General features: G+C 43.2%; 4 protein-coding genes and 1 long non-coding RNA gene across 13 annotated transcripts in view; 3 read left to right on the top strand and 2 right to left on the bottom strand.

Moving 5' to 3' along the window:
• sytl3 (synaptotagmin-like 3) overlaps positions 1-80,798 on the bottom strand; it is a 117,570-nt gene extending 36,772 nt beyond the window's left edge. The window contains exons 1-6 of one of the 7 annotated variants that reach the window (XM_073051669.1): positions 80,718-80,798; positions 29,750-30,131; positions 14,329-14,544; positions 13,011-13,078; positions 9,356-9,407; positions 4,907-4,955 (exon numbers count right to left, since the gene is read on the bottom strand). In XM_073051669.1, the coding sequence (XP_072907770.1) occupies positions 4,907-4,955; positions 9,356-9,407; positions 13,011-13,078; positions 14,329-14,544; positions 29,750-29,859 (495 nt within the window). In that variant the 5' untranslated portion in view covers positions 29,860-30,131; positions 80,718-80,798. Of the gene's footprint in view, positions 1-4,906; positions 4,956-9,355; positions 9,408-13,010; positions 13,079-14,328; positions 14,545-29,749; positions 30,132-42,216; positions 42,411-42,449; positions 42,576-50,613; positions 50,710-56,850; positions 56,940-59,746; positions 59,767-80,717 lie in introns of those variants that run through there. The other 6 variants (XM_073051672.1, XM_073051671.1, XM_073051668.1 and 3 more) reach the window with 6 other exon arrangements.
• LOC140730785 (uncharacterized) lies at positions 36,319-50,744 on the top strand. The gene is made up of 3 exons (XR_012099676.1): positions 36,319-36,434; positions 43,223-43,447; positions 50,588-50,744. It is a non-coding gene; the product is annotated as an uncharacterized lncRNA (long non-coding RNA).
• LOC140730784 (dynein light chain Tctex-type 1-like) lies at positions 57,492-108,133 on the top strand. Its single transcript, XM_073051676.1, has 8 exons — positions 57,492-57,575; positions 59,306-59,347; positions 59,439-59,562; positions 61,087-61,164; positions 66,831-67,262; positions 68,912-69,126; positions 81,590-81,814; positions 107,816-108,133. Exons 1-5 carry the CDS (start codon positions 57,549-57,551, stop codon positions 66,899-66,901), a joined length of 342 nt encoding a protein of 113 aa, XP_072907777.1. The 5' UTR covers positions 57,492-57,548; the 3' UTR covers positions 66,902-67,262; positions 68,912-69,126; positions 81,590-81,814; positions 107,816-108,133.
• Positions 108,134-128,488: 20,355 nt separating this feature from the next.
• On the bottom strand, positions 128,489-245,585 carry tmem181 (transmembrane protein 181). 3 transcript variants are annotated; one of them, XM_073051663.1, is made up of 17 exons: positions 245,247-245,585; positions 227,136-227,239; positions 222,353-222,414; positions 220,685-220,769; positions 214,809-214,930; positions 207,698-207,820; positions 201,497-201,577; positions 183,149-183,248; positions 180,179-180,309; positions 179,905-179,996; positions 168,429-168,486; positions 157,395-157,497; positions 149,579-149,630; positions 148,885-148,967; positions 148,451-148,540; positions 138,276-138,342; positions 128,489-132,476 (listed from the first exon to the last, which is right to left on the bottom strand). In XM_073051663.1, exons 1-17 carry the CDS (start codon positions 245,375-245,377, stop codon positions 132,398-132,400), a joined length of 1,563 nt encoding a protein of 520 aa, XP_072907764.1. In that variant the 5' UTR covers positions 245,378-245,585; the 3' UTR covers positions 128,489-132,397. The 3 variants fall into 3 exon arrangements, with proteins under 3 accessions (XP_072907764.1, XP_072907765.1, XP_072907766.1); XM_073051664.1 differs by lacking the exon at positions 245,247-245,585 and adding an exon at positions 236,869-236,920; XM_073051665.1 differs by lacking the exon at positions 245,247-245,585 and adding an exon at positions 230,058-230,099.
• Positions 245,586-254,815: 9,230 nt separating this feature from the next.
• On the top strand, positions 254,816-287,282 carry tcp1 (t-complex 1). Its single transcript, XM_073051660.1, has 12 exons — positions 254,816-254,968; positions 256,954-257,039; positions 259,452-259,580; positions 261,965-262,062; positions 274,260-274,370; positions 275,157-275,338; positions 276,225-276,351; positions 277,121-277,296; positions 278,337-278,460; positions 283,437-283,629; positions 283,825-283,988; positions 286,609-287,282. The coding sequence occupies exons 1-12, from the start codon at positions 254,896-254,898 to the stop codon at positions 286,823-286,825; spliced, it is 1,680 nt and encodes a 559-aa protein (XP_072907761.1). The 5' UTR covers positions 254,816-254,895; the 3' UTR covers positions 286,826-287,282.
• Positions 287,283-288,358: the final 1,076 nt, after the last annotated feature.

The following is a 288,358-nucleotide window of genomic DNA, read 5'->3' as shown; positions in this document are numbered from 1 at the left end:
AAAGGAGGATATTTCAGTATTTCTGAAATGGGAGATGATAAATACAGCAGAGACAGGGGAATGGCACCCGTCTAGGAGTTGGGATGTAGTCTAGCTGGCAGTGAGAGTCAATGGTTCGTAGTGGATACTGGTGGGAAGTCTGTCTCCTGAGATGGAGACAGAGAGATCCAGAAAAGGGAGAGAAGTCCAAGTAACTTTAAGCAGGATGGAAGTTAGTAGTGAGGGTGGTGAAAGTAGTAAGTTCTGTATAACTACAGCGGAGAAAGAGATGGGGAGGGCAATAGCTTTGGAATAAGGATTTAGCTAAGAATAAAACAGGCAAAGCTAGAACCCTTGCGAATATGGATGGCTACGCGTTTAATTTGTGGGAAGTGGGAGGAATTGAAGAATGATGGGCAACTGGGGGAGTAGTTAGCAACAGAAGGTCCTGGTGCACAAGTCCAAGGATCCCAGAATGCATCAGATGGTTAAGCGGGCACATGGGATGCTGGCCTTCATCAGTCAGGCTACTGAACACATGCTCCAACTTTATAAAATGCTGGTCAGGCTGCAGTTGAAGAACTGAGTGCAGTTCTGGTCACCACTCTACAGGAAGAATCCGTTGGGTCTTATGGAGGTACAGAGATTCACCAGGACGTTCTCTGGCATGGAGCTTTTCTATTCCAGGAAGAGACTGGATAGATTGGGCCTGATCTATCCGGAGCAGTGGAGGTTTAAAGGGGATAGGATTGAGGGGACATTTATGTTGGGAAGGTATGGATAGCGTAGACTGCAGGGAACTTTCCCTGATATCAGAAGAAGATAAAACCATACGTTTAGAGCAAGGGGGAAGATGTTTACAGGGGATTTGAGGAGGATTTTTTTCTCATCTAGAGAGACGTGAAGAAGAGCTATTGACAAAATTTAAGAAGTTTCCAGAGAAACACTTGAATCACCCAGGCATAGAAGGCTACTGGCCAAGTGCTAGGAGATGGAATGGTGTCCACTGGTCAGTGTGATAAGCCATATGGTCTGTCTCCATTCTGTATGACTCTATGACATTCTCTCGTCTTATTTCAAGCTTGCAGGACCTGAGGTACTGTGGTGAACTACATATACCTGTCTGAACACGCCCCCTGATGACTGCTCCTGTGGCTCCTCCCACAGACCCCTGTATAAAGGTGATGGAGGTCTGAGCCCGGCCTCTCAGTCTCCAGGATGTAATATGGTGGTCAATCACTGCTTGTTCCTTCTTCCAGTCAATAAAAGCCGATACCTCGCCTTTACGTCTCAGAGTGAGTTATTGATGGTGCATCAGGTACTTCACGACTGAACTGTGACAATGTGTCTCTCCCAGTATTTCTGATACTGTCGGTCATAAAGGCACTCAAACAGGGATAAAATCAACAACTCATAAACACGAGAGATTCTGCAGAAGCTTGAAATCCAAAGCAACACGCACAAAATATTGGAATAACTCAGTAAGTCAGGGAGCATCTATGGAAATTAATGAACAGTTGGCGTTTGGGTCTCGGCCTGAAATGTCGACTGTTTATTCATTTCCATACTGTGAATGCTGCCTGACCTGCTGAGTTCCTCCAGAATTGTGTCTGTATTGCTCTAAAATGAAAACTCATTTGGCACCTATTTGCTTTTAATATAGAGTTTGTCCCCCCATGAGTGGAAGTGTGACACTTGCCCTCAGCCCACACAGAAGAAGCAGGGACAGAGGAGACAGCCTCCTGTGCCACTCAGTTGGATCGTTGTCCATGCACCTCATCTTTCAAGGAGGTTCCAGTCAGTACTGGGGAAGTTAGAGTCCCACACTAACGGTGTTCTTCTGCACCTTTCCATAATTTCTCTGCATATCTGGGGTGGCATGGTAGCATAGTGACCTGGGTTCAATTCCCAGCACTGTCTGTAAGGAGTCTGCACATTCTGCCCGCGACTGTGTGGGTTTAATTTATATTTAACCAATGCTTCTCTTGTGAATGCTGCTAATGTGATGCTACGTGCCTGTGATGCTGCTGCAGGCACGTACAATGGATTCCAGTTCATTGGCCCATCGGGTTTAATTGGGACAACTCTTAAAAGGAAAAATCTAAACTGAGAAAATAGCTGGGATTCCCTTTGTTTACTTGGGACAGGAGAGCGTGGCCAACAGTTTCGAACTGGCTCTGGTGTGAATCTGAGACGTTACACCGTGCTTAGAGAGATCAGTTATTAACTAGCGTCCGTTGTGTGTGTTTGTGTTCACAAAGCAGTGGTTCTCGTCTCTGATCGCTGGCGAGAAATAAGCAGCAAGACAATCCAGAGGGGCTTTGCTCATTGCAGTTTCAAGCGTCCAGGCTTGGAGATACCTGAATGGCTGGGAGTGATTACGAAACGGTTTCACTACTTCAACAAGTCAGGAATTACGACGGTATCGACGATCACCTTTGATGTTACAGTGAAAGTGAAGGTTGTCTAAAGCATCGGTATGAAGGCAGTCCATTATCGGTACGAGGTGTCTCGTTCATTTACAGTCAACCAAAAGAACACGCAGATGAATTCACCGCTCAACAGTTTTAAAGTACTGTAGAGGTTTTGGCAGTATTCTAATTAGTTCTGTATTTCATTTAAAGAGATGATTTATTACTCAGTTAAACAGTAGTTTGTCCTTTTTATACTTTTTAACTACTTCTATGAAGCTTTGGCTAATTGGAGCAGCCGTTTAATTGAGGCAAAATGTGCTGTGTCCCAATTAACCGCAATTAGCTGCAGAAAAAAAGCATGAAGGAGGTGTGGGATGGGATGAAGATCATCACCGGATGCGGTGCAAAGCGGGGGGCGAACATAAGTGGAGATGTGGAGAAAGCGAACCAGCTGAACAACTTCTTCAACAGGTTCGACAGCTCAATCTCATCCTCACCGCAGAAATCCACACCAGGCTTACTTCCCTCACAGGAAAATAGCCACTCACAGGAGACCTTGCCCACGCCCAGGATTACGGCTGCACAGGTGGAAGGTCAACTGAGGAAGATCTGTACCAGCAAGGCGGCTGGACCGGATGGAGTTTCCCCACGATTACTGAGGGCCTGTGCGACTGAGCTGGGAGAACCACTACAGCGCATCTTCAACATGAGCCTGGAGCAGAGAAGAGTACCCAGACAGTGGAAAACATCCTGTATTGTCCCGGTACCGAAGAAACCACAACCAAAGGAGTTGAATGACTTCAGACCTGTTGCCTTGACGACACACGTGATGAAGACCATGGAGCGGCTGATAATACAGAATCTGAGGCCACAAACCAGGCACGCCCGGGATCCTCTTCAGTTTGCGTATAAGGAGAAGGTGGGAGTGGAGGATGCTATCACGTATTTGCTGCACAAATCACTCTCTCACCTAGATGGGGTCAGTTGTGCTGTGAGGATTACATTCCTTGACTTCTCTAGTGCCTTTAACACCATTCAGCCCAAGATCTTAAGGCACAAACTAACGGAGATGGGAGTAGACTCTCACATGGTGGATTGGATAGTGGACTACTTGACAGATAGACCTCAGTATGTGCGGTTGGGAGACTGTAGGTCTGACACGGTGGTCAGCAGCACAGGAGCGCCGCAGGGAACCGTACTCTCTCCGGTCCTGTTCACCCTGTACACATCAGACTTCCAATATAACTCGGAGTCCTGCCATGTGCAGAAGTTCGCTGATGACACGGCCATAGTGGGGTGTGTCAGGAATGGACAGGAGGAGGAGTATAGGAAACTGATACAGGACTTTGTGATATGGTGCAACTCAAACTACCTGCGTCTCATTATCACCAAGACCAAGGAGATGCTGGTGGACTTTAGGAGATCTAGGCCTCATATGGAGCCAGTGATCATTAATGGAGAATGTGTGGAGCAGGTTAAGACCTACAAGTATCTGGGAGTACAGTTAGACGAGAAGCTAGACTGGACTGCCAACACAGATGCCTTGTGCAGGAAGGCACAGAGTCGACTGTACTTCCTAAGAAGGTTGGCGTCATTCAATGTCTGTAGTGAGATGCTGAAGATGTTCTATAGGTCAGTTGTGGAGAGCGCCCTCTTCTTTGTGGTGGCATGTTGGGGAGGAAGCATTAAGAAGAGGGACGCCTCACGTCTTAATAAGCTGGTAAGGAAGGCGGGCTCTGTCGTGGGCAAAGTACTGGAGAGTTTAACATCGGTAGCTGAGCGAAGGGCGCTGAGTAGGCTACGGTCAATTATGGATAACTCTGAACATCCTCTACATAGCACCATCCAGAGACAGAGAAGCAGTTTCAGCGACAGATTACTATCGATGCAGTGTCCTCAGACAGGATGAAGAGGTCAATACTCCCCAATGCCATTAGGCTTTACAATTCTACCGCCAGGACTTAAGAACTTTTTAAAAGCTATTATTAATGCTTTTTGAGATAGTGATTTAGATGCATATCATATTTTTTTACTGAGTTAAGTATTGTATGTAATTAGTTTTGCTACAACAAGTGTATGGGACATTGGAAAAAAGTTGAATTTCCCCATGGGGATGAATAAAGTATCTATCTATCTATTCACTGTATTTCACACATGTGCTTGTGTATCTAACAGAAAACTTGACTTTGATGGCCACCCCTGACGGACTGCTTTATAATTTATGTCTCAGCTCTTTCAATTCATCTGACAGAACTTCATAACTTCTTGGTATCAATAACTGAGGTGGGAAAAGGCAACACATCCCAATCACCACTGACTCTTCAGCTTGAAGGTGCACTTTGAGGACCAGCAATCAAGGGCTCCCTGATAGGTTGTGTCTTACAATGGCACATCTGGGTCAGCTCAACCAGGAAATGAGCAGGTAGGAAGCAGAGTGCGAGCGGAGGAGGAAAATTTCCACACGTGAGTTTTAAGCAGGTCATATCACATTTGTCAATGCAGTTTTACATTACCAGTAGGTATCCTGTAGGTGGGGGAGTTGGGGGTACAATGCCGATACTGCTGGAAAAGAGAAACAATGATTTAGTTGGAGCTTGTCAAAAGTCGTCACACGTCCGTGTGATTCATTGCAGCAGTGAGAAGGTTTGCAACCACTCCATCACTCACCAACATATAATCTCCAGCAGGTTCACAAATATTGGAAGACTGTAACACAAACCAGGTTTCACCAAAGCAGGTTTATGTGAACAAAGAGGACTCAAGCTCCTGTCATCAACGTGGCTTTACCAACATTCAGACTGCTTTATTTCTAGTTATGTCTGAATCATTTTGTTCCAACTCCTGGCTCTTAAATCAGTTGTTACTTTGACAACTTTGGCCCATTCCTTGTCACAGACATTGTCTCTGTTCTTCCCACCCCCACTGGTCTTCTGACCTTTCCTGAACCTGAAACACCAGCTGTTTCTCTACCCGCAGCACCGCCTGGCCTGTTCAACGTCTTTGCACATGGAAAGAAAATCGTTTTGTTGTTTAAAGTTCAATGACTCCCAGTCACCAATAAATTGTTCTCCAGTTCAAGACCACAGCTGGGTGCTTCTTACAAGACAGAGACGGTGCATTGCTGATACCTACTCAGAAAAGGAGCTTCTTAAATGGCGAGAGACTGGAAAATGGTGCTGTTCAGAGTGTCCTGGGCATCCTTACACACAAATCACTAACATGAACACACAGGGATAGACACCAATGGTGAGAAAGCCAACAAATACAGTAGCCCTGTCAGAGCATTAGGGTACATAGGTAAGGACGCCTTACCACAGTCATGTAGGGTCTTGGAAAGAGCCCTATACAACTGCAGTAAGACATCACTACCTTTGTCCTCTATTCCTCTTGTGTCCGAAGAACTAACTAACTTTGAAGGGGCCAGGAAGGGGGGGAGGGGGGGAGAGAGAGAGAGAGAGGAGGGGGGAGAGGGGGAGAGGGGGAGGGGGGAAGCGAGGAATTACCAGGTTGATTACTGGATAGGTCGCTCCTTCAAGGGGAGATCCAGAATTCTGGACCTGTATACTAGAGTCTGGAAGACTGAAACAAGCAAAATTCACACGGGTCTTGAAAGGGTAAAAGGGGGCATGTTTTGCCCGGCTGGGGACTGGAACCTGGGGCAACAGTCTCAGATGAATGGGGTCAGCAATTGGGACTGAGTTGAGGAGAAAGTCCCTCACTCCAAGGATGGTGAATCTTTAGTGTTGTCCAACGACAGAGGCAGAGGAGACCCAGCCACTGAGTCGGTTCAGGGACAGAAAATATTGTACAAAGGGAATCTGGGGTCACTACAGGAGGTGCAAGATCACTCAAGGTCTTACTGAATGGCAGACTGGGCATGGGCATTTCAATCATTCTCAAGGTATATCAGGAGCTAAGGAATGAGCTGGTCCCCTCACGGACCATGGGGGTAATCTACGTGTGCATCTAGGGGAAGTCCTATCTGCACTTGTCAAGGAGAAAGATGTGGAAGGTAATAAGTTCAGGACAGGTCTGTCGATAATCAGCAGCTGACAGAGTCATAGAACACTAATCGCAGAAACAGGCCCTTCAGCCCATCTAGTCTGCGCCAGACTGTTATTCTGCAGAGCCTCACCAACTCACAGCTGGAATATCAGCATTCTATACCCCTACCATAAATGCACTTATCCAAACTTCTCTTAAATATTGGAATCAAAGCCTCATCCCACTTCAGCTTACAGAACATTCCACACTCACACCACCCTCCGAGTGAAGAATTTCCCCCTCTGATTCCTCTTAAACAATTCACCGTCCGCCCTTAACCTATGATCTCTACTTCTAGTCCCATCCAAACTCAGTGGGGAAAAAAAAGCCTGCTTGAATATACCCTAATCTATACCCTTCAAAAGGATTTCTCACGCTCCAGGGAGTAAAGTCCTAACCTATTTAACCCTTCCCTATAACTTGGGTCCTGAAGTCTCGACAACATCCTTGTAAGTTTTTTCTGTATTTTCAACCTTATTGATGCCTTTCCTGTAGATAGGTGACCAGAACCGAACACAACACTCTAAATTAGGCTTCCCTCACCAAAGTCTTATACAATTTGAATGTAACATCCCACCTCCTGACCCAGTACTTTGATTTATGAAGGCCAATGTGCCAAAAGTTTTCTTTATGACCCTTTCTACCTGTAACACCACTGTCATAGAATTATGGACCTGTATTCTCACTGTCTGCGATCTCTCCACAAATTTGCTCACCTAAATCTTACTGACTATTGGATAGTCTATACTATAATCCTATGAACGTGGTCATCTCTTTTTCATTCTTCAGTTCCACCCATACAGTCTCAGTTGACAAGCCCTCTAGTCTATCTTGTCTGAGCACTGTCATGGCATTTTCCCTGACTAGTAATGCCAACCCTCCCCCTTTAATCTCTTCAACTCTATCGCGTCTAAAAACAACAGAATCCGGATCATTGAGCAGCCAGTCCTGTCCGTCCTGCAGACAAGTCTCACTAATGGCTACAATATCATAATTCCACATGATGATGCACGTTCTAACCTTATCTGCCTTCCTACAATTTTCCTAGCATTGAAATAGACACAACTCAACATTAGTCACATCGTGCTCAATCTTTCAATTCCTGACTTTGTACGTAGTGTTAACAACATCTTTTCCCACAGTCACTCCACTACCTGCCCTGGCACTCTGGCTCCCATCTCCCAGCAACTCTTAAATCTGCAACCACCCCCACCCCCCCACCCCCGGCACCGACCGTCCACCGTGTAGCACTATCAAGCCTTCCCACAAGGATATTCGTCCCCCTCCAGTTCAGGTGTAAACCATGCCACCTATACAGGTCCCACCTTCCCTTGAATAGAGCCCATACGATACAAAATTCTGAAATCCCTCCCTCCTTCCCCATCTCCTTAGCCATGTGTCAAACTGTGACAGATTCCTCTTTCTAGCCTCAAAAGCACGTGACATGTGTGGCAATCCTGAGATCACAACCCTGGAAGTCCAATCCTTTAACTTACTGAACTCCCTGCCTGCCTATACCATTGGCACCAACCTCTGGCTGCTCACCCTCCCCGTTAAGAATGCTACAGACTCGATCCTGGCCGTGGCACCTGGGAGACAACATACCATCTGGTTATCTTGTTCTCGTCCACAGAACCTCATGCCTGTTCCCCTAACCAATGAATCCCTATCACAACAGCTCTCTTCTTCTCTCCCCTTCCCTTCTCATCAGGCTCTGTCTAAACGCTGGTAGACCCTGACCCTCAGAATCCCCTCCAGACTCTTTAGAGGGACATTTAATTGGGCAAGGTATGGAAACGAGAGAAAACAGGATGAGTGTGGACAGACAAAAAAGATCAGCACGGACATTCACATGGAGCAGTGGTGCAGGAGCAGACCCTCTGGCCCATAATGCTTGGCTGAACTATCTACACTAATCAGACCCAACCTCTCTGTCTGGACGCAGCCCGCACCCTCTGTTCTCTGCATATTCATGGGCCTGTCCATGTGGTGGGCCAATGAGCTTGTTCCTGGGCACTGTACAAGTCTCGGACTCTCCACGAGAGGCTGAATGGCCTCCTCCTGTTTCCAGGGGTATGTGCAAAGGTCAAAGGTGCACCAGAGATTGGTTTTATGCTGAGATGACAAGCCTCCTGCTCTGGGAGGAACTCCAGACCTGAGGGGGTTAATCTCCTCCCTACCAACGGCATGAGGATCAATGGTGAGGGCCCGAAGGAGCCCACAAGGAGGGGCCCTCTCAGACAGCGGCTCACAGAGCAGCTGACGATCCCCAGCCAGACACAGATGCACACAGGCCTGACACTCACCACGCAGCAGATTCAGGTCCAGGGCCTCACCAACCACAAAGGCAAGGCAGTATTGAATAGACCTTGAGGGAGGGGGAACATTCTATCGGCTCCTAAAAGCTGAGGCGCAGCAGAAGACACAAGACCTCAAAGCTCAAATACTGGGTGGGAAAAGCGGGAGACGAATAACTGGTTCAGTCTGAGGGAACGTGGTGAGTAAAGGGCATCAGGGATCGCCTAGGATACACACGGAACATCTGGTGTACCCTGGGTGTGTAGGCAGTGTACAACATCGGGTGGAGTCTGTGTGTGTGTAGAGTGCGGAATACCTGGCACACCACATAGATAGATACCGATCAAACTCTCCAAAAACACAGCTTCGCAATGCCATAGCTCTCCCTTTATAAGCTCTATGATGTGAAACTAGTTGTGGCCGGCATTACAAAAGATAATACCTGCCCAGCTTTCCTTCACAGGATTACCAGAATTGCAATGCTGGATTGAGCAATCAAATATTTTGGTTCTGGCCTTGACCTGTTCCCTGAGCGGGCACTTTGGCTGCAGGCTCTGATCTCCTCTCCCCACTGTTCCCGTTACTGCAGCCTTTGCAGACAAATAGACAGGGAGTCTTACCTCAGTATCTGTAAGGTCTGCAACAGTTTTTCGCTCATCGTTTTGTGCTCATCTGGAGAAGAAAACAGGCAGGTAACACTTAACAAGGTGGACTTTGTTCAGGATTGTACACTGGTGAATGGAAACTCATGACGGAGTTACATTGACTTTACAAGCTGGTGGAGATGCAGCTCAACATCTCCCCTGCAACAATGTGATATTGGCCTGATGGTTCTTAAAGAACTGATAGAAGCGGGCAAGTCAAGCACTTTGGAACCAATTTTGGTCCAGGCAAGCTGGTCATGTGGTATGGGTCAAGCTTAATTCGTGATCACATTATACAAGAATCCCACGGGGTGGATGGGGGGTGGGGGGGGGTGTAGGCTGGTCAGGCTTCTGTACCACCTTCCTGATGAGAACAAGGCGTGACATGGGTGAAAGGGGTCCTTAATGATGGATCCTTTGTTTTTGAGGCATTGCTCCTTGAAGATGCCCTGGATACTATGGAGGCCGGTGCCCATGATGGAGCTGACTGAGTTTATAACTCTCTGCAGCTTGTAGCTTCTGCAGTAACCCCCCCCCCCCACCCCGATAACTGACGGTGATGCAGCCAGGTAAAATGCCCTGCACGATACGTTTTTAGAAATCTGCGAGTGTCTCTGGTGACATAACAAATCTCCTCAAACTCCTAATGAAATGTAGCTGCTGTTGTGCCTTCTTGGTAGTTGTATTGACATGTAGGGCCCAGGAACTCAAAATTCCATTTCTGATCCCTCTATGAAGATTACACTTGGAAGTGTAATTCTTGCGTTCTCTGGGAACGCACACCAGAACACGGTCACAGCGGTGGATATAAGGAAGGTGTAACACATTCCCTCTCCTGTCAACAGTCCAACTACGAAACCACACTTTTAGTCTCTCCCTCTCCCAGTGTAGAGTGCCCTCCTGCCTCAAAACATCCACCGTTGTCCCTGTATCTGAAAAGACCAAGGTAACATGCCTGAACGAATGGCGTCCTGTCGCACTCACCTCAATAATAAGCAAATGCTTTGAGAGGCTGGTCAGGGACTACGTCTGCAGCTTGCTACCACCCACACTGGACCCCCTACAATTCACCTTCCAACACAACCGATCGACAGACGATGCAATAGCCACAGCTCTACACACATCCTTACACATCTGGAGAAGAGGGATGCTTATGTGAGAATGTTGTTCAGCATTCAACACCATAATTCCCTCTAGACTTGACAAGAAGCTCAGAGACCTCGGCCTTCACCCTGCCTTGTGTTGCTGGATCCTGGACTTCCTGTCAGATCACCGGCAGGTGGTAAGAGTGGGCTCCCTCACTGCTGCCCCTCTGACTCTCAACACAGGAGCCCCCAGGGCTGTGTACTAAGGCCCCTCCTTTACTCCCTGTATACCCATGACAGCATCACCAGTCACAGCTCTAGTCTGCTAATTAAATTCGCTGACAACTCTACACTGATTGACCTAATCTCAAATAATAATGAGGCGGCCTACAGAGAAGTCATCAGCCTGACACAGTGGTGTCAAGAAAACAACCTCTCCCTCAATGTCGCAAAAACAAAGGAGCTGGTTGTGGACTAGAGGAAGAATGGAGACAGGCTAACCCCTACAGACATCAGTGGATCTGGGGTTGAGAGGGTGGACAGCTTTAAGCTCCTCAGCATAAACATCACCGAGGACCTCACATGGTCTGTACATACCAGCTGTGTGGTAAAAAAGGCACAACAACGCCTCTTTCACCTCAGACGGCTGATGAAGTCTGGTATGGACCCCCAAATCCTAAGAACTTTCTGTAGGGGCACAATTGAGAGCATCCTGACTGGCTGCATCACTGCCTGGTATGGGAACTGTACCTCCCTCAATCGCAGGACTCTGCAGAGAGTGGTGCGGACAGCCCAGCGCAGCTGCAGATGTGAACTTCCCACGATTCAGGACATTTACAAAGACAGGTGAGTAAAAAGAGCCTGAAGGATCATTGGGGACCTGAGTCACCCCAACCAGAAACTGTTCCAGCTGCTCCCATCCGAGAATCGGTACGGCAGCATAAAAGCCAGGACCAACAGGCTCCGGGACAGCTTCTTCCACCAGGCCTTCAGACTGATTAAGTCATGCTGATATAATTATATTTCTATGCTATATTGACTATCCTGTTGGACATAATATTTATTATAAATTACTACAAATTGCGCATTGCACATTTAGATGGAGACATAACGTAAAGATTTTTACTCCTCATGTATATGAAGGACGTAAGTAATAAGTCGGTTCAATTCAATTCGCTAACTAAACCTGGTGATATCTAGGTTAGCTTCATTAGCAAGAAGGGAAGTTGCCAGACTTATGCAGAAGGGAGTTGTTTGATCCTGGAGGACGTGCGTGTAAAGTGAGGGGAAAGGTCAAAGGGGATGTGCCTGCCAGGTGTTTTTTTTTAACAGAGTGGGTGCCTGGACTGGGCTCCGGGGGTGGGGGGTAGGATGCAGGTACAATAACGCTGGTTCAGAGCCTCTTAGGTAGGCATATGACTATGCAGAGAATGGAGGGAAATGGACATTGTGTAGACAGAAGGGATTAGTTTAGTTAGTATTTAATTACTAGTTAAATTAGTTCATCACAACATAACATGGCAAGACCCTTAACGGCATTGATGAGCAGAGAGGTCTTGGGGACAAAGTTCGTAGTTCATTGAAAGTGGCTACGTGGGTCGATAGGGTAGTTAACAAGACTTATGGAGAGCTCGCTTTTATTAGTCCAGGCGTTGAGTTCAAGCCAAGAGGTTATGCTGCAACTTTACAGAACTGTGTTAGGCCGCATCTGGAGTATTGCATACAGTTTGGGTCGTCCCACTAGGGGAAAGATGTTGAGGCTTCGGAGAGGGTGCAGGAGAGGTTTACCAGGATGCCGCCTGGTTTAGAGGGCGTGTGCTATCACGAGAGGCTGGACAAACTTGAGCTTTTCTGGGACGTCGGAGGCTGAGGGGAGATGGGATAGAGGTTAAGATTATGAGGCATAGAGTGGGCAGAGTGTGTCTGTTTCCCAGGGCTGAAATATCTAACACCAGAGGGCGTGCACTGAAAGTGAGAGGGGATGGTAAAAGTTCAAAGGGAATTTTTTTTTATTCAGAGTGGTGGATGTCTGGAATGCGCTGCCTGGTATGGTGGTAGAGGCAAATACAATTTGTACATTAGAGGCGTTTAGAGACGTTTAAATAGGCTCTCAAAAGTGAGGAAGGCATAGGGATATAGACATTGTGAAGGTAGGGGGGATTATTTTTGGGGGATTCTAGTTGGCTCGTCACAGATTTGTGGGCCAAAGGACTTGTTTCTTTGCTGTACTGCTCTATGTTTTAACACGGTGGGACAAAGGGTCTGTACTGCTGTAGGTTCAATGTTATTCTGAGCAGCTCCGGCAGTACGGGGAGCAGCCCAGTGATCAAAGTGGGATGGACAACAATCAGAACTGGCCGGTGACACAATCCCCTGGCAACCAACATTTTAGAGCCCTGCCTGATCGACGTCCCTGGTGGTGACCAGGTAGAACCTCTCAGGGCATCAGCACTGACTGTGAACACGCTGAGCACGTTGCACGTTGACCCGTCCTTTCCCACGCAGTTCTGAGAGTTGTGAGTAGTTAACATCAGCAGATCAAGCACCTTGTTCCTGGTGAAATTTCTTTGCTTTTTCCTCGATAAACCACTCTCCAGATTTCACCTTCACCAGCCTGAAACACAGAGACAGCAGGAGTCATTTCAGGGATGGATCTCAAGAGCATGAGATGACAGTTTGTGTTAGCTGCTGTACACAATCGTCCAGTCGGTGTAGCAGAATTATCTTCAGGGAACACAGATGGATGGAACTGTTCTCAGGGGAAAATACAGTGAGGCCAATCACACAGGAACATTCCACGGGGAAGGAAAATTAATGAGTTCATAAACCTCTAGATATTGTATCTACTAGAGTTCGAAAGGGATGGTGGAAATGCTGGTTCCCATTTTCCTAAATCCAGATATTGTATTTACTAGAGTTGGAAAGAGATGGTGGGAACACTATCTTCCTAAATCCTATTTGGATTCTGGAATGGTTCCTGTGGATTGGAAGGGAGTAAATGTTACACTGCTTTTTAAGGAGGAGAGGGAGAGAATGGATAACGAGTGATCCTTTAGTCTGACGCTGGAACCTAACAAGACATCGGAAACTTACATGATTGAGCAGAGTCATCATGGGTTATGGAAGAGAAATCACACTTGACCAATCCTCTGGTGTTCTTCAAACCTGTGTCTAATAGGAGGATGCGGTAAAGTTGAATTTTCATCAGGCTTTGATAAGGTTGCTGAAGAAAGTTGGAGGGCATGAAATTAAAGGCACTGTGTTAGCCTGGTATTGAGAGTTGGTTAACGTATAGAAAACAGTGATTCTAAATAAACAAGCTAGGTTGGCAGGTGAGGTGTCACAGGGTTGCTTGGACCTCAGTTTATAATCTGCATGAACAATAGATCACCAACGTGCGTGCATGGGGTGAAGTGGGAACACGAATCGTGATAAGGTAACAAAGAGGGAGGGGATGGGCAAGTCATGAGGGTTGGGGTGGGGGGGGGAGAAGGGGTGAGAGAACCAGCTGAATCAGGAAAGACAAGTAGGTATGGGCAAAGCATGTGAATCAGCACCCACTCGACAAGCAGAGTGCTTTGGTGGAAGATGTGAAGTTATCCCCTTTGGTAAAATTAGAAATACTGAGTAATTCATACATGACGAAAGATTGGGAAATTCTTATGTTTGTGTACAAGTCAATGAAATCAAATGAGATTTGGCCTTCACAACAAGAATATTTGACTGAAAGAGTAAAGATATTAAACTTCAATTACACAAGATGGGACAAGAGCTGATGATGTAGCATTTGATCAGCTACTCCTTACAAGGAAGGCAACCTAGAAATTCTGAATGAGTAGAAATATCAGTTTAACAATGACTTACCCTCGAGTGTGACACACGATGCATCTGCAAGCTCTTTTGGTATTATAGACACAGCAATCACTGCACACTCTGTGGCTGCAGACACTGCACTCAACGCCCTTGTTAAACAGGAGTCCCAGGGCACCCTGGCATCGGGCACAGGAACGGCTGCTGTACTCCCGCCTGCAACTTTTTGCTCCTTTCTGACGGATTTCCTGATATTCCGATTTCAGCTTTCTGTGCATACGGGAGGAATCAGTGACACAGATCACAGACGCGGAGACTGAACAGAGTTTCACAATGCAGTGACACACGCAAAATGCTGGAGGAACTCAGCAGATCAGGCAACGTCAATGGAGAGGAATAAGCAGTCAACCGAGAACCCTTAAAGAGGACTGGAAATGAAGGAGGAAGAAGCCAGAATGAAATGGGGAGGGGGTGGCAGTAGAAACTGGCAGGTGATAGGTGAGTTCTGGTGAGAGAAAGCTAAGTGGCTGAGAGATGGGGCAATGAAATGATGCAAAAAGAAAGGAGGTGATAGATGGAAGAGTTAAAGAACTGAAGAAGAATGAATCTGACAGGGGAGGACAGTACACCATGAAATAAAGGGAAGGAGGTGGGGAACCAGAGGGAGGGGATGGACAGGTCATGAGGGTGGGAGAGAAGGGGTGAGAGGACCCACCCAATCAAGAAAGACAAAGGATGCAGAGAACAGAGGGGCGAGCTTACCGGAAGTTAGAGAAATTGATGTTTATGCCGTGAGGATGGAGACTACCCAAATGGAAGGAAAGCTGTTGCTCCTCCAACCTGCAGTAGAGGAGGCCGTGGGCAGGCATGTCAATATGGGAATGGGAAGTGGAAGTGCTTACTGGGGACCACTTCGTCAAGTAGCTTTGCTCCACCCTGGCTGTAGTGGTGGGTGGAGCAAATGGTCCCCAATCTGCATCAGCTTTCATTGATGTACAGGAGGCCACAAAATACAGTAGATGACCACAACGAACTTGGAGGTGAAGCGTCGCCTCACCTGGAAGGACCATTTGGGGCCCTGACTGACGATGAAGGAGGAAGTGTAGGGGCAAGTGTAGTAGTTGCCAGACTTGCAGGGGCAAGTGCCAGGAGGAAGGTCAGTGGGGAGGAACAAGTGGACAAAGAAGAACAAGGACTCACACCGAAAATGTGTGGAGGGTCGGGGGGAAAGGCGTGCCTTGGGCGAGGATTCCACTGGTGATGGCAGAATTTGCGGAGAAGGGTGTGTTGGATGTAGTGGCTCGTGGGGAGGTTGGTGAGAATAGGGAGAACCCAATGCCTGTTATTTTGGGATTGGGTGTATGGGGTAAGTGCACACGTGTGGGAAATGGGAAACACAGGAAAGAGCAGCATTGATAATGGTGAAGGAAAACCCCATTTTCTGAAAATAGAAAACATTTCAGGTGTCCCAGAATGGAAAGCCTCTCCCTGAGAACATCCGAGGCAGAGGAACTGAGAGAAGTGAACAGCACTCTCACAAGTGACAGGTGGGAAGAGGCATAGTGAAGATAACTGTGAGAGTTACTGTGCTTGTCCATTCCGCCTGTGACTGTGTGGGTTTCCTCCGGGTGCTCTGGTTGCCTCCTGCATTTCAAAGGCATACAGGTTAGTAGGCTAATTGGCCACATTGGTGTAGTTAGGCAGCACGGGCTCATTGGGTCAGAAGGGCCTATTACTGCATTGTATCGCCAAACAAAAAAAAATTAAAACGAAGAGCTTGAACTGGGGGTTAAACTGGGAAAAGGCTGATTACAGCTGCATTCAACAGGAACTGAGGAGAGTAGATTGGGTGCAGATGTTACTGAGTAAGTCCACATCGGACATGTGGGAGCATTTTAAAGGGTAGTCGATTAGAGTTCATAACTGACATTGATGGAAGATTGGTGTGGGAGAAGTGTATTTGAATCTGTGGGACATTTGCACCAGTATAGGGGAAGGACAAAAAAATGAAAAAATGACAAAGGACGAGTACCTGAGTTTTTCGGGAAATGTTGAACAGGTAAGGAATTTATTCCCTAAAGTTTAGGAGAATGAGAGGAGATTTGAGAGAGAAATAGAAAATTAAGTGGAGTATAGATACAGATAATGCAAGTAGTCTTTTTCCACTGCAATTGGGTGAGACTAGAATTAGAGGTCATGGGTTAAGGGTGAAAGGTGAAATGTTTAAGGGAAACATGAGGGGGAGCTTCTTCACTCAGAGGTTGGTAAGAGTGTGGAACAAGCTGCCAGCGTAAGTCGTGGATGCCAGTTCAATTTCAACAGGTAAGGGAAATTTGGATAGATACATGGATGGGAGAGGTATGGAGGACTATGGTTCCAGGTCTTTGGGACTGGACAGAATAATCGTTTGGCATGAAATAGATGGGCTGAAGGGCCTACTTCTGTGCTGTACTGTTCTATGACTCTAATACAGAACAGAAGGTTTTATTTGAATGCACACAGTACATGTAATAAGGTAGGTGATCTCGTAGCGCAGTTAGAAATTGGCAGGTCAGACATTGTGCGCATTCCTGAGTCGTGGCTGAAAGAAGCTCTTTGTTGGGAGCTTAACATCCAAGGGTGCAGATGGTATCAAAAGGGCAGGCAGGTAGGCGGGGGGGGGGGGGGGGAGTGGCTCTGTTGGTAAAAACTGAAATCAAATCCTTAAAAAGAGTCAAGTCAAGTCACTTTTATTGTCATTTCGACCATAACTGCTATGTACAGTACATAGTAAAAATGAGACAACATTTTTCAGGACCATGGTGTTACATGACACAGTACAAAAACTAGACTGAACTATGTAAAAAACAACAGAGAGAAAAAAACAACTACACTAGACTACAGACCTACTCAGGACTGCATAAAGTGCACAAAACAGTGCAGGCATTACAATAAATAATAACCAGGACAATAGGGCAGTAAGGTGTCTGTCCAGGCACTGGGTATTGAGGAATCTGATAGCTTGGGGGGAAGAAACTGTTAAAAGAGGTGACATAAGATCAGAATTTGTATGATTTTCTTGGAGGTAGAGTTAAGAAAGTGTAAGGATAAAAAGACCCTGATAGGAGTGATATACAGGCCTCTAAACAGTCACCAGGATGTGAGGTACAAATTACAATGGGAGATAGAAAAGGCACGTAAAAAGGCCAATGATATGGTAGTCATGGGGAATTTCAATATGTAGTGAATTGGAGAAAATTAGGTTGGTGCTGGATCCCAAGAGATGGAATTTATAGAATGCCAACATAATGTTTGTTTTCTCTAAGATCAGCCTATAATTGAGCACACTAAGGAAAAGACAATTCTGGATTGGGTAATGAACCGGATTTGATTCGGGAGCTTAAGGTAAAGGACCCCTTAGAAGACAGTGACCACAATATGATAGAATTCATCCTGCAGTTAAAGAGGGAGAAGCTAAAATCAGATGTATCAGTGGATAAAAGGAATTACAGAGACATGAGAGACGAGCTGGCCAAAGTTGATTGGAAGGGGACACTAGCAGGTACGATGGCAGAACAGCAACGGCTGGAATGTCTGGGAGCAATTTGGAAGGCGCAGGATGGATACATCCCAAAGATGAAGAAGCATTCTAAAGGAAAGATGAGGCAACTGCGGCCGACAAGAGAAGTCAAGGACAGCATAAAAGCAAAAGAGAAAGCATACAATATAGCAACCATTGTTGGGAACCTAGAGGATTGGGAAGCTTTTAAAAACCAACAGAAGACAACTTAAAAACAATAAAGAGAGAACATTTCACATATGAAGGTAAGCAAGAATACCGATGTTTTTCCAGATATATAAAGAGCAAAAGACAAGCAAGAGTGAACATCAGACCATTGCAAAATGTTCTGGAGAAGTAGTAATGGGGACCAAGGAAATGGAAAACTGAAGAAGCGTTTTGCTTCAGTTACACTGTAGAAGACACCAGCAGTACACCAGAAATTCAAGAGCATCAGGGAGCAGAAGTGAGTGTAGCTGCTATTACTTAGGAAGAGGTGGTTGGCAAGCTGAAACATCTGAAGATACAGTAGATAACTCACCTGGACTGGATAGACTACACCACAGGGTTCTGAAAGAGGTGGCTGAAGAGATTGTGGAGGCATTAGTAATGATCTTTCAAGAATCAATAGATTCTGGAATGGTTTTGGAGGACTTGAAAATTGCAATTATCACTCCACTCTTTAAGAAGGTAGGGGTGCAGAAGAAAGAAAATTATAGGCCAATTAGCCTGATTTCAGTGGTTGGAAAGATGTTGGAGTCTATTATTCAGGATGAGGTTTCGGGGTACTTGGAGTCACAGAATAAAATAGGACAAAGTCAGCATGGTTTCCTTGAGGGGAAATGTTGCCTGCAAAATCTGTTGGAAGTCTTTGAGGAAATAACAGGCAGGATAGACAAAGAAGAGTCAGTGGATGCTGCTTAATTAGATTTTCAGAAGGCCTTTGATAAGGTCCCGCACATGAGGCTGTTTAACTAGTTAAGATACCATGATATTACAGGAAAGATACTAACATTGATAAAAGATTGGCTGACTGGCAGGAGGCAAACAGTGCGAATGAAGGAAGCTTTTCCTGGCTGGCTGCCGGTGACTGGCGGTGTTCTGCAGCAGTTGATGTCAGGTCCACTGCATTTCATGTTATTTATGAATTATCTGGATGATGGAATTGATGGCTCTGCACCCTCTACAAAGCCTCAACGACCTTCCTATAGTGTGGTGATCAGAACTGCACACAATACTCCAAACGTGATCTAACTAAAGTTTTATACTGCAGCAGCGTGATTTCCTGACTTCTCCACACAATGTTCTATAAGCCTCTGCACTTCCCTATCTACTTGTGTTACCACTTTTGGAGAGCCACAGGCTTGGATCCAAATACCCCTTGTGCCTCTACAGGCCTTACCTTTTACAGAATACTTTCCTCTTTCCTTTGCCCTCCCAAAACGGAACACCCTACAGTTGTCTGGATTAAACTCTACCTGTATTTCTACACCCAAATGGGGAAAGAAGTTGCAAACATATTACAGTTTAGTCGTGTACTTTGGAGGAACATAGACAGTACAGCAGAATATAAGCCTTTCAGCCAATATGTTGTGCTGACACTTCAACTTACCCCAAGGTCAGTCTTGCTCTCCCTAGTCCATTCCTCATCTCCTTCCTGGCTACCTTGTAACTCTCTAGAACCCTGTCTGATCCTACCTTTCACAACCTTAAGTAAGCCTTTTTCTTCCTCTTGACTAGATGTCCTACATTTCTTGTCAACCAGAGTTCTTCACCCTCCATCCTCTCCCTGCTGCATTGGAACAAACTCGGTGCTCACTAAACAACCTCCAAATTTCCATTGTGTGTTTCCCCAAGTGGAAGGAATAAAGGCATAGACTATATTCTAAATAGGGAGCTAATTTGCAAATGGACTTTGGAGTTCTTGTGCAGGATACACTAAAGGTTAACTTGCAGGTTGAGGTGATAGCAAGGAAGACAAACTTAATGTTACCATTCATTTCAAGAGGACTAGAATATAACAACAAGGATGAAATGCTGAAGCTTTATAAAGCATTGGTCTGACCACATTTGGAGAGTTGTGAGCACTTTTGAGCCCCGTATCTAAGAAAGGATGTGCTGGCATTGGAAAGGGACAAGAAGAGGTTCATGAGAATAATAGGGTAAAAGTATGAGGAGCTTTTGATGGTACTGAACTTGTACTCACTGGAGTTTAGATGAATAAGGGGTAACTCATTGAAAACTATTGACTATTGAAAGGCCTAGATAGAGTGGACATGCAGAGGATGCTTCCCACATTGGGAGTGGCTGGTACCTGAGATAATTGGCTCAGAATACCAGAATAGAGATGAGGAGGAATTTCTTCAGGTGGAATGTATTGCCACAGACAGCTTTGGAGGCCAAGTCATTGAGTCTATTTAAAGCAGAGGTTGATACATTTTTGATTAGAAAGGGTGTCAACGTTTATGGGGAGAAGGCAGGAGGAGAGGATCAAAAGGGTTATAAATCAGCCATGATGGAATTATGGAGCAGACTTACTGGGCCAATTGTGTCTTATAGACTTAACAAGTTCCTGTGAGGATAAAGAATAAGGATGGCAAATTTCAGGAACCTTGGATGAAAAGAGATAACATAAGTTTAGTCAAAAAAGAAAATAAACAATAATTAGGAAACCGAAATAATTACAAAACCCTTAAAGGAAGCAGGAAATAAGAAACAAAATAAAATTAGGAGTAAAGGGGGCCCTGAAATGCCCTTGGTGAGTAGAGTTAACAAGAATCACATTTTATACATTCATTAGCTGGGAAAGATTAGTCCATTCAGGGAAAAGAAATGAAGACAAAGGATGTGGGTGAGTTACCAAAGAGTACTTTGCATCGGTATTCACCAAGGAAAAGGGCATGAAGGATACCGAGATCAGGGAGAACTATGTTGTCATTCTGCACTACATTTATATTAAGAATGAGGAGATATTGTGTGTCTTGAAGAATGTTAATGTGGATAAGATCCCAGGTCCTCATAGGATCCATCCCAGGATACTGAGGCAAAGGAGGAGATTGTGGAGCCTTGTCAGGGAACTTTGGATCCTCCTTAGCCACGGCAAGGAGTCAGAAGACTGAAGAATAGCCTATGTTTTTCCTTGGTTTAAGTAGTACAATGGGGACAATACAGAAAATTACAGGTGATGTACCTTATATTGGAGATAGGAAAATTATTGAAGAAGGTTCAGAAAAAAGGACTTACTCATCTCTGTGAAAGCATGGACTTATTAGGAATAGTCACATGGCTTTGTGCAGGGGAGGTCCGGTCACACAAATGTGATTATACATTTTTGACCAAGTGACAAAGAATGGGTAATGAGGGTACCATAGTGTACGTTATACATGGACTTTGGTAAAACATTTAACAAGGTCCCTCATGGTAGGTTGGTCCAGAAGATTAAGTTACAAAAGATCCAAGTTGGCACGGTCACAGAGCACAGTGGTAAAGGGGCATTGTTGTAACTGGAGGTCCGTGACCAGTGCTGTTCTGTAAGGATCAGGAGTAGGATCTCTGTTGTTTGCGATAAATCATAATGATTTTAAGAGATTTAGGCGGTCTGATGAGTAAGTTTGCAGATGACACAGAAACTTGTAGAGTTGTGGATAGTGAAGAAAGTTTTCAAAAGACACAGCAGGATATAAATTAGTTGGGAATCTGGGTGTAGAAATACAGGTAGAGTTTAATCCAGACAACTGCAGGGTGTTCCATTTTGGGAGGGCAAAGGAAAGAGGAAAGTATTCTGTAAAAGGTAAGGCCTGTAGAGGCACAAGGGGGTATTTGGGTCCAAGCCTGTGGCTCTCCAAAAGTGGTAACACAAGTAGATAGGGAAGTGCAGAGGCTTATTGAACATTGTGTGGAGAAGTCAGGAAATCACGTTGCAGCAGTATAAAACTTTAGTTAGATCACATTTGGAGTATTGTGTGCAGTTCTGATCAACACACTATAGGAAGGATGTTGAGGCTTTGTAAGGGGTGCAGAAGAGGTCTATACCATGACGCTGCCTGGATTAGAGAGCATGTACTATCAACAGAGACAGGACAAAATCTTACATACACTTTTTTTTTGTCTTAATTAAGTTCACCACCTCTCTCATAATGCAAGGTTCCATTCTTGTTCTTTCTCACTGGAGTATATCTGTTCTGCACTCTTACAGTTGAAATTTAAACACTTTTCAAATGTCAGGTGTGGACAAAATCAACTGCTCACTATTAACTCTCCCTAGCTCTGAGCTAATACTCTCTCAATTTGCCCTGTTCCAATTTAATACTCTCCAGCAAGAACCATAATTATTTTAAAACAATATCCTACAGCTATATTAAAATTAACAAGTTGTGATCTACACAATCCCCCATCTGGCCAGGCTCACTTCCCAATTCCAGGTCCAGTCTGGTCTCTCCTGTTACTCGACTATTTACACATTGATTTAAGAAACCGTCTGGATGAAGGCAACAAATTCAGTCCCATCTCATCCTCTTGCACTGAGGAGGAACCAGCTTGTAGTAGGGAAGTATTTTAAATCAGCCATGACAACAACCCTGTTATTTTACACTTTTCCCATATGGACTCAGTGGATGGGCCTTCATTGTGCCTGAGTCAGTGGTAGAGGCAGATACACTAGTGAAATTTAAGAGACTACTAGACAGGTATATAGAAGAATTTAAGGTGGGGGGGTGTTATATGGGAGGCAGAGTTTAAGGGTCAGCACAACATTGTGGGCCGAAGGGCCTGTACTGTATTCTACGTTCTATGTCTCCTCTGAGAGCAGCTGTAACACTGTTCTTGACTAATAGTGCAAATCACACTCGCACCCCTTTTACATCACTCTCCATCTTTTCTAAAATATCAAAACCCGGAACATTTCGTATCCAGTCCTGTCCCTGTCTCTGTTATGGCCATGACATCACAGCTCCATGAAGTGATCTATGCTCTAAGTTCATCAGTTTTACCCTCAATACTCCTAGCATTCAAATTAACAGACATGAACCTGCCTGTCCTATCATGTAAATTACCTTGCTCCAGCTCATCCATCCGTACAAACTTACTGATCATGGATCTACCTTCCTTTCAGACCCTGCGCTTCTGACCTGTTGCTCCAGTTCCCAGCCTCCTGCCAAACGAGTTCCAACGTTCCTGAGCAGCACCAGCCAACCTCCCAACCAGGATATCAGTTCCCCTCCATTTAAGGTGCAACCTGTCCCTCTTGTGCTGAACAAAATCCTTTGGTTTAGAAATGTAGGTGCACACATTGCCTTGATTTAGTGTAAGCAGCAGAAATTGTTATGGAGTACCACATACCCGAACCCAAGAAATACCGGGCTCTGGTACTCCCCTCTCTCGCTGTGCGGGTGAATAGCAATGGAGATTCTGTGGCAGGTCTGGACCCCACTGTTACCCCCTCCTCCTCATGCAGCCCCTGCAAACCTTTAAATTTACACCTCTCACCTTAAATTCATACCCTCTATTATTTGATATTTCCACCCTGGAAAAAAGATCCTGACTGCCTATTCTGTCTATAAAGCTCATAATTTTATAAACTTCTACCTTTGCCTCTGATGCACTGGAGAAATTAATCCTTGAGGGGCCATGAAAAGTCGAATTAAAGACATCCCAAAGCTATTCTCTGCATACTGTACATCAAGAGCAAGAAAAACACTAGGGAGAGGGTAGCTCCCTCAGAGGATGAAAGAGGGAGCATGCGCTTGGAGGCAGGGGACATGGGCATCCTCCAGGGAGGAGAATGTGAAGGATAGTGAGGTCAGAGTGGAGGTTTTTAATATGCCAGGGCATTTCTGAGATAAAGAAAAGTGGCAGTTAGATCGCTTGAAAATATTAAGTTGGATAATAAGCACAAGACATTCTGCAGACACAGCAGAATTTTTAGGGTTTCCTTCCCTCACCATTAGTGCTGTCCTCACCCGCGTCTCCTCCATTTCCTGCTCATCTTCCCTCACACCGTCCTCCTGCCACTATAACAAGGATAGAGTTCTCCATGTCCTTACTGACCATTGCATGAGCCTCTGTATCATGAGCATCTATATGATACTATATGATACTAAGGTAGGAGGTGTTGTGGATAATGAGGTGGGTTTTCAAAGCTTGCAGGGAGATTTATGCCGGTTAGAAGAATGGGCTGAACGTTGGCAGATGGAGTTTAATGCTGAGAAGTGTGAGGTTCTACATTTTGGCAGGAATAATCCAAATAGAACATACAGGGTAAATGGTAGGGCATTGAGGAATGCAGTGGAACAGAGAGATCTAGGAATAACAGTGCATAGTTCCCTGAAGGTGGAGTCTCATGTAGATAGGGTGGTGAAGAAGGCTTTTGGAACGCTGGCCTTTATAAATCAGAGCATTGAGTACAGAAGTTGGGATGTAATGTTAAAATTGTACAAGGCATTGGTAAGGCCAAATTTGGAATATTGTGTACAGTTCTGGTCACCGAATTATAGGAAAGATATCAATAAATTAGAGAGAGTGCAGAGACGATTTACTAGGATGTTACCTGGGTTTCAGCACTTAAGTTACAGAGAAAGGTTGAACAAGTTAGGTCTCTATTCATTGGAGCGTAGAAGGTTGAGGGGGGATTTGATCGAGGTATTTAAAATGTTGAGAGGGATAGATAGAGTTGACGTGAATAGGCTGTTTCCATTGAGAGTAGGGGAGATTCAAACGAGAGGACATGATTTGAGAGTTAGGGGGCAAAAGTTTAAGGGAAACACGAGGGGGTATTTCTTTACTCAGAGAGTGATAGCTGTGTGGAATGAGCTTCCTGTAGAAGTAGTAGAGGCCAGTTCAGTTGTGTCATTTAAGGTAAAATTGGATAGGTATATGGATAGGAAAGGAGTGGAGGGTTATGGGCTGAGTGCGGGTAGGTGGGACTAGGTGAGATTAAGAGTTCGGCACGGACTAGGAGGGCCGGAATGGCCTGTTTCCGTGCTGTGATTGTTATATGGTTTATATGGTTTATCCAACACATCATTCTCTGTGAATTCTGGTGTCTACAATGGGATCCTACCACTAACTACATATTTTCCTTCAGGCTCCCAACTCTTCATTTTCCATAGGGATCACTCTCTATGTGACTCACGTGACTCCCTTGTCTACTTGTCCCTCCCCATTGATCTCTCTCCTGGCACTTACTCCTGCAAGTGGGGAAAGTGATATACTCGCCCCTATACCTCCCCCCTCACCATCATTCAGGAGCAACACTTCGCCTGTGAGTCTGTCGGAGTCATCTTCTGTAGCTGGTGCTCCTGGTGCAGACTCCTCTACATCGCTCAGACCTGATGTAGATTGGGGGACCGTTTCGTCGAGCACCTTCACTCCACTCGCCAAAAAAAGATGAGATTTCCCGGTGGCCACGCATTTCAACTCAATTTTCCACTTCCATTCTGAGGTGTCGCCCGTTGGCCTCCTCTAATGCCATAACGAGGCCACACTCAGGGTGCAGGAACAACACTTCATATTCCGTCTGGGTAGCCTCCAACCTGATGGCATGAACATTGATTCCTCTATATTCTGGTAATTTCTCTGCCCTCCCACCTTTTCTCTTTTTCCATTCCGGTTCCCCGCCCGGCCCAAAACATCAATTGCTTATTACCCTCTGTAGGTGCAGCCTAACTTGCTGAGTTCCTCTGCACTTTATATGTTGATGAAGGTGGATAGGTCCCCAGGGCCTGATGGAATATACTCCAAGTCATTGAGAAAGGCATAAGGTAAAATTGCTGGGGCCTTGATCAAGGTACTTGTGTCCTCTCTAGTCTTAGGCAAAGTTCTGGTGGGCTGGTAAGTAACTTCCTGTTATTCAAGGAAGGAAATAGTGATAATTCTGGAAACCATGGACTAGTGAGTCTCACTTTAGTGGTAGGAAGGCAGCTGGAGAATATTCTTAGGGATAGGATCTATGAGCATTTGGAAAAGCGTGGTCTAATTAGGGACAGTCAGCATGGCATTGTGCAGGGCAGGCCATATCTTACTAACTTGAGTTTTTCAAGGAGATGATGAGGGTGATTGATGAAGGTAGACCTAAGGATGTTTTCTATGTGGATTTTGGTAAGGTACTCAGCAAGCTCCCTTATAGAAGCCTCATTCAGATGATTAAGGTGCAGAGGATTCTCAGTGTCTTGGCCTGTTGGATTCAGAACTGGCTTGCCCATAGGATAGTGGTTAATGGGACTTATTCTGCTTGGAGGTCCATGACTACTCCACAGGAATCTGTACTAGGACCTCTGCTGTTTGTGAATGACTTGGATGAAAAGATGGATTGGTGGGTTAGTAAGATCAGTGACAATCCAAAAGTTGAGGGCATTGTGCATAGTGAGGAACAGAGGCTCATGACATCTTTTATACCATGGACCAATACCATTAAGTATGGGGTCCATGGGCCTCAGGTTCAGAACCGCTGGTGCAGAAGATTATCAAAGAATACAGCAGGTTATAGATCAGTTGCAGAGGTGAGCAAAGCAATGGCAGGTGGTATTTCATCCAGCTAAGTGGGAGACATTGCGCTTTGCCAGATCAAACGTAAAGGGACAGTACATGGTTAATGGAAAAAATTAATGTACTGAGGGGATTTTGGAGTCCAAGTCACAGCTCCCTGAAAGTGGCTACACAAGTTTATAGGATGGTAAAGAGGTATATGGTATGCTTATACTTGTTATCAAGACAATGAGTTCAAGGGTCAGGAAGTTATGCTTTATGTAACTCTGGTTAGGCAGAGTATTGCATTCAGTTCTGGTCTCCCAATAATGGGAAGGACGTGGAGGCTTTTTCGAGGGTGCAGAAGATGTTTACAGGGTTAGAGACCATGAGAGGATGGACAAACTTGGGTTGTTTTCTTTGGAGTCGCAGAGGCTGAGAGGAGACCTGATAGAGGTTTATAAGATTATGTGAGGCATAGCTACAGTAGTACCTTTTACCCTGGAGACAAAACATCCAATATACTAGAGAGCATGCATTTATGGAGAGGGCGTGAGTTCAAAGGGGATGTGCAGGGCAAGCTTTTTTTTACACAGAGATTTAGTGGGTGCCTGAAATGAGCTGTTGGGGGCAGTAGTGAAGCAAATAGAACAGAGGATCTTAAATAGGCACACGAACGTGTAGAGAATGGAGGGATACAGACTTGAGACCCATAAGACCATAAGTCAAAAGAGCAGAATGAGGCCATCTGGCCCATCGAGTCTGCTCCACCATTCAATCATGGCTGATCCTGTTTTTTTAAACTCCTCCTCAACCCCGGTTCCCGGCCTTCTCCCCGTACCTTTGATGCCATGTCCAATCAAGAACCTGTCAATCTCTGTCTTAAATACACCCAATGACCTGGCCTCCACAGCTGCAGGTGGCAACAAATACCACAAATTCATCACCCTTTGGCTAAAGAAATTTCTCCACATCTCTGTTTTGAAAGGGTGCCCTTCTATCCGGAGGCTGTGCCCTCTTGTCCTAGACTCTCCCACCATGGGAAACATCCTTTCCGTATCTACCATGTCTAGGCCTTTCAACATTCAAAAGGGTTTCAATGATATTTCCCCTCATCCTTCTGAATTCCAGCAAGTACAGACCCAGAGCCATCGTATGACAACCCTTTCATTCCTGGAATCATCCTTGTGAAACTCCTCTGAATCCTCTCGAATGCCAGCACATCTTTCGTTAGACGAGGGGCCCAAAACTGTTCACAATACTCAAGGTGAGGCCTTATAAAGCCTCAGCATCACATCTTTGCTCTTGTATTCTAGACCTCTTGAAATGAATGCTAACGTGGCATTTGTCTTCCTCACCACCGACTCAACCTGCAAGTTAACCTTCAAGGTGTTCTGCACAAGAACCCCCAAATCCCTCTTCATGTCAGATTCCTGAATTTTCTCCGCATTTAGAAAATAGTCTGCACATTTATTTCTACCACCAAAGTGCATGACCATGCATTTTCCAACATTGTATTTCATTTGCCACTTTCTTGCCCATTCTCCTAATCTGTCTAAGTCCTTCCTGTTTCCTCAACGCTACCTGCCCCTCCACCAAATCTTCATATCATCTCCAAACCTGGCATCAAAGCCATCAATTCCATCATGTCAAAGTCCAGTGATTTTTGAAAGATAATTTCTATTACTACCACAATCTCTAACGCTACCTCTTTCATTACCCTAGGATGCAGTTCCTCTGGTCCAGGTAACTGATGTACCTTTAGGTCTTTCAGCTTTTTGAGCACCTTCTCCCTTGTAATAGTAACTGCATCCACTTCTCTTCCTTCACACACTACAGCATCGGGCATACTGCTAGGGTCTTCCACAGTGAAGACCGACACAAAATACTCATTTAGTTCATCAGCCATCTCCTTGTCTCCCATTCTACAAGGCTATGAGGCTGTGGTGGCCAGTGCTATCATGTTTGCTGTTGTGTGCTGGGGCAGCAGGCTGAGGGTAGCAGACACCAACAGAATCAACAAACTTATTCGTAAGGCCAGTGGTGTTGTGGGGGTGGAACTGGACTCTCTGATGATGGTGTCTGAAAAGAGGATGCTGTCCAAGTTGCATGCCATCTTGGACAATGACTCCCATCCACTCCATAATGTACTGGCTAGGCACAGGAGTACATTCAGCCAGAGACTCATTCCACCGAGATGTAGCACTGAGCATCATAGGAAGTCATTCCTACCTGTGGCCATCAAACTTTACAACTCCTCCCTCGGAGTGTCAGACACCCTGAGCCAATAGGCTGGTCCTGGTCTTATTTCCACTTGGTATGATTAACATATTAGTTAATTATTTATGGTTTTATATTGCTATATTTCTTCACTATTCTTGGTTGGTGCGGCTGTAACGAAACCCGATTTCCCTCGGGATCAATAAAGTATGTCTGTCTGTCTGTTATTATTTCTCCTGCCTCATTTTCTAGTGGTCCTATATCCACTCTCATTTCTCTTCTTTCTTTAACATACTTGAAAAAACTTTTACAATCCACTTTGATATTATTTGCTATTATTATTCCCTATTAAATTTCAAGTTGAAAACAATCATACTGTGGTTACTGGCTCCTAAGTGTTCTTTTACTTTAAGCTCCCAATCACCTTCAGTTCATTATATAACACCCAATCCAGTAAAGCTGATCCCCTAGTAGGCTCAACAACAAACTGCTCTAAAAAGCCATCTCTTAGGCATTCAGCAAACTCACTCTCTTGAGATCCATTACCAACCTGATTTTCCCAATTGATCTGCATGTTAAAATCTCCCATCACTGCTGTAACATTGCCCTTTAGACACACCTTTTCTATTTCCTGTTGTAACCTGTGGGTCACCTCCCAGCTGCTGCTGGGAGGCCTGTATATAATTGCCATCAATGTCCTTTTACCCTTGTAGTTTCTGAACTTAACCCACAAGGATTCAACATCTTCCAATCCTATGTCACATCTTTCTACTGATTTGATGCCATTCTTTACCAGCAGAGCCACATCACCCCCTCTGCCTACCTTCTTATCCCTCCAATAACCTTGGACATTCGGACTGATTATTTTATTTCGGCATTTAATTACTAGTTTAATTAGTCTAGCACAACATGGTGGGCTGAAGAGCCTGTTCTTGACCTGTACTGCTCTATGTTCTGTTTCTGCATGGTGGTTGATGAGATAACGGATCAAACCAAACAATATAAAGGATCAGGGTCAAGACTACTGAGGACTCATGAGGGTGAGCATGCACTGTGTTTTCCACTTCTTCCACCACACCGACCCTTTCAGAACACCGACTTCACAAAGACATTGCCCCACTCATTTGCCCAACACAGTTCTGGCACACTCTGCCAGGAATCATTTGACCACATTTGTGTCTCAGGTCACATCAGTGTTTGAATTGAGCCATTGGTGCTCAATCCATCAATCCAATCCATCACTGAAACTTTCCCTACCTTATCCGTTCTTCTTCCACTTTTCGCAGCCTTTCATCCCGATGAAGGACCTCCAGAACTTTGTCCCTTTCTTGATCTTTGAGAGACTTGATGTCATCTTCCACATTCATTCTGCTCTCGGACCAGTGCAGCTGACAGTCAAACTCCCAAACTCAGCAGGACTCCAGATGTAGCCACTGAGAAAGGTTATGTCGATCAGGCAGCAAGCCTCTGTGTTGACTTCCTTCTGCTGTGGGGCATCACCAAACGGTGAGAATGATGTTGAGCTCAGCTTCAGAGTTCCTCGATCATAAGCTGAAGCATCTTAACACCTTTTGACTGCCAGTTTATAAACTTACTGCTTCCTCTTTCTTTCAGCTCAAAACCTTCAATGTTGCCTCCCCTGAAAGACAGTTAGAGAAAAATTACTGAAAATTATTTATTTATTGAGATACACCGTGAAGCTGGCCTTTCTGGGCTTTCGAGTCACGCCACCCAGCAATCCCTTGATTTGATCCTGGCCTAATCACGGGACAATTTACAATGACCAATGATCATACCAGTCTGTAAGTCTTCGGACTGTGGGAGGAAACCAGAGTATCCGGAGGAAACCCACGCGGTCACAGGGAGAACATACAAACTCCTTACAGGTGGCAGCGGGAATTGAACCTGGTTTGCCTGTACTGTAAAGCACTACAAAAGCACTGAACAAAGCTTCCCATTTAAATCCAAAACGATATCTCAACCTGAATGAGTGCTGGTGTAAAACTCTGCTACATGTAATCATGCAACAACTCTAACATGGCAGAAAATCACCCATAAACTGTTCCATAATATGACTACATCCACAGCACCTACAGTGCCAAACCCGAAACCTCTGTGACCAAGGAGACAGCGCCACCTGCAGGCTCCACAGACTTCCTGATTTGCTGAAGCATCATTGGTTCTCACTGTTGCTGGATGCAAGCCCTAGAGCTTCACCAGAGGAACTGCGATAATTCAAGGTGGCACCCTACCACATTCTCGAGGGCAATTAGAGATGGGCAATAAACTCTGGCTTTTCTCTTTGGAGCGTAGAAGAATGAGAGGGGTCTTGATAGAGGTCTACAAGATTATGAGAGGCATAGATAGGGTGAATAGTCAGTACCTGTTTCCCAGGGCACCAATAGCAAACACCAGAGGGCATATGTACAAAATTAAGAGAGGGACGTTTAGGGGAGACATCAGGGGTAAGTTTTTTTACACAGAGGGTTGTGAGTGCCTGGAATGACTTGCCAGGGATGGTGGTGGAGGCTAAAACATTAGGGGTATTTAAGAGCCTCTTGGACAGACACATGGATGAAAGAAAAATGGAGGGTTATGGGGTAGTGTGGGTTTAGTACTTTTTTTTTAGGGATTATATGGGTCAGCATAACATGGAGGGCTGAAGGGCCTGTATTGTGCTGTAGTGTTCTATGGCTTTACCAGCAGCATCCAGACCACAACACCAGAAGTGAATAAAAAGGAATTCATCTTCATAGCAACCTAATGTCAATTCACCCAGAGTCCCCTCTGTCCACGTTGCCCAACAACATAAACCCACAGTGCACTGCATGGACTTTGTTACAAGACAACTGGTGAAAGAACCATGGTTGAAGATTGTCATTCCTTCTTTAATTTCATTGCAACAACAGAACTAAATCTGTAGTCATTCCTCTGCCTTGCACAATGTTTCCACAGATAGCGTTATCTTAAATCTGTCAGATTACATTAAGATGTGCTGCAAACGACTGCTTGAAGTCACAAAACACCAACTGTCATTGCACTGCAGGCACAGGTCTCTGATCTCCACTCTGACTGCATTGCTCATTCTACCAGGCATGAGGAAAATCAAATAAACACATCTCTTAGCACCCAGTGGTAGAATGGGAGTCGCCTTTGGAGAGAGGGAAATCTCCCAGCTACAATGCTAGTGCCAAGATCTTAATCATGACAGATTATGCTTTGGCAGTCTTTGGTACAGACGTGGTGGAGCTAGGAACCATCAAGAGCAGAAAATATTGGCGGGTGTTGCTTTAGACTTCTGAATATGAGTCATGATGTAGAGTGGGCTATAAATGATGTTATTACAGGGACTTAAATCTACATATAGAAATTTTACATGACTAATGACCTGGATGGGTTCCTGAAATATAAGAGTAGGATCTCTTGCTCAATGAATTGAGGATTCCCAACCTTTTTGTGCTATGCAGTCTTACTGTTAACCAGGAGATCCATTGACCCCAGTTTGGGAACCCCTGTACAAAACAGATTTTGATCCAGATTAGATTTGGAATGAGAAAGGACTACACAATAATATTGTTGCAAAATAGACCCTTGGTTAGAGCAACTGTAGATGATATAATTTTACATCAAGTTGGATTAAGTTTACATTAATTTGTGAGGTAACATAGTGTTAGGCTACCAGTTGATATTGATCAGTTGGTAAGATGTATTCAAGTGTGTTAAGGTCCAAAGATCCCTGAAGGAGATAACACAGGGCAATAAGTTGGTGAAAAAAGGTACGTGTAATGCTTGTCTTCAGTAACTGGGCTACAGAATAAAAGAACAAAGAATTTGTGCTACGACTTAAAAAAATACTTAACAAACTGGTCCAATAGTTAAAGTTCTAAATTGGGGCAAGGCTAGTTTTGATGCTATTAGATAGGAACTTGCAAAAGCTGGAGACACAGAAAACTGCAGATGCTGGATTAGGGAGCAACAAACAATCTGTTTGAGGTACTCAACAAGAAGCATCTGTGGCAGGGAAGGAATTGCCAATGTTTCAGGTAAACCCTTCATCTGGACAAGAAATGTTGAGGCAAAATGGCCGGAATAAAAAAGGAGAAGGGAGTGGTGAGATAGGAGTCCTATGGTGATTGGTGGTTTGAGGAGGGGTGTTAGATGACAGGTAGTACCAAGTATGGGAGGGGGCAGGGGTGGAGTTGGGAGTTGGCAAGTAGACTGCATTCAGCGGTCTCAATGTGACCTTCTCTGGTGGGACCAAGCAAGGCTCAGAGATCACTTCGCAAAACACCTTTGCTCAGTCCACAATGGCCGTCAGATGCTCCTATTTATAGGCCATTTCAACTGCCCTCCCCATTCCTACTGTGACCTACCTATCCTTGGCCATCTCAATGGCCAGAATGTGGCCCACACTAACTGAAGGCACAACACCTTACACTCTGTCTAGGTGGTCTACAACCCAATGGCATGGATACTAAATTTCCCAACTTAAGGCAACCTCCCCCCTCCACCCTATTTCCAGTTGGTTGTTTCTCCCCTTTCTTCCCCTCACCCATCTCTCCTCTTCTAATCTTTCTCTCCTTTCTCTTAGTTCCACCCCTCTTGTCCCTCCCACCCATCTTCATGTCATTTCCCCCTCCTGGTTCCATCCACCCACTGCACACACACAACTCACATAAAGGCCCCTCCCTTCCCACCTGTCTACTCCTTGTTCCGACTGTTGTTCACCTCTCCACAAATGGTTTCCAGTTTCAGAGTCCAGCCCTGTGACACTTCCTGCTCATCTCCCTTCAGCAGCGGTCTCCACCTTCACACTCACCTTCCCACACCCTTCTCCGTCATGGAATGTAATAAGCTGCAGAGGATGCGGTTGAGGCAAGTACATTTAAAGGTACATGGGTAGGAAAAGTTTAGAGCAGCGGTTCCCAACCTGGGGCCCACAGATCCCTCAGTTAATGGCAAGGATCCAGGGCGTTAAAAAAAAAAGTTGGAACCCTGGTTTAGAGGGATATAGGTCAAATGTGGGCAAACAGGACCAGCTTTGATTGGCGTAGAGCAGTGGGCAGAAGGGCCTGATTCTGTGCTCACTCTATAAATACATTCACCACTGAGTGAAGCTCTAAAGCATGAGGCAAGAACTGCTGAAAAAGTCTTTTCACAAGTGCAAATCACCAGAAACCACAAGAAAACACATCAAAACCCCCCACAATCCAACAGTCTCACTGATTTAGCTGTGGGATGTTTGACAAAATCAATAGACCACAGATCATTGGTAGGAAGTTTCTACCAAGTTATGTTTGCATATTCAAGATTGATTTAAATCAAACACGTATTTGTGGCAACAAGCTGTCTGCAGGAATGTATCACAAACTACTTGGATTTAATCATTACTCAGTCACTATGACTTTGTGTTATTCTTGTAATTGAGTTAATGGGACATAATTCCTTCCAGGATGGAGGTAGGTAGTGGGAAGCACTGTAGAAAAGGACACAACATTTAAGGCATCACCGCAACTGTTACTAAGAAAAAGCCACTGTGCGACTATGTCAATAAACTAAAATTGAAAATCAGATGACTGCTGGATCTGAAGGTCTTTCCAAACAATGGACAGTGATGAGGAATAAGTCAATAGACAATAGGTGCAGAAGTAGACCATTTGGCCCTTCGAGCCTGCACCGCCATTCTGAGATCATGCCTGATCAATTTCTATCAAAAACTGGTTCCTGCCTTGTCCCCATATCCCTTGATTCCCCTATCCATAAGATACCTATCTAGCTCCTTCTTGAAAGCATCCAGAGAATTGGCCTCCACTACCTTCCGAGGCAGTGCATTCCAGACCCCCACAACTCTCTGGGAAAATAAGTTTTTCCTTAACTCTGTCATAAATGACCTACCCCTTATTCTCAAACCATGCCCTCTGGTACTGGACTTTCCCAGCATCTGGAACATATTTCCTGCCTCTATCTTGTCCAATCCCTTAATAACCTTATATGTTTCTATCAGATCCCCTCTCAATCTCCTTAATTCCAGCGTGTACAAGCCCAGTCTCTCTAACCTCTTTGCGTAAGACAGTCCGGACATCCCAGGAATTAACCTCGTGAATCTACGCTGCACTTCCTCTACAGCCAGGATGTCCTTCCTTAACCCTGGAGACCAAAACTGTACACAATACTCCAGGTGTGGTCTCACCAGGGCTCTGTACAAATGCAAGAGGATTTCCTTGCTCTTGTACTCAATTCCCTTTGTAATAAAGGCCAACATTCCATTAGCCTTCTTCACTACCTGCTGCACTTGCTCATTCACCTTCAGTGATTGATGAACAAGGACTCCGAGATCTCTTTGTATTTCTCCCTTACCCAACTCTACACCATTCAGATAATAATCTGCCTTCCTGTTCTTACTCCCAAAGTGGATAACCTCACACTTATTCACATTAAATGCCATCTGCCAAGTATCTGCCCACTCACCCAGCCTATCCAAGTCACCCTGAATTCTCGTAACATCCTCATCACATGTCACACTGCCACCCAGCTTAGTATCATCAGCAAATTTGCTGATGTTATTTTCTATGCCTTCATCCAAATTGTTAACGTAAATGGTAAACAGCTGTGGTCCCAATACCGAGCCCTGTGGCACCCCACTAGTCACCACCTGCCATTCCGAGAAACACCCATTCACTGCTACCCTTTGCTTTCTATCTGCCAACCAGTTTTCTATCCATGTCAATGCCTTCCCCCCGATGCCCTGAGCTTTGATTTTACCCACCAATCTCCTATGTGGGACCTTATCAAATGCCTTCTGAAAATCGAGGTACACTACATCCACTGGATCTCCCCCGTCTAACTTCCTGGTTACATCCTCGAAAAACTCCAAAGTGACAAAGAAGAAGGCAAAAAACCTCTGTTACTATTCTTAGATGGCCCACCAGGGCAGAATCTGCTTTCAGATGCTTCCACAAGAGCAGCAGTAGGTGTCTGGTGGTGTGGGTTGTGAGGTGCTGCTCTCCATCTGGCGAGAGTGGTGGAAAGGCTGGATGATATCGTTTGCAGTGAATGGAGTCAAGGAGATCTAGTGTCACAGTTGAGGTAGTGTTCCTTCCAGCAGCTGTTCTCCATTCTTAGCACCTTGTGTGTTTGGACAGCTTTGAACCATGGCCAGTAACAAATGCCTTGTCCCTACCAACCACTGTCTGTTCTTTAGGTCAGGGTTGTTCTGCTTAATCTTAGACTTTAGTACTGTTTCATTCCATGGCAGTGTGGTTGAGCTCTGGTCTAAGAACACCTTGTATTTCTGCTGTAATAGTTCATAGACCTTCTCCGTAAACCAATCCAGATTCTTTTTGGTAGAGAAGACAAAAATCTTTTCATAGGTGCTAATAACGGTGGGCCAGGGCAGCACAATAACCCTGGGCTCTCTGTAACTACTATTCTTTTTGTGATGACTTCTGGGTGAAGTGATTCACTTTGGAAGGTTGAATTTTAAGGCAGAATACAAAGTTAATGGCGGGATTGTTAGCAGTGTGAAGGAACTGAGGGATCTTAGTGTCCGGGTCCATAGGATCCCTCAGCATGGCAGTGCAAATTCATAGAGTGGTTAAGAAGATGTCTTATGTTGACAGGTCCTGGCAGTATACACTCCGTCTATTACCAGTGTAACATGCTGTAGGGTTTCACTGCTGTGTAACATGCTGTAAGGTTTCACTGATACTGTAATGGTTTCTCTGTAGCAGCAATGTTTGGGTTATGACTAGAGATAACGGGGTTTGGAATGCTGTTGTTCTTGGAAGAGAGCTGGAAGAGAGATTTTCACGGCCAGGGAGAGATGAGGAGAGAAGACACGAATGGAGAGAGTTGGTAGACCACCAGACGGGGTGGACTTGGAGCGAGGGTCCGAAGGGCAGCGACAATCGGAGGAGGCCGATGGTGGACAATCAACTTATCGGTGAGCATCAACTTTGCGCAACAGACTGTTTAATAAGATTGGGCCCTTTTTTTTGTTTCTTTACTAACCGTATAGTCAAAGTTAGAATTATAAAGCTTAATTGTTTAATCGCATATTGTGTATTGTTTGATATTTCGGGGTACTGATTTGAAACGGGAATTCTGAAGAGTGAGAATTCTGAGTTAGTATCCGCCCTTACTTCTCTGGCGAATAAATGGAAAGTCAGATTCAAAGTCCCAGCTAAGGCAGGCTCTGCCTATTCTCTGGAATAACGCCCACCGCTGAAAGGGAGGAGGAGTATGAGGCTTGGGTGGAGCAGACCTCTCAGTTGTTAGGTGAGTGGCAGTGCTCTGATGATGAAAAGCGACAGAGATTGGTTGAAAGTTTGAATGGGCAAGCCACTGACGTGAGAGCTGTCAGGTTGACAGCTGTCAATTATCTGCAAGCACTGGACAATGCTTTTGGTCTGACTGGAAGCCCAATGGAGCTCATGGTGGGGTTTCAGAACACGCTTCAGGAGAAGGGGGAGAAGCTTTCTGCTTTTATTTTTCAGCTAGAGAGGCAGCTAAATTTCTTGCAGCGCAGAGGGATCATTCAGGTGTCTGAGGTGGATCAGTTAGCCAGGGGCTCCCAGTCCCATGACCTGATTGCGTGGGGTCTCTGACAATCTCGTAAGACCCCTCCATCTTTTGTTGAGCTGATCAGAGAGGTACAGGAAGAGGAGAATACGGCGGAGGCATGGGAGAGTCATTGGGAAAACCGAGAGAGACCCAGTGAGGGAACGGGTTTATGTCTCTGGGGGAGCAGTGAAAAAAGCATTACCTGGGTGGTGAGGATCTTTGATGATGGGTGCTGTTTTTCTATGACAATGTTTCATGTAGATGTGGTCAATGGTTGGGAGGGTGTTACCCATGGTGCACTGGGCCGAATCCATGATCTTTTGTAGGATTTTCAGCTCAAGGCATTGGTGTTCCCATACCAGGGGTGTAATTCAGCCAGTCAGCACAGTTTCCAACACGCATCAATAGAAATTTACCATGGTTTTTGATGATATGCCAAACCTTCGTAGACTCGAGGAAGTAGAGATGCTGTTGTGCTTTCTTTGCAATAATATTTATTTGATGGGTCCAGGACAGGTCCTCTGAGATAGTGACACCCAGGAATTTAAAGTTACTGACCTCCACCTCTGATGAGTACTGGCTCATGGACAGTTTCCCTCCCCTGACGTCTGCAATTAGTTCCTTGGTCTTGTTGACATCGAGTAAGAGGTTGTTGTTATTACACCACTCAGCCAAATTTTCAATCTCCCTTCTATATGCTGATTCATTACCACCTTTGATAATAGCCCACAGCAGTGGTGTCATCAGCAAACTCGTATATGGTGTTGGAGCTGTACTTAGCCACAGTCATAGGTGTAAAGCGAGTAGAGCAGGGATTACGCCCACAGCAATGTGGTGCTCCTGTGCTGTTGGAGATTGCAGAGGAATTATTTTTAATAATCTACTATTACTACTGTTAAGGCCAGATCAGGAATAGTCTATGTGGTTTTGTGCATGGGTGGTCATGTCTGACAAATCTTTTGGAGTTTTTGCAGAGGTAACTAAGAGGGTAGATGAAGGTAGAGCGTGGATTTTGTTTCTATGAACTTTAGTAAGGCCTTTTGACAAGGTCCCTCTTGGCAAGCTGCCCTGGAAGGTTAGATAACAGAGCTAACCATAAGACATTGGACCAGATGGCTTCATCTGCTCCTTCGAGTCTGCTTTACCATTCAATCATGGCTGAGCCTTTCTTTTTCTCCTCCTCAACCTCAGTTCACGGGCTTCTCCCCATAACCTTTGACAACCATGTCAAAACAAGAACCTGTCAATCTCTGCCTTAAATACACCCAATGACCTGACCTCCACAGCTGCAGGTGGCAACAAGTTCCACAAATTCACCACCCTTTGGCTAAAGAAATTTCTCTGCATCTCTGTTTTGAAAGGGCACTCCCTCTATCCTGAGGCTGTGGTCTCTTGTCCCAGACTCTCCCACCGTGGGGAAACATCCTTTCCACATCTACTGTGTCTAGGCCTTTCAACATTCGAAAGGTTTCAATGAGATCCTCCCTTGTCCTTCTGAATTCCAGTGACTACAGACCCAGAGCCATCAAACCTTCCTTGTATGATAACCCTTTCATTCCTGGAATCATCCTTGTGAACTTCCTCTGAATCCTCTCCCAATTCCAGCATATCTTTTCTCAGATGAGTGGCTCAGAACTGTTCACTACACTCAAGGTGAGGCCTCACCAGTGCCTTATAAAGCCTCAGCATCACATCCTTGCTCTTGTATTCTAGATCTCTTGAAATGAATGCTAACGTGGCATATCAGATCAGATTCAGTTTTTATCATTTAAAAACCACAAATGCAATGCAGTTAAAAAATGAGACAACGTTCCTCCAGAATAATATCACAAAAGCACATGACAAATTTGCCTTCCCCACCACCAACTCGACCTGCAAGTTAACCTTTAGAGTGTTCTGCACAGGACTCCCAAGTCCCTTTAAATCTCAGATTTTTGGATTTTCTCCCCACTTAGAAAATAGTCTGCACATTTATTTCTACTACCAAAGTGCATGACCACACATTTTTCAACATTGTATTTCATTTGCCACTTTCTTGCCCATTCTCCTCATCTGTCCAAGTCCTTCTGCACCCTACCTGTTTCCTCAACACTATCTGCCATATCTCAACACCACTCTTCATATCATCTGCAAACTTAGCAACTAAGCCCTCTATTCCATCATTTAAATAATTTATATACAGCATAAAAAGAAGTGATCCCAACACCAGCCCCTGCTGAACATCACTAGTCACTGGCAGCCAACCAGAAAAGGATCCTTTTATTTGCACTCACTACCTCCTACCAGCCAATGCTCTAGCCATGTTAGTAACTTTCCTGCAATACCATGGGCTCTTAACATGGTAAGCAGCATCATGTGAGGCACCTTGTCAAGGGCCTTCTGAAAGTCCAAACATACAACATCCATTGCATCCCCTTTATCTATCTTACTTGTACTCTCCTCAAAGAATTCCAGCAGGTTCAGCAGGAAGGACTTCCCCTGAAGGAAACCATGCTGACTTTGTACTATCATGTCCTGTGTCTCCAAGTTCTCCATCAACTCATCCTTAACAATGAACTCTAACATCTTCCCAACCACCAAGGTCAGGGTAACTGGTCTATAATTCCGTTTCTGCTGCCTTCCTCCTTTCTTAAAGGGTGGAGTGACATCTGCAATTTTCCAGTCCTATGGCACCATGCCAGAGTCCAACAATTTTTGAAAGATCATTTCTAGTGCCAGCACAATCTCTAACGCCATCTCCTTCAGAACCCTCGTGTGCTGTTCCTCTGGTCTGGGTGACTTATGTATCTTTTAGTCTTTTATCTTTTTGAGCACCTTCTGTCTTGTAACAGTAACTGCACCCACTTCTCTTCCTTCACACACAACAACATCAGACATACTACTACTCTTCCACAGTGAAGACTGATGCAAAATACTCATTTAGTTCATCAGCCGTCTCCTTGTCCCCCGTTATTATTTCTCCTGCCTCATTTTCTAGCGGTCCTATGTCCACTCTCATTTCTCTTTTATTTTTAACTTCCACAATATCCACTATGCCAACAACCTTCATGTCATCTATAAACTTGCTAACCCATCCAATTCCTCATCCAAGTCATTTATAAAATTCACAAAGAACATGGGTCCCAGTACAGAACACCAACAGGTCCCAGCAGTATACACTCCGTCAATCACCAGCCTGTGCCTTCTGTGGACAAGCAAATTCTGAATCCTTGCAGCCAGGTTTCCCTGGATCTCATGCCTCCTGATTTGCTGAATGCACATATCATAGGCAACCTTTTTGAACGTCTTGCTAAAATCCATGAACTGCTCTACCTTCATCAATTTGTTTTGTCATTTCCTTGAAAAGGTTATTCAGGTTTGTGAGGCTTGACCTGCCCCTGACAAAGCTATGCTGACTGTCCCAAATCACACTAACCTTCCCCATGAGCTCACAGGTGTGGTTTTAATGCAGGCCTCTGCAGCTTGCCGTTGAGCGTTGGGCTTCCAGGTTTCTCAGACACCTGTACTTATTAATTGCCGTCTTAACAAGAATCATTAAGCCCTTTACTTTCTGATTAATCTCAGTAAATTGTGACTGGCACGGGTTTCCCACATTTTATGATTATTTAAAGGGGACTCTCATTTGGTGCCGTAGTGTAGCCATTGTGTTGGAGAGAATGAATTGTCTTACAGGGTCGCTCAGTCATTCCCCCACTGCTCTGTTAGTATTCCCATGTCTAACCACTTGTTCCCATCTCTTCATGGGGAATCTGTCACTCTCCGCTCCTGAGGTCGAGTCGTTGTCAGTGCAGTGGTGTGACAGAGAGAGCCTGCTGTAGGGGCTGGTACTGCAAGCACACACTGTGACACTATAATCATTTGCCCACAACAGATGGAAGACTCACTAGTCCATAATTTCCACAGTTACCACGATTACCTTTCTTGCTCAAAGAAATAACATTTGGCACCTTCTGCTCATCATTTCTACTGCTGTAGCCAGTGAGGATGCAAAGATAATCACCAAAGATTTCGCATTCCATAATAATCTGTGGGACAATGAATGGGCTCCAGAGTGGTGCAGCTAACAGAGCTCTTGTCCCAGTGATGCAAGTCTCTCATCTCACAGATCAAGATTTTGGGACCAGTTACAAATGGCTCTATACACTTGTCAAAGTGGACCATCCAGCTTATCTATGACCCACCTGATTTCATAAACCTCTATAAGATACTTGTACCAGTGAAACATTAAGTCCCAGATTCAGTCCTCAGTGCTCTGTATGATAAAGGCCAGTGTACCCAACACCTTCCTCTTCACCTTGTCTATCTCTGATGCCTCTTTCAGGTAACAACCTACTTGTACCGGGAAGTCTCCCTTTTCCACAATTCTCTTCAAAGCCTCATCATTCACTGTGTAACTCCCATCCTGGTTTAACTTCCCAAAGTACATCGTTTTGCCAAGGGCCTGTTATATTCCAGCTGCCATTCCTTGGCCAACTTTTCCAGTTGGTCTAATGCATCATTCGGAGTTCCTGCTTCACCCATGCTCAAAGCAAGCAAGGCATACACATTCCTCACCCATTGTCACCATCGTACCAGATACAACTGACCCTCATACCATTGTCACCAATGGTGCAAGCTACATCCCCCCTCACACCACTATCACCAATACCGCAAGATACACCCATCCTGCACACCATGTCACAAGCATGAAAGGTCCATCGTCTCTTATACCACTATCATCAAAAGTGCAAGGTACACTCATCTCTCTCACCATGTCACAATCATGCAAGGTACATCGTCCCTCACATCACTGTCACTAGTAGTGCAAGATACACATTTCTATCACACTATATCACAATAGTGAAATGTCCATCCTCTCACACCACTATCACCAATAGTGCAAAGCAACCCATTTCTCACACCATGTCACAATTGTGCAAAGGACATCGACCCTCACACCACTGTCACCAATAGGGTAAGATACACCAGTCTCTCACACCACAGTCACCATTAGTGCAAGGTACACACAACTCTCACCCCATGTTACAATTGTGCATGGACCTCACATCTCTCACATCACTGTCACCAATTGTGCATGGCACACCTGACCCTCACACCACTATTACCAATATGGCAAGTTAGTTTTGCTTCTTCTTTCATAAAATGAAGTTTCTTCCACCTACCTTGAAGTGACTTGGATAGCACATTGCAGCTAGTAATGACTTCACCATAGAGATCAGTAATCTTTCCAACAGACAGAAACTTTCCAGCGATGAGTGCTGGAGGTTTATTTAGCTGAACATGCCTGCTTCAGGGCCTCACTATAGTCTAGTTGCAGCAGCTAATTTTCCTCCAAAAAAGTACAACACATCATTTTCTGAAACTCCACAACAGAGACACAAGATGCAGAACTTACCGTTCACTATGAACAGATCAGAGACTTCACCTTATTCATTTCCGTTTGCAAGTACGCTCTGTTAATAGTTGAAACCACAAACCACAGCACTAATATCATGATAAAGAGTACTGATGTCATCAAAAGCTGCAAATTGCTTTAAAATAAACCATCCACAGCACTGTTGCAATATGCAGAGGGGGCTTCATACAGGAACAGCCCTCTTTTCTTGCTCTTGGATGTCCAGTTCAAGTCAGTTGTGAAACAATTTGCCAAACGCTGCCTATCCTTCAGTGCTCTGGCCATCAGCATTCTCACAGAGTGCACTGCCTGTGATGGCAAATAGGTCAGGCTGCCTGTACATACTGGAGGGATGCAGGCAGACACACTGATGAAGTCAATCCTCGCACAATGTTGATCAGAGCTTGGCCTGACTACCCACGCCACATCCAACTAACACAGCGTTAATGGAGTCCAGGAAACCACCCCGCTGCCTGTACAAAGGACCGTTACTTACTTCTGTTTTGTTTAATGAGATGTTACCAGAATCAATGATCTCACTTTAAGGACTCTTCATCTTATTTCGTGTTCCTGTTATCTGTTACTATTTAATTATATTTGCATTTGCACTGTTTGTTATCTTCTGCACTCCGGTTGATCTTGTTCCAGTTACTGTTCTATAGATTTGCTGAGTATGCCCACAGGAAGATGAATCTTAAGATTGTGTGTGGTGACATACTGTGTATGTACTTGACAATAAAATTTAAAATTTACTTTCAACTTTGTGCTGACAGGGTGTCTTCAAAGAAGATGCAGTGCACCTTATTCAGGCCAGAAGCAAGGACTTGAGCTCCAACAGAAAGACGGGAAGAGAGGAGCAAAAGATAAGTGACTTTTCCGAAAAATTCTGAAGGGGTCGGGAAAGACAGCCTCGCTCCTGGAAGACAAGAGGACGATTAGAGATCAGATGTCAATCTGAAGGATGAAGGTGTCCAGAATTGCCATTCCTGAACATGGTGGTGAGTGATTTCAGGCTTCAACTCTCCTGCCTGATGGAAGATGACACGGCCCAGGTGGTGGGATCTTTGATGAAGGTTGATACCTTCTTGTGGTAGCACCGCCTATGGCACATATTTGCAAAGTCAGAAATAGAAAGACAGGCCAGATGTATCTGTGACTCAAGAGCTGCTGCAGGAAACAGACATTCAAAATGTTGAATCACTGGGGTCCCTTCTGAGCCAGAGGCGATCTGTACAAGAGGGAGAGATTGCACTTGAGTCGGAGGGAGACCCATGTACTTGCAGGGCTGGGGGTTGGGACTCTGAGCGGGAGCAAATCTTGGGATATATCAGTAGACAGCAGGAGCAAGGTAATCAGGGTGGCCAGTGGCAGAGTAACAACTCAGTAAAAATGAATTTATTTCAATGCAAAAGGCTTAACCAGGTCGGGGTCACAAACGCAGAATGCAGTTTAGCACTGAGGTCTTGTTGTTATTGGCAAACCTGAAGCATGGCTGAGAAAGTGGTAGGACTGGCAGCTCAATATTCCAAAATACAGATGGTACAGGCCTGACAGAAGTACAGGTAAGCAAAGAGGGGCTGCTGCCTCTTTGATAACGTAGGACACAACAGCAGTTCCCAAAGATGACATTCTTCCAGGATCATCGAAGGAGGCCCAATGGGTAGAACAAGTAGGGGGAGACCACTCTATAGCTGTGGTTCCCAAACATTTTTGGGTGTCTACTGCCACCCCTCCTTACCTGGCTCTCAGACCACATCCCTGGTGCACACACTCCCTTTCTGACCATTACATAAAAACTATAAATAAGTTTGGAGAAGGGAGTCGGAGGATCAGAACGGGAGTGCAGCGGGAGCCATCTTGATTTTTTCTTATGCTCATTGGAGTTAAGAGAGGAAGGACTGCGCAGGCGTGTGACGGCGGGCAGTGAAGTGGGGAAGATTTAAAAAGGACACAGCCTTATACAGCGGGCAGTGGAGTGAGGGGGAGCAGAGTGAAGGCTTAAGTGCTTGGGCTCAATGGGCTTAGGTGGAAACAGGCGAGGCAAGGTAGGTTTAGGTTTCAGTTTTTCCTGTTATTTGAGGAAAGGGGAAGTATGAGTGTGAGGGCAGCTTGTTGTTCTCGGTGTTGGATGTGGGAGGTCCTGGAGTTTCCTAGACCGTGTTAGGGAACTGGAGCTGCAGCTCGATGACCTTCGTCTGGTCAGGGAGAGTGAGGAGTTGATAGAGAGGAGTTACAGGCAGGTGGTCACACCGGGGCCACGGGAGGCAGACAGGTGGGTCACGGTTAGGAGGGGGAAGGGGAAGAGTCAGGTACTAGAGAGTACCCCAGTGGCTGTACCCCTTGCCAATAAGTACTCCTGTTTGAGTACTGTTGGGGGGGACAGCCTACCTGGGGGAAGCAACAGTGGCCGTGCCTCCAGCACAGAGTCCAGCCCTGTGGCTCAGAAGGGTAGGGAAAGGAAGAGGAAGGCAGTAGTAATAGGGGACTCGATAGTTAGGGGGTCAGATAGACGATTCTGTGGACGCGATCAGGAGACCCAGATGGTAGTTTGCCTCCCTGGTGCCAGGGTTCGGGATGTTTCTGATCGCGTCCAAGATATCCTGAAGTGGGAGGGTGAGAAGCCAGAGGTCGTGATACATATAGGTACCAATGACATAGGTAGGAAAAGGGAAGAGGTCCTGAAAGGAGAATATAGAGAGTTAGGAAGGCAGTTGAGAAGAAGGACCACAAAGGTAGTAATCTCAGGATTACTGCCTGTGCCACGCAACAGTGAGAGTAGGAATGGAATGAAGTGGAGGATAAATGCGTGGCTGAGGGATTGAAGCAGGGGGCAGGGATTCAAGTTTCTGGATCATTGGGACCTCTTTTGGGGCAGGTGTGACCTGTACAAAAAGGATGGGTTACACTTGAATCCTAGGGGGGCCAATATCCTGGAGGGGAGATTTGCTAAGGGTACTGGGTAGACTTTAAGCTAGAATGGTTGGGGGGTGGGAATCAATTTGAAGAGACTAGGGGAGAGGAGGTTAGTTCACAAACAGAGAAAGCTAGTAGACAGTATGTGAGGGAGGATAGGCAGGTGATAGAGAAGGGGAGCACTCAGACCAAAGATGTAGGGGAGAAGGAAGAAAAAGATAATAAAGTTGATCACATCGTTAGGGATAAACAGAGAGGAAGAGGTGGAGAGTTTCTTAAATGCATTTATTTTAATGCTAGGAGCATTGTCAGAAAGGTGGATGAGCTTAGAGCATGGATTGATACCTGGAAATATGATGTTGTAGCTATTAGTGAAACATGGTTGCAGGAGGGGTGTGATTGGCAACTAAATTTCCCGGATTTCATTGCTTCAGGTGTGATAGAAACGGAAGGACAAGAGGAGGAGGTGTTGCATTGCTTGTCTGAGTGGTGCTTTGGCAGGATAGATTAGAGGGTTCATCTAGGGAGACTATTTGGGTGGAATTGAGGAATGTGAAAGGTGTAGTAACACTTATACGGGTGTATTATAGACCACCTAATGGGGAGCGAGAATTGGAGGAGCAAATTTGTAAGGAGATAGCAGATATTTGTAGTAAGCACAAGGTTGTGATTGTGGGAGATTTTAATTTTCCACACATAGACTGGGAAGCCCATTCTGTAAAAGGGCTGGATGGTTTGGAGTTAGTAAAATGTATGCAGGATAGTTTTTTGCAGCAATACATTGAGGTACCAACTAGAGAAGGAGCAGTGTTGGATCTCCTGTTAGGGAATGAGATAGGTCAGGTGATGGAGGTATGTGTTGGGGAGCACTTTGGGTCCAGTGATCACAATGCCATTAGTTTCAATATAATTATGGAGAAGGATAGAACTGGACCCAGGGTTGAGATTTTTGATTGGAGAAAGGCTAACTTTGAGGAGATGCAAAAGGATTTAGAAGGAGAGGACTGTGACAATTAGTTTTATGGGAAGGATGTAATAGAGAAATGGAGGTCATTTAAAGGTGAAATTATGAGGGTACAGAATCTTTATGTTCCTGTTAGGTTGAAAGGAAAGGTTAAAAGTTTGAGAGCGCCATGGTTTTCAAGGGATATTGGAAACTTGGTTCGGAAAAAGAGAGATATCTACAACAAATATAGGCAGCATGGAGTAAATGAGGTGCTCGAGGAATATGAAGAATGTAAAAAGAATCTTAAGAAAGAAATTAGAAAAGCTAAAAGTAGTTACGAGGTTGCTTTGGCAAGTAAGGTGAAAATAAATCCGAAGGGTTTCTACAGTTATACTAATAGCAAAAGGATAGTGAGGGATAAAATTGGCCCCTTAGAGAATCAGAGTGGACAGCTATGTGTGGAGCCGAAAGAGATGGGGGAGATTTTGAACAATTCCTTTTCTTCGGTATTCACTAAGGAGAAGGATATTGAATTGTGTAAGGTAAGGGAAACAAGTAGGGAAGTTATGGAAACTATGACGATTAAAGAGGAGGAAGTACTGGCGCTTTTAAGGAATATAAAAGTGGATAAATCTCTGGATCCTGACAGGATATTCCCTAGGACCTTGAGGGAAGTTAGTGTAGAATAACAGGGGCTCTGACAGAAATATTTCAAATGTCATTAGAAACGGGGATGGTGCCGGAGGATTGGTGTATTGCTCATGTGGTTCCATTGTTTAAAAAGGGTTCTAAGAGTAAACCTAGCAATTATAGGCCTGTCAGTGGTGGGTAAATTAATGGAAAGTACTCTTAGAGATGGTATATATAATTATCTGGATAGACAGGGTCTGATTAGGAATAGTCAGCATGGATTTGTGTGTGGAAGGTCATGTTTGACAAATCTTATTGAATTTTTTGAAGAGGTTACGAGGAAAGTTGACGAGGGTAAAGCAGTGGATGTTGTCTATATGGACTTCAGTAAGGCCTTTGACAAGGTTCCGCATGGAAGGTTAGTTAGGAAGGTTCAATCGTTAGGTATTAATATTGAAGTAGTAAAATGGATTCAACAGTGGCTAGATGGGAGATGCCAGAGAGTAGTGGTGGATAACTATTTGTCAGGTTGGAGGCTGGTGACTAGTGGTGTGCCTCAGGGATCTGTACTGAGTCCAATGTTGTTTGTCATATACATTAATGATCTGGATGATGGGGTGGTAAATTGGATTAGTAAGTATGTAGATGATACTAAGGTAGGAGGCGTTGTGGATAATGAAGTAGGTTTTCAAAGCTTGCAGAGAGATTTAGGCCAGTTAGAAGAGTGGGCTGAACGATGGCAGCTGGAGTTTAATGCTGATAAGTGTGAGGTGCGACATTTTGGTAGGAATAATCCAAATAGGACATACATGGTAAATGGTAGGGCATTGAAGAATGCAGTAGAACAGAGTGATCTAGGAATAATGGTGCATAGTTCCCTGAAGGTGGAATCTCATGTGGATAGGGTGGTGAAGAAAGCTTTTGGTATGCTGGCCTTTATAAATCAGAGCATTGAGTACAGAAGTTGGGATGTAATGTTAAAATTGTACAAGGCATTGGTAAGGCCGAATTTGGAGTATTGTGTACAGTTCTGGTCACCGAATTATAGGAAAGATGTCAACAAAATAGAGAAAGTACAGAGAAGATTTACTAGAATGTTACCTGGGTTTCAGCACCTAAGTTACAGGGAAAGGTTGAACAAGTTAGGTCTTTATTTTTTGGAGCGTAGAAGGTTGAGGAGGGACTTGATAGAGGTATTTAAAATAATGAGGGGGATAGATCGATTTGACGTGGATAGGCTTTTTCCACTGAGAGTAGGGGAGATTCAAACAAGAGGACACAAGTTGAAAGTTAGGGGGCAAAAGTTTAAGGGTAACACAAGGGGGAATTTCTTTACTCAGAGAGTGGTAGCTGTGTGGAACGAGCTTCCAGTAGAAGTGGTAGAGGCAGGTTCGGTATTGTCATTTAAAGGAAAGTTGGATAGGTATATGGATAGGAAAGGAATGGAGGATTATGGGCTGAGTGTGGGCCAGTGGGACTAGGTGAGTGTAGGTGTCGGCACGGACTAGAAGGGCTGAGATGCCCTGTTTTCGTGATGTAACTGTTATATGGTTATTATACTTATAATTAATATAATACAGAATAAATAATAAGGAAAATAGGATCTACAAATTCAAAGTAGTGACAATGACTGCAAAATTATTCAAATCTATATAAAATTACAAATCAAATTAGTTAATTGCAGTGAAAACAATTTTCATTAGCAATTTTAGAGCATCACTCAAGAGGACCAGAGCTCCATGTTCAAAAGGAGGGATGTGGTTGCTCTAGAGAATCCCAAAGATCTCTACAGAAATATTACATAGCAAGAGACAAAACTGGTCCTCTTAAAGATCAGAGTGGTAATCTATGCGTGGAGTTGAAAGGGTTGGGGTGATCTTAAATGGATTTATTGCATCTGTAGTTGCACGGGAGATAGTCTGTAGAAGTGAGGAAAAACCACAGGGACGGTATACAGATTACAGAGAAGTAGATGTTTGCTGTTGTGAGGCAAATTTGGGTGGATAAATCCACAGGGCTTGGCAAGAGATTCCCTGGGACAAGGTGGGAAACCAGCGCAGAAATTTCATGGGCTCCAGTGGAGATCTTTAAAATGACCTTAGCCACCGGTGATGTGCCGGATTTGGGAGGACAGTTGATGTTGTTCCATTGTTAATTAAAGGCTATAAGAATAAGTCAGCAAGTTTTAGTTTGGTGAGCCAGTGAGCCTGACAAGTAAACTTGAACTATGAACCATCGGTAGTTTTTAAAGTTATTGGTAGGTATTCTAATGGTCCGGATATGTAAATATTTGGATAGACAGGGACTGATTAGGGATAGTCAATGTGGCTTTGTGAGTGGTAGGTCGATGTGGCATGGTGCATGGTAGGTCATGTCAAACCAGTGTTACGGAGTTTTTAAAGCTGAAGTTCAAATTTAATTGCCATTCAACCATTCGTGAATACCCATAAATACACCCAAATGAAACAGCGTTCCTCTGGGACTGAGGTGCAAAACACAGTACCAGAACTCACACACAGTACAAGGAACATACATGAGATCAGTGAAATGCAGTCACACAAAAAAAATACTCCAAGGCCCTGAGTCCATGAATGTTGCAGCACTCTGCAGGCAAATACAACACAGCTTGCCCTCTGCCAAGCGAACACTGGGCAGTTGCACCAACTCCAGCCAGCAAGTGTCAATGAAAGTTCAGAGATATGACTCAATCTGACATTTCCGAACCACATAACTGAACGGTACTCTACAGCCAGCTGAAGGTCCATTGTATACAAATACTGAAGCAACAATTCATTTCCGCAATCATAATTCTTGTTACCTTGCATCATGAAAGTTAATGTGATACAGTAAAGCCAATTATAATAAAGCATAGAAGTATAATTATTTACATTTTCTCTCTTTTAATCATGTAAATTAATTGACTGCCTTTGAGGAAATGTCTTGATTGAACATTGAGCTTCCAGAGGAGACACAAGAACTCATCTCTACTTCTAATACAGAGTCCTGACCTGAAATGTTGACAGTTCCTTTCCCTCCGTAGATGCTGCCTGACCCACTGAGTTCCTCCACCAGCAGATTGTTTGTTGCATAAGTTTCCAAAGGTTCTGCTGAATCTTTCCCAAAACATAATTTCTTAACCCAATTATTTCACAATATACCTAACTTCAATGTTGACAGACAATAAAAAACTTTCAACAGACAGTTTTTAGTATGCAGAGGCAAGATCAGACATAATTCCACCCAGCTTGCTATCCAGGTTAACAGACTGAGAACAGTCCAAACTCTCCCCAGTGGCCCTTCACTTGCAATTAGAGTCAAGTAGGCCTGTACCTCTCATGGGACTTTTCATAATGAAGTTACTGTCACCTGTTACCTCCAGACAAACAAATTACTTAAATCAAGGACATCTTTAAAATGAGAAGGTAAACCATTGATGGCGGAATACAGAAATAAGTAAAATTAGAAGAGTTAACACGCATTGCTCTGTGCTCTCAACAACTGCCATTAAAGCTTAACATCTTCAAATGAAGCTGCTCTCCTCAGAGAATGTCCCCGACACACACTGACAAACGATCTGCTGCTTTAAACTGCTACTGCCAGCAAGTGTGTATGAAAGACTAATATCAATCTTCATTCTATTTGTTTCCAGAAGTATGAAATTTAAGGACTACTCACAAGCAGACTGCCCTCCACATTTCTAGAGCCACGTGTTCTTGTGTAGAACGGCAGCACACACTACATACCCGGAGGATACCATTGCTTCTCCTTCACTCTCTGCATTCTGGGTAATAATCCCCAGACATATCGTAACTCTGCAGTTTATTCTGGTCATGGGTAACTAAAAAAAGTCTTCTTTCCCAGTAAACAGACAGCATAACTGCTCGACATATTAATTAATTTCATCAAGGGTGATGCATGTTCTTGCAGAAGGACCTTAAAATGTTCCATTCCCTTTAGCAGGTCTCTTCCGGCCACTTTTCCCAATAGATGCTGCATGGGTCAAGTTTTTTTCTCAGAATATATGACATCTGCAGCAATGTGGTTAATATTTCATTGTTACTACCTTTTTTAAACTACCATCACCATGGGAACCTTCACACAGAGATTCACAGAGAGGACAGTACAAATGGATGCCATGTTTAGATAGTGGGGGGAATTGGGAAAGATGGATTTCATGGAGTGAATCCCAGAATCCTTTTACTGAATGCACTGAAAGGCTGGAAGCCAGGATAGACAGAGGCTGTGAAAATGTAAAAAACACACACATGGTAGAAGTAAAACATGGAACAAGAACAGCACAGTACAGTCCTGTACAGACTCTTCAGCCACAATGTTGTGCCAACCTTTTAACCTACTCTAAGATCAATCTACTTCTGAAATCGGATACAAAATCAGAAAATGCTGGAAGCACTCAGGAGGTCAGGTAGCTTCTGGAGGAAGAGATGTTGAATTTACTTCCATTACACTTGGACTCCTGCCCTCAGAGAAATAACTGTCTTAAATGAGTGTCCTTTCATTTATCAATTCGACACTCTCCCACAATTATACATGCCGCATGAAGCCTGTCAAGAAATCTCAGGACCTGAAGGAATTACAGAGGCATGAGAGAGGAGCTGGACAAAGTTGACTGGAAGGGAACACTAGCAGGGATGACGGCAGAGCAACAATGGCTGGGGTTTTTGGAAGCAATTCAGAAGGCACAGGATCGGTATGCCCCAAAAAAGTATTTTAAAAGCAGGACAACACAACCAGAGTTGATAAGGGAATTAAAAGTCAACATAAAAGCAAAAGAGAGGGTATAAAAATTGAGTAAAAGTGGTAAGTTAGAGGATTGGGAAATTTTTTGAAAAACCAAAAGAAGGCAACTAAAAAAGCCATAAGGAATGAAATGATGAAATATGAAGGTAAGCTAGCCAATAATAATAAAAAGGATACCAATGGGGGACAAGGAAAGTAGATAAACTGTAAAAGTACTTTGCATCAGACTTTACTGTGACAGACTCCAGTGGTGTGGCAGATGTTCGAGAGTGTCAGGGGCAGAAGTGAGTGCACTTGCTATTACGAAGGAGAAGATCCTTTAGAAGCTGAAAGTTCTGAAGGTACTTATGTCACCTGGATCAGATGGACTTACACCCAGGATTCTGAAAGAGGTATCTGAAGAGATTGCTGAGGCATTAGAATTGATCTTTCAAGAATCACTAGATTCTAGCATAGATCTACTGGACTAGAAAATTGCAAATAGCCATTGAGTGTATTTAAGGCCGAGGTTGATAGATTCTTGATAAGTGAAGGGGTGAACAGTTTTGCTGAGAAAGCAGAGGGATGAGGTTGAGAGAGAAGTGTATCAGTATGTTCAAATGGCAGAGCAGACTTGAGGGGCCAAATGGCCTAATTCTGCTTAATTGTCAAATGGTCTTATTGGATCTTTTAAGTTACCACCCTCTCTTACACTTCATTGGTTACAAGCCCAGCTTGTCCAACTGCCTTTCATCAGATATTTCTGTCAATTCAGACATTCTGTGTTGCAGAGTACAGCTAATCACTAGAAAGTGCAAGATTGGGAAGGATAAATCAACCAAGACTTCTATTCTCGATCGAAGAACACTCTCAAATGTTTTCTTCCACTTCGTAAGTTAGTTAGCCGCTGTAAATTGCAACTGGGGTACAGGTGAGTGTAGAATCTGAGGGGATTCGATGAAATTGTGGGGAAATAGGTTAGGGTGAAAATGAGTAAGAAAAGGCATTGCTCTGTATGCCAGCAGAGATCTCAGTAGATTGAAATGGCCTCCTTCTGTGTCATAAGGAACTATGGAAACTAAATAACTTGTGGAAGATGGGCAAAAAACAGAGAAGTGGGGCTTTTTGTAACACACCAGTGAAGGCAGGATTGAAAGATCAATTATTGTGAATACAAACACATGTGCACAACTTATCAAGCTTATTCCTTCTATCCACAAAATGCCAAAGTGCATGTGATCCAGAATGACTTGGTGATTCGGATTAGGAATTGGCTTGTCCATAGAAGACAGACAGTAACACCTGGTGTGACTTATTTTGGCTGAAGATCCACAATGAGTGGTATTCCACAGGGACCTGTACTGGGATCTCTGCCATTTGTGATATCACAGACTTCGGTGAAAGCATGCACTGCTGAGTTGGTAAGCTCACAGATTGTTGGCTTTGTTAATGGCATAAAAGTTTGCCAAAAAAATACAGCAGGAGATAGATGAGTTGCAATTGGGGCAGACGAATGGCAGATGAAGTTTAATCCAACCAAGTGTGAAATGTTGCATATTGGCAGATTGAATGTAAAGGGATAGAACAAATGGCAGGACGCTAAACAGTATTGACGAACAGATGCTGTTGAAGATGCTGTTTGGATTAAAGACCATGTGCTATAAGGGAACTGGTACAGCAAGGAAACTAGTTCCATCTGCCCACATTTGGCCTCAAAACCTCTCCTATTCCATATCTAGATGGCTTTACAATGTTGCGAATGAGCCCCGCTCAACAATTCTTTCTGGCTGCTCCTTCCAAATACATACCACCCATTGTGTGAGGCAGCTGTCCATGATGCCCCTTTTAAATCTGTCACCTCAGATGTTAAACCAATGCTCTCTTGTTTTTAGCACCCCCTCCTTCTGAAAATATCCATGTGCACTCACCCTCTCTATGCCCTTCATGATCTTATCCCTATCAGGTCACTCCTCAATCTCCTACATTCCAAGGAATAAAATCTTGCACTCAACGTCAGTAAAACCAAAGAACTGATTGTGAACTTCAGAAAGGGTAAGACGAGGGAAAACTCACCAGTCCCCAGGAGTTCCTGGCTGTCAATATCTCTGAGAATCTAATGTGGAGCTAACATATTGATAGAGCTACAAAGAAGGCCCAACAGCAGCTACATTTCATTAGGAGTTTGAGGAGATTTAGTATATCACAAAAGACTCTCACAAATATCTACAGATGTTCCATGGAGAGCATTCTAACTGGCTACATCACTCTCTGGTGGGGGTGGGGGGTGGAAACTACTGCATAGGATTGAAATAAGCTGCAGAGAGTTGTAAACTTAGTCAACCTCATCATGGGTGCCAGCCTCTGTAGTTTCCAGGACATCGTCAAGGAGCAATGCCTCAAAGGACTGGCATCCATCGTTAAGGACACCCATCATACAGGTCAGGCCTTGTTCTCATTGCTACCATCAGGAAGGAGGTACAGAACCTGAAGGCACATACTCAGTGAATCAGGAACAGCTTCTTCCCCCCGCCATCCGATTTCAGAATGGAAATTGAATCCATAATTCTTCAATACATTTTTTATTTCTCATTTTGCAGTACCTATTTAATTGAAATATTTTATATACAGTATGTGTGTGTGTATGTATATATATATATATAAACTGTAATTCAGTTTTTTGTATTCTCTTTTGCATTGTACTGCTGCTGCAAAGACAACAAAATGCACGACCTATGCCAGTGGTATTAAACCTGATTCAGATCTTAGTCTACGCAATACCTCCTGGTAACCCAGGTCCCCAAGACCAGGCAACATCCTGGCAAATCTTTTCTGTAGTCTTTCTAGTTTAATAACATTTTTCTTATGACAAGGTGATTAAAACTGTGTACAATACTCAAAAAGAAGTTAGTCAAACTAGGATTGTTTGTGTCTGGAGCTGTGGTGGCTGAGGGGGGGCCTGATAGAAGTTTACAAATATTTGAGAGCCAGAGGAATAATGGACAGCCGTTTCTTTTTCAATGGCTCAGTGGTTCCATTTACAACCTGAAATTCTTGCTCTTCACAGACATCCATGAAATGGAAGGAAAAAATCCCAAAGAATTAATGACAGAAAAATGTTAGAACCCAAGGTCAAACAACTCCAAGGTTTGAAATGTCTCATTTATAAAGGGGATGTATATGAGGGGGTAATTTCAAAGGAGATATGTTGGGTAAGGTTTTTTTCCATAGAATGTCGTGGGTATCTGGAATGCACTGAAGGAGTGGTTCTGGAGGCAGATAGAGATGTTTGACACTCTTGGACAAGTGCATGAATACACAGAGAGTGGAGGCATATGTACCCACGTGCAGGCAGAAAGGATTAGGTGTCATTAGCTCAATTAGTTTGGCACAACAACATTGGCTAAAGAGCCTGTTGCTCTTCCATGTTCTAAGCAAGCAAGTTAACGAGAGTGTAAACCAGCAACAGCAGAACCGTACACTCCCACAACATCATGCTTTGCCATCAGAGACATCAGCAAACAGCCCTACCTCCTCTGATGTAACACCCTCAACACCCACCCCATGGTCCCATGACAACTGCCCTGCCCTCCTCCTCCTGACTTTGAATGGCAGTTGGCAGACCAACTAAAAGGTGCATCACTGCCACCTACTGGACTGGAGTGTGGTGGAGAGAGTTGGGAAAGAAAACCCCTAAATGAACACAGACATACTTTTTTGATCCCGAGAGAAATTGGGTTTCTTTACAGCCGCACCAACCAAGAATAGTGAAGAAATATAGCAATATAAAACTATAAATAATTAAATTATAATAAGTTAACTTATTATTAAACTAATTTACCCCAGAGAGCCCTATAGATTGTAAAGAATGAGAGACAATAGAAACATAGAAACATAGAAAATAGGGGCAGGAATAGGCCATTCGGCCCTTCGAGCCTGCACCGCCATTCAGTATGATCATGGCTGATCATCCAACTCAGAACCCTGTACCTGCTTTCTCTCCATACCCCCTGATCCTTTTAGCCACAAGGGCCATATCTAACTTCATCTTAAATATAGCCAATGAACCGGCCTCAACTGTTTCCTGTGGCAGAGAATTCCACAGATTCACCACTCTCTGTGTGAAGAAGTTTTTCCTCATCTCGGTCCTAAAAGGCTTCCCCTTTATCCTTAAACTGTGACCCCTCATTCTGGACTTCCCCAACATCGGAAACAATCTTCCTGCATCTAGCCTGTCCAATCCCTTTAGAATTTTATACATTTCAATAAGATCCCCCCTCAATCTTCTAAATTCCAGTGAGTATAAGCCTAGTCGATCCAGTCTTTCTTCATATGAAACTCCTGCCATCCCAGGAATCAATTTGGTGAACCTTCTCTGTACTCCCTCTATGGCAAGAATGTCTTTCCTCAGATTAGGGGACCAAAACTGCAAAAATGTGAATTAAAGTCACTTCCATAACTTGGTAATGTTTTAAATGAAAACTGTCAACCCCCAAACTCGTAGTGCAGCCTGCATGCTTTCTTTCAACCTTAGATGGCTCACACAGTAAAAGAATGTGTCCAGCTGTTTCATAGTGCTGACAAAATCTACACACTGCAGAGTTATGTTATGCAACTCTGCGGATAACTCTCAGAGTTATGCAACACCGATATTCCCAGTTAACTTTTGATCCATCAGTAAAAATGGTTAACAAGCCATAATAATGTCCTTAACCATACATGCAGGGCCTTCCTAGTGTTGCCTACATCTCTAAGTGAGAGTTGAACATGTTGAGTGAGAAACAGGAGCAGCAACGCAAGGCCAATACTAATTCCATGCACAACAGAACTGATTGAGATCCCGTTGACAATACTGTTCCATGAAGGCTTTGACCACCAAGTGTTCAGTTAATATCCATTTCACAAGGAAACTTTGATATCTCTGAAAGAGCAACAGTATGGATTAATATTCAAAATGGCCCAATTTTCCTGAAGCTGCTCATCTGTTCTGCACCTGACCACAAGTTAATTGTGGATATCAGCAAATCGTGAAACCAGCTTCCTGTCCATGAGCTCTGTCTATACTTCTTACCGCTTAGTAAAACAGCTAGAATAATCAAAAGACCCCAAACACCACAGACATTCTCTCTTCTCCCCCTTCCCGACAAGCAGAGGATATAAACGCTTGAAAGCACTTACCACCAGGCTCAGGGACGGCTTCTACCGTCCCTGGGTCAACAGGATGTGGAAACTATAGAAAGGGTGCAGAGGAGATTTAGAAGGATGATGCCTGGATTGGGGAGCATGCCTTATGAGAATAGGTAGAGTGAACTTGGCCTTTTCTCTTCAGAGCGACGGAGGATGAGAGGTGACCTGATAGAGGTGTATAAGATGATGAGAGGCATTGATCATGTGGATAGTCAGAGGCTTTTCCCCAGGGCCGAAATGGTTAACACGAGAGGGCACAGGTTTAAGGTGTTTGGAAGTAGGTACAGAGGAGATGTCAGGTAAGTTTTTTCGCAGAGAGTGGTGAGTGTGTGGAATGGGTTGCCGGCAACGGTGGTGGAGGCAGATACGATAGGGTCTTTTCAGAGACTCCTAGATGGGTACATGGAGCTCAGAAGAACAGAGGGCTATGGGTAATCCTAGGTAGGGACATGTTCGGCACGGCATCGTAAGCCGAAAGGCCTGCATTGTGCTGTAGGTTTTCTATGTTTCCATGTTACTACTGATGAACTCAGGCATAATACAATCCTCGGAATTCAGCCCTGCCCATCATCCCGCGACGTGCCCCGCCCCCGATGACGTGAAGGAGCCAGCCCCGCCCCCTGTGACGCAGCATCGGCCGGCCCGCGGGGAGGAGGCTCGCTCGAGCGGAGGAGGAGGCGGTTGGGAAAATGGACCCCTATGAAAGTGGGGAGGAGGTGGGGAATGGTGCGGGATGAGGGGGGGGGGGGTGAACAGCGAGTCGTTATAGAGGGCAGAATGCAGTGAGGGATGGGGTTGCTGACAGACTGAACTGTGCCGGCATGGGTGTCTTGTAAAGTGGAACCTGAGGGAAATCACTCCACCCTGTACACCCCGGAGCGGTTTGCAATCTGGAGGCTGAAGTGCCCACTCAGAGCCAAACAGTCCTCCCAGGTGAGGCATTACCTCACCTGCCAATGTGCTGGGGTCATCTATTGTGTCTGGTGCTCCGGGTGCGGCTCCTCACAGTTGGGGAGATGCGGCGTAAATTGGGGGGTCTGCTTCGTCGAGCCCCTCCGCTCCATCCGCCAAAAGCGGAACTTCCTGATGGCCAAATATTTTAATTCCATAAGACAATAAGCTAGAGGAGCAGAAGTAAGCCATTTGGCTCATCGAGTCTGCTCAGCCATTCGATCATGGGCTGATCCAATTCTTCCAGGCATCCCCGCTCCCCTGCCTTCACCCCATACCCTTTAATGCCCTGATTAATCAAAAACCTATATATCTTTGCCTTAACTACACCCAATGACTTGGTAACAATTTCCACAGATTTACCACCCTCTGACGAAAGTAGTTCTCTGTTCTAAATGGACGTCCTTCAATCCTGAAGTCGTGCCTTCTGGTCCTAGGCTCCCCAACCATGGGAAATAGCTTTGCCATATCTAATCTGTTCAGGCCTTTTAACAGTCGGAATGTTTCTATGAGATCCCCCCCCCCCCCCATTCTCTTGAACTCCAGGGAATACAGCCCAAGAGCTGCCTGCCGTTCCTCATACGGTAACCCTTTCATTCCTGTAATCATTCTTGTGAATTTTCTCTGAACCCTCTCCAATGTCAATATCCTTTCTAAAATAAGGAGCTGAAAAGTGCACACAATACTCCAAGTGTAGTCTCACGAGTGCCTTATAGAGCCTCAACATCACATCCTTGTGCTTATATTCTATATCTCTGGAAATGAATGCCAACATTGAATTCACCTTCTTCACCACTGACTCAACATGGAGGTTAAACTTTAGGATATCCTACACAAGGACTCCCAAGTCCCTTTGCATCTTTGCATTTTGAATTCTCTCCCCATCTAACTAATAGTCTGCCAGTTTATTTCTTCATCCAAAGTGCATGACCATACACTTTACAACATTGTATTTCATTTCCCCTTCTCATTCATGTCAGTCTATGGATTTCAACCATGAGCATCGATTTATCCTTACGGTAAAAAAAATTCCCTCCTTTGTACCTCTTCTCACCTACTTATCACCTCCCCCTCCTTCCCTTTCTCCTACCGTTCATTCTTCTCTCCTATCAGATTTCTTCCTCCCCTGACTTTTACCTTTCAGGCCCACTTGGATTCACCTCTCATCCTCCAGTTATTCCTCTTTTCCCACCCCCCCCCCCCCCCCCGGTTATTCTGGCATTTCTTCTTTTCCAGTCCTGAAAAAGAGTCTTGGCTTGAAACGTCCACTTTCCATATTCATTTCCTTAGACGCTGCCTGATCTGCTTGGTTCGTCTGCATTCTTCATAAGTACAGGTTGTGGACCATTTTGAGTTTCCACATAATGTTTAAATGATTAAAAGTTTGCAGTCTGCTTCCAGGCATCCTCACAAATTTTAAAGTGTGGATGCATGTGAGTGCAAATCCACATGGAAAAGTTTTCAAAGATACCCATAAATGCTTTTCCTTTTTCAGACTGCATTTATTGTTGATGAAGTAACAGGTATCATTACAGAGGTAAGGCATTAAAGGTGATTCGGGTGCATTGAAATTGACTGGAGGTAATCAGCTGTTGAAATTACTAAACACTATACACTACTTCTTCTAGTCAATAGAGACTGTAATTGGTGAAAATGGGTATCAGGCAAGCAGAGTAAACCACTGGACAAACAGTGTGATGGAACTCAGTCTACGTCAACTCACCAGACTGGGCAAACCCTTCAAGTACATTTGTAAGTTTTGCAAAAGATTGTCGAGCAAGAGAAAACATGAATTATGTGACACACTGTAGCCCTGTAGAATGTCATCCTGTGCAGACTGCATTTGGCTGATAACCCCTTAAACCTTCCCATCCACCTCTTACCTAAATTGTATCCACTCTACAAATTCTTCCAACAGCTCATTTCACGGACTCACCACCTTCTCGGGAAAAACTTGTCCTTTCTCCTTCAATCCAAGGAAAATGATCACAGCCTCTCCATATTATTCAAGCTTTCCAGTCCAGCAACATTGTGGCTAAAGGGATCAGGGGGTATGGAGAGAAAGCAGGTACAGGGTTCTGAGTTGGACGTTCAGCCATGATAATACTGAATGACGGTGCAGGCTCGAAGGGCCGAATGGCCTACTCCTGCACCTATTTTCTATGTTACTATACTGTTGTAACAGGATGTCCCAGTTCTTGTTCTCAGTGCCTGTCCAATGAGGAGAAGCATGCTGTTGTATAAGACCATAAGACATAGGAGCAGAATTAGGCCATTTGGCCCATCGAGTCTGCTCCACCATTCAGTTATGGTTGATCCTTTTCTGTCCTCCTCAACCCCACTTTCCGATTTTCTCCTCGTAACCTTTGATACAGTGTCCAATCAAGAACCAATCTCTGCCTTAAGTACACCCAACAACCTGGCCTCCACAGCTGCATGTAGTAACAAATTCCACAAGTTCACCATCCAACTCTGTCTGAGCCTTCTGCACAAGGATTCCCAAATCCCTTTGCATCTCAGATTTTTGGATTTTCTCACCATTTAGAAAATAGCCTGCTCATTTATTTCTACTACCAAAGTGCATGACCACGCACTTTCTAACATTGTACTTCATTTGCCACTTTCTTGCCCATTCTCCTGATCTGTTTGTTCTTCTGCAGCCTACCTGTTTCCTCAACACTACCTGCCCCTCCACCAATCTTCGTATCATCTGCAAACTTGGCAACAAAGCCATCTATTCCATCCTCTAAATCACTGATGTACAGCTAAAAAGAAGCAGTCCCAATACCGGCCCTTGTGGACAGCACTAGTCACTGGCAGCCAACCAGAAAATGGTCCTTTTATTCCCACTAACTACCTCCTACCAATGAGCCAATGCTCCAACTCTGTTAATAACAGTCCTGTAACACCATAATTTCTTAATTTGGTAAGCAGCCTCATGTGTGCCACCTTGTCAAAGACCCTCTGAAAGTCCAAATATACAACATACACTGCATCCCTTTATCCCACTTGTAATCTCCTCAAAGAATTCCAACAGGTTCAACAGGCAAGATTTTCCCACTGACTTTGTCCTGTCTCATCCTATGTCTTCATCAATTTCTGGGGAATTACTGTGTTCTACAACACTCCCCAAGACCTTGCCTTTACTAAGTTGTTAAAATGCCAAAAATAACTGTTACCGTGAAGCATTGTGCTAACCACTATAATACCCTGTCAAACTTGTGTAAAAGTACCTGACCATTGGGATACTGACCAGTGAACTGTATTTGACTGCAGTGACCACTGTGATAATGCAGAAGAATGGAGCTGGTCTGAGCGCAGCTCATTCTTGCTACTGGGACGCTAATACTGACGGTAAGTTTGTTGTTGTAACAATCGCATTTCAGTTCAGCTGCCTGAATGACTCTGACTTGTCGGGAAAGGATTCTTTGTGTGTAACTTTGAATCATCTCAGCATTAATCTGTGTATGAAGGACAGGATTGTGAACCTCCTCATACTTTGTTCTTTTCTAAAAAGCAAAGTAAATTCAGCCCAGGGAACTGGGTATGAAGTTCTGTAAGTGATGCAGTCAAGCCTTTGTCGTCTGCAAATACAAAAGTGGAGGCATGGTAGCGTGGTGATTAGTGTAACACTATTACAATGCCAGCCACCCGGGTTCAAATCCCCAACTGCCTGTAAGGAGTTTGAATGTTCTCCTTGTGGGAGTTTCCTCCAGGTGCTCCCGTTTCCTTCCATGTTCCAAAGATGTAGAAAACATAGAAAACCTACAGCACAATACAGGCCTTTCAGCCCACAAAGTTGTGCCAATCATGTCCTTAGAAATTACTGAAGTTACCCATAGTCCTCTATTTTTCTAAGCTCCATGTACCTATCCGAAAGTCTCTTTTAAGACCCTTTCATATCTTGTTACAGTATGTTGACAGGTCGACTAAGGGAAATGCCATACTAGATCTAGTATTAGGTAACAAACCAGGTCAGGTCACATGTCTCTCAGTGGGTGAGCATCTGGGGGACAGAGACCATCGCTCCCTGGCCTTTAGCATTATCATGGAAAAGGATAGAATCAGAGAAGACAGGAAAATTTTTAATTGGGGAAGGGCAAATTATGAGACTGTAAGACTAGAACTTGCAGGTATGAATTGGGATGATGTTTTTGCAGGGAAATGTACTATGGACATGTGGTCGATATTTAGGGATCTCTTTCAGGATGTAGGTTTGTCCCGGTAAATAACGTTAGGGTGAAGGAACCATGGGTGACAAGTGAGGTGGAAAATCTAGTCAGGTGGAAGAAGACAGGATACATGACGTTTAGGAAGCAAGGATCAGATGGATCTATTGAGAAATATAGGTTAGCAAGAAAAGAGCTTAAGAAGGGGCTGAGGAGAGCAAGAAGGGGGCATGAGAAGGCCTTGGCAAGTAGGTTAAAGGAAAACTCCAAAGCATTCTTCAACAATGTGAAGAACAAAAGGATGACAGGAGTGAAGGTAGGACCAATGAGAGATAAAGGTGGGAAGATGTGCCTCGAGGCTGTGGAAGTGAGCGAGGTCCTCAATGAATACTTCTCTTCGGTATTCACCAATGAGAGGGAACTTGATGACAGTGAGGATAATATGAGTGAAGTTGATGTTCTGGAGCATGTTGATATTAAGGGAGAGGAGGTATTGGAGTTGTTAAAATACATTAGGACGGATAAGTCCCCGGGGCCTGACGGAATATTCCCCAGGCTGCTCCACGAAGCGAGGGAAGAGATTGCTGAGCCTCTGGCTAGGATCTTTATGCCCTTGTTGTCCATGGGAATTGTACCGGAGGATTGGATGGAGGCGAAAGTTGTCCCCTTGTTCTAAAAAGGTAGAAGGGATAGTTGGGTAATTATAGACCAGTGAGCCTTCCATGTGTGGTGGGAAAGCTGTTGGAAAAGATTCTTAGAAGTAGGATCTGTGGGCATTTAGAGAATCATGGTCTGATCAAGGACAGTCAGCATGGCTTTGTGAAGGGCAGATTGTGTCTAACAAGCCTGATGGAGTTATTTGAGGAGATAAACAGGCATATAGATAAGGCTAGTGCAGTGGATGTGATCTCCATGGATTTTAGTAAAGCATTTGACAAGGTTCCACATGGTAGGCTTATTCAGAAAGTCAGAAGGCATGGGATCCAGGGAAGTTTGGCCAGGTGGATTCAGAATTGGCTTGCCTGCAGAAGGCAGAGGGTCGTGGTGGAGGAAGTACATTCAGATTGGAGGGTTGTGAATAGTGGTGTCTAGTGGTTGTGACTTCTGGGACCTCTACTTTTTCTGATTTTTATTAACGACCTGGATGTGGGGGTAGAAGGGTGCGTTGGCAAGTTTGCAGATGACACAAAGGTTGGTGGTGTTGTGGATAGTGTAGAGGATTGTCGAAGATTGCAGAGAGATGTTGATAGGTTGCAGAAGTGTGCTGAGAAGTGGCAGATGGAGTTCAACCTGGAGAAGTGTGAGGTGGTACACTTTGGAAGGACAAACTCCAAGGCAGAGTACAAAGTAAATGGCAGGATACTTGGTAGTGTGGAGGAGCAGAGGGATCTGGGGGTATGTGTCCACAGATCCCTGAAAGTTGCCTCCCAGGTAGATAGGGTAGTTAAGAAAGCTTATGGGGTGTTAGCTTTCATAAGTCAAGGGTTAGAATTTAAGAGTTGCGAGGTAATAATGCAGCTCTATAAAACTCTGGTTAGGCCACACTTGAAGTACTGTGCCCAGTTCTGGCCGCCTCGCAATAGGAAGGATGTGGAAGCATTGGAAAGGGTACAGAGGAGATTTACCAGGATGCTGCCTGGTTTAGAGAGTATGGATTATGATCGGAGATTAAGGGAGCTAGGGCTTTACTCTTTGGAGAGGAGGAGGATGAGAGGAGACAAGATAGAGGTATACAAGATATTAAGAGGAATAAATACAGTGGACAGTCAGCACCTCTTTCCCAGGGCACCACTGCTCAATACAGGACATGGCTTTAAGGTAAGGGGTGGAAAGTTCAAGGGGGATTTTAGAGGAAGGTTTTTTACTCAGAGAGTGGTTGGTGCGTGGAATGCACTGCCTGAGTCTGTGGTGGAGGCAGATACACTAGTGAAACTTAAGAGACTATTAGACAGGGATATGGAGGAATTTAAGGTGGGGGGTTAGATGGGAGGCAGGGTTTAAGGGTCGGCACAACATTGTGGGCCGAAGGGCTTGTACTGTAATGTACTATTCTATGTACCTGTCTCCATCACCATTGCTGGCAGCCCATTCCATGCACTCCCCACTCTCTGCATAAAAAGTTTACCCCTGACATCTCCTCTGTACATACTCCCAAGCACCTTAAACCTGTGCCCTCTTGTGGTAGCTGTTTCAGCCCTGGGAAAAAGCCTTTGATTATCCACACGATCAATGCCCCTCATCATCTTATACACCTCTATCAGGTCACCTCTCATCCTTCGTCGCTCTAAGGAGAAAAGGCCGAGTTCACTCAGCCTATTCTCATAAGGCATCCTCCCCAATCCAGGCAACATCCTTGTAAATCTCCCGTGCACCCTTTCTATGGTTTCCACATCCTTCCTGTAGTGAGGCGACCAGAACTGAGCACAGTACTCAAGTGGTGTCTGACCATGGTCCTATATGTATAGTTGCAACATTAACTCTCGACTCCTAAATTCAATTCCACGATTGATGAAGGCCAATACACCGTACACCTTCTTAACCACAGAGTCAACCTGCGCAGCAGCTTTGACCATCCTGTGTACTCGGACCCCAGATCCCTCTGATCCTCCACACTACCAAGAGTCTTACCATTAATACTATATTCTGCCATCATATTTGACGTATGGATTAGTCGGTTAATTGATCATATGTGTGTAATTGGGTGGCGTGGGTCGTTGAGCCAGATGTGCCTGTTACTGTTGTGTTGTACTCGCAACCCTGTAAAAGCATCAGCAGCAATAGAACACACCTGGATGCAGAGTACACCTTGATGCTGCCTGACCTGCTGAGTTCTTCCAGCGTTGTGTACGTATTCTTTGATCCACAGCATCTGCAGTTGTATTTTTGTGTTTTGACACCTGGAGTCTGGTTTTGTGGTTGACAGAACACTATTTTATTAGTAACTACGTCATATAGTAACTTAAACCAGGTAAATCAAGAGTTAATGGTGTTTTGCATATATAGTTGTAAATATATAAACTCCCAAAACTTCTTCAAGCTTAGGTGGTAATTGATACAGTCTTACGATGGGGTGGTAAGAAAGTTCAGTTCAATCCACAAAATTGAGGTGTGAGAGAGAGGTATTTGTAATCCAAACAAACAGGCGTCATTGATCTTCCCGTTGTCCTCCGAATCCTCACACAAAGTAACACCAACAGTAGCTTATCACAAAGGGGACCATCTTCAAGGGAACCATCACCAGGCAAGGGTTGACACACTGGTAGATTCCACAAGGTTACCCCAATCACACATAACATGATAGTCATTTATCCAGTTCCACGATGTACAAATTAACACTAACAGTGATTTGCCACAGGGGTGCTTTTCTTCAGTGAACTACCACACCCAGACAAAGAGTAACACACGTGGTATTCACAAAGGTTTTCCCCTCACCAGAGAACCCACTCCTGTGGATTAACTACGTGACAATCACACTTTCGTATCGGAATGGAAACGAACTCACCTTTACGGGCTACTTGGAGACAGAGTCCAAACAGTGCTCTCTTTGTCACTGGGTTTCTTCTGTTTCAAACTTTCCTCTCCTCTCCTCTCTGCAAACTTCTTCTAGTTGCAGCAACTTGTGAGAGTCATTTATCAATACTCTGGCACGAACTCAACTCGCCTCTTTGGGTTACTGAAAGTTTAAACCAGCAACTGACTCACTGGTGTCTTCCACTGACCGAATCTATCTTGACTCTGACTGTGTGTGTCTCTGTGTCCTTATATATTCAAAACAAGCCGCAAGATACCATACACATTCAGTTGTCCATCATGTAGCTCCTCCTCTCTCTTTGCAGCAAGCTGCTTGCACTGTACCTCCTCTCTCTCTCTCTCCCCCCTCCCTCCCCTTAAAGGCACAGTCCATAATGAATAAAACTTAAATAAAATCACACTGTGCTGCATCGCTAAGTTAAAAAAATGAAATGTACCAATCGTAAAAAATGATGAGAATCTAAAATACTGATGAATAGTCAACTAGAATTTAAAAATGAAAGCCTTGCTTTAATACTCTCATTGGATTCTTTGAAGAGCTAATAGTAGCAATCAAGAATAAATACTGGATGCAATTTGTTTTGATATCCAGCAAGCCATCTGTATCATCTAATGCTATAGAATAGTGACAAATAGAATAAGTTCATACAGTCAGAAACAAATGTGTTCAAACAAATAACTATCCAACCAAAAGCAAAGTAATTCAGAATGTCAGTACAGGAACAGGCCCTTTGCCCCAACATATCTGCACAGATCATGATGCCGATCTGCAGTAAACCTTTCTAGCTGCCCCTGGTCTATACCCTTCCATTCCCTGTTTGTTAATGTCTGTCTAACTGCCTTTTAAACATTTTTATTGTATCTGCTTCCACCACCTCCCCGGCACAAAGCATTCTCTGTAAATAAAATGTCACTTGAAAATCACTTTAAACCTATGCCCTCTAGCTTTTGACATTTCCACCTGGGGGTGGTGTGTGGGGAGTCTCTGTCTGCCCTATCTATGCCTCTGATAACTTTATAAACTTCTTTCCAGCTTCTGACATTCCAGACAAAACAACCCTCATACTTCCAACAGAACTTGTCACATGCTGGTGGGCTGGGGAAGTAGAGCTGACACTGCTTGCTTTCAGAAGTAGAACATGTGGATGAACTGTGGGATTAATTGCTATCAGAATGTCCAAATGCTGATTCATGAGACTGCGATGTGGAGTACTTAAATGATATATAAATAAAAATAATATGCACTCTGTCAAGTAGTTTGCCCAAGCATGTGGCAATGTTGAAACGATTCCTAACCATGCACCTTTGAACTGTTTTCAGCGAGCTGCACTGTGAGATGGGAGAATAATACTATGTATTGTATTGTCACTGTGTTCGGGCTGGGCATCTGAAATCTCGATGACTGCCAGACACCACAATGAAGACCCTGCCTGTGAAGCAGAAATGAGTGTAATACTAATGAAAGGGTGTAACAGTTACTATTGGACACCCTCTTCACTACATCTTACCTTCAGTATTGCTTTGTTACAAAGTTACATTTTTATCTGCCATCGTTTTAATTTTATGTTGCACGTTAAGGAACAGTTAACACCAGTTTCATGTAAAGTTGTTACTTTAAAATAAATATGGAGTGTTTAATTTAATCCTTGTTTCCATCATTTAAGGTGTTCAGCAATCCTTCCCTTGAGTGCTGGGTTCCTAAGTTCTGTTTTTGTGTAAAGTAATTCCACAGCTAGTGGAATCACTGTTCAGGTGAGTGAAGTTATCCACACTGGTTCAGGAACCTGTTGGCTGAGGAGTAAATAGGCTGTTATTAAACTGGTGATGTGGAACCTAAGGGTCCTGTACCTCCCCCACCCCAAAGGCAGCAGAGAGATGAGAGCATGACCTGGATGGTGAGAGTCTTTGATGATAGTGCTGAATGGCAGCACTCCATGTCAGTGTGTTTCACAGTAGGAAGGCTTTGTCTGTGATGCAATGAGTTATGTCCATTACTTAATGTAGACTTTTCTGTTGCTGGGCTTTGCTGTTCACATACCCAGGCTGTAACGCAACCAGTTAGGATACTTCCCACTGTATATCTATAAAACTTGTCAAAGTTTTAGGTGACATGCTGAGGTTTTGCAAATTTCCAAAAAAGAAGAGATACTGTTGAGCTTTCTTTGTGATGTCATTTGAGTGTTGGTCTCAGGACAGATCCTCTGATAATGACAACACCAAGAAATTTAAAGTTACTGAACTTCTCCACCACCGATCCCCGAATGAGCACTGACTCATGGGCCTCTGGTTTCTTCCTCCTGTCGTCAATAATCAGTTCTTTGGTTTTGCTGACATTGACTGAGAGGTGTTGTTGTGGTACCATTCATCCAGATTTTCAATCTCCCTCCTGTATGTTGACTCAACATCACTTTTGATTTGACCATCAACGCTGGTGTCATTATCAAACATGTATACAACATTGTCACTGTACTTAGACACAGGATCATAGGGATAAAGCGAGTAGAGCAGGGGCTATTCACACAACCTTGTGGTGCATCTGTACAAACAATGGATAGTGATGAGGAATTAGTGACAGAGAAAAAGACCTCTGTTTCTATTCTTAGAATTTGCTTTCAGACTGTTCCACGAGAGCAGTAGAGGGCACCTGATGGAGTGGGCTGTGAGGTGCCACACTCCACCTGGCGAGAGTGGTGGAAAGGTTGGATGACATAGTTTGTAGTGGATGGAGTCAAGGAAACTTCGTGTCACAGTTCCTTCCAGCAGCTGTTCTCCATTCTTAGTTCCTTGTGTGTTTGGTCTGCAGAAGGTTTGGACAGCTTTTAACCATGGCCAGTAACAAATGCCTTGTCCCTACCAACCACTGTCTGTTCTTTAGGTCAGGGTTGTTCTGCTTAATCTTAGACTTTAGTACTGTTTCATTCCATGGCAGTGTGGTTGAGCTCTGGTCTAAGAACACCTTGTATTTCTGCTGTAATAGTTCATAGACCTTCTCCATAAACCAATCCAGATTCTTTTTGGTAGCGAAGACAAAAATCTTTTCATAGGTGTTAATAACGGTGGGCTAGGGCAGCACAATAACCCTGGGCTCTCTGTAACTACTATTCTTTTTGTGATAACTTCTGGGTGAAGTGATTCACTTTGGAAGGTTGAATTTTAAGGCAGAATACAAAGTTAATGGCAGGATTGTTAGCAGTGTGAAGGAACTGAGGGATCTTAGTGTCCGGGTCCATAGGATCCCTCAGCATGGCAGTGCAAATTCATAGAGTCGTTAAGAAGATGTCTTATGTTGACAGGTCCTGGCAGTATACACTCCATCTATTACCAGTGTAACATGCTGTAGGGTTTCACTGCTGTGTAACATGCTGTAAGGTTTCACTGATACTGTAATGGTTTCTCTGTAGCAGCAATGTTTGGGTTATGACTAGAGATAACGGGGTTTGGAATGCTGTTGTTCTTGGAAGAGAACTGGAAGAGAGATTTTCATGGCCAGGGAGAGATGAGGAGAGAAGACACGAATGGAGAGAGTTGGTAGACCACCAGATGGGGTGGACTTGGAGCGAGGGTCCGAAGGGCAGCGACAATCGGAGGAGGCCGATGGTGGACAATCAACTTATCGGTGAGCTTCAACTTTGTGCAACAGACTGTTTAATAAGATTGGGCCCTTTTTTTTGTTTCTTTACTAACCGTATAATCAAAGTAAGAATTATAAAGCTTAATTGTTTAATCGCATATTGTGTATTGTTTGATATTTCGGGGTACTGATTTGAAACGGGAATTCTGAAGAGTGAGAATTCTGAGTTAGTATCCGCCCTTACTTCTCTGGCGAATAAATGGAAAGTCAGATTCAAAGTCCCAGCTAAGGCAGGCTCTGCCTATTCTCTGGAATAACGCCCACCGCTGAAAGGGAGGAGGAGTATGAGGCTTGGGTGGAGCGGACCTCTCAATTGTTAGGTGAGTGGCAGTGCTCTGATGATGAAAAGCGACAGAGATTGGTTGAAAGTTTGAATGGGCGAGCCACTGACGTGAGAGCTGTCAGGTTGAAATCTCCCGTGGCGACAGCTGTCAGTTATCTGCAAGCACTGGACAATGCTTTTGGTCTGACTGGAAGCCCAATGGAGCTCATGGTGGGGTTTCAGAACACGCGTCAGGAGAAGGGGGAGAAGCTTTCTGCTTTTATTTTTCAGCTAGAGAGGCAGCTAAATTTCTTGCAGCATAGAGGGATCATTCAGGCGTCTGAGGTGGATCAGATAGCCAGGGGCTCCCAGTCCCATGACCTGATTGCGTGGGGTCTCTGACAATCTCGTAAGACCCCTCCATCTTTTGTTGAGCTGATCAGAGAGGTACGGGAAGAGGAGAATACGGCGGAGGCATGGGAGTACTCCGTCAGCAGGGTACGGTCCTCGGTAGTAGTCCCCTGCAGTGAAGTGACCACAGATAGCCTTCCCCAGGGAGCGGTAGAGGAGATTGTGGCAGAGTTGAGAACAGAGCTATGTCGGCTGTTCTCAGCGGGTGTGACCCCCCCCAAATGACGGAGCTGTTGGGGGGGGGGGGGGGGGGGAGCGGATCCCATAAGGGTGCATAGTTCCCTGAAGGTGCAATCTCATGTGAATAGGGTGGTGAAGTAAGCTTTTGGTATGTTGGCCTTTATAAATCAGAGCATTGAGTATAGGAGTTGGGATGTAATGTTAAAATTGTACAAGGCATTGGTAAGGCCAAATTTGGAGTATTGTGTACAGTTCTGGTCACCGAATTATGGGAAAGATGTCAACAAAATAGAAAGAGTATGGAGAAGATTTACTAGAATGTTACCTGGGTTTCAGCACCTAAGTTACAGGGAAAGGTTGAACAAGTTAGGTCTTTATTTTTTGGAGCGTAGAAGGTTGAGGGGAGACTTGATAGAGGTATTTAAAATAATGAGGGAGATACATAGAATTGACGTGCATAGGCTTTTCCATTGAGAGTAGGGAAGATTCAAACAAGAGGACATGAGTTGAGAGTTAGCGGGCAAAAGTTTAAGGGTAACTTGAGGGGGAATTTCTTTACTCAGAGAGTGGTAGCTGAGTGGAATGAGCTTCCAGTAGAAGTGGTAGAGGCAGGTTCGGTATTGTCATTTAAAGCAAAATTGGATAGGTATATGGACAGGAAAGGAATGGAGGGTTATGGGCTGAGTGCGAGTCAGTGGGACTAGGTGAGAGTAAGTGTTCGGCACGGACTAGAAGGGCCGAGATGGCCTGTTTCCATGCTGTGATTGTTATATGGTTATAAGGGGATGAACAATGTGGAGGGCTGCTGGCAGCAGGTGTCACACCTGAAGGAGAGTGAGCTCCTGGGTACCTCAGCAGGGAGAGTCATTGGGAAAATCGAGAGAGACCCAGTGAGGGAACGGGTTTATGTCTCTGGGGGAGCACGTTCCCAGCAATGTACTGAGGAACCCCCGAAAACAAAAGGTAAGAGTGAGGTGGTTCATTTTGGTAGGTCAAATATGATAGCAGAATATAGTATTAATAGTAAGACTCTTGGCATTGTGGAGGATCAAAGGGGTCCAAGTTCATAGGACACTCAAAGCTGCTACACAGGTTGACTCTGTGGTTAAGAAGGCATATGGTGCATTGGCCTTCCATCAACTGTGGGATTGAGTTTAAGAGCCGAGAGGTAATGTTGCAGCTATATAGGACCCTGGTCAGACCCCACTTGGAGTACTGTGCTCAGTTCTGGTCGCCTCACTCTTGGAAGGGCATGGAAACCTTAGAAAGGGTGCAGAGGGGACTTACAATGATGTTGCCTGGATTGGGGAGCATGCCTTACGAGAACAGATTGAGTGAACTCAGCCTTTTCTCTTTGGACCAACGGAGGATGAGAGGTGACCTGATAGAGGTGTACAAGATAATGAGAGGAATTCATCGTATGGATAGTTAGAGGATTTTCCCCAGGGCTGAAGTGGCTAGCATGAGAGGGCATAGTTTTAAGGTGCTTGGAAGTAGGTACAGAGGAGATGTCAGGGGTAAGTTTTTTAAGCAGAGAGTGATGTGTGTGTGGAATTGGCTGCCGGCGGTGGTGGTGGAGGCAGAAACAATAAGGTCTCTTAAGAGACTCCTGGATGGGTTCATGGAGCTTAGAAAAATTGAGGGCTATGGGTAAAGCATAGGTAGTTCTAAGGTAGGGACATGTTTGGCAAAGCTTTGTGGGCTGAAGAGCCTGTATTGTGCTATATGTTTTCTATGTTTCTACCACAAGGGGTAGTCGGGATTTCTTGCTTGAGTATCGGCGTGGCCCAATTTGCAGAAGTACTTGGTTGTACAGGAACGCAGGGTGGCAGTGAATTGTCAGGAACACTACGAAGAGGGAAGTCACCTTCAAGTGGGGGATGCCCCTGGCACATTTCCCAGTGACAGTAATGTCTAGTGCCCTTGTGAGACACGCCAGGGAGAAACTATAGAAAAAGGGGAGAAAGTTGACCGCTGAGTCATTCAACTTCGGAGACTCTCAGGCTCCTGCGGGTTGAAAGAGGAGGCTGGGAGAGAAGCTGTTGAAGCTGGAAGATGTCTTTTTCACTGACGAGTTTGATGTCGGTTGTTCCAAGAACATGCATCACACTATCCAGGTGACTGAGGATACCCCGTTCAGAGAAAGGTCGCGGCGCCTGGCCCCTGCAGATGTGGAAGATGTTCGGCAGCATTTGTGTAAGTTGAAGGAAGCTGGGATCATTACTGAGTCCCAAAGCCCCTCTCCGTCCCCAATAGTAGTGGCCAAAAGAAAAAATGGGAAGGTATGGATGTGTGTGGACTATAGGACTCTGAACTGGCACACCATCCCTGACCGGTATACTGTCCCGAGGATTGAAGACATGCTGGCCTGCCTGAGTGGTGCGAAGTGGTTCAGTGTGCTGGACTTGAGAAGTGGATATTACCAGATCCCCATGAGTGAGGTGGACAAAGAGAAAATGGCATTTATATGTGCTCTGGGATTCTTCCAGTTCGAAAGGATGCCCCAGGACATGGACATGTTGGGAACCCCTGCAACCTTCCAGCGGTCATGGAAAAGACAGTGGGAGATAAAAACTTGCTTGAGGTATTGGTATATCTGGATGGCCTCATAGTATTTGGATCCACCTTGGAAGACCATGAAGCGAGGCTACTGAAGGTGCTGGGCCGCCTGAAAGCTGAAGGGTTAAAACTTTCCTTGGACAAGTGCCAGTTCTGCCAAACGTCTGTTAGCTCTATTGGGCACAGAGTCTCATGGGATGGGGTAAGCTACAGACCCAGCTAAGATCAAGATGGTTACCACTTGGCCAAGATCCCAGACTGTGAGCGCTCTGCGCTCATTCCTCGGGTTCTGTGGTTACTGTTGGAAGTTTGTGAAAGACTACGCGAAAGTGAGTAACCCTGTGAATCAGCTTCTGTGCAGTTACCCTCCCTTGGGGAAGAAAAGGAGGGGGAAAAGACATGAGGGTGGGGTGTATCGTAGCCCATTGGAGCCCTTTGGACTGAGGTGGGATGCAAAATGTGAAGAGGATTTTCAGTTGCTGAAGGAGCTGCTGACCCAGGCGCCGGTGCTGGCTTTTGCAGACACCTGATTGCCGTATGTACTGCACACAGATGCCAGCCGAGAGGGTTTAGGGGGGGTGTACTGTATCAGGATCAGGGCTCTGGATTGAGGCCCGTTGCGTTTGTCAGCCGGAGTCTGTCGCCCTCCGAGAAAAACTATCCCACACACATGTTGGAATTTCTGGCGTTGAAATCGGCGGTGATGAATAAACTGAGTGACTACCTCTACGGTGCCAAGTTTGAGGTGACGACTGACAAATCCCTTACTTATATCCTGATCTCGGCGAAACTGGATGCCACAGGCCATTGGTGGTTGGCGGCGTTGTCTGCCTATGATTTCAGCCTGAAGTATCGGCCAGGAAGCTGGAACGATAATGCTGATGCTTTGTCCCGACTGGTACATGAGGGACTAGTCAAGGATGAGGAGTGGGAGTGTGTTCCTGCCCCGGGGGGTGAAGTCCCTGTGTCAGTTTGCCGTCACCGTGAAGGCAGAGGGAAAGGAGGGGCAGGAGCGAGTGGTGGATCAATTGGGGGCTTCTGATGATGCCATCCCCTGAGTTTATTGTAACCTGACTGCTCTGAAGACAAATCAGCTGCCGGATTGAGTTCTGGGGAAGTGGCTACTGCTCGGCGAGATGATCCGGGCATTGGTACTATTTGGGCAGCGGTCAAAAAGGGAGACGTGGCTCAGGTGTAGAGGACGAAATGCATTGGTGCCTCCGTTGCTACGAGAATGGCCTCAGTTGGAATTGAAGAATCAGATCTTATACCAGGTCACATCACCCCCTGACCAACCCTGGCATTGCCAGCTGGTTCTGCTCGAAAGTTATCAGAGGACGGCGATGAAATCACTTCATGATGATTCTTGACATTTGGGGGTGGAATAAGACCTATGGATTGCTCAGAGACTGAGCAATGGCTGAAGTATTTCATTTATTATGGCCTTCCCAGGCAAATACATAGTGATCAGGGATGGGATTTCGAGAGCAGACTCATCCGTGAGTTACTGGCATTCTTGGAGTCGAGAAATTGAGGACCACGCCCTATCACCCACCGGGTGATCCCCAGCTAGAGAGGTTTAACTGGACCTTGCTAGACATGCTCAGGACCCTGGAGATAAGCAAGAAGAGCAAGTGGAGTCAACATATTGGGCATCTGGTTTACAGTTACAACTGTACACAAAATGAAGCTACCGGGTACTCACCATATTATCTGATGTTTGGACGCGAGGCAAGGTTGCCCATTGACCTTTGTTTTGGGATTGACGAGGGTGACCTACCACTGAAGACTTATCTGAAGTATGTGTCTGAGATGAAAAGAGAGTTGAAAAGGGCTTATGAATTAGCTGGGGTCACGACTGCCCAGCAGAACCAAGGGAATAAGAGAAGGTATGATCAAAAGGTGAGGTTCTTCCAACTCCTGCCGGTAGACAGACTCCTCATAAGGGAATTGGGGCTACCTGGAAAGCACAAGTTGGCTAACCACTGGGCAGCTACACCCCATGTGGATGAGAGTCAGATGCCAAACCTACCAGTTTTCCAGGTGAAACCAGAGGATGGGAATGGGCCTGTCAAAATTCTCCACGGGAACCACCTGCTGCCCCAGGACAAGAGGTGCAGGTAGACCCAGAGCCCAACTTGGAGCCTTACTAGCCTACAGCTAGTAAGAGGACTCTTCGGAAAAGCGGGGCGACTACTGGGCTCCCAACAGGCAAGGTTAGGCCGTCCCCCACCCCTGAGAGGAATACTGATTAAGAGGATGAGGACCTGGATGTGTAGTATATGCTGTCTTTCGCTAATTCCCCAGTGATTGAGGAACAGACTCCCGGCCCTTCTCCCATTGAGACAGATGAACTGGGGGGAGGCTATCTGTGAGCAGCCTGGGTTACAGTGGAACTCTGCAGAGGAGGAAGTGGGTTTTGATCACAGAGGACTCCAAGCTGCAGGTGGGGACGAGTGATAGATTGGGGGAAGCCTCGCCAGGTAGACCAGAAGTATCCCCAGTAGTGTTGGAACCTGAAGAGTTGGATGATGGGGTATGGAGGCCTCAGAGAATTACGTAGCACCCAGGGGACAGAGTGTGACCCCCTACTGTGTTGGGGGCTATATTAAGCCGCTAGCCAAAACGAGATTTACACCAGCCTGTGCCTTCTGTGGACAAGCAAATTCTGAATCCTTGTAGCCAGGTTTCCCTGGACCTCATGCCTCCTGATCTGCTGAATGCACATATCACAGGCAACCTTTTTTGAACATCTTACTAAAATCCATGAACTGCTCTACCTTTATCAATTTGTTTTATCATTTCCTTAAAAAGGTTAATCAGGTCACTCATCTGAGTGCTACTGGTCCCATGTAACCCAGTACTACCTGTCGCATGGTCGGGTGGTCGGCGTCTAAACCAGCTCCCCCACCAGGCTTGCCTGGTGAGGAGGGTGGCTAGACACCCTGCGGGACGAAAAACAAGACCTGTCACAGAGCAGATGAACCCTCTCATAGGGCCAACAGCCATCCAGCAAACACGTGCCATGAAGCGCGGAAAGGGCATCCCTTGCATTAAAGCTTGCTCTGGCCATTCACTGCACAGAACTTCCTTCAAGATGTACAAAAAAGCTGGATGAACTCAGCAGGTCGGGCAGCATCTGTTGACTGCTTCTTTCAATGGATGCTGCCCGACCTGCTGAGTTCATCCAGCTTTTTTGTACGTCTTGATTTGACCACAGCATCTGCAGTGTACTTTGTGTTTAGAACTTCCCTCAGCCATCTTGGACTCCTCCATGCCGCTGGATCCGGGAGGGGATGTCGAGAGGGTGGGTCTGGACCTGTGCAACCCCCTACTCACCTAAAATCTATTCACGCACACGCTGTTCCTTTCTGAGGAGTGGGGTATCCTCAACACACCCAGTCCTGTAGTGACGGACAAGTGGCGAAGCGGTAGGCTTGACCAGCTGGGAACCGTAGTCACAAGTCTGCATGCAGGCGGCAGGGGAGAGTGGTCACACATGGATTACAGAGCAGAGATCCAGTGAGGCAGCACCCTCTGCGTCTGAGCAGCCCTGTTAGGGAGGCACTGCTCACCCTACAATTAGGGAAGGGCCTAGAAAAGGTGGTTCAAACAAAACCACTCACACCAACCTGGCCAGTAAGAATCACAAGCAGAATCTGATCGTTGCCTCATGGAACACATGATCTCTGTTGGACAATGCTAACTCTGATTGCCCTGAGAGACGCACTTCACTTGTTTCTCTTGTGCTTAAGGACTACAACATGGACATTGTGGCTCTCCAGGAGTCCCAACTCACTGGAGAGGGCGCGCTTTGTGAAGAGAAAGAAGGGTACACATTCTTCTGGTCTGGCAGGCCTGAAGAAGAATGAAGAGAATCTGGTGTGTGCTTGGCTATTGAACTGCCTCGCAGCAAAGCTACCAACCCTGCCTGTTGCTGTAAATGACCGAATCCAGACCTTGCGTACACCTCTGCAAGGAAAACACCACCTCACCATAGTCAACTTTTTGCACCCCAACTCTGATAATCCCAGTGAAGTCTAGGAGGCATTCTACAGTGAGCTGAAAACCACCATCAGTAGCGTGGCAACTTCCGATAAGCTGCTGTTGCTGGGAGACTTTAATGCTCGGGTTGACAAGGAATCCACTGTGTGGCCTGGTGTGATTGGATGCCAAGGAGTTGGCAACAGTAACGGTAACGGTCTACTGCTCCTCTGGATGTGCACAGAATTCAGACTGTGCATTATTAACACACTGTTCAGATTGCCAGACAAGCTCAAATGCACATGGATGCATCCACGATCTAAAAGCTGGCATCTCATTGACTATGTCATCACCTGACAATGAGACATCTCTGATGTTCGTATCACCAGAGTTAGCATGGAGCTGAGTGCTCAACTGATCATCAAATGGTGTGGTCAGATCTATGTCTATCGATCAAACCTCCACGCAGACTAAATGCTGCCAAACCACCCAAAAAGCTGAACACCACCAAATCTAAACACCGTGAGTGTGCTGATGCCCTGAAATCCGCTATGAAAACTGCTCTCAGCAGACTGGTTGAGAATCCACCAGGTGATATTACTGAGCACTGGAATGCCTTCAAAGAAACGGTCTACAGCGCTGCCCAGGACGCCTTGGGGAAAGTCAAGTGCAAGCATCAGGACTGGTTTGATCAGAGCATCTAATCTGTGCAAGACCTTCTAAGAGCTAAGGCAGCTGTACACCAGACTCTTCTTTGACACCCAAAACTCCAGGACTTCCAGGTTTCTCAGACACCTGTACATATTAATTGCTGTTTTAACAAGAATCATTAAGTCCTTTACTTTCTGATTAATCTCAGTTAATTGTGACTGGCACGGGTTTCCCACATTTTATGATTATTTAAAGGGGACTCTCATTTAGTGCCGTAGTGTAGCCATTGTGTTGGAGAGAATGAATTGTCTTACAGGGTCGCTCAGTCATTCCCCCACTGCTCTGTTAGTATTCCCATGTCTAACCACTTGTTCCCATCTCTTCATGGGGAATCTGTCACTCTCCGCTCCTGAGGTCGTTGTCAGTGCAGTGGTGTGACAGAGAGAGCCTGCTGTAGGGGCTGGTACTGCAAGCACACACTGTGACACTATAATCATTTGCCCACAACAGTTGGAAGACTCACTAGTCCATAATTTCCACAGTTACCACGATTACCTTTCTTGCTCAAAGGAATAACATTTGGCACCTTCTGCTCATCATTTCTACTGCTGTAGCCAGTGAGGATGCAAAGATAATCACCAAAGATTTCGCATTCCATAATAATCTGTGGGACAATGAATGAGCTCCAGAGTGGTGCAGCTAACAGAGCTCTTGTCCCAGTGATGCAAGTCTCTCATCTCACAGATCAAGATTTTGGGACCAGTTACAAATGGCTCTATACACTTGTCAAGGTGGACCCCATTTCACAGACCAATAAGCTATGGTCAGTTGCAAAATCTCCAAAGCCATTGACAGCCACTGATATCAGGAAAGTTACTGGGAAAGTGTCAGATTCCAGCATCACCAGTGTCCTTCAGGCTCTCAGCCAGAGTGACCTCAAATGCCCTCAGGAATTTATTCCCACCAATCCATTGTCCTGTCACCTCCTCACAGCAACATATGAAAAATCAATCATCACCAAGAATCTAGAGTCACAGAGTTACACAGTACAGTAACAGGCAATTTGTCCGAACTGGTCCAGGCCAGCTAAACTAGTCCCATTTACCTGCATTTGGCTCACATCCGTCCAAACCTCCCTTATCCATGTAACTGTCCAAGCACTTTCAAATGCTGTTAATGTACCTGCCTCTACTACCTCCACTGGCAGGTCATTCATATACTGACCCACTCTGGGTGGAACAAAATTGCCCCTCAGGTTCTTCCATCTCACCCTCTAGTGACCATCCAGCTTATCTATGACCCACCTGATTTAATAAACCTCTATAAGATCACGTCTCAGTCTCATTCACTGCAGGGCAAACTGTCTCAACCTCTCCTTATATCTCAAGATATTAATACTAGTAACATCCTTGTGAAACTTTTCCTCACCATTTCCAGCTTGATCTCATTCTTCCTATAGTTGGGCACTTAAAACTGAACAGAATATTCCATACATGTTCTCACCAACTAGTACCAGTGAAACATTAAGTTCCAGATTCAGTCCTCAGTGCTCTGTCTGATAAAGGCCAGTGTACCCAACACCTTCCTCTTCACCTTGTCTATCTCTGATGCCTCTTTCAGGTAACAGCCTACTTGTACTGGGAAGTCTCCCTTTTCCACAATTCTCTTCAAGGCCTCGTCATTCACTGTGTAACTCCTGTCCTGGTTGAACTTACCAAAGTACATCGTTTTGCCAAGGGCCTGTTATATTCCAGCCGCCATTCCTTGGCCAACTTTTCCAGTTGGTCTAATGCATCATTCGGAGTTCCTGCTTCACCGATGCTCAAAGTAAGCAAGGCATACCCATTGTAAACACAAAGTACACTGCAGATGCTGTGGTCAAATAAACACGTACAAACAAGCTGGATGAACTCAGCAGGTCGGGCAGCATCCGTTGAAAGGAGCAGTCAACGTTTCGGGCTGAGACCCTTCGTCAGGACTGAAGAAGGAGGGGGCAGGGGCCCCATAAAGAAGGTGGGAGGAGGGTGGAATGTGCCAGGTGAAAAACCAATCAGAGGAAAGATCAAGGGGTGGGGGAGGGAAAGCAGGGAGGGGATAGGCAGGAGAGGTGAAGAAGGAATCTAAGGGGAAAGCACTATGGGTAGTAGAAGAAGGCAGAATCATGAGAGAGGTAATAGGCAGCTAGAAGAGGAGACAGATTGAAACTGGAATGGGAGAAGGGAGAGGGAGGGAATTATCGGAAGTTGGAGAATTCGATGTTCATACCAAGGGGCTGGAGTCTACCCAGATGGTATATGAGGTGTTGCTCCTCCAACCTGAGTTTGGCCTCATCATGGCAGTAGAGGAGGCCATGTATGGACATATCCGAATGGGAATGTGAAGCAGAGTTGAAGTGAGTGGCAACCGGGAGATCCTGTCTGTTGTGGCGGACGGAGCAGAGGTGCTCGACGAAGCGGTCCCCCAATCTGCATCGGGTCTCTCCAATGTAGAGGAGGCTGCACCGGGAGCACCGGATGCAATAGATTACCCCAACAGTCTCAAGTGAAGTGTTGCCTCACCTGGAAGGACTGTTTGGGGCCCTGAATGGTGGTAAGGGAGGAGGTATAGGGACAGGTGTAGCACTTACGCTTGCAGGGATAAGTACCAGGTGGGAGATCTGTGGGGAGGGACATGTGGACCAGGCAGTCACGGAGGGAACGATCCCTGCGGAAAGCAGAGAGGGGTAGAGAGGGAAAGATGTCCTTAGTGGTGGGGCCCCGTTGAAGGTGGCGGAAGTTGTGGAGGATAATATGCTGGATCTGGAGGCTGGTGGGGTGATAGGTGAGGACAAGGGGAACACGGTCCCTGTTGTGGTGACGGGAGGATGGAGTGAGGGCCCAAGTGTGGGAAATGGAGGAGATGCAGGTGAGGGCATCATTGATGATGGCAGAAGGGAAACCATGATTCTTAAAGAAAGAGGACATTTGGGATGTCCTGGAATGGAAAGCCTCATCCTTGGAGCAGATGCGGCAGAGACAGAGGAACTGGGAATAGGGAATGGCATTTTTACATTTGGTATACCCATTCCTCACCCATTGTCACCATCATACCAGATACAACTGACCCTCATACCATTGTCACCAATGGTGCAAGCTACATCCTCACACCACTATCACCAATACCGCAAGATACACCCATCCCGCACACCATGTCACAATCGTGCAAGGACCACACACCCCTCACACAATGTCACAATAGTGAAAGGTCCATCCTCTGTCACACCACTGTCACTAAAAGTACAAGGTACAGCCATCTCTCGCACCATGTCACAGTTGCACTGTCACTAAAATTGCAAGATACACATTTCCATCACACTATATCACATTAGTGAAAGGTCCATCCTCTCACACCTATCATCAATAGTGCAAGGCAACCCATTTCTCACACCATGTCATAACCGTGCAAGGCATATCGACCCTCACACCACTATTACCAACATGGCAAGTTAGTTTTGCTTCTTCTTTCATAAAATGAAGTTTCTTCCACCTACCTTGAAGTGACTTGGATAGCACATTACAGCTAGTAATGACTTCACCATAGAGATCAGTAATCTTTCCAACAGACAGAAACTTTCCAGCGATGAGTGCTGGAGGTTTATTTAGCTAAACATGCCTGCTTCAGGGCCTCACTACAGTCTAATTGCAGCAGCTAATTTTCCTCCAAAAAAGTACAACACATCATTTTCTGAAACTCCACAACAGAGACACAAGATGCAGAACTTACCGTTCACTATGAACAGATCAGAGACTTCACCTTATTCATTTCCGTTTGCAAGTACGCTCTCAGTTAATAGTTGAAACCACAAACCACAGCACTAATATCATGATAAAGAGTACTGATGTCATCAAAAGCTGCAAATTGCTTTAAAATAAACCATCCACAGCACTGTTGCAATATGCTGTGATGGCAAATAGGTCAGGCTGCCTGTACATACTGGAGGGATGCAGGCAGACACACTGATGAAGTCAATCCTCGCACAATGTTGATCAGAGCTTGGCCTGACAACCCACGCCACATCCAACTAACACAGCGTTAATGGAGTCCAGGAAACCACCCCGCTGCCTGTACAAAGGACCGTAACTTACTTCTGTTTTGTTTAATGAGATGTTACCAGAATCAATTATCTCACATTAAGGACTCTTCATCTTATTTCGTGTTCCTGTTATCTATTACTATTTAATTATATTTGCATTTGCACTGTTTGTTATCTTCTGCACTCCGGTTGATCTTGTTCCAGTTACTGTTCTATAGATTTGCTGAGTATGCCCACAGGAAGATGAATCTTAAGATTGTGTGTGGTGACATACTGTGTATGTACTTGACAATAAAATTTAAAATTTACTTTCAACTTTGTGCTGACAGGGTGTCTTCAAAGAAGATGCAGTGCACCTTATTCAGGCCAGAAGCAAGGACTTGAGCTCCAACAGAAAGACGGGAAGAGAGGAGCAAAAGATAAGTGACTTTTCCGAAAAATTCTGAAGGGGTCGGGAAAGACAGCCTCGCTCCTGGAAGACAAGAGGACGATTAGAGATCAGATGTCAATCTGAAGGATGAAGGTGTCCAGAATTGCCATTCCTGAACATGGTGGTGAGTGATTTCAGGCTTCAACTCTCCTGCCTGATGGAAGATGACACGGCCCAGGTGGTGGGATCTTTGATGAAGGTTGATACCTTCTTGTGGTAGCACCGCCTATGGCACATATTTGCAAAGTCAGAAATAGAAAGACAGGCCAGATGTATCTGTGACTCAAGAGCTGCTGCAGGAAACAGACATTCAAAATGTTGAATCACTGGGGTCCCTTCTGAGCCAGAGGCGATCTGTACGAGAGGGAGAGATTGCACTTGAGTCGGAGGGAGACCCATGTACTTGCAGGGCTGGGGGTTGGGACTCTGAGCGGGAGCAAATCTTGGGATATATCAGTAGACAGCAGGAGCAAGGTAATCAGGGTGGCCAGTGGCAGAGTAACAACTCAGTAAAAATGAATTTATTTCAATGCAAAAGGCTTAACCAGGTCGGGGTCACAAACACAGAATGCAGCTTGGGACTGAGGTCTTGTTGTTATTGGCAAACCTGAAGCATGGCTGAGAAAGTGGTAGGACTGGCAGCTCAATATTCCAAAATACAGATGGTACAGGCCTGACAGAAGTACAGGTAAGCAAAGAGGGGCTGCTGCCTCTTTGATAACGTAGGACACAACAGCAGTTCCCAAAGATGACATTCTTCCAGGATCATCGAAGGAGGCCCAATGGGTAGAACAAGTAGGGGGAGACCACTCTATAGCTGTGGTTCCCAAACATTTTTGGGTGTCTACTGCCATCCCTCCTTACCTGGCTCCCAGACCACATCCCTGGTGCACACACTCCCTTTCTGACCATTACATAAAAACTATAAATAAGTTTGATTTATTATGCACAGCTAAGGAAAATAGCAACTGCGAATTCAAAGTAGTGACAACTAATTGCAAAAATGATTCAAATCTATTTGAAACTACAAATCAAATTAGGTAATTGCAGTAAAAACAATTTTCATTAGCAATTTTAGAGCATGTATTAGTAGTCCATCTATTCACTACTTAATTGATTTTTCACCTTTCAGTGAGACGGATGGGCTTAGTGCAATGATAGATGTTTTGCTGTCGTGAGGCAAATTCGGGTGGATAAATCCACAGGGCTTGGCAAGAGATTCCCTGGGACATGGTGGGAAACCAGCGCAGAAATTGCATGGGCCCCAGTGGAGATCTTTAAAATGACCTTAGCCACCGGTGATGTGCCGGATTTGGGAGGACAGTTGATGTTGTTCCATTGTTAATTAAAGGCTATAAGAATAAGTCAGCAAGTTTTAGTTTGGTGAGCCAGTGAGCCTGACAAGTAAACTTGAACTATGAACCATCGGTAGTTTTTAAAGTTATTGGTAGGTATTCTAATGGTCCGGATATGTAAATATTTGGATAGACAGGGACTGATTAGGGATAGTCAATGTGGCTTTGTGAGTGGTAGGTCGATGTGGCATGGTGCATGGTAGGTCATGTCAAACCAGTGTTACGGAGTTTTTAAAGCTGAAGTTCAAATTTAATTGCCATTCAACCATTCGTGAATACCCATAAATACACCCAAATGAAACAGCATTCCTCTGGGACTGAGGTGCAAAACACAGTACCAGAACTCACACACAGTACAAGGAACATACATGAGATCAGTGAAATGCAGTCACACAAAAAAAATACTCCAAGGCAGAGGCAAGATCAGACATAATTCCACCCAGCTTGCTATCCAGGTTAACAGACTGAGAACAGTCCAAACTCTCCCCAGTGGCCCTTCACTTGCAATTAGAGTCAAGTAGGCCTGTACCTCTCATGGGACTTTTCATAATGAAGTTACTGTCACCTGTTACCTCCAGACAAACAAATTACTTAAATCAAGGACATCTTTAAAATGAGAAGGTAAACCATTGATGGCAGAATACAGAAATAAGTAAAATTAGAAGAGTTAACACGCCTCAGCTGTGCTCTCAACAACTGCCATTAAAGCTTAACATCTTCAAATGAAGCTGCTCTCCTCAGAGAATGTCCCCGACACACACTGACAAACGATCTGCTGCTTTAAACTGCTACTGCCAGCAAGTGTGTATGAAAGACTGATATCAATCTTCATTCTATTTGTTTCCAGAAGTATGAAATTTAAGGACTACTCACAAGCAGACTGCCCTCCACATTTCTAGAGCCACGTGTTCTTGTGTAGAACGGCAGCACACACTACATACCCGGAGGATACCATTGCTTCTCCTTCACTCTCTGCATTCTGGGTAATAATCCCCAGACATATCGTAACTCTGCAGTTTATTCTGGTCATGGGTAACTAAAAAAAGTCTTCTTTCCCAGTAAACAGACAGTATAACTGCTTGACGTATTAATTAATTTCATCAAGGGTGATGCATGTTCTTGCAGAAGGACCTTAAAATGTTCCATTCCCTTTAGCAGGTCTCTTCCGGCCACTTTTCCCAATAGATGCTGCATGGGTCAAGTTTTTTTCTCAAAATATATGACATCTGCAGCAATGTGGTTAATATTTCATTGTTACCACCTTTTTTAAACTACCATCACCATGGGAACCTTCACACAGAGATTCACAGAGAGGACAGTACAAATGGGTGCCATGTTTAGATAGTGGGGGGAATTGGGAAAGATGGATTTCATGGAGTGAATCCCAGAATCCTTTTACTGAATGCACTGAAAGGCTGGAAGCCAGGATAGACAGAGGCTGTGAAAATGTAAAAAACACACACATGGTAGAAGTAAAACATGGAACAAGAACAGCACAGTACAGTCCTGTACAGACTCTTCAGCCACAATGTTGTGCCAACCTTTTAACCTACTCTAAGATCAATCTACTTCTGAAATCGGATACAAAATCAGAAAATGCTGGAAGCACTCAGGAGGTCAGGTAGCTTCTGGAGGAAGAGTTGTTGAATTTACTTCCATTACACTTGGACTCCTGCCCTCAGAGAAATAACTGTCTTAAATGAGTGCCCTTTCATTTATCAATTCGACACTCTCCCACAATTATACATGCCGCATGAAGCCTGTCAAGAAATCTCAGGACCTGAAGGAATTACAGAGGCATAAGAGAGGAGCTGGCCGAAGTTGACTGGAAGGGAACACTAGCAGGGATGACGGCAGAGCAACAATGGCTGGGGTTTTTGGAAGCAATTCAGAAGGCACAGGATCGGTATGCCCCAAAAAAGAAGTATTCTAAAAGCAGGACAACACAACCTGAATTGATAAGGGAATTAAAAGTCAACATAAAAGCAAAAGAAAGTATAAAATTGAGTAAAAGTGGGAAGTTAGAGGATTGGGAAATTTTTTGAAAAACCAAAAGAAGGCAACTAAAACAGCCATAAGGAATGAAATGATGAAATGTGAAGGTAAGCTAGCCAATAATAATAAAAAGGGTACCAATATGTTTTAATCAGATGTACAAAGAGTAAAACAGAAGTGAGAGTAGATATCAGATCACTGGAAAATGACACTAGAGAGGTAGTAATGGGGGACAAGGAAAGTAGATAAACTGTAAAAGTACTTTGCATCAGACTTTACTGTGACAGACTCCAGTGGTGTGGCAGATGTTCAAGAGTGTCAGGGGCAGAAGTGAGTGCACTTGCTATTACGAAGGAGAAGATCCTTTAGAAGCTGAAAGTTCTGAAGGTACTTATGTCACCTGGATCAGATGGACTTACACCCCAGGATTCTGAAAGAGGTATCTGAAGAGATTGCTGAGGCATTAGAATTGATCTTTCAATTCTAGCATAGATCTACTGGACTAGAAAATTTCAAATAGCCATTGAGTATATTTAAGGCCAAGGTTGATAGATTCTTGATAAGCCAAGGAGTGAACAGTTTTGCTGAGAAAGCAGAGGGATGAGGTTGAGAGAGAAGTGTATCAGTATGTTCAAATGGCAGAGCAGACTTGAGGGGCCAAATGGCCTAATTCTGCTTAATTGTCAAATGGTCTTATTGGATCTTTTAAGTTACCAACCATTCTTACACTTCATTGGTTACAAGCCCAGCTTGTCCAACTGCCTTTCATCAGATATTTCTGTCAATTCAGACATTCTGTGTTGCAGAGTACAGCTAATCACTAGAAAGTGCAAGATTGGGAAGGATAAATCAACCAAGACTTCTATTCTCGATCGAAGAACACTCTCAAATGTTTTCTTCCACTTCGTAAGTTAGTTAGCCGCTGTAAATTGCAACTGGAGTACAGGTGAGTGTAGAATCTGAGGGGATTTGATGAAATTGTGGGGAAATAGGTTAGGGTGAAAATGAGTAAGAAAAGGCATTGCTCTGTATGCCAGCAGAGATCTCAGTAGACTGAAATGGCCTCCTTCTGTGTCATAAGGAACTATGGAAACTAAATAACGTGGAAGATGGGCAAAAAACAGAGAAGTGGGGATTTTGTAACACACCAGTGAAGGCAGGATTGAAAGATCAATTATTGTGAATACAACCACATGTGCACAACTTATCAAGCTTATTCCTTCTATCCACAAAATGCCAAAGTGCATGTGATCCAGAATGACTTGGTGATTTGGATTAGGAATTGGCTTGTCCATAGAAGACAGACAGTAACACCTGGTGTGACTTATTTTGGCTGAAGATCCACAATGAGTGGTATTCCACAGGGACCTGTACTGGGATCTCTGCCATTTGTGATATCACAGACTTGGGTGAAAGCATGCATGGGTGAGTTGGTAAGCTCACAGATTGTTGGTTTTGTGAATGGCATAAAAGTTTGCCAAAAAAATACAGCAGGAGATGGATGAGTTGCAGATTGGGGCAGACGAATGGCAGATGAAGTTTAATCCAACTGAGTGTGAAATGTTGCACATTGGCAGATTGAATGTAAAGGGATAGAACAAATGGCAGGACGCTAAACAGTATTGACGAACAGATGCTGTTTGGATTAAAGACCATGTGCTATAAGGGAACTGGTACAGCAAGGAAACTAGTTCCATCTGCCCACATTTGGCCTCAAAACCTCTCCTATTCCATATCTAGATGGCTTTACAATGTTGCGAATGAGCCCCGCTCAACAATTCTTTCTGGCTGCTCCTTCCAAATACATACCACCCATTGTGTGAGGCAGCTGTCCATGATGCCCCTTTTAAATCTGTCACCTCAGATGTTAAACCAATGTTCTCTTGTTTTTAGCACCCCTCCTTCTGAAAATATCCATGTGCACTCACCCTCTCTATGCCCTTCATGATCTTATCCCTATCAGGTCACTCCTCAATCTCCTACATTCCAAGGAATAAAATCTTGCACTCAACGTCAGTAAGACCAAAGAACTGATTGTGAACTTCAGAAAGGGTAAGACGAGGGAAAACTCACCAGTCCCCAGGAGTTCCTGGCTGTCAATATCTCTGAGAATCTAACGTGGAGCTAACATATTGATAGAGCTACAAAGAAGGCCCGACAGCAGCTACAGAGATTTAGTATATCACCAAAGACTCTCAAATATCTACAGATGTTCCATGGAGAGCATTCTAACTGGCTACATCACTCTCTGGTGGGGGTGGGGGGGTGGAAACTACTGCATAGGATTGAAATAAGCTGCAGAGAGTTGTAAACTTAGTCAACCCCATCATGGGTGCCAGCCTCTGTAGTTTCCAGGACATCATCAAGGAGCAATGCCTCAAAGGACTGGCATCCATCGTTAAGGACACCCATCATACAGGTCAGGCCTTGTTCTCATTGCTACCATCAGGAAGGAGGCACAGAACCTGAAGGCACATACTCAGTGAATCAGGAACAGCTTCTTCCCCCCGCCATCCGATTTCAGAATGGAAATTGAATCAAAAATTCTTCAATACATTTTTTTATTTCTCATTTTGCAGTACCTATTTAATTGAAATATTTTATATACAGTATGTGTGTGTATGTATATATATATATATATATATATATATATATATAAACTGTAATTCAGTTTTTTGTATTCTCTTTTGCATTGTACTGCTGCTGCAAAGACAACAAAATGCACGACCTATGCCAGTGGTATTAAACCTGATTCAGATCTTAGTCTACGCAATACCTCCTGGTAACCCAGGTCCCCAAGACCAGGCAACGTCCTGGCAAATCTTTTCTGTAGTCTTTCTAGTTTAATAACATTTTTCTTATGAGAGCCAGAGGAATAATGGACAGCCGTTTCTTTTTCAATGGCTCAGTGGTTCTATTTACAACCTGAAATTCTTGCTCTTCACAGACATCCATGAAACAGAAGGAAAAAATCCCAAAGAATTAATGACAGAAAAATGTTAGAACCCAAGGTCAAACAACTCCAAGGTTTGAAATGTCCCATTTATAAAGGGGATGTATATGAGGGGGTAATTTCAAAGGAGATATGTTGGGTAAGGTTTTTTTCCATAGAATGTCGTGGGTATCTGGAATGCACTGAAGGAGTGGTTCTGGAGGCAGATAGAGATGTTTGACACTCTTGGACAAGTGCATGAATACACAGAGAGTGGAGGCATATGTACCCACGTGCAGGCAGAAAGGATTAGGTGTCATTAGCTCAATTAGTTTGGCACAACATCATTGGCTAAAGAGCCTGTTGCTCTTCCATGTTCTAAGCAAGCAAGTTAACGAGAGTGTAAACCGGCAACAGCAGAACCGTACACTCCCACAACATCATGCTTTGCCATCAGAGACATCAGCAAACAGCCCTACCTCCTCTGACGTAACACCCTCAACACCCACCCCATGGTCCCATGACAACTGCCCTGCCCTCCTCCTCCTGACTTTGAATGGCAGTTGGCAGTCCAACTAAAAGGTGCATCACTGCCACCTACTGGACTGGAGTGTGGTGGAGAGAGTTGGGAAAGAAAACCCCTAAATGAACACAGACATACTTTTTTGATCCCGAGAGAAATTGGGTTTCTTTACAGCCGCACCAACCAAGAATAGTGAAGAAATATAGCAATATATAACTATAAATAATTAAATTATAATAAGTTAACTTATTATTAAACTAAATTACCCCAGAGAGCCCTATAGATTGTAAAGAATGAGAGACAATAGAAACATAGAAAATAGGTGCAGGAGTAGGTCATTCGGCCCTTCGAGCCTGCACTGCCATTCAGTATGATCATGGCTGATCATCCAACTCAGAACCCTGTACCTGCTTTCTCTCCATACCCCCTGATCCCTTTAGCCACAAGGGCCATATCTAACTTCCTCTTAAATATAGCCAATGAACCGGCCTCAACTGTTTCCTGTGGCAGAGAATTCCACAGATTCACCACTCTCTGTGTGAAGAAGTTTTTCCTCATCTCGGTCCTAAAAGGCTTCCCCTTTATCTTTAAACTGTGACCCCTCGTTCTGGACTTCCCCAACATCGGAAACAATCTTCCTGCATCTAGCCTGTCCAATCCCTTTAGAATTTTATACATTTCAATAAGATCCCCCCTCAATCTTCTAAATTCCAGTGAGTATAAGCCTAGTCGATCCAGTCTTTCTTCATATGAAAGTCCTGCCATCCCAGGAATCAATTTGGTGAACCTTCTCTGTACTCCCTCTATGGCAAGAATGTCTTTCCTCAGATTAGGGGACCAAAACTGCAATAATGTGAATTAAAGTCACTTCCATAACTTGGTAATGTTTTAAATGAAAACTGTCAACCCCCAAACTCGTAGTGCAGCCTGCATGCTTTCTTTCAACCTTAGATGGCTCACACAGTAAAAGAATGTGTCCAGCTGTTTCATAGTGCTGACAAAATCTACACACTGCAGAGTTATGTTATGCAACTCTGCGGATAACTCTCAGAGTTATGCAACACCGATATTCCCAGTTAACTTTTGATCCATCAGTAAAAATGGTTAACAAGCCATAATAATGTCCTTAACCATACATGCAGGGCCTTCCTAGTGTTGCCTACATCTCTAAGTGAGAGTTGAACATGTTGAGTGAGAAACAGGAGCAGCAACGCAAGGCCAATACTAATTCCATGCACAACAGAACTGATTGAGATCCCGTTGACAATACTGTTCCATGAAGGCTTTGACCACCAAGTGTTCAGTTAATATCCATTTCACAAGGAAACTTTGATATCTCTGAAAGAGCAACAGTATGGATTAATATTCAAAATGGCCCAATTTTCCTGAAGCTGCTCATCTGTTCTGCACCTGACCACAAGTTAATTGTGGATATCAGCAAATCGTGAAACCAGCTTCCTGTCCATGAGCTCTGTCTATACTTCTTACCGCTTAGTAAAACAGCTAGAATAATCAAAAGACCCCAAACACCACAGACATTCTCTCTTCTCCCCCTTCCCGACAAGCAGAGGATATAAACGCTTGAAAGCACTTACCACCAGGCTCAGGGACGGCTTCTACCGTCCCTGGGTCAACAGGATGTGGAAACTATAGAAAGGGTGCAGAGGAGATTTAGAAGGATGATGCCTGGATTGGGGAGCATGCCTTATGAGAATAGGTAGAGTGAACTTGGCCTTTTCTCTTCAGAGCGACGGAGGATGAGAGGTGACCTGATAGAGGTGTATAAGATGATGAGAGGCATTGATCATGTGGATAGTCAGAGGCTTTTCCCCAGGGCCGAAATGGTTAACACGAGAGGGCACAGGTTTAAGGTGTTTGGAAGTAGGTACAGAGGAGATGTCAGGTAAGTTTTTTCGCAGAGAGTGGTGAGTGTGTGGAATGGGTTGCCGGCAACGGTGGTGGAGGCAGATACGATAGGGTCTTTTCAGAGACTCCTGGATGGGTACATGGAGCTCAGAAGAACAGAGGGCTATGGGTAATCCTAGGTAGGGACATGTTCGGCACGGCATCGTAAGCCGAAAGGCCTGCATTGTGCTGTAGGTTTTCTATGTTTCCATGTTACTACTGATGAACTCAGGCATAATACAATCCTCAGAATTCAGCCCTGCCCATCATCCCGCGACGTGCCCCGCCCCGATGACGTGAAGGAGCCAGCCCTGCCCCCTGTGACGCAGCATCGGCCGGCCCGCAGGGAGGAGGCTCGCTCGAGCGGAGGAGGAGGCGGTTGGGAAAATGGACCACTATGAAAGTGGGGAGGAGGTGGGGAATGGTGCGGGATGAGGGGGGGGGGGTGAACAGCGAGTCGTTATAGAGGGCAGAATGCAGTGAGGGATGGGGTTGCTGACAGACTGAACTGTGCCGGCATGGGTGTCTTGTAAAGTGGAACCTGAGGGAAATCACTCCACCCTGTACACCCCGGAGCGGTTTGCAATCTGGAGGCTGAAGTGCCCACTCAGAGCCAAACAGTCCTCCCAGGTGAGGCATTACCTCACCTGCCAATGTGCTGGGGTCATCTATTGTGTCTGGTGCTCCGGGTGCGGCTCCTCACAGTTGGGGAGATGCGTCATTAATTGGGGGGTCTGCTTTGTCGAGCCCCTCCGCTCCATCCGCCAAAAGCGGAACTTCCTGATGGCCAAATATTTTAATTCCATAAGACAATAAGCTAGAGGAGCAAAAGTAAGCCATTTGGCCCATCGAGTCTGCTCAGCCATTCGATCATGGGCTGATCCAATTCTTCCAGGCATCCCCGCTCCCCTGCCTTCACCCCATACCCTTTAATGCCCTGATTAATCAAAAACCTATATATCTTGCCTTAAATACACCCAATGACTTGGTAACAATTTCCACAGATTTACCACCCTCTGACGAAAGTAGTTCTCTGTTCTAAATGGACGTCCTTCAATCCTGAAGTCGTGCCTTCTGGTCCTAGACTCCCCAACCATGGGAAATAACTTTGCCATATCTAACCTGTTCAGGCCTTTTAACCGTCGGAATGTTTCTATGAGATCCCCCCCCCCCCCCCCATTCTCTTGAACTCCAGGGAATACAGCCCAAGAGCTGCCAGTCGTTCCTCGTACGGTAATATTTTTATTCCTGTAATCATTCTCGTGAATCTTCTCTGAACCCTCTCCAATGTCAGAATATCCTTTCTAAAATAAGGAGCTGAAAAGTGCACACAATACTCCCAATTGTAGTCTCACGAGTGCCTTATAGAGCCTCAACATCACATCCTTGTGCTTATATTCTATAACTCTAGAAATGAATGCCAACATTGAATTCACCTTCTTCACCACCAACTCAACCTGGAGGTTAACCTTTAGGGTATCCTGCACAAGAACTCCCAAGTCCCTTTGCATCTCTGCATTTTGAATTCTCTCCCCATCTAAATAATAATCTGCCCGTTTATTTCTGCCACCAAAGTGCATGACCATACACTTTCCAAAATTTATTTCATACACTTTACAGCATTGTATTTCAATTCCCTTTCCCATTCATGTCAGTCTATGGACTTCAACCTGATGCCACGAACATTGATTTATCCTTCCAGTAAATAAGTTCCCTCTCTCGTACCTCTTCTCACCTACCTATCACCTCCCCTCCTTCCCTTTCTCCTACCATCCACTCTTCTCTCCTATCAGATTTCTTCCTCCCCTGACTTTTACCTTTCAGACCCACTTGGATTCACCTCTCATCCTCCAGTTATTCCTCTTCCCCCCCCCCCCCCCCCCACCATTATTCTGGCATTTCTTCTTTTCCAGTCCTGAAAAAGAGTCTTGGCTTGAAACGTCCACTTTCCATATTCATTTCCTTAGACGCTGCCTGATCTGCTTGGTTCGTCTGCATTCTTCATAAGTACAGGTTGTGGACCATTTTGAGTTTCCACATAATGTTTAAATGATTAAAGGTTTGCAGTCTGCTTCCAGGCATCCTCACAAATTTTAAAGTGTGGATGCATGTGAGTGCAAATCCACATGGAAAAGTTTTCAAAGATACCCATAAATGCTTTTCCTTTTGCAGACTGCATTTATTGTTGATGAAGTAGCAGGTATCATTACAGAGGTAAGGCATTAAAGGTGATTCGGGTGCATTGAAATTGACTGGAGGTAATCAGCTGTTGAAATTACTAAACACTATACACTACTTCTTCTAGTCAATAGAGACTGTAATTGGTGAAAATGGGTATCAGGCAAGCAGAGTAAACCACTGGACAAACAGTGTGATGGAACTCAGTCTACGTCAACTCACCAGACTGGGCAAACCCTTCAAGTACATTTGTAAGTTTTGCAAAAGATTGTCGAGCAAGAGAAAACATGAATTATGTGACACACTGTAGCCCTGTAGAATGTCATCCTGTGCAGACTGCATTTGGCCGATAACCCCTTAAACCTTCCCATCCACCTCTTACCTAAATTGTATCCACTCTACAAATTCTTCCAACAGCTCATTTCATGGACTCACCATCTTCTCGGGAAAAATTTGTCCTTTCTCCTTCGATCCAAGGAAAATTATCACAGCCTCTCCATATTATTCAAGTTTTCCAGTCCCAGTAACATCCTTGTGAATCTTTTCTGCACCCTTTCTAACTCAATCACGTGCTTCCTATAGTATGATGGCCAGAACTGTACATAGTATTCCATTGTGTAGTCTACCGGTGCCCTATACTGTTGTAACAGGGTGTCCCAGTTCTTGTTCTCAGTGCCTGTCCAATGAGGAGAAGCATGCTGTTGTATAAGACCATAAGACATAGGAGCAGAATTAGGCCATTTGGCCCATCAAGTCTGCTTCACCTGGAGTCTGGTTTTGCTACAAACAAAACACTATTTATTAGTATCTACATAATATAGTAATAAAAACCAGATAAATCAAACAGTTTAGCAGGGTTTATGCATATATAAGTGTGTAAATATAAAACCCCAAACTTCTTCAAGCTTAGGTGGTAAATGATACGGTCTTATGATGGTATAGGAACGAAGTCAGTTCAGTTCGTGGTATTGAGTGAAATGAGGAGAGAAGGAGAGGTGATTTGTTTTCCAAGAAAGCTGATGCCATTGATTCTCCTACGTTGTCCTCCGAAGTCCTGTTAATGTCACCAACTGTGACCACGCGGTAAAGCTATCAATCTAGGCAAAGGTTAAACACACTGATAGTCTTCCACCAGTCACCCTTTTTCCACACTGCGAGCAAAACCCACCCTTCTGTGGGCACTCAAAGCTCATCCAGTGTCTATTTCTTCCGTGTCTGTCTGAAAAGCCAGCTGACTTTGTATATATCCCAAACATCCTGAACACCAGCTGTCCATCATATAGCTCCGCCCTTCCATTACCATGGCGACTCACAAGCTGCTCGGTGCTACCTCTGGATCAGTTTACACACCCTCTCTCTCTCTTTTTAAAGGCACAGTACATAATGAATAAACCTTAGGATCTCGTCACAGGTGCCATACACAAATTACTAACCAACCACATTCCTCTCCAAATCATCATTATCTAGCATGGATGCCTGTGGTACACAACTAGTTATTTGCCTCCAATCTGAAAAGCAAGTCTCTTCTACCACTTTCTGACTCCTTCAAAGCCAATTTTGTTTCCAATTGGCTGGCTGACCTGGATCACATGTGATCTCACCTTTTGGACATGTCTACAATGCAAATCTCTGGTAAAAGCGTTGTTGAAGTCCATGTAGACAATTTTTCCTCACCTCTTCGAATAACTCCATAAATTCATGAGACATGATCTCCCAGGCACAAATCATAAGTACAAGAGATTCGGCAGATGCTGGAAAGCTTCAGCAACACACTGAAAAGGTGCTGGAGAAACTCAGCAAGTCAGGGGCATCTGTGAAGGGCAGTAAATAATCAGCATTTTAGGCCGAGACCCTTCATCGGGACTGGAAAATGAAGGCAGGTCAGAAGAAAATGGTGGGGAATTGGAAGAAGTACAAGCTAGCAGGTGATAAGTGAAACCGGATGAGGGGGAAGGTGAGAGAGTGGGTGGGAGGGGTGGAGATGATAAGTGGAAGAGGTAAAGGACTAAAGAAGGAACCTAATAGAAGAGGACAATGGGTCATGGAAGAAAGGGAAAGAGGGCACCAGAGAGAGATGCTGGGCAGGCAAGTGAGGAGAAGAGAAGAAGTGAGAGGATAACCTAAATGGGGAATAGAATAAAAGAGGAGGGAGCATGGAGAAATTACTGGAAGTTACAGAAATTGATGTTCTTGTCATCAGATTGGAAGCTACCCAGATAGAATATAAGGTGTTTCTCCTACAACCTGAATTTGGACTCATCATGGTGATAGAGAAAGCCGTGGACAGATATGTCAGAATGGGAATGGGAAGTTGAATTGAAATGGAAGAGTGATCCTGCCTTTTGTGGCAGACAGAGTGAAGGTGTTCCACACAGTATTCCTCCAGTCTGTGTTGGGTCTCACCGATGTAGCAGGGGCTCCACCAGAAGCACCAGATACAAATACATGGGTGAAGTGTCTCCTCACCTGGAAGGACTGTTTGGGCCCTTTAATGGTGGTGAGGAAGGTGGTGTTCAAGCACTGGTCATGATCACACAATTAACTACCAGGAGGGAGATCTGTGAGCCCCAGCAATTTCTTTCCTTGGTTCACCCAATGTACTTGGTCAGACTATGGAGATTTATCTACCTTTATGTAATTCATGTCTGCCAACACCTCCTCATTTTCTATGATATCACCTAATCCAGAGCCTGCCTACCTCCTGTTTATTCGAAGAGTCATCCCAGAAGAAATATTGCCTCAACTCTTATTAATACAGAACACCCTATCTTTCAACAGTGACCTCCATTTCTAGATTTTCCCACATGAGGAACCATCCTCTGATTTCTCCATCAAAAACCTTAAGTAAGGAATGTAATACTACTGACCATCTGCCTCTATACCAGAGGCCTTAATGTTCAGACACGGGGAATAACTGTCAAACAGAGTTTACTTAAAAGTACATACTGTTTATTAGCAAGCTTGCATTCTCAGTTGGCAACCCAGAGTTTCTGCTCACCGAGCTTGGGAAAATCTGCTGCCAAGTGAGCCCAGAATACTGTTTGGAGCTGCTGATATACATTGTTAGCAAATACAGATAGGGGTAGACATAAAAGTTTCTCATGGAACAAACACTTCTTTGTTCATACATTATCGCCACAGCATGACTTGTCAAGCTGCCAATGAGTCAGTTAGGTTTTAGCCCTTTTAATTCTGCATGTAATTCCTCATTCTCTCCTTTTTGTCATTCCATGACAACTAGAATTATCAATGTTGGGGGTTGTACATCTTAATTTTCATGTTCGTGTAAAAAGGGTGACAGTAACCCTTGGGATAAGCTGAAGGGCTTTCAGCGTCATCGTAGTATCCGTCCTCCCATTTTCACCTTGATCTTTCTGAGGTCCCCTTTCCTCTAGAGGGGCTCTTTGCAGAAATATCCCTGTGGGTGTAGAGCAAAAGCACCAGCTGACAAGGGGCTATAAACACTGGAAACATGCAATGAGTACTCCTGTGATGATGATAGTATAATGTAGCAGTATGCCACTTCATCCTGCGAAAATAACACTGAAAGGCCACAGTCCTGCTTTTGAGCTAAAGCCATGTAGGTAGGCCCTGATTTTCTGGATTTTATTTACTCCTTTTGAATGTGAACGGAGAAATAGGTATTGTTCTCTGATTCATCTGGGATGTAGGTGCAGCACTCTTGCCCTGTAACCGCACATGCACCTCCTTTTTCAGCCAGAACAAAATCGAAGGCCATTTGGTTCTATAAAACCATCTGTCGTAGAGCCATCATTTCAATGGTGATGGTCCTCACCTGATCCTGGATGCCATCCATGGCCTTAGTGGTACTATCAGCCATCTCCTCCAAAACTGCGGCCAGGTTGATGATTTCCCTTGAATTGCAGGCTGCCCCATAGAAGGGGAAAGCTATCATCTAGAAGCACTCCAGTTGTGAGATTCCTTGCTTTTGCCATAGGAGGGAAGGGTGCTGGTCCTGGGATTTCAGCATTCGCATGTGGGGTATAAGGTAAGCCAGGAAGCAGCTTCCCATCCAATTTCTGCCCTCTTGTTGGGTGTCCCATCGGCTAGCTGTCTCTCCTGGGAGCCATGAGTAGGCCCTTTCCCCGCAAACCCACTGAGTTCCATTCAGGTGGTTCGGCCGTTGTAGAAATGGCACAAGTGCTATTGCCCAGAAAGTAAGTCCCCTTACCTTTGGAATTATAGTAGCAGATAGTATTCACTGGTTGGTCAGATCTGACAATGGTGGAGGGCCATGATGTCTTTTTTTGGGAGATAAGTGTACCAACCATCTGTCTTCCCATGGTGAGGAATCGCTGCACACACCCAGCAGGCAGATGAGTTAGTTTTCCCAGCATAACTATAGCAAAGCGACAGGAAGGTGTTTGGCTTGGTTACTACAATACAAGTGCTTAAGATAACCATTAATAGCTTAGTCATGAATGCCATATTTGATGTGTCCTAGATATGTCCATTTCGGAAGTCCTTGTAGTTTGGGTGCCATTGGAGTGGTCAGTAACACTTGGTTGAGTCCTTTCCAGTGAGGCTCCAGCTTCTTTCTGAGATGGTTCTTTACGAGAACATAGTTGCCTTGGTGAACTCTATGTTCATTTTCCAGTTCCTCTCCTTCCCAACAGGCCTCCTTCACCTGCGAATGCAAGACCTGGAGAGATTTGGTTAGTGCCAGGATATACCTTATAATTTCATTCGACATTTGATTCAGGACCATCTCAGATAATTTTGGGGTCGGCAAGGCAACCTTCTTAATGGTCTGCCATATACTAATTTGGTTGCCGACAGACGTTTGGTCTGATAATGAGTTCTCATCTGGAACAAGACTATCGGTAGCATTTTGAGCCAATTTTGACTGGTCCTAATTTAGCCAATTTGTTTCTCAGTGTCCCATTAGCCCTCTCAACTGGTGGCCTGCGGTCTGTGGGGGCAATGGACTGTCTGTTTAATCCCCAGAGCTGGCATAGTTGGTTATTAATCTCGCACACAAAATGAGGGCCATTGTCAGATACAACTTGCTCCAGTACCCTGAATCTGGGAATGATTTCTTTCAACAAAATACACACCATGGTATCGGCTTTGTTATCTGTGGTGCAATATGCTTCAATGCTACTAATAACATCAAGAATTACAAGACAATACTTGTAACAGTGCACATGCGGTAATTGGATGAAATTGAGTTGTAGTTGGCAGAATGGGTATCATGGCAACTGGGTATATCCCTTTGGGTATGGAGTGCCTTTTCCTGGATTATGTTCTTGGCATATCAGACCTCGTCTTACTTTTTCTGATTTACATCAACGACTTGCCAAATATAGTCAAGCCCAAGGTCAGACTCTTTGCAGATAACTGCATAATCTACCATGAGATAAAAAATGACCAAGATGCTCAGCTGCTGCAAAACGATATCGATTCATTATGTCAATGGGAGTCTCAATGGCAAATGTCCTTTAACTCATCTAAATGTTATGCTATGCATGTCAGTCACAAAGTTCAACCAATCAACACGACATACAAAATGAAAGGAAAGATTCTTGAACCAGTCACCCACCGCCCATATCTTGGTGTTGAAATTAGCAAGGATCTTAACTGGGCATTGCCACATCAATCAGATTACAGCCAAAGCAAACAAAATGCTGGGTATCCTGCGAAGAAACCTCCACTCGTAGAAAATCCGTCAAGGTCATGGCATACAAGACACTCGTCCGTCCAAAGCTTGAGTATTGCGCAGCCATATGGGATCCCCATCAAGCTAACAATAAGGAGTCCATCGAAAAAATCCAACGCCGTGCTCGCTGGCTTTGTGCTAAACGACTACAGCAGAAAATCCAGTGTCACCAACATGCTCTCTAACCTTCAATGGGAACTATTTGAAAACCGACGGTTAATCTCCATTTTCAAAGAAGTTCACAGCATCATCAAACATCCGAATTCGTCACAGGGTCAGTTCAACTCGACAGCAAACTGGACCTTACATACAGTACTGGAAAACCCTTCATTCAACTAGATATGCTACCAGTACTTCCTTTTACCCAAGATCAACAAGAGAGTGGAATCTTCTGCCGCCAGACCTGCGCAGTATTTCTGACATTATTATTTTTAAAGATAGACTCAATCAAATCAATTTAGGGGATCTAGTCAAAAAAGCGCACTTTACAATTTAACTCTCAGACCGTTCACACCGACTGCGCGTTATAACTGCCGTCCCGCAGTGCTTGAGTACCAAGCAGAAGAAGAAAATAAACATTCTCTGCTACTTTCTCCAGGTCCGGGCTCCACCATGATTCTAAACATTGCCTTACCATTCCCTCCTTGCCAAGGTGAGTATCGGTGTGTACAAAATCTACAATATAGCCCAGTCTAGTTTCAGGTACACAGACCTGACGGGCAGGAGTAAGCCACAGGTCCTCGGTCAGTGAGTAAAAACATTCAGCCGATTCCCGGGTGGCTTTCTCTTTTTCAAAAGCGTCCCTCTGTAAAAGACGGACATCCTCAATTCCAGGCATATCCTTTGATTCGGAAACGGGGGGTTCAGCTTTCCCCCGGGCGATTTGTCATTTGGGGAACAATCTGCTCCGGTAAGGGCAGCTCTGTTGTTATCACGGTCAATCTCAGTACTGTAGTACCTTTAGTGTGTGCAGAGCATTTAATTATGGCCAATTGTGAAGGAAGACAGATGGCGGAGAAAAGATTGTCGATGTAAAATGTTGTTAGTGATGGGCATACCAGAGGAGGTGACATAACCCCTAGCTTTCCAAAGTTGGCCGACATGAGCGACCTCAAAGGCATATCGAGAGCCTGTAAAAGTATTGGCCGATCTCCCAGTGGCTAGGATGCATGCTGTAGTGAGTGCAAAGAGTTCAGCTCGCTACGCCGAGTGAGGAGAAAGAAAGGAAGCGGACTCCACGGGAGAATGTGTGGAGCAGGTTAAGACCTACAAGTATCTGGGAGTACAGTTAGACGAGAAGCTAGACTGGACTGCCAACACAGATGCCTTGTGCAGGAAGGCACAGAGTCGACTGTACTTCCTTAGAAGGTTGGCGTCATTCAATGTCTGCAGTGAGATGCTGAAGATGTTCTATAGGTCAGTTGTTGAGAGCGCCCTCTTCTTTGTGGTGGCGTGTTGGGGAGGAAGCATTAAGAAGAAGGACGCCTCACGTCTTAATAAGCTGATAAAGGAAGGCGGGCTCTGTCGTGGGCAAAGTACTGGAGAGTTTAACATCGGTAGCTGAGCGAAGGGCGCTGAGTAGGCTACGGTCAATTATGGAAAACCCTGAACATCCTCTACATAGCACCATCCAGAGACAGAGAAGTAGTTTCAGCGACAGGTTACTGTCGATGCAATGCTCCTCAGACAGGATGAAGAGGTCAATACTCCCCAATGCCATTAGGCTTTACAATTCAACTGCCAGGACTTAAGAACTTTTTTTTAAAAGCTATTATTAATGCTTTTTGAGTTAGTGATTTAGATGCATATCATATTATTACTGAGTTAAGTATTGTATGTAATGAGTTTTTGCTACAACAAGTGTATGGGACATTGGAAAAAATGTTGAATTTCCCCATGGGGATGAATAAAGTATCTATCTATCTATCTATCTATCTATCTATCTATCTATCTATCTATCTATCTATCTATCTATCTAGTCTGCACGGCCCTGGCCTTGGTTGTCTATGAAGGAGCTTCCATCACCATAGTCCTGGTTAGTCATGTCAGATCGGACTTCTGTCAAGTGGTGGTTTACTGTTGCGCAATCATGAGACGGTGAATCCAGACGCCCAGGTGGCCATTAAATGAAGAAGGGGGTTCTGTAGGAGAGATATCTAGTGTGGCGGAAGTTGACAATGCCCAGGAATTTACGCATCTGATTCGGCGTAGTGAATTAACAATGGGCGTTAATTAGCACAGGTCGAGGGCTGAATCTGGTACCTTCTGGTCTATTAAGATCTGTACTACATTAGTGCCACACTTCATCGCAAAACCTTTTAAAAACAAATAAATCTTTTTTTCTGACACTGATTAAAAAACTATATGTCCTTATATTGTTCAGAATTGGACAACATCAAAAATTAACGTTTCTTCATACGGCAAGAAAACAAATATTAAAATATGGAAGGTTGCTCTAGCCACCCACTGAAACTTTAAACGAACTTCTGTGCCTCTGTGGTTTGCTTTCAAAGACTGAACTGGACACTTCTTTCTGACAAGGCCACAGATTGTTAATACAACTACAGTGAAAAATAATGAACGTCTTTATCTGATTTACAACCTTCCTAGAAATACTTTGTCTTTGTAAACTACTAACTAATGTTAAATGGTTTTGGGAAGCATGAGTGGATTCTGACCCGTTCATATTGACTTTAACCCTGTCGGCCACCTTGCCGGGCGGGGCTTGGAGGAGGAGAGCACAGTACTGTGGGGACTGGTTGCCTACTGCGTAAAGCGGATCTCACGATCGTGCACAATAAACGGCACTAAAGCGTTCTAGGAAATCATCAGGGGTCTCACCTTTCCTGGGTTTACACTCTAAGACCTTAGTTGCATCTATGGAGGGGGCCAGAATGTGAGACAGGGGTCCAATATATTTTCAACCATCCGCAGTTTGGTTTGCCAGGTCGCGATTAGCTGGTTGTAATTGCCATGTCCGAGCTGAGTGGTGAATCGTGTCTGATCAGTAGGAGTAAGGGCGGCCATAGCCAGAGGGAACAAATCTCGGGAGTTGGCGGAATAAATATTCAGGACAGTTCTTAAATAATTACAGAACCCTTGGGGTTCGACCTTTTTGTCAGGGGCGGCATTCAGTATACCACAGAGTTCGGAAGGGGTCCAGGGCTTACGGATTTGCAGTGTAGGTGCTTGTCCCACCACCCCGGCTTGTGGGTTAGGAACGGTCCTCATGGCTAATAGATACTGAGTCTGTATCGGTCGCGGTAAAACCAATGGCCCTTGTTCAGGGTCCAGTCCGGCAGAGGTCCAATCTGACTGCGCTTGAGGGCTTCCCAACCGTTCCGGAGGAACTGCATCGGTCGGTGGCGATGCAATGACTGTCGAGTTGGCGACTGAGGCACCAGGACGAGAACCATACGGGGGTGGGGAAGCTGACCGTGGTAAAACAGGCGCCAGTGCAGATGTGGGTGGTATGGCGGGATTATTAGGTCGCCTTACCCATTCCCAACCATCATCAGTCCGTATGTCTGGATGGAGGCGGGGTACCCCAGAATTAATTTTATTTTCCGTTTCCCTTTTCCCTTTATTCGTTCTTTCATGGTCAGTATGTTTTGTCTCTGATACAATTTCTTTCCCTACCCCTTTGTCTGGTTCTGTTCCTTATCCCATTTTTCACAAATCGCTCTCAAACCTTGCCAACTCCTAGGATTGCCTCTTTTATCACGTACGTCTATCTCTCTTCGCTTAGCGTTATTGGCCTAACACTTTACGTTGTCTTTCAATTCTGCCTGGTGTCGCCATAGGCTAATAACGTGACCATACTCTTTCCATGCCTTCCCTGTTAAATCAAATGTACCTCCTGCAGGCAAATTGTCTTTTTCCAAATGTTTAGACAATTGGAATGACATTTGTCTCAGTTTCATTTCATTGTCTGATATTTGTCTATTTTTTTTGTAACGTACTCTATCCCCCCCCCCACCCCTTTGTCTAAGTGTGCACCCATCGTATTCCAAGGGACTTGACCACGCGTCCTGACTTACGAGAAGACTCGAACTTTTCAGTTATTCCTGGGGACTCGAACTATTCCTGGGTCTTGATTTTCTATTCTGGGTCCCGTCAGTAGATTTTCCCCGCCAAAATGAGGGAACAAGCAGAGTCGTCAGAGCGCAGACAGGAACCAAGGTTAAAGGTCACCTTGTGGGCCGGTTCGTCTGATTCACCCCACTTAGTCAATTTTGGCGAGGGGTCTACCACATATTGCTCGCTGCGCTAAAATGTCGATCTGCCTCTCTACCAGAGGCCTTTCGGTTCAGACACAGGGAATAACTGTCAAACACAGTTTACTTAAAAGTACATACTGTTTATTAGCAAGCTTTCATTCTCAGTTGACAACAACAGAGTCTCTGCTCACCGAGCTTGGGAAAATCAGCAGCCAAGTGAGCCCAGAATACTGTTTGGAGCTGCCGATATACATTGTTATCACATACAGATAGGGGTAGACAGAGAAGCCTCTCATGGAACAAACACTTTTTTGTTCATACATTATTCTCACAGCACAACTTGTCAAGCTGCCAATAAGTCAGTTAGGTTCTAGCCCTTTTAATTCTGCATGTAATTCCTGACTACATTCGAAACTCTAGACGTGGTCTAGCTAACGTCAACTGCGACAGAGGGGAGTAAAGGACACAAATAAGCTTAAAGTTTATTGTGGTGTACATTATCAGTTTTGTTGAGAAACCAATCTTTGGAGCAAAATGTAAAGTACAACTACTGGCAAGAAAAAAAGAGTTAAGTAGTGTGTAGTAAATAAGCTGTTACCCACTTGAGAGCAGATACATTTCTGGGACAGGAGAAAGTGAAATCGGACTTTGTGTCAGGGTCCGATCCGGAACCGCGTTCCGGGTTTTGATCCGGTCCGGGGGCTCCGGATTCCGGGTCCTGCAGTTGTCCCTCCCGTCACCCGTGATCTAGTTAGGACCCTCCTGGCTCAAGGAGACACACCTGTAACTCATTGAGCTACAGGTGTTTATAAGGGGCCTTGGGACTGGGACCAGACGGGTGGTCGTTTTGTTCTGTTTCCCCGCCGGTTCCGAACGCTTCTCTGCATTCTGTTATCCTGCCCGGGCTCAGATCCACTCCTCATCATGCTTCTCTGCCCGTACCAGTACTGTCAGGTTGGTCCGCTCCCCCACCTTTCTTCCCATGCGCTGGTCCCGCTTCTCCGCTCGGCTTTGTTTTTCGCGCGGTCGCGCTGTCTGCCGGCCGTTTCCGAATTTCCCGTTGTCAGGGCTGTTGTGTTGGTTGACCTGGACCTATGTCCGTTCCTACCCCTTGCCCCTATCGGGCATGTCTTGCCGACCTGCCTTGGCCCGGCGGGGGTTCTGCCCCCTCCTTCTCTTCCGCCCGAACTCTGGGATAGTGCCCGCACCCGCCTAGGGGTCCGCATCGTGCCCAGGCCTCCAGTGTTTCCGCCTGGGAGGCATCCCTACCCGGGATACATGCGGATACCCAGGGAGGGCTCTCCGCTAGCCTATCGCCACGGGGACCTGTCTACCTGCCTGCCTGAACCTCGAGGACCTGCCTGCACCTGGACTTAGGGAGCCGCTCCGCTCCGCCTGCCTGAACTCTATCTGCCTGAACCCCAGCTACCCTTAAGTGCCATGGCATCCCCTTCCTGTCCTCCCCCCTAGTACTTCAGTGCCTGCGTCCTGCGTTTGGGTCCATCCGGCCCCTCCTGACGCTTTGTTGCATGGAGCTGACTGCTCCTATAACCCATTTGAAGGTTATACATCATGGTGGCTGGGGGCTCCTGAAGAATAGTTATCTTAAACAACTGTATTTTTCTTTTGGGGGGGGGGAGGAAAAGGCATTTTCTTTTTGACTATTCCAGGAGTTAGTGTTACTAGGAGTTTGGGAGGCAGAGGTTCAGTAATAACTCCATTGCCAGGGTGGGCATGTATTTTTGTTCATGTGAAAGATCAATACGAGCCAGCAGTCGCCATTAATAGAATACTCCAGTGGCAGAACATCTGTATTAGCTCTCACTCTTGTTGAAGATTGTCAAATCCTACACGGATTATTCACAGGAAATTACTGCATGAATGTTTACAATGTAAATATGCACATTTGAAGTCTAGACTGACAAATTCCTATTATACCCCTAGATGTGTTAATTCATTAGCTGGAATATCCACTATCCGGTTTTTAACACTCTTCGTACACAGCGTGTTTTGCCCACACAAAATGTTCACATTGTGCCAATAGATATGGGAAGATATGAGATCAGGTGCTGTTTTCTCCCGGTAGGGATTAGTTTTTAGTTCCAATTGCTCCTGTCACGTTTTGTCACCCTGTAACCTTATCCTTCAATCTCTCTGAATTATGGAGGACAGCATGTGTATAAATGTCTCTCTCCAGCAGACTTCACCATGATCATCATGACTCCAGTATTTCTACTATTTTTTAATGTTTCTTAATTGTACATATGATTTTTCTTCTTCTATCGCTGAGCAGCAGTGAACCGTCTGATTGGTCTTTGGGAACTAGTTGACTTGATCAGCATTTCTGATCTGGCTATTGTTCACAATTGCACTTAATAAAAGAAGATATAGCCCAGTATAGGCTCTTCCAGCCCTTCAAGCTGCACTGCCTAACAATCCCCATGTAACTCTCACCTAACCTCAGCACATACCAACTGGTACGTCTTTGGACTGAAGGAGGAAACCAGAGCACCCAGAGGAAACCCGCACGGTCATGGGGAGAAAGTAGAAAATCCTTACAAACGGCAGTGGTAAGTGAACCCAGGTCACTGTTACTGTGAAGCATTGTGCTAACCACTATAATACCCTGTCAAACTTGTGTAAAAGTACCTGACCATTGGGATACTGACCAGTGAACTGTATTTGACTGCAGTGACCACTGTGATAATGCAGAAGAATGGAGCTGGTCTGAGCGCAGCTCATTCTTGCTACTGGGACGCTAATACTGACGGTAAGTTTGTTGTAACAATCGCATTTCAGTTCAGCTGTCTGAATGACTCTGACTTGTCGGGAAAGGATTCTTTGTGTGTAACTTTGAATAATCTCAGCATTAATCTGTGTATGAAGGACAGGATTGTGAACCTCCTCATACTTTGTTCTTTTCTAAAAAGCAAAGTAAATTCAGCCCAGGGAACTGGGTATGAAGTTCTGTAAGTGATGCAGTCAAGCCTTTGTCGTCTGCAAATACAAAAGTGGAGGCATGGTAGCGTGGTGATTAGTGTAACACTATTACAATGCCAGCCACCCGGGTTCAAATCCCCAACTGCCTGTAAGGAGTTTGAACGTTCTCCCTGTGGGAGTTTCCGCCAGGTGCTCCTGTTTCCTTCCATGTTCCAAAGACGTAGAAAACATAGAACATAGAACATAGAAAACCTACAGCACAATACAGGCCTTTCAGCCCACAAAGCTGTGCTGACCATGTCCTTAGAAATTACTGAGGTTATCCATAGTCCTCTATTTGTCTAAGCTCCACGTACCTATCCGAAAGTCTCTTAAAAGACCCAATCGTATCTGCCTCCACCACTGTTGCCAGCAGCTCATTCCATGCACTCCCCACTCTGAGTAAAAAAACTTACCTCTGACATCTCCTCTGTACCTACTTCCAAGCACCTTAAACCTGTGCCCTCTTGTGGCAGCCATTTCAGCCCTGGGAAACAGCCTCTGACTATCCACATGATCAATGCCTCTCATCATCTTATACACCTCTATCAGGTCACCTCTCATCCTCCGTCTCTCCAAGGAGAAAAGGCCGAGTTCACTCAACCTATTCTCATAAAGCATGCACTCCAATCCAGGTAACATCCTTGTAAATCTCCTCTGCACTCTTTCTATGGCTTCCACATCCTTCCTGTAGTGAGGTGACCAGAACTGAGCAGAGTACTCCAAGTGGGGTCTGACCAGGGTCCTATATAGCTGCAACATTACCTCTCGGCTCCTAAATTCAATTCCATGATTGATGAAGGCCAATACACCGTTTACCTTCTTAACCGCAGAGTCAACCTGCACAGCTGCTTTGAGCATCCTGTGGACTCGGACCCCAGATCCCTCTGATTCTCCACACTACCAAGAGTCTTACCATTAATACTATATTCAGAAGTGGCTGCGTGACCTTGGCTTTACTAGAAGAGAGATCAAGTCAACCAGCAGGGCTGTAGCTGAGGCAGCAGAGGCAGGATCATCATGGGTGTGGACTAAGTACGTCCAGGGGACAGATAGTCGGACAGTGTATCCATCTTTTGTAAACCCTTCAGTAGCTGCGTAGACACCTGAAGAGTAGACTATCTGTTGGATGGAAGTGACCAACAACTCTGATAGAGGCCGATGCCAAGTTGTTAAGCTCATCAGTGGGAGGTGGTGCTTTAGCACTGCTGGCCCACCATCTCGAGGGAGTCTTGATCATAAGCAGGCTGAAACTCCTGAGGACAGGTGGCAGATCAACTGATGATCCCACTGATGATAGCACAGGACAGTTAACATCTTAGTCCACGTGTATTTTCAATTCTAACCTGCCACCATATTTGACGTATGGGTTAGTCGGTTAATTGATCATATGTGTGTAATTGGGTGGCGTGGGTCGTTGAGCCAGATGTGCCTGTTTACTGTGCTGAATCTCAAGTTGCAAAAAAAAAGTACCAATTGTCAAAAATTTATAAGCATCTAAAATACAGCTGAATAGTCAACTAGAATTTAAAAGTGAAAGCCTTGCTTTAATACTCTCATTGGATTCTTTGAAGAGCTAATAGTAGCAATCAAGAATAAATACTGGATGCAATTTGTATTGATAGCCAACAAGCCATCTGTATCATCTAATGCTATAGAATAGTGACAAATAGAATAAGTTCATACAGTCAGAAACAAATGTGTTCAAACAAATAACTATCCAACCAAAAGCAAAGCAATTCAGAACGTCAGTACAGGAACAGGCCCTTTGCCCCAACATATCTGCACAGATCATGATGCCGATCAGCAGTAAACCTTTCTAGCTGCCCCTGGTCTATACCCTTCCATTCCCTGTTTGTTAATGTCTGTCTAACTGCCTTTTAAACATTTTTATTGTATCTGCTTCCACCACCTCCCCTGGCACAAAGCATTCTCTGTAAATAAAATGTCACTTGAAAATCACTTTAAACCTATGCCCTCTAGCTTTTGACATTTCCACCTGGGGGTGGTGTGTGGGGAGTCACTGTCTGCCCTATCTATGCCTCTGATAACTTTATAAACTTCTTTCCAGCTTCTGACATTCCAGACAAAACAACCCTCATACTTCCAACAGAACTTGTCACATGCTGGTGGGCTGGGGAAGTAGAGCTGACACTACTTGCTTTCAGAAGTAGAACATGTGGATGAACTGTGGGATTAATTGCTATCAGAATGTCCAAATGCTGATTCATGAGACTGCGACGTGGAATACTTAAACAATATATAAATAAAAATAATATGCACTCTGTCAAGTAGTTTGCCCAAGCATGTGGTAATGTTGAAACGATTCCTAACCATGCACCTTTGAACTGTTTTCAGCGAGCTGCACTGTGAGATGGGAGAATAATACTATGTATTGTATTGTCACTGTGTTCGGGCTGGGCATCTGAAATCTCGATGACTGCCAGACACCACAATGAAGACCCTGCCTGTGAAGCAGAAATGAGTGTAATACTAATGAAAGGGTGTAACAGTTACTATTGGACACCCTCCGTTCACTACATCTTACCTTCAAGTATTGCTTTGTTACGAAGTTACATTTTTATCTGTCATCGTTTTAATTTTATGTTGCACATTAAGGAACAGTTAACACCAGTTTCATGTAAAGTTGTTACTTTAAAATAAATATGGAGAGTTTAATTTAATCCTTGTTTCTATCATATAAGGTGTTCAGCAATCCTTCCCTTGACTGCTTGGAGGTCTGGGTTCCTAAGTTCTTTTTTTGTCATTACTTCACAAGAAACTTCTGTTTTGTGTAGCTGAGGAAAGGAGAAAGGATACGTGGAGTTCTAGGTCAGTACATATGAGGAGATTGGCAATGTCTGGTTAAATAGGATATACCAGTGCTGGGGATCAACAATGCCATTTCCACTATAGGGACATCCATGTTTCTCATCATGGACTTCTGCACAAATGATTCTAGTCACCAGAAGGGCCAACGAAGCAAACTTGGAGTCTTTTCTTGGTCCTGTATCCCCTTTGGCTTCAGTTACCCAACAGGAAAGTTAAAAATTCGAACTAAATTTATTATGTATGTGTCACCATATACTGCCCTGAGATCGATTTTCTTGTGACTATTCATAATAGAACAAATATATATGATACAAACGATGATAAAATACACACAAAGACTGACAACCGATGGGTAAAAAAATAAATAATGCTAAGAACATTGGATGTAGAGACCTTGAAAGTAATTCCATTGGTTGTGGAATCATTTCAGTGTTCAGGTGAGTGAAGTTATCCACACCGGTTCAGGAGCTTGGTGGTTGTGGAGTAAATAGGCTGTTATTAACCTGGTGATGTGGAACCTAAGGGTCCTGTACCTCCTTCCCATGGTAGCAGTAAGATGAGAGCATGACCTGGATGGTGGGAGCCTTTGATGGTGCTGGATGGCACCAGTAGGGAAGGCTTTGTCTGTGATGCAATGAGCTATGTCCATTACTTAACGTAGACTTTTCCATTGCTAGACATTGCTGTTCACATACCAGGGTGTAATGCAACCTGTTAGGATACTTCCCACTGTGCATCCATAGAAGTTTGTCAAATTTTTAAGTGACATACTGAAGTTTTGCAAATTTCTGTAAAAGAAGATTTACTATTGAGCTTTCTTTGTGATGTTGCTGAAGTATGGGTCTCAGGACAGATCCTCTGATAATGACAACACCAAGAAATTTAAAGTTACTGAACGTCTCCACCTCCAATCCCCAAATGAGCACTGACTCATGGACTTCTGGTTTCTTTCTCCTGTTGTCAATAATCAGTTCTTGGTTTTGCTGGCGTTGACTGAGAGGTGTTGTTGTGGCACCATTCATCCAGATTTTCAATGACACTTGATTTGACCAACAACAGTGCTGTGATTAGCAAACTTCAATCCAACATTCATAGGAATAAAGTGAGTAGAGCAGTGGGCTAAGCACACAACCTTGAGGCACATCTGTACTGATGGTGATTGTGGAGGAGACGTTGCCAAACCACATTGACTGGGTTCTGCAAGTGAGGAAATCAAGGATCCACAAGGAAGTATTGAGGAGCTTAGTGATGGGTTTCAAGGGGATACTGAGCTGTAGTCAATGAAGAGCATCCTGATGCAATCTTCATTGTCCAGGTGTTCTGGAACTGAGTGAAAGGCCGATAAAATAGCATCTGCTATTGATGTGTTGTGACGTAGACGATTGGAGTGGATGGAACAATTTGGGAAGGCGCAGGATAAATTCATCACAAAGAAGACGTAGTATTCTAAAGGGAGGATGAGGCAACCATGGCTGACAAGGGAAGCCAAGGACCGCATTAAAGCAAGAGAGAGGGCATAAAGTATAGCAAAAATTAGTCGAAACTGCCCAATGCATCACTAGCACCACCCTACTTGCTTTCACAGACATATATACAGAAAAGGGCCAGTAACATCATGAAGGGTCCTATACACCCTACTCATGAACTGTTGTCCCACTCTGATCAGAGATGAGGATATGTAGCTTTCACGCCAGGACCACCAGACTCAAAAGCTATTACTTTCCCAAAGCAGAAAGACTAATCAACACCCCTACCCACTAACTCCACCATGATTTCCCCATCAGTCACCTTATGTACAGCCAGGCATCACTTTATGGACATACAATTGAACTATGTACATAAGCTATCTTATGTATTTATATTTATGGTGTTTATTATTATTACTATTGTTTTTGTTAGCTTTTGTGTTTTATCCTCTGTGGCATCGGATCTGGAGTAACGATTATTTCTTTCTCCTTACACTTGTGTACAGGAAATGACATTAAACAATCTTCGATCTTGAAGTCATTGATATACTGTACAACACGTACAACAGAGATCACAGTAGTAACCTTGAGGAACTCCGCTAGCCACAGTCCTCCAGCTAGAATACAGCTTTCTATTCCTACTCTGTCTTCTACAGGATAGCCAGATAAAGATTTTAAAAGGTCACCCCTCATTATCCTACATTCCAAGGAATAAAGAAATCAACAACTTAACAGCTCAGACCCTTCCCCCTTCCCCCCCCCCCCCCCCCCCAGTTCTGGCTACATCTTCTCTGCACTTTTTCCATTTTAACAACATCTTTCCTACAACAGGACAACCAAACTGTTCATAGAACTCCAAGTGACTTATACAACTGCAACACAATATCCCAAATCCTTTTCAATGCTCTAACTGATGAAGACCAGCATTCTGAATGCCTTTTTCACCACCCTTATCTCCCTGTGACACTGCTTTCAATGAACTGTGCACATGTGCTCCTAGGTTTCTCTGTTCCATTTAACTCTCTGGTGCACCACCATTCATAGTATAAGTCCTAACCTGGTTTGATTTTCCTCATACTTATCTGAACTGAAATCTATTTTCCACTCCTCTGCCCACCTCCCTAACTGAAAGATCCCTGTGATCTTTCTATCAACAATACATCCTTCACTATTAACAATACCTCCTAATTTTGTGTTGTTTGTAAACTCACTGATCAGCCGTTTAGCATTCCCATTAAAATCATTTTTATAAATAAGGAATAACAAGGAACCCACACTCATCTCTGTGGCACACTACCAGTCACAGTCTCCGTTCCATGAAACAACCTTCTACTGGATCATTGGGACCTCTTTTGGGGCAGGTGTGACCTGTACAAAAAGGATGGGTTGCACTTGAATCCCAGGGTGACCAATATCCTGGTGGGGAGGTTTGTTAAGGCTATTGGAGAAAGTTTAAGCTAGAATTGCTGTGGGATGGGAACCAAACTGATGTGACAGAGGAAAGGGAGGTTGTCTCACAAATAGAGAAAGCTTGGAGACAGTGCGAAAGGGAAGATAGGCTGATGATAGAGAAGGGCGCTCAAACTGGTGTTTGAGATGTGTCGATTTTAATGTGAGGAGCATTATGAACAAAGTTGATGAGCTTAGAGCACTTGGAGCTATGATGTTGAGGCAATTACAAAGACTTGGATGGTGTAGGGGCAGGAATGGCTACTTCAAGTGCTAGGCTTTAGATGTTTCAGAAAGGACAGGGAGGGAGGCAAAAAGAGGTGGGGGCATGGCACTGTTGATCAGAGATAGTGTCACGGCTGCAGAAAAGGAGGAAGTCTTGGATTGTCTACGGAGTCTCTGTGGGTGGAAGTTAGGAATAGGAAGGGGTGTGATAAGATCTGAAGGATTATTCTAAGTGGACTCTTCCTTTAAAAGGAGAGAGGGGGAGCAGACAGCATGTGTGCTATTTCGGGGAGAGAGAGCAACAGAAAGTCTGAGTTGCCTTGGAAACTGAAAGGCAACTATATGATGGACAGCTAGTGTTCAGCACTTGTGGAATATATACAAGGTCAGTTGGTTTTGTAATCAGACACGCCAGACACCAAGGAAAACATTGGTTGAGCTTTATGTGCCCATGACAAAGATGGAATTTTGCTTACAGTGTGGACAAAAGGGTGACCAGTGGAAAGCTATCGGTGTGTTTAACCCTTCCCTGGGTTGATAGTGGTACCACATGAAAACAGCATCCTCTTTTTGTGGTCACAAGTTGGTGACTTTAATTTTCGGGAGCAGGAGGACAAAGTGGAAGATTCGGCGGTATCAGCACTAGGAAGACAAAACTACTCTCTCGCTCTCTCTCCCGCTCTCTCTCTTTCCCCAATTCAAATTCCAGAACTGAATTGATTACTTACCGTACCACTGTAAGACTGTATCATCTAATAACCTGAGCTGGGAGAAGCTTGGGAACTTTATCTAAAAAAGGAACTTTTTTTGCCTTATCTTGTTGTATATTACTTTATCACGTAGTTACTAATAAAATAGTGTTTATAACGGAATACTCAGACTCCAGGTGTGTCCATTTCTGCTGGTTCTTTTTAACCCGTTACCGGGTCCGTAACAAAATTGGGGGCTCATCCGGGATATGAACAAATTGGTGGGAGTTATTCTAAAAATTGTTGGGGGCTGGATTGAATAGCTGATTTTATTGGGGAAATTCCCTTTCGATGTGTGTGAGTGGATTATCAGCAGAAATGTAGTTTGAAGTTAATAAAAAGTTGGCCCTTGTGGCTAAAGGGATCAGGGGGTATGGAGAGAAAGCAGGTACAGGGTTTTGAATTGGATGATCAGCCATGATCATACTGAATGGTGGTGCAGGCTCGAAGGGCCTAAGGGCCTACTCCCGCACCTATTTTCTATGTTCTCTATGTTTCTATAAGTTTGTGGAAGAACCAACCCCTGAGACGCTGGATGATGCTAAGAGGGATGTGCTGTTGGGAATTGCTTGTAAGTTAAAAGTTAAGGTGACCACTCGAATGAAGAAGACTCAGATACAGCTGTTAATAGCACAGCATTATGTAGCTGAGGGGAAATTCGAAGTGGAGGTGTTGGAAATGTTTGCTGAAGGTAAAGTGTTTACCAAGGCTGAGGTACAGCTTCAGGCAGCAAAACTGAAGTATGAACATGAGTTCCAGTTAAAACAGCTCGAGGCTGATGATTCAGAAAAGCAGAGGATACATGAGGCTAGGGAGGCAGACAAGCAGAGGGACAAAGCAGAAAGACGGAGACAGTTCGAGCTGAATAGGATAGAGAGGATACAGCAAGGAGGTCCAGCACCAGATTGTGATGATGCGTTAGTGGTGCCATTTAATATCAGCCAAGAAATTAAGTTAGTACCACCATTTGATAAAGCTGAGGATGACCGGTATTTCCTACACTTTGAAAGGTGGCCCAGACTCAGAAATGGCCGAGGGATGAGTGGGCTGTCATGGTACAAAGTGTGTTGAAGGGGAAGGCTCAGCAGGCATATTCTGCCCTGACCCTTGAACAGTCCAAGAATTATGATGCAGTGAACGATGCAGTGCTTAAGGTTCATGAGTTGGTTCCAGAGGTATATAGACAAAAGTTCAGAGAATTGAGGAAGTCTGGGAGCCAAATTTATGTGGAGGTTGCCCATGAAAAACGGGTGTACTTTGATGGTTGGTGTATCTCAAAAGGGGGGATGAAGACATTAACAATTTAAGAGAGTTGATGCTGATTGAAGAATTTAAAAACTGTCCCTGACAACATCAAGACATACTTAAATGAAAAAGAGGCTGAGATCCTGTCAGAGTCTGCTAAGTTAGCAGACAAGTATGCTTTAACCCACAAGGTAAAGTTTTTCCCGAGTAGCAACTACCAAAGGAGTAGCAGGGATAACAAAGATACCCCCCAGGTTAAACCAGAGAGTAAGTTGGGAACTAGAGACAAGAGTCAGGAGGAAGGAAAGCTGTCAAAAGGGAAGTTTTCCAGTTTCACTTGTCACCATTGTAAGAAGCCTGATCATGTGGCGGTGAATTGTTTTGCTATGAAAAGGGGAAAAGGAGACAATCCCAACTGGTTGTGTTTAGTCAGTTGAGACACCGTGGAGAAAGAATGGGTCTGACCGAGTGCAAGAGGGATTTGAGCAGCTTATCTCAGAGGGGTTTATGTCTGTAGAAGAGAGGTCAACCCCGGTTCCAGTGAGAGTCTGGAGAGATACTGGGGCTTTTCAGTCACTAATATTGGATAGTGATTTGGACTTCGGTGATGAGACGAAAACCGATGAAGTCAATATTATTAAGGGAATTGGAAAGGGGGCTGAGTCTGTGCCTTTGCATAAGGTAATTTTGAAATGCAAATTGGTATCAGGGCCTGTTAAGATTGGGTTACGATCTGAGTTGCCAACAGACAATGTTAATGTCTTGCTGGGTAATGACCTTGCAGGTGGGGATGTTTGTTCAACAGTGCAGCTAATGAGCAAGCCTGTTGCTGACAGCCCACACATGGATACTGATGTGTACCCTGCATGTGCCGTGACCCGAAGCTTGTCTAAAAAGGCTGCTGACACATATAACAAAGACAGGGGTTCAACTTACGAGAATTTGTCAGAGACTTTTCTACCTTCCATGTTACATCAGGATTTGGGTAGTAAGGGGGATGAGAAAGGTTTGTCCTTGTCCAGGGATGAATTTATAGCAGAACAAAGTTGATATTCTGAAATTGCTGTGTTAAAGAAGACACCTCTCACAGAAGAGGAGGTTCAGAGAGAGTCAGTGGGATATTATCTTAAGAATGGGGTGTTAATGAGGAAGTGGAGATCACCTACTGTTCCTGCAAGTGAGGAGTGGGCCATTGAACATCAAGTTGTGGTCCTGAAAGTTCACAGGGCTGAGATTTTAAACATGGCTGAAAGTATACCTTTAGAAGGACACTTTGGAGTGAGAAAGACAGTGAACAGGATTATGAAGGAATTCCACTGACCTAATTTAAGAAAGGATGTTGTGAATTTTTGCAAGACTTGCCATACCTGTCAGGTTGTGGGAAAACCTAACCAGGTGATTCAAGTAGCATCACTTAAACTAATACCTGCTTTTGGTGAACCTTTTTCCAGGGTCATAGTGGAATGTGTTGGCCCATTGCCAAAGACTGCAGCTGGCTATGAATATCTGTTAACAATCATGTGTGCTGTGTCTAGGTTCCCTGAAGCAATACCTCTCAGAAACATCAGGGCCAAGACTGTGGTAAAAGCACTTATTAAATTTTTCACACTGGGAGGTCTACCTAAAGAGATCCAATCTGACCAGTGTAGTTACTTTACTTCGAGAACATTCCAAGGGATAGTTAAAGAGTTGGGAGCTAAGCACATTGTGTCATCTGCATATCACCCAGAGTCCCAGGGGGCTTTGGAGCGGTTTTACTCCACTCTTAAGACGATGATTAAAACATACAGTGTGGAAAATGGAAGAAACTGGGATGAAGGGGTTCCTCTACTCCTATTTGCTGTTAGAGATTCGATTCAAGAATCTCTGGGGTTCAGCTCATTTGAACTTGTTTCTGGTCACAAAGCTAGGGAACCTTTGACCCTACTCAGAGAGCAGTGGTCAGATCAGAGAGTGTGTATGAGCATGCTTAGTTATGTTTTGGAATTCAGAGACAGACTGAACAAGGATTGTGACCTTGCAAAGCAGAATTTACAGCACTCTCAGATAAACGTGAAGCAGTGGTACGACAGAAAAGCAAGGCAGCAGGGACATCGCATTGGAGGTAAAGTCTTGGTGCTGTTCCACCTCCTTACCAACCCCCTTCAAGTGAGATTTAGTGGACCATATGAAATAATTAAGAAAATTGATTCTTTGAATTATGTTATTAGAACTCCTGACCGAAGGAGGTCATGCACATAAATGTGATCAAGCGTTATCATGACCCCGAACCTGCACCTTTGAGTACTGTTGTGACAACGGAGGAAATTGTGGTGCCTGGTACTGGGATACCAGATAATTTTAACGAGCTCAGTGTAGTCTCCACAAGACTCGGAAATGCTGAAGTTTTGAAAAATATTGACTGAAAGATCCGTCATTTGGAGCCAGGGCAGCAAAAACAACTGAAGAGCTTAATTAACAAATATAAAGATTTATTCCCTGACATTCCAAGGCTGTGCACAGTTACGGTGCATGATGTAATTGTAGATGAAGTTGATTCCATTAAGCAGCACCCTTACAGAATGAACCAAGACAAAAATAAAATGGTTGAACAAGAAATTGCTAACAGCTGGTATTATTAGGCCATCTACCTCAGACTGGGTGTCACCTTGCGTGATTGTCCCTAAGCCGGACGGGAGCATTTGATTCTGTACTGACTACAGAAAAGTTAATGCAATAACCAAGACAGATGCTTATTCTATCCCAAGAGTGGATGACTGTATTGATAGAGTGGGGAAGGCTAAATACCTTACAAAGATTGACCTGCTGAAAGGTTACTGGTGTGTTCCTTTGACAGACGGGGCTAAGGAAATATCTACATTCATGACACCATCTGGACTGCATGAGTACAATGTTTTACCCTTCGGGATGAAAAATGCTCCAGGGACGTTCCAAAGGATGATGAATTCAGTGATTCGAGGTTTAGAAAATACAAGGGCTTATATTGATGATTTGGTTGTATGGAATGACACCCGGGAAGAGCATATCTCAGCAGTAGAGAAGCTGTTTGAAAGGCTGTCCAAGGTAAATCTCATTGTAAACCTCGGTAAAAGTGAATTTGGCCACGCCACTGTCACGTATCTTGGCTATGTAGTAAGCACTGGCTCCTGTGCAGGCCAAGGTTCAGGCTATTGCTGAGTTTTCCATTCCGACAGGCAAGAAAGCGTTCAGGTTTTTAGGAATGGTTGGGTATTACCATAAATTGTGTAAGAATTTCACAGACATCGCTCTCCCCCTAACGAAACTCCTAGGGAAGAGTGAAAGATTTGTGTGAACTGACCTTTGCCAAGAGGCATTTGAACACCTGAAAACCATCCTGTGTTATCACCCTGTGCTCAAAGCCCCTGATTTCACGAAACCATTTTCAATCGCGCTAGACGCTCGTGATGAAGCTGCTGGGGCAGTATTGTTGCAAAAGGGTGATGATGAAATGGAACATCCAGGAGCTTATTTCTGAAAGAAATTTAATGTGCATCAGAAGAATTACTCTACTGGTGAAAAAGAGCTGCTAGCACTCATTTTAGCATTGCAACACTTCGATCTCTACATATGTCCTGCTCAGAAACCACTTGTGGTTTACACAGACCATAATCCATTAGTGTTTCTGAGAAAAATGAAGGATAAGAATAGAAGGTTACTTAACTGGAGTCTGATTTTGCAAGAGTATGACATGGAAATAAAACATGTGAAAGGTACTGACATTATTATAGCAGACTGTTTGTCCAGATGTTAAGTTTGAGTTTGTACAGGTAGTCCCCGAGTTACGTGCGTCTGACTTACGGACAACTTGTACTTACGAACCGAGGAAGGGGAACGCCGTCCGCCATTTTAAGTCGGATCGCGATGCCGTCCGCCATTTTACGTCGTTGCCGTTGACACTGTGTTGAATGTTTAACTTTGTATTTGGCTTAAATTTTTCTTATTCACCCTGACCCCGCCCCTCTGTTCTGGTCGGCTGGTGGCACAGTCAGATCAGCACTGGGCTAGAGAACGGAGGTTCCCGAGTTCGATTTAGTGACAGACTGCTCCCGTGCCGGGTTGATGTCGATCCAGTGACTCCCGTACCATCCGTGCCATGTTGATGTCAAGCTCGCAACTCGACCTCGTAAAAAAAACACTGCCACCTCCAGTTTAAATTCCCATGCGGAATATTGTGGAGGATCAAATACCCAAACCCAGCACAGCCCCCACTTGTCCCATTTAACCTGTCTCAGTGCGGTGGTCCTTAGGACCCAGCGGACCTCAGGAGTCGACGCAGCTCGGGACCCACCACCCGCAGTGTTTCTGTTCCATTGATGGGAGGCAATCACAATTGAAAATAAAGTGGAAATAATAAAGTGTTTGGAAAGAAAGAGGTGAAATGCCATCGATCATTGGAAAAGCGTTAGGCTACAGTCGGTCAACAATCGGAACAATTTTAAAGGATAACGGATAAAGTGAGAATAATGGAGCATGTGAAAGGCCCTGCCTCGATGAAAGCTACAATTATTACTAAGCAATGCAGTGGTTTAATTATTGGAATACATATGTTTCTTAAGTGTTTTATATGCATAGAAAGGTAAAATATATACTATATACTAAGACAAACGTTTGACTAACTGACACTAAATAATACAAGATGTACTTGTTCCAACTTACGTACAAATCCGACTTAAAGACGGACTCAGGAACGGAACTCGTACGTAACCCGGGGACTGCTTGTATTGCTTCCCTATGTTAGCTGATAATTACACATGTATTGTTTTAAGCTACATAATCGATAGTTAAGACAAAAATTTTGCTGCTTCATCCAAATTTTTCTTAAAAGGAGGGAGGTGTGATGAGACCTGAAGGATTATTCTAAGTGGACTCTTCCTTTAAAAAGAGAGAGAGGGAGTGGACAGTGTGTGTGCTATTTCAGGGAGAGAGAGCAACAGAAAGTCTGTTGCTTTGAAACTGAAAGGCGGAACTATATGATGGACATCTAGTGTTCAGCACTTGTGGAATATATACTAGAGCAGTTGGCTTTGTAATCAGACACGCCAGACACCAAGGAAGACACTGGTTGAGCTTTGTGTGCCCGCAACAAAGGTGGGGTTTTTGCTCACAGTGAGGACAAAGGGATGACTGGTGGAAAGCTATCGGTGTGTTTAACCCTTCCCTGGGTTGATAGCGGTACCACGTGAAACTGGTATCCTCCTTTTGTGGTCACAAGTTGGTGACTTTAAGTTTCGGGAGCAGGAGGACAATGTGGAAGATTCGGCGGCATCGGCTCTAGGAAAACAAAATCTCTCTCTCTCTCTCTCTCACTCTCTCTCACTCTCTCTCACTCTCTCTCACTCTCTCTCACTCTCTCTCACTCTCCCCAATTCAAATTCCAAAACTGACCTGATTACTTACCATACCACCGTAAGACTGTATCATCTAATGACTTGAGCTGGGAGAAGCTTGGCAACTTTATTTACTCATTTATATATGCATAAACTCTGTTTTATATTACTTTATCATATAGTTACCAATAAAATAGTGTTTATAACGGAAGACTCAGACTCCAGGTGTGTCCATTTCTGCTGATTCTTTTTAACCCATTACGGGGTACGTAACGGGTGAATAACTCTACTGGGTGTTTCTTTTTAGACCACCCAGTAGTAACAGGGACATCAAGGAGCAGATAGGGAGACAAATCCTGGAAAGGTGTAATAATAACAGGGTTGGTGTGGTGGGAGAGTTTAATTTCCCAAGTATTGATTGGCATCTCCCTAGAGTGAGGGATTTAGATAGGGTAGAGTTTGTTAGGTGTGTTCAGGAAGGATTCTTGACGCAATATGGAGATAAGCCTAGAAGAGGAGAGGCTGTATTTGATCTGGTATTGGGAAATGAACCTGGTCAGGTGTCAGGTCTGTCAGTGGGAGAGCATTTTGGAGATAATAATCACAATGCTATATCCTTTACCATAGCATTGGAGAGGGTTAGGAACAGACAAGTTAAGAAAGTGTTTAATTGGAGTAAGGGGAAATATGAGGCTATCAGGCAGGAACTTGGAAGCATAAATTGGAATCAGATGTTCACAGGGAAACATACAGAAGAAATGTGGCAAATGTTCAGGGGATATTTGCGTGGGGTTCTGCATAGGTATGTTCCAATGAGATAGGGAAAGGATGGTAGGGTACAGGAACTGTGATATACAAAGGCTGTTGTAAATCCAGTCAAGAAGATGAGAAAACCTTATGAAAGGTTAAAAAAAAAACTAGGTAATGATAGAGATCTAGAAGATTATAAGGCTAACAGGAAGGAGCTTAAGAATGAAATTAGGAGAGCCAGAAGGGGCCATGAGAAGGATTCAGTGGGCAGAATTAAGGAAAACCCCAAGGCATTCTACAAGTATGTGAAGAGCAAGAGGATAAGACACGAGAGAATAGGACCAATCAAGTGTGACAGTGGAAAAGTGTGTATGGAACCAGAGGAGATAGCAAAGGAACTTAATGAATATTTTGCTTCAGTATTTGCTACAGAAAAGGATCTTGACAATTATAGGGATGACTTACAGTGGACTGAAAAGCTTGAGCATGTAGATATTAAGGAAGAGGATGTGCTGGAGCTTTGGAAAGCATCAAGTTGGATAAGTCACTGGGACTGGACAGAATGTACTCAAGGATACTGTGGGAGCAAGGGAGGAGATTGCTGAGCCTCTGGCAATGATTTTTGCATCATCAATGAGGACGGGAGAAGTTCCAGATGATTGGAGGGTTGCGGGTGTCGTTCCCTTATTCAAGAAAGGAAGGAGAGATAGCCCAGGAAATTAGAGTCCAGTGTGTCTTACTTCAGTGGTTGGTAAGTTGATGGAAAAGATCCTGAGAGGCAGGATTTATGAACATTTAAAGAGGCACAATATGATTAGGAATAGTCAGCATGGCTTTTTCAAAGGCAGATCATACCTTACGAGCCTGATTGAATTTTTTGAGGATGTGAATAAACACATTGATGAAGGTAGAGCCGTAGATGTAGTGTATATGGATTTCAGCAAGGCATTCGATAAAGTACCCCATGCAAGGCTTATTGAGAAAGTAAGGAGGCATGGGATCCAAGGGGACATTGCTTTGTGGATCCAGAGCACAGAAGGCAATGAGTGGTTGTAGACGGGTCATATTCTGCATGGAGGTCGGTGACCAGTGGTGTGCCTCAGAGATCTGTTCTGGGACCTCTTCTCTTTGTGCTTTTTATAAATGACCTGGATGAGGAAGTGGAGGGATGGGGTTCAACCCAGATAAGTGTGAGGTGGCTCATTTTGGTAGGTCAAATATGATGGCAGAATATAGCATTAACGGTAATACTCTTGGCAGTGTGGAGGATCAGAGTGATCTTGAGATCAAAGTCCATAGGACTGTCAAAGCTGCTATGCAGATTGACTCAGTGGTTAAGAAGGCATACAGTGCATTGGCCTTCATCAACTGTGGGATTGAGCTTAAGAGTCGAGAGGTAGTGTTGCAGCTATATAGGACCCTGGTCAGACCCAACTTGGAGTACTGTGCTCAGTTCTGGTCGCCTCACTACAGGAAGGATGTGGAAAGCATAGAAAGGGTGCAGAGGAGATTTACAAGGATGTTGCCTGAATTGGGGAGTATGCCTTATGAGAATAGGTTGACTGAACACGACCTTTTCTCCTTGGAGTGTTGGAGGATGAGAGGTGACCTGATAGAGGTGTACAAGATAATGAGAGGCATTCATTGTGTGGATAGCCAGAGGCTTTTTCGAAGGGCTGAAATGGTTAACATGAGAGGGCATAGTTTTAAGGTGCTTGGAAGTATGTACAGAGGAGATGTCAGGGGTAAGTTTTTTTACTCAGAGTGTGGCGAGTGCGTGGAATAGGCTGCCGTCTGCAGTGGTGGAAGTGGAAATGATAGGGTCTTTTAAGAGACTCCTGGATGGGTACTTGGAGCTTAGAAAAATAGAGGGCTATGGGTAAACCTAGGTAGTTCTAAGGTAGGGACATGTTCAGCATAGCGTTGTGGGCCGAAGACCCTGTATTGTGCTGTAGGTTTTCTATGTTTCTATGTTTACCATCCTCTGCTTCTAACCTCTGAACCAATTTTGAATCCATTTAACTCATTCACCCTGGATTCCAGGGGACCTAACCTCCAGATCAGTCTACAGAGCATTTCCTTATTAAAGGCCTTGTTGAAGTCTAAATAGACAAACATCCACAAACCCACCCTCACCTACTTCTGCTTAACTCATCAAAACTTTTAAATATTAATCAAGCACAACTTTCCACGCACTAACACCTCCAAAGTTCAAAGTAAATTTATTATTAAAGTAGGTATATGTCACCTTGCAAGCATTCACAGTAAATACAAAGAAACAATAGAATTAGTGAAAAACTCCACACAACAAAGATGGACAAACAACCAGAGTGTGAAAATCAACAAGTTGGTTAAATACACAAAAAAAGCAGAGCAGCATGGTAACAATTCTGGCACCAAAATTAAGGAGCTTGTACATTCTCCCCCCATGACTGCATGGGTTTCCTCTGGGTTCCCACAGTCCAAAGATATACCAGTTGGTCGGCATTTGGCCACTTTAAATTGTCCTGTGATTAGAATGATATTTTGCTCTGTATCGCTAAATAAATAATACTAATAATTAATTAATAACAAATATTGAGAACATGAGCTGTCGTCCTTGACAGTGAAATCATAGGTTGTGGAATCAGTTCAGTGTTGAAGTGAGTGAAGTTATCCACATTGGTTCGGGAGTCTGATGGTTGAGGGGTAGTAATCGTTTCTGAACCTGCTGGTGTGGGACCCGATGCTCTTGTATCTCCTTCCTGATGGCAGAATCCAGGAGAGCATGGCCCAGGTGGTGAATGCTGCTTTCCTGCAAGAGTGCTTCTTGTAGGTGTGTTCAATGGTGGGGAGAGATTTACTTGTGACGGTCTGTATTGAGGACGGGGTCACCGTGCATTTATGGAACTTTGTCAGTTTTAGATGATATACTGAATCTTTGCAAAGTTCTAAAAAAAAAGTAGACGTGTTACCTTGCCTTCTTTGTAAAGGCACTTGCAAACTGGATCCTGGACAGAAACTATGAAATGGCAACACCAAGGAACCATCTCCACTTCTGATTCCCTGATAAGGACTGGCTCATGGACCTCCAGCTTCCTCCTCCTGTAGTCAATAATCATCTCTTTGGTGTTGCTGTTGTACCAGTCAGATTGTCAATCACCCTCCTATACAATGATTCATCACTACCTTTGATTCAGTCAACAGTGGTCTCATCAGCAAACTTAAATACGGCAATGGGTCTGTACTTAGCCTCACAGTCATAAGTGTAAAGTGAGTTGAGCAGGGGGCTACGCACACAACCTTGTGGTGCACCTGTTCCGATGATGATTGTGGAGGAGATGTTTCCAATCCGAACTGATGAGAGTCTGCAAGTGAGGAAATCGAGGATCCATTTGCATGAGGATGTATTGAGGACAGGGCCTTAGAGTTTATTGATTAGTTTTGAGGGGATGGTAGTGTTGAATTCAGAGCTGTAAGCAATGAAGAGCATGTTGATGTATAAATCTTTATTGTATAGATGTTCCAGGGTTGAGTGAAGAGCTAATGAAATGGCATCTGCTGTTGACTTGTTATGATGATAGACAAATTGGAGTGGATCAGGCAGGAGTTGATATGTTTCATCATTAACCTCTCAGAGCACCTGATCACAGTGGATCTAAGTACGATAGAAATTGAGGGAGTTTACCGCCGTCTTCTAGGGCACTGGTATGATTGAAGTCATTGGGTACCTTAGACTATCAAAGCAACAAGTTAGATATCAGAAAACACTCCAGCTAGCACAGGTCTCAGCCTGGTACACCATCTAGACCAGATGCTTTCCGTGGGTTCATCCTCCTGAAGGATGCTCACGTTGGCCTCAGAGACAAATCACAGGGCTGTTGGAGCTTGTGAAGGTGCCTCCATGTTTTGTCAGCCAAAGTGAGCATAAAAGGCATTGAGCTCATCTGGGAGTGAAACCTTGTTGTGACATATGCCGTTTTGTTTTACTTTGTAGGAAGTGATAGAATTCAGACCTGCCACAGCTATCCAGCATCCTTCTGTAATTCCAGTTAGGTCAGGAATTTGCACTTTGCATGTGAGATGGTTTTCTGGAGGTCGTACCAGGATCTCTTATATCTGAATGGAATGCCACTAATCTGGCTCTCAGCAGACTGCAGATCTCTTGGTTGGGGAAGACCAAATGATTCTGTGGGGACACACTTGTCGATGAGTCCGTGACAACCATAGCATCTTCAATAGACAATAGGTGCAGAAGTAGATCATTCGGCCCTTCGAGCCTGCACCACCATTCTGATATCATGGCTGATCATCTACTATCAATACCCGGTTCCTGCCTTGTCCCCATATCCCTTGATTCCCCTATCCATAAGATACCTATCTAGCTCCTTCTTGAAAGCATCCAGAGAATTGGCCTCCACTGCCTTCCGAGGCAGTGCATTCCAGACCCCCACAACTCTCTGGGAAAATAAGTTTTTCCTTAACTCTGTCCTAAATGACCTACCCCTTATTCTCAAACCATGCCCTCTGGTACTGGACTCTCCCAGCATCTGGAACATATTTCCTGCCTCTATCTTGTCCAATCCCTTAATAATCTTATATGTTTCAATCAGATCCCCTCTCAATCTCCTTAATTCCAGCGTGTACAAGCCCAGTCTCTCTAACCTCTCTGCGTAAGACAGTCCAGACATCCCAGGAATTAACCTCGTGAATCTACGCTGCACTTCCTCTACAGCCAGGATGTCCTTCCTTAACCCTGGAGACCAAAACTGTACACAATACTCCAGGTGTGGTCTCACCAGGGCTCTGTACAAATGCAAAAGGATTTCCTTGCTCTTGTACTCAATTCCCTTTGTAATAAAGGCCAACATTCCATTAGCCTTCTTCACTGCCTGCTGCACTTGCTCATTCACCTTCAGTGACTGATGAACAAGGACTCCCAGATCTCTTTGTATTTCTCCCTTACCTAACTCTACGCCGTTCAGATAATAATCTGCCTTCCTGTTCTTACTCCCAAAGTGGATAACCTCACACTTATTCACATTAAATGTCATCTGCCAAGTATCTGCCCACTCACCCAGCCTATCCAAGTCACCCTGAATTCTCCTAACATCCTCATCACATGTCACACTGCCACCCAGCTTAGTATCATCAACAAACTTGCTGATGTTATTCTCAATGCCTTCACCTAAATCATTGATGTAAATCGTAAACAGCTGTGGTCCCAATACCAAGCCCTGTGGCACCCCACTAGTCACCACCTGCCATTCCAAAAAACACCCATTCACCATTACCCTTTGCTTTCTATCTGCCAACCAGTTTTCTATCCATGTCAATATCTTCCCCCCGATGCCATGAGCTCTGATTTTACCCACCAATCTCCTATGTGGGACCTTATCAAATGCCTTCTGAAAATCGAGGTACACTACATCCACTGGATCTCCCTTGTCTAACTTCCTGGTTACATCCTCAAAAAACTCCAATAGATTAGTCAAGCATGATTTGCCCTTGGTAAATCCATGCTGGCTCAGCCCAATCCTATCACTGCTATCTACATATGCCACTATTTCATCTTTAATAATGGACTCTGGCAACTTCCCCACTACTGATGTTAGGCTGACAGGATGATAGTTCTCTGTTTTCTCCCTCCCTCCTTTCTTAAAAAGTGGGATAACACTAGCCATTCTCCAATCCTCAGGAACTGATCCTGAATCTAAGGTACAAGATCATTCTGATCTTCTGATAGGTCTTGAACACAGCCCAATCCATTGACTCGAAGCAATCATGTAACCACTCCTCTGCCTCGCATCACCACCTCACTGTTGTTCTTACCTCTGGAGCCTTGCTCCTTAGCCTCTGCCTGTATATAGGTAGGAGGAGGATAGCCAGTTTATCAGATTTCCTGAAATGCAGTCTAGGGATGGAACCGTAGTATAACAGTGGTCTAGTGTGTAGGGCCCTGGTGCTGCAGGAAATATATTGATGATAATTGGACAGAGATTTCTTCTAGCAAGCCAGGACTTCTTTAATTTGAAAGGCATCAGGATAGGTTGTTTCTTGTTTGCTAATTACGGCACTCAATACATCGAGTGCTTGCTTAACATCTTCCTTTGGCAGTATGTAAACTGTGGTCAGGATCACAGAGAAGAACTCTCTTGGTAAGTACAACCATTGGCACTTAATCATTACATGTTCCAAGTCAGGTGAACAAGAGTGCATGCGACAAGATCACTACATCCATGAAGAGTTTATCATGAAACACAGACCCACCTCATGCCTTTTCTGAATCGGTCCATCCCGTGACTGAGAAACCCTCTGCAGCACCGTATCCAACATGTCCAGATTGAATCATGCCTCCATGGAACAGAGAATGCACCAATCCCTCATTTCCCTCTGATACAACAATCTTGTCCTTGGGTTCTCTATCTTGTTCTCCAGTGACTGTACATTTAATAACAAGATGCTGGGTAGAGGAAGTTTTCAACCCTAATGCCTTAATCTGGCTTGAAGTCCTCTTCTCCTCCCTCTCATCCAGTATTGGCAATGTACCTTTGTTTGCTCAAAGGTGCTATACTTGCATTCCTGAGAGTCAAGCCTGCAGAGTCCTTCAGAAGATTATTAAATCACTAATTTGGTAGAAGGTTCAAAAGTACATTTCTTAAAAGGAAATTGCAGGCTGCAGATTGTAGCAAGTGTTCAGATGATGTACAGTGGCATGCAAAAGTCTGGAAACCCCTGATCAAAATTTCTGTTACTGTGAATAGTTAAGTGAGTAGAACATGAACTGATCTCCAAAAGTCATAAAGTTAAAGATGAAACATTCTTTTCAACATTTTAAGCAAGATTAGTGCATTATTTTTGTTTTGTACAATTTTGTAGAAAAAGGAAAGGAGCACTATGCAAACGTTTGGGCACCCTAAGAGATTTGAGCTCTCAGATAACTTTTACCAAGGTCTAGACCTTAATTAGCTTGTTAGGGCTATGGCTTTTTCACAGTCATCATTAGGAAAGGCCAGGTGATGTAAATTTCAAAGTTTTATAAATACCCTGATTCCTCAAACCTTGTCCCACAATCAGCAGCCATGGGCTCCTCTAAGCAGCTGCCTAGCACTCTGAAAATTAAAATAAATGATGCCCACAAAGCAGGAGAAGGCTATAAGAAGATAGCAAAGTGTTGTCAGGTAGCCCTGTCCTCAGTTCGTAATGTAATTAAGAAATGGCAGTTAAGAGGAACAGTTGAGGTCTGGAAGACCAAGAAAATTTTCCGAGAGAACTGCTCGTAGGATTCCTAGAAAGGCAAATCAAAACCCCTGTTTGACTGCAAAAGACCTTCAGGAAGATTTAGTGGACTCTGGAGTGGTGGTGCACTGTTCTACTGTGCAGTGACACCTGCACAAATATGACCTTCATGGAGGAGTCATCAGAAGAAAACCTTTCCTGCATCCTCACCACAAAATTCAGCATCAGGTTTGCAAAGGAACATCTAAACAAGCCTGATACATTTTGGAAACAAGTCCTGTGGACTGATGAAGTTAAAATGGAACTTTTTGGCCGCAATGAGCAAAGGTATGTTTGCAGAAAAAAAGGGTGCAGAATTTCATGAAAAGAACACCTCTCCAACTGTTAAACACAGGGGTGGATCGATCATGCTTTGGGCTTGTGTTGCAGCCAGTGGCACGGGGAACATTTCACTGGTAGGGGGAAGAATTAATTCAATTAAATACCAGCAAATTCTGGAAGCAAACATCACACTGTCTGTAAAAAAAAGTTGAAGATGAAAAGAGGATGGCTTCTACAACAGGACAATGATCCTAAACACACCTCAAAATCCACAATGGACTACCTCGAGGCACAAGCTGATGGTTTTGCCATGACCCTCACAGTCCCCCGACCTAAACATCAACGAAAATCTGTGGATAGATCTCAAAAGAGCAGTGCATGGCAAGAATCTCACAGAACTAGAAGCCTTTTGCAAGGAAGAATGGGTGAAAATCCCCCAAACAAGAATTGAAAGACTCTTAGCTGGCTACAGAAAGCATTTACAAGCTGTGATACTTGCCAAAGGGGGTGTTACTAAGTACTGCCAAAACTTTTGCTTCGGGCCCTTTTCCTTTTTTGTTATTTTGAAACTGTAAAAGATGGAAATAAAAAAGTAATCTTGCTTAAAATATTAAAGAAATGTGTCATCTTTAACTTTATGCCCTTTAGAAATCAGGTCATCTTTTACTCGCTTAGTTATTCACAGTAACAGAAATTTTGACCAAAGTGCCCAAACTTTTGCATGCCACTGTACATTTAAAAATTTCTAGAAATCAGACTCCCTGTCCACATGCTAGTAGATCCTGTGGTTTAAAATCTCCTCCAGTAACTTTCCCATTACTGTTGTCAGGCTGACTGGGCTGTAGTTCCCTGGCTTGTCCTTGCTACTGTTCATAAATAAGACAGTAAAATTAGTCACTTTGCAGTCTTCGCTAATGGCTAATGATAATGGACCACAATTTCTTCTCTAGTCTCCCACAAAGTCCTAGGATACAATCAGTCAGAATTGGGGAGTTCTCCACCTTAATATGCTGTGTAAGGCTGCAAATATCTCCTTGCTGATACAAATGTCTTCCAAAAATCTCCATTTGTTTCCCTCATCTCTTGAGGAACCATGATTTTCTCCTCAGAAAACACTGTGAAAAAAATATTCATTAAAAATCTCATCCATCTCAACACATAGGCAGCCTACTGATCTCTCAGAAGGCCTACTCTCTCCACAGCCTCCCCTCTTTTCTTAAGAGACACCTAAAACTGCTTCCTAATTTATGGTTCACACTGCTGATGCTCAGCACAGTAGAATGCAGCAGAACATGTCTGGTTTGATCATTGCAAGAACTCAGTCATCATCAGTTAATACTGGAAAAACAAAAGTACAAAAATCATTTATAATTTCATTTAATTCATAACAATTTTTCATAACTGACCATTAAATCAACAAAATCATGCTTAGTTTTAAAATGAGTTATTTTAATCTAGTTAGGGTATCTCCACAGATTTGTACATTGACATCAAAATACTTACAGATCCAGCTGATGTATATTGGTATTATGATACATTATAAATATCAACTTCAGTAATTTTTCAACCATGCAACAATGAGATTAAACAGTAAAGCAGAATTAATTTGTTGAAAACAGCACTAAAATCTATGGAGCGCTTTTAAAAAATTCTAGTTGGGCATTATCAAATGTTTTGTGGACTGTGAAAAATGTTCTATTTTTAACTTTAAAATGATCACATAAAAAAACTTATGGCTGTCACTACAAGTGACTCAGGGGCAAGATGAATACCCAGGACTGTCATTGTGAATGGAGGTCTCAGCACGTTTAACAGGCTCCCAGGATATTGTTATTGTTACTCTGTCTCAATCAGAGTTGACCCTCTCTACGTAGACCTGTACTTTGTCAATGATTATGTTGATTATCATTGTACCATTTCAACAAACTACAATTCACCAAATGGCAGCACCCTCACCTCAGTTAACCATCACCTTATAGCCATTACAGTATAATTGGAGGAGTTCTGCATCATTTAGAAATGTTACTAATTTTAGAAAGAGCTGGCATCACTTTCCCATCATCTCCCTAAATTCTATCCTGTAGGATACTCATAGAGATTTCTTTGGACTCTACAATCGACTCTGCCCCATTACCCTCTTTGGCAGTGCGTTCTCAATCACCAATGCTCAAAAAATATTCCTGATATATCTTCTGGTTCTTTCACCAATTCTCTTCATTCTGTGTCCTCAGTTCTTGAACCTTCCTCCAACGGGATGTTTCTATTTATGCACGAGTCTCACTGAGTGTTGACCTTCCATAATTTTAAACATCTTTATTAGATCCTCGGCTCTCTCCTCTGTTCCAAGGAGAACACCCTCAGCTTGTCCAACCTATCCACAGAACTAAAGCCCTTACCTCCAAAATCATTTGAGCAAACCTCTGAACCCTCTGATCTCTCTCCTGGAGTATGGTGCCAAGAAATGACTTAGAAGAGGGAATACTGTGTCTCCTCAGTGATGGGCTATCAGAGTACCATTTAACTGCGGTGAATGTTTCTGTCCTTTATTAGCTGAATGAATTGATTGATTTGTGGAGGAAAGGCTTCAAACTTGGCATTATTTTTACATATGCATTTTAAAAATAATTTAGGCTGAAGGAGCAATGGAAAATTCTGCAGCCCATTCCATAAAATCTGGCTAAGGTTGCACTTAAATGGTGACCTACACACACAATAACAACAGACCTTCCAAAGATCTTCTTCCTGGTGAGTCACAAAAATTAGACAACACAGGAGGAAGCCATTTGCCCATTGTGCTGTGTTGGCCAAGTTAAAACACCTCAGCCCAATCTCACCTTTCAGCAGTGGGTCTGTTTTCCTGCAGGCTGGTTCTGGACCCTGTAATATACCACCATCCCTCTAAACCACTATTCTTTGGAGACCATGCATATTTTTATACACCTCAGTTAAACAGCAGGTTGGTGAAGTTAGTAGAGTAGCACAGTCATTGCCGCAGTGACCTAGGTTTGACCCAGTCCTATGTGTGTGGGGTCCTGATTTCCTCCCAAATCCAACATGTGGCTCAGATGATTAATTAGCCACTGTAAATTGCATGTGGTGTGCAGGTCGGTGGGGGGGGGGGGTGCATGTGGGGAGAATAATAGTGTCAGTCTAACGGAGCTCTGGATGGTCAGTGAGGTCAAGGCCACATTTAATACTGGATGAACAAAACTCTCCTCATCCTTCTCTGTTTCAAAGAAAAGCATCTACCTACCTCCCTCGTATTTTATTCTCTGTTATGCCTAATAAATGAAGGCATCCCACGTGCCTTTTCAACTTCCTTCCATACCAATCCGCTACCTTTAAGGATCCATTGCTAGCCTCCCACCCCTCACTACCTATACCATGTATATCACTAAATGCATATCCTCACAATTTAGCCCCATCTGCCATTTCCCTGCCCACCTGAGCAGTCACCCGCATCCTGCTGTACACTAAAACTTCACCCTCTCTCGTCTTTGAACAGTTAAAATACTAAAGACAACTTTTAAAGTTTAAAAGGCTAGAGACAGCTTGCTTGGTTCAGTCAGGTAAAGACAACTTGCTTGTTTTCTCCTGGGATCAACTTAGATGAGGAACCTAAGATGTCTGATTGTTAGAACATAAACTGACGATGTACAAGATGACGACAGGTAGGGAAATCAGGATCACTTCCAGTAATTGGTGGGATATAGTTTGAGGCAGGGTATATTACTAATGCCCAATCAAGTAGGTATTACCCCAATTAAAGCATTTGATTTTATTGCTGCCTTAAAGATCAAATATCCTGATGAAAAGTAACATTGCACTTGCCATATCAAACATAAAACAAATCTTCTAGGAAAGGTGAGTCGGTATGGGAGAGTTGGTTTGCCATGCCTCAGGGAAATGGGCGTCGGTCAAACAACCTCAAATTAAATACCACAACCAGATTTTAGGTCTCTTGTGTTAGTCCCCACCCCACTTTACCCATATCATTTTTCAACAATTGAAATTTTAAATCAAAGTACAGGAAACCCACATCAGAACTGGACCTTAAGTCTTCCTGAGTGTACGTTACAATTTCCCTGGACAAACACCTTGTTATACTACCTCAATGGAATTGCAAATTCCATTCTATTCCTGCCCAACATCAATTATCCTAGATGAGACATTCTGCCCTATTCTCCATATAATTTGTAGCAGCAAGGAACAATTTAGCTGTTCATCCACTTGGAATTTTTTTTAGTGTTTCTAAAATAGATTTTTCTGCTTTGCTAATAGTTTATTTAAGGTAGAAGCAACCGAACATGAAAAACACTGATTTTCAATCAACGTTTAAATACTTCCAGGAGATAAAAGTATGGAAAAATAGTATATGATTAGGACAAAGAGAACTAGCAACAGGAGGAGAGATTATTTACAAATGGCCATTTTCCTTACTTCAGGCAGGACTTCAGATTTATTGTGGCAATAATAAATCTGAACATTGAATTAAATATGCTATCACAATGAGAGAAACTTCCAAAGAGGTGTTCATGTATAGTCAGCTAACTGTTCTAGAATAAGCACCTGTAAACAATAATGTGTAGTGGTATCGTCAGAGCCAATTAACTTTTTTTTCTTCTCTTTGACACTGGCTCTCAAATTGAAGTAGTAAATATTACTTGACAAAAGTATTTAACATTGTATCATATTTTAAAAGTAACACAAATAAAAGCATGAGCTTGAAATTCCAATCCTTTATTTTGTTTAGAAAATAGTTTTAACGTTATAAAGTAATGTTATAATGCCACTAACAGTTGGACTTGGAATTTCAATCTCTGGTCCGCAGCTTGATTAATTTCTCAGACATTTTGAATTTTAAAACAGCATCAAATGCATTCACAAGCAGCATCCAAAGTTCTGCTTTAAAAAGTTACACATTACTCCATTCAGGGTTTTGAACGTGCTGTATATGGCATCTAGTCTAAAAGTGAGCTCACAACAGAACATTCATGGCATTATAATTGTTCATTTGTAGAAACACCTTGAGAAGCTGCATGATTTAGTTTCAGATAAAACTGCACACTCCCTTTATCCACAAAGAATAGGAAATGCTCATCTTCAGCATGGTAATCTGCTCCTCCCTCTGCTCACAATCAGAAGGTACCGATAAGGGCAGGACAACCAGATGAGGTGATCAGAGAATGAGATGGTTAAATATTTACAGGTTAAGTTACCAGTGGGACAATTCAGCTAGAGGATGCTGACATGGAAAAGAGTTGAAAGAAAATTTGGCTTCACCATCCATTTTCAGAAATTAACAAGGGAAAACAATTAACCCTCTGAAGAAGTACTTCAATCGCTATCGGACTCATCCTGGTACTTTGACTTATTGGCACGGCCATTTTGTAAAGGCATCTCTTCATAATCACTCCTAATAAAGAAAATTCAAATGTCACTGAACAAAATTACAACTTATAAAAGTTCTAACTCAAACAATTAAATTAGATTTAACAGTATAGTTTTCACCATTTCAACCAAACTTTTGAAATACCAACAAGCATTATTTTAGTAATTCAGACCTCAAGCTACACCTGCAAAGAGAGATGCAGTGGCATATTTGTCATACACAGTTTGCACTCGACTGATCCCAGCCACATGCTGTTGGTAACAGTCAGGAGAGGGAAGGGCAAGAAGCAGGTAATAGAGAGTACCCAGTGGCTACCCCCCTTAACAATAAGTATTCCTGCTTGAGTACTGTTGGGGGGGGCAACCTACCTGGGGGAAGCAACAGTGGCCGTGCCTCTGGCACAGAGGGTAGGGAAAGGAAGAGGATGGCAGCAGTGATAGGGGACTCTATAGTTAGGGGGTCAGATAGGCGATACTGTAGACACAGGAAAGAAACGCGGATGGTAGTTTGCCTCCCAGTTGCCAGGGTCTGGGATGTTTCTGATCGGGTCCACGATATCTTGAAGTGGGAAGGAGAACATATTGGTACCAACGACATAGGTAGAAATAGGGAGGAGGTCCTGAAAACAGACTACAGGGAGTTAGGAAAGAAGCTGAGAAGCAGTACCTCAAAGGTAGTCATCTCGGGATTACTGCCTGTGCCACGTGACAGTGAGTACAGGAATAGAATGAGGTGCAGGATAAATGCATGGCTGAAGGAATGGAGCAGGGGGCAGGGATTCAGATTTCTGAATCATTCGGACCTCTTCTGGGGCAGGTGTGACCTGTACAAAAAGAACGGGTTGCACTTGAATCCCAGGGGGACCAATATCCTGGCGGGGAGGTTTGCAAAGGCTATTGGGGAGAGTTTAAACTAGAATTGCTGGAGGGTGGGAACCGAACTGAAGTGACGAAGGAAAAGGAGGTTGGCTCACAAATAGAGAAAGTTTGGAGACAGTGCGAAAGGGAGGATAGGCAGGTGATAGAGAAGGTACGCGCTCAGACCGATGGTTTGAGATGTGCTTATTTTAATGCGAGGAGTATTATGAACAAAGTGGATCAGCTTAGAACGTGGATCAGCACTTGGAGCTATAATATTGTGGCCATTACAGAGACTTGGATGGCTCAGGGGCAGGAATGGCTACTTCAAGTGCCAGGCTTTAGATTAGTGGTCATCAACCTTTTTAAGCCCAAGATCCCCTATCTCAGCCTTAGTGAAAAGGAAGATTGACTCCAAATCGATTAGTTACACGCAAGCGCAGTGGGACAGAAAAGACCGGAAGTAAAACCCCGCAACCCGGACGTAGAAATAATGTATAAACACCAGGGGTACCCACCCTTTTTTGCACCGGGGGCCAGTTTAATATTGACAATATTCTTGCGGACCAGCTGACGGGTGTTAAACACGACGGGAATACAGCGATACTCGAAGCAGGTTCCTTATGTCCAGTCTATTCCGCAATTTAGTTTTCGCGGTTCTCAGCTCTTAGCTTCTGTCCCGTTTGCTCATGTTTTTTCCGCTGAAAAAACTCAATGGGTTTGTCTTTAAGTGCGGGGTGCTTGGACTCCAGGTACCGAAGCAGTTTTGAGGGCTTCATTGCCTCATTAGACAGCCTCTGGGCCTGAACTCCAGCCTCCCGCCCACCGCCAGCCGCTTGACCAGGTGCAGCTGGTCGTGGGTGGGGTGAGAGGACAAGGTGAGGGCCGGAGGTCCCCGTGCCGGGGCCGCAGCGGTCACAGTCCGGACAGAGTGACCGACCGAGCGAGGAGTGCGACAGGGCGTGCACCCGTCCCCCTTGTAGGATCTATCGGCCAACAAAAGTTTGGCTGGAGGGATGGCTTTCAGTAGATTGCAGTGAGGTAGCTGCTCTGCTACTTATGAAACCCCAAGCCCGAATTAGGTCGTCTGTGAATATTTTAGCCCCGAGTTCCCCACGAACATTCGGTGTGCTAAACAGGTTTAGAGGTGGTGCCCATCTGTCTGCAATCCAGGCCAGTAGCAGCGGCACTTCCCGCCAGCGGCCCGAGGCCAACCAGTGATCCCTGGCACGAGGGTATCACGGCGTTTAGGCAACTAATGACCTCACATGAGTAATGACCGCGTGTGTATTCAAGTTCAACAGTGAGCGTGAAAGGGAATGAGGAAAGGTGCAGCTGACTCATATTGTTTCCTCAAGGCCCAGTGGTTGGGGACCACTGAAGTACACTGTAGCGCGTGGCGGGGGAGCTACACGCATGCTCACTGGGCAGAAAGAACGGAAGTAAAACCCCGCAACCCAGAAACAATCTCTCAACAGTATTTGTGTATTTATTTTTCTTTTCTTTTTGGGATCTACTGGGAAAGTCTCAAAGATTGACCAGTTGATCGCGATCAACGGGTTGGCGACAACTACTTTAGATGTTTCAGAAAGGATAGGGAGGGAGGCAAAAGATGTGGGGGTGTGGCACTGTTCATCAGAGATAGTGTCACGGCTGCAGAAAAGGGGGAAGTCATGGAGGGGTTGTCTACGGAGTCTCTGTGGGTGAAAGTTAGGAATAAGAAGGGGTCAATAACTCTACTGGGTGTTTTTTTTTATATTGACCACCCAATACGAACAGGAACATTGAGGAGCAGATAGGGAGACAGATTCTGAAAGGTGTAATAATAACAGGGTTGTTGTGGCGGGAGATTTCAATTTCCCAAATATTGACTAGCATCTCCCTAGAGTGAGGGATTTAGATGGGGTAGAGTTTGTTTGGTGTGTTCAGGAAGGTTTCTTGACACAATATGTAGATAAGCCTACAAGAGGAGAGGCTGTACTTGATCTGGTATTGGGAAGTGAACCTGGTCAGGTGTCAGGTCTCTCAGTGGGAAAGCATTTTGGAGATAGTGATCACAATAGCATTAGAGAGGGATAGGAACAGACAAGTTAGGGAAACATTTAATTGGAGTAAGGGGAAATATGAGGCTATCAGGCAGGAAATTGGAAGTATAAATTGGAATCAGATGTTATCAGGGAAACGTATGGAAGAAATATGGCAAATGTTCAAGGGATACTTGTGTGGGTTTGAGTAGGTACGTTCCAATGAGACATGGAAAGGATGGTAGGGTATAAAGGGTAGGGATGGTGGTGTACAAAGGCTGTTGTAAACCTAGTCAAGAAGAAAAGAAGAGCTTATGAAAGGTTCAAAAAACTAGGTAATGATAGGAATCTAGAAGATTATAAGGCTAGCAGGAAGGAGTTTAGGAAGGGGCCATGAGAAGGCCTTGGCCGACAGGATTAAGGAAGACCCCAAGGCATTCTACAAGTATGTGAAGAGCAAGAGGATAAGACGTGAAAGAATAGGACCTATCAAGTCTGACAGTGGGAAAGCATGTATGGATCTGGAGGAAATAGTGGAGGTACTTAATGAGTACTTTGCTTCAGTATTCACTATGGAAAAGGAACTTGGCGATTGTAGGGATGACTTGCAGTGGACTGAAAAGCTTGATTGTGTAGATATTAAGGAAAAGGATGTGCTGGAGCTTTGGAAAGCATCAAGTTGGATAAGACACTGAGTCTGGATGGGATGTACCCCAGGCTACCGTGGGAACCGAGGGAGGAGATTGCTGAGCCTCTGACAATGATTTTTGTATCATCAGAGGATGGGAAAGGTTCCAGAGGATTGGAGAGTTGCAGATGTTGTTCCCTTATTCAAGAAAGAGAGTAGGGATAGCCCAGGAAATGATAGACCAGTGAGTCTTACCTCAGTGGTTGGTAAGTTGATGGAAAAGATCCTGAGAGGCAGGACTTATGAACATTTGGAGAGGCATAATATGGTCAGGAATGGTCAGCGTGGCTTTGTCAAAGGCAGGTCATGCCTTACGAGCTTGATTGAATTTTTTGAGGATGTGACTAAACACATTGATGACGGAAGAGCAGTAGATGTAGTGCATATGGATTTCAGCAAGGCATTTGATAAGGTACCCCATGCAGGGCTTATTGAGAAAGTAAGGAGGCATGGGATCCGAGGGGATATTGCTTTGTGGATCCAGAACACAGAAGGCAATGAGTGGTTGTAGACAGGTCATATTCTGCATGGAGGTCGGTGACCAGTGGTGTGCCTCAGAGATCTGTTCTGGGACCCCTTCTCTTTGTGATTTTTATAAATGACCTGGATGAAGAAGTGGAGGGATGGGTTAGTAAATTTGCTGATGGCACAAAGGTTGGAGGTGTTGCAGATGGTGTGGAGGGCTGTCAGAGGTTACAGTGGGACATTGATAGGATGCAAAACTGGGCTGAGAAGTGGCAGATGGAGTTCAACCCAGATAAGTGTGAGGTGGTTCAAGTTTGGTAGGTCAAATATGATGGCAGAATATAGTATTAATGGTAAGACTCTTGGCAATGTGGAGGATCAGAGGGATCTTGGGATCCGGGTCCACAGGACACTCAAAACTGCCGCGCAGGTTGACTCTGTGGTTAAGGAGGCATACAGTGTATTGGCCTTCATCAATCGTAGGATTGAGTTGAAGAGCCAAGAGGTCATGTTGCAGCTATATAGGACCCTGGTCAGACCCCACTTGGAGTACTGTGCTCAGTTCTGGTTGCCTCACTACAGGAAGGATGTGGAAACCATAGAAAGGGTGCAAAGGAGATTTACGAGGATGTTGCCTGGATTGGAGAGCATGCCTTATGAGAATAGGTTGAGTGAACTCGGCCTTTTCTCCTTGGAGCGACGGAGGATGAGAGGTGACCTGATAATCATGTACAAGATAATGAGAGGCAATGATCATGTAGCTAGTCAGAGGCTTTTTCCCACGTCTGAAATGGCTAGCATGAGAGGGCACAGTTTTAAGGTGCTTGGGCGTCGGTACAGAGAAGATGTCAGGGTTAAGTTTTTTATGCAGAGAGTGGTGAGTGGGTGGAATGGGCTGCTGGTGGCGGTGGTGGAGGTGGATACGATAGGGACTCCTGGATGGCTACATGGAGCTTCGAAAAATAGAGGGCTACGGGTAAAGCCTAGGTAGTTCTAAGGTAGAAACATGTTCGGCACAGCTTTGTGGGCTGAAGGGCCTGTATTGTGTTGTAGGTTTTCAATGTTTTGATGCAGAGATTACATGCCAGACGCATTCTCCAATTGAGGACTGATAAACCAAATTTGACCACTAAGCTGGATCTTAGGAAAATCCAAGCTCAATGACAATAATCACCTTCTGATCCAAATCCATACCATGGTTTTAAACCCTTGGCATTATTTGTTAAAACTGCAGCAAAAGCCCCATATAAACTTCTGATCCCTCTTGTCAAAGGCTGACTTATTTAACACCATGAATGATACAGACCATCATCCCAACCATCCACTGTCACTCTCCCAAACACACTCCACCCTCACCCCTTGCACATAGTAAATACATACATACTCACAATTTCATCACCGGTCATGGTCGTGTGTAACCTACAGCTATGGACTCCACAGTTGTGAACATTTATACTAATCATTACCTCAGATCAAGTGACACACTTGCAGGCATTCACTTACTTACCCTACAAGCTGGGGCACTGCTCAGGGATATCATAAGAAAAGTGGCAAAATAAACGGCAAGACAAGAATGCAACTGCACAACTTTTAAGTACTTTTCCAAAGAGGCCGAATTGGAAATTATCAACTTTCTTACCATGGATTTAGGAGGAAGCTACCATAATAAAAACAATTGTTCCGAGATGAGATTTTCTTGGAACACAACAGCGAAATAAATTTGATTTAAAAACAAAGTGCATTGTTTAAATTAGTTATGACCTTAAACCACGAATAGTACTTAACTCACCCATAAATCACATCATCATCAGAATCATTTAACATGGAAAAGGCTGGGTTATCCTTTAGCTGGGATTCTAAGGAAGAAGAAGATAAATTTCTCAGCAATGCTATTAGAAAATGACTGAATGAGATACTCCAAGTTGGATAAGCAAAAGGTTTTACAAGCTATTCAATCAATCCTCCGCTAACAAGGTGAGATTCCCTTTATTCAATCTTCTAGAGCCCAAGGAATTTAAGATGAAAACACATGCATCCACTCACACTCCATAATCCATTCTGGAACCAGGGGAATGTGGTTTTATGTTATTTATTTAGAGATACAGCATGGTAACAGGTCCTTCAGCTCAACGAGCCCGCACTGCCCATTTACACTTATGTGATCAATTAACCACTAACCTGTACGCCTTAGGAATTTGGGAGGAAACCAGGACACCTGCAGGAAGCCCGCACGGTCACAGGGAGAATATATAAACTCCCTACAGAAAGTGGCACAAATTTAACCTGAGTCGCTGGTACTATAATAGTGTTACACAAATCACTACAGTATTGTGGTGCCAATTTCATAGAGTCAGAGCACAGAAATATTTCCTTCAGCCCATCTAGTCCATGCCAGACTATTAATCTGCCTACGCGCATCGACCTGCAGCTGCATCAGAGCCCTCCGTACCCCTCCCATCCACGTACCTATCCAAACTTCTCTTAAATGTTGAAATTGAATCTGCATTCATCACTTCCACTGACAGCTCATTCCACACTCTCACCACCCTCTGAGTGAAAAAGTTCCCCTCACGTTCCCCTTAAGCTTTACACCTTTCATGATCTCTAATTCTGATCTCCCCCAACATCAGTGGGAAAAACCTGATGCATTTCCCTATCTATGCCCCTCATAATTTTGTATACCTCTATCAAATCTCTCCTTTTTCTCCTACTCTCCGGGGAATAAAGTCCTAAGCTATTCAATCTTTCGCGTTAATGCAGATCCTCAAATCCTGGTAACATCCTTGTAAATTTTCTCTGCAATCTTCCAATCTTATTGATATTTTTCCTGTATGTAGGTGACCAGAACTGCCTACAGTACTCCAAATTAAGCCTCACCAATGTCTTGTAGAAATTCAATATAATATCACAATTCTGGCGCTCAATACTTTTGATTTATGAAGGCCAATGTGCCAGAAACATTCTTTATCACTCTATCTACCTGTGATGTCCTTTCATAGAATTTTGGATCTGTACTCCCAGATCCCTCTGTTCTACCACACTTCTCAGCTCCCGACCACTCACCGTGTAAGCCCTACCCTGGTTTGTCCACCCAACATGCAACTTCTCACCCTTATCTACATTAAATTCCATCTGCCATTTTTCAGTCCATTTTTTCAGGTGGTCCAGCTCCTGCTGCAATCTTTGATAGCCTTCCTTACTGTCCACTGCATCCTCAGTTGTGGTGTCATCCACAAATTTGCAGATCCAGTTTACCACATTATCACCATCATTGATACAGACGACAAACAAAGTTCGGCACGGACTAGAAGGACCGAGATGGCCTGTTTCCGTGCTGTAATTGTTATATGGTTATATGACCCAGCACTGATCCTTGTGGCACTCCACTAGTCACAGGCCTCCAGTCAGAGAGGCAACCATCTACTACCACTCTCTGGCTTCTCCTGTGAATGCAATATCTAATCCATTTTGAACGCTAAGCAACTAAACCTTCTCAACCAACCTCCCATGTGGACCTTGTCAAATGCCTTGCTAAAGTCCATGTAGACAACATCCACTGCCTTGCCATCATTGACTTTCCTGGTAGCTTCCTCGAACAACTCTATAAGGTTGGTTAGAGACTATCTACCCATGCACAAAGCCATGTTGACTATCCCTAATCAGTCCACGTCTAGCCACACACTTCTATATCCGGTCCCTTAAAATACCTTCCAATAACTTACCCATGACTGACCACCCTATAATTTCGCAGCTTATCCTTAAGAGTCTTTATTAAAAAATCGAACAACATCAGCAATTCTCCAATCCTCCAGAACTCCATCCATTGCTAAGGATGTTTTAAACATCTCTATTAGGACTGCTGCAGTTTTTGCAACAGCCTCCCACAAGGTTACAAGTCAGCAAACACCTCATCCTCTGTAACTTGTCTATGACCTCACTTCTATAGACACTGTTCCTGTCTCCCAAGTAAATACAGATGCAAAAAATCCAGTTAAGATCTCTTCCATCTCTTTTGGCTCCATGCACAGATTACCACTCTGATCTTCAAGAGGACCAATTTTATCCCTTGGTATCATTTAGCTCTTCATTTATCTGTAGAAGCCATTAGGATTCTATGGAGAGCAACTCCCCCCTACTTTAAGCTCCCTGCATTTCTTTCTTAAGTGCTCACTTGCACTTCTTATACTCCTCAAGTATCTCATTTGTTACATGCTGCTTGTATCTACTATGCACCTCCTTTTACAGGGCCTCAGTATTTCTTGAAAACCAAGACACCCTAAATTTGCTATCATTGCCTTCTATTCTGGCAGGAACACACAAACTGTACTCTCAAAATTTCACTTTTGAAGGCCTCCCACATACCAAGCAAACCTTGGCCAATAAACAACCTGTCCCAGTCCACACTTGTTAGATCATTTTAAATACCATCAAAATTGGCCTTTCTCCAATTTAGAATCTCAAGCCAATGACCAGACCTATCCTTGTCCATAATTATCTTGAAACTAATGCCATTGTGATCACAAGAATCAAAGTGTTCCCCTACATAAACTTGTCACCTCTCCTGTTTCATTTCCTATTTGCATATCCACTATTGCACTCTATCTAGTTGGGACTTCTATATATTGATTAAGGAAACTTTCCTGAACACATTAGACAAACACTATCCCATCCAGCCCTTTTACAGAATGAGAGGCCCAGTCAAAATGTGGAAACTTAAAATCATCTACTATCACAACCTTATGTTTCTCACAACTGTCTGCGAACTCTCTACAAATTTGCTCCTCTATATCCTACTGACTATTGGGTAGTCTATAATATAATCCCATTAACACAGTAATCCTTTTTGACTGATTTTAGTATTCACTCTTGTCCTCTCTTCAATTCTGCTGTGATTAGACTCTTGATTCCCCACCTTACACACACTGCAATTGTTACAGCAATATCAATCCTCAGTTATCCTTATTTTCCATATCTTTTGTCACCCTGCCTGTGCCACACAGTAAAGCAGTGCATTTCAGACTTTAACCACCTTCTAGATGAGAAGGTTCTTGCTCAGATCCTCTCTAAACCTTTTAGCACTTGCCTTGTATCCACTCATTTTAAATTCTCTTTTCGATTGGGCAAGGTTTCTTACTACACCCTATGCCTCCCATTATTTTGTACATCTCTGTCAAGTCCCCTCAGCCTCTTCTGCTCCACGGAAACCACACCCAGACTACCCAATCTCTTCTCATTACTGAAACGCTCCTCCCAGGCAGCATTCTGATGAATCTCCAGGACAATCACATCCTTCCTCCAATGTGACACCTACATTGGTCCATGTAGGTACCAATGACATTGGTAGGAAAAGTGACGATATTCTGCAAAGTGAGTTCAGGGAGTTAAGTGCTAAGTTAAAGGCCAGGACCTTCAGGATTGTGATCTCAGGATTGCTACCCATGTCATGTGCTGGTGAGTCCAGAAATTATACAGTTTAAAACCTGGCTAAGGAGTTGGTGTATGAGGAAGGGCATAAGATTTTTGAATCATCGGGCTCTTTTCCAGGGAAGGTGGGACCTGTACTGAACAGATGGTTTGCACCTGAACTGGAAGGGAATGTATATCCTAGCGGGAAGGTTTGCGAGTGCTGCACGGGGGAGGGTCTAAACTAGAGTTGCAAGGGATGGGAACCAGAGTGCCAGAATAATGTGGATAAATTGTGCAGGCAGATGCTGTTTAGTCCTCAGACATGGTCAGGAGTCAAAAGATTGAGCATGGTACAACTAATGTCCCGAGCAGCGTATATTCAATGCAGGAAAGGCAGATGAGATGAGGGCTGGGAATATGAGATACAGTACGGGCTCCCATGCTGTAAAAGGGCTAGATGAGAGAGAGTTGTCAAATCTGTTCAGAAAAGTTGTCAAAGAGTGCGCAATATTTGATCTGATAATAGAAAATGAGACAGGGCAGGTAATAGGTTTGTGCTGGAGAACAACTTGCGGTTAGTGACCACAATGTCATTAGTTTCAAAATAAATATGCTACAAGGTAAGTATGACCGCAGGTTGAGATTCTAAATTGGAGGACGGCCAATTGTGATGGTATCAGAAAGGATCTGGCAAGTGTGTACTGGGACAGGCTGCTTTCTGACAGAAGTGCACTTGGTAAGCGGAACGCCGTCAAAAGCAAAATTATGAGGGTACGCCTGTCAGAATAAAAAGTACAGATAACAGGCGTAAGGAACCTGCGCTTTCAAGAGCTATTGAGATCCTGGTTAATAAAAAAAAAAGCAGATGCACAGCAGGTATAGGCAGGTACGAACAAATGGGGTGCTTATGGAGTGTAGGTAATGCAAAAGAACACATGAGAAACAGGACGGCTAAAAGAAAGCAAGAGGTTGACCTAGCAAACAAGGTGAAGGAGAATCCTAAGGGATTCTACAGATACGTTAATAGCAAAAGGATTGCAAGGGATAAAATTGGACCTCTGGAAGATCAGAATGGTACTCCATGTGTGGAGCCAAAACAGATAGGAGAGATCTCAAATAATTTTTTTGCATCTGTATTTACTTGGGAAACGGACACAGTCTATAGAAGTGAGGCATAGTGCCAACAACTTCATGGACCCTGTAGAGATTAGAGGAGGAGTTGTTCGCTGTCTTGAGGCAAATTAGGGTGGACAAATCCTGGGGACCTGACAAGGTGTTCCCTTGGACCCTGCAGGAGGCAAGTGCAGAAATTGCCGAGGCCCTAGCAGAGATATTTAGAAACAAAGAAACACAGAAAACCTACAGGCCCTTCAGCCCAAAATGTTGTGCCGAACATGTACTTACTTTAGAAATTACCGAGGGTTACCCATAGCCCTCTATTTTTCTGACCTCCATGTACCTATCCTGGAGTCTCTTAAAAGACCCTATCGTATCCATCTCCACCACCGTTGCCAGCAGCCCATTCCACGCACTCACCACTCTCTGCATAGAACACTTATCCCTGACATCTCCTCTGTACCTACTTCCAAGCACCTTAAAACCATGCCCTCGCGTGTGAGCCATTTCATCCCTGGGAAAAAGCCTCAGACTATCCACACGATCAATGCCTCTCATCATCTTATACACCTCTATCAAGTCACCTCTCATTCTCCGTTGCTCCAAGGAGAAAAAGCAGAGTTCACACAACCTATTCTCATAGGGCATGATCCCAATCCAGGCAACATCCTTGTAAATCTCCTCTGCACCCTTTATATGGTTTCCACATCCTTCCTGTAGTAAGTTGACCAGAACTGAGCTTAGTACCTCTGAGTGGGGTTTGACCAGGGTCCTATATAGCTGCAACATTACCTCTCGGCTCCTAAACTCAATCCTATGGTTGATGAAGGTCAATATATCATATGCCTTCTTAACCACAGAGTCAACCTGCATAGCAGCTTTGAGTGTCCTATGGACACAGACCCCAAGATCCCTCTCATCCTCCATACCGCCAAGAGACTTACCACTAATACTATATTCTGCCATATTTGACCTACTAAAATGAACAACCTCATACTTATCTGGGTTGAATTCTATCTGCCACTTCTCAGTCCAATCTTGCATCCCATCGATATAACACTGTAACCTCCGACAGCCCTCCACACTAACCACAACGCCCCCAACCTTGGTGTCATCAGCAAATTTCCTAACCCATCCCTTCACTTCCTCATCCAGGTCACTTATAAAAATCACGAAGCGAAGGGTGTCCCAGAACAGATCCCTGAGACACTCCACTGGTCACTGATCTCCATGCAGAATATGACCTATCTACAACCACTCTTTGCTTTCTGTGGGCAAGCCAGTTCTCGATTCACAAAGTAATGTCCCCTTGGATCCCATGCCTCCTTACTTTCTCAGTAAGCCTTGCATGGGGTACTTTATCAAATGCCTTGCTAAAATCCATGTACACTACATCCGTTGCTCTATCTTCATCAATGTGTTTAGTCACATCCTCAAAAAATTCAATCAGGCTCATAAGGCACGACCTGCCCTTGACAAAGCCATGCTGATTATTCCTGACTGTGCCTCTCCAAATGTTCATAAATCCTGCCTCTCCGGATTTTTTCCATCAACTTACCAACCACTGAAGTAAGACTCACTGGTCTATCATTTCCTGGTCTATCCCTACTCCCTTTCTTGAATAAGGGAACAACATCTGCAGCCCTCCAATACTCCAGAACCTTTCCCGTCCCCATTGATGATGCAAAAATCATTGCCAGAGGCTCAGCAATCTCCTCCTTTGCCTCCCACAGTAGCCTCAGGTACACCTCATCCAGTCCCAGTTACTTAACCAACTTGATGCTTTCCAAAAGCTCCAGCACATCCTCTTACTTGCAGCTGTACAAGGCCTTGGTGAGACCGCATCTAGAATATCGTGTGCAGTTTTGGTCCCCTAATCTGAGGAAAGACATTCTTGCCATAGAGGGAGTACAGAGAAGGTTCACCAGATTGATTCCTGGGATGGCAGGACTTCCATATGAAGAAAGACCAGATCGACTAGGCTTATACTCACTGGAATTTAGAAGATTGAGGGGGGATCTTATTGAAACGTATAAAATTCTAAAGGGATTGGACAGGCTAGATGCAGGAAGATTGTTTCCGATGTTGGGGAAGTCCAGAACGAGGGGTCACAGTTTAAGGATAAAGGGGAAGCTTTTTAGGACCGAGATGAGGAAAAACTTCTTCACACAGAGAGTGGTGAATCTGTGGAATTCTCTGCCACAGGAAACAGCTGAGACCGGTTCATTGGCTATACTTAAGAGGAAGTTAGATATGGCCCTTGTGGCTAAAGGGATCAGGGGTAAGGAGAGAAAGCAGGTACAGGGTTCTGAGTTGGATGATCAGCCATGATCATACTGAATGGCGGTGCAGGCTCAAAGGGCCAAATGGCCTACTCCTGCACCTATTTTCTATGTTTCTATGTTTACTTAATATCTGTATGCTCAAATTTTTCAGTCTGCTCTAAGTCATCCCTACAATTGCCAAGGTCCTTTTCTGTAGTGAACATTGAAGCAAAGTATACATTAAGTACCTCTGCTATCTCCTCCGGTTCCATACACACTTTTCCACTGTCACACTTGATTGGTCTTATTCTCACACGTCTTATCCTCTTGCTCTTCACATACCTGTAAAATGCCTTGGGGTTTTCCTTAATCCTGCCCACTGAAGCCTTCTCATGGCCCCTTCTGGCTCTCCTAATTTCATTCTTAAGCTCCTTCCTGCTAGCCTTATAATCTTCTAGATCTCTGTCATTACCTAGTTTTTTTGAACCTTTCATAAGGTTTTCTCTTCTTCTTGACTAGATTTTCATCAGCCTTAGAACACCAGGTTTCCTGTACCCTACCATCCTTTCCCTGTCTCATTGGAATGTACCTATGCAGAACGCCATGCAAATATCCCCTGAACATCTGCCACATTTCAGCCGTACATTTCCCTGAGAACTTTATTTAAATAAATAATCCTTTAAATAAGGTTATTTAAATCATCCTTAGTGACAGTTGAGTTACCAGAGGATTTTCTGCTGTTCAAGATAGACTCTAAAAATAAAGCAAAATTATACGCCCATGAGCCTGACATCAGCAGTGGGAAAGTTATTGGAAGGAGGGACCAGATGTACAAGTATTTAGATAGTCATAAACTGATTAAGGATATTCAACATGGCTTCATCATGGCAAGTCATGTCTATCTCTAAAGAGTATTTTGAGGAAGTTACCAGGAAAACAGATGAAGGTAAGGCAGTAGATGTTGTTTATGTGGCATCTGAGAAGGTTCCGCATGAAAGGTTGATCAAGTTGGTTTCTCGGCTTTCAAGATGAGGTAGTAAATTGGATTAGATATTGGCTCTGTGGAAAAAGCTAGACAGTGGTAGTAGAGGGTTGCCTCCCTGCCGCAGGGATCGTTGCTGGGTCCGTGTTTGTCATCTGTAGTAAATGGGTATAATGATTGGTGTGGACAGGGTGAGACCTGATTCTGTGCTGTGTGACCATAACCTCACCCATGTTCTCTGGCTTCAGACAGATTGCCACATGTCACTAACGGGCCCTACCCTTTCCATGGTTAGCCTTTTGCCTTCAATATGTTTGCTGTTCGTATAGACAATTTGGACAAGAGTATATAACTCTTGGTTAATGAGTCTGCAGATGATACTAAAATAAGTGGTACTGTAATTAGTGAAGAAATTTATCAAAAATCACAGGGTAAGGGGTTTGCTTAGTTTGGTAAGTGGGCAAATGACATTCAATGTAGGCAAGTGTTGCATTTTTGGAATCCAAAGCAGTATAGAACTGATACGGTGAATGGTACGGCCCTGGGAAGTCTTGTGGAACAGAGACCTTGCAGTACAGTTTGCTGAAAGCAGCATCACAGGTAGACTGTACAGGCTTGGTCACCCTGTTATAGGAAGAAGTTCCAAGAAGATTTACAGAAACGTTGCCAGAACTTGAGGACTGAACTAGAGAAATGTTGGACAGGCATGTAGGAGACTTTATTCCTTAGGGGACTTAGGGGTGACATTATAGATGTGTACAAAATCACAAGCGATTTAGATAGGGTGAATACACAGTACTCATCCTATCTATGTGGTTAGTGCAACAGTATTACAGTTCAGGGCATTCTGAAATTTCCGGAAACATCTGTAAGGAGTTTGTACTTTCTCCGTGAACTATGTGGGTTTCCATCAGGTTTTCTCCAATATTCCAAGGACAAACTGGTTAGTAGGTGAATTGGTCATTGTGATTAAGCTAGTATGAAATTGGTAGGTTGCTGGGTGGTGAGGCTCATTGGACCGGAGTGGCCTGTTCCGTGTTGTAGCTCTGAGTAGATAGATAGATAGAGCCTTTTCTTCCCCCAAGAGAAAGGGAATCAGAAAATAAAGTTATGTTCAAACTGAGAGGTGAAAGATGGGTTGAGATGGTACAATGACAACATTTACAATGCCTACATACTACTACGTCGACTCAGGCCTAGGGATATGGATAGGAAAGGATTAGAAGGATACAGACTGAACATAAGCAAATGTGGCTATTTTATATTAGTATCTTGCTGGGCACGGACAGGTTGAGCCAAAGAATCTGTTTCCATGCGGTGTGACTCTGAAAACACTCACAGTACAGATTGCTGCTGCTGATGGGGCTTGGTGTAGGCTGCTAGTTTCATATAACTTGGAACAGAGAACATACTCTAAAGTCACCCAAATGTCACTGATGCACCTTCTAACATCGTTTTTGTAAAAAAACAAGCTTTCTTTGTATGTGGCCAAAGAATAACCACTCCCAAATAAAATAAAATCACTCAAATCATTACTTATGGTTCTACGCAGTTTTGGTCATCTAGCTATAGGAAGGATGTGATTAGCTGGTAAGGATGCAGAAAGGATTCACAATGCCAGGACCAGAGAGCTTGAACTACAGGGAGAGACTGAGTAGGCTGGAACTTGTTATCCAAGAGTGAAGGAGGCTGAGGGGTCACCTTGTAGAGGATCATAAAATTATAAGAGGCATAGATAAGTGGATGGTTACAGTCTTTTTCACAGGGTGGGGGGGGGGGGAGGTTGTTCTAAAACAAGGGGAACCAAAGATTTAAGGACTACAGGTTTAAGGAAAATATTTAAAAGTGGTACTGTGGGGTAGCTTTTTCCACGCAGAGTGGAGGGTATGTGGAACTAACTGCCAGAAAAATTAGCAGATACAGGGGCATTTACAATACCTAAAACACATTTAAAAAAGTACGTGGATGGGAAGCTTCAGATGGATCTGGGCCAAATTCTGGCAGATGGAATTAAGCTCATCATAGACAAGTTGGGCCAAAGGACCTGTACCAAGCTGTAAAACCCCAAGATCCTATTAGCATGCTGACTAAGTTCTATTCATGCAACTACTGAAAGGTGGCTTTGTGTTTCATTTGGAAACTTAGCATTGTGATGTTCATACAAAGGCTACCCGAACATTGTTTTAAATTACATACCATACACAGCATTCTTCGAGGGGGAATACACATATGCCAGTGTATACAGGTAGAAGTTCAGTAGGCCATAGAAAGATAGAAACTCAGCTGGTAACACTTGTAAAGGAAGACAACCAAATGCACAGAATTTCCTATGTATACATTATTCTCTGACAGTAACCCATTTGCTCAAAGTAATCTGGCACAAGATCCATAATCTTGCACTATGAAAGCTTTTCTAGACTTTTCTGAACAACTTCCCAGTCTCCACACTTCCGAACAATTTCATCTTTCATATACTTCAGACTTCTGATTATCGATACGTCCCCTTCCCATTGTACTTCTCCTGAAAATTACCTGCCAGAACTTATACTGGCTCTAATGCAAGTAGAACAAACACATTTCCTTTTGTTCAACGTTACTGGAGATAAAGATATAGTACAATGAAAGGATATAGTTCTGATAATGAGTTGAAAGCTCTGCCACAAAGTTATCTTGCAGGATGTTTGCTCCAAACCTCAGATACAATATGATAATGCTGAAAAAGAATACAAAACTATATCAAAACTTGATCTGTTGTAAAAATATCACATTTTTGTAATATTTCAGCGCATTCTCTTTCTTAACATTGATATGTTCTAGCATTTCACCCCGTTTTACAGTGTCCCCATAAATGTCAAGATCCCTCTCACTGGTGTATACAGAAGCAAAGTATTCATTAAGGAGCACCCCTTCCTCCTCTGACTTCCTCTTCTACTGATCTCACTCTAGTCTTACTCTTGTTCTTCACATACGTATAGAACATGTTGAGGTTTTTTAAAATCTCACTCACCAAAGCCTTCTCATGTCCCCTGCCAGCTCTCCTAAATCCATTTTTCAGCTCCTTCCTGGCTACCTTGTAACTTTCCAGCACCCTGTCTGATCCTTGCTTCCTAAACCTTAAATAAGCTTAAGAAGGAATCAAAGTTATATAACTTGTTCAGCTGGGCAAAGCTTAGGACAAGTTTTAAACTGCCGCCAGTCATAGATATAAACAAAAATCTTTAAATCAAGGTGATGGCTAGCACACTTGTGTGAGCAAGTCAGACATGAACATTTCAGTTGTTGCATTGTTATTTGACAGAGGTATAGATGGGAGTTGCCACTTACCTGATTATCAACACAATAAATGTTAACCCAGTCAAAAATTTCAGTCGGAGATCTGAAACAAAAATAGAAACACAACATGTACAAGCACGAGATCTGTACACCATTGGAATGGATGAAGTAGAACTGATTCAATAACTAACATAGATAAAAGAACATAAAAGAATACGGCACAGAAATAAACTCTTCAACTCACAATGTCTTTGTCAAACATAACAAAGCATTGGTTCTCTTCTGCCTGTACTTGATTCATATCCCTTCACCCTGCATATTCATGTATCTAACAGCTTCTTTAATGCCCTTATTATCTCTGTATCCCCCACTCTGCACGAACCTACCACTCTGTGTAAAAAAAACTTGCCTTGCACATCTCCTTAAATCCCCCCTCACCTAAAAAGCATGTTCTCTCGTACATGGCATTTCTATCCTGAGAAAAAGATCTGACTGTCTATCCAACCAATGCCTCTTATAATTTTGTAAATTTCTATCGTCTCCCTCAGCCTCTAACGCTCTAGAGAAAATAATACATGTTTGTTCAATCTCTCTTTACACCCTCTAATCTAGGTGGCGTCCTGGTAAACCTCTTCTGCACATCCTTCATGTAATGGGCAGTCAGACCTGCACATAATACTTCAAAGTGCAGCCTAACCAAAGTTTTATGCAGCTGCAAAATAACTTCCTGACTCTTATATTCTCAATGCCACAGTGAATGAAGGCAAGCTCTCCTCTAACTACTTGCATGGCCACTTCTGAGAGCTAAGGACTTGGACCATAAAATCCCTCTGCACTTCACTGCCGTTAAGGATTCTGCCATTAATTATATACTTACCCCTTAGACCACACACTGGCTTAGATTAAACTCCATTTGCGATTTCTCTGCCCAAATTTGTATGTTGCTATACTTCACTGTCCCCACCAATCCTTGTGTCATTTACAAGCCTACTAACCAATCCATCTATGTTTTCATCTAAGTAATTTAAATATCACACAACAGCACTGATCTCTGCACAACACCACTGGTCATGAACCTCCAGCCAGAATCACATCTTCTAAGGGCCAGCCAAATCTGAATCCAAACCACCAAATCACCGCAGATTCCATGCATCCGGATCAGCCCACCATGAAGGGCCCTAGTGAATGCCTTACTAAAATCCATGTAGATGGCATCCACTTGCTCAGCCCTCATTAATCACCTTCATCACATCCTCAAAAAACGCAAGCAAGTTAGTAAGACATGACCTGCCCCACACAAAGCCTGTCCCTCATCAGGCCATGTCTTTCATGTGAATCCTATCCCTAAAAATAGTCTCCCAAGGCTTCCCTACCAATCTCATGAGGCTCATCATTTCCTGAATTATCCATATTTACTCTTCAGCACTCTGGGACCTTGCCAGTTACTAGTGGGGATACAAAGACCTTCATCAAGTTCACAAGCAATGAGGTTAACTTTCATATATATTTTCTTTACTTAAATGGAATTGAAGTACAGTATGCTGAATGACTTCATGCCCACTCTTCACTGAACATTAGGACAACTGTAGTGTTGGAATGGCAAATATCCTGCCTAAAAGGCACCACGTCCAGTTTCCTGGTGACTACACCTTAATATCTGTGCTCTAGATATATTTCTGCAACAATGAAGTCAACAGCCTCTCCCACTGGCAGCCAGGTTCTGCGTTCTGACCAGCTTGCTCAGGACTGACACTGCAGAAACAAAAGTGAGGACTGAGGAATGTAGGAATAAGAATCTGTGAAAATGCATTTGTTGAAAATATGAAATAAATTAAGAAATCATGGGAAATTCCTAGCAGATCATACAGCATCTGTGGAAAGAAAAGCAGACAACATTTCTGTGAACTGGGAAGGAGATGAAAGGGAAATTTAAACAGTACAATAGGTGGTGCCAGAAATGCAGAATGTTAAAGGAATATCTTTGATGGAAAGAACAGACAGAAATGCTGTTGTTAAGCAGAGAACTTCAGGGCTGATAGTCCTGGAAGAGGAGTAGCGGAGAATTCAACTGTTGACATAAGTGTGAGTAGAGGAATACCTTGGATCCAGTAATCATACTTCCATTAGTTTCAAGTTAATTATGAAGAATGATAGGACTAGATTCTACATTGGAGAAAGGTCAGTTTAGATGGCATCAGAAAGGATCTGGCAGGTGTGGACTGGGATAGATTGCTTACTGGTAAAGCGATGCTTGGTTAAGTCGGAAACCTTCAAAAGTAAAATACTGAGATAGCAAGAGGTTGCATGTTCCTGTCAGAATAAAAGGCAAAGATAACAGGCTTAGGTGACTTTAATTTCGAGGGTACAGAGGCCCTGGTTAAGGAGGAGGAGGTGGTGCATATCAGGTACAGAGCTACAGGCAACAAGGAACAAATAAAGCACTTGCGGAGTATAAAAAGCACAAGAGAACTCCTAAGAGGGAAATTAGGAGGGCTAAAAGAAAACACAAGGTTGCTCTGGCAGACAAGGTGAAGAAGAATCCCAAGAGATTCTACAGATAGAATAAGAGCAAAGGACAAAATTGGTCCACTTCAAGATCAGAGTGGTCATCAGTGCATGGAGCTGAAAGAGAGCGATCTTAAATGGACTTTTTGCATCTGTATTTTCTAAGGAGATGTACACAATGTAAAGAGAACTATGGCAAAACAGTAGTGAGGTTATGGGCTGTAATATAGATTATGGAAGAGGAGGTGCTTGCTTATTTGAGGCAAATTAGGATGGGTAAGTCACCAGGACCTTACTCCTCTGAGATGTACCCTCAGACTTCATGGGAGGCAAGTGCAGAAGTAACAGGACCGCTTGGTAGAGATATTTAGAACATTCTTACCATGTGCGAGGTGCCAGAGGACTGGAGCAGAGCTAATGTTCTGTTGTTCAAGGAAGGCTCTAAGAATAAGCCACAAAATTTAGGCCGGTGAGCCTGATGTCAGTAGTGAGTAAATTACTGAAAAGCATTCTGAGGAACAGGACACTGTATATGAGCACTTGGATAGGCAGGACCTAAGAAGGGATTGTCAAGGCCTTTGACGAAGTCCTTCTTGGGAGGATAGTCTAGAAGGTTTGGTCGCTTGGTTTACAGGATGAGGAAATAAATTGGATTCAACATCATCTTAGTAGAAGCCAGAGAGTGGTAGTAGATGCTTGCCTTTCTAAGTGGAGACCTGAAATTCGTGTGGTGCTGCAGGGATCACTGTTGGGTCCATTACTGTGTGTTATCTATATCAATTGTTACGAATGAAGAGCAACTCTGATGGGCAGAAGGGTGCAAAGTCGCCCCCCCCCCCCTTTTTGAGAATCGCAAAATCGCTATTATTTCGGGTCTGATACCAAGGAAATGAGAGAGATAAACAGCTCATGTCAGTTAATGAGAGAGAGACAATGCAGGGATACACAAAAGTGGAATGTCTCCTCCTAACAAAAGCGGAACGGAACCACTGATTACTGCTATTGTCTCTTGGAGAAGGAATTGTGTATTGAGTACTGTTCTATTCATTGAAACCCCTCAGGGGGCAACCAGAGTGGTCTGGTTGATGGGTTGCATCATCCCAACCTGATTAACACCTGAGACCCCGTGAGTGGGGATAAAAGTAGGGTCTGGGGAAACATCCCTCAGATGCACCAGGCGAGACGCTACAAGACCGGTGGGGGCTTGTGTGTGTGTCCACCCTTGCCTGGGTAACGAGTCCTCCACGGAACGGTCTAGCTAAAGGATGGAGGGGTCATACGTGAATGGCCACAACAACAACGCATCGACGGATCAAGATCGTAAAAGGAGTCGGCAAGTCAATAGCTGTTACTACTTTCTCTGTTACTCTCTCTCTCCAACAATTGCAACACAGCGATCAACAACTACTGCAGCCTGCATGAACTGAACTGAACTTTATACTTCCATCGGGCAATTCATTATCCCCTAGACAACGATAGAGCTTATTTCTTATTGATTATTATTATACCCGCACTTTTAGGTTTAGTATTGATGACGTATATTATCTGTATATTTGCATTGATATTATTTTTGTGTATTTTTACTAATAAATACTGTTAAAAATAGTATCATCAGACTTCAATGGATACTCCTATCTTTGCTGGTAAGATACCCAGTTACGGGGTTTGTAACACAATGATCTGAATGATAATGTGGTAAGGTGGATCAGCAAATTTTTGGATGACACCATGACTGGTGGCACAGTGGATAACAAGGAAGACTATCAAAATTTGCAAAATTTGGTAGATGAGACTAGAACTAGGGGACACAGCCTCAAGATTCTGGGGAGTAGATTTAGGATGGTGATGAGGAGGAACTGCTTTTTCCCAGAGAGTGGTGAATCTGTGGAATTCTCTGCCTAATGAAGCAGTGAAGGCTACCTCAATAAATAAATGTAAGACAAGGTTCAATAGATTTTTGCATAGTAGGGGAATTAAAGGTAATGGGAAAAGGCTGGTGGGTGGAGATGAGTCCATGGCCAGATCAGCCATGATCTTATTGAATGCTGGAGTAGGGTCAAAGGGCCAGATGGCCTCCTCCTGCTCCTATTTCTTACGTTCTGATGTAAAGTGCTCAGGAACTACTGGAAAAATGGGCTAAAAGTTGGCAGATGGAATGTAATGCAGCCAAGTGTGATATACTGCATTTTGGGAGGACAAACCAGGATAGAACTGACACAATGAATGGTAGAGCACAGAGATTGTAGAACAGAGATAATATAGATCCATAATTGTTTGAAAGTGGTATCACAGGTATATAGTTCATAAAGAGAGCACTTGGCACACTGGCCTTCATAAAAGGGTCTGGCCAAAGTTGATTGGAAAGGAACACGAGTAGGGATGACAGCAGAACAACAATTCCTGGAGTTTTGGGATCAATTCTGAAGGTGCAGGGTAGATACATCTCCAAAGAACAAGTATTCTAAAGGAAAGTTGAGGCAGCCATGGCTGACAAGGGAAGTCAAAGCCAACATAAAAGCAAAAAAGACATATAATATAGCAACAATTAGTGGGAAGTTAAAGGATTAGGATGCCTTTAAAAATCAACAGAAGGCAACTAAATAAGTCACAGAGACAAAAGATGAAAAATGAATGTAAGCTAGCTAATAATATAAAAGAAGATACTAAAAGATTTTTCAGATATATAAAGAACATAAGAGAGGCAAAAGTGGATTTTGGATTGCTGGAAAATGATGTTGGAGAGGTACTAATGTGGGACAAAAAATGGTGGACAAAGTGAATAAGTATTTTGTGTCAGTCTTCACTGTGGCAGACACCAGCAATAAACCAGAAGTTCGGGTCTCAGGGAGCAGAAGTGAGAGCAGTTGCTATTATAATGGAGAAGGTGCTTCAGAAGCTGAAAGGTCTGAAGGTAGACAAGCCACCTGGACCAGATGGTGTACACCCCAGGGTTCTGAAAGAGGTGGCTGAAGAGATTGTGGGGGCATTAGTAATGATCTTTCAAGAATCACTATGTTCTGGAACAGTTCCAGAGGACTATACAATTGCAATGTCACTCCATGCTTTTAGAAGGGATGGAGGCAGAAAAAAGGCAATTATAGGCCAGTCAGCCTGACTTCAGTGGTTGGGAAGATGTTGAAGTCCATTATTAAAAATGGGTTTTTGGGGTACTTGGAGACATATTATGAAGTAGGCTAAGGTAAGCATGATTTCCTTAAGGGGAAATCTTGCCTGACAAATCTGTTGGAATTCTTTAAGGAAATAACAAACAGGATAGACAAAGGAGAGTAAGTGGATGCTTCGTCTTCCAGAAGGCCTTTGACAAGGTGCCACACATGAGACTGCTTAACAAGATTAACAGACCATGGTACTACATGAAAGATACTAGCATGGATAGAAATTTGCTGACTGGCAGAAGGCAAAGAGTGGGAATAAAGGGGGCCTTTTCTGGTTGGCTATCTGTGACTAGTGGTATTCTACAGGGGTCAGTATTAAGACCACTTCTTTTCATGCTATATGTCAATGAATTGGATAATGGAGTTGATGACTTTGTGGCCAAGTTTGCGAACAATACAAAGATAGGTCTACGGGCAACATTTTTTTAAGGAAGTAGGGAATCTGCATAAGGACTTAGACTGATTGGGAGAATGGGCAGAGAAGGGGCTGATGGAATATAGTGTAGGGATGTATATGTTCATGCACTTTGGTAGAAGAAATAAACAAGTAAACTATTTTCTAAACAAAGAGGTAATTCAAAAATCAGGTGCAAAGAAACTTGGGGGTCCTTGTGCAGGATTCCTTCAAGGTTAACTTACAGGTTGAGTCGGTGAAAAGGATGGCAAATATGATATTAGTATTCATTTCAAGAGGGTTTGAATATACAAACAAGGATGTAATGCTAAGGCTTTATTAGACATTGGTCATATAGCACTTGAAGTACTGTGAGCAGTTTGGGCTCATTATATAAGAAAGGATGTGCTGGCATTGGAGAAGGTCCATTGGATGTTCATGAGAATGATTCTGGGAATGAAAGGGTTAACATTTGACGGCTCCGGGCCTGTAATTGCTGGAGTTTAGAAGAGGCAGATCTCACTGAAACCTATTGAATACTAAAGGCCGAGATAGAATAGATGTGGAGAGGGTGTTTCCTATAGTGGGGGGAGTCTAGGACCAGAGGGCACAGCCTCAGAAAAAAGGACACCCATTCAGAACTGAGATGAGGAATTTCTTTAGCTATAGTGTAGTGAATCTGTGGAATTCATTGCCACAGATGGCTGTGGAGGCCAAGTCATTGGGTATATTTAAAGTGGGGGTTGATTGGTTCATGACTGGTCAGGCCATCAAAGGATATGAGGAGAAGGCAGGATAATGGGGTTAAGAGGAATAATAATTAAGCTATGATGGAACTGTGGAGCAGACTCAATGGGCTGAATGGCCTAATTCTGCTCTTTATGTCCTTATAATCCTTATAGTCTTATGAATCAAAGTTTTGAGAACAGGAGTTTGGATTTTATGTTGAACTTGTTAATGACATTGGTGAGGACTATTATTGTGTTCAGTTCTGGTCACCTATCAACAGGAAAGATATCAGTAAGATTGAAAGGGTACAGAGAAAATTTACAAGGATGTTGCCAGGTCTTGAGAACTGAATTATAGGGAAAGATTGAAGAGGTTAGCAGGCTGGTGGTACAGTGCCATCAGCACTGGACTTCGAGGCAAATGGTCCCAGGTTCGAATCCGGCTGGGACCTTGCATGCTTTCCATCCATGCTGGGTTAAGCATCAAGCCTCGGAAAACAATAACCACAAGGCGCAAAAAGGAACAACAATTGAATAAGTTAAGATCTTATTCCCTGGAACACAGGAGAATGAGGGGAGATTTGATCGAGGTATATAAAATTATGTGGAGTATTGATAAGGTAAGTGCAAGCAGGTTTTTATCCCCCCCACTGAGGTTGTGTGAGACAACAACTAGAGGCTGTGCTTTAAGGGTGAAAGATGAAATATTTAAGGGGATCCTGAAAGGGAATTTCTTTGCTCAGAGGGTTGTGTGTGTGTGGAACGAGCTGCCAGCGGAAGTGATGGATGTGGGCTTTATTGCAACATCTAAGGGAAGTTTGGAAGATACACTGATAGGAGGGGTATGGAAGGCAGATTACCATTCAGCCCAGCTAGATGGGCCAAAGGGCCTGTTTCAGAGTTGTAGTGCTCCATGCCTCTATGATTCTATGAACCCTGTCAAGCCTATTGTATGTTTGAAAGTCGGCTGCCAAATGACTCGTTTGTGCACAACTGAGCTCTATGGTACACATGCAAATGGGTCGAATCCCAGTCAGATTCATGCAACAATAAATTTCACTCACCAAAGTATGGCATATTTTTCAGTTCCGAGCAAGCCCTCAGAATCAGGAAAACCAGATAGAGTACATACAGGGAACCCACTGAGAAAAAGAAAATCTTCATTCCCTACCAGAGGGGAAAAAAAGAGGAAAAACATTAACAATGAAAGAAGGAATCCTTATGCAATGCCTGGGTTAAGACTTTTTACTGCTATGCTGTAGGTATTTAATTTCAGCAGTTCTGTAAGAGCAATCTGTTCTGCTTCCAGCTTGCTGGGTTTGAGCTATAATAACAGGCTTGTTATTCTCCTCAGGAATGTGCTTTCAGCCAATCGGGATGGTGGAATTGGGAGAAGGTTCTGGACAGCGCGGGGCTGAAGGTCTTGGTTGGTGTGAGCTGGAAGAAGACGGGGAAAAGATGGCTGAGGACGCCATCCCTGTTGCACAAGGTGCTGGATGCAGACGAATGGCTTCAAGAAGGAAAAAGCAGTACTCCCGTGGGAAACCCGTTTGTTCGAGATGGATCACGGGCAACGTTCGGAAGGTAGCGTGTGCTTTCACGCAGACTGAGGGTCTGGTGTGTGAGTGACAGACAAGTTCAAGATGAACTCCCATTTCAGTGCACATTTCACTGCTTAAGAGTAAAGGGCCCTTTTTGTATTTTTCCTTTCTTTCATTTCATAACTGTTTGCTTAATTTAAGTCTTAAATATTCTTCCTTTTAATTGCATGCAGTGTATGATCTGGTAATTCTTGCCGGGGCAGTAACTCACACAGCATTCACACAGGGGCTGGGTGGGTGAGACATCCTCATGGATTTGGTGGGACCAAAGTTGTGCACACCCAGTTTTCCAGAGACGCCCAGTGTAAGGAGGTTTCACTTACAAAAGAATACTAAAATGGCATGATACAGTAGGAAAAAAAGTAGCATTTTGTAGCACTGATTATTGACAACAGGATGTTTGCAATGCTCCTGATAACCAATGGTTCTGTCACCATATTACAGAGTTAATTTGAACTCATCATTGGAGGAACTCAGTGGGTAAGGCAGCATCAATGGATGGAAATGGGTAATCAATGATTTGGGCTGAGAGCCTTCTTCTAAATCTGCCTTCTTTCTGCACTTTTCAAAATGGTTGTACCGCTTCATTGTACAGTAATTCTGGAAATGCAGCTTAGCCAAGGTTAGACATGAAATCCAGATAGAGGAGAAAGGTAACTGAGCCACAAAGGGACTATAGCAACATTTATTACAATTTAATCAATCAGAAGCAAGTGACATGGTAAGTCAAAGGCCTGTTCCTGTGTGGTACTGTCCAACTTATTTTTCCTTTAGTGAGGTGCTCAAATATGATGTGGTGGTATAATGACATACGCCATTCATGTACTTTCACATCTGAAACATAATGAATTATGTAAACAACAAAGAATACTTAATCAAACAATATAGTGACAATATTACTCAAATATTACTGAAATAATAAATACACTACATTCCTCCCTGTTGTAAACTCCTAACTGGGAGTGTATTTTAAGTCAAATATGTAATGTATTGCTCTCTAGCCATCTTATATACATAGTATTGTAGCGGTGTGCTACACGCAGCGCTGAAATAACGACACGGAGTCGGTAAACTGCAGTTAAAGAAGATTTTATTCGAACTTCGCGGCTTCGTTTTAAAGCCTCCCTGATCCCGCCCTCCCCGGGCGCGGATGCTGTAGGGGGCACGTACTCACAATCCCGTGCAGGCTTTTCCCTTTGTTGGTGAAGCAGACCTGGCGCCCTTTTGGGACTGGCCTTTATGCCGGCACGCTGGCTATTTGTGAGCCGGTTCGAGTGCGCTAGGAAGTGGGTCGCCACATAACCTCCCCCCCCCAGAACCGGCGAAACACCCCCCAATGTCCACAGTTTGGGAGGTCGGCCTCTGCGTCGCGGTGCCGGAAACTCGACCGGTTGCGCCAAGTCCACATGGGCCGGTTTGAGTCGGTCCACCGTGAAAACCTCCTCTCTCCCCCCAACGTCCAGCACGAACGTGGACCCGTTGTTCCTGAGCACCGTGAACGGCCCCTCGTAGGGCCGTTGTGGCAGTGGCCGATGCCCGCCCCTTCGTACAAACACAAACTTACAGTTCTGCAGGTCTTTGGGTATGCAGGTCGGGTTCTGCCCATGCTGCGAAGTGGGTATGGGGGCCAGGTCACCGAGCCTCTTGCGTAGTCTGCCCAGGACTGCTGCAGGTTCTTCCTCTTGCCCCCTTGGGGCCGGTATGAACTCCCCGGGGACGACCAGGGGTGCGCCGTACACCAACTTGGCCGACGAGGCGTGCAGATCGTCTTTGGGTGCCGTGCGGATGCCGAGCAGGACCCAGGGAAGCTCGTCCACCCAGTTAGCTCCTCACAGGCGGGCCATGAGAGCTGACTTTAGGTGATGGTGGAAACGCTCCACCAGGCCGTTCGACTGTGGGTGGTAGGCAGTGGTGTGGTGCAGCTGTGTCCCCAAAAGGCTGGCCATAGCTGACCACAGGCTGGAGGTGAACTGGGCGCCTCTGTCGGAGGTAATGTGGGCCGGTACACCAAAGCGGGACACCCAGGTGGCGATCAGTGCCCGGGCGCAAGATTCGGAGGTGGTGTCGGTGAGCGGGATCGCCTCTGGCCATCTTGTGAACCAGTCCACAATAGTCAGGAGGTGCCGCGCTCCTTGCGACATTGGCAGGGGGCCCACGATATCCACATGAATGTGGTCGAAACGCCGGTGGGTGGGGTGGAACTGCTGCGGCAGAGCTTTGGTGTGCCACTGCACCTTGGCCGTCTGGCAGTGCATGCACGTTCTGGCCCATTCACGGACCTGCTTGCGGAGTCCATGCCAAACGAACCTGCTGGAGACCATCCGGACCGTTGTCCTGATGGAGGGGTGCGCTAAGTTATGAATGGAGTCGAAAACGCGTCGCCGCCAAGGTGCCGGGACGACAGGACGGGGCTGGCCAGTGGCGACGTCACAGAGTAGGGTCCTCTCACCTGGGCCTACGGGGAGGTCCTGGAGCTGCAAACCGGAGACTGAGGTTCTGTAACTCGGGATCTCCTCCTCTGCCTGTTGCGCCTCTGTCAGCGCCTCAAAGTCTACCCCTTGGGAAAGGGCGTGAATGTTAGGGCGAGAGAGCGCGTCCGCCATGACATTGTCCTTACCCGAGACGTGCCGGACATCCGTCGTGTATACAGAGATGTAGGACAGATGGCGCTGCTGGCGGGATGACCAGGGATCAGACACCTTCGTGAACGTAAAGGTAAGCGGCTTGTGGTCCGTGAACACGGTGAAGGGCCTACCTTCTAAGAAGTACCTGAAATGCCGGATTGCCAGGTATAGCGCCAACAGTTCCCAGTCGAAAGCACTGTATTTGAGCTCGGGTGGCCGCAGGTGTTTGCTGAAAAAGGCCAGGGGTTGCCAGCGACCCGCGATGAGTTGCTCCAGAACCCCACCGACTGCTGTGTTAGATGCGTCCACTGTGAGGGTGGTAGGGACGTCCGTTCTAGGGTGCACTAGCATCGCAGCGTTTGCCAAGGCTTCTTTGGTTTTAACGAAAGCGGCGGCGGACTCCTCGTCCCAGGTAATGTCCTTGCCCGGACCCGACATCAGGGCGAATGATTCGGGCAGCTGAAGGGAGGAAGCGGTGGTAGAAATTTACCATACCTACGAATTCCTGGTGGGTCGGGGGAAATGGCGGACCGCGTCTACCTTAGCGGGCAGAGGGGTTGCCCTGTCTTTAGTAATCCTGTGGCCCAGGAAGTCGATGGTGTCGAGCCCGAACTGGCATTTGGCCAGGTTGATTGTTAGACCGTACTCACTCAGTCGGGCGTAGAGTTGACGGAGGTGGGACAGATGCTCCTGACGACTGCTGCTGGCTATGAGGATGTCGTCCAAATAGATGAATGCGAAGTCCAGGTCGCGTCCCACCGTGTCCATTAACCGCTGGAACGTCTGTGCGGCATTCTTCAGGCCGAACGGCATGAGGAGGAACTCGAAAAGGCCGAACGGGGTGATGAGTGCCATTTTGGGGATGTCGTCCGGATGCATCGGGATTTGATGGTATCCCCGGACGAGGTCTATCTTGGAGAAGATCCGTGCGCTGTGCAGGTTTGCTGCAAAGTCCTGAATGTGCGGCACAGGGTAGCGGTCCGGTGTGGTAGCCTCGTTCAGCCTGCAGTAGTTGCCGCATGGTCTCCAGCCCCCTGTCGCTTTGGGCACCATGTGCAGGGGGGAGGCCCATGGGCTGTCGGACCACCGGATGATCCCCAATTCCTCCATCCTCTTGAACTCCTCCTTCGCCAGTCGGAGCTTGTCCGGGGGAAGCCACCGAGCGCGGACGTGGAGGAGTGGTCCCTGGGTCGGGATGTGGTGCTGTACGCCGTGTCGGGGCATGGCTGCCGTGAACTGCGGTGCCAGAACCGATGGGAAATCCGCCAGGACTCCGGTGAAGTCGTTGTCGGACAGCGTGATGGAGTCGAGGTGTGGGGCTGGCAACTGGGCTTCTCCCAGGGAGAACGTCTGAAAGGTCTCGGCGTGGACCAGTGTCTGCCTCGGCAGGTCGACCAGTAGGCTGTGAGCCCGCAAAAAATCCGCACCCAGAAGCGGTTGGGCTACGGCGGCCAGTGTGAAGTCCCACGCGAACCGGCTGGAGCTGAACTGTAGCTGCACAGTACGGGTGCCGTAGGTCCTCACTGTGCTGCCGTTCACGGCCCTCGGGGGGGACCCAGTGCCCTGTTGCGGGTCGTAACTCGTCGGAGGTAAGATGCTGATCTCGGCACCGGTGTTGACCAAAAAACGGCGTCCCGACCTCTTGTCCCACACATACAGGAGGCTATCCTGATGGCCAGCCACCGTAGCCATCAGCGGTGGCTGGCCCTGGCGTTTCCCGGGAACTTGCAGGGCGGACTACAGCGGCAGGCTTCTGCGCCCCACCGCTGGTGGTAGAAACACCATTGTTCATTGGGCTCCACACCCCTGCCTCTGGGGTTAGCGGGTTCTGTGGCCGGGCCTGGTCTGGTTTGCTGCTGGGAGCGTGGCTTGGTGATCTGTGCGACGGACGCCCCACTCACCTTCTTGGCGTTCCACAGCAAGTCCGCCCGGGCTGCCACCTTCCGGGGGTCGCTGAAATCCGCGTCGGACAGCAGCAGGCGTATGTCCTCAGGCAGCTGCTCCAGGAATGCCTGCTCAAACATGAGGCAGAGTGTGTGTCCGCCGGCCAGAGACAACATCTCATTCATTAAAGCTGATGGGGGCCTGTCTCTCAAGCCATCCAGGTGCAGTAAACGGGCAGCCCGCTCACGCCGTGAGAGTCCGAAAGTCCTTACGAGCAGGGCTTTGAATTCCGTGTACTTGCCGTCCCCTGGGCCGCTGTGTCCTGGTCGAGGGAGCTCACCACGTAGTAGTAACGTGTGTCCTCTGAGGTTATCTGTCGAACGTGAAATTGGGCTTCTGCTTGCTGGAACCAGAGGTGAGGTCGCAGCGTCCAGAAGCTTGGCAGTTTCAACGAAACCGCATGAACAGATGCGGCGTCGTTCATCTCCGGTCCAAATATAGTTTAGACCGTCGGGGTCACCAATTGCAGCGGTGTGCTACACGCAGCGCTGAAATAACGACACAGAGTCGGTAAACTGCAGTTAAAGAAGATTTTATTCGAACTTCGCGGCTTCGCTTTAAAGCCTCCCTGATCCCGCCCTCCCCGGGCGCGGATGCTGTAGGGAGCACGTACTCACAGTCCCCGCAGGCTTTTCCCTTTGTTGGTGAAGCAGACCTGGCGTCCTTTTGGGACTGGCCTTTGTGCTGGCGCGCTGGCTATTTGTGAGCCGGTTCGAGTGCGCTAGGAAGTGGGTCGCCACAGTATACTATATAAAACAACTACTGTATAGACATTCACAGCACAGTAAATTTTAAATTGTCCCTTCCAGGCCTAGAGATTTAATCACCATGGACGATCTCTTACTCTTGTGGGATAACATACTGTTCTTCCTGACAGAATGAGGGTTACTCTGCTTGGCAGGAGAGACTTAAGGCTGTGAAACAATCTCAGGTCTTGGGGCCTTATCTGAGGTGGTTGTAGGGGTTGACTCCAGGATTGCAATAAGTGGTTCTGACAGTTCCAGACACCTTTCTTCTCTAACAATTGACTCTTCTCTTCCCAACTGATCGATGTGTCTTCTCCAGATGACATTAGAAGCAATCTCCACTGAGTAGGACTGTGGTCCAGTTCTGCCCTTAACCTTTCCAAATACCCACTTTTAACCAACTCTGTGGTCCCTCGACAGGATTGCTTGTCCAGAAGTGAAACATCAAACCTCCTTGTTTGAGGAGCCTCAGTTTGTCTCAGCTTTTTGTCCTGCAAACTCCTTCAGAGATTGGGTGTAAGGTGATCCAAATGTGAGCATGAGACGACCTAGGAACAGCAAATAGCTGGTAAGTTGTTGGTCGTGAAGTGTGCCGAACTGTGATATGCAAGGAGGAATTTGGCAAGCTTCTGGTTCAGTGTACATGCAGTGTGTTCTGCTGACATAGCTCACAGTATGTTCTTTAGATCCTGGACAAACCTTTTCGCCAAGCCATTTGTAGCTGGGTAGTACGGTGCTGATGTCATATTTAATTCCATTCATTTTCAGGAATGACTGAAACTGTTCTGCTACAAACTCTGGTCCATTATCACTAACTAGGTGTCCTGGAACACCAGTCCTTGAGAAGAGGCTTCTCAACACATCAACAGTGTGCGAGGCTGTTGGGAACACTTCTGGCCACTTTGTAGCTATATCACTACTACCAAGAAATTTGCAATCCACATGAATCCTCTGCCAGGGCAATGCAGGCCATTCCCAGGGATTTTGGCATCTTCTGGGCATGTTGGCACCCCAAACAGTGCATGGCAAGCTGGTCAATCTGTTGATCTATCCCAGGCCAACAGTCAAAGTTTCAAGCTAATGTTTTCATTTTTCCACACCTAGATGACCAGAATGTACTTCCTCCAACACTTTAGCTCTCAGCTTGGACAGTACAACTCTCAATGCCCACATAAGGCAACCCCCATCAAGGGCAAGTTCATCTCAGTCCTGGTAAAAATGGGGGAGCTGGAATTTATAATGCATATTCCAGCCATTTTGAGACACTGTGTGTTCTTTCCTGCTTTCCGTTTGGATCATCTCTGCCAATAATAGGGAGAACTTCAATTTGCATTAGAGTGAACACGCCGAACGGAATGTCCTCTTTTGCAAATTTTTCAGCTATTTTTCTTTCCAATGGTAAACAGGACAAACCATCAGCATTTCCATGATTAATCATCTTACTGAATTCGACCTTGTAATTGTGTCCTCCAAGAAACAGAGCCCGTCTCTCTATTCATGCAGCTGGTGTTAGTGGAACACCTTCTGTGGATTGAAAATGGACACCGGTGGCTGTTGGTCAGTAGCGAGGGTAACCTCTCTCCCATACTGATACTGGGTGAAACATTTTACATCCTAAGCAAAACTCAAGGCCTCTCTGTCAAGCTATGCGTAATTTTTCTCTGCAGCGAGATAAGGGAATGTGACGCAAAGGCTATGGGACATTCACTTCCATCACGTATAAACAGTTGATATGAGTACACCTGTGCCATAAGGTGAAGTGTTGCAGACAAGCTTCACTGGACGATATGGATCATAATGTGTGAGTACGGTGTCTGGTGTCACCATTTCCTTTGTCCTCTGGAAAACCACCTCACACTGTTTTGTTCATTGCCATTTCTTCCTTATCTGTAGTAATGAGTTCAAGGGGTGGAGCACAGTAGACAGGTTTGGCAGGAACCTGTTATTATAGTTCACAAATCCTAAAAAGGACAACTGTGACGTGTCCTTTGGCTTTAAGTCTTTTTCTCAGCACACTTGTGTTATCCTTGTGCATCAATGGTGTGACCACAGTAAGCGATGCTTGGTTTAAAGAATTCACACTGGTGCATCATGCTCTGAACACATAGTCTTCTAATCTTTTTAACACTGTCTTGAGATTTTGGAGATATCCCTTGTCACCCTTACCAGTAACAATAAAGTCATCCAGGTAATACTGAGTGCCTGGGCAGCCTTGCAGCACCTGGTCCATAGATTTTTGCCAGAATGCAAGTGCAGATACTTCTCCAAAAATAAGCCTAATTATAGCAATAAAGCCCTTAGTGAGTATTTATGGTGAGAAACATTTTGAACTCATCTTCCATCTCCATCGGTAAGTGACCTTCAGCTAAGTTGACTTTGCTGAAGCGTTTCCTTCTAAAGAAGTTTGCAAAGATATCCTCAACCCTGGGCAGAGGGTACTGTGTTGATGGTGACCTTAAAATTACCACAGATCTGACAGACCTATTCTTCTTAGCCACTAGGACCACTGGCATTACCCATTGGCTCCACTTAACCTTGGAAAGTATTCATTCAGCCTCCATGCGATCTAACTCACTAGCTACTTTATCACAGATGGCATAAAAAACTGCATGGGCTTTGTAAAACTTGGGCATGGCATTTTCATTTAACACTATTTTACCCTTGATATGTTTGAGTTTTCCAACAACATCCTTGAACATTGTTGTGGCATCATCCAGTCACTTTCTTAATTTGCCTTGACTCTATTGCAAGGGATGTGGTATGAAAACGGTAGATGGATCTGCAATTCTGCAATCAAGTTTAGAATCAGAATCAGGTTTATTATCACCAGTATGCGTCATGAAATTTGTCATGATAGTTGCAGCTGTCTCAGCCAATCACAACCCCACAATGCTAGCCCTCCCATCTTTAACAGATGAAAGCCCAATCTGGCTTGATGGTTCTTGTATTTCACTGCTACAAATGTCTTTCCCACAGGAGTTATTTTTTCTCCAGCTTAAGTTCTTAGTTAGATATCTGAATACTTCAGTTCAGTATCTTTGAAATGCCATTCAAATTTATTTTGTGGTACGACTGAAACAGCTGAGCCATTGTCCAATTCCATTTTAATTAATTTTCTGTTCACTCCTGGTATAAGCCATATTGCTTGCCTCCTGTTAATTTTCATATAACAAATCTCAAGTCTACCCAGTACTGTGTCACTCTCATCATTATCAGATTTTTTTTGTCAACAAAATGCAGACTTGTGCTCTTTTGAAACTTTTTATCATTATCTCTTCCCAGTGCAATCCATTTATTTTTGTCTGCCTGACATCCTCTTTGTATGTGTCCTACTTTGTTGCATTTTCTGCAAGTTTCGCCTTTAAACTTGCATTGGCCTGGTATTATGTGAGTCCCTGCCACAACGGTAACATAACTTGTTTTGGCCAGGCAGGTTTCTGTTCAGACACTGCAATTTTGTTCATGTTCACTTTCATTCTTGACTGCAACTCAATTGCATTTCTGGCTGCTGTTTCTATTGATAGTGATTTCAACCATTCTTTTAAATGTGAGTTGTGCTTCATTTAGGAGCTATTTTTGAATGCTTTCTTGTAAGATTTCACAAATGAAATGATCTCTAAGTGCATTATTAAATCCATTACTGAACTGACAATGCTCAATTTCTTCAATTCAGCCACGTACGCTGATATGGACTCCCCTTCATTTTGATTTTGCATATGAAACCTAAAGAATTCTGCAATCAATAATGGTTTTGGGTCTACTGCATTACTTTCACAATATCAGCAAAGTTTATTCTGGTTGGTTTGGTTGGAACAGTCAAACTTCTAAGCAAACTGTGCTTTTCCACCTATTACACTCAGCAAAACTGGCACTTCCTTGTCATTGGTTATTTAATTTGCTTCAAAATACTGCTCAGTTTGTTCAGTATATATTACTCAATTTTATCAGTTGTGCAATCAAATGTGTCTATCTTTCCAATGTAGCCAGCCATTTCTACTTTTTAAAAATTTATCATTATGATCACCTGGTATTCTGTGCTTTTGAACCTGAGAATTTCATCCACTTTCTGCCTGTTGCTTTAACTTGACCACTTAAGTTCTCTTTGCAAAGAAATATTTGCTGCACCTTTTTTTTCTAAACTCATATGTCTTTCTCCTCTTTGTGAGGAAAAAAAAATTTGCCTGACTTCAATGGGTAGATAGTCATCTTCAGGAGATCTTTAGGGAGCGGTGTCTCATAAAGGCATTATTAAGAACCTCCAGCATCCAGGGCATGTCTTTTTCTCACTGTTACCATCAGGTAGGAGATACAGAAGCCTGAAGGCACACACTCAGCGATTCAGTAACAGCTTCTGCCCCTTTGCCATCTGATTCCTAAATAGACATTGAATCTTTGGACACTACCTCACTTTTGTATTAATATACAGTATTTCTGTTTTTGCACATTTTTTTGTTAATCTATTCAATATATGTAATTGATTTACTTGTTTGCTTATTATTATTTTTATTTTTTTTCTCTCTGCTAGATTATGTATTGCATTGAACAGCTGCTGCTAAGTTAACAAATTTCACGTCACATGCTGGTGATAATAAACCTGATTCTGATTCATTTTAAAACTTCCACGTCACCATTGATTTGTAACTCCAGAAATCATTGAAAGAAAAACATGGGAGCTGGGAAATAGGTCTACTTAGTTTTATTTTAGTGAGGCACTCAAATATGACGTGGTGGCATAATGAAGGATGCCACTGATGCACTTTTACATATAACCCATTATTAATTATGTAAACAACAAAAAAATGCTTTATCAAACAATATATTTACAATATTACTGAAATGTTATTACTGCAATGTAGGCTTGTCCATGATAAATATTTTAAAATATGGCTACAGGTTTCAATCCCAAGCAATATTAATACTCACAATTGCAACAAACTCCACATGCTATCATAATTTTTTTTAACTGTGTCAGGAAACAGATTGTTAAAATATGAAGACCATTTCAGTATGTGCATGTGGTGGTGCTTTTAAATTTGTAAATTCTGTTATTGCAGGGAAGTATAACAATTATCACGTTTACCACAGCTTAGCACATTCCTATGAATTATTTTGCTGGATGACACAACCCAACACAAGGTGCTTATATTAATCTATTTAACTTTCATGAATTAAGAACTTCTCACCTGGAAGTTGCTTGTGTCCACTCGATATTGGTATGTTGGGTCACGTAACTCATTAACTCTGAAAAGGATCCAAAGAAAGGTTAAAATTGAAAGGGAGAGCAGCAACTGTGGAAAATAATTAAGTCAAGTTGTAAAGATAAGGCTGCATTAATTTACTCCGAGTTACCTGACAGTGGAGGGTCCAGAGAGAACTACCAACCAGCTGAAATGCATTCTCTGGATACTTGCACCAATGCACTGCAGCATGCAAGTACCCAATACAGTGGACCCCAGCCCATCCGACTCTGGAGTCAGCAGAGATCCCATGAGTAGTTCCTGGTAGCACTGAGCTAATGCATTGGAAACCCTTTACACTTGCCCCCCTCAGTTTTACAACAGCAGGTGTGTTTGGCATGGCCCAATTCACCCAAGTGGGGTCACCAACTTTCAGTAAAAAGGCAAGCAAACACAAGTGATTTTTTAAAAATATTTTATTAAAATGAAAATTTTAGTTAAATTTATTAGTGTTAATAAATTAATTTGAATTGATTTAAAAATTGACGAATTTCATCAGTTACATTTACAGTGAAAAGGCCTCTGACAGCACAAGTTCAGTGTTGTGGGACATTAGCAGGTGGACAGGCAGAGGAGCTGCATATGAGACTAGCATGAGGTATGGTCCTTCATGTACAGTTCAAGCCATAAGTGCTGTGTACTCCTGGACTCAAATCGTTTGGACTCTGATTCCTTTCCCCTTACACTGAACCACTACTATGCAAGTATCTAACACTTTATCCGAATACATGCAGTGCAGGAAGGCTTCATGTTAACGAGAAAATTGATGTATGTTTCACAGGGAAGCTCCAAATGTTAAAACAAAATCTACATGGAAGTTCTTTGTAGGGTGATCAAGCTTCCAAAAATTCAATCTTCCAAGAGCAGAAAACAATCCACTTCTCTTAATGACACTTGCTATCAGTTGATGATTAAGAGTAGATGGGGTGGGGCAGTGATTTGCCAGACTGGATTTGTCCATTTACTGTGATGGAGCTCACCAAAACAGTTTTTCCAGAGAGATGTGTCACGCTCTGGAGTTGCCTTCAATATTCCACCCAGTATACTATCAGTACCCCTTGGCCTGTGGTCTGCTGTGCTGTATTCTGGCTGACGTTCTGCCTAAGGTTTCTCATTTGTCTTGAGGACAGCAATTACCATGGAGCCTCTGCCTCCTCCTCACAGTTGTTCATCACTCACTACTAGATATGATAGCAGTGTAAAGCTTTAATTTGATCTGTTAGTTGTGGGATCACTTGGGGCTACTATAATATGTTAATTTTGGCATTAAACACACACGTACTTCGACCTGTAACATCTGTAACTTCATTAGGGTGATACCTTTTTTTTTTAAGATAAGCCTACTGCCACTCTCAGAAGAATCTTGTTGATCTACAGTGTTCCCTGGAAGCCCAACTCTGAACTGTTTATTCTGTTCTGTGTACATTTCAACACAAGGTGGTTATGTAAAAAAATCACATCCATAATAGTGCCCATGAATCTTTAGCTATTTAATAGATTATGGGCAGGACCTCCATTTTTTTCCCTCACTTCCCTCAGCAACCAGGTAACTTATCCCCTAAAAGTGCAGTCAGCCTTCCTAGTACCTTCTCTCAGTCAAGCTTTAGTCCACTTGGATCTGCAGTTTGGGAAGCCAGATCAGGGTGTGGCACCTGCAGTAAACAGTATGGCAATGAGGAGTGCTGATTAACAGAGACACCTTAGGTCCAAGTTCACAGCTCCCTGAAAATGACAACACAGATGAAAACAATATTGAAGAAGACTGATGGAATGCTTACCTTTATAATGCAACAACACAAAGAAAATAGGAGCTGGAGTAGGCTACGAACCATCTGCAAACATGACTGATCTCAACTCCTCTTGACTGCCCATTCCTAACAACCCACAAATCCTCATCCTTTCAATTATTTATCTACTTCCATTTTAAATACATCTAATGATGTGGCCTTTACAACCTTCCAGGGCATAGAGTGACAGAGATTCACCACCTATTAGTGCAGAGAATTCTAAAGATTCACCACCCACGGACACAGAGAATTCTAAAAATTCACCACCCTTAGAGAAGTTTCTACCCACCTCATTCTGAAATGACCAGCCCTTTATTTAATATCTATGTCCCTTTGTCCATGACTTCCCTACTTTTAAAAATGTCTTAACAACTATCCTTTCTAATCCCCCTATGATCATATATGCTTGAATAAGGTCACCACTCATTCTTCTAAATTTCAAGGACTACAAACCCAACTAAATAATGTCTTGGTCTATGCAATCACTCCTTGTAAGTCAAGCACCACCCCACTAGTTTAATATTTTCGATAATATTGTGACCAAAACTGTACACAATACTCCTCACCAACATCATATATAAATGCAACATAATTTCCTAACTGCTACATTTAACACTCGTACTGATGAAAGCCAGCATGCCAAATACCTTCACCACCACCCAGTGTACCTGTGATGCCACTTTCAGTGACCTGCACGCACTGTTCGAGAATGCTTAATCAGAACTCTACTATTCTCTGTATAAGTTGGTCTAGTTGGACCCTTATAGTACAATACCTTGCATTTATCAAGATGTGTAGACTAGGATTTTACTCTCTGGAATGTATAGTACAATACCTCACAGTTATCAAGGAGATACGTAGACTAGGACTTCCTCTCTGGAATGTAGGAAGTGAGGGATGATATGAGGTACAAGCAATCATGATGGACATATGCAAGGTAAAAGCACAGTCTTCAAACAGTCAGAATCAGCACTGTGCAGAATTCTTAGGCACTTATATATTCCTTATATAAGTGCTTAAGACTTTGGCACACCACTGTAAGAATTTTATGTATTGCACTGTACTGCTACCACCAGAAAAACACATTTCATGACATATGAGAGTGATTGACTGAGAATGGGAAGGACACAGGAAGAGAGCAATCATGGTTAGGAAAAGAGGAAGTGAGCAGGAAGCACCAGAGTGACATTCTGTAATGATCAATTAACCTATTGTTTGGAATCAGATAACCTTGCTCGGTGTCTCAAGCACCTCTCACCGCCCCGGCACTCCTTCTCTGTCACCTGTCCCATTCCGCTCCTGCGGTGCCCCACTCTCGTCATTCCCAACATCTTTTGGTCCCGCCAGATTTACAAACTCGCTCTCCATGCCATGCTGACAAATACAGTACTGTGCAAAAGTCTTAAGCACATATATATACCATAGCTAGGGTGCCTAAGACTTTTGCATTGTACTGTAGATGATATCAAATCTGTTGTTTTGTGGTAGCACAGTGCAAAGACATAAAATAACCACAAAATACTAAAATAAATATTTGATTAAAAAAAGGAATAATGAGGTTGCGTTCATGGACCATTCAGACATCTGATGGTGGAGAGTGCAAGCTACTTATGAATTGAGGGTTAATTTTCAGGCTTTTGTACTCCCTCTTGATGGTAGTAACTGGAAAAGGGCATGTCCCAGATGGAGAAGCTCCTTGGTATTGGATTCTGCCTTATTGTTGACCTTGATGGTGCGGACGGATGCGTCCATGATGGAGCTGGCTGAGTCTACACTCCTCAGCAGCCTCTGGAGTCTCTATACCTTACAACTGTGAATGCTCTCCACCATGCATTGTAGAAATTTGTAAGTCTTCAATGACATGCTGAATCTTCTCAAACTCCAAATGAAGTAGAGCTGCTGGTGTGCTTTCCTCATGATGGCATCAACATATCTGACCCAAGATTGATACCCAAGTTGTTTACACTCATGAACTAGAAGCTGCTCTCCCTATCCACCACTGATGTATGTTTTCCAATCTTCTCCTTCCTGAAGTCCACAATCAATTCCTTGGTCTTGCTGAAGTTGAGTGCAAGGCTGTTGTTGCACCACCACTCAACCAGCTGATCTATGCTTCCTCATTGCCATTTAAGATTTTACCAACAATCAGAATCAGGTTTATTATTATTACACAATGGTGTAATTGGAGAATTTATAGATGATGTTTGAACTGTGCTTAGCCACTCTGTTATGAGTGTAAAGAGAGTAGAACAGTGGGCTAAGCACACATCCTTGAGGTACACCTGTGTTAATAATCAGCAAGGAGATGTTATTACCAATCTGCACTGACTATGGTCCCCGATAAGGAATTCAAGAATCTAGTTGTAGTAGAAGATTTTAAAAAAACACGCAGGTTTTTAAACTTGTTAATTGGGGCATTTAATACTGAACTGTAATTGATGTATGTTTTGCAATTGTCTATGTGCTCCAAAACAGATCTTGCATCTGCTGTAGACTTGCTGTGGTGGTAGGTGAATTGCAGGTTCAGGTCCTTGCTCGTGCAGGAATTAATTGTAGCATTAACCAATCTCTCAAGGCACTTCATGACAGTAGATGAAAGTCTGACCAGGAGATAGCCTTTGAAGCAACTCACCCCACATTTGTTTGCTGCCCTTTAGAAACAGGTGGGAACATCGACCACAGCAGTGAAAGGTTGAAGATATCTTTGAACACTTCAGCCAACTGATCTGTACAGGTTTTCAGTACCCAGCCAGGTACATCGCTAACATCTGACACCTTGCAAGGATTCGCCCTCTCGAAATATGTGCTGACATTGGCCTTTGCATCAAAGGTCACAGCGTCACTGGATGCTATACACATTTAAACAAGTGTAGTGTTATCCTCCCTTTGAAAACATGCTTAAAAAGGCATTGTGCTTGTTGGGAAGTGAAACATCACTGCCATTAATGCTGTTAGGGTGTAGGGCTAAGATCGGAGGCAAGAGATTTAAGAGGAATTTCAGGAGCAGCTTCTTCACCTGAAGGGTAGTGTGTATTTGGAATGAGCTACCAGAAATAATGTTTGAAGGGGGCACATCAGCAACACTGAAAAGACATCTGGATAGGAAAGGTTTAGAGGGCTATGGGCCAAACACAGTTGGCATAGATGAGATGGACAAAAAGGCCTGTTTCCATGCTGTATGAATCTGTAACTCTCTTGACAAGAGAACCCTCTCATCCCAGGAATTAACCTGGAGAATCTCCTTTGGAGTACCCTCAGTGCTACTGGACCCTGTTTGAGGTGAGAGCCAAAGCTGTGCAGTATTTTCCAGACCTTCACCACTCTAACCTCCAAACACTTTGCAAATGTGTCTTTGTCATCTTCATTCACCTGCTGTGTTTTATCATGGCAATCTCTTTCATAGTATCTTTTTGAAAGTTTTCTGGAAGTCCAAATACATCACAACCAGTAGTTCTCTCTTATCTATTCTGCTAGTTACATCCACAAAAAGGAACAGTAGATTTGTCAAATGTAATTTCTGTTTTACATGTGCATGTTGACTCTGTCCAATCCTGTCTGCCTTCTCCATCATTGATAATGGACTCCACCATTTTCCCCAAAACCAGTGTCAGAGTATCTGGTCTATAATTCCCTATCCTCATTCTGACATGTTGGCCTGTGGCCTCCTCTACTGCTATGATGAGGCCACTCTCAGGTAGGAGGAGCAACAACTCATATTTCATCTTCTGCCTCCAACCTGATGGCATGAACATCAATTTCTGCAACTACTAATTTTTCCCCTCTCATCCCTTTTTCTCAATTTTTCATTCTGGCCTCCCTCTTCTCCTCCTGACCTGCCTATCACCTCCCCCTGGTGCCCCTCTTCCCATGGTCTACTGTCCATGCCTAACAAATTCCTTCTTCTCCAGCCCTTTACCTTTTCCACCTATCATCTCCTAGATTCTTACTTCATCCTCTCTCCCCCACCCACCTGGCATCAACTACCACCTTCTAGATAATACCCCTTCCTCTCTCTCACCTTTTTCTTAATCCAGTTTCTTTTCACTTCCTTTCCAGTCCTGATGAAGGGTCTTGGCCCAAAACATCGACTGATTATTAATTTCCATACATGCATCCTGACCTGCTGAATCCCTCCAGCATTTTGTGTGTGTTGGTCTACAATTCCATTTCCTCTCTAGCTTTCTACTAGAGACCTCTCACTGTGATTCCTCACCCGTGTCGCCAACTAAAGCATCATGCGCGATCCGAACAGCAGCTGGCAGAGGCCCCTGCACTCCAGCGATTACTCTCTCTCTATGATGAGAGTGAGTATATTGCTGATTCTTAAGTCAGGCAATCTCTAAAGCAACTCTGCAAATGGTAACATAGAAACAGCAAGATGTTGGCTTCCCCTCTCATGTGTAGGAGTGAGACCTCTCTCTCCCACATTAGGAGGGAGAGGGGGAGGGCGGAGGGGGGAGAGGGAGAGGGATGCCAAACTGTTGGAATGAACAGTGGTTTTTAGTCTTGGGAGCTTTGCTATTGATTGCATGGTGGATGAAGGGGAGGTTGCTGTGTTCTGTTGGAATAAGTGTGGGGAAAGGGACGGTGAGCATTGATGACTTGGAAAGAGGGAGGGAAGCTTTGGGGTTCTGATGTTTTTCTGTCATTCATTCTTTGGGGTTTTTCTTCTGTTTCATGGATGTCTGTGAAGAGCAAGAATTTCTGGTTGTATACTGTATACAGTGCCTAGAAAAAGTATTCACCCCTCTTGGAATTTTTCATGTTTTATTGTTCTACAACATTGAATCACAGTGGATTTAATTTGGCAATTTTGACACTGATCAACAGAAAAAGACACTTCTGTTTCGAAGTGAAAAGAGAACTCTACAAAGTGATACAATTTAATTACAAATATAAAACACAAAATAATTGATTGCATAACTATCCATTCCTTTAATATGACAAACAAAATCATCACTGGAGCAGCCGTATGGTTTTAGAAGTCACATAATTAGTTAAATGGAGACCTGTGTGCAGTTAAGGTGTTTCAATTGATTGTAGTAAAAATATACCTGTGTCTGGAAGGTCCAACTGCTGGTGAGTCAGTATCCTGGCAAAAACTACACCAGGAAGGCAAAAGAACACCCCAAGCAAATTCGCAAGAAGGTTATTGAAAAGCACAAGTCAGGAGATGGATACAAGAAAGTTTCCAAGTCACTGAATATCCTTTGGAGTACAGTTAAGTCAGTCATTGAAAAATGGAAAGAGTATGGCGCAGCTGTAAATCTGTCTAGAGCAGGCTGTCCTCAAAAACTGAGTGACCATGCAAGAAGGGGAGTAATGAGGGCGGTCACCAAGAGACGTATGACAGCTCTGGAGGAGTTACAAGCTTCGGTGGCTGAGATGGGAGAGAGTGTGCATACAAAAACTGTTGCCTGGGTGGTTCACCAGTCACAGCTTTATGGAAGAGTCGCAAAGAGAAAGTCACTGTTGAAAAAAACTTCGATGAAATCTAGGCTAGAATTTGCCAGACGGCATGTGGGAAACCCACAAGCCAGGTGGAAGAAAGTTCTATGGTCTGATGAAACCAAAATAGAGCTTTTTGGCCATCAGACTAAACGCTATGTGAAGATAGTACAATGAATGCAGCAAAAATACAGGGGAATCCTGGAAGAAAACCTGATGCAGTCTGCAAGAGAACTGTAACTTGGGAGAAGAATTGTTTTCCAGCAAGACAATGACACCAAGCATAAAGCCAAAGCTACACAGGAATGGTTTAAAAACAACAAAGTTAACGTCTTAGAGAGGCCAAGTCTGCATACACCTCAATCCAATTGAGAATTTACAGCAGGACTTGAAAAGATCCCCATGCAATCTGACAGAGACCTATCCACCCAGACTCAAGCCTGTAATTGCTGCCAAAGGTGCATCTACTAAATACTGACTTGAAAGGCTGAGTATTTATGCAATCAATTATTTTGTGTTTAATAATTGTAATAAATTTAGACCAATTTGTCTTCATTTTGAACACAAGAAAAATCTTTCCTGTTGATCAGTGTCAAAAAAGCCAAGTCACTGTGATTTAATGTTGTAAAACATGAAAACTTCAAAGGGGGGGTGAATACTTCTTATAGGCATTTACATTCTCTGATATTAAATGGAAACATTGGACCATTGAACTGAAAAATAACCCACCTATCTCCAAAGATTAATAGTTGTGAACAGTGTAGTGGACTGAAAAGGATATAGCAGAACAAAGATTTGTTTCAGACACGGGCAGAGCAATGGCAAAGGGAATTAAATCCAAGAAAGTGTGAGGTGTTGTACTTTTTGGGGTGAAGAGTATGGCAGCATGACCAGGTGGATCTTGGGGTCCAAGATCATGGTTCACCGAAAGTGGTAACACAAGTAGATAGGATGGTTTAAGATACTGTGATTTATTAAACACTGAGCATAGCCCTATAAAAGAAGGTAGGCTTAAGCAGAGTGACCAAAGCTGGAGGGGCCAGTGTTAGAGTGGAGAAATTGAGGCTTTGGCTCAAGAGGATTCTGTACAAAGAGATGCAGCTGAATGACCACCAGCTCAAATGTGAGGAGCTGATAGATAAGATAGGTGCAGAAGACAGGTAACTGGGTGACTGTCAGGAGAGCAAAAGGGAATAGGCAGAAAGTGTAGAGTACTCCTGTGGCCATTCCCCTCAATAAAAGATATATGGCTTTGGATACTGTTGGTGGGGACAAGCTACAGTGACTGGGTGTCTGGCACTAAGTGTGACCCTGTGGCTCAAAGGGGAAGGGGAAGAAGATGAGTGCAGTAGTAATAGGGGACTCCATAGTTAGAGGAGCAAACAGGAGATTCTGTAGTTGTGAAAGAGATGCCCAGATGGTACAGTACGTTGTCTCGCAGATGCCAGGGTCAGGGACATCTGGATCAATTACACAGCATTCTAAAGGAGAGAATGAGCAGCCAGATTTGTGGTATCTACTAGTACGAATGACATGGGTAAGAAAAGGGATGAGGTCCTGAAGGGAGAATACAGGGAGCTGGGTAGGAAGCTGAAAAACAGGACCTCGAGTATCAAAAACAGGAAGGGAGTAATCACTCTGTTGGCAGCATTCTATACAGTCCCCAATAACAAGAGAGACATTGAGGGACAGATTGGGAAGCAGATTTAACATGGTTGTTGTCATGGAGGTCTTCAACCTCCCTATTGATTGGCACTTGCTCAGTGCAAAAGGTTGAGATGGGGTGGAATTTGTTAGGTGTGTCCAGAAAGCATGCCTGACCCAATATGTAGAACCGTCTCACTAGAGGAGAGGCAATTCCGGATCTGGTATTAGGCAATGAACCAGGTCAAGTGTCAGATCTCTTGGTGGATGAGCATTTCAGAGACAGTGACCACAACTCACTAACCTTTATGATAGCTTGGAGAGGGATAGAACAGATGGTATGGGAAAGTAATTAATTGGGGGAGGAGGAATTATGATGCTGCTAGGCAGGAACTTGGGAGTGTAAACTAGGAAGAGATGGACTCCAGGAAATGCACAGTGGAAATGTGGACATTGTTCGGGGAGCACTTGCAGGATGTTCTGTATAAATTTGTCCCACTGAGACAAGGGAAGGACGGGAGGGTAAAGGAACCATGGTTGACAAGAGATGTGAAACAAGTCAAGAAGGAGAAAGAAGCTTACTTAAGCAAGGACCAGACAGGCTCCAGAGAGTTACAAGGTAGCCAGGAAGGAGTTGGAGAATGAATTTAGGACAGCTAGAAAGGGACATGACAAAGCCTTGCCAAGTTAGACTAAGGAAAACATATAGGTGCTCTGCACATATGTGAAGAACAGGAGGATGACTAGAGTGAGGCTAGGACCGATCAGGGATAGAAGCGGAAACATGCCTGGATTTGGAAAAGGTAGGGAATGCTCTTAATGAATACTTTGCTTCAGAATTCATCAGTGAGAGGGACTATAATTTTTATGAAGACAGCATAAAAGAGTCGACATTAAGAAAGGGAATGTGCTGGAACTTCTGAAAAACATTAGGACTGATAAGTCCCTGGGGTCGGGCAGGATATACCCCTGGCTGCTACGAGAAGCAAGGGAAGAGATTGCTGTGCATTTGGTGATGATCTTTATGTACTGACTAGCCACAGGATTAGTACCAGATGAATGGAGGGTGACAAATGTTATTCCTTTTGTAAGAAGATGAGTAGTGATAAACCTGGGAATTAAAGATAGCAAGTCTTACTTCAGCAGGGTACAAATTAGTGGAGCTCTTTCAGCTCTTTTGTTTTGCTGACTTTGAAGGGAAGGTTGTTACCATAACAGTATGTCACTAAGCTCTCTATCTCCTTCTTGTACTATGGCCTCATCTTTATTTGAGATTCAGCTCACTACATCGGTATCATCTGCAAACTTGTAGGTGGAGTTAGAGCAGAATCTGGCCATGCAGTCATGAGTTTACAGAGAGTAGAGTAGGGGGCTGAGGATACAATCTTGTGGAGCACCAGTGTTTAGAATTATTGTGGTGGAGGTGTTGCTGCCTATCCTTATAGATTGTAGCTGTTGGTCAGAAAGTCAAGGACCCAGTTAGAAAGTGCGACATTGACTCCCAGGAAATGGAGTTTGGTGAAGTGTTTGCTTGGAAGAATAATATTGAGGACATAACTGTAGTCCATTAACAGCAGTTTGACGTCGGTGTTTTTACAGTCCAGATGCTCTCGGGATGAGTGTAGGACCAGGGAGATGGCATCTGCTGTAGACCTTTCTCGGCAGTGGGCAAATTGCTGAGGGCTGCGGTTGTCTAGACAGCTGGAGTTGATGCATGCCATGACTAGCCTCCCAAAGAGCTTCATACTGGGAGATAGCAAAGCTACTGGGTGGTAATCATTAGCACATGCTATCTTGTTTTCTTGGGCACCGGGATTATAGTGGTCTTCATAAAGCAGGAGGGATTTGCAGCCTAAAGCAGAGAGAGTTTAAAAATGTCTGCAAATACCACTGCTACCTGATCTGCACGGGTTCTAAGGACATAGCCTGATGTTTTCTGTAGGTTCACCCTCTAGAAGATCGCTCTCACGTCTGCGACAGTGAGTGTACATTCAGGTACACTGGAGACTGTCAGGTTGGGTAATGACATAACTGTTCACTTCTGTTCAAAACATGCATTAAGCTCATTTGATAATACTCCCACATAACATTCTGAAATACCTTGCATTGTTGAAGTCATAAAAGCTGTTGTGTTGTGCTATAGCTAAGTAATAATGTGGGTGGACAAAACAGCCCTACCTTAATACTATATAATGAAGCCCCAACCTACAACAACAATGCAAAGATCATCTTTTGTTTGCTCAACCTTGTATATAAATATTGACAAGATACTAACATTTTCATCAATGACTTCAAAGCCATATTAAATCTGAAGCTATAAATGTACTAAATGATGCAAGACTTCATTTATCAAAGATATAATTACTGATTGTTGCTCTTCTAGACCCACAAAATATTCCCCAAATGATACAGGCGACAGTTAAACTTCAATAATTCCCAGTTTAAAAAAAAAAAAAAATTCTGGATGCTGGGAATCGGAAACAAAAAGTTTTCAGTTAAGTGCTACATAAAAGACAAATGTTTAAAGTGATGCCCTTACTCACGTCTGCCATATTCCCAGTGTCACAGCAGCCAGCCAGAGGAGACCAACAATTAATAGTTTAGGCAAATAAAATGTTAAGAACTTCCTCTCTCCCTGAAAGAAAAACAAAAGCATGCAACGACGATTAGACATCATAAATCCATAAAATCAACAGGCTGCACTGATGAAAGGGGGATGGAGTGGTACCGAGCATGAGGTGGAGGTGGGAGGTAGGGTAACACAAAGGGCTGGTAGGGTAAAGGTTGATAAAGTCATTTTGCTAAGTTCCAGTGTACCTGCACACGGAATCCATGGTAAACACAGAGCCAAAACAGCAGCAAAGCACAGAGGAAGATCGCTTGGAAAAGATCATCCAGCATTCCTGGAAACCAACTGTTTATAAGAAATGACAGTGGGAAGAATGGGTCTGAAAATAAAACAAAATAATATCACCGTCCAATATTTTAGAAAACCTAAACACCTACAACAAAATACTCTTTCTAAAGCAAAGTCCCAGTTTGCTATTTTGAGGTTTCAAGATTGTTCAGCTTTCAATAAGTTCAAATGGTTCGCAGTATATTCCTCACTCCTTACTTTATAAAATACATACCCATAAATGAACAGATAAGTCTCTCTACTGAATTACCCAATCTCTCATTAAAAACTTTCTCAAAGACTGAGCTTAAACACTGTTGAATCAACATAAAGTTCTTCAGAAATTACCAGCTCAGGAATGAAAATGCTTCACTGAAAATCTTTCACAGGAATGGAAGCAAAACTGTGTTCCTGTTGAAGTAAAACACGAGGCTGTGGGGAGTTGGTAAATCCGGATGTCAAGGGATATTGGAACTCTGGTCAACAAAAAGGTGGTGGCTTGGCTCGGCTTAGTTGCGGGCAGCTGACAAAAGTAGAGCAGTGGTTGTGGTGTACGTAGATTTTAGTAAAGTATTTGTTAAGGTTTTCCGTGGTAAGCTCATTCAGAAGGTCAACAGTCATGGGATCCAGGGAAACCTGACTGTGTGGATTCAGAATTGGCTTGCCCATAGAAGCCAGAGGGTGTAGTAGATGGAGGGTATCTACTCTGACCATGGAGGGCAGTGACAAGTGTGTTCTGGAACCCCTGCTCTTTGTTATTTTATAGAAATGACTTGGATGAGGAAATGGAAGGGCGGGTTAGTAAGTCTGCAGTTGACATGAAGGTTAGTGGAGTTGTGGACAGGGTGGAGGATTGTTGTAGATTGCAATAGGACATCGGCAGGATGCAGAGCTGGGCTGAGAGATGGCAAATGAAGTTCAGCCTGGAGAAGTGTGAAGTGATACACACAAAACGCTGGAGGCAGCATCAATGAAAAAGAGTAAACAGTCAGTGTTTTGGGCTGAGATCCTTTATCAGGGCCCTCTTCCATAGCTGCTGCCTGGCCTGCTGAGTTCCTGCAGCATTTTGTGGGTGTTGCTTGGATTTCCAGCATCTGCTAATATTCTCGTGTCCAAGTAAACATAGAAACACAGAAAACCTATGGCACAATACAGATTCTTCGGCCCACAAAGCTGTGCCGAACATGTCCTTAGCTTAGAACTACCTAGGCTTACCCATAGCCCTCTATTTTTCTAAGCTCCATGTATCCATCCAGGAGTCTCTTAAAAAACCCTTTCGTTTCCGCCTCCACCACCGTCGACGGCAGCTCATTCCACGCACTCACCACTCTGCGTAAAAAAACTTACCCCTGACATCTCCTCTGTACCTACCTCCAAGCACCTTAAAACTGTGCCCTCTCGTGCTAGCCATTTCAGCCCTGGGAAAAAGCCTCTGACTACCCACACGATTAATGCCTCTCATTATCTTGTACACATGTTGTGTATCTTGTGTGAAGTTATTCATCTTGGATGGTTGAATATGAAGGCAGAATACATGGTCAATCGCAGGATTCCTGACAGTGTGCAGAAACAGAGGGAACTTTGATCCCTCAAAGTTGCCATGCAAGTTAATAGTGGTGTGTTGGCCCTTCATTACTCAGGGGATTATGTTCAAGAGCTATGATGTAACATTGCAGCTCAATAAAACCCTGACTAGACCACACTTGCAATATTGTGTTCAGTTCTGGTTGCCTCATTATAAGAAGGATATTGAAGCTTGGGAGAAGGTGCAGAGGAGATTTACCAGGATATTGTCTGGCTGCATGCCTTATAAAGATAGGTTGAGCGAGCTAGGGCTTTTTCTTTTGCAGCGAAGGAAGATGAGAGGGAAACTGCACAAGATGATAAAAGGCAGAGATAGAGTTGATAGCTAGTGACTTTTCCCAAGGTGGAAATGGCTAATACAAGGGGGCATAATTTTATAGTAATTGGAGTAAACGGGGAATGTCAGAGGTAAGTTCTTTACACAGAGAATGGTGGGTGCATGGGACGTCCTGCCAGGTTCAGTAGTAGAGGCAGATATATCAAGGGCATTTACAAAACTCTTAGATATGCACATGGATGATAGAAAAATGGAGGATCATGTTAGGACAGAAAGGTTAGTTTGATTTTAGAGTCGGTTAAAAGGTTGGCTCCGAGGACCTGCACTGTGCTGCAATGTTCTCTGGAATTTGTCTTCAGTATAAATGATTTGAACGCACACTTTGGCTAGAATGGACAAATATGAGCTAAAGGTTCTTTCTCCATACAGTACAGCATCAAGACTCTATTTGTTGATGCTATCACAACTTGTGCAGCAAAATATCACGCTGTCATTAACAGTCACACAAATTGTGCCCTATTTTAGCCACAGACGCTTCTCAAATTCTGGGTGAATGTGCATGAGGAAAGGCCAGAAGCACTACAGTTATAGATTAAGGTTAATAAATTATTTCAGGTTGTGGAAGGTTCATAGCTGGATTCCATCCTTCACTTTCACATAAAATAAACTGTGAACTGCAGCAATGCACAGGGAACAATTTAAAATAAATAAAGAAAAACAGTCTCTTCCTCTGTTTCCTAACTCCTCCACGAGATCGCACACACAAGTTCTTTCTTTATTTCCTTATGGGACCACGTGTAGGTCTCAGCATGAGCTCCCTGTGAGGCAGTCTGCGGGCAAGGATTCCCAATCACCTAGTGAAACATTCCTCCAGTCTGGCTTTCCGAGATCCCCCAATGGAACATGCTATACATAAAATGGAATTCCTGAGATTTTCAGAGCAGACCATAAATTGGGATTCGTAATCTCCAAATGGGATTGACTGCAGGCATGGATTCCTCAGTTTCCAATGTGCATCAATGATACATACCATTATAAAGCAGTAACAACGGCAATAAGATGGACATCCATTTCTGTTCAATCGCCCAATCTCGCATTGAAAACTTCCTCAAAGAGTGAGCGAACAGGCACTGCGGAATGAACATAAAGCTCTTCAGAGATGGCCATCTCAGGAATGAAAACACTTCAGTTGACATTACCACAAACTGTAGAGCAACACATCACATTGTCATTAAGGAAAATATGTCCAACCACCAGTTTTAAATACAACTGCTAGATGTGATGATGTGTTAAATGATTATCAAATAAGGTTAAAAATAGAAAATGCTCCAAGATGCTCCATGTAGCAACTAGAAAAATAATAGTAACACTGAGCGATCGTGTAAGAAGGATAAATGGCACAAATTCCTAGAGTATATTCAGGAGTAACCTGTTAGCCAATGTAAGCAAGTACAGCAAGAGTAGTGGCTGGAATATTCTTGGAGTTAGCTTCACAGAATGGAGCTTGGCTGTGGAAGAAGTTTCTGCAGAAGATCTACTTTACCATAGTTCAGTTCAATTTAGCATAATTATGGAAAAGAACCAATGAAAAATAGGAGTAAACTTTCTAAATTGGGCAGGCCAACTTCAGCAGAGAAGTGGTCTGAGGATGACTCAGTTTCAGAGTAATGAAGGCTTTCAATAAGGAGATTCAGATCCTCCTCCGAAAATATGGTGGGACTGCTCAATCTAAAACCCTTAGATGAGGTGAACACAGTGAACAAAGGGAAGGTCATCTCAGACAGACAAGTTAAAAGAACAGAAAGCTTGGAGGATCATCAAATGCAGAACAATGGAATTAAAAGGAAACTTTGGAAAGCAGGTGGTAAGAAAACAAGTAAAATAATAAAAGAATTAAACAAAGATAAGACTGGGATTCTATTGGGGACGAAACCAACCTGTGTGTAAGGAGGATGAGAGGAAGGTTCCTACTGAATATTTTGCAACTGCCTTCACAAACGAGGATAATGCTTGATGAGATGGAAGGAAAAGGTGTGAAGTACTGTCAGAGAGGAGACATTAGATGATAGAATCTGGAGCAACATACAACATGCTGGAAGAACTCAGCAGGTCAGGAAAATGGCCAATCAATATCGAGGGATGACACCAGACCTGGTATTAGTAAATGAGCTTGGTGACTTATTCTTATAAGTCTTTCTTATGGTGAACTAGTGACTGACCTTTCAACGGTTCCTTACATTTTAAGATAACTATGAAAAAGGCTAAGTTATAGACCTGGCGGGAGAATGTTAATTTGGGAGGCAAATTATGAGAGTATTAACCAGGAACTAGGAAGAGTTCATTGGGAACAGCTGTTTTTGGGCAAGTACACGTGACAACTGAGGCCCTCTGTTGATCAGGGTTGACAATGAATGTTATGTTCTTGCTGTCTATGTGTAAACCAGTAAGCAAGCTAGGGCAGTATAATATGCAGAACAAAATCCCTCTCTCCATCCAGTTGATGAATCCAAAGGAATGGCAGAGACCAATATAGTTTGGAACCAGCAATGTCACAGGAATTGTCAGTCAGCATTGAACACAATATAGGACTGCCTTAGGGACTTCAGCTCTGGATGTTTCCTCAGGTTTCCCCATAAATTGGTAAAGCTGCCAGGCAGCTGAGGTTGAAGTTCCTTGTCCTAGATGAACTGCCTACCATGACTGAAAAGCCCTATCTGCTCACAGCAACTGGTTTTAAGACGATAGTAAATCTCCTTTGCCCCTTCCCATCAGTAGAAATGGTTCCACAAGGCTTAGTAGCGATAGCCAGGAGCTAACTTGGTTGTCAGAGACTATTTGAAACATCTACCATTGGGAGAATCAGTAAGGTAACAGAACCTGGAGTACTGCGTGCAGTTCTGGTGCCCATATTTAAGAAAGGACATACTGGCTCTCGAGGCAGTGCAGAGAAGGTTCACTGGTTAATTCCGGGGATGGGTGGGTTGATGTATGATGAGAGGTTGAGTAGATTGGGACTCTACTCATTGGAGTTCCGAAGAATGAGAGGCGATCTTATTGAAACATATAAGATTGTGAAGGGGCTTGATCGGGTGGATGCGGGGAGAATGTTCCCAATGATGGGTGAAACTAGGACTAGGGGGCATAATCTTAAAATAAGGGGATGCCGTTCCAGGACTGAGATGCGGAGAAATTTCTTCACTCAGAGGGTAGTGGGGCTGTGGAATTTACTGCCCCAGAGAGCTGTGGAAGCTGCTACACTCAATAAATTCAAAACGGAGATAGACATTTTCCTGGATAAAAATGGCATTAGGGGATACGGTGAGCGAGCAGGTAAGTGGACATGAGGCTAGGTTTAGATCAGCCATGTGATCTCCTGGACCAGTTTTCGATAGCTTGGATGGGTCGGAGAGGAATTTTCCAGATTTTTTCTCCTCAATTGGCAACTCAGTTTTTTTCCCCCAGGTGATCACATGGGTTTGGGCGGGATGAATAATAAAATAAAATGGGCGGCATGGTGCCCTGTTGGTTGGCACTGTTGCCTTGTGGGATTTGGTGAAAACTAGAGTTAAGATTGGATCAGCCATGATCTTGTTGAATGGCGGAGCAGGCTTGAGGGGCCGATTGGCCTACTCCTGCTCCTATCTCTTATGTTCTTATGTTCTAACCTGGAATGTCAAAGGGGGTGGTGAATTTAGTCAGAAAGGTGAAACATATACAAGAAGCTAACGTCAACTGGAGTCGTGAGGATTATAAAGAAGCTAGTCAAAAATTTAACAATGGAGTTGGGAAAGCCAGGAGGGGCCATGAAAAGTCTTTGGCAAGTAGGATTAAAGAGAACCCTGAGGTATTCTCTATACACGTTGAGAGAGAGGATTACTGGAGAGTGGGTAGGACCACTCAGGAATAAAGAACACTTGCTTCGAGGCAGAGGAAATACATTAGTCCTAAATGTGCACACTGCATAGGCATTCATGTAGGGATTCACCGAGCAGAAGGACGTGGAGCATAGTGAGATCAATGTGGAGTGCACTAATAAGCTAGAGCATGTTGAGAAGAAGAAAGAGGTACTGTTTGGTCTCTTGAAGAACGTTAAGGTGGTTAAGTCCCAAGGGCCTGAGGGATATACCCCATAGGTTATAGAAGAGGCAAGAGATGAGATTGCTGGGATATTGACCAAGATATTTGTGTCCTCTCTAGCTATAAGTGAGGTCCTGGAGGAGTGATGAGTAGCTAATGGTATTTCTTAGTTCAAAAAGGGAAAAAAGGATAATCTTGGAAACTACAGACTGATGAGTCATGTCAGTAGCAAGGAAGCTAAATGAGTAGTCCATTAAGGATAGAATTTATGAGTATTTGGTAAACCATGAACTAATTAGTGACCATCAGCATGGCTTTGTGTGTGGTAAGTCATTTCTTACAAACTTGATTGAGTATTTTGAGGAGATTATGAAGGTAATTGATGAAGGTCCAACTGCGGACGTTGTCAGTGTGGATTTTAGAAAGTGATTCAACATGGTTCCTCTTGGGAAGCTCAGCCAGAAGACTAAGAAGAATAAGATCTAGAGTAAGTTGGCCAACTCAATTAAGAATTGGCTTGCCCACTGAAGGCAGAATGTAGTGATATGTGGAACTTAGAAAGATTGCAGACAATACAAAGGCTTGTGAATACTGTAGAAGATTGCCGAAGTATAGGTAGAAACATAGAAAACCTACAGCACAATACAGGTCCTTCAGCCCACAATGCTGTGCCAAACATGCACCTATTTTAGAACTTACCTAGGGTTAACTATAGCCCTCTAATTTTGTAAGCTCCATGTACCTATCCAGGAGTTTCTTAAAAGACCCTATCGTATCCACCTCCACCACTGTCGCCGGCAGCCCATTCCACGCACTCACCAGCCTCTGTGTAAAAGACTTGCCCCTAACATCCCCTCTGTACCTACTTTCAAGTACCTTAAAACTGTACCCTCTTGTGCTAGCCATTTCAGCTCTGGAAAAAAGCCTCTGACTATCCACACAATCAATGCCTCTCATCATCTTATACACCTCTATCAGGTCACCTGTCATCCTCCGTCGTTCCAAGGAGAAAAGGCCAAGTTCACTCAACCTATTCTCATAGGGCATGTTCCCTAATCCAGGCAATATCCTTGTAAATCTCCTCTGCACCCTTTCTATAGTTTCCACATCCTTCCTGTAGTGAGGTGACCAGAACTGAGCACAGTGCTCCAAATGGGGTCTGACCAGGGTCCTACAAAGCTCAACATTACCTCTCGGCTCTTAAACTCAATTCCATTGATGAAGGTCAATGCACCGTATGCTTTCTTAACCACACAGTCAACCTGCACAGTTGCTTTGACTGTCCTATGCACTCAGACCCCAAGATCCCTCTGATCCTCCACACTGCCAAGAGTCTTACCATTAACACTATACGCTGCCATCATATTTGACCTACCAAAATGAACCACCTCACACTTATCTGGGTTGAACTCCATCTGCCAACTTCTCAGCCCAGTTTTGCATCCTATCAATGTCCCGCTGTAACTTCTGATAGCCCTCCAAACTATCCACAACACCCCCAACCTTTGTGACATCAGTAAATTTACTAACCCATTCTTCCACTTCCTCATCCAGGTCATTTATAAAAATCACGAAGAGAAGGAGTCCCAGAACAGATCACTGAGGCACACCATTGGTCACCGACTTCCATGCAGAATATAATCCATCTACAATCACTCTTTGCCTTCTGTGGGCAAGCCAATTCTGGATCCACAAAGCAAGGTCCCCTTGGATCCCATGCCTCCTTATTTTTTCAATAAACCTTGCATGGGGTACCTTATCGAATGCCTTGCTGAATTGCATATACACTACATCTACTGTTCTACCTTCATCAAAGTGTTTAGTCACATCCTCAAAGACCTCAATCAGGCTCGTAAGGCACAACCTGCCTTTGAAAAAGCCATGCTGAGTATTCTTAATCATATTATGCCTCTCTAAATGTTCATAAATCCTGCCTCTCAGGATCTTCTCCATCAACTTACCAACCAACCAATATGCAATGGGCAGATAGCTGTTGTAGATATGGGCAGAGAAATGGCAGATAGACCTTAATCCTGACAAGTTTGAGGTGTTGCACCTTAGGAGATTGAATGTAAAGGTCTAGGACCTGTAACACTGTTGATGTATAGGGTGATCTTGGGGTCCAAGTTAATAGCTCTCTAAACTGCCTGTAGGATGGTAAAGACCCTGATGAAGGGTATTGGCCCTGAAACGTCAGTTCTTTATTTCTCTCCATAGAAGCTGCCTGACCTGCTCAGTTCATTTAGTACTTTCTGTGTGTTAGGTGGAGGGGCAGGTAAGGGTTGAAAAAGTAGGAAGGCTGTAGAAGGACTTAGACAGATTAGGAATTTGGGCAAAGAAGTGACAGATGGAATACAATGTAGAGCAGCTTACGGTCATGCACTTTGGTAGAAGGAATAATGGTGTAGATTATTTTCTAAATGGGGAGCAAATTAAGAAAACAAAATGTAAAGGGTCTTTGGAGTCCTCGTACAGAATTCCCTAAAGATTAACTTGCAGGTTAAGTTGGCGGTGAGGAAGGCAAATACAGTGTTAGCCTAGAATATAAAAGCAAAGATATAATGCTGAGGCTTTATACGGCATTGGTCAGACAGTACTTGCAGTATTGTGAGCAGGTTTGGGCCCTTTATCTAAGAAAAGATGTGTTAGCATTGGAGAGAGTCCGGAGGAGGTTCACAAAAATGATTCCAGGAATGAAAGAATTAATGTATGAGGAGCAATGTATGAGGAGCATTTGATAACTCTAAGTCTGTAGTCACTGGATTTTATTAGAATAAATGGGGATGTATTCGAAACCAGTAGAATATTCAGTGGCCTAGACAGAATGGATGTGAAGATGATGTTTCCTATGGTGGAGGAGTCTAGGACCAGGGGTCACAGCCTCAGAATAAAGGGACATCCATTTAGAACAGAGATGAGGAGGAATTTCTTTTGCCAGAGGGTAATGATTCTTTGGAATTCATTGCCACAGGTGGCTATGGAGGCCAAATCATTGGGTATATTTAAAGAGGAGGTTGATAAGTTCTTGATTAGTAAAAGTGTCAAAGGTTACAGGGAGAAGGCAGGAGAAGGAGGTTGAGAGGGATGATAAATCAGCCATGATAGAATGGCAGAGCAGATTCGATGGACTGAATGGCCTGATTCTACTACCATATTTTTATGCTGTTATGGACACATATGGCATATTTGCCTTTATTTGTCGAGGCACTGAGTGCAAAAGTCAAAGATTATGTTGCAGCTTTATATAACTCTGGTTAGGCTGCATCTGGACTATTGCTTTCATATCTGATTGCCAAATTATAGGAAGGATGTGCAGGCTTTAGACAGGGTGGAGAGGAGGTTTATCAAGATACTGACTTTATTGAAGCAGCTTTTGTGGTTTTTGTGTGGTTTGACAAACTTGGATCATTTTCTTTGAAGCATCAGGGGACCTGTGAATGGGACACCTGGATGGGCACTTGAACGGGACACTCAAATGGTATGTTGCCTCCCAGGTGCCAGAGTCAGGGACATCTCGGATCACGTCTACAACATTTTAGAGAGGGAGGGATAGCAGCCAGATGTCTTGGTACACATTGGTACCAATGACATAGGAAGGAAAAGAGGTCCTGAAAAGAGAATTTAGAGAGCTGGGTAGAAAGCTGAGAAGCATGTCCTCCTGGGCAGTAATTTCCAGATGGCTGCCTGGGCCACGCACCAGTGTGGGTAGAAACAGGATGATTCGGCAAATTAATGCGTGGCTGAGAAGTTGGTGCAGGGGGAAGGGCTTCAGCTTCTTGGATCATTGGGATCTGTTCTGGGGGAGGTATGACCTGTTCCAAAGTGACAGGTTGCATCTGATCCTGGGGGGGAGCCAATATTCTCACAGGCAGGTTTGTTAGAGCTGTTGGGGAGGGTTTAAACTAATTTGGCAAGGGGGTGGAAATCAGGGTGAAGGGGCTCAGGATGGGGTGGATGGTAAAAAGGCAAAGATAGTGTGCAGTCAGACAGTCAGGAAGGGCAGGCTGATGATGGGACATAATTGCAGCCAGCAGGGTGAGTATCAGTGTATTAGGGATGCAGAATCAAGAAAGGTAGTAAATGCAGCACTCAAAAAGTGTGACATCTCAATGCACGGGGTATAAGAAATAAGCTGGATGATCTTGTTGCACTTTTACAGATTGTTGGGTATGATGCGGCCATCACTGAATCGTGGCTGAAGGATGGTTGTAGCTGGGAGCTGAATATCCAAGGTTACACGTTGCATGGGAGGGATAGGAAGGTTGGCAGAGGGGGTGGCGTGGCTCTGCTGGTAAAGAATGGCATCAAATCAGTAAAAAGATATGACATAGGATCAGAAGATGTTGAATCCCTGTGGGCTGAGTTAAGAAACTGCAAAGGTAGAAGTTCCCTGATGACAGTTAAATACAGGTTCCCCAACAGTAGCTGCGATGTGGACCACAGATTGCAATAAGTAATAGAAAAGGTATGTCAAAAGGGCAATGCTATGATAATCATGGGAAATTTCAACATGCAGGTCAATTGGAAAATCAGGTTAGAAATGCATCCCAAGGGATTGAGTTTGTTGAATGCCTATGAGATGGCTTTTCAGGGTAGTTTGACGTTAAGCCTACTAGAGGATCAGCTATACTGGATTGGGTGTTATGGAATGAACCAGAGGTGATTAGGAAGCTTAAGGTAAAAGAGCCTTTAGGAAGCAGTGATCACAATATGATTGAGTTCAACTTGAAATTTGACAAGGAGAAAGCAAATTCTAACGTAGCAGTGTTTCAGTGAAGTAAAGGAAATTACAGTGGTGTGATAGGAGTTGGTCAAAGTAAGTTGGGAGGAGATGCTGGCAGGGATGACAGCAGAGCAGCAATGGTGTGAGTTTCTGGGAAAAATGAGGAAGGTGCAAGATAGATGTATTTCAAAAACAAAGAAATACTCAAATGGCAAAACAGTACAACCGTGGCTGACAAGGCAAGTCAAAGCTCATGTAAAAGCAAAAGAGAGGGCATACAACAAAGCAAAAATTAGTGGGAAGACAGAATTGGGAAGCTTCTAAAAACCTACAGAGAGCAACTAAAAGAATCATTAGGAAGGAAAAGATGAAATATGAAAGTAAGCTAGCAGACAACATCAAAGTGGATAGTAAAAACTTGCTCAAATATGTAAAAAGTAAACGAGATATGAGAGTGCCAGAAAATGAGATATATAAGACCGCCAGAAAATGAGTCTGGAGAAATAATAACAGGTGACAAGGAGATGGCAGATGAACTAAATGAGTATTTTGCAGTCTTCACTGTGGAAGACATTAGCAGTGTATCAGATATTGAGGGAAGAGAAGTCAATGCAGTTACTATTGCAAGGGAGAAGGTGCCCAAAAAGCTGAAAGACCTAACGGGTACATGAGTCACCCGGACCAGATGAACTACACCCGAGGGTTCTGAAAGAGGTAGCGGTAGAGATTGTGGAGGCACTGATAATGATCATTCAAACATCATTAGACTCTGGCATGGTGCCGAAGGACTGGAAAATTACAAAGGTCACTCCACTCTTTAAGAAAGGAGGAAGGCAGCAGAAAGGAAATTATAGACCAGTCAACCTGACCTCAGTGGTTGGGAAGATGTTGGAGTCAATTGTTAAGGATGAGGTTATGGAGTACTTGGTGACACAGGACAAGAGAGGACAAAGTCAGCATGGTTTCCTGAAGGGAATATCTGGCCTGAAGAACCTATTGGAATTCTTTGAGGAGATTACACATAGGATAGATAAAGGGGATGCAGTTGTTGTATATTTGGACTTTCAGAAAGCCGTTGACAAGGTGCCACACGTGAGGCTGTTTATCAAATTAGAACTATTATAGGAAAGTTACTGGCATGCTTAGAGCATTAGTTGATTGGTAGAAGGCTGCGAGTAGGAATAAAAGGATCCTTTTCTGGTTGGCTGCCAATGACTAATGGTGCTTCTTTTAATGCTGTATATCAATGATTTAGATGATGGAATAGATGGCTTTCTTGTCAAGTTTGCAGATGATACGAAGATTGGTGGAGGGACAAGTACTGTTAAGGAAACAGGTGAGCTGCAGAAGGACTTCAGACAGTTTAGGAGAATGGGCAAGAGAGTGGCAAATGAAATACAATGTTGGAAAATGCATGGTCATGCACTTTGGTGGAAGAAGTAAATGTGCAGACTATTTTCTAAACAGGGAGAAAATCCAAGTGCAAATGGACTTGGGAGCCCTTGTGCAGAATACCCTAAAGGTTAACTTGCAGGTAGAATTGGTGGTGAGGAAGGCAAAAGCAATGTTAGCATTTATTTCAAGAGGTCTAGAATACAAGAGCAAGGATGTGATGCTGAGGTTTTATAAGGCTATGGTGAGGCCTCTCCTTGAGTATTGTGAACAGTTTTGGACCCCTCATCTTAGAAAAGATGTGCTGGCATTGAAGAGGGTCCAGAGGAGGTTCACAAGGATGATTCCAGGAATGAAAGGGTTATCTTACTAGGATCGTTTGATGGCCCTGGGTCTGTACTCGCTGGAATTCAGAAGGATGGTGGGGGGGGGGGGGGGGGGGATCTCATTGAAACATTTCGAATGTTGAAAGGCCTGGACAGAGTAAATGTGGAAAGGATGTTTCCCGTGGTGGGGGAGTCTAGGGAGCAGCCTCAGGATAGAGGGGTGTCCAGATGTGAAGAAATTTTCTTTAGCCAAAGGGTGGTGAATTTGTGGAATTTATTATCACAGGCAGCTGTGGAGGCCAGATCATTGGGGTATTTAAGGCAGAGTTTGGTAGGTTCTTGATTGGACATGGGACCAAAGGTTATGGGGAGAAGGCTGGGAAGTGGGGCTCAGGAGGGTTAAAAAAAAAGGATCAGCCATGATTAAATGTCGAAGCAGACTTAGTGTGCCAAATGGCCTAATTCTGCTCCTATGTCTTACGGAAACCTGTTAAAAGTTTATAAGATTATGAGAGACATAAATAGATATCTTATTATTATAGTCAAAATGTCCAATACTTTCATTTAAGATGAGACGAGCCAAGTTCAAAGGAGACATGTGGAGCAGATTTTGTTTTCTACACAGAGGGTGGCGAGTGCCTACAATCGATTGACAGGGATAACAGTGGTGCAGGCAAATATGAAAGAGTTGTTTAAGAGGCTCCTGAATTGGCACATGAATGTGCAGAAAATGGAGGTATATGAACTGTGACAGCAGAAGGGATTAGTTTAATTTAATTAGTTCAGCACCACACTGTGGGCTGAAAGGCCCATTCCTCTGTTGTACCGCTCTAATTCAAAACTCATGCAGTTGCACAACTAGATCCTCTGCACAAAACCATGCTGATTTATTGGAGTATAAAAGTATAAATTTTAACTATGGAGTCAGTTATTTGCTATGCATGTACTCAATTTAGTAGACTGAAATCTTAACAATGTAGAAGACAATGATGTGTTAATGAGAAGTAGCTAAGAGATATAGATTAGAACATAATTACCGTAGATTCCGGATTATAAGCCGCTACTTTTTTCCCACATTTTGAACAGCTTTGAACTCTGCGGCCTATAATCCAGAGCGGCTAATACATGGTTTTTTTTTCATGCCGCCTCGTAAACATTTTGCCTCGTAACAGTAGACCAATAAAATTGATGAGTAGTTCACAGAGGTCCAATGAAATTGTACGATAAATCAAGCGCACTTTCACAATTAAATTATTGTAAATCAGTCATTTGTACTCACCCTCATCAACATGGAAAATACTCGAAGCAAGACCCGAGCGCGTCAGACCCGATTAGACCCGATCGCAATGCGCAAGCGTCAGACCCGATTAGACCCGAGCGCATTGCGCAAGCGTCAGACCCGATTAGACCCGATCGCAATGCGCAAGCGTCAGACCCGATTAGACCCGATCGCAATGCGCAAGCGTCAGACCCGATTAGACCCGATCGCATTGCGCAAGCGTGTCAGACCCGATTAGACCCGATCGCAATGCGCAAGCGTCAGACCCGATTAGACCCGAGCGCATTGCGCAAGCGTCAGACCCGATTAGACCCGATCGCAATGCGCAAGCGTCAGACCCGATTAGACCCGATCGCAATGCGCAAGCGTCAGACCCGATTAGACCCGATCGCATTGCGCAAGCGTGTCAGACCCGATTAGACCCGATCGCAATGCGCAAGCGTCAGACCCGATTAGACCCGATCGCATTGCGCAAGCGTCAGACCCGATTAGACCCGATCGCATTGCGCAAGCGTGTCAGACCCGATTAGACCCGATCGCAATGCGCAAGCGTCAGACCCGATTAGACCCGATCGCATTGCGCAAGCGTCAGACCCGATTAGACCCGATCGAAAACGCTGCTTTTAAGTTAAAGTCGATCAATAACTTTTCCTGGTAGGCTGCAATATATATATTTTTACCAGTCGCTAGGAGATATTGGAATGTTGTTCGTGCTGTTCAGTAAAAAAGTATATGCAACGTAATTTGTGTTACCGATACGTATGTATATTTAAAAGTAGCGGTGCGGCCTAAAATCCGGTGCGGCCTTTACAATTAAAAAATTGATTTTATTTCTAAAATTAGAGCCTGCGGCTAATAATCAGGTGCGCTCTGTAGTCCGGAATTTACGGTAAGTCACATAATCCTAGGACTATTATTTGCTATGCATGTATCCAATTTGGTAGGAGACTGAAGTCTTAAAAATGTAGAAGACAATGGTGTGTTAATGAGAGGTAGCTAAGAGATGTAGATTAGAACATGATTAAGCCAATTGATAGGAACAAAAGGGACATGATGTATGTGCAGTACGTGTAATATGCAACTATAGATCGATTACATATGCTAATACAACTGGACCAGGAGATTGCTATAAAAACTGCGGTGTCCGGAGGTCGGGGGGCAATCAGCGACTAGCTCAATGACTGTCTCAGCTTTGATTTGCAAATTAAAGTTTAACCCTTCTTGAAGAATCTTCTGCGTCTCTTGCTCATTTGTGAGGCAAGAAAAACCACGACAAAATTGGCGACCGCGGCAGGACCAGATAGAGACCCGCGGAAAGGAAACGGCAGATCGGGGACGCTTCCCAGTCCTCTAGGGACCCCCACAAGGCTAACAGAATTAAGGGTGCACCCAAACAAAAGGAAAGTGCTTTTTGCAACAATTTGGACTAAGAATTCTGTTGGCTTTGGGGAAGTCTTGGAGTCTCAGAAGTGTGGAACCACTGCCAAAGGGTCTCTCTGGTCCAAAGAATCTGGCAGAATTGGGGGTTAACAGAGGAGGCTCAGAGGATTGCTCAAGAACACTGCAGTAAGAGTAAGTACAAATAAGTTAATAAGACGTTAAGAAAAAGTCCACGTGGTGTTGGTAAATCCCTGTGGGTACCGCTTCGTATGAAACGAAGGGCTGAACGGGCAGGGAAAGGAAAATAGAATAGAATTAGAGTAGAAAATCCTCGTGGATACCGCCTTAAGAGATAAGGGTCTGAACGGGCGAGGTGTTAGACTCGGCGTAGAATTAGAGTAAGTTTAGTTAAGAAAAAGTCCACGTGGTGTTATAGGAAGAAAAAGTCCACGTGGTGTTATAGGAAGAAAAAGTCCACGTGGTATTAGACTAGGACTGAACGGGCGAGGTGTTAGACGAGGCATAGAATTAGAGTAAATATTATCCAGTAAACAAACTTAATCTCTGAAATACCTTAAAAGAGAGAATAACATGACAGGTAAAGGAACAGCAGTAGAGATTCTGAACAAAAAATTCCCGTTAATTAAAAATGAGATCACAAAAACTTCAGAAAAATGGGAAAAAAGAACCAAAAACCTGGTCACAAAGTGGCCAAGAGAAGGAACGTTTGATGTAAGTTTGTGCAAAGAAATGGAGGGACTAATTAAAAATTACAAACCAAAAGATAAATCTAAGAAAAGAGGGCAAAAAAGAGAACGAGAAATGGAAGTGCTAAAACTCTTCAGAACGGAGGGAGAAAGGCTGAGGAGGACAGGTAGAATATTGATTACAAGCGAGGAAAACACTAAGGTGCTGGAGAAACAACCTGTTAGAGAGAGAGAAGGGTACGGTGAGAAGCTGGCTTCGGCTCCGTACCCAGATGCGAAAGAAACAGAAAAACCCCCTCCCTATAATGAGGAAGGAACCCCTAAGCAGTGCCCCCTGCTGACGGGAACAGTAAACATGCAGGGAGAAGTACAGGTTTGGGATAATGAGGAAGAGAAAAAACAATACGAGAAGGAAAAAGCGGCGATATGGCAGGAGATACAGGCAGAAAGGATAAAGATAGAACAGGTACAGAGAGAAATGGGAGAAGAGATTGAACGGATGAAATACTTGAGAGAGGAAAAGGAGTATGAGGAGTATCGGTTATACTATAGAAATAAACAGACTAGAAAAGAAAGTGACTCATTGGAGGAGCAAGAGTTAAGTGGAGAGAGAGAGGATGCGAGAATTTGTGGGGAAGAGGTAGGCGGCAGAAACCTAGAAGAGGAGAAGGAGGCAGTAGGGGAGCGACTTGCGGAAGTAGAGAGAGAGTTGAGGGATAAGTTACTGAGAGGGGATCACCAAGAGAGATGCGAAAAATACTCTAGGGGCCAACCAAGTATTGAATCAAGACAAAAAGAAAGGACTCCACAGGGAGACCAAGGGAAGAAGAGGACCCCGGAGACATTTGTGTGGGAGGTAGTAAAGACATACCCTGAGACAGATTGGGAGTCAGGTGAGGAGAAGAGACAAGGCAGGTGGGAAGAAGGAGGAAGAATGATGCCGTTGTTAGTTAAAGGATCAGGACAAGTGCAGTATATCCCTTGGGGATCCCAGGACCTAGAAGGGCTGAAAAACACTCTGCTCAATTTACATGAAGGAGCAGGGAAATGGATTAGAGCCTTTGAAGAAGAAACAGCGGGACGATTATTGGCTATGGGAGATTTGAAGGCACTGTTGATAAGGTTGATGGGAACCTCCAAATTTAATGAACTAATGGAAATGGCTGGCATAGTGAACTCGAACGACCCAAGAACTGATGGAGATGGGTTTGACAGAGTGAGGCAGAGGGTATGGCAGGCCCTCAGAAAGCTTTATCCACCCAAAGTGGACCCCAAAGCCTTAAAAGGGGATCCAGTGGGAGACACTGAAAACCCAGCAGCCTACGTAGAAAACCAGTTGAAAAGGTGGAGACTGGAGACTGAGCAAGAGGTGGAGAATAGCTTATTTATGACCTCACTGTTCCGACATAGCATTTTGGATGCAATGCCACCACAAGTAAAATCCAAACTGGAGGAAGTGGTTGGGCTAACGTCAAAGACCCCACAAGAATTTAGAGACCACGTAGTCCATGCGGTTGAGAAATACCGGAAAGACAAACAAAGGTTGGCTGAGCAGCAGGAAGAGGTGCAAAGAAAGTTAATACAAATGCAGCTCGAAGAACTCAAAAAGAAGGAAAAAGAGAAAAACAAAAAGATGCTGCCAGCAACCACCGGTCCGAGTACAGCCATCAAACTGGACAAAGCACTGCTATATGGAGGTACCGATCATACTGTAAGACAAGGGCTGGAAAACCCCATGCCTATAATCGTCTTTGGAGGAACATTCCCACAAATGCCCTATCGGGAACAGACTAAATTCAAACAGCCCAGACAGGACTGAAAGTCCCAAGGAGGGGGACAGAGGAGCTATGGGCAGAGGGGACCAGTGAGGAAACAGGGGGAAAGAGAGATAGAGAGATTGTGCTGGGGATGTAATCAGCCAGGTCACATGAGAAGAGATTGTCTGTTTACACCATGGCCTGTCACACACCAGCAGGAACTGATAAGAAGGGAACTAAAGTTTAGCCAAGGACCAGCCCCCACAGGCCCAAGCGGACCTGTGAACCCCTATGCGAGGTATTAGGGGTGCCCCGAGAACTTGAGTGGGAAGGGACATTACTCAATGATAACAAGGGAGGCAGATGAGGAACCCAATGTTCAGGTTATGTTAGAAGGGCAACTGACACCAATGATGATAGATACTGGAGCCACGTACACTTGTGTACAGCCACAGTATGCCCTTCACCTTCCCATGTCAGGAAAGTTTATTAAGATGGTAGGGTTCTCAGGGAAAACACAGTTGACACAGTGCACGGCTCCAGTGTGGCTGAGAATGGGAAATAAAGAAATTGTTTTGCCGCTGCTAGTATTTAAAGGAACTCTGATTAATTTGTTAGGCAGAGATGCCTTGTTGAAACTGGAATTAAAATTAGAATGCACCAGAAATGGGCTGAGTGTGGAAAGAGCAGGGGCTCAATTGATAGTGCAAGAAGACAAGAAGGCTAATGTCTTTTGGATAGGAGACATCTCAGATAGATAGATAGATAGATACTTTATTCATCCCCATGGGGAAATTCAACTTTTTTTCCAATGTCCCATACACTTGTTGTAGCAAAACTAATTACATACAATACTTAACTCAGTAAAAAAATATGATATGCATCTAAATCACTATCTCAAAAAGCATTAATAATAGCTTTTAAAAAGTTCTTAAGTCCTGGCGGTTGAATTGTAAAGCCTAATGGCATTGGGGAGTATTGACCTCTTCATCCTGTCTGAGGAGCATTAGGATTCAGGAAACCTGGGAAAAATGGAAAAAGGGCATGCAGGCTATATTACCCAGGGTTGTAATGCCCAAATCTGAGCTACATTGTACAGTGATTTTTGACGAGACTCAGAACAGGGAGTTAGAGGAGAAATGGCACCTGGAGGCATGTACCCAGCAGCACCTGGAAGGGGAGGCTGTGATAATTGGAAAGCAAGGGGCAGCTTTACAAGTTAAGTGGAACACCTTTTTGGAAAAATGGTACAGGATACCGGAAGCTGCGCCCCACGTAACGTTGTTGATAAATAAGGGATATCAGTCTAAAGACTTAGGACCTAATTGAAATACAAGGTAAGGCAACTTTGGCAGAACAGACAATGTGGAGAAAAAGGGGGGCCAAGCAGAACCCGGAAGGCTTGTGGAGCACGGAAGACGGTTTGTTGGTAGCACCCACCCCTCTACTGACGATTCTGATTTCAGAAGCACATGGGATGGACCATTGTGCAAGGGGGGGAAGTGATAAGGAAAATAAAGGAGGATGGTTTTTGGTCACCTTATTTACAGGCTTCAGTGGACTTTGTCTTGTCACAGTGCGAGGTATGCGCACAAAATAATGTTCGGAAGGGAATTACAACCCCAATAGGTCACATCCCTGTACCTGAAGGACCATTTAAACATTTAGTGATCGATTACGTAGACATGATAAAGACAGTGGTAAAATTTCTGACAAATGAAGTGATCCCAAGGTTTGGAATACCTACAGAAGTTAGCTCAGACAATGGTTCAGCTTTTATCCAGAAAGTGGTCAAACTGGTACTACAGGCGCTGAGGATAAAGCAAAGATTTGGATGTGTATACCACCCTCAGTCGCAGGGCATGGTAGAGAGAATTAATGGAACCCTGAAAGCCAAACTAAACAAAATTTGTGCAGACACTAAACTTAATTGGGTCGATGCTTTATTGTTAGCATTGATGAGTTACCGCATGCAAACTAGTCGAATGACATGCCTGACACCGCATGAGATTGCTGCAGGCTGGGAAGCTATCATACCTGTGATAGGGGTAAGCAAAAATGTTGAATGGATAAACTATATATACTACAATCAACAGAGGTTCATCAACTACACCGATGATGCACTGGAGGCCTTAAGGCAACAGCTAGATGCAACTAGCAGGGTGGCGTGGCAAAACAGACAGGTACTGGATTGGCTTTTGGCAGAGAAAGGGGGTGTGTGTGTAATGTTTGGAGAACAATGCTGCACTTTCATACCGAACAATACTAGCCCAGAAGGGTCTTTCACCAGAACAATGAATAAGTTAAAGAATCTGCGGACGGAGGTCAAACAATGCAGGGTTCGGACATCAGTTCTTTGATTGGTTAGAAAGTAGACTCGGAGGATGGGGAGCATGGCTGAATAAAATAGCAATAACTGTCAGTATTATATTGTTGTGCTGTGCTGTTTTCTTCCTTGTCTCAAATCTCTTGCAGTGCGTGCTGCAACCAAACAATTTCTGATGCTCGTGGCAATTACTGAAGCAAGCTTAGTGGAGAAAGAAACACCGAAAATGTATTGTTACAGCCTACAACACCTGCAGGATGAACAAGAACAAAACGACAGTGTGGGAGTAGATTGTAAGGGCTGCTGAGTCTTTTTCCCTGTCTCAGGTACAAAGGGACAGGTTTTTGGCTCAGCGGCCCAGGGTAGCAGGGAGAGAATACTTTGAGGTCTTGGCGCAGAAAATTTTAGTTTAACCCGAGATTTGGGAATAAGTGCTTGAGTTTATTGGGGCTTTTGTGCGCAGACTCTTAGCCTTCTTTCTCTGTGTGAGTGTGAGACCCCTCTGGGTCTCAAAGGGGGCATATATATTGGAGTATAAAAGTATAAATTTTAACTATGAAGTCAGTTATTTGCTATGCATGTACTCAATTTAGTAGACTGAAATCTTAAAAATGTAGAAGACAATGATGTGTTAATGAGAAGTAGCTAAGAGATATAGGTTAGAACATAATTAAGTCACATAATCCTAGGACTATTATTTGCTATGCATGTATCCAATTTGGTAGGAGACTGAAGTCTTAAAAATGTAGAAGACAATGGTGTGTTAATGAGAGGTAGCTAAGAGATATAGATTAGAACATGATTAAGCCAATTGATAGGAACAAAAGGGACATGATGTACGTGCAGTACGTGTAATATGCAACTATAGATCGATTACATATGCTAATGGAACTGGACCAGGAGATTGCTATAAAAACTGCGGTGTCCGGAGGTCGGGGGGCAATCAGCGACTAGCTCAATGACTGTCTCAGCTTTGATTTGCAAATTAAAGTTTAACCCTTCTTGAAGAATCTTCTGCGTCTCTTGCTCATTTGTGAGGCACGAAAAACCACGACAACTTCTGATCGATATCCTGTGGCACGACCATCACATCCTCATTACAACATAATGTGAAGACCTCCCACATATTTTTGCGTAATGGCCTAACTTGGAAACCATACACTTGATTCCCTTCTCCCCGAAAAAAAACCCACACTTGATCATTTTGCCAACAGATAGGTATTCAATGCAGACAGGCCAGTTGCACCTGTGCTAAATAACTCTAAAGCCGTCCCGTTTCTAATACCGTGAAGGTATGCAAGTAGTATCCAAAAGGCCTGTTTCTGTGCTGTAATATTCTATGGAACTAGTATTATTCAAAATATAGTCACCCTTCAAAATACTGATTGCTCCCGGCACATATTGTACTTACTGTGACCATGAAGGTGAAAACTACAAAGATAAACCGGAACCAGATCTCCACTTGTGAAAATGAGGCATTATACATCTTCAGCTGTTGACAGAAGCATAACACCAGCTTTAAATAAGCAAGGCAAACAGTCTCCACAGCAGCATTCAATTTATTTCAATATCAAACACGGTTTATGGCTTCAAAGATGGAAATGTAGATATTACAGTAGGGGAGCGAGATAGAGGATTTGCTTGTGAGGAGAGTAGACAGGAATTTCTGTGGCTGCAGGTAAAGACTGCTGGAAGGCATGGGTTTCCTTTGGGCCAGGGTCAAGAATGTCTCCAAGCTGCTGCAGGACACACTAAGAAAGGGAGGATAAAGAGCCAGTTATCATGGTTCATTATCTCCATGCCTGACCTTGTACTTACCTACAGTAGTCCCATTTAGTGGCAATAGATATAGTCTTTTACCACTTGACAATTTAAATGTTTATTTAGGTGTTTCTTAAACATGACAAGCACTTTCCTCTGCCACCTCCTCACGCAGCACATTCCAGGTTCAAATCAGTATGTGGATAAAATTCAACCCAAAAGACCATTAAGCTACCTACCTCACAGCTTACACTTACGGGAACAAGATTATACCCTAACTATCTCTGCCATAGTTGGAGGTAAGACAGGCTTGGCAAGTCAACTTTCCAGGGTATAGAAAAGGGGTTCTCAACCTTTTTCATGTCACGGACCAATACCATTAAGCAAAGGGCCAGTGAACCCCAGGCTGGGACTACCTGGTATAGAAGTTCTACATGCGACTGGGTACAGGGCGTGCAAAAACAGAAGGAGGCACTGCCGTATTGAGTATGAGCCTATTGCATCCAGGACAGCTTTTTGTAAACCAGTACCTGGATAGTCTTACCAGAGAAGAGCCACTGTGAGATCTAATGTTATGAGAGGGATCAGTGGAACACCATTTTAGAACTAATGATCATAAGTTTCAACAGAAATGAAGATCCTAGATTTGGGTAAAGCTGATGTAACATAATAAGACAGGATTGACAAAAGTAGACTGCACACAGCTATTTGAAGGTAGATCAACAATCAACAAGTGGGAAAACCAACAAGAGTTCATGGTAAACACGAGGAAATCTGCAGATGCTGGAAATTCAAACAACAACACACATAAAATGATGGTGGAACACAGCAGGCCAGGCAGCATCGATAGGGATAAGCGCTGTCGACGTTTTGGGCTGAGATCCTTCGTCAGGACTAACCGAAAGGAAAGATAGTAAGAGATTTGAAAGTAGTGGGGGGAGGGGGAAATACGAAATGATAGGAGAAGACCGGAGGGGGTGGGATGAAGCTAAGAGCTGGAAAGGTGATTGGCGAAAGTGATACAGAGCTGGAGAAGGGAAAGGATCATGGGACGGGAGGCCTCAGGAGAAAGAAAGGGTGGGGGGGAAGCACCAGAGGGAGATGGAGAACAGGCAAACAACTAAATATGTCAGGGATGGGGTAAGAAGTGGAGGAGGGGCATTAATGGAAGTTAGAGAAGTCAATGTTCATGCCATCAGGTTGGAGGCTACCCAGCCAGTATACAAGGTGTTGTTCCTCCAACCTGAGTTTGGATTCATTTTGACAATAGAGGAGGCCATGGATAGACATATCAGAATGGGAATGGGACGTGGAATTAAAATGTATGGCCACTGGGAGATCCTGCTTTTTCTGGCAGACCGAGCGTAGGTGTTCAGCGAAATGGTCTTCCAGTCTGCGTCGGGTCTCACCAATATATAAAAGGCCACACCGGGAGCACCGGACGCAGTATACCACACCAGCCGACTCACAGGTGAAGTGTCGCCTCACCTGAAAGGACTGTCTGGGCCCTGAATGGTGGTGAGGGAGGAAGTGTAAGGGCAGGTGTAGCACTTGTTCTGCTTACAAGGATAAGTGCCAGGAGGGAGATCGGTGGGAAGGGATGGGGGGACGAGTGGAAAAGGGAGTCACGTAGGGAGCGATCCCAGCGGAAAGCAGAAAGGGGGGGGGAGGGAAAAATGTGTTTGGTAGTGGGATCCCATTGGAGGTGGCGGAAGTTACGGAGAATTATATGTTGGACCCGGAGGCTGGTGGGGTGGTAGGTAAGGACAAGTGGAACCCTCTCCCGAGTGGGGTGGCGGGTGGATGGGGTGAGGGCAGATGTGCGGGAAATGGGAGAGATGCGTTTGAGAGCAGAGTTGATGGTGGACGAAGGGAAGCCCCTTTGTTTAAAAAAGGAAGACATCTCCTTCGTCCTGGATGAAGGGGCTTCCCTTTGTCCACCATCAACTCTGCTCTCAAATGCATCTCTCACATTTCCCGCACATCTGCCCTCACCCCATCCGCCCGCCACCCCACTCGGGAGAGGGTTCCCCTTGTCCTTACCTACCACCCCACCAGCCTCCGGGTCCAACATATAATGGTGGAAGATTGTTCTTTTTGTGATTATACGCCTGTGACCAGTGGTGTACCACAGGAATTGGTATGGTGACACTTATCATTTGCGATATTGACTAATGATTTGAAAATGAATGTAGGGATTATAATAGTAAGTTTGCACATGATACAAAAGGTAGTGATATTATTGATAGTTAGGAGGATGGTCTTGGACCACAGGATACCTTGATCAGTTAACTGAAGTGGATAGAACAATGGAAAACATAACTTAATCATGTTATGTCTGAGGTGATGCACACACAACAAACAGCATGGCCCTAGGGAGTATTTACTGAAGGACCTTGAAGGTGGCAGAAATAGGTAGCTAAGGTGGTGAAGGTGGCATACAAGATACTTAACACAAGACAAAATACAAATGCAGAGAGGTTATGTTACTGCTTTATAAATATTAGTTTGGTCACTTCTGGAGTACTGTGTGGATTTCTGGTCACCCCACTATAGGAAAGATGTGATTGCCAAGGAGAGGGTACAGAGAAGACTCACTAGGATGTTTCCTAGAAAATTTCACATGCTGAATAATTTGATGTTATAGATTTATTTTCTCTGGAGCAGAGGAAGCTGATGAGGAAAAAGATTTCAGGTAGGGAGTGTCTGTAATATGTAACACACTACCTGAGGTTACGAAGCTCATAACATGGTGCTTAGTGTGACTTAGTGCTTGGTAATGGAGTTACTGTAAGTAGGTAAGTAATTGCTGGTACGGACATAGTGGGCTATATGACTGAGTAAACAATTGTAGGAACCTACAAACTTGCTTGCCACAATACCAAATGCTGGTACATAAATGATACGGATATTAATTTTCAAGCCATGGATAGTTAGCTTGTAAATGATACTAAAATAAGTGGCATTATAAATAACATAGAAGATTGTGAAAAATTATAGGGGTATCTTAATCAACTAAATTGATACTTATTTTATTCTCACGATTGCTGAGGTACAGTAAGAAACTTGTCTTGCATTCCATCCAAACAGTTTATTTCATTGCAGCAGTACATTGAGGTAGACAACAATAGACAATAGGTGCAGGAGTAGGTCATTCGGCCCTTCTAGGTAGTACGTTATTGTGCAAAAGTCTTAGGCGCCCTAGACACAAAAATGTGCTGAAGTACTTTGTGCAATACTGAACAAGGTGAAACAATAACAAAGTGAAGAATAAAATGCAGTGTGGTAGATAACAGCAGGATAGAAGATGTCCTTGAGCCAAGGTATGTGGGCTGAGGATTGGCAATTGGTTCTCAATCCAGATAAATGTGAGGTATTGTGTTTTTATGAGATGAGACCATGGTAGGACTTGTACAGTGAATGAGGAGTACTGTGGAACAGAGGGACTGAGCTATGTGGGCATTGCTTGCTGAAAGCAGCAGCATGACTAGATTGGATTGTGAAAACAGCTGCCACCCATTTTAATTCTACTACATTCCCATTCCGGTATGTCAATCCATGGCCTCCTCCACTCTCACGATGAGGCTACACTTAGGTTGGAGGAACAACACCTTATATTCCATCTGGGTAGCCTCCAACCTGATGGCATGAACATTGATTTTTCGAACTTCTGGTAATAGTTCCCCCACCTCTCCTTCACTAACCCCCTTTCCCTCCTTCACCTTATCTCGTTGCCTGCCCAACGCCTTCCTCTGGTGCTCCTCCCCCTGTTCCTTCCCTCTTTTCTTTCTTCCACAGCCTTCTGTTCTCTACTTTTGGATTCCCCTTTCTCCAGCCCTGTATCTCTTTCACCAATCAACTTCCCAGCTCTTTACTTCATCCCTCCCCTCCCAGTTTCACCTACCACCTGCGTTTCCACTCCTCCACCTTTTAAATCTACTCATCTTTTTTTCTCCAGTCCTACCAAAGGGTCTCAGCCCGAAACATCGTCTGTACTCTTTTCCATAGATGCTGTCTGGCCTGCTGATGTCCTCCAGCATTTTGTGTGTGTTGCTTGGATTTCCAGCATCTACAAATTTTCTCTTGTTTGTGATTTGGCACATTGGCATTCATTAGTTAGGCCACTGAGTACAGGAGTTGGGAAGTTATGTTGCAGTTATGTTGGTGAGGCCGCACTTGGAGTATCGTGTAGTTTTTGGCACCCTGATATTAAACTAGAAAGAGTGCAGGAAAGATCTACCAGGATGTTGCTTGGACCTGGGGGAGGTGGGGGCCTGACTTACTAGGAAAGGTTGCATAGATTAGGACCTTATTCCCTGGAAGACAGGAGATTGAGGGTGGTCTGATCAGGGCATATAAAATCATGAAGAGTATAGACAGGGTAAAAGCACATAATCATTTCTCCAGGGAGGGAGGCGAGAGACTTAAGAGGAATATCAGGGGCGGTTTTTTCACACACAGGATGATGTACATTTGGAATGAGCTGCTAAAAATAGTGACTCATTAGCATCATTTAAAAGCTATCTCGATAAATACAAGGAAAGGACAGATGTAGAGAGCTAGGGGTGAAATGCAGGCAGATGGGACTTGTTTTACTGGGTAACACAGTTGGCATGGATGAGTTGGGCCAAAGGGCCTGATTCTAAGCTGTTTGACTCTACAAAGTCACTGCTATGATAAAGGAAACGTATGGTAAGCTCACACAACGTTATGTTGACCAAATGATATGAAGAGAAAAATAACACATCCACTTTCATCTAATCCAATCACTTAATAAAAAGTAGTATATATGCACGATTAAAAAATGAACAAACTGCCTTCTCTATTGCTGCTTATACTACATACAAGCACTTGTTCAAAGCATAGGAAGGGAACAATATATAAATAGCATGAACACGAGAGCATCTGCAGGTGCTGGAAATCCAAAGCAACACACACACAAACACACAAAGTGCTGGAGGAACTCAGCTAGTTCAGACAACATCGATGAAATGAACAAACAGTTAATGTTTTGGGCTGAGACTCATCAACAGGACTGGAAAGGAAGGGGGAGGACACCAGAATAAAAAGGAGGGGTGTGGGGCAGGAGGACAGCAAGAAGGTGATAGGTGAAGCCAGGTGGGTAGGAAAGGTAAAGGGCTGGAATGGAAGAAATCTGATAGCAAAGCAGAGTGGACCATAGGAGAAAGGGAAGGAGGAGGAGACTCAGGGAGAGGTGATAGGCAGGTGAGAAGAGTGAGAACAAAAGAAGAGGGGAGGGAAGGGAATTCTTTTTCTAACCTGGAGAAATCGATAATCATGCCAATTGGTTGGAGGCTATCCAGATGGAATATAAGGTGACTTTGAGGGTGACCACATCTTGACACAAGAGGAGGCAATGGACCGACATGTCGGAACAGGAAAGGCATGTTAAGACCATGTGGATGCTGCCAGTGTACAATTTGACTTGAAATCAACAAGAATTGGACAAGGCACTTCACCAAACACAAGAATCAGTATCAGTCTTGACCTTCAACACCAATATATGAAACATGGTATGTAAAAACGAGGGGGAAATTGGTTACACCAAAGCAAAAATTTACAGTGACAGGGATTCTGGAGACTAAGTTACATCTCTGAATCAAATACTGATCTCTTTCGAGAATTACTCAAAGTTGGTGTAGTGAATGGAATACACAAATAACAACACTACCAACTGGATATGCAGGACACACTGCAGAAAGTTTTTTTTTTAAAGCTTTAGCCACTGTAATTAAAGGATCTTTGTACATGTATTTGCATGAACTATTTGTAAAAGACAAGGATTTAATTCTAGAAACATTGTTGAAAAAATTATAAATGGAGTACTTACAGTGAAATTCACATCCTTTATTGAAAACTCAGTGTTTACTAGATTGTAAAATGTGACAGTAAAAACATATTCCGTGTAGTTCAGATAACCAAGATGGAGAACAATTATTTCATCACAGAGCCGCTTTAAAATAAAATAAAAACCCCAATTAGTCATGTTCTCACAAAAATACTGAAACACTGATGCAACTGTATTATTCAGAGGTTCAGGGCAGTGCACGTGACATATTACACTTGATGTACATATCTTGTCACAATTTCTGGCTATATTTATGTTTAAATGTAATACCAAAAGATGTTTATATTTATGAAGCTTGGGCTGTAAACGTTTACATCCATACAAATACAAATTCTGTCAGTAATGGAATGACTAAGAAAACTGAAGTTCTTAAAATGGTGGAAATCTGAAATGCTGGAAATAGTAGACAAGCATCATCTACACGAGAAAGTCTGCAAATGCTGAAACCCCAAAGCAGCACACACAAAAAAGTTGTGGACCGCAGGGTGGTGTAGTTCAAATCCCAACTCTGCGTGACTGCCAGTTTTCAACCCATGCTAACACACTTCCTCCAATACCTTGTTAACTTCATTTATCTACCAGCCTTTTATGTGGCCCCTTGTCAAATACCTTTTAGAATTCTAAGACATCTGAATAGGGTTCCACTCCATCAAATATCACATTTTTTAAAGAATTCATTCAAATTTGTCAGACAAGATTTACTTAGCATAAAACCATCCTAAATAGCTTTGACTATATTCAGCTTTACTAAATCATCTTGCCAAAAATAGATGTTCAAGTTCAAAGTAAATTTATTATCAAAATACACGTATGTCACCAGATACAACATTGATATTTATTTTCTTGCGGATATGCTCAATAAATCCATAATAGAATCAATGAAAAACCACATCAACTTGGGCCTTCAACCAGTGTGCAAAAGACAACAAACTGTGCAAATATTATTATTATTATTAATAATAATAATAATAATAATAATAATAATAATTAGCAATAAATATCAAGAACATGAGAGGAAGAGTCCTTGAAAGTGAGTCCATAGGTTGTGGGAACATTTCAATGATGAAATGAAGTTGAGTGAAGTTATCCCCTAACGTTCAAGAGCCTGATGGTTGAGTGGTACTAACTGTTCCTGAGCCTGGTGGTGTGAATTATCTGGCCTCTAATTCCCTGCCTTCGCTTCCTGCATTTTGAACAAGGGAATCATACTAACCTTCACACAGCCTGCTACAATTGAGTGGGTTCTGAAACATTTCACTCCCTGAATTCACTATCTTTCCAAAGAAGTTGCATGACCAGCTTGCTATTTATAAAATTATCTGTCGTGCTTAATAATCTTTATTTGTTTATTTTTAATTTTAATATTCAAGAATGATTGGGAAGGTGGATTGCTTAAAGCCCCTTCCAGTACAGCAATGGGGGTTTCAGAGCCCCACAGTACTGTACAGGGGCGTTAAACTAGAGTGGCAGAGGGATAAGAACCACAGAGACAGATCAGTTAGTGAAGAGGTTACAGAGACACATTATTAAGACCTTTGACAAAGTCAGGAATCAAAAAGTTGAGCATAGTGCAACTATTGTCCTGAGCAGCGTATATTTCAATGCAAGAAGTATCGTAGGAAAGGCAGATGAGCTCAGGGCATGGATCAACACCTGGATTTATGATATTGTAGCCATTAGTGAGGCTTGGTTCTAGGAGGGACAGGACTGGCAGCTCAGTATTCTGGGTTTCCGTTGTTTTGGACAAAACTAAGCAGTAGGGATTAGAGGAGGAGGGGTAGTGTTACTAGTCAAGGAAAATGTCAAGGCAGTGCTCAGTAAGGACAGACTGGAGAATTCGTCTAGTGAGGCATTGTGGGTGAAATTGAGAGATAAGAAAGGTGTGAGTATGTTAATGAGGCTATATTACAGATCATCCAACAGTCCAAGGGATTTGGAGAAACAAATTTGTAAAGAGAGATTGCAGCCTGTTGCAAGAAATGTTAAGTTTGTTATAGTAGGTGATTTTAACTTTCCATATATTGACTGGGACTCTCATAACATCAAAGGACTCAATGGGATAGAGTTTGTCAAATATGTTCAGAAACGTTTTCTTAATCAGTACATAAAAGTACCAACAAGAGAGTGTACGATACATGATCTGCTATAAAGGAATAAGACAGGGCAGATGACAGAAGTTTGTGTAGGTGAACACTTTGCATCTGGTTATCATAATGCTATTAGTTTCAAAGTAAATATACAAAAAGATAGGTCTGGTCTGCAGGTTGAAGCTCTAAACTGGAGAAAGACCAATTTTGATGGTATCATAAAAGATCTGGAAAGTGTGGTTTGTGACCAGCTGTTTTCCGGCAAAGGTGTACTTGGTGAGTGGGAGGCCTTCAAAAATGAAATTTTGAGAGTACAAAGTTTGTATGTGCCGTCAGAATGAAAGGTAAAAATAACAAGTGTAGGAAATCTTGATTTTCAAGAGCTACTGAGGCCCTGGTTAAGAAGAACAAAGAAGTGTATTTGTATTATAGGTCTAGGTAAGCAGGAAGAAATGGGGCGCATATGGAGTACAAGAAATGCAAGAGAGCACTTAAGAAAGAAACCAAGAGGGCTTAATTAAGGCATGAGGTTGCCTTAGCAGACAGGGTGAAGGAGAATCCCAAGGGATTTACAGATATGTTCAGAGCAAAAGGATGCGAGGGACAAAATTGGTCCTCTGGAAAATCAGAATAGTAATCCTTGTGTGGAGCCAAGAGAGATGGGGGAGATTGCAAATGAATTTTTGCATCTATATTTACTTAGAAGTAAGGCAAAACAGCATCAACTTCATAGACTCTATACAAAGGTTCATTTATTATCAAAGTATACAACTCTGAAATTCTTCAATTCTCCAGGTAGCCATGAAACCAAGAAAGAAAAGATCATCAACCCCCAAATCCCACCTCCCTGCAAATAAAAAATAAACACAATACAGGCAGCCCCAAATCTCTCCACTCAAACACAAACTGAGCAAACCCCCCTCAAATCCTTCCTCTTGCACAAAAAAAAACCAAAATGGATCAGACACATTGACCCCCGAATCCTCCTTCTCACATAAGAAAAACAAGTAATAACTAATCAGGCACATCAACACCCAAATTCCCCTCCCCACACAAAAGAAAACAAGATCATCGGGCGAAAAAACACAGTATATAAAACTGTAAGACTGAAAGAAGAGTCTATAGTCCAAGTCCACATCCAAAACGCAGAAAAAACTTGGGCAACACTATCTGGGCACAGCAGCAGGCTGTTCCCTCTCTGGTAAAGAGCAACCAATCAAAAGGCAAGCAGCCAGTGCTCATATTACAGAGGATGAGTTGTTTGAGGCAAATTAGGGTGGATGAATCCCCCGAGCTTGACAAGGAGTTCCCTCAGACACTGCGGGAGGCAAGTGCAGAAATTGCTGGGGCCCTAACAGAGATGCTTAAATCATCCTTAGCGACAGGCAAGGTGCGGGAAGATTGGAGGATAGACAATATTGCTCTGCCTTTTAAGAAAGGCTCTAAAAAATAAACCAGGAAATTATAGGCTGGTGAGCCTGACATCAGTAGTGGGAAAGTTATTGGAAGGTATTCTAAGGGACCAGATATATGAGTATTTGGATAGGCATGGACTGATTGAGGATGGTCAGCACGGCTTCGTGCATGGAAGGTCGTGTTTTACCGATTTTATAGAGGTTTTGAGAAAGTTACCAGGAAAGTTGATGAAGGGGAGACAGTGGATGCTGTGTTCATGGACCTCAGCAAGGCATTTGACAAGGTCCCATATGGGAGCTCAAGAAGGTTCAGTCACTTGACATTGAGGTTGTAAATTGGATCAGACATTGGCTTTGTGGGAGAAGCCAGAGAGTGGTAGTAGATGGTTGGCTCTCTGACTGGAGGACTATGATGAGTGGAGTTCCACAGGTATCGGTGCTGAGTTCATTGTTGTTTATCATTTATATCAACAATTTGGATGATAATGTGGTTAATTGGATCAGCAAATTTGCAAACGACATCAAGATTGGGGGTGTAGTGGACATCACAGAAGACTATTGTGGCTTCAGTGGGATCTGGACCAGCTGGAAAAATGGGCTGAAAAATGGCAGATGGAATTTGATGCAGACAAGTTTGAGGTGTTGTACTTTGGTAGGACCAACCAGGGTAGGTCTTACATAGTGAATGGCAGGGCACTGAGGAGTGCGGTAGAACAAAATGATCTGGACATACAGGTCCATAATTAATTAAAAGTGGCGTCACAGGTTGATAGAGTTGTAAAGAAACTTCTGGAACACTGGCCTTCATAAATTGAGTACAGGAGATGGGATGTTATGTTGAAGTTATATAGACATTGATGGGGCCTATTTTGGAGTATTGTGCGCAGTTTTGGTCACCAACCTACAGGAAAGATCAAAATAAGGTTGAAAGAGTACAGAGAAAACTTACGGGGATGTTGCCAGTTTTTAGGACCCAAGTTATATGTTAAGATTGAATAGGTTAGGACTTTATTCCTTGGAACGTAGAAGATTAAGAGGTGATTTGATAGAGATTATGAGGGGTTTAGATAGGGTAAATGCAAACAGGTTTTTTTCCACCCAGGTTGGGTGGAACTACAACTAGAGATCATGGATTAAGGGTGAAAAGTTTCAGGGGAAAGTGGGCCAGTGACAACCCTCCTGGGGAAACATCCTGTACATTGGACAGACTTCTGAGACAGAATCGTTATCCAAGATCCCAAAAATTACAGCGTGAACATGACATGGACTCTATAGTGACTCAAGTGAAGGTGACAGTGATGAAATAATAGAACTGGCAGCCATGTCACAAACTGCTCCAAAAAAGACCATTGTTTACTGGTCAACATCCACAGTTGCTGCAGGGATTGGAATTCACTGAGTGCAGTCCAGCAATCTCAGTCTGAGCCACATCTCCAAGGCCAATGCTCTACAACTAAATGCCACTTGTGGTAAAAGAGGAAATTGGGCAAGATGGTTTTGGCATAGGAAGCAAGATGGACAACAGAAACAAGCTCAACAACAAGTTCAATCCTCTCCCTCACGTCAGGAGACCCAGATCTGATGACAATGTTTTTAATAAGCAATTTCAGATGTTTTAGACGTATTGTCGATTTCAAAAAAAAACTAAGCTCTTTCCTACAGCCTTTACTTGTTTTGACAGAACTAAGAACAGATGGCTTATATGTGAAATGACTATTTGGAAATGAATATGCTGAAATCTTATTGGAAACGGAGGACTATGATGACCATTACTAAGCCAAGATACTAACACGTTATGAAGATGCAAATTATTACAAAGACCCGCGTTTACTGAACCCAGATCTGACTCTGTACACCGATGGCTGCTCAGCAATTGATGGAGGAATTCAAGTGGGCATTCGGACTGCTGTTTCTAAAACTAAAGTGCTGGCATCAGGAAGCAGGACTCCTGATACCTTTGCACAATAAACAGAACTGAAAGCTTTGACTGAAGTCTATAAGTTGGCAAAAGGAAGATCAGCTATTATATACTGATTCCCAATATGCTTTTTGAGTTCTTCATGATTTTGGAAACTTTCGGAGGCAAAGGAGATTTCTTGCAGCTATAGGAACCCAAATGAAGAATGTCTAACTACTACATTAATTCATGAATGGTATACAATTGTCAGAAGTGGATGTATTAAAATATAAACACCAATCCAAATTGACTACAATTAAAAGCCATAGAAAGGGAAAAAATGCAGCAAAGGGGGAAAAGAAATTTTAAAAAGTAAAACAAAGTCAAATGTTTAAGAGAATTACCAAAAATATATGTAGTGAACCCAATAACTGAAATTACAGAAACAATTATCGATATTCTTCACAATTGTCTGCTTGGCATCAGGGGCCGCATAACCAGGACTTGGAATATACACTAGCTGCTCCCATGGCTTCATGTGACCATGATCAGGGGGTTAATGAGGTTCAAAACCTTACCCTAAGATGACCTAGAAGCTAGCAGAGGAAAAGTACACCTTACACCTCCTTTGGTAGAGACAGTGCCTATTGTCTTGTTTATTATTTATTTATTAACTATTGTATTGCCCTGCATTGTTTTATGCACTTCATGTAGTCCTGTGTAGGTCTGTAGTTTAGTGTAGTTTTGTGTTGTTTCATGTAGCACGAGGGTCCTGGAGGAACGCTGTTTCATTTTTACTGTGTACTGTACCAGCAGTTTATGGTCCAAATGACAATAAAAAGTGACTTGACTTGACTTGATATCCCCACTCTGCCACCCAAAGGTATGTAGCAGCTTTCTTAAAAATGGCTAACTGCAGAAATTCAACTCTACCTTATGTATGCTACATGATGGCAGGCAAATGTGAAATATGAGCCAGGTCTTAATTCATATTTTTAACAAACTGGAAGGAACTTCAGCCATTAATTCATGCCAGTTCCAAGGGATGCAACCTTACTGATACGATGCACCTTCACTTAATTTCTCTATACCTCTGCTATATATAACCATTAACCCTTCTGGTTCATTCTGCTATTAACCAACTTCAAGGCATGTTAACCCAGTAGTCAATTAACCCAGCAGCATGTCTTTTGTGATGTGGGAAGAAACCAGAACACAGAGAAAACCTACACAGTCAAAGAAAGAACGTACAAGTCCCATACAGAGAACACACGAGGTCAGGATCAAATCTGGATGCCCTGGACCTTTAAAGAAGCAGCACTGTCACACTGTCACACCATCAGGTAGCTCAAAGTAGAGCAATCACATCAAGCAATTCTCCAATATATGAAACAAAAAAATTATTTTTAAATTTGGAAGGGTAAGTCACTCACAGGGTAATTAGACTGGAAGGAGATAAAATCACAAGAATAAAGGGTTCAAAAGTGGACCTGGTAAGAAATTTGTAGATCACAGCTAGATGGGATTTTCTAAAAAAAAAGCTCTTGCGTTCAACAGCTGCAGCACCCAGATCCAAAGGTGAACCAGTCATCACTAAATTTTACATTTATATAAATAGAGCTACAGTTTAATTAACAGTGTTTAACTGAAAGCACAATACATCATAGTTACGGTTAACATCTACAGAAACTTACATTTGGACAGTGAAGAGACCGAGTATGGTTATGAGGTTGCACCCTAATGTTTGGCACACTGGTGTCTGGTATGACTCCACTTATTGCAACCATCATGGAAACATTTTTCCGGAATTCCACTTCTGAAAATCAAAATTGAGATTTGATAGGCACTGAATATTTTTACATTATTCCCAAGATGATACTGCAAATCTGTGGTTTCAAATTAATCAAAGCTAACACAATGCCACATGAAGTCTATAAAGTTCCTCTGATGAATAATTTACTACATTTACAGGTAAATTAATTATCCAAGTACACACTACAACCTAAAATAAGTATCACCATTAAAATCACAGTAGGTCATTCGCAGGTTCAAATTAGAGCAAGTAATAGCTTTTAACTGCATTTAATGACACCAGCATACATGAGATGAACAACATGAGATTGAATAACTGCTGCAGAAATTACCTAGCTCTTAATCTGTAAACATTTTCCTGATTTGGAGTCATGAGTCATAAAGTTATACACAGCATACATCCCAACAATCAAGTAACCCATTTAGAGTAATCCCACTAACCAATTCTTGGTCTGTAGGCTTGCAAACCTTGGCGATTCCAGCACTCACTTGGAAACTTAGTCAATGCTTCATAAGCTCCTGCCTCTACCACCTTTTGAGGACTGATGTTTGTCAGAACCTGTTCGGCAAGAGTCTCCTGCCCCAATTAAGTGGCATCGTGTCCCAAATCAACAAAGAGAATCCTGGCAATTTTCTCAATTACTTTTTATTAAAGGATGTCCCAAATGAGCAGCTACCCTGATTAACTGAAGGCCCAATTACCGGAATCTACTGAGTACAACAAACAGTAAGGCTCCTTGTATTGATCCACCACTGGTCACAGGCTTCCAATCACAAAATCAACCCTCTGCCATTACTTGTAACTTAGTAACAAGCTAACTTTGAATCCAATTTGCCAACAAGCTTTGGATCCCTGGGCTCCAACTTTTGGATCGGCCTTGTATATGGGGCCTTGTTAAAGTTCATGCAGACTACCTAAACATAATGCTATTATCAACAAGGTGAGTCAGAGAATCTACCACAACAAAAGTGTACTGTCTTTCCAAGTGCAGATAAATCCTGCCCTTCAGGATACTTTCCAGTACCTTTCTTACCAGATAGTACACTGACTTGTCAGTATTTACTGGGCTTACACCTGCTTCTCTTCTTAAATAAATTTACTACATTTGTCACCCTTTAGTCAGTCATCAGGCATCTCAGCAAGTGCCCAGGAAAGATTTAAAAAACATTCTAACCCTAGCAACCACCATTACCATTCAGAACTCATTAGCCCTATAGATTTACCCAACTTTACATCTACTAAAACATCCAATATAAGATCATATGACATAGGAGCTGAAATAGGCCATTCAGCCCATTGAGGCATTCCATCATGGTTGACTTATTAATCATCATTCTCCTCCCTCTCCCTGTAACATTTGATGTCCAGACTAATCAAGAACCTATTAACCTGTATTTTAAATATACACAATGACTAGGTCGCCACAAACATCTGTAGCAATACAATTCCACAAATTCACCACCCTCTGGCTAAAGAAATTCTGCCCCATCTCTGTTCTAATTGTGTATCTATCTATTCTGAGGCTCTAAATCCTTCTGCAGGTGAAGTGCTTCCTCAACACAACTGGCCCCTCCACCTATTTTTGGATCATCCACAAACTTGGCTACAAAGCCATCAATTCCGTCATCCAAATCATTGAACACACAAAGTGAAAAGAAGTGGTCCCAACACCAATGACCCCTGCAGAGTACCCATTAGTCACTGGCAGCCAATCTCATTCTTTGCCTCCTGCCAGTCAGCCAATCTTCTATTCATGCTTGTGTCTTTCCTGCAATACCAAGGGCTGTTAACTTGTAAAACAGTTTTATGTGTGGGACCTCATCAAAGTCTTTCTGAAAATCCATGTAAACAACATTCACTGACTCTCCTTTGTCTACCCTACCTGTTACTTCCTCAAAGAATTCAAACAGATTTTGTCTAGTTTATCATGTGCCTCCAAGTACCCCAAAACTTCATCCTTAATGATGAACTCCAACATCTTCCCAACCACTGAAATCAGGCTGAGTGGCCTGTAATTTCCTTTCTTCTGCCTCGCTCCCTTCTTAAAGGGTGAACTAACTTTCGCAATTTTGAAAGCTACCTCTTTCAGAACCCAGGTCCAGATGACTTATCTGCCTTTAGACCTTGCAGCTTCCCAAACACATTTTCCGTTGTAATAGTGACTACACTCACTTCTGCCCCCAACACTCGCTAATTTCTGGTGTCTTGCACAGGGAAGACTAACACAAAATACTTATTTAAGTTTGCCTGCCATTTTTTTGTTCCCCATTACTACCTTCCCAGTGTTATTTTCTGGCAGTCCAATAACCAGTATCCTCTTTAATATTATTGGCTAGCTTACCTTCATATTTCATCTTTTCTCTCTTTATGGCTTTCTTAGTTGCCTTCTGTTGGTTTTTAAAATCTTACCAGTCCTCTACTTCCCCACTACTTGCTATATGTCCTCTCATAGAAAACCTACAGCACATTACAGGCCTTCGGCCCACAATGTTATGCCAACCATGTAACCTACTCTTGAAGCTGCCTAGAATCTCCCTACCACATAGCCTCTATTATTCTAAGCTCTATGTACCTGTCCCTTAAAAGACCCTATTGTATCCGCCTCTACCACCTTCACTGGCAGTGAATTCCATGCACCTACCAGTCTCTGTGTGAAAAACTTACCCATGTACCTACTTCCAAGCACCTTAAAACTATGCCTCCTTGTGTTAGCCATTTCAGCCCTGGGAAAAAGCCTCTGACTATCCACACGATCAATACCTCTCATCATCTTATACATCTCTATCACGTCACATCTCATCCTCTGTCACTCCAAGGAGAAAAGGCCACATTCACTCAACCTATTTTCACAAGGCATGCTCTCCAAGCCAGGCAACATCCTTGTAAATCTCCTCTGCACTCTCTCTATAGCATCCACATCATTCCTGTAATGAGGTGGCCAGAACTGAACACAGTACTCCATGCAGAGTCCTCTCTTTTGCTTTTATGCTGTCCTTGACTTCCCTTGTCAGGCACAGTTGTCTCATTCTCCCTTTACTTCTTCATCTTTGGGATGTATCTATCCTGCACCTTCTGAATTGCTCCCGGAAACTCCAACCATTGCTTTTCTGCCGTCATCCCTGCTAGTCCAATCAACTTTAGCCAGCTCCACTCTCATGCCTCTGTAACTCCCTTAACTCCACTATAATATTGATACACCTGATTTTAGCTTCTCCCTCTCAAACTGCAGGGTGAATTCTATCATATTATGATCACTGACTCATAAGGGCTCCTTTACCTTAAGTTCCCTCATCAAATCCAGTTCATTACAGAACACTCAAACCAGAAGTGCTTTTTCCCCTAGTAGAGGCTCAACCACAAGTTGCTCTAAAAGCTATCTTGTAGGCATTATGCAAATTCCTTCCCTTGGGATCCAACATCAACCTGATTTTCCCAATCTACCTGCATATTAAAATACACCATGACCAAGATAACATTACACTTTTTACATGCCTTTTCTCTGCTCCTGTTGTAATTTATACCCCATATTATGGCTACTATTCAGAGGCTTATATTTAGCTCTAATCAAGGTGTTTTTTACGGTTGCATTTTCTTAACTCTTCCCACTAGGATTCTACATCTCTGATCCTACATAACCTCTTTCTAAATATTTAATTTCATTTGTTTTTAGATAGATAGATAGATAGATAGATACTTTATTCATCCCCATGGGGAAATTCAACTTTTTTTCCAATGTCCCATACACTTGTTGTAGCAAAACTAATTACATACAATACTTAACTCAGTAAAAAAAATATGATATGCATCTAAATCACCGTCTCAAAAAGCATTAATAATAGCTTTTAAAAAGTTCTTAAGTCCTGGCGGTAGAATTGTAAAGCCGAATGGCATTGGGGAGTATTGACCTCTTCATCCTGTCTGAGGAGCATTGCATCGTTTTTACCAACAGAGCCACCCCACCCCCTCTGCCTACCTACCTGCCCTTTCGATATATCTTGTATCTTTGACTGTTAAGTCAACAACATGATCTTCTTTCAGCCGCAACTCACTGATGCCCACAACTTCATACCTGTCAGTCTCTAACTGCGCAACAAAATGATCTACCCCATTCTAAATGCAGAGTGCATTCAAATATAACAGCTTTAGTCCTGAATTCATCACCCTTTCCAATATTCCCCCTATATTTACATTTCCATTCATCCCGACTGAAATTTTGTCCTATCATCTGGTTGTCCTTCCTCACAATCTCACGGCACACTGCATCTACTTGTATACCAGCTGCCCCACCCTCAACCCGAATTCTCTGTTTACCATCCCCTCCCAAAGGTATATATCCTTCAAAATATTAACATGCTTTTGAATATTCCCATCACCCTCCGCAAAAGTAATGCCTTTGACTATAACACCATAAGACACAGGAGCAGAATTAGGCCATCTGGCTGATTGAGTCTGCTCCACCATTCAATCATGGCTGATCTTTTTTTTCCCTCCTCCTCAACCCCAGTTCTCAGCCATACCCCATACCCTTTGATGCCATGTCCAATCAAGACTGAGTGAACATGAGTGAGAAATACTCATTGAAGACCACGCCTGTGTCCTTAGAGTGCCCTTTTGGTCCCTAATGGGCCCTAGTCTTTCCTGGTTACCCTCTCGCCCTCAATACACATACAAAATGCCTTGGGATTTACTTTAATATTGTCTGCCTGTGCTGTTCTGTAGCGTTTCTTTGCCTTCTTAATTTATCTCTTTTTTAAGTACTCTTCCTATACATCCTACAGTCCTGAAGGTAATGTTGGATGTATAGAGGGAGTACTTTAAAAACTTGATTGTTGTATTTGTTCTTTATCAATTCCTTGATATCAAGGATTCATCTCATTATGCTTCATCCTCAGTGGTTAAACAAATTTGCCTCTAAACTCAATATTACTTTTCTCACTTACTGAATTTAGATTTATCTGTAAGTAGTTACTCACAGTCTACATTGGTCAGGTACTGTTCTGATTGTACTGAAAATGAACTTCTCCAAATTCAGACTATCCTTTTCATGAAACTTAAGGAATATTGTCCCTGGGCCCAATGTGCTCATCCACTGGCACTTCACCCACCAGCCCACTTCATTCCCAAAGATTAGTTCTAGCACTGTCCCATCCCTTGTTGAACTATGCATAGGCAGCTTTCCTGGAGCTCTTTAAAAATAAAATTGCCTCATCTAATTCTTGCACACCAACGTGATCCCAGCTAATATAAGGGAAGTTGAAATCCTCTAAGACTATAAACTTATTCCTCTTAGACTTCTGAGATTTGAGGTATCTGCCCCTCTAACACCTGCTGACTGCTGGTAGGCCCATAGCAGAATCATAGCACAACAATTTCCTTTTTATTAAGCTCCTCATTTGAAGAGGCTTCAGAGACATCCTCCATCATTACTGCAATGGTGTCCTTTGTCAATATTGCAATGCTCTGTTTTACTTCCTCCACTATTATATATTAAGCTTGTATACCCTGAATGTTAAGTTGTCAGTCCCGCCTTTCTTTCAGTGATTGCAACTATTTTATATTCCCATGTACTGATCAACATTCCAAGATCATCTGTTTTTATCTGAGACTCCTTGTATTAAAATAGATGTAATTCAGCTTTCTACTTCTCAGTTGACCTTACGTCTGTGATGTTGATCAGGGGCCAGAAGGTTATAAAGAATGTGCACAATTTACAAAGTGTAGAGCAGAACAGCTTGCTCTTTATTCAGGTATTCCTACCTGTACTTTGTTCAAACCGACATGTTAACCATAGCTCCTGGTTGTATGTGGATAACCCTGGTGTTCGCAGTTTCAGTGGGCTAGACTGGACAGAGGGAATAAAAAGTCAAGTTTTAATCACTGAAGACAGGGATCAATAAAATCAATAAAATTTAGCTCACATATCTGAGAATCTGACATCAATAATTCAGGCTCATTTTGTTTATGCATAACTGATTTGAAATCAGATTTTGAAGTTTTGTACTTGGAGCTGCTGTCTGCACTAGAAAAGTTAACAACTGAGGTCATGCAAAACCAACATAAGAGAGAAAGGTGTAGGGCAGGGAAGGGGAAAGGGATAAATACTGGAAGAGCAACAACTCATACTCCTAAACACAAAATACTCTGCAGATGCTGGAGTCAAAGCAACGCGCACAACATGCTGGAGGAACTCAGCAGGTCAGGCAGCATCTGTGGAAACGAACAGTCAATGTTTTGGGCCGTGACGTTCATTTCCAACTCATGCTCCTGTTTGGTAATCGCTAACCTGACAGCGTCAATATTGATTTTTCTAACTTCCGGTAACCTCCCCCCTCTGTTCCGACCCCTTTGCCTTTCCTTTTCCCTTTAGCCTCTTTACCCCTTCTCTTTCCTCTTCCCATTCTCATGATCTGCCTATCATCTACACCTTCATCCCTCTGGTTCCCTACCTCCCTCCCTTTATTCCCTGGTTTACAATCCTCTTCTATCAGCTTACTCTTCCTTCAGCTGTTTACCTCCTCCTTTTATTACCTCCCTGTTTCTCACATCATCCCCTTTTCCTCCTTCCCTCATGTCTCACTAGGATTCAACCATGTGCTCCTCCCCTCCACCCACTCTTTTATTCTGGCTTCTTCCCTCTTTCGTTCCAGTCCTGATGAAGGGACTCAGCCTGAAACATCAAACGTTCATTTGAGCACCCTACTCTGCGCTGTATCGCTAATAAAGGCAAGATGTGGAGGGAGTTCTGCTCAGGCATTGGTCAGGGCAGCACGGTAGTGTAGTGGTTAGTACCAAGGACCCAGGTTCAATCCCTGCTGCTGTCTATAAGGAGTTTGTATGTTCACCCTGTGACCTTCTTTCGGTTTCCTTCTACCACCGCACTGAGACAGGTTAAATGGGACAAGTGGGGACAGTGCTGGGTTTGGGTATTTGATCCTCCACAATATTCTGCGTGGGAATTTAAACTGGAGGTGGCAATGGTTTTTTCTTACGAGGTCAAGTTGCGAGCTCGACATCAACCCGGCACGGATGGTACGGGAGTCACTGGATCGACATCAACCCAGCACGGGAGCGGTCTGTCACTGGATGGAACTCGGGAACCCCGGCACTGATCTCACTGCGCCACCAGCCGACTGGAAACGGGGGGGGGGGGTCTGGGTGAATCTTACTAAGAAAAGTTTAAGCCAAATACAAAGTTAAACACTCAACACAGTGTCAACGACAACGACTTAAAATGGTGGACGGCATTCTCCTTCCTCAGTTCGTAAGTACAAGTTGTCTGTAAGTCGGACGTTCGTAACTCAGGGACTACCTGTATAATTTTAAGATTTCAACCAGAAATTTCACACACCTGAAATGTTAACTATATGCTCTGACCTGCTGAGTATTTCCAGAAAAAGCAGTTCACACTTAGTGTTATTCACTTACCAGATTACCTTTCTTTGTGGATGAAATTGGTGGTAATGCTGTGCGTGTAATAATTTCTGGACCTGTAATCAGACAAAATGTATGTAAAAACAATTCACCGATATCTATAAGGAAGAAAGGGAGGAGAAAAATCCATGTATTCCTTTCGCTCTGCCTTTCTGTACAATGCACTGGTGAATAGACAAATAATCTGTCTCAACTTCGGGAGATACTATGGGAAGATTTGAAAAAAACTTCCATGTAGAAACAAAATGAGTTGGAACAATTGTTCTTCCATAAAAAGACTGCATAATGACAATCAAATAAAGAAATTCAAGCACAAAGCTGGAAGGGCTCTGCCTGCCTTCAGCCGTCGTACCAGCAGCCTTCAAATTCAATGCATTGGTCTCAATAATTTAGAATGCCTTCAATCTAATGCTACCACTAGACATATCCAAAGTGACTATTTCATCTGCAATCACTCTTTTGTCTCCATCAATCCCTATTTTTTTTCCTCACACCGCCTCGACAACCACGAGGTGTAATCCTGCCCTTTTACCTCCTCTCTCCCCACCATCCAGAGACAGAAATATCCCTTCTGGATGAACAGCTATTCACATGTACTTGCTCTGTTTTAGTCCTCTGCACTTGGTGCTCATGATCTGGTCTCCTCCACTCTGGCAAGAACAAAACATGACCTTGAGCTTTCCATTGCTTGCCACTAATGCCCACTTCACTCCTACATGTTCAAATGAAGCCCAAGACACATCCCCTCAACGAACTCAACATATGAAGTAAACACGTGCTCTTGCCTTCAATCTCATTTTCACAGTTTTATACTTCTCTGATCTTCAGGTTCACATTCCATTCATTACCCCTCCCCGGACACATGTACTTTGTTTTTCAGTAGCCCTTTTCACACAATTTAATGCCACCGTTTGTGTCTTTGCTTTACACTTGATCACACAACTTCCTTTTGTTCTCTCACCAACTTCTCGCACTCAACTTAAAACTTGTTTCATTTCTAAATTTTCCCAGTTCTGACCAAAAGCCTTCACCCTGAAACAGCCTACTGGTATCTGCACAAATGATGCTTGTTGGATTCTGTTTTTTTAATCTAAGGTTCTTTCAGAAGTCAAGGAAGTGGCACAACACTTGCTTCATGATCATTTTATTAAGCAGTACTAAAACAAAGAGAATCAAAAATACAGTCACAAAAGTCTGGTGGCTAAGAGCAAAGACCAGAAAGACTAAAAAAAATGGCAAGTCAACATAATGTACCCTTCTTATATCCCACGGATAAGAAGCATTCCATTCAAATATGTAGATAAGAGTCAACCAATCAGATAACCCCTATTCAAATAATGTGACACCAAAGAAGTTTCCAGAATCATACAAATGTAACCACTAGTGGACACACTGAACAACTGCATATATGTACTGTGACCACTATGAAACATACTGTATACAAGTAGTTATATGAAATACAAGTAAAGTTAAGCTACGAAGAAAATAATAATCATACAGTCCAATCTAACTTGTTTGACCAATTTTTTCCAGTGCTTTGATTTTATTTCCAACCCCAGCAGTATTTTTGCTTTTGATTATAGCTGAGAAATGGGATTAGCCTCAAGAGCTCTGTCACACAGAATAAATGAATAAATGTAAACACAAAGCACACTGCAGATGCTGTGGTCAAATCAACACGTACAACACGCTGGAGGAATTCAGCAGGTCGGGCAGCATCCGTGGAAATGACCACTCAACGTTTTGGGCTGAGACCCTTCGTCAGGACTGCCCGACCTGCTGAGTTCCTCCAGCGTGTTGTACATGTTGAAATGAATAAATGTGATGCAAACTATCTCCTTGTTGTTACCCAGACGGAATAAAAGGTGTTGTTAAACACCACCTTATCAGACGAAATATATAACACCTTAATGCCCCTCCTCCCCTTCTTACCCCATCCCTTGTTTATTTTTTTATTCTCCCCCCTTTTTTTCTCTCCTTTTTTTTCTCTCTCTGCCCCTCTCGCAATCACTCTTTGCCTGTTCTCTATCTCCCTCTGGTGCTCCCCTCCCCCTTTCTTTCTCCCTAGGCCTCCCGTCCCATGATCCTCTCCCTTCTCCAGCTCTGTATCCCTTTTGTCAATCACCTTTCCAGCTTCCCCTCAGGTCTTCTCCTATCACTTTGGATTTCCCCCTCCCCCTCTCAAATTTCTTACTATCTTTTCTTTCAGTTAAACCTGACAAAGGGTCTCGGCCCGAAACTTCGACAGTGCTTCTCCCTATAGATGCTGCCTGGCCTGCTGCATTCCACCAGCATTTTGTGTGTTTTGCTTAGATATTGACTTAACAGGAGAAGCCAGAGAGTGGTAGGAGATGGTTCACTCTCTGACTGGAGGGCTGTGACTAGTGGACTGCTACAGGAATCTGTGCTGGATCTGTTGTTGTTTGTCATCTATACTAATGCTTTAAATGATAATGTGATAAACTTGAACAGCAAATTTATGGAAGACACCAAGGTGGGGGGGGTGGGGAGGGTGTAGTGGATAGAGAGGAAAGCCTGCAGCAGGCTGTGGACCAGCTGGAAAAATGGGCTGAAAAATAGCAGATGGAATTTAATGCTGACAACTGTGAGGCCTTGCACTTTGAGAGGACAAACCAGGGTAGGAACCATACAGTGAATGGTAGGGTAGTACGGAATGCGGTAGAACAGAGGGATCTGGAAATATAGATCCATAATCCCTTGAAATTGACATCACAGGTAGACAGGGTCATAAAGGAGCTTCTGGCACTTCAGCCTTCACAAATCAGAGCAAACACTGCAGGAGTTTGAAGGCTATGTTGAAGTTTGATAAGACATTGGTGAGGGCTAATTTGGAGTACTATGTACAGTTTTAGTCACCTACTCACAGGAAAGATATCAATAAGATTGAAAGAATACAGAGAATATTTACACGGATGTTACTGGGACTTGAGGACATGAGCTCTAGGGAAAGGTTGAATTAGATTTGGACTTTATTCCATGGGGCGTAGGAGAATGAGGAGAGATTTGACAGAAGTATACAAAATTATGTGGGGTACAGGTGGGAAATTGCAAGCAGGCTTTTTCCACTGAGGTTGGGTGAGACCAGAACTAGAGGCCGTGGGTTAAGGGTGAAAGGTGAAATATTTAAGGGAACATGAGCGGTAACTATGGTAGCACAGCGATCAGCACAATGCTATTACAGATCGGGGTGTTAGAATTCAGAGCTGAATTTCAGGGCAGAGTGAATGTCCTCCCCATGAACGCGTGGCTCTCCTCCCACAGTCCAAAGACATACCAGTTAGTAGGTTAATTGGACCTTGTAAATTGTCCCTTGACTAGACATGTTGGGCCAGAAGGGCATGTTCCACATTGTATCCCTAAATAAATAAATAAACTTCTTCACTCAGAGGGCGGTGAGAGTGTGGAAGTGGGTTCAATTTCAACATTTCAGAGAAATTTGGGTAAGTACATGCATGGAAGAGGTATGGAGGGCTATGATCCATGTGTTGGTCAATGGGACTATGTAGAATAATAGTTTGGCATGACTAGGTAGGTAAAAGGGCCTAATTCCATGCTGCAGTGCTCTATGACTCTATAAGAAGCACAGTTTTCAGTCTTCAATCCTATTCAGTCTTATTCACTTAATGTATAATTAACTGTTTATATTTTCAGTTAACTAATTTTTTGACCTGGTCAACCATTGTCCCATATTCGAGATCACTTATTTTGCTCATAAGTTCCATGTTTAAACTTGAAAGGAAGTCTGTAACTAGTCTATTACTAAGATTACTTCTAGAGCCAGAGGTATACAGCATAGAAACAGGCCCTTTAACCCGACTGGTCCACACTGATCAAGATTCTCATCTATCACGTTTGGCCCATATCCCTGTAACCCAGGGGTTTCCCATCTTTTTTTATGCCATGGACCCCTACCATTAACCAAAGTTCCGTGGATCCCAGGTTGGGAACTCTCTGATCTAAATCTTTCCTGTCCAAGTACCTTTTAAATGTTGGATCAATCACTACCCTGGCAGCTCATTCCATATACTGAACACTCTAGCTGAAAATGTTGCCACTCGGGTTTCTATTACCGGTAAATATCTTTCCTCTCACCTTAAACCTATCCCCTCTGGTTCTTGATTTCCCAACCCTGGGAAAAAAGATTGTGCATTTACCCTGTCTATGTCCCTCAGTTTTATACACCTCTATAAGGTCACCCCTTATCACCCTACATTCCACTGAATAAAGTTCCAACTTCTCTCTCTAATACCGCCCTTGGAGTTCCAGCAACATCCTTGTTAATGTCCTCTGCATTCTTTCCAACTTAATGGCTTCTTTTCTCTTACAGGTTGACCAAACTGAACACAATATTCCAAACACTGTCTCACTCTTTCTGAATTCCAACAAAAAATACACACACTACATGTGAACTTCATTGTGGATGATAAATTAATCTGGTAATTCATGGCTTGGCACCAAAGCAAAACATGGAAGCTGCTAGAATGTTGTAAAAATCCAATGACTCACTGATACTCCCCAGAGAGAGAAGAAGCTGCCACCATACCGTGCAATGTACCCGTAATTAAGACTATTCACTCTGGTCAGTTGAGGATTGATGTTTAACTATGCAACACCTATGTCACCCACTTCCTAAGCATATTTTAGAAAGCAAACTGGCAATAAGTGTAAAATCTTTCTACCTGGTTATACATTTGTTTTTTTAATTAAACTTACAATAAATAATACCAAATATCAAGCTCCATCATTTTGTACTCACCAGCTATCCCAATAAAAACTATCAGTCCAAAACATATGAAGAAGGCCATGAACACCAGGACAAAGTGTCTCTTGGAGAGAGTATATAATCGCATTGGTGCTATTCTACAAAGAAAAGAATAAAATTATCAATGAAATGAGAAGCCTGAAAGACTTCATTTCGAAATTAGCACAAACTTGTCCAAGCATATTTTTCATTGCATTGGTGCAGCCACGTTATAGGTCATTAGATATTACAAACATGGAAAACATATTAAAGGGATTGCATCTCTGTTCAAGAAAGAAAGAGTATAATTATATGCTTGTAAATTCAACAATTCCCTTGAACTTTAAGAATGCATAATTCAAGATAAAATTTGTTGCAACTAGAAATATTGCTTTCATCCCTATCAATAAACATTTCTCTTTTTTGAATCCAATCTATTGCGACTCAGCTCATCTTTAATTCTGGCTTCTTCCACATCCCTAAATGTACCATGCTTACAAGGTCCAGCATAAACATCAGTCAGCTGAGGTGCTGGAACCTACTTTACTTCAGAGTTCAATTAAAAATCCATACTCTGTAAGTTCACTGTATTTTTTAAACTTTCCAACAAATAAATGAACAAGACCCAGTGAAAGTAAGAATAGGGTTTGCAGCACTTTTTTTATTGATCTCTCATTTACTGAGGCTAAGGTCAGTAATGCCAGACAGAGATAAATTGCAATAGTAAAGCTATTATAACAATGTTATGAGGATTTAAGTTGCAAAATATCCTGATCTGTAAATAGGTACGGTTACCGATGGCCACCATTAAGTTACATGAACCGAAGGCCACCTTAGGGCCAAATATGACAAGGCTGAAAGTTCAGTAGTGTATAAAGAGCCTCGTGATTCCCAGCCACAGTAAGTACTTGGGAATCATAATGGGGTTGGGCAGACAGTGGGGTGAAGGGTAGGTTCAGGTGGATGGATGGTCTCCACTGTCTTCTATGGTGGAGAATTCCAAAAGCTCATCTCTCTCTCGCTGAAGAAACTTAGGATATCCACGCGAACTGACAAACCCATGTCTTGTTCCAGATTCTCCAGTCAATGGGAATATGTGCATTTTGTGTCTTTCAATTCCTGTTAGGATTTCATGAGTTCCTGATTCCTCTAAACTCTGAAGGTGGGGAAAGAGGCCCAGCCGCACATACACAGGCACAACACCCAAGGCCCTTCACCACTGAGAGCCGAAAATACAAGTGAACATCTCAACAGCAAAGAGGCAGTCGGTCCCTGCTGACAAAAACACTTTAACGATCACCTCAACCGTGACCCTGTCCTTGACATGAGTGTCATTGACTCTATCCACAGCCAGCAATACAGTTCAGCTTTGCCACTGTCATCATCATTATTGTAGCCATGTATTTGATGATCATGAGTTCGTGGCCGTGATTGTTTTTGGCAAACTTTTCTACGTAAGTGGTTTGCCATTGCCTTCACCTGGGCGGTGTCTTTACAAGGCAGGTGACCCCAGCCATTATCAATACTTTTTAAAGACTGTCTGCCTGGCGCATAACCAGGATTTGTAACATCTCAAACAACCATCCAACACCTGCTTCAAAGACTTCACATGACTCTGATCGGGGGGCTGAGCAAGGGTGTCCTGCAGGCCAGTGGAGGGAAGGAAGAAGCACCTTACACTTCCTTTGGTAGAAATGTATCTCCATCCCACTACCCATCCACTTTGCTACCTCCCTGGCCAAAAAGTCACCATGAGCACCAAAGAGTGAAGATCTAGACTGAAATTTAACAACCTTAGAAACAAATTTCTCCAATCACAAACAAGAGAAAATCTGCAGATGCTGGAAATCCAAGCAACACACACAAAATGCTGGAGGAACTCAGCAGGCCAGGCAGCATCTATGAAAATGTTTTTGGACCGAGGTCCCTCAGCAGGACTGAAGAAAAAAGATGAGTAGTCAGAGAAGGTGGGGGAGGTGAATAATAAACTCAAGGTGATCAGTGAAACTGGGGTGGGGGTGAAGTAAAGAGCTGGAAAGTCAATTGTTAAGAGAGATACAGGGCTGGAGAAAGGGGATAATAAGAGAGGACAGAAGGCCATTGGACAAAGAAAAAGGGAAGGAGCACCAGAGGGAGGCAATGGGCAGGCAAGGAGATGAGGTGAGAGAGGGAAAAGGGGATAGGGAATAAAGAAGAGGGGCAAATACTGGAAATCTGAGAAATCAATGTTATTCCCATTCCAACATGTCCATCCATGGCCTCCTCTACTGTATTGATGACGCCTCAGTCAGGTTGGAGAGGCAACACCTTACATTCCTTTTGGATTGCCTCCAAACTGTTGGCATGAACATCGATTTCTCAAACTTCCAGTAATGCTCCCTCCCACCTTCTCTAACCTCCATCCCCTTTCCCTTCTCACCTTGCCTGCCCATCGCCTCCCTCTGGTGCTCCTCCCCCTTTTTTCTTTCTCCAGTGGCCTTCTGTCCTCTCCTATTAGATTCCCCTTTATCCAGCTCTGTATCTCTTTCATCAATCATATTCCCAGCTCTTTACTTCACCCCTCCCTTCTCCCAGTTTCACCTTGTGCTTCTTCCTCCCCTCCCCCACCTTCTAATGCTGAATCCTCACCTTATTTTCCCCAGTCCTGCTGAAGGATCTCGGCCTGAAACATCGACTGTAATCTTTTCCATAGATGCTGCCTGGCCTGCTGAGTTCCTCCAGCATTGTGTGTGTGTAAAAAAATTCTCCAACCATTCCCAAGTGAATTTTGTCACCCATTACAAACAGGACAAACCAATGGGTAAGAAAACAGTGTAGAATTAGGTTTAGAAAGGGATCATACACATATGTCTGCCTTTCCCAGAAACACTGGTTACCTTAATTCGATTGCAGATACTCATTCCACAAGTTACCTATTCTACAAGGTAAAATTCCTACCTTGTATGAATGCTTTCAACCACTCAGAATGTCACACTGATTTGGTTAAAATGGCTTGCAGGTGATTTGAAAGGCACTGTTTAGCTAAGAATAATGTATGCATTCTTCTCTATATAACTTGAAATTGTTCACTGTGATATGTTCAGCAAAGGGACACACCCATTATGATTCATGGAATTGTTGTGAATAGGTTCAAACATCTGACGTGGCTAATGCATAGCTTTACATAAAAATGTTCAGTAGCATTCAAATCAAATATTTAATTTCAAACAGAGGGATCAAGCATAGAGTTTTACAGTGCAGGAAGCAGACCTTTTAGCCCATCACGTGCATGCTGATTTTCAAGTAACCACTTCCACTAACATGAGAAAGTCTGCCGATGCTGGAAATCCAAAGCAACACACACAAAATGCTGGAGGAACTCAGCAGGCCAGGCAGCATCCATGGAAAAGAGTAAACAGTCAACCTTTCAGGGCAAGGCCTTCTCCGTACTGGAAAGGACGAGAAGAGGGAAAGAGGATAGCTAGAAGGTGATAGGTGAAACCAGGTGAGTGGGAAAGATAAAGGGCTGGAGAGGAATGGATCGGATAGAAAAGGAGAATGTATCACAGGATAAAGGGGAGAGGACTCAAGGGGAGGTAATAGGCAAAATGGGGAATAGAAGAGGGGGGGAAAAATTTTTTTAACCAGGAGAAATCAACATTCATGCCATCAGGTTGGGGTGTCCCAGAGGATTACCTCATCTTGGCATAAGAGGCGGTCATGGGCCAACATGTCGGAATGGGAATGGGAATTGGAATCAAAATGTTTGGCCACCTGGAAATCCTACTTTAGGCAGATGAATTGGAGGTGATCGACAAAGCAGTCCCACTAATCTCATTTTATTCTCCCCACATTCCCTTCAATTCCCCCAAATTTTACCACTCATTTTATAACAGCCAATTAACCTACATCACTTGGGATGTACTAGTAAACCAGAGCATCAGAAAGAAACCCAGTGAAATCAGGGAGAATGTGCATTTAAAGCATCTATCATCATCATCAAGAGCAGAATCCATCATTGTACACGTCCTATTCTGGTTTGAATTCCCCAAAAGACAACACCTTGCCCTTATCTGGAATAAATGACACTTGCCAATCCTCAGTCCACTTAGCTAACAGCTCAAGATCCTAAGGTAATTTTTGATAACTTTTTTCATTATCTATACCACTTCTCATTCACAAACTTACTAATCATGCCATGCACATTCTCATTCAAATAGTTTATATAAATAAAGAACAACAAAGGTCCTAGTACCAATCCCTGCTGCACGTCACTAGTTTTGGACCTCCAGTCTGAAAAACACGCTTCCACCTTCAGCCTGTACTTCCTACCATTGAGCCAACTACACAGCCAATTAGCTAGCTGTCTAGATAGCCCATGTGATCTCCCCTTCCAGACCAGCCTACCATGTGGGACATAGTGAAAGGCTTTTCCAACTACCATGGAGATAAAACCAACTCCGTACCCTCATCTATCCTCTTGGTTACTTCTTTGAAAACGAACAAATTGTCAGACTTTATTTCCCAAGCACAACACCATGCATATTATCCCCAATTAGCCCATGTTTATCCAAATGCTAGAAGATCCTGTTCTTCACAATACCCTCCCAGTAACTTCCCCATCAGAATCGGAAAAGAATATCCAGTTTTAAACTGCATTTATTTCAATATATGCAGTTTAACTGGTAAGGCAGACAAAATGAAAGTTCAAAGTAAATTTATTATCAAAATGCATATATGTTACCAGACACTACCCTGAAATTCATTGTCTTGCAGACATTTATAGAAGAAAAAAATACAATAGAATTTACCAGAAAAAACTATAAATTGACAAAGACTAACAAACAACCAATGTGCAAGTAAAAATAATACTGAGAACATGAATTGTACAGACTTTGAACTGATCTGAAGGTTGTAGATTCAGTTCAGAGTTGAAGGGAATGAAGTTATCCATGCTGTTTCCTAGCCTGATGGTTGTAGGGTAATAACTGTTCTTGAACCCAGCAGTATGGGACCCAAGGCTCCTGTAACTCCTGCCCAATGTTAGTATTGAGAAGAGGGAATGGCTTGGATGGTAGGGGGTTTTGATGATGGATGTGTCTTTCTCACAGCAGCACCATGTAAATGCACTCAATGGTGTTAAGTGGACTGGGCTGTATCCACCACTTTCTGTAGACTTTCCTATCCCTCAGCACTGGTGTTTCCATAGCAAGTCATGATGCAACCAGTTAGGTTATTCTCCACCACGTATCTATAGAAGTTTGGCAAAGTTTTAGGTGACATGCCGAATCTACAAAGAAAGTAGAGGTGCCAACTTGCCTTCTTTGTGATGGCATTTACATGCTGGTCCCAGGAAAAATCCTCTGCTAGGCTTACCCCAAGGAATTTAAAACTACTGACCTTCACCACCTCAGTTCCCTTCATGAGGACTGGCTCAAGGACCTCTGGCTTCTTTCTCCTGTAGCTGATATTCAGCTCTTTTATTTTTGCTGATACTGAGTGAGAGGTTGTTTTTGTGGCACCACTCAACCAGATTTTCAAACTCCCTCCTATACGCCAATTCAGCACCACCTTTGATTCCACAAACAACAGTGGTGCCTCCAGCAAACTTAAATATGGCACTGGAACTTTACTTAACCACACGATCATAGGTGTAAAGTGAGTAGGGCAGGGGGCTGAACGTGAAGGAGATGTTGTTGCCAATTCATACTGACAGGGGTCTGCAAGTGAGGAAACTGAGAATCCAGTTGCACTGGAAGGTAACGAGGCCTAGGTGGTGGAGCTTAGTGATGAGTTTCATGGGGATGATAGATCTGAATGCCATCACTGATGTCAGACTCACCAGTCTGTAATTCCCTGGATTGTCCTTAAGTTACAGTTCAACATCCTCCAGTCTTCCACAACTTTACCTGTGGCTACAGATGAAGCAAATATTTCTGCAAGGACCTCTGCAATTTCTTTCCTAGCTTCCCACTAGGTCCAAGAGTGCACTTGGCCAGGACCTGGGGATGAATTGATCTTAATACACATCAAGGCTACCAACACCTCCTACTTGGAAATTCACAGGAGATACAAGTACATTAGAACCAAAAGGATAACTAAGGAAGACTAGTCCCCTCAGGGTAATCTATGTGCAGAGCCAGAGGATGAGTGAGATTCTAAATGAATACTTCTCATTTGATATTCACAAGGGAGAAGGAAGTGAAAGTTGGAGAATGAAGACATGAGTACACAATATTCTGGATCATGTCTATACCATTAAAGAAGAACTGTTAGAAACGGTGGAGCACGTTATAGTGGATAAATACCCAGGACTTGAGAGGATCTACCCCAGGATACTAAGAGAAGCAAGGAGAGAGATTGCTGGGACTCTAAAGGAGATTTTTGTATGGTAAAATACCAGAACGCTGAGGAATAGCTAACGTTGCCCCTTTGTTCAGAAAAAAAGACACAGAAGGAATAAGCCTAGAAACTACAGGCCAGCAAACGCTACATGAGTGGTAGGGAAGATGCTGAAGATTCTGAGGGACAGGATTTATATTAATGGAAATGCACAGACTGAGTAGACGTGGGGGATGATAATTCATAGGGTGACCACACACAAAATGCTGGAGGAACTCAGCAGGACAGGCAGCATCTATGGAAAGGAATAAAGATCAAAATTTTGGGTTGATACCTTCATCAGCATTAACTGTTTATTCCTTTCCATAGAAGCTGCCTGACCTGCTGAGTTCCTCCAGCACTTTGTGTGTGTTGCTCTGGATTTCCAGCATCTGCAGGATCTCTTGCATTTATGTGTTGATGATAATTTCACAACACTTTCCATTTCCAACTGCTCAACAATTGAAAGCTGTCCATCTGTTGACAACATCTCCTTGATCACATTCACATGAGCTAATAGGTTATATAGAATAACGTGGCATGGAAAACAGGCTCTTCAGCCGAAATCATTTATGCTGACTAAGTTGCCTGATACTATTGTCCCATTTGCTGCTTTTGTTCCACAAATCTCAAATCTAAAAAGTCTAAACCTTTCCAATTCATGTACTTGTCTAAATGTCCTGAGTGTTGTAATTGAACTCAACTCTACCACTTCCTTTGGCTGGTCATTCCAGTTACCCACCATTCTCTGCACAGAAAAAGTTGCCTCTCATGTCCCTTTTAAATCTTTCCCATCTTACCTTTAATTTACGTTCTCTGGCTTTAGACTTCCCTACCCTTAGAAGGTATTATCCATACCTCATGGAATTTATTTATACTATATATTTTATAAAAAAGTGAAGCTCCCAGCTCTAATTCCTGTAGTACACCACCTGTTACTATTTTCCAGTCAGGAAAACACCCCATACTTTTTGTCGTTCAGCAAGCTTTGTCCTACTTGTAGTAATCTCCTTGATTACCTCAAAAAACTCAATCAAATTTGAGAGTCATGATCTACCCTGCATAAACCGAGTTGAATTCTGATTAGTCCGTGTATAGTGAGATCTGGGGCCAAGTGATCCTGACAAAACTCAAATTGGTCATTTTGATAATGATAAGCATATATCACCAGATAGCACTGCCAATTACAGCTTCCATCACCTTATAAATGGAGAGTAGACTTAGTGGTAAATGGACTTCTCTTGCATTTAATAACAGGAATTCCTGTGCAATTTTCAATACTCTCAGATAAACACACAACATTGAAATATGTTATATATTTAACAAAGTTGTTTCAGTGCAGTCACAGTGTACCAGATCCATGGTGTTATCTGGTCCCATGACCTCTGCTACATCCAGTGCTCTAAAATGTTTGATATCATGAAGAATGACTCAGATTGGCTGAAAACTGGCTTTGGAACTGACATTTGGGAGGAAGCTAAGATGAATCATTCACATAGTACTTCTGGGTGAACAGATGTAAAACTGTGTCTTTAGTACACTTCCCCACCAAAGACTAGAAGGGCAGCTACGTTCCTTGAGCTTCTTCTCCCATAAGCTGTTTAATTAACTACCATCCTTGGATGTGGAATGACTGCACAGCAGTTTGAACTTATCCATTGGTGGCTGGGTTAATTATTCTTTATTTGAAGCATTGTGTAGAGTTCTGATCAGCACACTGCAGGAAGGATGTGGCAGCAATAGATTTACCAGGTTTGTGCCTGGAATGGAGAGGTTGAGTTTATTCACACTGGAGCATAGGAGGCTGAGCAGTGACCTCAGAGGTTTATAACATTATAAGAAACAGAGAGAGTCAGAATTTTATACCACCACCCCCACCCCACAAACAGGGCAGGGGAGTTTGGAACTAGATTTGAGTTGAGAGGAAAAGAAATTTAAAGGAGACCTGAAGAGCAGGCTTCTACCCCATTCAGAGGGTGTTCAGAGTTTAACTGGAATGAGGTGCCAGAGGAAGTGACAGAAGTAAACACAATTACAATTTGTAATAGTTAACTGGAATGAGGTGCCAGAGGAAGTGATAGAAGTAAACAATTTGTAAAGGCATTTGGAAGGTAACTAGATTTTAAAGATAGTACAAAGTCAGCATGGTTTCCTTTAGGGAAAATCCTGCCTGACGAACCTGTTGGGATTCTTTCAGGAGATTACAAGTAGGATAGATAAAGGGGATGCAGTGGATGTTGTATATTTGGACTTTTAGAAGGCCTCTGACAAGGTGCCACACATGAGGCTGCTTACCAAGTTAACAGCCCATGGTATTACAGTAAAGTTACTAACACAGTTAGAGCATTGGCTCATTGGTAGGAGGCAGCGAGTGGGGATAAGAGGATCCTTTTCTGGTTGGCTGCTAGTGAGTAGTGGTGTACTGCAGGGGTCGGTGTTGGGACCACTTCAGACAGACAGAGACTGAATTGATGTTCACTGATAAATAACACCACTTTAAGTTGGTTTGCTGCTAATGCCTTTGTGGCAGGAACCAAGTGATGTAGTGGTTAGCACAATGCTTTACAGTACAGGCAACCTGGGTTCAATTCCCACTGCTGCCTGTAAGGAGGTCCTCCCTGTGACCATGTTGGTTTCCTCCCAAAGACTTACCATTTTAAACGGTCATTATAAATTATCCCGTGTAACTATACCACAAGCTCGCGCTAGAATATAAAACTGTGGTTAAGCCACACTTGGGAGTATTGTGTGCACCTGGTCACCTGTTTACAGGAAGGATATGGAGGCTTTGAAAAGAGTGCTAAAAATATTCACCAAGATGTTGCCTGTATTAGAGCAAAGGAGCTATGAAGAGAGGTTTGACAAACTTCGGTTGTTTTCTGTGGAACATCAAGAGGCTAAGGGGGACCTGTCAGAAGTTGATATAATTTTAACAGGTATAGGCAGAGGAAATACTGACAGTCTACTTCCAAAGTAAAAATGTCAAGTTCTAGAGGCATGCATTTAAAGTGAGGGGGGGGGGGGGGGGGGAACGAAGATTACACTTGATGTGCAAGACCAGATTATTTTTTCAAACACAGACAGTTGTGGGTGTCTGGAAGGGACTGCCAGGGATGATGGTGAGGCACAATGTTCAGCACAAACATAGCGGACTGAAGGGCCTATTTCTGTGCTGAACTATCCAGTGTTGTATGTTACAACTGGAGCCGGCCTGCGTCCAGATCAGCAGAGCAGGAACTACTTAGTAGTTTAAAGACCCGCCCAACTTCCACTCGCCGGCGGCTCTCGCACTGTGAAACTGCGGTTGCCAAACCCACGCTCCCTCCACCAGCCCAGGCCCTCAGCCCTACGACCCCCGACACACCGTCTCCTCAGCCCCGGCACTCACAGTTCCATGACTCCAGGTTCCTCCGACCCGGCACAGCTGCGCGTGACGTCACGACGCGGCACGACGTCGCTCCTCAGGTATGTCACACGCTCGGCAGGTTACAGATGCCGGGGGTCCTGAGCACAGAGACAGGATGCCGGGGGTCCTGAGCACAGAGACAGGATGCCGGGGGTCCTGAGCACAGAGACAGGATGCCGGGGGTCCTGAGCACAGAGACAGGATGCCGGGGGTCCTGAGCACAGAGACAGGATGCCGGGGGTCCTGAGCACAGAGACAGGATGCCGGGGGTCCTGAGCACAGAGACAGGATGCCGGGGGTCCTGAGCACAGAGACAGGATGCCGGGGGTCCTGAGCACAGAGACAGGATGCCGGGGGTCCTGAGCACAGAGACCAGATGCTGGGGGTCCTGAGCACAGAGACAGGATGCTGGGGGTCCTGAGCACAGAGACCAGATGCTGGGGGTCCTGAGCACAGAGACAGGATGCTGGGGGTCCTGAGCACAGAGACAGGATGCTGGGGGTCCTGAGCACAGAGACAGGATGCTGGGGGTCCTGAGCACAGAGACAAGATGCTGGGGGTCCTGAGCACAGAGACCAGATGCTGGGGGTCCTGAGCACAGAGACAGGATGCTGGGGGTCCTGAGCACAGAGACAGGATGCTGGGGGTCCTGAGCACAGAGACAGGATGCTGGGGGTCCTGAGCACAGAGACAAGATGCTGGGGGATCTGTAGCGGGAATGCACTGTGGACAAGCCGAAAAGCTTCATCCGCTCCATAAATGGCCTGGTATTGGAGGAGGGGACCACAGCACAAGATCGAAGTAAACTGCAGAGTTGCAAAATTAGCCTGAGCATTAGCGCCCGTAGTATACAGGTCATCTTAAAGGAGCAGTGCCTCAAAGGGAACCTCCTCACCTCCTCTTTTCTCATTGCTACCATCAGAAAGGAGGTACAGGAGCCTGAAGGCACACACCCAACAATTCAGGAACAGTTTCTTCCTCTGTGCCATTCGATTTCTGAATGGACATTGAAGCCATGAAAACTACCTCACTACTTTTTATTTATATTTTTTATTTGCACTATGTATTTAGTTTAATTATTTAATATATATACTAACTGTAATTCACTTCTTTTTGCTCTCTATGATCATGTATTGCATTGTACTGCTGCAGCAAAGTTAACAAATTTCACGACATATAAACCTGATACTAGGTTTAGTGATACTAAACCTGATTCTGATTTTGGAATGCTGCTGCAGTCTTTCTCCAGTATTTGTGTGTGGCCAATCGTGCCTCGGGTGTGCGGAGGCCACCGAGCAGGCACAGTGGTGGAGATGAAGTATGTATTGCAGGAGACACTCAGCAGTTCTGGCAGCACCAGAGAGAGAGAAAATGCTCTTCAAAGTGTACTGGATTCTCATTGGTTTCTAGAAGGGTAGAATGACTTGGGCCTGGTCTGCTGGAGGACATATGTGCATTCCCAGGCTTTCTGCCGGTCCCTATTCCAGAGCTGTCACTCATTTCATTGCATGTGGTTTTGGAAGCTGAGACCGAGGTCACCAGACTCTACAAGATGTGAGGTTCGATGTGAGACAGGATAGGTTACAGGAAAATAAGTGGAGGAATGCATTAATGGGATTGCTGAAATTTGGCAGTAACTCAATCCTTGGGTCTGTGCATCCCTGTTGTGAGGCAAGATGAATTATAAGACATATTGTTTCTCGGCTGAAACTGTCCATCTCTGCCTGGGAATCCTTTGCCATGACTGCTCAAAATAGAGAAGGAGCATTTGAGATGGTATTGGGGACTTTGAATCCATGCGTAAAGAGCATATACAGAAACCCTGCATATGCGGCAGAAGGAACACACCACCTGAAGGATTGATGCCAGTACTGTAAGGTAGCTCCTGCTCCATCTGTTGAAAGGTCTGCAGTTCTCACATCAACCAATCTCAGAAGCAACAAAATCAGAGAGGAATCCAGTGAAACGTAACTCAAACGGACTGGCTCAGAAAAAGATTGCTGCAACAGTGAGGCTGGATTATGGGACCAAGTGTCAGAAATTCAATACTAGGCTACCATGCAGCACCTTAATAAGATCCATATAGAAAACATTTATCATCCTATCCCCTTAAAGAAAATCCATCAAAATAGTCAGGCAGGATTTCCCTGCACAAAGGCATTGCACCTATCCTTAAATCAGCCCTTTCAAAGGTACATAAATCCCTTGAATTTTTGTCCAATATCTTTAGTTAGCATTAGTTTAGTTAGGCATTTATTTACTCGTTTAATTAGTTGTGTACATCATGGGCTAGAGGACTTGTCTTTATGCTGTAATGTTCTGTGTTCTTGTTTCCCTATCACTGATGTAAGGCTCATTGCTTTGCAGTTATCCTGATTTTATCCCTGATGCTCTTCTTAAATAAAGAAACAGTATTAGCTCCCTCTTCTGCAACATATGCAAAAATCACTAATAGAGCCCTGTCTAACTCATCCTTGCATCCCGTAGCATTTTGGGATATCTCATCTGGCCCTGAGGATTTACAATCCCTACAACATCTAACACTTCCCAGTTCTTAACACTGACCTGTCCTAGATTGCTCACAGACAACAACCTGATCTCGCTATCTTGCACATCCTTCTCCCTGGTGAATGCATTTGAGAAGTATTCATTTAGGACCTCACATATGGATTACACCTTTGTTCAGAAAGGGTCCCACTCTTTCTCTCATGTTCCTGACATACCATTCCTGGGATTCTCATTAGTCTTAATTACCAGAGATATTTTTCCTGCCTCTCTTCGCTATTCTTATTCCTTTCCAGGAGGCAGGTGGAGATATGTCTGTACCAAAGGAAGTGTAAGGCGCTCCTTCTCTCCGCTAGCCTGCAGGTCACCCTTGGCCAAGGTGCTTAGCCCCCCCCCCCCCCCCCCGCTTTCAGGGAGCAGGTGTGAATGGTCATATGAGCAGCTGGTGCATATCACATCCTGGTTAAGCAACCACTAACACCAAGCAGACCATCTCTGACGAGTATTGATAATGGCTGGGGTCGCCATCTTGAAAAGATACTACCCAGAAGAAGGCAATGGCAACCCATTAGTGTAGAAAAATTTGCCATGAGCAATCATGGTCATGGAAAGACATGATCACCTGCATTATACAGCACGGCACATAACGAAAGAACAATTTCTTTCTGAAATATGAGCTCACCCTCTATATTGCTAAAGACTCCCTTAATGCCAATTACTGTACCTGTCATACTTTCTTTTTATTCTTATCAAACCTTTAAGATCCTTTGTCATTCAAGATTCCATAATCATACCATTTTTACCTTTATTCCTTCCTGGAACTTGCTGAACCTGAACTCTTATTAACTTGTTTTTTGAAAAACTTCTACTTCTCGGCCGTCATTTATTCTCAAGGTTAGAACTTTATTCCATAGAGATTTGGTTGAGGTATACAAAATTATGAGGGGTATAGATAGGGTAAATGTAAGCAGGTTTTTTCCACTGAGGTTAGGTGAGACCAGAACTAGAGTTCATGGGTTAAAGCTGAAAGGTGACATGTTTAAGGGAAACATGCGGTGAGAATGTGGAATGAACTGTCAGCATAAGTGGTGGATGCAATTTTGATTTCAACCAAGTTTGGATAGGTACATGGATGGGAGGGGTATGGAGGACTGTGGTCTGGGTGCAGATTTTTTGGAACTGGGAGGTCAGCACAGGTTAGATGGGCTGAAGGGCTTGTTTCTATGCTGTAGCTTTCTATGACTCTAGCTACTTGAAATTGACTTTCTACAAGTCTTATGCTATTGTAATCAGCCTTCTCCCAACTTAGATGTTAACTTCAGAACCTGCCTTGAAATTTTCAGACTCTGGTCTCATGGGACACCTTGCCAAAGTGTGTCCCACAGAGACAGGTCTAGCAACAGACGCTTTGGCCCAGAATGTCTGTGCTGACCAGGGTGGCACAGTAAACTAAACTCACCTGCCTGTGCAGGATCCATATCCCTCCACTGTCTGCATTAGAGGAAAGGTTTAGTCACCCGAAGGCAAGATAATGACCTGAGAAAGGGGAAAGGCAGAGCAAGGGAGGAGAAGCTGGAGTGTTTTCACTGAAGAGCTCATTCTTCTTCTTGCCATTATCACTCTCTTCAGCAAGCTGCAACTCACTACTGTCGTTCTGCTGAAAACTGTTTGATGCAGATCAGTGCATGCAGTGATAGTGCTTATTTAATGGAGGCATATACTTTGGCTCTCAGAATCAGAATCAGACTTTAATCGCCAAGTACCTATGCACATACAAGAAATTTACTTCCGGCAGATGTTGTCTCTCTGCTCATAACAATAATATTGATAAATATAAATGAAAATATAGATTATACATACAGATAGTGCAATCCAAGTAATAGTTAGCCAACAGTTAACTGTTCAGCAAAGTGACCGCAGTAGGGAAAAAACTTCTCCAGTGCCTATTAGTCTTAGTCTGGAGGGATCTGAAGCGCCTACCAGATGGAAGCAGATCAAACAGTCCGTGCGCAGGATGGGAGGAGTCCTTTATGATGTTCCCCGCCCTCTTCTTCAACCTGGAAGAGTACAGGTCCACAATAGAGGGCAGGGAGGCTCCAATGATGCGCTCGGCAGTCCTCACTGTGCGCTGTAGTCTGGTTCTATCCTGCTTGGTGGCGGCTCCAAACCACACAATGATGGAGGTGCACAGGACAGACTCAATGACTGCAGTGTAGAACTGCAGCAGCAATTCCTGAGGCAGACCGTATTTCCTCAAGAGCCGCAGGAAATACATCCGCTGCTGAGCCTTCTTCAGGATGGAGCTGATGTTCTGCTCCCACTTCAGATCCTGAGAGATGGTGGTTCCCAGGAACCTGAAGTTCTCCACGGTGGACACAGGGCTGCTGAGGACTGTGAGGGGAGACATAGCGGGGGGATGTCTCCTGAAATCCACTATCATCTCCTTTGTCTTGAGTGTGTTCAGCTCCAGGTAAAAGGACACAGTCATGGCATGTACTGGCATTGAACTGCAGAGTTTAAGGGCAACTAGGGGTACATCCTAATTCCATCCATGGAAGATGATGTCCTGGAACATTCTCCCCACATTTTTGATAACTCTGGGAGAACTTCCAGTTGTATTGCTCATTAATCCTTCCTTTATTAGTGTTCAATCCATCGACATAGAGGAAATGCTTGCATATGATCCATTATTGTTTACCATCAGAAACATTTACAAATTGTTCAAACTCCTTTGACAGTATTGAACAGTGTAAAACACTGCCAGGGTAGTGTTGGGTGCTCTGGATCAGCCACTCAAGGTCAAGGTGGCCATGTACCTTGTGGCAGCCAGGTTGCCACATGACTGGAAGGGCTCCAAAAAAATAGGTGTCTGAGCAGTGAGCCAGATCAAGCATAACTTAAACAATTGGCTGGTCAAAACAGCGTAGAAGGGATTGGTTGAAAACTCACAGAGCATTTGTGAGTGAATATGCAACTATACTCAGTTTTTCTGATTGCTTACGTCAGTAGAAGACGCTGAATCAAAATTCTATGCCCATCAATAGACCTCCTGGATCTGCTTTTAGTGTCGGCTTCTTTCTTAAGAATAATAACTCACTGTAAACCAAGGTGCCAATGGTGTACATATGGAGTCCCTCATCATAATTCCCTCTCTCTTCCCAATAACTTCAAGCTCCTCCAAATTCCACATTACGTCAGGCCTTTAAATACTTAACATGGGTTCATGGTAGATGGGTTTCATCGAGCCCATTACCACACCAGGACAATTCAGAAGTAAAACACTGATGAAATGAGCAACTATGATGTAGGAGTAAGTAGAAGTGAATAACAAACAGGCAATTGGATGTAGCAGGTGGGAGGCTTTTAAAAGTGTGATATCAAGAGTCCAGGAACAATGTGTTCTTGTTAGGTGAAAAGTATGCCTCATAAGTTTAGAGAAACTTGATTGACAAGAGACATTGAAGCTCCAGTCAAGAAAAATAAGGAAACATACACTGGGTTTAGAAGGTTGGGGTTGATGACTATAAAAAGATTAAGAATACTCTGAAGAGGGAAAACAAAATAGCATAGAGAAAGTATGAGATGGATCTAGCATGTAAATTTAAGGAAAATCTCAAAAGGATCCATGAATATGTTAAGAGTAAAAGAGTAGCTAAGGCAAGAATTAGTCCCCTTAATTAACAGGGCAGCCTATGTCTTCGACCACAGGAGAAGTGTGGGGTTTTTAACAAATAATTCTCCTTGATATTTACTGAGGAGAAAATCATGCTTGCTCAAGTGGTAAGGGAAACAAGTAGAAATGTTTTGGAGAATATTTGTATTACAAGGGAGGAGACATTTGCAGCCTTACACTGTATTAAGCTGGATAAATCTCTACACTCTGACTGATTGCCTACTTGGACTTGGGAAGCTAGAGGTGAAATTGCAGATGTGATGAAAGATCTAGATGAGGATGGTTTGATCCCAAGTGCTGGAGTATCAGAGACTAGAATCGAGACACGATGCAAGACTGAAACGAAGACAGGGTTCTAAACCAGATGCCAACAAAAATCCAAAGTTGAGCTGATGATCGAGCTGCAAACTTCAGTTCACGTGCTCTTTAAATATTAAAATCCTGGTGCCAAAATATGGCCGCCAATTAGCGGGATGAGCCTGAATCTTCAAAGAGGCCTAGCCAGCTATCCATATTACGGAGAGCTGGAACATCTATACCCTAGAGGCTGGCGAAGTCAGGTGCTTGTCGAAACAGGACCCTCACCCCTATGGCCGACTCCTGCAAGCACTGGCTGCTTGGAGAGATGATGATGGTAATCATGGATGAGAGCGGGTCTAAGGTGTCCCTTTCAGGAACCCAGCGCTGTTCCTTGGACCCAAATTGTTCCTAGTCCATGAGGAACTGCTGAACACCCTGGACAGTTTGTGAATCCAGAGTTCTTTTCACAGTGAAGACCTGTTCCCCATTTTGGAAAGTCAAGCCAACATAGCACCTTACCATAAATGGTAGGGCACAAGGCAGTGTAAAGCCACAGAGGGACCTGGGAATATAACTACATTGAAAATGGTGTAACAGGTAGATAAGTTGATGAAAAAGGCATTTAGCACACTGTCCTTCATCAGTCAAGGCACTGAATATAGGAGTTAATACATAATGCGTAAGTCGTTGGTGACGCTGGACTTGAGTACTGTGACAACTTTGATTACCCTGTTATAGGAAAGACGAAGTTAAACAGGAAAAAGATTTATGAGGATATTGCCAGGATTATAGAGCTTGAGTTAAAGGGACAGATTGGCTATGTTAGATCTTTATTCCTTCAATTGTTGGAGAATGAAGGGTGACTTTATTGATGTGTATAAAATCATGAGGGGCATAGATAAGCTGAATCTTTTCTCCAGGATAGGGGAGATCAAAACTCAAGGACATAGATTTAAGATGAGAGGAGAAAGATGAAGAAAGGGACTGTGGGTCAGCTTTTTCAGAGGGGATGTAAGTATATGCAATGAGCTGTCAGAGGAAGTACTTGAGGCAGATACAATAATTTCACTTAAGAAGCATTTGGACAGGTACGTGCAGAGGTGCGGTTTAGAGGGAGATGGGCCGATCATGGGGTATTGGAACTAGATGGCTGGAATGGCCTCGTTGGGCTGCAGAGCCTGTATTTGTGCTGTACTGAGCCCGTATTGACTATGACTCTCAGTGGCTGTGTTAAAAAAATTATTCATAACATCATAAGACATAGGAGAAGAATTAGGCCATTCAGCCCATCAAGTCTGCTCCACCATTCAGTCATGGCTGATATATTTTCCCTCTCAATTCCATTCTCCTGCCTATAAATATTTTCATCTGGCTATTCCTGATGTATATTGGAACCAGCCTTCCTTTTTTACCCCAACTCTTAATTCGTGTCACCCCACTCCCAGTGGTTCAAAACCTTACTTTATAATATGGGCCAATTCACAGAACCACTTTGATTTTCTTCCTGTAGTTTGCTTTACAGAATATTAAATTTTCAAAATACATTCATCCCTGAATAAAACTCAAAGAAATTTATATAGTTAACGATTTGAAATGGCAACATTCCTCAATTGCCAAGATTCTACCAAGGTTTGTTAATCATCCATTTCAGTACCTTCTAATATATAAATATCTATATCACATACTCACCAATTAATAAATTATTTGTGATTCACAATTTTCTTTTTTTCTTTTTAGCCTTGTGATCACTTTGGGTTTAAAATACTGCAGTTACCTTATCCTTGAGGCATAAATGTCAATGTCAGATTTAGAGACCTGCTCGATTATTGACCTTCAAACAACAGCTTGGTATTTTAAGAGAATGGTTAAATATCTTTCCTACCTATAGTACCGATCATCTTTGTAAGGAGTCAGGTCATCCTTTAAATCCATGTAGGCGCCTTTCACCTTCTTGTAGAAATATTTCAGTTCTCTGTAGAGAGGATTTTCAAAGGAAAGGTAATCTGCCTCCATAGCTTGCTCCTTCTAGTACATCAACAATCCTCTTTCAGCTTTTGTAACCTCTGGAAACAATGAAGTCATCAGAATGCAAGGAAACATCGCCTTTATTTGAAAGCAGATCATCTGGCCTTTTGTTCAGATGTGATGATGATGATGTCGGGTGGTAAAATATACAGAGCCATCTGTGCATGGATGAGATGCAGACTGCAGTTCTGGCAGCTCAGTGATACAAACAGTGAGCAGGCACATTAACCCTTTCCATCCATCCTCACGTCACCGCTGCCTGAATGCAGCACGTCCATTCATCTCCAAGAGGGCAGTATTTGAACTGAAAATAACAATGTATATCCCTGTTGTACTACCAGACAGACCTAACTCATACATCTCAGTGAAAAGATCATGCATCTTTGAACAGCTGTCCACATTTTATTCTGGATGTTCATATCCCAGTAGTAGTTCATATTTACAAGGATTAGAAGTTTTGTAATAAAGATCCTTAAAATAACAAGTAGGTGAAAAGAAGCATACAATACAAAATCAGCAATACAGAATTGCAGATGTTGGAATATGGAGCAAAAAGCAGTTTGCTGGAGGAACTCAGCAGGCTGAGCAGCATCTGTGGAGGCAGAGGATAGATAATGTTTCAAGTCATGATCCTGCATCAGGACTGAGAATGGAAAGAAGAGGTAGCCAATATAAAGAGGGAGAGAGAGTTTATAAACAATAGTGTGGCAGTTATTTGAAAACAAATCAAAACCACTCAGACTAAGAATGGAGGATTGACACTATATGACGTGATATCCACAATAACAAAGTTCAAAAAAAGTACGTTGGATCCCTTATTACAAAACCAGCAAAGACAAAACTAATGAAACTAGAACTAGCAATATAACAAAATAAGCAATATAATAATGACATAACAGTGATCTAGTGGTAGTGCTAGCATTCTAAGAATAGTGTTCTAAGAGCAGTCAACAAAAAAAATCAGCAGGATCCCTCTAACTGCAACCTGACTAAATTGAACTTAGGCAAAGCATGAATATATAACTATACCTATTCACTTCTATGCCCCAACCCACGTGACACATTATCCACAATAAACATGCAATGCAAAATACAGACAGAAAATAGATAAATGGCTCCTACAGATAGGTGGATCCAGACAAGAGGCCTGTCACCCACATAGTATATCCACATGGTCTCCAATCCTTATCTTCCTTTATCCTGCTATCCATCTCCCACCATCCCTCTTTTTCCTTATTCTACTCACCCCATTCCTTTCTTGACAGGTTCCATTGTCTACAGCCCATTGACGGACCCACCTATAATCTCCCCGCCCCAGCCTCCATGACTATCTCCACCCTTCCCTCCCCACCTGACCTCATCTGCCTATCAATCTCTCTAGATCCATGTATCACTTGCCAGCTCCTGCCTCCATACCACACTCTCACCTCTTTGTACTGAATACCTTCCCGTGTACACTCTCAGTTCTGATGAAGGGTCTCAATCAAAAACATTGACCATCCTTTGACCTCCTCAGGTATTGCCTAACACACCAAGTACCTCCAGCAACTTATCCTTTGCAGAATACTTCATTGACTAAGCCACAGCAGGCAGTTAATGATAGAACTGAGCAAAACACTAGTTAGACCACAGCTTGAGAATGTGTAGAGTTCTAGTTGCCATGTTACACTGGAAAGAATAGGGATGTGTCTTATGAGAACATTGTCAGGACTAGATAAGAAACTGTTTCTTTTAGCAGATGGATTAGAAACCAGAAAAGCAGAGATTTGGCTCCAGAGGACTGGAAAATTACAAATGTCACTCCACTCTTTAAGAAGAGAGGAAGGAAGGTAACTGAACTGGCAGTCAGGGAGCACTTCAGCTCCAGTGACCATAATTTTACTAGTTTTAAGATAGTGATGGAAAAGGACAGGGCAGGTCCACAGGTTAGGATGCTAAACTGGAGCAGGGCTAATTTTGGGGGAATTAGGTAGGATTTGCAGAGGTTAATTAGGTGAGCCTGTTTGAAGGGAAAGGAATGAATAATAAGTGGGAGATGTTTAAGAGTGTGATATCAAGAGTCCAGCAGTAGCATACACCTGTTAGGGTGAAGGGAAACTTGCAAGTTCAGGGAAGCTTATTTGACAAGAGATATTGAGGATCTGGTCAAGAAAAAGGAAGTGTGCATAGTGTTTAAGAGGTTGGGGATGAGTGAATACACTAATAGCAATAAAAGGTTAAGATACATTTAAGAGGGAAATCAGAATGGTAAAGAAGTTATGAGATGGATCTGGCAAATAAAGTTAAGGGTAAATCCTAGGAGGTTCCATAGCTATGTTGAGTTAGAAGGTAGCTAGAGAGAGTAGTTTCCCTTAGAGACTAGCAGGGCTGCTTATGTCTTGAACCACAGGAGATGGATGGGATTTTGAATTTTCTCCTCAATGTTTATGAAAAGAAAATTATGGTTGCTCAAGAGATAAGGGGAATAAGTGGAGATATTCTGGAGAACATTAGCAGGGAGAAAGCATTTGCAACCTTATAATGCATTGACATGGATAAATCTGTCTGAGTGCATCCTCAGAATTTGTGAGAGGCTAGAGGAGAAATTGCAGAGGCCATTACGGAGATACTTGCATCATTGTTAGCCACTTGTGAAGACTGGAAGGTGGCTCGTGTTGTTCCATTATTTAAGAAGTGTAGCAAGATCAAGCTGGTCAGCCTGACCTCAGTGGTGGGGAACTCTGAGGGAGAAGCTCTTCCAGTATTTGGATTGTTATGAGTGATGAACAGACCTGATGGACAATGAGGTACAGAGTTAACCATTCCCCTCCTGAGAAACACAAACTATTACTGTTGCTATGCTGACCATGAGAAAGAGAGACGGAAAAATAAGCAAGAACATCGGCGACAGATAAGAGAGAGGGGGAAATTGCTGATTAACCGTATTGTGACTCCTTTTTTGAATTATTTACTGTTTCGCTGCAAGGACAATAGTTTGCTCATAAACATTCCTCAGTGGACTGAAGGAGTGGCCTTATTTGAAGGACACAGTCATTCAGGAGTGATGGATAGCTGAGTCCCCGTTAGTAGGGATAAAAAGACAGGTTTGGAGAGACACCCTTCAGACACGCCAGTGGACACTGATTGAGTGTTGGAACCCACAAGAAAGGTGGGGGCTTCGGAGACTGAACCAGGAGGTCAGTCAGTAAGGCTATCAGTGTAAAAGCAGGGTCGGTGGGGACTTGTGTGTGTGTGTCCACTCATGCCAGAGTGACGAGTCCATCACAGAAGAACGGTCTAGCAGAAGGACGGAGAGGTCATAACTGAATGACCACACTGATACAACGGATTAAGAAAGCAAAGGAAGGTTTGCCTGACTGTAGCTGTTACATCTCGCTCTCTCTCTCTCCAACGATTACAATACAACAACCATAACTACATCAGCACTCATGAACTGAACTGAACTTTATACTTTTCTATGACAATTCATTTACCCCTAGACATCGATAGAGCTTGTTTATTATTGATTATTATTATTCCTACACTTTTAGGTTTATTACTGCTAACTTGTTTAATATGTATATTTGCATTATTGATATGGTTTTTGCTTATTTTTATTAATAAACACCTTTAGTTTGGTACCACCAGACTCTAACGAATTCTTCTTTCTCTGCTGGTTAGACACCCAGTTACGGGGTATGTAACAGGATAGACAGTCAGGAGTAGTCAGCAAAGCTTCGTGTGTGGAAAATCATGATGAACCTTTTAGAGTGTTTTGATATAGATGAGGTTAAGGCAGTAGAAGTGATTTGTTTGGACCTTATCAAAACCTTCACTAAGATCCCACGTGATAGGTTGGTCTGCAAGGTTTGGTCCCTGGAATCCAGGGAGAGCAAATGAATACAAAATTGGCTTAGAGTTGGGAAGCAGATGGTGGTGGTTGAATGTTGTTTCTTGGAATGGAGGCCAGTGACTAGTGGTGTGTTGCATGGGTCATTGTTGGAACCCTTGAAATTTGTTATCTATATAAACATTTTGGATGAGAAGGTACGAGGCTTGATCAGCAAATTTTGGGATGATACAAATTAAGAGGTCTTACTTATAGTAAAGACAGTTATAGATTACAGGGGATCTTGATCAGTTAGAGCAGGGTTAGGCAACCTTAAGCACAAATCATTTGCTAGCATGCATTATTCATTAACTTGAGGCAATACATAACTAGATGTATTTAAATGGATAATTGCCACATTTCAAGTTTTTTATGGCATTTATCTGGCCCACCATCTGCTCATTAATACGCGATCCAGCCCACAGAGGCAAAAAGGTTGCCGACCCAAGTTAGAGAAATAGATTTCTCTAGGCAAATAGATCTCAGTGCAGTATGAGGCAATGCATTTGTTAACTGGAAAGCCTGCAGAAAAGATTTACAAGAATCTTACCTGGACTACGTGCCTGATTAGTAGCAAAAAGCCAGGCTGGATTTTAATTCCTTGGAGCATAGGAGATTAAGGGGTGACCTCATAGAAGTTTGTAGAATCATGAGGAGCATAGATAAGTTGCATGGTAGCAGTCTTTTCCCTAGGAAATAGGAGTCTAAATCTAGGGGGCATACGTTTAGGATGAGAGGAGAAAGACTTGAAAGAGACAAGAGGTAACTTTTCATATAGAGGATGGTGGATGTAGCCAGAAGAATAATCTGGTTAGAAATAGTCAGTATGCTTTTGTGAGGGGCAAGTCGTGTCTCACGAGCCTGATTGAATTATTTGATGATGTGACAAAATGCATTGATGTAAGCAGAGCACTGGACGTGAAGCATATGGACGTTAGTAAGGCATCTGATAAGGCTCCCCATTGTAGCTTAGATTCAGGTAAAATTGGATGTGTGGATACAGAATTGGCTTACCCATAGAAGGCAGAAGATGGCAAGAAGTATGTAGAAGCTTTAGAGCAGGTGCAGTTCAGATTCATCAGGATGCTGGCTGGACTAGAGGGCATACCTTAAGAAGAAAGGTTAAGCAACCTAAGGTTTTTCTCTTTGAAGCGAGGGAGGATGAGAGGTGACTTGATAAAGGTGTACAAAATGAGAAGAGGCATAGATAGAGTGGATAGCCAAAGGCATTTTCCTGGGTGGAAATAGCTAATACACAAGGGTATAATTTTAAGTTGATTAGAGAAAAGTAATTGGAGTAAAGGGGGTTGTCAAAGGTAAGTTCTGTACAGAGAGTGGTGGGTCATAGAAAGCACTGCCAGGTAGAGGGGTTCAGGCAGGTATATTAGGGACATTTAAAAAAAAACCTCTTAGGTAGCCACATGGATGATAGAAAAATAGAAGATTGTTTAGGAGGTAAGAGTGAGATTGATCATAGAGCAGGTTCAAAGATCAGCACAACATCATGGGCCAAAGGGCCTGTACAGTGCTGTTCTATCCATGTTATATCTTCTATGTGCACCTTAAACTTACACTGACTAGTTTAATACAAACTAAATAGACATGTTCTGCAAACTCATTATCCAAATTGCACTTGATTTTTCCAGTGTAGAATGGGCCTTCTTCCTCTTCTCTCTCCAATAACCAGGATCCAAGCACTCCTTCCAGGTGAAGAGTAATTCAATTGCACAATTTTCCAATTTAGTACACTGTGTTCTTTGCTCACAAAGTAGTTTCTCTACAGTTTCATCACCCTGGATGTTACAGTTCTTAAAGTACACATCTAGATCCTACATGAATCATAGTCATAGGAAATAAAGCATGGGCCCTTGGGCCCATTGAGTCCATGCCAACCATGGTCTACTCTACACTCATGAAGTCAATCTATGCCTCTCATCCTGTACACCTCTATCAAATTTTCTCTCATCCTCTGCTTCAAAGAGAAAGCCTAACTCATTCAACCTATCTTCATAAGACATGCTCTCTAATCCAGACAACATCCTGGTAAATCTCCTCTATAATGAGGCAACCAGAACTGAACGCAATTTTCCAAATGTGGTTTAACCAAGGTTTTAATAGAGTTGCAATATTACCTCATGGTACTTGTACTCAATCCCCTGACAAATGAAGGCCAACACACCATATGCCTTCTTAACCACCCAAACACTTGCACAGCAACTTTGAGGGATCTACGAACGTTGAACCTAAGATCTTGCTCTTTCTCCACACTCCGAAGAATTTTGCCATTAACCCCACATTCTGACTTCAAATTGAACCTTCCAAAGTGAATCACTTCATTGAGTTGAACTCCATATGCCGCTTCTCAACCCAGCTCTGCATCCTGTCAAAGTCCCAGTGTAATGTATGAGAACCTTCTGCACTATCCACAACTCCACCATCCTTTGTGTTATCCACAGATTTGTGAAATCACCCTCAACTTTCAGAGATTATCTCTGATGGCAGTCTGAGTAGTTGAGGATGTTTTGTCCTCAGTTTGTTTTTCGCATTGATAATGTAAGCAAGATCTGATTTCTTCACAAATCCAAAGTTTACTGTAGCGTGCTGAATACAGCAAACTGTGACCATTCTGGAGTCAGTCTGGAGGATACTGAGGGTAGCTTCAGATCAATCAAGCAATCAATGGGCGTAGGGAGGGGATGACCTTTGTGGGTTTATAAAATTATTAGATGCATAGATGGGGTAATAGTTTTTTTTTTCCAGAGTAGGAGAGTCTTAAACTAGACAGCATAGGTTTAAGATGAAAAGAGAAAAGATTCAGAGAGGATCAAAAAAGAGAGTTTGACAGGAATGTGAATAGGTTCGGAGAGATATGGGTCGAATAAAGCCAAATGGGACTAGCCTTGGTAGGCATGGATGAGTTGGGTTGAAGGGCCTGATTTTGTGTTGTATTACTCTGCGACATCAGTCCCACTCTCTCAGGAATCCACCTTGTAGGACTTCTTAACACTCCCTCCACGGCAAAAACATTCTTCCTCGGATAAGGGGACCATAACTGCTGACGTATCTGGGCAGGGTCTCACCAAGCACTTGTACCACTGCAGCAAGTCATCCTTGCTGCTGGTCTCAAATCCTTTTGCAATGAAGACAATACAATCTTTGCATCCCTAAACATGACCTTCTGCTTTATTTAGAGATAAAGCGTGAAATAGGCCCTTCATGGGACGTTTTACAATAACCAATTAACTAACTAATCTGTACATCTTTGGACTGTGGAGGGGAAACCAGAGCACTGAAGGAAGCCCACACATTCCAGAGGGAAGATATACCCCTTACAGAGGATGTCAGGATTGAACTCTGAACTTCAACACCCCAAACTGTAATAGCATCAGGGCATTTATAGTCCATTATTCAATTGCCAATCAACACAATCAATATCATGTGGTAATTTTATTTAACAATCCTTTACACTGCACCTTAATAAAGGCCTTTCCTGAAGTCCAAACCCATCACATCCACTGAGCTCACTGGATAAAACATTATAAAAATTCTAAATTATAAAGAATTATTTATCTTTCATAAAACTACATTGTATCTAATTCTAGTCTTTTGCTTTATTAAACCTAATGTCATTAATCTATGCAAATAAACCTTTTTGTTTTAAGAAATTGCTTGCACCAGAATCTGAACTAAGATATTGGCTCCAGACAAGCAAACTTGAATGTTTGAAATATTACTAAGGGAATACTACAAACATTCAACTAATAGTCATAGAAAAGTACAGCACAGAAACAGGCTTTTCAGCCCATCTAGTATGTACCAAACCATTTAAACTGCCTACTCACATTGACCTGCACTGGGACAACCGTCCACACCCCTACCCTGCACTGGGACCATATCCTCCATACCCCTACCATCCATGTACCTATCCAAATTTCTCTTAAACGTTGAAATCGAGCACACATGCACCACTTGTGCAGGCAACTCATTCCACACTCTCACAACCCTCATGTTAGAACATAAAATAGTACAGCACATTACAGGCCCTTCGGTCCACAATGTTGTGCTGACCCTCAAACCTTGCCTCCCATATGACCCACCCACCTTAAATTCCTCCATATACCTGTCTAGTAGTCTCTTAAACTTCACTAGTGTATCTGCCTCTACCACTGACTCAGGCAGTGCATTCCACGCACCAACCACTCTCTGATTGAAAAACCTTCCTCTAATATCCCCTAATATTATTCCTCTAATATCACCTTAAAATGTTCACCCTTAACCTGTGACCTCCAGTTGCAATCCCATCCAATCTCAGTGGAAAAAGCCTTTCATTTATCTTATCTATACCCCTCATAATTTTGTAGACCTCTATCAAATCTCCTCTTAATCTTATATGCTCCAAGGAATAAAGCCCTAATCCATTCAATTTTTCCATATAACTCAGGTCCAGATCCAGCAACATTCTTGTAAATTACCTCTGTACTTTCAACCTTATTGACATCTTTCCCGTAGGTACGTGACCAAAACTGCACTCAATACTCCAAATTAGGCCGCACCAATATAACATCCCATCTCCTGTACTCAATACATTGATTTAGTAAGGCCAATGTGCCGAAAGGTTTCTTTACGACCATATCAACCTGGGACGCCACTTCCAATTAATCATGGACCTGTATTCCCACATCCCTTTGTTCTGCCGCACCCCTCAGTGCCCTACCGCTCACTGTGTTAGACCGGCTTCACATTTCATAATTGGATTTACAAATAAGGAATTTATTTCACGCATTTCGTTAACATATATTCTGAACGAACTACATTGTTGGTTCTGATCACATTTTTTTATTTCTAGAATCGTCAACTTGTACAGCTGAGAAACGGATCTTCCACGTGTAAACATCAGCTGCCTAACCCGCTAACATTTACCATTGGTTCCTAATAGTTTGCATGAACTACACGTTAGGAGTTTGAGGGGATTTTGTATGTCACCAAAGACGATCAAATTAATGCAGATGTAATATGGAGAACATTCTGACTGGTTGCATTGCCTAGTGTAGCGGGGCCATTGCACAGGATTGGAAAAAGCTGCAGAGGGTTGCAAACTCGGCCAGTTCAATCTCGGGCACTAACCCGACCACCATCAAGGATATCTTCAAAAGGCAATGTCTCAAATAGGTGACAACCATCGTTAAGTGATATTCGTTTTGCGCAGCAGTACAATGCAATACTGTAAGAAATAGTTGATTTGTGTGGAATAGTGAGGCAGCGTTCGTGGACCGTTCAGAAAGCTGATGGCGGCGGCGGAGGAGAAGCTGTTCCTAATATGCTGGATGGGTGCATCCGCCTGACGGTAACGAGAAGAGGAAATGTCCCGGGTAGTGCGGATCCTTCGTGAAGGATGCCGCCTCTTTGCGGCATCTCCTTTTAAAGATGTGGTGGAGACTAGTGACGCATTCATCTGATTTTTTATATATAGGTCTGGCGTGTTGCCTGAGCCCCGCAAAGGACGGGCGGCACACGGACCGACCGACCGGACTCGGGAGAGCGAGCGAGCGACCGACCGACCACCCGCGCCTGAGGGGACGAGCGGTTACCCAGAGTGCCCCGCGCGCTGCCCGCCCTTCCGCCGCGCCCGCGCTCCAAGATGGCTGCAATGGACGGTGCGTTGAATGTGTTGGGCCAGCGGTCGTCGGGAGACACGGTCCGGACACAGAACGGTGAGAAGGAGTGGGTCTCCTCGTTGGGGTGGGTGGGTGGGTATGATGGCGAGAACGCGGGGTGGGGGGGGGGGAAGGAAGCGCGGCCCTACGGTACACACGTGGTTGGGAATGTTCCAGAACCTTCTGTAGACCGGGAGAGGCAAGAGGGGAGAGCTGGTGGGCCCCGGCAGAGTCTTGGAGGGGGAGACGTGGTCGGTGCTCCTTGTCACGGTGCTGTGTCTGCTGCAGTCGCTCTCTGCACCTCAGCAGGGCTCAGTGATGTCTGAAAGAACAGCGAGGGTTTCTGGTCATGGAAACAGCGTTCCTCCATCACCTCCTCTGCCTACTGTAGTCAAGGTATCACGCCTTGGATCTGATTGAACTTAGCCCACCCATCTATACTGTATTTTACCGTTTCAGAATACAACTTTTAAGTTTTAAGATAATTTAATATCAGCTGAAATTCCAACTATATATTTTGGGTGAATGTACAGTATAATTAAAAAAAAAACCCTTATTTAAAATCTTGCCGATATATTGTAGATCCAACCCTTTGGTTTCTGATGAGCCCCACTACTTGTATTTTTAGAATATCTTGAGACTTTCCTTAACCTGATCTGTCAGTAATATTTGTACTAGCGTCCCTCTACACTCTCTACTCCTTAAAATCTAGAGTTACTTGGGCTTAACTGTGTTATCAGAGCCTGTCACTTCTATGTGCACTACATATCTGATACATAGTATTATTCACCTGCTGTGTTAAATTGGCCTTGTTGAGGAGGTTTACTAATACATTGTATTGATTTTTTATTATTATTCACAGCATGGAGGGGTGTTATTTTTGTACAACCTCCTCAACTACATTTCACTACCTACTGTGGTTTCCATGTGGGTCCAAGAAAACCAGTCAAATTAAACACATTGTGGAGAATGGTGATAATTTTTTAAATTCAAAAATTTATGGACAATTGCATCCTTCATGGAATCATAGAGATTCAGAAGACCTATTCTGCCATCTTCCCACTTTTCATGTATTATGGCACATTTAAGTGTACAATGGGTTTTGATTGGAAATGTGGGAAAAATTTCTATCTGTATATGGTTTGAGGGGTGAGGTGGGGAGTTCTTGATTCCTAATGGGCAACTTACTTTTGAGGGGGGGGGGTAGAGGTGGGGAGGAACTCAACAAGTTGAGTAGCATTGATGGGAGGAAAGGAATTGTCAGGGTTTTGGGTTGAAGCACTGCATCGGAAGAGGAATGGGCTCCACCAGGGTTCGAGTGCCCAAGACGAGCAATCGCCAAAAAGATCGGTGCAAAAAACTTGTCATGATGACGCCCCGACGACTCCATCAGGAGTTAAGGGTGCGCACGCATGCACACACTCTCACTCTGCATCGGGACTCTCCGTAGTGAATTAATTTCCTCAATTTATCCCACTCCTCTTTATTGTGGTACTTGGAAATATTGTGTGCTTGGTTTTAGTGCCATCAGGTTGGGGGCTACTGTTCTCTGTCCTTCTGTCCTCTTCCATCAGACTTCCCAGCTCTTTACTTCATCCCTCCCCCTTCAGGTTTCGCCTATCACCTTGCGTTTCGTTCTCCCCTCACCTCACCTTTTAAATTCACTCATCTTTTTTTCTCCAGTCCTGCCATGGTCTTAGCCTGAAATGTCAACGATACTCTTTTCCATTGATGCTGCCTGGCCTGCTGAGGTCCTCCAGCATTTTGTGTGTGTTGAAAGGATACAAGTTAATACTTTGCCATAATTGAGATGAAAATGAAGCCTGGAAAAACTCTAAAATGATCTTTCAGTACCTGAAAAGTTGTTTCTAACAGATTTTGACCGATTTTTCAATTTTTAATTTCAGGTTTCCAGCATCTTGGTTTGCCCTTAGTTGTATTGGTATAGAACAATTACTGAAGGGTTGGATATTTTATTTCAGTTGTTTATTCTAGTTTGCCATCTTGCACTGAAAGCTTTTTCTTGTGTTTTTTATGTACAGTGATGGCAGCAGCCTCCATTGCCAATATTGTGAAAAGCTCCTTGGGACCAGTTGGTCTGGATAAAATGTTGGTGGATGATATTGGCGTAAGTAGAGTTCATTACATTGTTGATGCACTCTTATGAGCAAAGGGATGAAGCAGGAAAGGGGAGAAGTTAGCGGGTTGGGAGGGATGAATTCAGGCAGGCCAAGTGGTGGTGTGTCGATGCAGTTGGGCCAGATGGGAGAGAGTTGGGCAGGAGGCAACACCTTTGGCAGCCAGAATCAAGTGTGAAGGGAATTGTGTTTGGTCCACTTGTTAAACATTCTGGGTTCCTATTGATGCAGTCTTGTCATGTTGTTTGAAATGTTAAAGTATTTAGAAAGTAATCATTCAGATTTGACCATGGTTTGTCAGTCACAATGAGGATGTGGTTTGGGATTCCACTTAGTACAGTGTTTGGAAAAGGGAAATATGACGGAACAGTAAAGTAGAGTGCAGACCCTTTGGCCCAGATATTGTGCCAGGATCAATTTAATCCTTCCTTCCCATGTTCCTCCATTTTTCTTTCATCCATGTGACTATGCAAGAGTCTCTAAAATGACTGCAATGTATCTGCCTCTACCACCACTTATGACAGTGCATTTCATGCACCCACCGCACTCTGTGTTTTTAAAAAAAAAAAGCTTGGACATTCTCAATACTTCTCTCCAATCGCCTTAAAATTGTACCTTTTTTTAGCTATTTCCACCCTGAGGAAAGGCACTCTTATGAATGCCTGCCTTGTGGAATTCCGAAAGCATAAATATCTAGATATTGGCTCTGTGCAGCAAAATGAATCAGCACAGAAGTTTTAGGTGAATGTGCGTTCAACAATTCACTCACTTTCTGTTCTGATTATGGATTAACAATTGAAATGTAAGCAGCTTCTTTCTCTACATATGCTGCCTTTGCTAATGAGCATACGAGGTTCTTTCTAAATGTTACTACTGATGTCATAATGCAGTACAAAGCTGAATTAAACATTCTCTTCTGACTGTGCATTATCCATATCCCTCTGCTTCCTGTATATTCATGTGTCTGTCTAAACCATCTAATGCCAATGTTGTATCTGCTTCCACCACTCCCTCTGGTAGTTTATTCCAGGCACCCACCACTCTGTGTAAAAAGAAACTTGGCCCACAGGCCTCCTTTAAGCTCCTTTAAAAACATACTGTCTGTGCACCCAATCTATGCCTCATAATCTGAAAAAAATCTTCCACCAGGTTTCCTCTCAGTCTGACACTCCAGAGAAAACAATCCAGGGTTGTCCAAATTCTCGTTACTCTCTAATCCAGACAGCATCCTGGTAAACCTCCTCTGCTCCCCTTCTAAAGCCTCAATATCCGTCCTGTAATGAGCTGACCAGAATACTCCCAAGTTTGAGGTAACTAAGATTTTATGTGGCTGCAATGTGGCTTTCTGATTCTTATACTTAATGACCTGACCAATGAAGGCAAGCATGGCATATACCTTCTTTACATGTGTGACTACTTTCAGGGGTCTATGGTTTTGGACCCCAAAATCCCTCTAGAGCAGGGGTTCCCAATCTTCTTTATGCCAGTGAGCCCCTTCGTTAATCAAGGGATCCATGGACCCCAGGTTGGGAGCCTCTGCCCTAGATCACTTCTGTTAAGGGAATTGCCATTTGGCTCCCTTACATTAAACCTCTTAAAGTGCAGCACCATACGCTTGATCAGATAATATTCCAGCTGTCATTTCTCCCACCCATATTAATTTTTTATTTAGAGCTTTGGCATAGTAACAGGCCCTTCCAGCCCATTGTACCTATGTAACAGATTAACCCACTTACCCATACATCTCATTAATTGTTGTCTTTTGACAGCTCTCCACACTGTCCACAACTCCACCAATCTCTGTGTCATCGGCAAATTTGCTAACTCATCCATCTACGTTTTCGTCCAAATCGTTTATATAACAAATAACCATCACCAATTTCTATGGAATCATGGACCTTCAGCTAGAATGACACCTTTCCATCACTACCCTTGTGTTCTTTGGGCAAGCCAGTCTTGTGGGTAAATCCAAACTGCCAGTTTATCATTGTTGAAGACCTGAGACAGAAGAGGCTACAGATGTTTGAAATTGTCAAAGACTTTCTATCATTACATGATGATATAGTCACTGAAGCATTAAGTATAGCGGTAGTTGGCACTGATAGACATAATCCAAAGGGGAGAAAATTGTGCTTTGTGGAAATGTGTGTTTTATGAATTGTAGGCTAAAATGTGTTCAATGCTATTTTCAGTAGCACATAAAAATTGAGATTTTGCCAGTGAGCATTTAATATTTAATTGTTTTCAGTAGCAGCACTGTATGTAAGCAGTGATTTGGGGCTAAGAGAAAAATATTGTGTTAAGGTTTCAATGAAAGTGTGATTTTAAATGAGCTGGGGGAATGAAATAAATCCCAATGTTCAGAATACTTCCAAATGGTACATTCTTCGGATCTTCTACAGGATGTCACCATCACTAATGATGGGGCTACAATTCTCAAACTGCTTGAAGTAGAGCATCCAGCTGCCAAGGTATTATGTGAATTAGCAGAGCTTCAAGACAACGAAGTAGGAGATGGTACAACATCGGTGGTGAGTACATTTTTATCAGAATTCAAATTAACATTTCAATAATGCTATAGTAAATGTTTATTGATTTTCTGCAATATTTTGATTGGTTTGTTTATTTTACCACAAAATGAAGGGTGGTTTGTATGTACAGTAAGTTCCAAGATTCAGGATTCTAACTAATCTGTTGTCTATATGCAGTCTGTATGTTGATAGCAATGAAATATTTATTGAATAAGTTTACATGTGAATGCTAACTTGGTTAGTTTTAATCAAAAATGGGGTTTAAGCAACAAATATGATGCCTTTTACTCAGGATCAGGGGTGATAAGCTTGATGACTATGGGTCTGAGTGCCTAAAATCAGTGGTGGGAAAGTTGTTGGGGAATGGGATTGATCTATAGATGGAAGGATGGGGATTAATTGAAGGCAGTGTGGCTTTGTTTTGGGGACATCGTGTCTGATCATTTTCATTTCATTTTAAAATCTTTATTAATTATTGAAGATTAACAAAGATAAAGTCAATATGTCGTTATATACAATAAGGAATTAAATTAGCAAGTAACTGATTAACAAAGCTAATCAATATATCAATAGTAATAAGAGAAAATAAAATGTTAAGAATTCTGATCATTTTGATTATTTCAAAAAGGCAACAAAATGTGTTCCTATGTAGTTGATAAGGTGTACATGAGCTTCAGTAAGGTCTCTGACAAGGTATCCCATGGGAGATTGGTCCAAATGGCCTGTGGTATCCAGTGCAAGTTTTAGATTAGATTCAAAATTGGTTTGGGAGTGAGGGAAAGTGATGGAGGGTTGTTTGTGATCAGAGAGTTTAACCGGTGGATGTTTAACAGGGATGTATGTGGAACCCTTGGTCTTGCCAAATCTAGTTAGTTTGATTATAATTTCAAGACTCGTATGGAAAAGGATAAAACTGGCCCATGGGTTAAGATTCTAAACTGAGGAAAGACCAATTCTGATGGCACCAGAAACTATCTGGCAGGTGTGGGTTGGGATAGATTGTTTTGTAGCAAAGGAATGCTTGTAAGTGGGAGATCTTCAGAAGTGAAATATTGAGAGTACAAAGTTTGCATGATCCTGTAAGAATAACAGGCAAGGCTGCCTGGTTTAGGGAACATTGGTTTTTGAACGGCAGCAAGGAACGAATGGAGTGCGTGAGGACGATGAGATATTCGAGAACACTTCGCCACCATGTCTACTTGTGACACCACTTTCAGGAAATCGTGTACTTGTTGAACAGAGGGACCTGGGAGTACAATGCAATTCATGGCCGGTGAAAGTCCACCCCTCATTTGTCTTGCCAAAAGGCAGAACCTCACACTTCTCCAAATTCAACTTCATTTGCCATTCCTCGGCCTTCTTACCCAGCTGATAACGATCCTTCTGTAAATCCTAATAGCCATCTTCATGGTCAACAGCACCGTTTTTTCACTGTCACCTACAAGCTTATTAAGCACACCCTATATTCTCATCCAGATTGTTAATATAGATAATAAATACCAGTGGACTAGCACTGAGTGGACTAGCACTGGTAAGCACCAAAAAGCAATCTTCCATCATCATCCTCTGCTTCCTACCATCAGGCTGATTCTGTACCCTGTTAGCAATGATCCACTTAGTAGGCTACAATGGAAAGTGGACCCCATTCTGGAACCTTATCAAAGGCCTTACTGAAGTCCATGTAGACCTTCTCTACTGTCCTTCTCTCCTCAACCTTGGTTACTTCAAAATATCCAATCAAGTTCATGAGATATGATCTTCAAAGCACAAAGCCCTAATGAAGCCCTGTATTTCCAAATGCTAATATAACTTTCCCACCAGAATCCCTTCTAGTAACTTACCTAATGTGGATGTTAGATTTATTAGTCTACACTTAATCAGATTTTTCTTTGCCACCCTTTTTAAATTGGGGTGCAACATTAACCACCCTCCAGTCCTTCTGGCACTCCACCCATGAATAAAATTGGTGCAAATGTCTCAAGTGGGGCTTCTGCAATTTCTTCTATAGCATCCCACAGTGTCCTTGGGTACACTGGATCTGGCCTTCGAGATTAATCAACTTAAGCTTTAAGGCATCCAGCAGTTCCTCTGCTACAATATAGACTATTTCCAAGCCCTCCCTATTCAGAAGTCTTCATGTCCTTCTCTGCTGTAAAAAAGGGGAAAAGGCTTGTTGAGGACCTTGCCAATCTATGGCTCCTCACAAAAATGTCCTGCTCGGTCTTTGAGAGGCCCTTTCCTTTCTAAGACCTATATTATTTGTGTGTCAAAGATGCTGCCTGCATATAACTACCGTTTTTTTTCTCTCTTTTGAGCACTAGATCAAGCAAAAATTATGGGCAGCAAGTGTTAACTTGTGACTTCTTGTATTGTCTTTAATGCAGGTTATTATTGCTGCAGAGCTTTTGAAGGGTGCAGATGAATTGGTCAAACAAAAAATTCATCCAACATCAATCATTGGTGGTTATCGCCTTGCTTGCAAGTAAGTTCTGGCTGAAAAATTAATTTAAAAATTCACTGGGATAAAGACAGTACAATTTCTTGTTTACAGTATGCAGTATTGATTTGAATAAGTTATTAGTTTTTCATGCAAAAGATTCCTTGTACAAATACAGAAGTTGATGTTTGCCTAATGCAAGTGAGTGGGCAAGTGGCATTTAAGCAAGCTTTGAGTTTATTAAATCCATTTTTAATTAGAAATATTGACAATGTTAATAATACAGGACAACTAAAGGCTGAAAACATGAGGTAACCAGAAGTGAACCCGGGAAGTAGAAAGAGAAATTCACAACAATTATTTGATATAATACACGTTATATCTTTATAATAATCTTGTAAATAGATTTAACCTAGTAACACTTTTTAAATAAACTTTTTGTTTGGCAAATTCATGCCATTTACAGTCTTTTGTGCTTGCCCTTTCCCAGTGTTATAGTCCCTTTGGTCTAATTCATCCACATTGATCAAGGTGTCTAACTGAATTTTTTGCACTTGCCAGTGTTCCTTTGAATTACTCCTATCCATGTCACTGCCCCAAGAGTCTTTAAAAGTTGTAATTATATATGATCCACCACCTACTCTCTTGTTCCCCTTAAAATCTTGCCCTTCTCATTTTAAGCCTATATACCCTCTAGCTTTAGACATTTTTACCTGGAGTAAAAAAACTAGGGGAATAGACCTTATCTGTGCCCTTAATGATCTTATAAATGTCTATAAGTTCACCCTTCAGCCTCCTTCCATCCATGGAAAACAGCCAGCCTATTCAATATCTCCTTGTAATTTTGATTATTCAGTACCAGTAACATCCTTGTGAATCTTTTTTGCACCATCTGGCTTAATCACATATTATACATATCCTATAATGTGGACAGAACTGCACAAAATAGCTCAGTTATGATCTCAGCAACATCTTGTGCAGCTATGTCATAACATCGCAATTCAATGCCCTGCCTAATAGGCAAGTCTGTTGCCGATTTTATGGAAGCTCTACTTATACTGTATTGCCAGGATACAGTGCTCCCAAGTACATTGTGTGTATTCTGCCCTGGTTTAACTTTCCAAACTGGATTATTTTGTACATGTCTAAGTTAAATTCCAACAGCTCACTTTCCCAGTTATGTGGAAAATTGTTCCCATGCTGCTGTTGTGTTTGGTTGTTTTGTCCTTTCTATAAATCGTTAGGGCTGACCCTTAACGATCTCTTCCATCTAAATATATATTTCATCATTGATCTGATGTTAGACATTTCACAGTATTTCAAACACAGAAGTTGATCAGTACTATTAGTGTTTCCTCATAGGCCTTATGCACTTAAAAAAAACCAAAGTGCATGTGATGATTTGTTATATTAGTCAGTGTAGTCATGATTTTAAAGTATACCTGAATTTTAATTTAGAAACTTGCATCGCTGAATAACATCTACTTGTTAAAATGAAATGAACATTTCAAAAACCCACATCGTTTGGCTGGCTTGACATGCATTGCCATGCTAGTTATTATTTGTGGGGAGAAAAATATTGCCATTCATAACATTGTGCTGAATTTATTTCTGCATGACATTATGTGGCTGTACATAGATCTAAGCAATCTGGATGACAATGTGTTAACTACAGAGGACACCAAGATTGGGGGTGTAATGGACAGCAAGGAAGACTATCAGAACTTGCAGCAGAATCTGGACCAGCTGAAAAGTGGCAGGTGGAATTTAATGCAGGCAAGTGTGAGGTGTTGCAATTCGTAAGGACCAACTAGTATAGGTCTTACACAGTGGGTGGTAGGGCGCTGTGGAGTGCAGTAAAGCAAAGGGATCTGGATATGCAGGTCCATAATTCATTGAAAGTGGCATCACAGGTAGATAGGGTCGTTAGGAAAGCTTGGCCTTCATAAATCAAAGAACTGAGTACAGAAGATGGGGTGTTATGTTGAAGTTGCATAAGACATTGGTGAGGCCTAATTTAGAGTATTGTCTACAGTTTTGTCACATACCTACAGAAAGCTGAAACTGTATAAGGATGTTGCCAGGTCTGAGCTATAAGGAAAGATTGAATAGTTTAGGACTTTATTCCTTGGAATGTAGAAGATTACGAGGAGATTTAATGATGTACAAAATTATAAGGGGTATTGATAGGGCAAATCCAAGCAGACTTTCTGCTGAGGTTGGGTGGGATAGCAGCCAGAGGTCATGGGTTAAGGGTGAAAGGTGAAAAGTTTAAGGGGAACATGTAGGAAAACTTCTTCACTCTGCTATGAGTGTGGAATGAGCTGCCAGCACAAGTGCTGCGTGTGAAGTCAATTTCGACATTTCGGTTAAGAAAAATTTAAATGCGTACATGGATAGAAGGGGTATAGAGAGCTATGGTCCCAGTGCAGGTTAAAGGGAACGGGCAGTTTAAATGGTTCAGCATGTATGAGATGGGTCCAAAGGACCTGTTTTTGTGCTGTACTTTTCTATGACTATGACTAAATGATATTTCATGGCCTATATTGCCCATTCTGTTGCTCCTTTTAATACTCAGTTAGACTCCCTCTGTCCCTTACAAAGATTCAGCTATTTATAGTTGTCAACATCTTTCATATGTTTTCATCAAACTTTTAGCATCCCTTGTCATTCAGGATTTTCTAATCTTAATATAGTTGCATTCCTCCCTCGTGTTGCCCCTGATCTTTCTCCCTATTAAAAGTTGCCCCCAATCTGCTTTCTCCAGATCCTGTCATATGTTATTGAAATGACCATATCTTAATTTAGGACCCGAACTACCTTGAAACTTAAGTCATTGAGTCACACAGAAGGGAAGCAGGCTCTTTGCCCCAACTAGTCCATGTTGACCATGATTCCCATCTAAACAACCCTATCTATTTCTCTCTAAGATCATCCCTCAATTTCTTATGTTTCAAAGTATAAAGTTCCAATCTGCTCCACATCTCTCTAGCATAACAAGAAATTAGGTGCTAAGTTAAAGGACAGGACTTGAGATTTGTGATCTCAGGATTGTTCTTTGGTCTGGTCCTCTGCTTGAGATTCTAAATTGGAGAATGACCAATTTTGGTGATAGCAGGAAGAATCTGGTACGTGTGGATTGCGTCAGGTTGCTTTCTGGCAAAGGTGTACATGGTAAGTGGGAGGCTTTCAAAGGTGAAATCTTGAGAGTACAGAGTTTGTATGTCCCTGTCAGATTAAGAAGCAAAGACAGGTTTAGGGAACCTTGGTTTTCAAGAGATACTGAGGCCCTGGTTAAGGATAAAAGAGGAGTTGCATAACTGGTACAGGCAGGTAGGAATAAATGCGGCACTTGAGAAGTTTAAGAAATGCAAGAGAATAAACGAAAAAGAAGTCAGGAGGGCTTAAAGGCATGAGGTTGCTCTACCACACAAGGTGAAGAAAAATCCTAAGGGATTCTACAGATACGTTAAGAGCAAAAGGATTGCAAAGGACAAAATTTGTCTTCTCAAAGATCAGAATGGTAATCTGCGTGGAGCTAAAAGAGATGGGGGAGATTTTAAATGGGTGTTTTGCATTTGTATTTATTGTGTGGCGGACACAGAATCTAATGAAGTGAGGCATGGACCGTAGACAGGTTATAGAGGAGGAGGTGCTTGCTTTCTTGAGGCAAGTTTGGATAAATCCAGGGCCTGACAAGGTGTTCCCTTGAACTTGTAGGGGGTCTAGTTCAGAAGCTGCAGGGCCTTAGCTGAGATAAAGTAATTTAAAACGTCATTACGCACTGATGAGGTGCCAGAGGATCCGTGGATAGCTAATGTTGCTCCGTTGTTTACAAATGTGCTAAGAGTAAGTTGGGAAATTAGGCTGGTGAGCCTGCCATCAGCAGTGGGTAAATTACTTGAAATTACTTCAGGGGGTCTGGATATATAAGTACAGTAGAATCTGGTTAATTGGGACACATCAGGATTGGTATATTATGGCCCAATTAAATGGCTGCCCTAATTAGCTAAAGTTTTATGGAACACACACAAAATGCTGGTGGAATGCAGCAGGCCAGGCAGCATCTATAGGAAGAAGTACAGTGGACGTTTCGGATCGAGACCCTTCATCAGGACTAACTGTAAATGAAGTCAGTTCCTGTAGCATAGACAGATGAGATCTGCAGTAAGATCCAACAGCCAGAAATGCGATTCTGCAATGCTCAGTGGAGATCGAAGAGTATGGTGGGGCACAGAAGTAGTCATGGTCATCCATTACAGCCAAGGAAGACCTTAGTTGTGACAACTACTCATACCTCTGGACCAGGACTTCTGAGGTCCAGAGAGTGGAACTGCCCCAGTGAAATGGCTTTTCCACTTTTTCAAAACTCTCCCGCACAGGTTTTCCTGAAATTGTCGAATACAACTGACAACCATCAGCAAATGAACAAAATCAGTGCAGGCGCCTATTGCAAATAATGGACTACCTTCTTAGAATGCTTTTGATTTTTATTCTCAAAATCTTCATTTTCATTGTAACATTCAAGATGGCTGTCAATATCTTCAAATTCCTGTTCTTACTCCACTTTGGGAGTAAGAACAGGAAGGCACATTATTATCTGAACGGTGTAGAGTTAGGTAAGGGAGAAATACAAAGAGATCTAGGAGTACTTGTTCATCAGTCACTGAAGGTGAATGAACAAGTGCAGCAGGCAGTGAAGAATGCTAATGGAATGTTAGCCTTTATTACAAAGGGAATTGAGTACAAGAGCAAGGAAATCCTTTTGCATTTGTACAGGGCCCTGGTGAGACCACACCTGGAGTATTGTGTACAGTTTTGGTCTCCAGGGTTAAGGAAAGACATCCTGGCTATAAAGGAAGTGCAGCGGAGATTCACGAGGTTAATTCCTGGGATGTCCAGACTGTTTTACGCAGAGAAGTTAGAGAGACTGGGCTTGTACACGCTGGCATTAAGGAGATTGAGAGGGGATCTGATTGCAACATACAAGATTATTAAGGGATTGGACAAGATAGAGGCAGGAAATATGTTCCAGATGCTGGGAGAGTCCAGTACCAGAGGGCATGGTTTGAGAATAAGGAGTAGGTCATTTAGGACAGAGTTAAGGAAAAACTTCTTCTCCCAGAGAGTTGTGGTGGTCTGGAATGCACTGCCTCGAAAGGCAGTGGAGGCCAATTCCCTGGATGCTTTCAAGAAGGAGCTAGATAGGGGAATCAAGGGATATGGGGAGAAGGCAGGAACCGGGTATTGATAGTAGATGATCAGCCATGATCTCAGAATGGCGGTGCAGGCTCGAAGGGCCGAATGGTCTACTTCTGCACCTATTGTCTAATTCTTCATAGTTCCTAACTTGTTAAAGTAGTGAAATTGTTTCATTTTCACTCCAAGCCTAAATGCTTGCTGCAGTGAGCAAAACAATTCTGAATTGTCTTGCTGCTTAGTTCTCACTTTTTGAACACAAATACATGCAATTATTTAGAAATTGTTTTCTCTAAGCATGGAGTAGCATCTAACAGCATACAACTGAAGTGATAGCTGCAGGTTAGAATTCAACATTTGAGAGAAACTTTGACAGGGAGATAGATGGGATAGCTATGGAGGATCATGGTCTGGGTGAAAGTCAATTGGACTATGCAGATAATCGTCCAGCAAGGGCTAGGTGGGCGGAAGGTTATGTTTCTGTGCAATGGTGTTTCAGTCTCTTGAGCTCCAGCAACATCTTCATAAATCTCCTCTCCGCTCTTTCTAGTTTAATGGCATCTTTCCTATAGCAGGGAGACTAAAACTGAACACAGTATTCCAAATGTGGCCATACCAATGTCTTAGACAACGCCTAGACTCTGCTCTGACTGATGCCAAAATCTGCTTTTACCACGTAGTCTACCTGTGATGCTGCTCTTAGGGAACCATGTACTTGTATTCCTATGTCTGTCTGTTCTAATGCACTCCCAAGGATCCTGCTGTTGATTGAAAGTCCTACCTGTATTTGTCTTCCCTAAACTTAGGAATTATGATCATTATTTCTGAAGTGCCTACTGACACTTCCACCTGTTTGGCTTCATTTCCTAAATTAAAACCCAGTAGAGCCCAGCCCCTTCTCTAATAGGATTATCTGTTTTCACTGAAAATTCAAAGAATATTTATTATTATTAAAGTGTATATACGATGTGCAACTTTGAGATTTGTCTCCTTAAAGGTAGCCACAAAACAAGGAAACCTAGTAGAACCCATTTAAAAGAAACTCAAACACCAATGTGCAGGATGAAAAAACAAATTGTGCAAACACAAAAGTTCAGTGAAGGTTGATGAGATTAGTCTCGGATGGCAGATTTACCATATGAGGATGGATTGAATAGATTCATAGTCATATAGCATGGAAGTAAGACTTTGGGCCCACCATATCTACACCAATCGGTGGACACATGTCCATTATTAATCCCATCTTCCAGCAGCTGGCTTATGCCTTGACAATTAAGATGCTCATCCAGACACTTATTAAATGTTGTCAGTGACACTTTTCCACTACTCTGTCAAGCACTGTATTTCAGAATCTCACCATTCTGGATGAAAGAGATCTCAAGGAATCAGTCAAAATTCTTAGAGCCAAATGGGTTGGGTGCAAAGAGGGTGTTTCAGCTCCTCAAGAAATCTAGAGGCAAAGACACAATCTCAAATTAAGGGTAAAATTATAATTTCACATAGATTGGTGAACCTCTGGGTGTTTCTATTTAGGAGAGCTATGGAAGCTCAGTCATTCTGTCTTGAAAGAAAAATGCTTACACAACAAATTAAAGGGGAAACATTTGTTTTCTGATGTGTAGATAACCACCTTTCCTTAATTCCATATTTTACTGTCCTCTTTCCAGATTTCATCTTCAGCCCTTTGTCACTTACTCCCATCACTTCTTAGCTTTTTGCATCATTCCCACTCTCTTCCCTCCCTCATCCCCTTCACTTGGTATCCACATATCACCTTCTAACTCTTGCTCCACCCCTTATCCCCAACTTTCTAATGTTAGCTATCTCTCCTCATTCTTTCAAGTCCAGATGAAGGATTTGACCCAACACATTGACTGTTCATCTCATTGCATATATGCTGCTTGACATGCTGTGTTCCACTCGCTCTTTTGTGTGTTGCACAAGATGCGGGCCCTCAACTGGAAATGCCAGCATACCCTTTTTTACCTGCAGAGATGTTGCTTCACCCGAGTTCTGGCATTTATTCATTGTGCAATTGAAGTTAGAGTGGGGCTGCTTTAATCTTTCTAATGATGTATTCTGATGTCAATATTAGATAAATAAACTGCTGTTCAATGTAGGTGTGCAGTTTGAGCAAGGAAGTTTTTTCTCCCCTCCTGTTCCGGAAGCTTCAATGTGCTAACAGTTTAATGACTACCGTAGATTCCGGACTACAGAGTGCACCTGATTAAAAGCCGCAGGCTCTAATTTTAGAAAGAAAATCAATTTTGTACTTGTACAAGCCGCACCGGATTTTAAGCCGCAGGTGTCCCACGTTGTAATATGAGATATTTACACAGAAAGATATTACACGTGAGGATTTTTTAACTTTTAATTAAATCCGTATGGTCACATAAACAAATACATATTGCAAATGCTTTTTTTCGAACTGTGCCTGTAACACGGCTACTTTTAAATATACATACGTATCGGTAACACACAAATTACGTTGCGTATACTTTTTTACTGAACAGTGCACGAACAACATTCCAATATCTCCTAACGACTGGTAAAAAAATATATACTGCAGCCTACCAGGAAAAGTTATTGATCGCCTTTAACTTAAAAGCTGCATCATATGCTTTGCAGCGTTTTCGCGCGGGTCTAATGCGCTCGCCCCCTCCTTTCCGTTTATCGCAAACCGTTATTTTCCCCACAAGACGTGGCGAAACCGGATGTGACGTCATAGCATAGGATGTAGTACAGAAAACAAATATACTTAAAATACTTCTAACATTAACTAGAAAATACTAACGAATTACTAAGCGAAAATATTATAAACTAAATAACTGCAATAAAAGGCAGCACAATGCTTTTCTTCGGGTGTTTTCCATGTTGATGAGGGTGAGTACAAATGACTGATTTACAATAATTTAATTGTGAAAGTGCGCTTGATTTATCGTACAATTTCATTGGACCTCTGTGAACTACTCATCAATTTTATTGGTCTACTGTTACGAGGCAAAATGTTTTTGGCGGCATGAAAAAAAACCATGCATTAGCCGCACCGTAGTAAAGGCTGCAGTGTTCAAAGCTGTTCAAAGCGTGGGAAAAAAGTAGCGGCTTATAATCCGGAATCTACGGTAGCTACTTTCTTTTGGCTGCTGTCCTGTGGATCTAATATATTTTTGAGCTACTGCTGGTGATGGTTCTGAGGATTGTACCAATGAAATATAGCTTATATGGATCTTCTTTTCAGATGCATTCCTGGTGGAATTTGTAAGGAAGAATTTTCCTTGTTCCCTTGGCCAATATTGCATGGAACCAACTTCATACTTGTGCTCACTCAGAAACCTGGTATATAATCAAAAGTATATACTTTTAATTAATACAAGAGCTAAAGAATAGGGGATAAAATTTCATCTTCAGTTCTCAATCTCAGGTGGGGAAGAAAGAGCCTTTGAGGCTCATGCCCTTGGTGTGTGCAGAGACAGATAAAACCAGGTCAGAAAGTGGAGGGATTGGGAGAAAGGTATATAGATGTCAGGGCCAGAATGAACAGGCAGGGGCAAAGTAATGAACAGAATGGGTTGAAATGTCTGTATTATGGGTATAAGTCAGTATGTAAAATTGATATTGTGGCCATAACAGACTTGGTTGAGAGAGGTACAGGACTGGCTACTTAACGTTCCAGGGTTTCAGTACTTTAGAAAAAATAGGGAAGGAGGTAAAGAAGCAGGGTGGTAGTGGAGGGGACTTGCACTATTACCCAGGGACAATGCCACAGTTGTACTCGGGAGAATGTAATGGACTGAGTCAAAATATCATTTGAGCTCAAAATAAGAAAGGTGCAATTACTCTGACTGAATTATACTATGGACACCCACTCTTCTCCCTTAACCATTGGAACATTGAGGTACAGGCATGCACACATCAGGGTAACTCCCAACTTCTCTAATATAGACAGGGCCTCCTTACTGTAAGATATTTAGACAGGGTCTCCATAACTTTGAAGATGATATATATCAGGGTAAGTAAGGATCTTGTGGAGAGTATTAAATTGGAGCAAGGAAGATTCTGAGAGAATTGGGCAGGAAGTAGGAAGAGTTAAGTTGAAATCAGCTGTTTTCAGCAAGTCTGCATCTGACGTGTGATTTAAAGACCAGCTGCATAGGGTAGAGAAAATAGTGGCACAGTAGCATTATAAGTGTATGTCTGTGCACTTGTCACAGTAGCATTACACTGTAATTTACTTTGAGACCAATAAAGTATCTATCTACCGGACAATAATGTTCCAGTAAGAAGGGATGACAGGATGAGGGAACCTTGTATGTTAAGAGAAGTGGTGAATTTAGTCAAGAAGAAAGAAAAAGAAAAGGAAGCTAAATCCCTAAAGAAGTCAGAAAAGAACTAAAAAAGGAAAGCTGGGATGGACCATGAAAAGTCCTTGGCAAGTAGGATTAAAGAGAATTCCAAGGAATTCTATACATACATAAAGAATAGGAGGAGGATAACTCTGTAAGGGGTAGGACCATTCAAGGACAAAGCAGGGAGCTTGTGCCTGGATGCAGAGGATGCAGGTTAGGTCCTGAATGAATACGTTGCATCCGTATTTATCGAGGAGAAAGACATGAAGGGAGATCAGTGTAGAGCATACTAATTTACTAGGTCATTTCTTAATAAAGGGGGAGGAAGGATTGGATTTGGTAGGATTGGTTTGAGGACAAGAGATAAAATTGCTGTAGTGTTGGCCAAGATCTTTGTGTCCTCTTCCAACCACAAACAACCCAGAGGACTAGTGAGTAGCTAATGTTATTCCATTATTCAAGAAATAACTTGGGGGTAATCCATTAGCTTGCTTAGGAACAGTAAACGTGGCTTTGTGTGGGACAAGCATTTTTACCAACTTGAATGAGATTTTGGAAGAGGTGAATGTGGTGGATGAACGTAAAGCTGTGGATATCGTCTGCATAGATTTTAATAAGGAGTTTGACAAGGTCCCTCATGAGAGCTTATCCAGAAGATGAAAATGTGATCTGTGGCTTGCCCAAAAAAGGCAGAAGGTAGTGGTCATTGGAACTTATTCTTGCAGGATATCTATGATTGTGATCAACGGTGTTGTTGCACAGGCATCGGTATTGAGGTATCTGCTTTTTGTTGTAAAGTATAAGCCACCTGGGTGCAAGCAAGGATGGGTGGGCAAGTAACTTTACAGATGATGCAAAGAGTGGTAGTGTTATGGATAGTGTAGAAGACTGTCAATAAAAACAGTGGGATATAGATCAGAAGCTGATATGAGTAGAGGCATGGCAGATGGTGTTTCACTTGGTCAAATGTGAGTGTTATATTTCAGAAAATTAAATATAAAGAGATAGTACACTTAATGTAAAGACCCTTGCTGTTGCTATGGGGAGGGTTCTTGTGAGATCCAAGTCTATAACTTCCTGAAAGTGGCTGCACAGGTTCATAGGGTGGTAAGGAAGGTATATGGCATGCTTGCCTTTATTAGTTGAGGAACTGAGTTCAAGAATTGGAAAGTTATGTTGCAACTTCATAAAATTCTAGTTATGTATGCATCTGCAGTATTGGATTAAATTCAGGTTGCCCTTGTAGGAAGGATATGGAGGCTTTGAAGCAACGTAAAAGAGTGATTTGAGGGAAGAAGGACGCCTCACGTCTTAATAAGCTGATAAGGAAGGCGGGCTCTGTCGTGGGCAAAGTACTGGAGAGTTTAACATCGGTAGCTGAGCGAAGGGCGCTGAGTAGGCTACGGTCAATTATGGAAAACCCTGAACATCCTCTACATAGCACCATCCAGAGACAGAGAAGCAGTTTCAGCGACAGGTTACTGTCGATGCAATGCTCCTCAGACAGGATGAAGAGGTCAATACTCCCCAATGCCATTAGGCTTTACAATTCAACTGCCAGGACTTAAGAACTTTTTTTTTTTTTTAAAGCTATTATTAATGCTTTTTGAGTTAGTGATTTAGATGCATATCATATTATTACTGAGTTAAGTATCGTATGTAAGGAGTTTTTGCTACAACAAGTGTATGGGACATTGGAAAAAATGTTGAATTTCTCCATGGGGATGAATAAAGTATCTATCTATCTATCTATGTGCCAAAAGGAGAGGTTGTACAAACTTGGGTTGTTTTCTCTGGAGTGGCAAAGACTGAGATGGGATCTGGCAGATTTATAAGATTATGAGGGGCATTGATAGACAACCAGTATCATATCTAATGCCAGAGGGCATGCATTTAAGCTGAGTGGGGCTCAGTTCAAAGGAGTGGTGTAGGGCAGGTTTTTTACACAGAGAAGTGGCTGTCTGGGCTGGTGGTGGAGGCTCATATGGTTCATTAAATTTATTATCAAAGATTATCAAAGAATGTATAATTTATACATCCTTGAAATCCACTTGCTCACAGATTGCCACAAAGCAAGAAACCTGAAATAATACAATTAAAGAAAAAAAATTTAAAAAGGCTAACACTTCATGTGCAAGAGAATTGTTTAAAAATGCAAATCATGTAAACAATTGAATCCAAACCAGAAACTGAGTTGTCAGATCCGAACCCCGGAACAGCCTGGAGTCGGCCCAAAGCCTCGCTATCAGTACGTAGTAGTGGGCATGGAGCAAAGCAGCCGTGGCCATCTTCATTGCCTCAATACCGTGGAGATTACCATCGTAGAAAACAAGTGAAATCAGCTCGTTCAAGAGGTTCATAGATAAACATGTGAATGTACAGAAAATGGAAGAATATAGATAATGTGAAGGTGGGGGGATAAGTTTGGTTGGGTATTTGATTACTAATTTGTCACAGCATTGAAGAGCCTGTTCCTGTGCTGCTAAGTTCTTTGTGTTCTTGTGATGGTAATATCTGCATTGCAGTCTGGCTGACAAACTCCAGTGGGAATTTAGAGCAACTGAGGGTTACACCCAGTTCAACTTGAGATGCAACAGAGAATATAACATAAAACATAATTGATTAACGTGTAACATAACTGATTATTGGTGTTTTGTGAATAAAATTGAGACTTAACATTTATTTTATTTTTTATAGGGAGGCTGTCCGTTATATTCAGGAAAATTTGACCATTAATACAGATGAGCTGGGCAGAGAGTGTCTCGTCAATGCTGCTAAAACATCAATGTCATCGAAGATAATTGGCGTGTATCTTTCCATTCAGAGTAGCTGGTGTGCCTTGTGTGAAGTTTTATTCCCAATTTTATTTCTGATGTTGCCATTCTTGCTGAGCAAAATTATTCACTTGTGGCGTATGTGCAATTTACTGTAGTGGTCGTTTAAATGTGTCCGTCTATAATAGTGTGTTTCATCAGGTTGAGCAGCCTGACTACATTAGGCAAGGCTGTTGTAGTTTTGAACTAAACATTCTCTTTCTTCAGATGCATAATGGCCTGCTCTATACTTCGTTTTCTGTTTCGTATGTTACCTGTTTACAGAACTTGTACTTTTTAAATTTTCATTTATTATTTCTGCTGTTGTCTTCAAAGAAACAAATAGTTGAATTTAATAGATGACTTTAAAACAATGAATAATTGAAATACAAGTTTCAAAATTAACACTTGTTTTACAGTACACTTTGCCACATAGCCCTGTTTATAATTCATTTATCAAGAGAGTTAAAAGTACCTCTTCTTGAAACTTCATTTTGACTAATTTCTTCTACAATTTGGCTTGTGTTGCTAATTAACCAATAATTATTCTCTGTTGTATCTCAACGCATCTTTACTTTATTTGCAAGTACAATTTTGGTCCAACAGTTTGCAGCTTTGTGTGTGTGTGTGTGTGTAATGTTGCAGTGATTTAGCGCATACATAAAAAGTGTTATATCTTTCTTGGCTCTGATATTTAATATACTTCACCATTGATGTAAATCTTGAGTTTTTAGATGCCCAATTTTGTGTATTCTTGGATAAGCCTTAACCAGACATGCAGTGATGCAGACTTCTTTGCCAACATGGTGGTAGATGCTGTTCATGCTGTAAAATTCACTGATGCCAAAGGACAGGCCCGATATCCGATCAAAGCTGTTAATGTGCTAAAGGCACATGGACGTAGTCAAAGAGAGAGTATTTTGGTGAATGGATATGCACTTAATGCTACAGTTGGTTCACAAGGTAGTACTCCAGATGTTTTGATTATATGTCATTACATTTTAAAACAGTATTCTATGTCACCCTAGTGTTTTCACCTGAATGTTCCACCGTTTTTCAAATATTACTGTTGTGTTGTCTGATTTTTGCCAATCCAACATTTCTTGAATTAAGTAACATTTTTATGGCATTCCAAGTGTGACTGCTGCTGGAAGTTGGCAACAAAGTTCAATCCAGCATTAGCTTCTCTTCACCTGGTCATGGAATATATTCAAAAAGTAGATCAATAAATATTGAGGTATTAGGGAATCAAAACATTGTTTAGTGGAGAAAAGTGATGTATTATGTCATTGAATGATGGAGCAGGGATGAGAAGCCTACCCCTGCTTGTAGGTTTTCTGTTACTTGGTTAAGGCTGCTTAATAATGGAGGCTAGGAATTGAAATGTCATCTGTATACATCGTAACTATTTTTATCTCTATTCAGTTAATTACTGAGGGTCTTTACAAGATCTAATTTTTATTTACTGATCATTTTGAAAAGTAATGTTCTTTTCCTAAAGTGCAAAACTGCTCTTCTATTAAATCTGAAGATGTTCAGCATTCTGCTGTTTTACTTTCTACATACATATTTTGAAATGTATTTTTTATTAATTTTGTTTGTTTTGATCTGTCAGAAGGTACTTTCTGTAGGGTGTTGATACACTTTCAAGGTATAATTTCCAGAGAAACTTTTAGCTGTGTTTTGCTAACTGGGAAGAGTTCTTTAGGGAAGATAAAGGGGAACAGTGCCGTACCTAAGTTGGTGATGCTGATCATTCTGTAACTGAGGTTTCATACAGCCTACTCCTACAAAGGCTTGTCTATTGTTTTGGATGAATTAAGATTAATTGAAGCCTTCCTTTGTGTAGGAATGACCAAACGAATTGTCAATGCTAAGATTGCATGCTTGGACTTCAGTCTGCAAAAGACAAAAATGAAGCTGGGCGTTCAAATTGTCATCTCTGACCCTGAAAAACTGGACCAAATCCGACAGAGGTATGACTGGAGATGGACATCCATTGATAATAATTTTGAATGTTTGAACCTCTAAAATTAAAAAGTTGTAATTTTATCCAGAGGATTATACAAAGAATTGGAGAAATATTATTTTCTTCAATATTAGCCTGGAGCTAGGGAGAGTACTTTGGGAGTAGATATTTAGTAGTCCACATCAGACATGGACGTCATTTAAAGGCCAGCTGGTCAAATTCGAGACCACATGCTGCTGAGGAAGAAAGACAATGGAAAAGGTTGTGGACCTGAAGTGGTAGATGTTGCAAACTTAGTCAAAAAGAAGCATGTGTGCTCATGTGCCTGTCTTTTAAACCTCATCGTGTCTGTTTCTGCTACCACCCCTGGCGACATGTTTCAAGCATCCAGTGTTCTGTTTAAAAGAAAAACAACTTGCCCCTCTCAACTTAGTATTTGACGGGCTAGATAGTCTTTTTACTGGGTAGAAATATCGTGTCTCTCATAATTCTGCAATTCGCTATCAGGTCTCCCCTCAGTCTGGCGCTCAAATGAAAACAACCCAAGTTTGTCAAATTCTCTTCATAGCAGAGCAGTTGGAAATATGAATGGAGAAATGACAAGTGGAATTTAATGTAGGCAGAGAGGCATTATACTTTAGAGGATCAAATGTGAGGAGAAAGTATACAGTACCTGGCAAGACCTTCAACGGCATTTGTATATGGAGGAATCTTGGGGTGCGTTTTGCATTTTGGCATACAATGTGGGTATTAATGGTTCTGTATTTTACCTACAGAGAGTCTGATATCACAAAAGAACGAATCCAGAAAATCTTGGCCACAGGTGCCAATGTCATTCTGACCACTGGTGGCATAGATGATATGTGTCTAAAATATTTTGTGGACGTTGGGGCTATGGCAGTGCGCCGATGTCTGAAGAGAGATTTAAAGAGAATTGCCAAAGCAAGTGGAGGTAAGAGCATTGAATCTAGTTTAACACACTGAAAGCTGGAGAAACTCAATGAGTCCTGCAGCCTATGTGGAGTGAAACGAACAGAGCGAACTGGACACTCATATGGATTGAACGGTGGAGGAGGGATAGTGTTAAAGAAAAGGTGAAAGCCAACACATTACTGAAATTCACTCAGAATATACTAATCGCCACAAAAAATATCTAATTGTTCATTTCTTGACGCATACACAGGTTATAGAAAATGGTGATGGGATCATTTTCTACGAAAGCACCCCATCCCTCATGACATGGGGATTGCCTAGATCTGATCTCGCCTTTGTGCTCCTTTTCTAGAGAGTCGTTCTGTGATAAGAGTAAATACTGGAAACAGTTTAAATATTGGCATACATTTAGCTATCCAAGACAGAACCAGGCTCCTCAGCCCACTATATCCATGCTGAGCATCATGTACCTAGCCATACTGATCCCGTCACTTAGCATTTGACCTGTAGGCCTCTATGCCAAGGTATTCCAGATGCTTATCTTGTTAACTGTTTTCTGAGAATCTGTTTCCTCCAACTCCTCAGGTAGTGTGTCCCAGATTTCAGCAATCTGCCAAGTAAAAATCTTTCTCAAATCTTCCTGCTCTAGACCTTTTGCCTTAAATCTTCTGCCCTCTCATTTTGGAAATCTTTAGTAAAGAGTGAAGTTTCTCATTCTCCATCTGTGCCCCTCATAAGTTTGCATGCTTCAGTGTGACCCTAGTCCCCCTCTCTGCCCTCTTCAAAAATAAATTAACTCAGTCTATCTTGTTTCTCGTAGCTGAAATGCTCCATCGTACTCATGATTCTTCTGTTACCCACTCCAGTGGAATCATCATCCTGTAGTGTGACATTCAGAACCTGTGACCTGCTTAGAGCAGTGAAGATTTACATGATATGGTGTTCTGCATCACCTTTATAACAGGAATAATTCGTTTCTTCTGCTGTGTTTTTAATGATGCTGCATATTGTTGCATTGATTAAATGAAAAAAATCTCCTATTACTCTTCTTGTTTGTAGCTACAATGTGTTCAACGCTGACAAACCTGGAAGGAGAGGAGACATTTGAAGCTTCCATGTTAGGCCAGGCTGAAGAAGTGGTTCAAGAAAGAATATGTGATGATGAACTAATTCTTGTTAAGAAGTAAGTGACTAGTTGGAAAGAATCTAGATTTTGGATTTTATTTTCTTATTTGAGTAAATGAGGGATTTTATATACAGTCGACCCTCCTTATCCGCGAGTGATTGGTTCCGGGACCCCTCATGGATACCAAAAAACGCGGATGCTCAAGTCCCTTATTCAGCCTGTCTCAATGCGGTGGATCTTAGGACCCAGCAGAACCACTGTCCCAGTGCGGTGGACCTTAGGACCGGGCGGCAGAGCTCTGAATCCGCAGTGTTTCTGTTCATGAAAGTAATCACGATTGAAAATAAAGTGGAAATAATAAAGCGATCGGAAAGAGGTGAAATGCCATCGGTCATTGTAAAAACGTTAGGCCACGTCGGTCAACGATCGGAACAATTTTAAAGGATAAAGTGAGAAAGGCCCTGCCCCAATGAAAGCTACAGTTATTACTAAGCAACGCAGTGGTTTAATTATTGGCTTTGGGGGGGTGGGGGGGGTTTGAGTTTTTGATCCTCCACATCAACCTGGCATGGATGATTGGTCTGTCACTGGATCGAACTCGGGAACTTCTGTTCCCGAGCAAAGTGCTGAATCACATGTTCTTAGTGTTTTATATGCATAGGAAGGTAAAATATATACTATATACTAAGACAAACGTTTGACTAACTGAAGCTAAATAATACCGGATGTACCTGTTCCAACTTAGTAAGAGAACTTCCAATTTTTTAAAAATCCCGATCCACGATAACCCACGCACATCCTCCCGTATACTTTAAATCATCTCTAGATTACTTATAATACCTAATACAATGTAAATGCTATGTAAAATAGTTATACTGCATTGTTTAGGTGACAAGAAAAAAAGTGTACATGCTCGAACAACAAGTGCTGGAAGAGCAGTTCTGGGTTTTCTCGATTCGCAGTTGGTTGAATTCGGGGATGCGGAACTGGCAGACTAATCAGTTTGCTTTGGATATTGCTTGCATGAAACTCTGGGTGCAGTCTCTAGATCACTGTACAATTACCATCAGATGGCCTTATTCCTGTATTCAATGTTCACTCACAATAAAGCCCAAATGCCTTCCTAATTGCTTACTGACCTACACACTAGCTTACAATGACCCCGTACAACATTCTCACAGCAGCTAAAAAACTGTGCTTTTCTGTTTTGAGAAATTGATAACTGCATTTTCTCAAGTTGTATTGCGTCTGCTGTGTTGTGGATGCTAGACCATTAGAAGCATTTAAGATAGAGAAGCATTTAAGATATATTTGTTAGCCGTGTTAAAATAAATAGAAACGGGGACGGGCCCTTCAGCCATAGGGAAACTTTTGGAGAGAATTCTTAAGGATAGGATGTTTGAACATTTGTAAGGCCATGGCTTGGTGAGATATCCAAATGAATCCCTCCTACCTACACAATGTCCCTATCTCTCCATCTTCCTCACATTCATGTGCCTATCTAAATATCTTAAAAGCTCCTAATGTATTTGCCTCTACTGCCATACAATGCAGTGCATTCCATGTATCTACCACTCTTGAGTAAAAAAAATTACTCCACACATCCCCTTTGAACCTACCCACTCTCACCTTTAAGCACGCCCTCTAATATTAAACATTTCTATGCTGCGAAACAGATTTTTTTCTTTTTGACTAAATTCATTCCCTCTCTGGACGTCAAATGTTCTCTTATTTTTCCATCCCTGTCCATCTAAAAGGAACATGCCTTTACTGTACTCTTTGAAATCGATCTTTAAACACTCTCCACATGTCTGACACGGACTTGCCAGTAAACCAAGTTTCAGTGATGGCCACAACATTGAAGTTCCATGCACTGTTCATAATATTTACCCATAATAGTCATAGCATTAAAATGAAAGTAGAGTTGTGAATGTTGTCTGGAGCATAAAATGTAGCAGAATTAGGCCATGCAGCCCATCAGTTTCCTCTGCTGTTCGATCATGGCTGATATATTTCCCCTATCAAACCTATTCTGCTTTTCTCCCTGTAACCTTTGAATTTCTTACTAATCAAGAAACTGTCAATCTCTGCCTTAAGTATACCCAATGACTTGGCCTCCATGGCAATCTTGGGCAATGAATTCCAAAGAGATTCACCACTCTCTAGCTAAAGAAATTCCTCATTTCTGTTCTACAGCGACATCCTTTATTCTAAGGTTGTGCCCTGTGGTCCTAGACTGTCCCACTGTTGGAAACATCCTCTCTAAGTCCAACCAGGCTTTTCAGTGTTTCAGTGTTACCCCCACATTCTTCTAAATTCCAGTGAGTACAGGCCCAGTCATTAAATGCTGCTTATATAAGACGGTACAGAATTTGGCCATTCAGCTCATCGAACTTGCTCCATCATTCCATCATGGCTGATTCATTTTCCCTCTCAACCACATTCTCCTGCCTTCTCCCAGCAACCTTTCACGCCCTGACTAATCAAAATCATATCAACCTTCATCTTAAGAAACACCTGATAACTTGGTCTCCACAGTTGCCTGTGGCAACAAATTCCACAGATTCACCACCCTCTGGCTAAATGTCACGTTAACCTTTTCGTTCCCGGGATCATTCCAGATCCTTTCTCAGATATGGAGCACAGAATGGTTCACCATATTCCAAGTGAGGTCTGACCATTGCCTTATAAAGCCTCATCATTACATTCTTGCCTTTATATCCTAGTCCTCTGGAAAGTAATGCTGGCATTGCATTTGACTTCCTTACTACCGACTCAACCTGCAAGCTGACCTTTAGGGACTCCCAAGCACTTTGGATTTCTGAATTTGTTCCCCATCTAGAAAATAGTCTACACCTTTAATCCTTCTACTAAAGTGCATGACTATACACTTCCTTGCACTGTATTTCATCTGCCATTTCTTTGTCTATTCTCCTAATCTGTCCAAATCCTTTATGCTTCCTCAACACTACCTGCCCCCCCCCCCCCCCCCAAAATCATCTCAGAAGCTTCACACCATCCAGGAAAAAAGCAGTTTTAATTGAAAGCCAGACCATCTCACTCCCTCTGTCAAAGGCACATCAAAGCTACAGGAAAGAACTCTGGTGGCTTCGGGAGACCATGACATCTTCCACCTCGGAGCACTAGGCATTGTTGATTCCTTCTCGAGTCATGTGTTACCTAACTCAGAAAGAGATTGTGATTCCTCACCATTGGGTCCAGGTAGTGGAGTATCTTAACCAGTTCCGCCTAGGCCTGACTGTATCCCATTCTGATTTCCTCAATATCCAGCAATATAGAATCCCCATTTCAATTATTGAGCTTCCACAGCCTTCTTGAGTGGGGAATTCCAAATATTCATCACTTCCTACATATCCCTTACTCGGAATCAGTTAAGAAGAAAACTGCAGGCAGTGTTCCAATAATGTTGTACCAAGGTATGTTCTTTGACCCTTGCTCGTAGTTTAAGTGCTTTATAGTCATAGAGGTTATTGTCCAGGTTATTCCAGTTAATTTTAATGTTTGTCTCTCATTTTGCTCTGCGATTATTTGGGACATTTTGTTCAGGCGCTCCCATTTATTTGCTGCCACACTTATATCAGTAGTGTGACCAGTTATACGCGTGGGATAAAGAAAATTCAGCCATGTGTAACTTGAGGCACTGCTGTTGTGTTAATAGTAATGACATGGTCTGGAACATACTCTGTGCTTTTGTGTGTACTCAATAGAGTAAGTTGTTAAGGTAGCCAGCTTGCCATTTAGTCATAAATGTAGGACATAAAAGAACCATTCTGTACAATTTGTGTGCTGGCTGAGAAAACACCCGTGTGTCCTCCCATCTTCTATCACTGGGTATGTAGACTGGCAGCATTCCAGCATTTCCTTATTTCATGAATTGTGAATTGGTTGCCAGGAAATAGAAATAAAACTTCTCTGGGAGGTCAACTGTGGTGAGTGGAGTGCTCCAGGGATCAGTGATTGGGCCCCAACCACTGGGATGAGGGAACTAAATGTCTGATAGTAACAACACAAAGCCAAGGGTGGGGATCTGAGTGTTAAAGCACGCAATCTGGTGTAGTTGGGTGAGTGGGATAAATATAAAGTTATCCACTTACATTGCCATGGAGTTGTACAACCCAGAAACAGCCCTTCACACCACCTCCATGCTACCCACCCACCGCACCCTTCCACACTAATCACGTTGATCAACGGTAGGTCTATGGCCTTCAGTACATTGTTTATTCAAGAATGGTTCAGATGCTGCTTAAATCTTGTAGGAGAGTCTACCTCCACTACCTCTTGAGGCAGCATGTTCCAGAATTCAATATTTTTCCTCTAAGATGCTCTCTAAACCTCCCCCCAGATACCGGTGGTTGGGGGGATGTTTCAAACACCCTCAAGCTATGGAGGATCAGGCAAAAGTCCTTGCCCAGAGAGTGGTGAACCTACATAATTCTCTGCTGGGAAAAACATGGAGACCATGCTGTTAAATTTATGACGGAGGGATTAAAATATGTGGAGCAAACAGAGGAATGGTAGCTGTGGATTACCTGTGGTGTCAAGTCTTGAGGGCTGGCTGCTTGTGTTTCTGTATTCCTGGGCTAACGCCTGTTGATCTACATTTGAGGCCTTGCACCGTAGTGTTTTTTTAATATAAATTTCTCATTGTATTTAGTTCATCTCATTATCCCCCTCCAGCTCTACAACTGTGTCCCTTCGTGTTATCTTTGTGACTAATTTTTAGAAGTCTAGTTATTAATGTTTGTAAGTTCTTCCCCTCTGTCCTACCTGAAATGTACAGTTTCTCTTTTCATTTATTCATCTGCCCTGTTCTCTCCTTACATTTTATCGTGTTCGGTTTGATAATTCCTCCTATGAAGTCATTAATGCATAGCATCTACGCCTGTATTAAGTTTTAAAATGCATGTTAGGAGTTGTGACTTGCATCTTGTTACAAGCTTAAAGAGCATTGAATATAATTTTGTTGTTAAGCGGTCTGCCAAATTGATTGGGCTTTTTATTTTGTTTTCAAGCACAAAGAGTCGTACTTCTGCTTCCATTATATTGCGTGGAGCAAATGATTTCATGTGTGATGAGATGGAGCGCTCCCTCCATGATGCCCTCTGTGTGGTGAAGAGAGTCCTTGAGTCCAAGTCAATAGTTCCAGGAGGTGGTGCAGTGGAAGCTGCATTGTCCATCTATTTGGAGAACTATGCAACTAGTTTGGTATGGATTTTAATTTGCACATTTCCATAAAAAAAATCAAAATGCAGGCTTTTCTACTTTTCTTTCCTACTGGCTATATAACTGTTGTGTACCCTTTTGATCCCATTCAAATAATACTTACAGATGTGCAGTGAATTAATTGTCACTGATGTATTAATTGACTGAAAGTTAGTGAGAATATTGTTTTCATTTTAGGGATCACGTGAACAACTTGCAATTGCTGAATTTGCTCGGGCTTTGTTGGTCATTCCAAAGACTCTGGCAGTAAATGCAGCTCAAGATTCAACGGATTTAGTAGCCAAATTGCGTGCTTTCCACAATGAAGCCCAGGTAAATCCTGAGCGCAAGAAATTGAAATGGTAAGTACAGTTTTCTGCTTCAGGTAGTATGTGTCATTACTTGTATTTATAACCCACTGAAAGATTCATGGCCTTGAGTAAAGGTTAAGCAGCACCTTGGAAACTTTATTTATTTTTACATTTTGTATAGGGGCTCATTTTATCCACCCAAAAGTTGTATGTTTCCAATATTACATGGTATTAGAAATTATCAGACAAGCTGTCTTTGCATTTCTTTATCCTGTTAACTTTCTTTTGGTGGTGGGGTTTCAAGAATGAGGCAGCTCTTTTGCATTTTTAAACAGTTCTTCAATGCATTGAATGCCAGAACTTAATATTCAGAAGACTGTGGAGAAGGGATAGAAACATCCTGAAGAATGGGTAGTCTTCAAGGAGCTTAATAAGCATAGGATCCTGATCCACTGTATGGGGATCAAGGCTTGAGTTAAGCGGATAGATGGCCAGATTCTGTTACATATTATTACTAATTTCTTTGCTAAAAAGATTTTATTGGTTAAGATCTGTAGGGGCATTTCAGACTAAACCCTAGTTCCAAGCAGATTACCTCAATCGAAAGAGGTGGTAGTACCTGAACAAAGTATAAGCTTTGTCTGGAGAACTTGAAAATCACTCAAATTCCAAAGCATTAAGGTTGACTTCTGTTGATCTTCAGTGTGACTGATTAATGTGACAGGACAGTACAGGAGCAAGCCTTTGATGTTTTGCCAAGCCAATTAAACACCTAATACTTGCACAAGGTCCATATCTCTCCATTCTCTAAAGGCATGTGCTTATGTAAGGGCCTCTTGAAAACCTCTGTCATATCTGCTTCTATCATCACCCATCCTCTATAAAAACAAAATTTTGCCCCACACATTTGAATTTTAGTCTTAAATGCATGCCCTCTAGTATTAGAAATTTCAGTCCTGGATAAAGGATATCACCTGTCTATCTATGGCTCTTAAGAACTTCTATCAGACCTCCCCCTCAGACTCTGCTACTCCAGAGAAAACAACCTGAGTACGTCCAATTTGCAGGGTTCCTCCAGTGCTTTGCATGTTTCTCCTTATAACACATGCAACAGCATCCCTTTTGATTGTCTCTATATCCTTCCTATAAAGGGGTGACCAAAATTGATAGCAATACTCCAGATGCAGCCTACTAGATTTTTATAAAGCTACAACATTATTTCCTGACTCTTGAATTTGGTGACTTGACCAATAAATACAAGCATATACAAGCCTTCTTTATTACCATATCAGCATGTGCAGCTATGGACTTGGACCCCAAGATCTCTCTATGTGCCATTGCTGTTAAGGGTCTAGCCATTTACATTTGATTTCCCAAAGTGTACCACCTCAATTACCCACATTAAGCTTCCATTAGTTTGTTTGGGATCAACAGTTAGATTGAGTGGGATAATTATTGATGCACTTGGCACTTTTTCTCAATTCCTAAATAAATTAGCGGTGCTGGCCAGAAGAATCTTAGTGGAAAGAGATTTTGTTCAGAAGTGAACTGCCATCATTAGACCTGGCTCTGTTGAATAATGAGCGAGGCGGACTGGGCATCTGGATCTTGAGAAAATGGAGCAATCACAGGGAATACAGAGAAGGTGAATCCACAGGACAGTGAAACATTCAGCCCATTCTGTCAGTATATTACGATGACAGTCAGCAGAAATTTAGTGTAAACTTGGACGCAGTAAGAAAATAGCAAGGGTGGTGGTTGAGGCAGATGCATTAGAGACATTAAAGGAACTCTTCGTCACATAGATAGAAAATTGGAAGGAAGGGTTAGATGGATTTTGGAGTAGGTCAGCTCAACATCATGGGCTTAAAGAGCCTTACCACACTGAATGGTTCTATGTTGCAAGGAGCAATAGAATGAAAAGTAGGTGGAGGGGAAGACATTCTAAAATTATCCAAAAATTCATATGATTGAAAAATGAAGCAATTTGGCAGTAATTAATTACATTGTTAAGGTTTTTTTTAGATCTTTGCAAATAAAACAAAGTGAGGTGTCCTGGAAAACACTTTATTGAATTCCAAAACCTGAACACCCCAGCCTGCTAAGAACTCTTTACACAATTACATCATCATGTCAGACCAGCCTCTTAAAGTGAAACCCCAACACGATGTCAGTGGTTGTGAATTACATGCATTTCCACCGATTACATTACCCTACACTTATGTGAAGTGATAAGTTCATATCTGTTTAGTTCAGGCAGGGAATAGAGGGCAAGTTCATGTTGGGATTATGTGGCACAGAAGCGTTTAATGGAGACAAGCTAACAACTGTTTGAACATTATTATTAAACTGGTGTGGCTTTGGTTTTGATTTATAACAGGTTTTTATTCATCTTTGCTGGGTGAATTACCATTAGCAAAGGAAGCATGTTCATTGCCTGGAATAGCAGAGGAGCTTTCCTCATGGCTCTTGCAGGTGATTTTTAAGAATGAAGAAGTTGAGAGGTGAATCAAAGGAAAAATGCTGAAATTTGTGAATGATTATTTTGGTTCTATTAAGCAATTCAGGTACTTGGTACTACAATCATGCTCCAAAGAGGGTTTCTTGGTCTTATTGGCTAGTTTCATTTTTAAATCCTTATTTGAAAAATATCTTGTCTCTTCTTACATAGGATTGGCCTTGATTTAGTGAATGGTAAACCAAGAGACAACAAGCAAGCTGGAGTATTTGAGCCAACTCTGGTGAAAACTAAGAGTTTGAAGTTTGCAACAGAAGCTGCTATTACCATCCTTCGCATTGATGATCTTATCAAACTTTATCCAGAAGAGAAGCAGGACAAAGGAAAGAGTTACCATGATGCAGTTCAGAGTGGAGAACTGGAGGGTTAAAGCAACAATAGATGTAACCACAGTATTAGTCATAAACAATTTGTACTTTAGTATGTTAGTTAGCAAAATGCAACGTAAAATATTCCTTTATCTATTGTTCATGTTACTGTGGCGCATATAGTGAATATTCCGTTCCATCTATTGTGTAAAAGGAATAAGGTCAAAATCCCCATCTGTCTAGTCAGTTCCAGACTCTGGTGACTGGCAGGAGGAGTGTCGCAGCTTCTCTGAGCTGTTGAAAACTGTTTGTCTTCAATAAAAGTTTGAAGTGAAAGGATAGAAAGTGCTTTCTGTTTTATCTGTCAAGTTTGTTGAAACAGTTTCATCCCCCTTGATTTTAAATTGTGCTTTAGAATCATTACTTAAACTTCAAAGTTAGAAAAACTTGTATCTACATTATGTATAAAATAATCAAAAATTACTTGGGTTATGAATTAAAGGGTATGTATTCAAAGTATTCTTGAGATTATGTTATCATTAAACCAATTAGTAGGCACACTTGTGTAAGTTGGAATAATTAATGATCGCCTTTAAACAAGTAAAAAAAAGGTGTAAATTATGATGGGGCTAACACCAGCTTCTGAGACTTGGATGAATCAAGCATATTGATGTATTTTAGCTATTTCTTTATGAAAATGATCAGTTATATCTTCAGACTCATCAACTATTTAAGTACAGAACTCCTTGCCTATAACTGCACATGTCCTCCTCACTTTCCTTCCATAGGATTTTGAAGAACCATCTTGTGCACGGTGACTATTTCTGTTGTTACAAGCCTTCAGCTGTGTCATTGCTTACTCTTTCTAAGGCTGCAGCAACATTTTTGATCGCTTGTATTCCATGCAAAACCATAAAATTGGCACAAAATGATATCCTGAAATGTCTCGTTGACCCTAGATTTGTAAGTGGTGTATGTCTGATAGCAGGAAAATGTACGCTAAATAACAAGATCCTAACCAATTACATTGAAGAGAGGTGTGGGCTCCATTTCTGCATATATTGTTCCATGAACTTAGACCTTTCTTTATTACTGACGAGCTCTGTTGAATTGTTACATTTTTCTGATCATCAATAGAAATGAATCATTACCCTATCTAAGATAATAGAGTGTAATTACATGAACTATGCCCGATTGGAATGGTACCTTCCGAACTCAAGCAAAAGTAGGTTTTATATTAACACATGAATAGGGTCAGCTATGATATTTCCTATGTTATGGTGATCCACTTTAAGATGATATGTGGGGCTATGATCACTATATTTATGTCTCCCTTGAGAATAATGAATCAGGCATTATGTCTACATCATTGCTGGAAAGAGGAGCACAGATTTGTTCTGGAGCTGCAGCAATGCTGAACATTGGTGAATATTTTGAAATGTGCCGTATATATTGCCATGTCCAACTGCTAGAGACATTAACAGCATCAGCAAATTCATGTGATACTCGCAAGAATACATTGAGTCATTTGGACTGGCACATCAGGAGTAGGGACAAGTGGCAAAAATATTACAAATAATATTAGAATAAACTCG

The sequence above is a fragment of the Hemitrygon akajei genome, chromosome 7 (assembly GCF_048418815.1).
Source record: "Hemitrygon akajei chromosome 7, sHemAka1.3, whole genome shotgun sequence".
Classification (NCBI taxonomy): Eukaryota; Metazoa; Chordata; class Chondrichthyes; order Myliobatiformes; family Dasyatidae; genus Hemitrygon; species Hemitrygon akajei.
This window is presented reverse-complemented; position numbering and strand designations above follow the sequence as displayed.

Bases quoted from the DNA above. Each gene is read 5' to 3' on its own strand.
- LOC140730784 (XM_073051676.1), top strand. From the start codon at position 57,549: ATGGACCCCTATGAAAGTGGGGAGGAG. The intron at 59,563-61,086 runs GTAAGTTTTGCA...ATTTGACTGCAG, and splicing joins CAAACCCTTCAAGTACATTT to TGACCACTGTGATAATGCAG. The intron at 61,165-66,830 runs GTAAGTTTGTTG...AACTGTTTTCAG, and splicing joins CTGGGACGCTAATACTGACG to CGAGCTGCACTGTGAGATGG.
- tcp1 (XM_073051660.1), top strand. From the start codon at position 254,896: ATGGCTGCAATGGACGGTGCGTTGAATGTGTTGGGCCAGCGGTCGTCG. The intron at 275,339-276,224 runs GTAGTACTCCAG...TCCTTTGTGTAG, and splicing joins TGCTACAGTTGGTTCACAAG to GAATGACCAAACGAATTGTC. The intron at 283,989-286,608 runs GTAAGTACAGTT...CTTCTTACATAG, and splicing joins GAGCGCAAGAAATTGAAATG to GATTGGCCTTGATTTAGTGA.
- tmem181 (XM_073051663.1), bottom strand. From the start codon at position 245,377: ATGGAGGCAGATTACCTTTCCTTTGAAAATCCTCTCTACAGAGAACTG. The intron at 183,249-201,496 runs GTAAGTACAATA...TTCATTCCGCAG, and splicing joins TTTTCACCTTCATGGTCACA to TGCCTGTTCGCTCACTCTTT. The intron at 148,541-148,884 runs ATATCCTTTCAT...TACAAGTGTTAC, and splicing joins TTCAACTCATTATCAGAACT to CAGCTGAGTTTCTATCTTTC.